We start from the raw sequence: 288358 nt of genomic DNA on the forward strand, positions 1-288358 counted from the left end.
CTGGATTGCTGTCTCCCAAACATAATTTTGTTGACCCATGAAAATGGAAACATGCCTATCTGATTTACAGGCAGGTCAAATCCCAGAAATGATCACATGGCTAATCCCAGGCTCTTTAATACACCGTGGCCAAGTCTGTGTCTTTAATTATTAGCAATGGATGCCTTAAATCAGCACTCCCTTATTTGCAAGGTGAATTCATACTCACAGCAAGGGCTCATTGCCCACAGCCATGGGACCTTCCCCTCACCCCATCATTTGCTTAGGCAAGTGGTGACATCTCTTGCCTTGCTTTTCAAGGCAAGGAGGTAGGGAAAGAGAAGAAGCTGACTACAGACCAGTTCACTATTTTACACTTATTGTGCTACAAGTGCGGTAGCTGCCTCTGAGACCAGAGGTCTGACAACAGACAGAAAGTATTCTCTGTCCATTGGTAGTCACAGAAAGGGTGGGCAGCAGTAGCTGGCTTCAAACTCATGTCAGGAAAAGCTACATTTTGCCTGCCCTAGGCATAGTTGTTTGTGTCTTTTGGTTGGTTGGGTTTTTTTGTTCCCCAAGAGACAGTCAGTTTCCTTCACCTCTTCTGGTTTTCACTCTCACTTCAGCCATCAGGAAAGAGGAAAAACTTGAGGAAAGGTATCTGTGGATCCTCAGGGTCCAAACCCATGCTCTTTGAAAGACGTTTACAGAAATCCAGACTCAGGAACCATTAAGGGAAAAGTTATTTTCTCTCTGCCCTCCCTCCCCACCTGCTAATTCCCTCTGCAGTTATGCACTCACAAAACTGATTTATTTCCATGCCAGAATAATTTTCCTCAGGGCTTCTGGCTTCCCAAACCCAAGAGAAGTGATGAGGAAGAGTAGAGATTTCCACCATAAAGCTGGTCTGTGTTCAGGGCAATGATGTGGAAGAAAAAGTCCTCTTGGGAACAGGGCTCATGCTCTCCCTTGGGTGCAGAAGAGTCTTGTTAAACCTGCAGCTGGTAAAATAAGGATTCTCACTCTTGAGGAGATAATGGGGAGAGTTAATTGAGAGCAGCAGTGGCTGCGGAGCATGCTAAGGCTCCTGCCCTCTTCAGAGACAGTTCTGCTGCTCCATCTTGCACTGCTGCCATCCAGAGTTGGAGCTGATTCAATCACTGAGCAATCCTAGTCACTAAAACAGGTCAAGAAACAACTGGGAGTGGGTCCTTTGCTTTTCTCCAGACAAATATAGAATAGGAAAAGAAATAACATCTGCAAGGTCAGTGTCTATTCCTTGAGAAAGACATAAGGGAGTTCTCCCAACTGAAAAGTCAACAGTTTCCAGAAGACCACAACACAACCAGCAGGGATTTCCTACTCCTGAAGTCACAGGAAAGGCACCTCTGCAGTGTGAAGTCACACCAAAATCTTGCTCTGTGCCCATCTTTATCAGAGGGGAGGAGATGGGATTTCCATTGTCCAGGCTGGCTTGTTTGTCAGGGACCGAGGTCTGTTTGCACAGCTATACAAATAGCCATGTATGCACTCACAGCTAGACATTTGCATAGATCACTTTCCAAAGGGGACCTTGGAAAAGCTATTATTTTGCTTTCACTTGTTTTTAATTGGATTTGTACACTTTTCTTCCTTAACTGAAGTAATAATAAATATATGTGAATGCATAACAGCTAGCCATAGCAATATGCTGCATAACTGTTTTATACTTGAATTTAAAGAGGTATTCTGACTCTTATAAAGGTATTTTTTTCACCAAAATATAAACCAGTGACTTCAACTGAATAGAATTTTTTCTCACTGTCTCTTGCAAACACAAAAGAGTAAGTTTACAGAGCAGTCATATAATGAGAATTAAAATTCCTTATGCTTAATTGTTCTGTCTCTGGGCTGGTATAAAATAACCATTGCATCAGTTTTCTAGTATCACAAATTCTTCACACTGTGATTTGTAGTATAATGTAGAACATTCTAGCCCAAAGCCACACTAAAATACAACAGAATGAAACAAAATAAAATAAAACAAAACAATCTTGGTTGAAGGTCTCCAGCATATGCATGCAAGAGAGAACACAGAAAATTCCTTGTAGAATAACTTATATGCCTGTTCTTTTCCTAAAAGCAAAGTCCTTTCCTAATTACTCATCAGCCACTTTTCACCTATTGATCCTTCAGCTGGCCCACAGTCCAGCTGTGGAAAGCACAGCCTGGGATTGATATGTGAGTGAACCCCAGGCTTGGGGAGACAGAATTGCTTTATTTTGAGTATATGCTGCCTCTCCTTTCAGTTCCTTCGTTTGAACTTTGTGGGATTTCACAGTGTTTTGAGCACCAGCAGCAGTTTTTGTTCTTTGGCTTGAAGAGCTTCCCAAAGCCTTTTTCCCCTTAATCAGCCTAAATATTAACGAGACCAAACTCTTCTTTCACTTTCGTCCTGCGCTCTTTCACCTCTGCCTGGCAGAATGGTACAAAGGACAGCTTCACAAAGACCATTTCACAAATAAGCACGCAGTGACATCCTCTTTGCCAAGTTACAGGGAGTTGTGACAAACACAAAAGGCAATATTTCACTTCTGACATTTCAGAAAATTAGGTTTTGAAATCCTTTTTTCAACAGCAGACCATGAAGTGTGGGTCTAATTTGCAAAGTTCCTCTTAACAGCAGGATAGCTGGTCTTTAGTGTCAATATAAATTGGAATTGTAAATTAAAACTATACTTTTTTCTTACCATAATTGAGGTAATGAAATGAAAATGCTGTAGCAGCTTTTGCCATAAAAAAAATTTCTTTAAATGTTCTGCATTTAGTGCTTCTAAGTGTATCTACTGAAAAAAAAATTATATTTTTAAAGGAGGAAAACCAATTTAAAAGAGGAAACCCAGGCATTTTCTGCTCTCACTGAGGAGTCTGGATTTCAGTGGGATTAAGCAACCAGCCTTAGATTTTTCTCATGGGTTTCTCCCTTCTTTCTCCCTCATTCTCTAAATTCTGTGATTTTCTGAATGTCATGTTAAAAAAAAAAAAAAAAAAAAAAAAAAAAAGAGGATTTGTGAAAAAACACACAAAACCAGCACTGCTTCTGTAAAATTAATATGTTGCAAGATGGAGGGATTCTTTTAGGTCAATAATTGCATAACACTACTGACATAACATTTCACCATATTGTAATCGTGCATCTTGTTTTTTTGGTAAACTATGTTTTTCAGAATCTCAGTGCTTTTGGCACCTTTGAGAAGTCATTGAACTGGTCATGGTCAGGAGGAGAGGAGATACCTGAGCATGCAAGTGACCCTCTCACCCCAGGTGAAAGCACAGAGCTGTTGGAAATGAGGAATAAAACAATTTGGCCTAAATAATATAGGATATTTGGAGTACTGCCCTTGTACTCAAATATCCTGATATTCATCTAGAGGCTTTTTCTCTTGTTCTCAAATCCTTTGTGGTTTTCTTTTTTTTTTTTTTTTCTTTCTTTCAATTTCATGAAAAACCGCAAAGAAACCCCAATTCTTCCTTGTTACCAACTGCAACAAATAAAAATTACCTACAAAAATTAATGTATTCCAAATAATTTGATCTTTCCCAACTTCTCCATTCTTCTGGACTGTAATGAGCACAATTGTCTCCTTAGGAAATTCTTTTCTTCTCCTTTTCTTGGGAGTAAAAGGTAAGAATAAGTTTAAAAAAGCAAAAGGCATCTTGAACTTATCAGTGGCAAAGGCTAAAATTTTAAGCAGCTGAGAAGAGTAAGAACAAAGGTGACATATCCAGTTCTGTGGATTTGGAGGCACATTGTGAAATCAAGTAAAACCAGTCTTCTGCAGGAAAATTTTAGAGAAGTAATTTATAGCTATTACTGACCCTCATTCCTAGGATTTCCTGACTTGCGGCATGGGGACACTCTAAGGTTTCAGACGATTGCACAACTGGACTAGAAAATGTTTAACAGGCAGAGCAAAGGAGAAAAGAAATCCCATACCATGTACAACCACAGTTAGCCTTGTGCCTACCTGCCACTGGCAGCCTGCCCTGTTCTGATCTGCAAATTAAATCTAAAGCGTCCACTTCACCCGGTAACTCAGAGGAACATGGGACACCAGAAAGCATCTCCTCTCCCAAGCTGGGAAAAGGCTCAGCTCCCACATCCATCACACTCAGGCAAGTTTAGGTCAGCTCCACTGACAGATCAGAAGCTGTCCTACTTTTTTCATGCCTTGGTTTTAATTTTCAAGGAAGAACTACAAAGAGAAAGGAGGAAAGGAGACAGGATATAAGGCTCAGGAGAATTTTATTTTTATTATAAAGGAGAAGCTGCTCAGTGACAACAGTTTCAGTGTCAAGAAGTGCAGCACCTTCCCATGTGGCAGGCAGGGCATCTGCTATCCTGGTGAAGAGGGAAAAGTCTGAATGGCTTTGGATGGCTTTTGTAGCAGCTCAGTGGGACAGTTGTTCAGGTAATGTATGCTGATCTCTTCTTTCTGCAGAAATCTAGCCATGAAGCTCTGGCTCTTTGTGACACTCAGCTTTTTAGGCAGCTCTTTGGATAAACAATGTGCCTCTGTCCTGTGAGGCACAGGTACTGTACCCTGCCAGGACATGGCAATCATAGGAGGAATCTTCCCTCACTAACCCAGTTTTACAGAAAATCTCCTCCAGCAAAATAATGCAAAAGAAGTCAGCTCAGCTGCCCCCTCAGTGGCTTAGATGTAGAGGGGAATATTGATGCCTTCAAAAGGGGCCTGACTGGATGTCCCAAAGCCCTGCTGATGGTACTTGGGTCAGACACACCCTGCCCAGATTATACAGCTAGCATTACATTGCACCTACAGAAAAAAAGGTGAAGCTATAAAAGATGCGAACAAAAAATATTTTTTCATGTACTTAGTCCACACATCTTGGAAGGCACATGGATCTGCCTTTTCTAATATGTGACTGTCTCGCTACTTTGTGCTGGCTGTGGCTGGGGTAGAGTTAATTTTTTCAGAGTAGCTGGTGTGGGGCTGTGTTTTGGACTTGAGCTGAATGCAGGGTTGACAACAGGGGTGTTTTCATTACTGCTGAGCAGAGCTGACACAGAGCCAAGGCCTTTTCTGGTTCTCACGCACAGGGGGCTGTGGGTGCACAAGGAGTTGGGAGGGGACACACCAGGACAGCTGTCTCCAAGTGAGCAGAGGGATATTCCATACCATACCATACCATACCATACCATACCATACCATACCATACCATACCATACCATACCATACCATACCATACCATATGGTGTCATGCCCAGCATATAAAGCTGAGGGAAGAAGGAAGGAAGTGGGGGACATATGGAATGATGGCCTTTGTCTTCCCACTGTCCCATTTTTACTCTTCCAATTCTTTCCCCATCCTGATGCAAGGGGAATGAGTGAGCGGTTTTCTGGTGCTTGGTTGTTACCTGGGGTTAAAACACACATAAATACTTTTGTGACCTGGGACATATTTCCAGACTGTTCATCCTTAATTTTGACCTGACTTCTGAATGAGGAAGATGAATTTTCAGTCACATCAGGATGTGGTCTAAAAACATATCTGCACTGTTCTAGTTCAGCTTGTGGTCCCAGCAAGATCCCACTGCTGCTACCTCTGACAGCAGGGCAGCCTGCAGCCCTGCTGTGAAAGCAAGGCTGGGGCTGTACCTCTGCTCTCCCCTCTTTGGGTGGGGTGGGACAGAGAGGTTTGGCAGCTGTTGCCATCCACATCTGGGCGTCTCTCTTAGCTTTCCTTCTTCTCCCTGCACTGGGTGTGATTGTGGGCTTTGTCTTTGGATCAGTGGGGTAGAAGAAATAAAGGGCAGGTTTGAGAGAGCCGGTGCCTGTGGCACTCTAAGTAAGACTCAGGCAGAAGCCCAGATCTGTGATCTAATTCCCTTGCTGCTTAGGCTGTTCCTGGGCTTGGACACCATCTAGCCCTGCACCTGGAGCCCACTGGCCTCTGTCATCTAAATGGTGAAGCAGGTTCCTCCTCAAGGTTACACACAGCCTGGGGCTGCCAAGGCTGGCCCTTACCGAGCACCTCAGCCTCGGGGTGCGGTGTTCTGCCTTGCAAGCTTTTCTCATTCCTTGCTGCCACCAGTGATGCCTTTTTTCATCCATTCCCCCTTCTGGTTCAACCCTTTTCTGGAGGCACCCCTTGGTACCAGCTGTACTTTGTTGATGAAAGTGTGTCTCAAAGAGTTGTTTTTCGGTCTTGGTTCCCAGGGAGAACCTAGATAGGATGGAATGTGTTTTGTCTTTCTGCCTAGGGAAAGGGGATGGAAAACTACTGGGAAAACCAGCCACTAATACAATAGGCTACAAATACATGTGTAAAGAATACAGAGAATACACAAAAGAAAAAGGGAAAAATCAGCAGAGCATCACCAGCAGCAGCAGCTTCTTTATATCTGGGGCTAGCTCCTATTTCATGGGCTTTTACACTTCTGCCTGAGCAGTGATAAATAAATAAAGACACAGTCATCAGAGATCATTAAGAATTACAACATAATGTAATGGATTGCTACATTTCCAAACAGCTCCCCGTTCTTTGATGACTTCTGTAAAGGTTCTTGGCTTCAGTAAGTACACTGCAGATGTACATTTAGGCAGCAATCCCAGCTGCAGTAGCTGTGGAGAAGAGCATTAACTTGCACATTATTCTCTAAATATATGCCATAAGTTTGCTGCATGCATTCTCCACTGAGGGATCAAAAAGTGTTGACTCACTGTGGCAGCATTAATGCCTCTGACCTGGGTCACATGTGGGATGTTAATATACTTTAGGACATGGAATCTTGCAGCCATAATCTGCACAGTCTGCAGCATTTATATACTGCTGTTACTGTAGCCTGAAGCAGTAAGAAGGAAGATTTGTAACAACACAGTTAAAAAAATGATGCTTTTCCCTCTATCCTATGGTTAGAGGTGTATTCCACACCTGTTATTATTCTCCATGTGATTATTTGGAAACAGCAGCTTGTATGGACAGGAATGTAAAGCACTCTGCAGAACATTGCCATCTCAGTAACACACCATAAAAGATTATTTGCCCCTTTAAAAATATTAGTCATGACAGCATCCTGCACAGCTTTCACATCTGTAATTTCCCCCTATCATTTTGCTTCCAGAGTCTTGCTGTGCCTGTTTGCAATGCATCAGTTTTTCCAGTGATGGATGGGACGGCTCAGGGAGGCTGGAGGGGAGCATGCACACACGAACGGAGTCCTGGTGCCATCCAGTGGGCAGCTGTGCTCTGCACCGTGCAGCAGCTTTCGTGAAGGACTGTGCAATTGCCAGCCCTGCTTTCTGAGACCCCAGGCTTCCGCCTCCCAGACTGGTACGTGGAGCAACAGAGAGTCAGCTCCGGATTCCCACGCCTTCAGGTGGTTCTCCAAAGCGCAGGATGCTTTGGACCTGTGGGTCCGAGCTCTGTGACAGTCAATACAGATAAGTAGGTTTTAAAAAGCAGTTTGGGTTACTGAAAGGAGGCCCTCCATCCTGGTTTGTTCCAAGGAGTGCTTAAACACTTGCATGTAAAAAAAAGAAAAGAAGAAATAAATAGAATAATACTCCTCAAACAAATCTGAGGGAACCCACTGGCAGTTCAGAATCAAATGTTATCTTTTGAGAGACCTCTGGTAAGACTCTCTTTGGAATACTGAGAATTGCCCACCTCTTGGCATCACAGCCTTTACTCACCTGTCTCCAAAACCAGCTTGTCTAGATACAAGTCCAGGATTTTATCCAGCTTCCCTAATTTATCATTTTGCAAGAAAATGAACCAGCAAAAGCAGTGATGTTCAAACCAAATTTTCAGGGCAAGTTTTTTATAAAATCAGTGCCCTGAGTTGGCAGCACAATTCAGGGCCAGCCATGAACCCCCCCCTCTGCCCAGGTGCATCAGCCTCATGGCATGAGACTCTGCAAGGCAAGATGAAAAGGTTTGTGCTGACCACCACACCTTACTGCCAAGTACAAGGCTTATCTCATTTGAGTCCCTTCTAGGGTGATTATTGCACTCAGAACTTTGACCCCACTGCATGTCCTTTGGACTTTCTGATTTACTGCAACACACTCTTCTCACTCCCCAAGAGTCAAGAGCTTCTCTGGGAAAACAGATGACTTGAAAATGTGGGGCCTCTATTCTCTGTTCCAGCTAAATTCCACTTATAACTGGAAGGGAGGGTAAAAGATTACTTTAAACCATCTTTAAGCTCCCTCTATTTCACAGTAGGCAGAGGACTAACTTTACTTCTAATAGGAATTAAAGTGCCTTAAGGTAAAAGGCCAGCTGTTTAGGAATGCTAACACATTTCTGGCAAAGAGGAATAGTCAGAGAGGGTCTTTGGTTTCTCTGTCATAGCATGTATTTCTGAGGTTAAGAAAACAGAGAAAAAAATATACTTTCTGAGAATGTTTATTTTACTACTTATTCTTCTTTACAGTCTGCAGATAGCCCTTCTGATGTGGGAGTTACAGTAGAAATAAAGACAGTGTTAGTTATATTTACCATGCTCTTAAAGAATAAATAACCCTATCTGTAACTGAGATATCTGAAAGTGCCCTCTCTAAGGAGTCCAACAGGCAGAATCCACTACACAGAGCAGTGCAACACCATCCAAAAGCAAGATAATTATGTGTAAAGTAGGTACAGAAGAATGCAGCTATGCACTTAAGAAAAAACCACTCATGCAAATTTAGATAAAGCAAAAGACATTCCTCCCTTTTTTGCAGCCTTGAGAGAGGTACCCTGACTACCTCTGCATCTGCCTGCAAAGGAGACTCACAAACATGTGGTGCTGTATATCCCCCTGCCCTCACCCATGGGGGCTACTCTTCACCTCTGTCACCTAACACAGAACTATCTCCTGCTTTGCAAAGTCCTCAGTGAAAAGAATCTAAGGACCTCAGAACACAGCCCCAGCTGCTTAGAAAGAGGCATGCTCCTTGTTAGTGGTTAGAGAAAAGAAAATAAAGCATTTCTCATACCTTGGAGTTTGGAGAGCCAGCCTGGCCTTGCCAAAGTCCAAGTTTATCTTTAGTTATGGAGATTCCTTAAATGGCAATAGAGAAAACATGGGTAGAAAAAATCTCTGCAGAGGAATCTGCTCATATGCTGAGCTGTATTTGGAATAACAGAAGACTAAGATACTGGGATAAACTTGTGGGAGAGTTGTGGCATAAGGAATTCCCTTGTGGTGTTTTTTGTTGGGGTTTTCTTGACAGGTTTTTTTTTGTTTGTTTTGGGTTTTTTTTGGAAAAGGAATAATCAGCCATATAAAAATTCGTGTTAAAAGTCAAGAAGAACAAAAGCAAAACTGTGGGGCTGGAGCTGTGTTTCCATCTCCCCACACCATTGTTTTCTGTTGTGGTGTGCAAGTGAGGATACCCAGGATCTGCCCTAGCAGAAGCTCCTCAGCATTCCTGCATCAGTGAAATGAGAGGAGGGAGATTTTCCCAGAGCAGCTCTGAGGGCAAATGCATATATGTGGGTGTATACCCAGAGGTAAAGGAGATAAAGTTAAGAATTTAAGAGTAGACACAGATCTTCATTCAGTGCAGTCATTAAAGAGAGACTGGATGAAGTACTACCTTCCTCATTTCCCTTTACTTTCCAGTGACAGTGGTCAGAATTGGCCTAGTTTCTGGTTTCCTTGAAAACCTGGTAGTGAGCACATTTATTCTAACAGCTGGAGTGCAAATCTTGTAACTAAAGAAAAGCTTGTGAGCAAAGAGATTTAGCTAGTTTGGAGGGATTTAGGAGGTGTGTGCATATGTAGGTTTACATGCATGTGTGTGTGGCTGCCTGTATCTGTGCACAGACATGCACACATTTTACACGTTTCCAGAGGATGTAAATTTTCTTTGGGCTGTGCAGTAGCTGAAAAGGACAGAAGGTGGCATGTTTGAAACATTTTTGTCCAACAAGAAAGTGCAGTAAAGGAAATGAAAGAAGGAGTTACAGTAAAGGGAAAAAGGATACAGAAGGAGAAAGAAGACTGCTAAGCTCAGACCACATCCACTTTGACAAATCTCTGCTGTTAAGTATTTCACTGATGCTGGAGACTATTTATTTTCCTCATTTTTGCAGTGTAAATCACTGATGCCATAAGGGCTGATTTTACTAGACTTTGGAAAATATAGTAATTTTCTAATAAAAATTGTAAAATGCATATGTGGGGTTTTTTTTCTGGGCATTCTTGTATTTGTTTGGTTTTTTGCTTGGCTTGGGGTTTTTTTAATGATAAAATTCACCCAGTATGACAGTTAATCAAGAACCATATAAAGAAGATAAAAGTAGCCCTGACAGTTTCCTTTTAAAGTGCAGACACATGAGAGACAGCACCAGGCAAAAAGGAGAATTAATTTACATTTGCCAAAACGTTATGGAGCAAAACCCCAAAAGAAATAACCTAGAAATTACAGAACTGTGTGTTCTCAGGTCATTAACTTAAGACCTTTCCGAACATTTAATCAGGCTTTGTGCAACTGTTACCATAAGCAGGTGCTTTTTAGTGCTCAGGGGCACCCTCTTGGCCTGCCTGCTTTCTTCAAGGCACTCATTTAACTCCTTTTCTGGCCCCCCAGTCTGTGATAAGCAGCAGGTTCCCACTCACACCCTGAGTGACAGCAGCAGAAAAAGCCCCACTTACAGCCAGTGTTGGGTGACTCACCAGGTAGGAAGCTCCTCTTCCTGAGCTTTGCTTTTCACTTTCTTCTAGGACTTACTGCCACAGCTCATTTAACAAGAAGCAGACTGCTCCAGAGGGGTGGAGAGGGCTGGTCTGAGCAGGACCAAAACCACCTCTCCTGCCCCAGCCGGGGTTGCCAGGAGCCACCAAAGAGCTGAGGTTCACATCCTGTGGGAATAAAACGGCACTTCTGTTGCCCCGTTGAGAAATCTTGGACAGCGTCTGACAGCAGACAGCCTTTCTTTGTTTAGCAGCCAAACACCCTCATTCCCTGGGCAGTTGATTAGCTTTTAACTTCATCCCTTCACCAGATGGAAAAGACTCCCTCAGAATGTCTGGGGACCAGGGAGAGACGTCTCCGGTGGCCCAGAGGCTGGCAGCATCCCCTGCCACGGGCCCCTGGAGACACATGCTCACTGAGGGAGCCTGCTGCCTTCCCCCTCTTTGGGAGCACTTCCAGGCCACTCTGCTAATGGGGGACCAAAACCAGCTCACAGCAGTTGCAGAAGGGGAGCCAAGAGCCCACAGCTCAGCAGAGGGGCACAAGGAGAAGCTGCTGCCACGGCTTATAGGTTTCCAGCCCCAGGCTGCAGGTTCTTGGGATGGGGAAATCCTGGTGCTGCAGCATCTTGACATAAAGTAAATTGAGGAAGCATGGACTTTGGACAGCTTCTATCATTTAACTTCTCTTTTTCTCAATGCATTTACTTGCTGATCTCCAAACATGAGGTATTTTGAAGAAATGGTTGTGCCTCTTCTTGGCATCCTGCAGCAGACCAAAAGAAGAAGCTCAGAGCTGCAGGTACTGATTGCAGCTGCTGGTCTCAGGAGCTACAGCTGCTGGTCCCCATCTGGGAGACAGTCCTGAATGCCATCTGCTTATTTTGGACTACAGCAGAGTGTATTAAATCAGTCTCCCTGACCCCAAAGCTCTGGGAGTTGCATTTTCAGGTTTTGACAGTGGGTCTGGCTGCTGTGATTCCTTCCAGGCAAATACACCCTGAATTCTGCTTCCCACCTTGTAACACTTCATCGTTGTGATCTTATCTGAGGAATTATATATAAATAAAAATCTGTGTATAGTATAATACAAAACTACAGACATACACATAAAATTTACACCTATCAATAGCTATTACATACTGTATAAAATTCACAGATACACCTCTATGTTATACAGGTATATTTAAAATACATGATAAAAATCTATATAAAATTTATATATTAATAAAAACATATTGTGTGTCTTTGTGTGTTTGTGTGCACAGGTACAGTTGTCACAACCACGCTTTGAAAACAAACATTTTGCTAGAGAACAGAACTCCCCAGCACTTCTTGAGGAGGCTGGGAAAATGCACACTACCACAGCTGACAGTCCCAGATGGGAACTACAGGCAATGCCAAAATGATGCAAGAATTTTTTCGAGTTGTTGGCCTCACATTTGCCATTCAGAGTGATGTTACAGATGTCAAATGCAGTTCCAGAGGAAACTGAAGTTTCCTGGGGGAGAAATATTTCCCTGGCACCTTCATTTTGAGAGCCAAATTGGAAAGGAAAATCCAAGCAGCAGTTTACCAAGTCAAATAGCTTGGACAGAAGCCATTATGGATGGTCCTTTTCTGAGGGTAGTGTTGCAGGGTAGAGAAATCACCACAGCTAAGGAAAGAGTAATAAATGTGTGCCCCAACAGTTGCAGGTGGTGTGCACACAAACCTTTCCAGTCTAATGTCTGAGAACAGAATATGAGCTGCTCAGAAAAGCTATCCAACTGCACAACTAGTTCAAGAAAAAGCCCTCAGCAAGAGAAAGCAGGTATTGAACCGCTCCCATGTAGCCTGGCTACATAAAAGCAAGTAGTGGGTGCCTCTGAGACTCATGAGGTGCCAGCCTGGTTAAAATAATTAAGTTAGCAACAAAACAGCTTGAGGCATGCACCCCTCTGGGGTACTTCCTGCAGCTGGGTTAGGTCTTAGCCTGCTGTGTTGAGAATCACTGCTGACAAACCAAGCTTTTCCTATAACCAAGCACAGCATGTAGACCCTTAATCAGCAGCAAGAATTGCACTTCTCTGTTGCACTTGTGTTCAGCAAATCTTAGGTGTCTGTGACCAACATGATACTGTCCATAAAGGGGCTTTTTTGGGACCTTGCTACTGAAGTTCACCTGAGTTAGGATCTGAGAGGAGTTTGGGTGAACATGCTCTGCTAAGCCTTTTTCTGCTGGTGTCCTGGAAGATGTAATATACACGAGCACGTCTCCTGTGCAGCATGGCAATTTTGTGTTTGACATTATAACCTGTGATGGGAGAAGTCTCCCGGGGTGCAAAGGAGCCCTGAGAGCCCCTGTGCTGTATTGCACACCCTGATGCATTAGGGTTGCCTGGGGTATTAAGGGCATCATGTGGCACCTCTGCTAAATCCTGGGCAGATGAAAGTTACTGATTGTGTGGTGCATGGGCAGCTGCTGATGTCCATAAAGCCATTACAAGTCTCTCCAGCTGATGCTCTTTGAGGGTGGATCCTAATCTTTCCTTTCTTCCTGCTGGGAGAGAGTGTTTCAAAATCCTGACAACAGGAGGCCAGGAATCCTGTCTCCAGAAGACTGTGGAAGGCACACCACTGATGAGGTGGTCTGTGGCACAGTTGTGTCGTGAGATGTGGGCATAGGAGCACACCTAGGAAGCCAACCTCCTGATATAGCAACATAATTTTGTCCACAGAGGCTTTTGTCATTCTGAACAATTAGCCAGACTGTACTCCTCCCTTGGTTTCACAGACTTGACAATACAGGGGACCAGTCCCTGTGGGGCATAATGCAGCTTGCTGTGCTGAAATCCAGGTGTCTTGCCAAGAAATGGAAGAGAGGCCCAGCCATATTCCCATGAGCTATTACTTATAAAGAATTTGGTATTTATGTTTCTTCCTTGACACAATCATTTTGGTGCCATTAGAAACATAAGAAAAAAGCACAACAGTGAAAGAGACACTTGAGAGCCCAAGAAATACTATTTTAACCTTTTGGTACAAACAGCAGAGAGTAAATGTAAAATGTTTATAAGGTAAATAAAATCATCAACCGTATCTCTTACTTGGGCCCCCAAGTTCCTCACTCCAGATGCTTTACCTCATTCTCAGATCATATGCCTTCACAGGATATGAACCAGGAAAAGGCTATTGGATCTTGCTACCATTTCAAGTAGGCCTCAGCAGGAGGGTTAGGCAGATGTGAGGTGCAGGTAAACCAGCTGCTAGAGGCCTAAGGTGCTGAAAAATGACAACTTTCATTCCTCTTTTACTCCAAGAAAAAGAAAATCCAGTAAGGCACATTATGGTATTTAAATTACCAATTCCAAATCTGGGACTGGTGGCTCTTTGTACAACTGTTAGGGCCTAAGAGTGGCTCTTCTGGGTCCGTTCATCTGCCTCTGACAGTGCCCAGGAGTGGAGCTGTAGGGAACAGAAAGGAAAGAGAAGATGAATAGCTTGATCCTTCTCCTGAATCCTACTGGCTTTTCCTAGTCCAGGCTTTCTGAACTAGCTGTTGATATAAAGAGCTGATTGCAGTTGACTTTTCTTCCATTATTTTCTCTTCTTTTTTTTCTTTTTTTTTTAGTTTGGCATGCACTTCATCCTTCAGAAATGAGTCTTGCAAGTTCAATTTTAGTCTGTATGGTTCGGTATTGACTATTACAAGAAACAGTGAATCATTGTTCCCTACTCACTGTCTCTGTAACATTCAGGATTTAATATACCTCTATCATACTCTTCCTTGGGTAATTCTCTCCAAGGCTGAAGAGTGGAAGAGAGTTTTATCTATTTAATCTCTCCTCATGGTGAAGACATTCCTTACCTTTTATCATCCTGTTTGTCATTCGCTGTGTCATTTAGTTCCATTGTATGGTTTCATGGGGGGCAAAGGGAATGCAAATGGGACAAAAGCAGAAAGTAATATATTATCAAAGAGGGGGGCACAACACACACTTACCCAGACTGCCTCCTCTTGCCTTCCATCCTGAGTCTGAACTTCTGCTACAAAAATGGTCAAAAAGACACTTGAGATGATAATTGTTACACATGATCTTCTGGTTGTACTGGTTTAATCTGAGCACTTTAAGTTGGACAGCTACAGATTTATGCTCTAAATATAAACTTACACTCAGGAAAACTTGCATGATGAAACTGCAGGTAACAGGCAAAAGGAGGAATCCAGCATATGCTCAAGTATTGGCCAGGAAATGAACCAAGATGTATCATTTAAGAATCTTCCAGTTGTTTGCTTCATTTTTCATGGAAGTCAATGGTCACTTATCAAAGCAAAGTAGTGCAAGGTAAATTCTGAACAAATTACCTCTTGAGGTAAATAATAAACCTCCCCAAACTCAAACAGCCAACTTCCTGACTTACAACAGTAACTACTGAACAGCATTCAAAGCTAAAGCAGTCAGTGGGATGAGCTGAATTCCTTCAGGGTAGGAGTTGAGTCATGCTTTCAAAAGACAGTGAGGATGCATTAAAAGCCCCTGACTTACAGAGATGCTGACATGGGACTACACTTGGGCTTTGAAATGAAAGTCATCCAGGACCTGTTGAGACACGCTTGAACACCTTAGGAGTACCAAAATTCCACTAAGTGCCAAAATGAGTGTGGACATGAATGTGTGTGGACATGACTTGATTGCTGTGGATGATCTTGGAGTGGGAAATTAATGCCCTTTGATTTATTGATAATGCCATACTTCTGGGACCAGATTCATTATTCATTTACATCATATATAGCTATTTATATTGGAGCAGGACAGAAACTCTTTCAGTCTGATTTGCCCCGGCAGATATCACAACACAGAGATCACAGATATGACATGGGGCTTCTCAGCTCAGACTAAGTAACTGCTGAGCAAGATCCACATGAACAAGTTTAGGTAGCAGAAGGGAATCACTGCCTGCTAGCTTATCCCCTCATTGCAAGGTAAGTTGGTAAGTACATTGTGTCACTCGTGTAACTAGCCATGAAATACGGCCTTTTTGACAGTGGAGGAGGTAAGTGATAGCTTAAATTCACACAGAAGTCAGAGGTCGCTGCTGGCTGGTTTACAAAAGGTGGGGTGAGAAGGGAAAAGTTCAGAGCAGCTTTTTCTTTCTGCACCATAGTTCCTTATAAGTGTCTACATCTACCAGTAATACATTTGCCACTAGGAAAAACAAAAAGCTGATGACCTGGCACAAGAAGCAACATCAGCCCTGCAGGAACAAGGGAACTCCTCCTGCAGAGTCACTTTCACTTGTCTGTGAGACGAGTAAAACAAAGCCTGGCAGCAGCACACAGGAACACAGCAATCCAGCCTACAAAGGACTTGCAGGTGTCTAAAGATTTCTGATCTGGAATTGAAAGAGAAATCCCTCTCTGAGCCATGAGTGCAACCACAAAGATTAAAAAACAACCCCTGTGCTGAACCCTTCATGACCAGAAAACAATCAATTTGGGAACAAAGCAGTGAGATTTGCTGCAAAGACAGGAACTTTGTGTTCTTCCATTGATGTGACAAATTAACTTTTTTCTTAACACTGCATTACTGACCTCTCTCCAGAGCATGATAATCATACACAAACTTTAGATCAGTAACCAAACAGTAGTTTTATTTTTTCCTTATACAAATGCCAAATATCACAGCCATAGACATAAGCAAAAAATTGTTCCAAATAAATATGACAGCTTGGTAACAAAACACAGTAATTATTGTATAAATGGTTTAACAAATGGTATTATTGCTAGCAGAATAAGCATCTCCAGGGAAAAGAGGATTGAATACATAATCTGGAAATAGATTAAATATATATATATAATATACTCAGTTTATTGCTTGGATAGATAAATATTAAAATATTTGTGCACATCACTGGGAACGAGGCACTTATTCAGGTTAGTATAAACAAGGCCACTTTTTAAGTAAAAGGAAAAATGTTAATAAGCCTCCAAAACATCCTGCTGAAATCTGAAACCTTGACGCCATAATTAAAAAAAAAAAAAAAAAAAAAAAAAAAAGCATGTTGTTACAGATGTATTTATAGTTCACTGAATTGTAAAAAATCCAATTTCTTAAGAATGGGACAAATCCAGCACGCCTTACTGAAAACATTGAGATTTTTTCCCAGCAAGAGGACTTTGGTACCTGACTCATGAATCTCACTCATGCTTGTCCAATTTTTCAGTGTTTGCTTTGTCCTTTTCTTGTTATCACCAGTTTGCACTATTATTTTATATGTTCTTAGAAAAACATTAGTCAGATTATCCCCATCAACCTAAATATTTTACAAAGTTGTAATCAGACACTATTCAAAGCAGTGATCAGGTTGTTTACCGGGCTAAATATTTGGCTTGTAGAACACATGGGTTTTGATGTGATTTTATAAAAAAAAAAAAAAATTATAAAACGATTTTGCCTGCAAGCACCTTTAATGATATTTTGGCCTGGTAAAATTCAAAAGCAGAAAAATAGCTCTACTGATAAACACCTAATTTCTGTATTTTATATATATATTTTTAAAGAGTTCTCTGCTTATACAAAACAGGCATTTCATAAATATTAAAATGTTCTATTATTTACATGTGTCCCATTCTACTGTAGAATCACTGGCTGTTATGATCCAAACATGTAGGTTCTAGGAGAGAAATTCTGCTTTTCTCATAGTGATGTCACACATAGGCACAAAGGCAAATTTGATCTTAGTGTACATTTGCAACTTAGTGGTGAACTTACTAAATACAAAAAGTATCTGTGGGTTAAGTCTTTGATCAATCTTGCACACATAATACACGGATCACAAAACCAGGAACTTCATTACAACAGCAAATCGATGTCAGGTGACTGGGGGAAAGGTCTAAAGCACTGGGCATGGCTTATGGATAATTGTTTCAGGCTAGAACTCGGATAAATTAAAATAAAAGACAACTGCAAGAGTTTAGTAATGGAGTTTGACCCTTTGGGTGCTGCAAACATCCTTCAATTAACCTGTCTAATCACCGTCTTCAGGAAACCTAGAAAATGTAGGACAGATTCTGACCTGATTCATTTTGTGAAAAGCTGATGAAATCCTATTAAATAAGTGAAGTCATAACAACACAAATCCAGAGCAAGAGATATTAGCATGAGTCTCTCTGTGGGCATATTCACACTCTACCATGAATCATAGCACAGATATTCCTAACCTAGTAGAACTCCATGTTCCTGAGTCTTTATTGCTCAGAGGACAACTAGGAATTACTAGGTCAGGTCTATCTTTGTTGACTGACCCCCACAGCCAGGCCAGGAAGCCTTCTGGATGATTTTTTTTTTTTTTTTTAGCTCAGAGGCAGCATTATGTGCTTACAGGCTGCTTTCAAATAGAATCCTGCTCAGCTCACTCAGATCTCTGCAGCATGATCCCCAGAACACCAAATGCTAAGTGTATTGGGGACTGCCTGTACACACAACCACAAGATGGTGGAAGAGGCATTTTAGCAAAGTCTCAACATCCTAATTCAGATTTCATATAGTTTATATAGTTCAACCCTATTGAGAACTCCACTGACTCCAGTACTGTTTGACAATCTCATGGACAGTGGGATCAAGTGCACCTTCGACAAGTTTGTAGGTGACACCCAGCTGTGGTGTGGTGTGTTTGACATGCTGGAGGGAAGGGAAGCCATCCAGAGGGACCTGGGCAGGCTTGAGAGGTGGGCCTGTGCAGACCTCATGAAGTTCAACAAGGCCACGTGCAAGGTCCTGCACCTGGGTGAGGGTAATCCCAAATACAAATACAGGCTGAGTGGAGAATGGATTAGGAGCAGCCCTGCTGAGAAGGGAGTGCTGGTGGAGGAGAGGCTGGACATGACACGGCAATGTGCACTTCCAGGCCCAAAAGTCAAACATATCCTGGGCTGCATCCAAAGCAGTGTGGCCAGCAGGGCAAGGGAGATGGTTCTGCCCCTCTCCTCCACTCTTGTGAGACCCCACCTGAACTGCTGCATACAGCTCTGGGGCCTCCAACATAGGAAGGACGACAGCCTGATGAGGCAAGTCCCAAGGAGTGCCACAAAGATGGTCCGAGGACTGCAGCACCTCCCCTATGAAGACAGGCTGAGAGGGTTGGGATTGTTTAGTCTGGCCAAGAGAAGACTCTGGGGAGAGCTTAGGGCACCTTCCAGTACCTGAAGGGGGCCTACAAGAGAGCTGTGGAGGGACTTTTCACAAGGGGATGTAGCAATAGGACAAGAAGTAATGACTTCATGCTGAAAGAAGGTAGGTTTACATATTAGGAAGAAATTTATTATGAGGGTGGTGAGACACTGGCACAGGTTGCCCAGGGAAGTTCTGGATGCCTCATCCCTAGAAGTGTTCAAGGGCAGGCTGGATGGGATTTTGAGTAACCTAGTGTTGTGGAAGGTGTCCCTGCCCATGGCTGTGGGGTTGAACCATGATGATCTTGAAGGTCCTTCCAACCCAGGCCATTCTTGGACTGTATGACTTAAAGGGCTTACACAAAATGTTAGTGTGACAAAAGGGACATTTCCTGAAGGTTACATAGCTTTCATAGCCAAGGATTTGACAGGGGCAGAACAGGTCCCATCTGGATAAAAGCATCTTTGGGACAGAACAGGTCATGTCTGGATAAAAACTGACACAGGACACTGCTGATCCAAACTTGTCATGTTACCTAAATCAAGAATGCTGAGAGAAAATTAGAAATACTCTTGCAGAAGTAATCACTTGTTAAAAAATACCCAACAATGACCCAGCATGTTTGTCAAAATGTGCTATGATTATACAGCAATAAATACTACTTGATTCAATAAAATGTTAATTTTTTTCTTCACTTTTTGCTACTTAGTATGGCAACTAACTATGCTGGATTCAATATCATGATTCCTAGGCTCAGTTCAGCAGAACCCTGTCCTCTGCATTTTGAATCTAGCTATCATTTTCTCTAGGTACTGAAATACTAATGCTTGCATTTCTCAGCAGTGGACATGCACTAAGAAATAAAATTTACCTTACAACACTTCCATGATCCATTATAAACTTAAGAGGACATAAGCATCCAGTGCCAGTGAAAACCAAAATTTTTTTCTGGATTTGTTGCATTCTTTGGCTCTATATAAACATAAATAAGAAAAAAAAAGTCTCAGATTAAATAGATGAATCGGAATTTGCAGGGAGGAGTATGTATTGGATCCTGTGACATGCAACTGTTTATAATGCTATGCTGTATAATCTAGCTGTCTTTTGAAAAAGTTCAGTTACATATAAGTAAAAAGAAATAAAAATAAATCACTGGTACAGATTAAGTGAAGTCAAAAACTTACAGGACGGAAGATCCATGCCAAAGGCATTCCATCACCTTTCAAACTATTTTGTAGACATTGAGTTTTTTGTGAGAAACAGTACAAAATTTAACAGAAGAGTGTAAGGATTAATCCTCTCAAGTATTATGTGTTTCTGAAGAAACAGATGTCCTCTCTTATTGCAGACAGGATATATAGCACCTCTGTATTAGCTTCTTTTATTTTGAAATGTCAGAAAATACAAAACCACAACAATTATCTCTCCCTTACAATGCAGTCCCTTGATTAGCTGCTGAAGATTAGTTCATGGTATAGGGATATCAGCATTTCCTTTCGTGCAAAGTGGGAGGTTCGGTTCAGCTTCTTCTAATGTTGATAACGGCAGTAAGAGCTCAGGATAATAAATTTCAAGTACACCTAGAAATACATGAACTCCTCATGAGTCACCATTATCTGCTGCTAGAAATGTGCAGTTCAAGGGTTTTTTTGAGGCACTCTGGAGGCTCTGGCTTGAATCCTGTGGTCTTGGAATCAAACCTCAGAGCTGTCGTTGCTGTAATTATGTGGTAGCATCATTGGCTCGTTGCTGCCCGACTCATTTGTGCTTTCCTTCTTGTCAGAATTTTGTTTCCATTTTAGCAGCAAAACGATAATTGCAATTAAGCAGATGGCAAGGAAAACAGCAGCAGCTCCACCAATGATTGTGACTATGCTGATTCCTGCACTTTGGTTACTCAGTTCCCTGGGGAGAACACCATTGACCGCAACCTCCCTCTGAGGCACCTGTTTCCTGCTGGTGCGATCCAGGGCTATGTGCTGTATGTTCGTTCCTCGGTTGTTCTCTACTCCAATGTCTCTCGCAAGTTCTGGTGCCTGCTCAACTCCCCTCTTCTGCCGTCTCTGTGCGGAGCCTCCTGGGCTCCCAGCGCTGAGGAGCGAGTGGTACTGGTGCTCCACGCTTCTTTTGCCAATTCCGCGGTTAGAGTTCTCCTTGGAACGCACAGTGTAGATTGTATGGACGTACCACTCCCTACCCAAAGACACCTGGGAAGAAACATTTTTTGTATTATTTAAACACACACATACACAATCTGGGCAGTGCTAAATGCAGAAGAAATGAGTCTCTTTTCTCGACAAGTACTTTCAAAATCATGCACAGCTAACCCCTGACTACGTGCCAACGTGCACCAGAGGAGTCGTGTTTTCTGCCAAAATTTTCAGAGGGGTTAGTCTCCATTCCTCTCCATGGTCAGACTCTGTGGCTACCAGGTGTAGATGAAGAAACCTGTGGCCTTAGCATGGTTTTGATACTATTAGTACCAAAGGCCATACAAAGTATCTTTAGCTGTGGATGGGCCACAGAAAAGGACCTTCCAGGCCCAACCTACCAAGTGATTAGGCCATGGCCCAAATTCTGTCTAAACATAAGAAAGCAATTTTTTATTGCAAGGATGGTTGAACATTGGAATATGGAGCCTGCAGAGTCTGCTTCCTCAGAGATGTTCAAAAGACAACTGGTCATGGTCCGGGGCAACTTGCCCTAGGTAGGAACAGTCACTTTCCACAAGTCCCTGAAAACTTCATCCACTCAGTGGTTGCATGGGTCCCTTCAGTCTGTGTGAGATGATACTGCCTTCCTTGAATTTCTCTCGTCTTTCCTGGATACATACCAGACTTGGCCTCTACAAGGTCCAGTAGGCTTGTCTGAATACTGTCTTAAAGCTACTGCCTGATAATTTGAATGGCTGCAGCCCAGTTCTGTTATTTTGAGAAATAACACATGTTCTATTTTACTCTTGTTTTTCCAAGTATTTTTCAGGATATACTTTTGTTTCTACATATTCTCATTTTTTTGACAGAAAGAGGACCAAAAGTTGTGGCACTGGAATCCATGGGAATGGATTCTTCCTATAAAAAATGAGGTTTCATTTTCCTAGGGGCAGATTTTGAAACTATTTTTATAGTTGTAAGTTACGTTATAGTTTTAAGTTTTGTTAAATACTCTAGTGCTTGCAATGGGATCTTTAATATTGACATGGCCAGAAGTAGGATCAAAGTCTCCTCCATCTTTTTCCTACCAATTTATACACCTGAGTTGTGCATGCAGTTTTGCAAATACTAGAGACAAATAGTGAAGAGACAACTCTTGGCTGGGTTATATAGATCAAAGGGCTGAATGCACATAGCTGAAGGATTATATATAATTAATTAGTAGTTGCACTTTTTAGTTCTCAATTTTTAGGCTTTCCAGTGCTTCACACTGTGCAAGTTTGCAAGGAAAGAATTGTACAGAAAATACTGAGTATCAACTTGATTTTGATGAAGTACACTATAAATGCTTATGATTTTTAATTTTTTGACTTTGACAAGTGAGATGGGAAGCAATAAAACAATGCTGTATAACAAGAATCTTATTCTTAAAAGAAACGTATAAGAACAATTTGCATAATTTCTGATTAACCTGTGGAGTTATACAAGAGAAAAGCAAGAGTATCCCTACAGAAATACTTTAATAAGTTTTCCAGATTTTATATCTAGAAGTTTCTAAGCATTTATAATTGTGTTTGACTGTCACTGGAATCAGAATAAATCTTTCTATTGGCATTAATTTGACTTAAAGTTAACAACAGTGCTTGTACAAGTATTTCTTTCTTGGTTCAGTACTCTTGCTAAAAAGCTACAGAAATCATACCTGAAACAGAGGAGTCGAGTCTACTTTAAATCCATCAGAGCCTGGCTGTTTAACTAATGGAATTGCTTCAGGATCATCTATTGCAAGTTTTGCATTAAAAAGTACATTTCCAAAGCTTGTGGCTTGTGTCTCTGGCTGAGCTTTGTCCTGCATGGAGGGGAAAAAAAGTTTGTAAAATATTTATTTATTTCTTCTAGGAAAAACTGTTTCAGTATTTACTTGCAATGTATAAATTGTGTAGTTTACACATGCTATTTTATGCAATCTTGGGAAATACTACTACAAGAGAGAAGACATGAGAAGCAGTTGTGGTCCCATCTGACTTGTATTAACTTCTATTTAATCTCTTGCCTTTCTGGAATAAAAGGAGGAGACACTAGAGAACAACAACACCTATACTTCTTAAATAAGAAAGATACATAAATGTGGTCTGAAATTAAAGTAAGAAGTCTATCTCCCAGTCTAAAGAATCTACATTTCATTTCATTTCATTTCATTCCATTTCATTTCATTTCATTTCATAATAGACAATTACATAAATTTGTTTAGGGTTAGGGTTTAGCTAATGATATAATCATCTTACTTAAAGTTAACTCTAAAAGTTGGGCATCAGGTCTGTAGTTACCTGGGGTTATTCTATAGTTATTTTCAGAAAGGAAATTAGATCATCTAAGCCAACTTTAGAGGTATCTCTCTTTCCCTATGGACTACAGAGGCAACCTGGATGACTAACTTCACACTATACACTAAATTTTAGATGGCTAATTATGAAACAAATTCCAATTCTTCACTTGCATGTCACCTAAGACCCTCTCTATGGTCTGTGGATATAGACAATGCAGAGAAAAAGCCCATCTTGAGATTCTAACTTAGGTCAAGCTCTTAGTGAAGGTAGTTCCCAGAAAGATAACGAATAGAACCAGGAGGGGAAATGGCAAGATACTGCCTCCATCAGTTCATGTTAGCCTGGAGCTTGAGTCAAAAATTTGGGGCTGTGGAGAACATTTTAAAGAACAGTTGGGTTTTGGATAAAAGACGAGTTGGAAAAAAAATTAAAATATATTTATGCATCCTCCCAGAATTAGAACACTTACCACAATCTTAAACCTGTACAGAAGGGATGGAGAATCAGCAAGGCACCCATATTCAGTGTTGGATGGATTATATTTGGGTACATATCCATCAGCTCCCGTGCACAGGAAAACCTTCTCGATGCTACAGTAGAAGGAATCACCCAGATTCTGCACTGGATCCACCATCACCCGACCATATATGACATCACCTGTGAACAGTGCACACAGTTCACATCCTGTTAGACTGGAACATTTAGCACAGCTCTGAGGCTAAGCTATTAAAGCCTTGTCAAAAAGCTTAATGCAACAAGCACAAACACTTATGCCTATCTTGTTTTGACAGCAACAGGATCCTGATGGTGTGGAACACAAATTAAATGTGCATGATCTATGTACAATTATACCTTCTGAGAAAGCAACATCACTTTCTTGCCCAAAGCCCATCGATCCATCAGAAAGCCACAGTGTCTTTTTGGAGAGGAGGAACATCTGGGTGTTCAAGCTGAACTCAGCAGCCACTGGGTCACTGACCTAAAACCACAAAAGAATAAGGCTCTTCAACAAGTACTTTTTAATGAAAAAAACATAGCATGATCTTAAACTCTTAAACTCTTAAAGCATAGCAAGATCTTCTCTCAGTGTACATTACTGATCAGCTCTGCATATCCACATGCAATAATACAGTTTAACAAAAAGATTTATTGGTACTAGACATATATTCCTATGTATTTTATATGCAAACAACCTTTGGAATATCTGCATCTGTGATATTTGATAGTATTCTTCGTTAGTTTCTTTCCACCACATTTTTCCAAATCCTAGCTAAGGAGGTGTCAAAGGAAACTTATGTGTGGGGGTAACATGAGGAAAATGCTTCCCTCAAAAACTTGTCTCTGACTCATCACAGCCTGTTTCTTGATCCCGTTTTCATTCTTACACACAAGTCCCACCCCTGCTTCTGATCCTCTGTCAATATTTGAAAGCACATATTGCTGAGGATTTATTTGCAAGTATCAGTTCTTCTAATGGGCTGCAGGATATCTCAGATCATGCATGTGAAAATGTGCCAAACCATTTGAACATCTTTTTATGCTAGTATTTTTATCTTTTTATGCTAGTATTTATCTTTATATATTTGACACAGCTACCTGTGGTTCTTCCTTGATTACATGAAAAGTATAAAATAAATCAATACTGTCAGCAGTGGTTTCTCATGGGATCGTATAACATAGAAGGCAAACTATAAAGGAATATGGCATAATAAAAGGGAAATAATACAGTGAATAGAAGAACTGGGGGGAGCCTAAAGTTCAAAAGGATGCAAGTACCTGAGGAAACAATGTGGAAGACACACATATCTCAAAAAAACCCCCCTAAAAAATGGAAGAATAACAAGAGGCCACTAAACAAATAAAAAAATGCTAACATATATATGTATATTTATGTATATATATGTATAAGTGTGCGGACAGGAAGGAAAGAATTCGACAAAGAAAACATTCTTGCTGGCTCATGGGCAAGGGTCGATTTCACAGCAACAGGATCTGGCAACAGGATCTGGCAAGAAGAATGTACAGCTCAAACCTTTTTACAAATGGAGTGCTACTCTTCAGAAAAAGGAGCCATACCACCGGAGCCTGTGCACAGAAAAAAGTAATTCCATTCTCTTGGAATGCTTCTTTCTAAATGCCTGGAAAACAGGCTGTTGGGTTGTAATTCCACAAATACTTGATGAGCACAACTGGTTTCCAGCTGTGTTATTTATGACAGTACTTTAGGTGTAATTATTTTCATGGGCATTTGAGACATTTTATGTAAGAGTTCATAAAAAACCTAATCTGTGAGGATCTGCTGGTGAGAAGAGTAATTGTCAATTTATTCTGCCTATCTGCCATGTCCATCAAACTGTGCATATGGATGATGTGGGGACAATGCAGATCACCCAGGGGATCAAAGCCCATGTGATACTTGGTACCTCAAGGAAGAGAGCACTCCTGAGACTGGTCCATCCCAGGGCAACAAGTATCCTGACTATGGAAGGGCTTCCTTCAGGAAATAGTCATACACATTGAAAGAAAGGAGATGCTGAAAGGATTGGGATAAAACAAAGCTTGGAGATGGAATGCTGTTCATATTCAGGGAATTCCAGAGTGAGACAGTGGTAATACAATCCTCAACAGTGTTCCAGGCTACCTGCTTCAATCAGGTGCCATTGAGAGAGGAAAAAGGAGATATGCAGATGATAAATGTTAAGAAAGGAAATGTTGAACCAAAATCTCCAGTACGGAAATAACAAATACACTTTCTTCTTGATTCTCAAAATGGTCCTCACTTGTGACCAGTGAAAACAATTGTGAAGGAAATCAGAAGAAAAAGTTTCCAAGGAAATGAAAAGCCTCATACTAAAAAGCCCAATAAGGTAATTCAGTATGGGAGCTGGAGCATTAGACTAAGAACTGGGGAAACAAGTCTTGTCCTGCCTCATCATTTTATCATCAGAATTTACAGTCAAAAGTAATTTAGGTCCAGTTGTAACACCTACACTCACTTATTTCAGAGAGTCACAGAGTGATTTGGGGTGGAGAGCACATTTAAAGATCATCTCACCCAACCTCTCTGCCATGGGCAAGGACATCTTCCATTAGACCAGGTTGCTCAGAGCCCCATCCAACCTGGCTTTGAGCATTTTCAGGGATGGAGGATCCACAACTTCTCCAGGCAGCCTGTGTCAGTGCCTCACCACTCTCATTGTAAGAAGTTACTTTATATCCAGTCTAAATCTACCCTCTTTTAGGATTGCTTAACCTACCCCTCTTCCTGTCACTGCAGCCCTTGGTAAAAAGTCTCTGTCTTTCTTCTAAGTCCCATTTATATATTGGAAGGCCATAATAAGGCTTCCTAAGCTCATTCTCTTCTTCAGGCTGAACAACCCCAAATCTCTCAGCCTTTCTTCACAGGGGAGGTGTTGCAGCCCTTGGACCTTTTTTCTGGTCCTCCTCTGACCCCCTCTAACAGGTCCATGTCTTTCTAGCACTGGGCACCAGAGGACTGGATGCAGTGGGCCTGTGCAAGGTATCAGGTGTTCCCTAGTCTAAGGACAGCATCCTTCAGTCTGATCCTTCAGTCTTCTGTTTCTTACTTGTAAAGAGTGGACACCAATGCTGATTCAGTTTTGCAGAATGACTAAAAAATCTTAGAGGTGAAGTGGTAGATACTGCCTACTGAATTTGTGCTTTTGTATTGCTCCTTTTTTGGGACCTTCTTAAAGTCCACATAGTATTTTGATGTGATCAGATTTAAAAATTATCATAGGCCACAGAACTTCCCAAGTCCCTTTTACTATGAGTATCTCAAGAAAAAGAGCTGGTCTTGGTTTGAAAATTGTTGTTGATGGGGGTTTAGCTAGCCACAGTCTATGACACTTTTGCAATTTTGCACCTTATGCCTATTTTGAACTGATGTACATGAAACTTCCATATATTGTATTATTGAAGCCTTATCTGGTATAATAACTCCTACAGTATCCATTTATTTATTTATAATTCTTAGCCATATCTTTTACTTTTAGGCTACTTCTGGATAAGAGTTAGGCTTCTTTCTAAGCTACTTTGACCATTTTGCAATGATTTTTGCAGGTTTTTTGACCTTTCTTTGAAATATCAACATCTTATTGTTTATACTAGTATCAGGAACAAGTTGTGGTTTAGCATTGCTATGAATTGCTTAGGAGTCCCTAGAAGTAGATTAGAAATGCCAGACAAAGGCTGAAGTGCTGAACTAGTATAAATTCCCCTCACCCATTCCATTCAAACTTCTTCAAAATGTTGAAATGTGGTTAACTCTGAGAAGGCAGGTTTCACATCAGATCATGTATCATCTCTCTTCTTTGCCAGGACTTAATGCCCTATCAGGAATCATCTGTTCTCCCACAGGTGGCATAATGCCAAAAGAAAGCATAAAGACTGCATACATTCCCTTGTGTACTCTGGCTAAGTCAACAGAAAAGTGATTGTGTACCCCTGACTGATATGGATTTATTCTGTAAGATGATTTAATAGCATAATCTATGCTATTAATGAGCATGAAACCACAGCCACACTATTCCAGTATTAACTGTATTGGCTCCAAATAACAGAAATGATACAACTTCCTCCTTACACATGCCAAAGTCACACTAGCCCTTTTGATAACCTGGAACACTGGCAGTCTAAGTTCTCTTAGCCATCCAACATGACCCCCAGTTTTATTTTAAACCAATGTTTTCTACAGCAGAATTAATGTCTCCATAGTTTGTTCCCAGCTACAGAGCTTCACAGCTGGGCTTTGTGAAAGGTATGCTGTTTGCCTGTTCCCATATGTTCCCAAATGATCCATATTGCTATGGATTGGATTTGTTTCAGTCACTTTTGTGAGTTTTAAAGCTAAGCATTTTACCAGTGTTGCCTATCTACACTTCCCTCTACAGTCAGTGAAGGAAGTTCTACTTTAGGACTGAATGAATTTTCCTCTGGATGTTCCCTCTTAATACCAGAGACCTAACTCTGATTTTGTGTCAGATTAAACCCTTCTGGTAATAGTTTTATATTTTCCTAATTACCTGATAAAACTATTTACTACCAAAGCTAAAAGACAAAAAAAGAATTCCCAGATGTTACCATCACATCACAGTAACTCTCCCCTAAACCAATGTCAATGAGCTTCCTCTTGGCTATCAAAGACTGGACATGAATTGAGGACAAAAAACCATTTGTGCTCCTACTTCAGTCTTTCCCAGTTGGGTAAAACTGGTTATTTAGCAGGAGAGGAGTATGTGTTGTCCCACCAATTTAGGAATGCTTTGTTGATAAGCAAGTAAATTCAGTTTCTAGTACTATTATTACAGGACCAACAAATGGGACTCAAATTAGAAAGGAAACATGACAAGGAAGTCATTGGAATGGTACCTGCTGGAATCGGATGTCCAGATCAAAAGTGATGGGCTCTCTAGGATTGCAGATCACTGGCAGGCTGTACTCCTGATGTGGGGCAGTGGTACAGGCTATCAGCTTCACCGTGTACATTCCAGAATAGTCTCGAACCTGGACACAGAGAGAGAGGAACCTGTACCACCAACATCCCAGCTAACAAGCCGGGACAGAAGAAGCCTTAGTGACAGCTGAGGTTTTACCGCAAAGTCTGAAACAAAGCTCCACTGCTGGACTGGCTGGTTGTAGGTTGGCTCACTTCGGATGAGGCTGAGGCTGAACGTGAGGCCCGGGTGATCAGCTGACAGAACCATGGAAGTTAGAGATGAAGCTAGAAACATGCCAAAGAGACAGATTTCTCACCTTTAGTGTTTCATTGCAAACTCTCAGAGCCTGAAAAACATTCCCAATAATTCATAAACCACAATGCCTTAGCCGATGTTAATACCTTCACAGGGCACTGGGTTTTATTAACTGAAATTAAAATCAATTAGAGTCAGCTCAGCTGGGCCTCCTTGATTCTCATTCAGGTGTCTATTAAGCAGCTGCTTTTGGGCTACACAACGAGAACTGTATGAAGAATAAATTTAACAGACAGTCAAAACAGCGAGAGTGGAATGGCAGAGATCTATAATCCCTCCTGTTTTAAACTTGGAATGTCAACCCAGGGAAACACAACATAATTTCTCTTAGTAATTTAACACTTTTGTCTCTGCCTGATAGGCAAAACCAAACACACTAGAGGACAGCTGAAAAAAAGTAGAAGCACCATGAAGGAGTTTTATGGGTTAAAAACACCTGAGTTAAACTAAAAGAGATTTCCTATTTTTTTTTTCTCTTCTCACTGTTCTTCAGCAGATTTAATTTAGTTAGATAATCTTTTCCATGGCTGGTATTCATGTTCAGATTTATGTCTGTAGACAGAGTCTTACACCTGTAATTATTCTGAATAAAGGCAGTGGGGTTTAAACAGATTAAATTGCAGGAAAAGGTCCTCAGCAATGACTAATTGAAAGTCAGTGAGAGTGTTATATTAACAGAGTCATACAGTGTCCATACAAGACTTTTTCTTGCTCTCTGAAAAAGGTCTAAATATCCTAGAAAAGCTTCAAGTTAGAAAAGAAATTTTAATGTTATCCAAGTCCTTAGGGCAATACATGTAAATAGTAATTATAACAATGGGGTTAAAACCATGTATCTATAAATCCCTAATGCACACAATGGCCTAGATCTTCATCCTTCATAACTCAGGCTCTTGATCAAGTGCAACTATTTGCCTTCCATCAGGTTCATGCATATTTCAACAAGTTTGACAACCTGAGTACAGTCATCAATGACAAGTAAGGAATCTCAAGCAGAGGAAAAATCTGTATCTGAAGAGCATAATATATTAAAAAAAAAAAAAAAAATCAGCTATCAGAACCAGAAATAGACAAAAAATGAATAGTAACAAACTTGGAAAGGTGTGAATTTCTGTAGTACTGCTAAAGGGTAGGTTACACTTACCAGGATGGGACATAACAAACAGACCATGAAACCGGGCTTCGGTCTTGAAGTTGACAACCAAGCGCCCCTCTTCACTGATGCGCATGCTGGTTGGGAACAGGGAACCTGCCACCACAAACCAATTAACAAGAGTGATCCACTTGCAGGGGACAGAGGAATCACACTCCTGTGAAACACCAGACCTTGCCATGTCACATGTTTGGGGAGGCCCACTGGTACTTTTTGGGTTGACTCCAGATTCTCCTCAAACAAGAATTTACACAGCAAGGCCTTGAGTTTTCACGACATGACATAGCTTCCAAAGCATATAGGGAACTTCCCTCCAAAGTCATGCTTCCACATGTTACCACGGACCCCCACAGCTGATGTAGTAGTCTGGGCTTGGGTTCAGGCAACAGCATGGTCAGCTACCAGAGCGGGGTCTGCAGAAGGAAGACTTTTGTTTTCAGCAAGTATTCAAGCTGAATTCTACCAATGAAAGCTGCTTCAGAGATACCCTTTATCAGTGCCTCCCTGCCTACTGTGCCAAGGCAGCAACCACCAGCATTAGTTGCAGCAGCTGGTTGTGACTTCCACAGTAATCTACTCTAAGCTGCTGCAATCTGTGAAACTCCTTCTGACAGGCTTTGCATGTCATGTTGGCAATTTTTGGCATGAATTTGGCAGAAAACACAGGCCTTAGGTATTCTAATTTCAGATTACAAGATCTTGTTTACATGTCAGAAGTGGTTTACTGCTGTAGCTTGAAGGCAAGACCCTTTTTCTCAGGAGTTCTGCAAAGCTTTAGAGCTCAGGTATTTCCTTCAGCACTCCCTTACAAACAGCCAGTGATGTACCACCATTCTGCTTGCCAGGAAAAAGAAGGAAAGAGGAATGTTCCCCCATGAATTTGCTGGAAACCTAACACACCAGTGTGAATGTATAACACCTGTACAAAATCATCTGTACCAATCATATTTCTTGGTACAATGGAAATATCTATATCTCCATGCATGAATTAGGGCTTTAGAAGACCTTGACTGCTTTACATGTTACTTAGAATTTATGTAGGACTACTATATGAACTGACAGTTATGGAAAGAACAGGAAATTAGTTAACCCCTCCCTGCCCAGAAAAACAACTTCTCAAAAAATACTACCCAAATGAGACTGGGATATGTTGGGGGTTGTTTTGCTCTGGTTGTTTTCAGAGGGAACTGACAATGTTCAGCACCTCCAAAGATGTGGCCATCAGCTTCTTAAACAGAAACAAAAAAATTAAAGCATCAAAGATGGGAAACGCATAGATGCACCACGTAACTGTTGAGACAGAGGATTAGATCTGGTTGTTATTTGGTGACTAGCACACCACATGATTTGTGGCATGTGGCTTATTCTTTAGGGATGGCATGACATGTGCTTCATTCTTCATGCACTGTAGATTCCCCTTGCTGCTCCTCATTTCCTGCTCTTAACATAAGGACAGAAATGGCATAGCAATGATTTCTGTAGTTCATATACAGTTAGTAGAAATAAAAAGTGATTTTAGGTTCCTAGGAGTCATGAAATTGTGTAAGTCTATGTACATAATTACAGCTGGTGCCTGTATTCTACTTTAGGCTGAGAGAGATAGGAGACACCTGAAGCTTAACGCTGGGAAATATTAAGTAAATTTGCATAAAAAGAACAATGCAGCACAGAGATGTAACTATATATTTTAATCCTGCACATAAATCTGTATGTCACTATTTAAAAAAAATAAATTAACTTTTTTAAAAGATAAATTCTGCAGTGATAGAGTTGGACTTGTTGACTAGTTATACTCACGAACATTTACTGACATTGTCTAATACATTTACAAAATGTCTCACAGTTTACTACTCTCACACAGAGGACAGGCCTCCATTATACAGTTCTGTTGAATTCTTTTGAATGTTTCATAACATTTTCAAAATATCACTAGTTTCTGAAACCGGCCATTCAAAGTAAGAAAAAAATGTATCACAGAAAACTTCAATTATTTTCATTAAAGAGCAAACATCTTGTGTGCCAAAAGAATTTGGTTACACAATGTACCCTGAAGTTCTGAGTAGATAGAAATGTTTTAATTTTTGCATGTGTACTTCAGATGCAACAATACAACTGTCTTTCTTTGCAGTAAAAGAGCTGATGTCAACATTACATGATTTTCATAAAAACTCCAGCAGAGACCTGCGAGTGCTAGGAAATGACAGACTGCACCTGATAATAAACGATAATTTTAGGTTTTTGTTAGTATTGGAATGATTGAAAAACCATCTTACGGTGTGCAAATTATAATCTTAGTAACAGAGCACGAGTTCTATGCCAAGAAGCCCAACACCGACCTTGGAGCTCTGCTTCAGGTGGGCTGCCGATCCCATCCTTCCACAGGATGGCAGTGTCATACACGAAAGTCAGCCGGAGCTCTGACTGAAGGTCGAAATGCTGCCAGCCTCCGACGCCCACAGGAGAGTGGAAAACGTAAGAGACGTACAAAGGGACTCTCAGGGTGACATAGGACTGCACTAGGTTGAGAACCTACAAAAACCAGAACTGTGTATTAGGGTTAGCGATCGTGAATGGCAGCATCGCACAGGTAAGCTGAATGCAAGAGAAAGGGAAGACAACTTGAAATAAAATACTGTGACTGAATCTAATTCTCTCTTTTTGCAAATTATAGATGAAGTGAAAACCACGTTTCAGTGGTTTTCAGCTGAGCTTACATCCCTTCAAGCTTCATCTTTGTACTTCAAACTGATAAAACATAATTCCCTCAATTTTGATTCATAATTTTTGCTCAGTTTTTTTTAGTCAATATACAACATAGCTACTAATGAAGGCACTAGAAATTTTTCAAATATCCTTTTTCATTTGCTCTATGGTTTTGCCTTAACCAACTCTTTTGCTTACATTCTTGTTACTATCAACTAAGAAACACTTCTGCAAGATGCTGAAATTGCTCAGATGTCATTGCAAGACTGAGTCCTTGGACTCTACTTAGTCATCTCTGGAACTCTTTGTTCCTATGTGCATGGCTAACACACTTCATGCAAACACACAAATCATACAGTTCCTCACTGTCTGGAAGAACTAAAAATAATAAGCAAGTTGATATGGATTTAAAAATAGAGCCTTTCTGTATATATTGTACCAAACAATTGTGCTGGAATTATCAAAGAATTAAATATTTTTCATGTATATTTTTATGAAAAAAGGGCAAGAATAATAGTTTCTGTAAGCTGTCACCTCTTAAGATAGGTCTTACATGGATACACGGATCTAAACTTCTCTGAAGAGACTTCGCATTTATGTTTGGTTACAAATACTTTGTCACTCACATATCTCTGACTCAAAATGTGCAATCCCAGATCCTTTTAGACCATTCTGGATTTTCTTAGAAATACACATGAAGAAGACATTGAGATCATCTCCTAGTGGGAAACTTTTCAAAGTCATAAAAGTGGTTTAATTTTCATTTAGTTCCAATAGAAATTCCATATATAAATTTGCACATCTGAACATTTCCCTTATTACCTCACATGCTTCAAAAGAGTGTTTTACACTATCAAAAATCCCCAGCATTCAAAGAAGTTTACAAGCTGTGTCAAAGTCAAACTGTTTCTGGGTTCAACCAGCAGCATGTCAAGGGGCTGAATGCCCATCACCTTACAGCTGCTTTACAATTTGAAATGACTGAAAAAACTTTTACTAATATAATGTAACTACAAATTTACTGCTTGCACTGACTAGAAACTCTGGCCTAATTAAGGACTTCATTAAGGCAAATGTTCATAGTTGCCACAACTCACTTTCACGTGTGACACTCCTTGATCTACACACTATGCTACCAAACCCCTTTCAACTTGTATAGTTTGACTCATTCCATAATATGTGCTAGCATTTAGACAGTAGTCATTTGGAAACACACAGTATCACAGAATCAAAGAATTGTTACGGCTGGAAGGAACCACCCAGTGATCACCCAGTCCAACCCCCCTGCCAAGGCAGGGTCCCCTAGAGCAGGTTATACAGGAACATGTCCAGGTGGGTTTTGAATGTTGCCAGAAAGGGAGACTCCATGATCTCACTGGGTAGCCTGTTCCAGTGCTCTGCCACCCTCTGTGTTCTTTCTCGTGTTGTGGTGGAACTTTCTGTGTTTTAGTTTACGGCCATTGCTCCTCACCCTGTCACTGGGAACCACTGAAAACAGTTTGGCACCACTGAAAAGCAAAACACTATCACAGATTGGTAGATGAGATGCTGCAGTTGTAGATTATATTAATACTTCTTTGTTGGTTTTACATAAACACAATCAAGAGCTTCTATTTGGAACAGAAAAAAAAAAAGCGTTTGGTTCTCTCTATATATTGGATGACCAATTGAAGTTAGACAAAAATATTATTATTTAGTACCATTTAATTTGCAAATTTATCTTTGGGATACCTGCATGAGTATCTGAGCAGTTATTTTGGACACAGATTTACTAAATTGTTCCAAATAACAACATGATATTCTCACTTCTATAAAAAAATATATAGCAATGATGCAGCTCTCGAGTGTCTTATGATTTGCTTTTGATTCAGGGGTAACCTCCAAAATTTGTCATTTCCTGGAGCAGTATCAAGAACTGAATGAATACATTCGATTTATAAAAAATGCATTACTATTGTAAGACAAACTGTGTTGGCTTTTCTCTCTGCCTTTTTGTTCTACATCGGCATGCTGTACAGTAAGAATGAGACACTGAAGTCAGAGATCTGAAATTTAGTTTGCTTACAAGGAAGAGACAGAAGTATGTGGAAGAGGATTTAATATATATCCATTATTTTCTTAAATAGAAGCATACATAATGCTTAATGATAGAGACTAGAATATCAAAGTGAGAATTTAATGACCTTGAGAATTAGAATAATAGTAGTGAGATGAAATCTTATAACTTGAAGTATAAAGTAATAGAAACCAGTCACAGGGATTTCTGGTAGAAATGAAAGACATTCATTAGACACAATTGAGGGGAAAGAAATTTTGTTAGGTGAGTTGATCACATCATAACTATGACCTTCCTACCCCTCTCCATGTGCTATGATCCTAAGATAAACAGAGGAATGGGGTGGAAATTAGAAGCATGCATGCCATTACACAGAGCACTAGTGAGAGCTTATCTGGAACAGCTTTGATCATCCATGCTTGAAAAAGTCTTATTTGCATTGTAGACTGCAGAAAAAGAAATCAACATAATCAGAGGAATGGCAAAACTATCTGATGAGAAGAGTCTAAAATAGCTGTGTTGTTGAGCCCAGTAGGACAAAGGCTGAGAGGGACGAAGAATGCTGTCTATATACATCAGAGGACTAAGTGCAGAGAAGGGCCACTGATGATGAAAGATAATGCTGACACGGGAACAAACGGGCCTAAGATGGCCATGACAAACACAGCCTAGAAATCAGAAGAGTTTCCAGCCCTCAGTGTGGTGGCATATGACAAGATTAGTGAGGCCATGAAATCCTGTTAAGTTTTAGATTAAGTTTACTAGTGTTGGAGTGATATTATATAGACTTAAGGCAGTGGTCTGGATAGGGTGATGCACAAAACTCCTTCTAGCTCAGTACCTTATGACATGTCAAGCTAAAAAACCACTCCTCCTTCCAAGGCTTTTCTTGACTTTCAATGTATCATTGTCTCTTCGGGTGTACTGTATATAAAACAATCCATTAATGAGGTTTGTAAGCCACATTTTAGGGTTTTCTTGCCTCCATTCAATGAGACCATAGTGTTAGAGAGCCCAGCTTCTTTGTACTGGCGGAAATCTAGTAGCAAATTTACTAGGACTAGCTACTAGGAAATCTAGTAGCCCCCTTCTGGGGCAAATCTGCCAGAAACACTGCTCCTTTGACATTACCACTGCTCTGTGTGGAAATCTGAAACTCTCAGTTTCTAGGACTGTAGAATTTAAAGGCTCTTCCCTTTTAGTAAAACCTGCAAGAGGTGTCTGGGCAGCAGGGCTGCTTGCCTCAGCCTGGGAATTTATTTGTGTACTCATGTGCTTCCATCAGTATTGCTGCCCGGACATGTGATTCATGGCATGGAGAGGGAGGCAGGACTTCTTTCTAAAAGCTCATTGAATATTTATGCACACAAACCCTTCTCCAGGCACTCATGGATTTGCAGGTGTGGGGGTAAACCTACAACACTGATAGTCAGAGAATTACTGAATAAATAATTCTCTCTAACAGTAAATGAAAACTTTTAAGAGCCTGTCATTCCTACAAGGGGGAATCTACTCTTCTGTAGGCAGAAGAGAAAAATCTGAAGACATGCTATATGAAAGGATCTTTTTGATATAGTGAGAATAAAATAAAGAGGAAGTCAACTGCAGAGGAAAGCAAAGTGAGCAGACACCTCCCCGCCCCCCAAATGAATATATGGAATGTGTTACACAGATGGAGGAGTCAGACTTCTCCAGCCCTCCTAATAATGCTGTTTAGAAAAACACGAGAAAACATTCTTTCCATTGAGTTGTCTTTCTTTTCCAGCACTGCATGCAAAGCCTTTTGAGAGTAGCCAGCTGTTCATTTTATATCTCAATGTGACACTGATGAAAGCAAAAGGGTAACTTAGAGCTGTGTAAGTGTAGGATCAGCGTAGCTGCTGTGGAGGGACAGGACAGGTGCATTATTTATCTATGCATCCTATGCACAGGAGATTTTACCAATTGCACTGAAAAAATTACATTTGGTAACACTGATTTTAAACAATAATAAGTGGGTGTGAATTTTAGTCTTCTGATACCAGGAGAGAAATACAGACTACAGCTACACCCCATATGAACTGGGGAAATTGTGTCTAATACTCCATAACAATGCCAGGTCTGGAGAACCTGAGAAGACAGAAATTGTTCCAAGCAGTGAACAGACTCTTACAGATAATATCTGGAAAAATTTAGAAAAAAAATCATCAAACAGTGTACCTCAAAATTCACGTGTGTGAGAGAAGAACATGATTTATACTGGACATTGGTCTAAGAAGTAGAGCTTCATACTTTTTTTATTTTTGGTAAGATAAATTATCACTGAGCATAAGGTCTGTTTTAGAATACTGACAATTCCCATTTAAGACTTAGAAAGTATTAAAGGGACTTTCTGTAAGTGTTTTTCTTTTCTTCCCCTTTCAGATGCAATCTGTCAAACTTCATTAAGTAAAAAACACAATTATTTTGAGCATCTGTCACGTAACAATTTAGAATATCTACAATAAAAAATATTTTCAGTAAAGAGTTTGTGGCATGGACTCTGTTCTACATTTATAGTGTGCTTTATTTAGCTGCCTTACATTTCCAGAGGGCAGAACTAGTCAGAGTGTGTGTGTACAGTGATAGTACTGATAAAATCAGAATCAGACATTAGAAATAACACATGTTCATGTTTTATTTTGTGTATCTCAATGAAACAGACTTTATGTGAAAATTGTCTTTCTACTTTCCAAATTACCCTAAGTCTCATTTTCTATTTCATTTACTTGCTGTGTCTGTGAATTTGAGTCACAGGAGCTTAACAATGTTATCAATTAACTGTTTACACAATGTCAGTATGGCAAAACTAAGATTTGGCCCCAAGAAGACACCCAGACAGGTAGGTCACAGGTGAAATGCAAAGCAGGTTTGTTTAAAGAAGTCTGAATGGAGAAGCGAATGCAATACAGCCTTGAAACGCCAGTCTCTTGAAAAAATTTAACCTCTGACCTTATTACGCAGCTGGTGCATTCACTTTATAGTATGTTTTTTCTTCACAGCTTACTAAAAGCACATGTTTGCAGCTAGAGAAAAAATGTTTGTCTTTTAGTGAGGTTCTGTATCAAGGGAACATGAGTTGTAGAGTTTTCTTAAACTTGACTGGGTGGCTAAAGTGAATACAAAAATCTGAAAACAGACATTTCTGTCTGTTTGCATTTTTACAATATCCAGTGAGATTTTCAGAATAGGTGAGTTTTCATCTTAAAGTATGATTTTGGTAAAACTAGATCCAGTAAAGCTGGAAATATACTGTTTCTGTGTAATAAAAACCTTCTGCAAGCTGCCTTGTATAAGGTGCAGCAGTACATTAGTGATTTCAAAATCTGCAGATGGGATTTTGAAATGCTCAGTGCCATAACATGTGTAGCATAAATGTGAACTGAACATTTTGGAAGAAAGACATTTTCAGTTTGGGCCAAAAATAACTAGTTTTTGAAGAGAAAAAAGTGAACTGCTCAGCTATACTAAATTACCATAGTTTCAAGGTACAAATCTACACATTCAAGTACTTAATATATGTTCTTCAACTTCTTGTTCCTGTAAAAGACTTGATTAACAAGCTGTTGTTAATAAAATTAGTGTGAATGGTAATTTCCTTGCTTCCCTATTCCAAGTCTGGAAATGGACTGTAACTATGGAAAACAACATCCATATATAAATACTTGGCCAGAACCACACAGAAGCCTTCATATGCCAAACGGCCTGGCTATAGCAAACTGTTATAACAGTAGGAAATGAGATGAAATGATACTTCACACTCTATCAAATAAGTGTAGGCCAACACTTCAATATACACTTTATTGAAGTACGGTCACTGGCTTGGTTTTCACTGTCTCATTTTTTGCACTTCCTTTCATGAATATCTGTCACTGTTTTAGAACCTGTGTTTCGAGAATGTGAGATGTCTGTAGTACTTGACTCTCACAATGTCCCCATGAAGTAAAGTCCAGCCTTTATTAGCTACTTGAAAATACAGGAAGATTGCCCTCAGGTAGGTGAGTTCCCCCTTTTTAAGGCCTATACATATCCAAATGCAGACACTGAATTTCAGACTTTGACTGCAGGTTGACCTGAAGAAAACTGCTAATCACCAAAGCTGACCTTAACTTTAACAAGGACATATCTCTAATCCAAATTACTTAGCTAAATTTAGAGAGGAACAGGTCTTTCTTTTTATTTTTAAATAGAAGTTCTTTAAACTGCACATCTAAGTCCATGTTTAGATACACAAATGCCTGGTTTCTCAGCTATGGGCAGACCCCAGGAACAAACCGTCAAGCTGTACACTGAAAGGAGGGCTGCATCTAGCTCACACAGGGTTTGCTCATGCACAGAATAATTGAGAAAGAGAGTGGGTCACAATCAAAAGGCCTCAAAGGGGAAAAAAAAAAAAACAAAAACGAAGACCTTCTCTGTATGTATTATGACAGTTCATGAGTTCATGGGAACTGGCTAAGACAGCTGCAGCCTTCAGCAAACACTAGGAGCTGTGCCAGAAGAACTACACCAGCTGGAGGTCTCCCACCTCACTTCTTGCTTACTAAAGTTCATCTTCTTCCCCTACCATAGCAGGAGCTCCCATAAAGTGAAGGTCCACATCATTTAAGACATTGCCAGTTCTTTTTGTGAAATCTCTCTGTCTGAATCAACATGGCTGTCTTTGTTTGACCATAGAGGTACTGGAGAACTAGAATCAAGAAACAAAAGTATGAACCTAAAAATCTAGCCAAAGTATCTGGTAAATTCAAGATATTAAATTTGCAGTGGTAGCAGGATGTAGTAAGAGTGTTTTTGTTATTTATCTGTTCCGTCTGTATAATAGAATTTAAGCTTCCTTTGTCTGCTAAAAAAAATGGTGAAAACCATAGCTGCCAGCTTTCCTCTCACAGAAGAGGATTATTAATTGTTCACTGAAGGAGAAAAAAACAACAATGGTGACAACCACAGAGATAGGGCACTGACTGCCTCCCCTCTCAGCTGGAGGGGGTCATGTGAAGATAAAGACCAAACCTGGAGAAGAATTAAATGGAGGTGGGGAAAACAGGGAGGGCAGTGAAGCGCATACCGGCTGTGGGGCAATGCTTCACCGCTAGAAGTAATTCAGCTTGATATTTCAACACTGTAACCTTTTATCCATAACCCAGAAGGCACTAAAGGATGACTCCAGCTGCAGTTTCATGGCTCTCACAGCTCATGTTCATCCCTCTCTCCTTGTAAACGAGAGAGCTAACAAAAAGTACATAATACTTCTGAAGCCTAAGGAAAGCACAGCTCTCTTCTCTGGCCACATTGCCACTTATGCATGTCCTCCAAAACTGAATACACAGGTTCCTCCAATTTACTAAAATATTAGAATGGTACTTATTTCCTCCTCTGTTTATATTCACACAGACATAAATAGTTTTTGTTTAGATACACATTTGTCTAGTGCAGCTATTCAGCCTTTTCTCTAAAGGAGACAGAAGTATTTAAAATGGAAAAGATGCATACCAGGTCTTCCTTCCTTTTCACCGAGGGAGAAGTGGCTTGCATAGTTACAGATGCTTCAAGTTCTGTGTGCTTATGTGCTTATGGCTGTGTTGTAAGGGAAATAAGAATATATGCAATAAGCATATCGCCTGGGCATAAGGAGATAGTCAAAGGAATGATGAGTCAAAGAAATGAAGAAATTAAATTATTCTAAGAACAGTGAAGACTGCTGTCAGTTTTATCTTGTGGGAATGTGTAAGGTTTACATCCCACACTTGGATGCCGGCCCTTTCCCTCTGACAGGTTCATAGATCTAGTGGAATGCACCTGTAGGAGGATCTGCTTTCAGAAGAGGCCAAGTCCAAGCAGATCCTGGACAGTGAGCTTCCAACATCAAGGTAGAGAGCTTGAACTGGTCTCTGGAACAGACAAGGAACCAGAACTGATGACAAAGCACTGAAATGACATATCCATCAAGGCCTCTGTATCTGAGAAGGGCAGTAGCTTCATTTTGTTGTCATCTTCTGATTTAGAGCATATGATCTCTAGTTAAGAGGGGCAGAATGTTGGGAAGTTAGCCAAGTGCTGAAGAGCTCCTGGTACAATTTCCTGTCAAGCAAACTAACTGTGTGTTACCTGTGAACACCCACAGAGTAAGGTGGACTTTAGGCATGTAATTGTAACAAAATCAAAACAACAAAAAAAATCAGTTTATCTGATCAGATATCTGTGTCCATTGGTGACTACACTTTTAGTAGTAAATTAGGTCTTTCATTGCACATGCCTATGTTTCTGTGGGCAACGATGCACTTTCCACATCAGCTTTATGCCATTTGGGACTAACAAAATAAGAATTTGTGCAAATAAGTCTACTGAGGTCTCACAGAAGATGGATCCCTGGCAAAATGTCAAAAGAGCAGAGAAATTAAGGCCATTTCACAAAGCAGGTTCATTCTTTTCACAGTGGTTCAACAAGGAATGCTTCTGTATTCCTAATGTAGGAAAGTGAGTTAGCTGTGGATAGACTTCTCTGAGTCCTTCTTCCAGCCTGAAGCATTATTCCCCAAATATATTTTTAAGTACATAATCTTCATAGTTACAGCCACTGTACTCCAGAGCCTGAGTGGGATCAGACAGGCTTATACAGTAATTATACAGGGAAGAGACAGGGATTAATTTCACTGTCACTGCTCCAGAAGAAATGCTGTACCCTTTTCCTTCCACATTACTCTGGATTTCTAGAAATCATTTTCTAAACTACACCTGAAGGTCTCTCCAATCTCTTGCTTTTAACTCCCCAACCAGTTTCACAGCTCTGTTCTTCAGCCATTCCATACTGGCAGCTTCTTTTGCTTTCTGAACAAGTTATTTTCTGCTGGGTAATGCAAGACCACTGTGCTGTCTGCACTGATGGGTCATGTTACCCAGTGAACAAGAGATCAGCAAAGCCAAGCTGCTGGTAGGACTGCAGTCCACTGCTATTAGTAAGAAGTCTTTCCACAGTGTTTTAAAACTGTTTTTTAAGACATACCACAACTAATATTAAAGAACCCAGGGCTACCTATGTGCTAAAAGCAATTCTTCAGAAGGCTTTCATTTTAAGAAAAGACTAAGCTGGTTCACTATACAGTAAAAGTGGGATTGGTTTGTCCCAAAATACCCCTGTAGTGGGACAAGATCATAGCAAATTTAATTCAAACCAAATTATTCTCTTATTTCTACTACCACAGATGAATTATAAGGGAAATACTATAAGAACACACTACAAAACCAAGAACCAGCTCCCTACCTGTCCATCTGTCCCAATGGTGCCTCCACAATCTGTGAGGAGCTCGGACATGTCATAGTAGCTAATAAACTCCCACAAACAGGCTTCCAGATTCAGGTTGCGGTAGAAGCGCAAGGTATTGAAGCCTCTAATTGTTGGGCTGTACTGGTAGGGAATGGTCTCTCCAATCACATCTGGATTCTTGGTAGCATCAGTTAAAAAGCCATGGTGGGTCTTCACTTCTGTGTAATCCAACAGGTTGGAGCATTTATGGTTTCCAACTCTAGTTCCGTCAGGGCTAAGTGTCAGCTCAAAGTTGGAGAGCTCTCTTGTAGATATAACAGGCAGCATGCCTAAAAACATTAATTTATAGCACTATCACTAAATGTTGGTTGTCAGAACTGCTTAATTTAGCCAAAATTAGTCAGACATTAAGCCTGTTATACAGTGCTTTTGTATTTTGTACTTACAACAGTTACTGTACTTTAGAATTCAAAGAAAGTTGATAAGTATGTATGAGAATTTTACCCACAATAATTGTCTGTATACTATGAAAAGACAAATAAAATATTTCCAAACATATTAATATATTAATATACAGCATATTAACATTACAAAATATTAGTAAATAAAAAAATTGTGTGATTTTTTCACCAGCACCTAGTAATTAAATGGTGTATTTCTAAGCACTTCAAAGGAGTTTTACAAAGCTTAGGTCTAGCCCAACTTATGTAATTTATGCAATTAATCTGAAAGCGCTTTTCTTCACATCAGAGACTCCGTATCAGTACAGCAACTTATGTACCTTGTTGCAAACTGCACTTGTTCATTCATAACATTTTTCTTTGGTCCCACCGTTAAAAGATTATATTATTATTTTGTCTATTTAAAATAGTATGACCAATAAAGTAGCTCAAATAACAGCATACTGTATAAGTTTTCTTAACTCCACAGCTGATTTTCTCATACCATCAATATGTGGCATTGTGACTGTCAGTTTGATGAGGTTGGCATAGTCAGGATCTTCTGGGCCAGTGTAGCGCAGTTTGGCAGAGAATGGTTCTGCTCCAACTACTCCTGATATACGAGGCTGACAAAGACCTAATGGAAAAAAGAGAAAGCAACCTTACTTTAAGTCCATAGGAAACAATCTATACTTTTTTCCTTGCACTACTTTAGCTGTACTTTTCTGCCACTGTACAGGTATCCAAAACAACAAGAATTTTCTTGAGTGAATAGTAAACACTTTGAGAAGCATTTTCCAGAGGTTTCGACAGGAGTTTATGCAAAAGAGGATTCAAACAAAAATCATTCCTTGATCAACAGGATCACATTTTTAGAACACGGTGATGATATTGCATCTGTGCCTTTCCAGATGTATGTGTCAACCTTACTTGCAAAGTCAGTGCCAAGTTCCATACGTTCTTACAGAGGTCTTCAGAGGCATATGTTTTAACTCCTTCCACCACTCTAAGTTTTACAGAAGATACCTGGCCAGTGTTCAGTTGGTTTTGGCACTGGATTGGCATTCTGTGATATGCCTTCACAGAACTTTATGAGCCTCCTGATCCATTAGTAACAAAAATGTAGTTAGAAAAATTGTGTCAAAGGAAATGTAGAAATATTGTGCTTAGAATAGAGCCAGCTTCAAAGCTGGATCAAGTTGCTTAAGGCCTTGTTAATTTGAATTTTTAATTTCTCCAAGGAGAATGTGCTACTTATTTTAGTAATCCTTTCCAGTGTTAGTTTAATGTGTTCCAGTATTAGTCCCAGTTTGTAGAACCAGAAAATTAGGTTTGTAATCATACGATCAAATTCTAGTTGCATAGTTCAATGCAGAAGTGTGGGCATTCTGGCCACTTTGTCATGTGATGGCCAAAGGATCACAAGGTAGTCTAAGTAAGAAACAAGCAGATATGGAAAATCAAAACTATTCTCTTTGCCCATTTCTTAGGGATTTCAAGAGAACAGGAGGCAGGGCCTTCCTCCTGGAGAGCTTCTGGTGGACTTCATCTTGCTCAATATCTCCAAGTGGGAAACTTCTGTCAAGAGGAAACAAAATGTCTTTTCTGCAGGATAGCTTTTTTTTGGTTGGTTGGCTGGTTGATTTGGTTGGTGATTTGAGGTTTTTTTTTTCCTCAAATGCAAATAATATTGCTAATGAGACTAAATGCAATTTTTTGCACAATCTGTCTTCCTTTGGAGAATTTGGTCTATGCACTGGAGGTCAGGCATCCTCAAAGTGGAAAATAATCAGGATTTTGGCAGGTTGCTTTGTTCATTGCACTTTTTTCCTTCCACATCAGAAGTTAGCTCAGGTACTGGAAGTAATTTATGCATGATAACTCAGTCCTGAGCCTGGGCTAATTAGCTCTGCTAATTTGTCAAGTGTAATCCAAATAATTCATTATAACACGAACAAAGCCAGTCTGTTTCATATAACAAAACCAGCTCACACAGCACAAATTTGTCTGTCTTTAACACAAACTACAGAGCACCTCATAGACAACACCCTTAGGCAGAGTCCTCTTTAGAGTGTAGGATTCCTGATTAATGCAAAGATGACTTGAGTCTACAGTCAAAATGTGGAATAAAGGACAGGGGTAAAGAGAAATTCCATTCCTCAAAGTTCTTAAAGCCCAAATTAGTAGAAAATATAATGTTTTAACCAAAATATTTATTTAAAAAGGCCTAGAAAATGAAAATAAAATTGCAAATGAAAAATCATGGCATTTATCTCACACAGACTTCAAGAGTTAGTGTAGCTACAAAAGCAGCAAAAATGACACAAAGAGCCAAAAGGCTGCAGAAGGGTAATGAAAGACAGTGTTTTGCAATTGACCTTGTTTGCTGATAATTACACATTCTCCATATTATACAATAAACAAAAGTATCTGTGATTTCTCTAACAAAATAGCCTGTGCTATCAGACTGTACTTGTGTGCATGTCAGTGCTTCACCTCTGCTTCACAATGATATTCAGTGTAAGTTTCCGGAGTTGGCTGGGCAAAGGAGGTAGACTGCATTAACTCTGCTGGCTGAGAGAATGCAGCACCAGTTCAGCATTGGTTAGGTGCCAAAGGATCAGAGGGGATACAAAGGAAGTATCAGAGACGGAAGAAGGATGAATAATTATAACTGCTTTGACCAGGGAAAAATTTTGTCCATGCCCTGTTATTGGACACCAGTTGCTTTAGTCTTTAGTCAAGGAGGACAACAATTCTAAGGCATTCAGTGAGGACTGAATGCCAAACGAGGTTTTTCTTCTGGCTAGGCTTTCATATGCCACTCCCATGTGGATTCTCCAATGTCTAGTAGGAGCTGAGACTGTACTGCATAATTTCTACAGTTAAATTCAAAAGCCAGCAGAAACCAGGTTTCACTAATTCCATTGCACATTATATATTGTTCTCATGAACATACAAGTTTGCTATGTGGATTATTTAAAGATGTGGAGAAGTAGGAGAGAGGAAAAACATTTTCTTTATACAATGCTTTGCTGTGTTAAGTTTTGGACCACCTCTACGAACAACAGAAGAAAAGCTGAGACTAATGTTAAAATGCCTGACCATGTAACCAGCTTTTGCTAGGACTGAATTTGGGATCCAAAAGAGACCTGTGAATTTTGCAATAGGTGATGATGTCTTACCTTCTGACGTGCTTATAGTGACAATAGGGCTCATAAGCTCAAGACCCTCATTCCCATCTGAATTTACAGCACGAGCTGCACACTGGACACGAGAACCGGCTTGAAAGTAAATGGAGTCGAGTGTAATCATCTTAGAGGAAGTGAAGAAGGTGTCAAAGTCAACCTCCTTCATGGGGCTGGTCACACCATCGGGGCCAGTGGGGGCACTCACAAGCCACCTGTACTGTGTCAGAGTATTATTGATGTTCTCACTGGCACATATAGAGCCAGTCTTGTCAAAGTCTTCATACTTAGGATTACAAGCCTGCAGAACAAGGCAGATGTATTAAGAATTTATTTGATTCATGGCAAAGGAATTCAAAGTCATCAAGAGTCACAAAACTCAACAAGATGGAACTGACAATCCCAGTAAATCTCATAAGAAATCACCCTATTTTGACAGTGACGTTTTTAGCACTGTTAGGGTGGATTAAAAGGTGTATCTAATTATGCTCATTGAAATAAAAATATTATTTTAAATTGGTTTATAGGTGAAAGCATGGCATAGTTATGAAGACACAAACTACATTCCCATGTACTACTTTAATTTGAACTTCTCCCTTTGATCTAATTCTGCAAATATACTCTGCGTTTCAAGATTTATTTTCTTTGATTTTTTTTTTTATTTAGAAGAGCCATTCAACTTGTGACATTCCTGTGCAAAAAGAATGTGTGAAAAACAAATTGAAGATGGACAAAGACATTCTTCAAGGTATGAATATTTATGTAACTTTTCAGTTGCAAAACTACTAGTGAAAAAAAAAGAAAGAAGCTTGTATTCCTTCAGCATTCATTTTTCAGTCTGTGGCACTCATTGAAAACAATGGCTCATCTGTTATCTCCAGTGATTTAAACTCTGCAAATTAAGGCAGGATAATGCAGGAAATAGTAAGGTTATGCAATCACAAACACAGTGTGAGTATCAATGTCAAACTGTTCTTAGTGAGGAACAAGTGAAACATCTTTCTATGCTTTTTGTCCTCCTGAAAATGGATTCATTATGCAGACAAATTAGATTAGCTCTAAGGATAATTCTAGCTTGAACTAATATGTGTGACTAATATGTGTGACTCACCACCATATGGATTGATACTGGGTGCCTAAAATCCACTGAACAAAACCCATATACTGATTTTGTTCCATTTTTCCACAGAGATACTCACTGTGATACAGATGACAGGATAGCCAGCAATGGGACTGGTTCTGTCTTTGGCTTTAGAAGTATCATCATATATCAACAGAGATGCAACTTGAGGGACAGAGGGAAAGGTGACATCTGCCATGCTGTTCATTTCTTCGATGTAAACAATGGCCTTGGCTGCCTGGCAATGAAAAGGACAGAAACAGTTCCCTGTGAAAATTTAAATAAACAAGGGGATTCAAGCTGGATCTAGATCAGAATATGTCTAGCCTTTGAAACATCGTTCCAAAAGAAGTTCTAAACCTCAACTGGATGAGCTATTGAGAAACGGTTGAGGCGCCAAAAGTACACTGCAGAGTGCAAAAGGAAGAGCTAAAACAAAATTTTTCTTTTCAGAACAGTGAAGATCCCAGACCTTTAACCTTGTCTCCCAGCTTTTTTGTTATCACTTCAGTATTCTGGTAGAACCCTCTAAGAGCACTGTATGCTTTAATGTCTGGTGGAAATGGGGTGCTTGTCATCTGCAAAGGCTGTGTCTCTTCTGTCCGGCTGTCTGGAGTCGTGTGACACTGATGATGCAGACAGGGAGTTTCAAGAACATTTTATGCCAAATCAGAGGAATATACTGTTTAAATTAAAATATAATGCTAAATAACAGGAACATGTGGCTATTTCATCTTACACAATAAGAATAATATTAATATGGTTTTGACAGCAGAAGTCATATCTCACCTGAAATTGCTCTTTTTACAGCATAGGGATTATATTGTATTGCCAGAGAGTGTTTCCAAGAGAACATCAGTTTCTAAGACTGATTATATGCCTAGAATGATATCCTGAAGACTTCAGTCTTTCATTGACCGTATGGCCCCATCAACATTATTGCCTTGATGACAAACTGTTTTGTGTAGGTGTTACTGTGACAGCTGTGTTGACCCTTTCTGTCTTTTAATATACAAGCCAAGATGGTGTGAATAAATCTTAACAGAAGAGTAAAACGATGAACCAGAAAGTAAATAAGAAGTCTGTTTATCAGATTTTGTTGTTCAGGACTATGCATGAGCTTGTTACCTGTATTTCTGCAACCATGTTCTCATCAGGCTTCAGGTGAACAGTGAAGGCTTCTCTCATCTCCCTTACTCCATCGAAGAGAACTTCGATCTCCACAAAGTGCTGTGTTTCACCCTCCTTAAACTCAATTTCTGAAAAATAATGAGACACTTAAATCTGTTGTTCATAACAAGCTGTGATTCTAGGCCCAGACATGAGAGATGGCAGTGAACACTTAACCTTTTTGAATTAGAGATGTTTGGAAATTGTGTTTAACCTATTTGATGCTACAAATAATAATAATGAATAGCAGTGGACACACGTGGAAATCACTGAAAATAAGACATTAACATCAAGAGATTTGCAAAGATCAAGATTTAGTCTAATGGAACTTAATGTTTTGAAAATTATCTGTGACTAATTACGTAAATGTTGGTAACATATGTGAATGACCAAAAGACTGAAGAATTCTAAATAAATAGTATTGTCAGGTCTTTTTCCAACAAAATGTAATAAATACAATGGTATGTACAAAAAATAAGGAACAAAGCTGTAGTCACACAAGAGTACTGTATTTTGAAATCATTGTGAAAAAACCTCATAGGTTATGGTGATAAAAAGTTCAATCTTAATGGAGTCTATTTGGTCTGTGTGGCAAGGCTTTGGTAGCGGGGGGATACAGGGGTGGATTCTGCGAGCAGCTGCCAGAAGCTTCTCCCATATCTGACAGAGGCAATGCCAACTGGCTCCAAGATGGACCCATGGCTGGTCAAGGACAAGGCCAGGAGTGACAACGATTGTGCCTCTTGGATAACAGATTAAAGAAGGGGAAAAAACTGCTGCACTGATGAGGCTGACAGCTGGTCTGGGGGCCTCACAGAGTCAGACCTGAAATCAGTCAGAATTTACCCGTGAGAATTTTACAGTGGAAATTTTGCAGCTTCATTGAAACCCACAGAGAAGGCCAAGAAGATAATCAATGAGAGAAGATGTTCTGGACACAAGGAGAGGATGATCTTGTTGTGGGACATTAAGAGTGTACAAGGATAATATGTAGCAACTATACCTTTGCTTGTATAGCTGATTGTTTACTGCCTGAATGGTCATTGTTTGTTAGATGGCCTTGTCATTGTTTGCTAAGCAGCCAATCTTAATAGACCACAGCAATTGTGAAGAGGTCTAGGAATAGCAGTAGAGAAAATAAAAAATCTCTCTTGACTTTGGATTATGACAAGGTGCTGTTATGTCCACCTCGACAAAAGCCACATCACACCACAGCAGCTGGGAAAGAGGAGTGAGAAGATGTGAGAAATCACTCTGCAGACACCAAGGTCAGTGGAGAAGGCAGGGCAGGAGGTGCTCCAGGCACCAGAGCAGAGATTCCCCTGCAGCCCCTGGTGCAGACCCTGGTGATGCAGGATGTGCCCCTGCAGCCCATGGAGGTCTGTGGTGGAGCAAAGATCCACCTGCAGCCAGGGAGGACTCATGATCAAGCAGGTGGATGCTCAAAGGAGGCTGTGACCCTGGGGGAAGCCTGCTCTGGAGCAGGCTCCTGGCAGGACCTGTGGCCCCATGGAGAGAGGAGGCCACAGTGGAGCTGGTTTGCTGGCAGGACTTGTGATCCCATGAGGGAGCCACACAGGAGCAGTTAATGAAGAACCCATAGGGAAGGACTGTTTCCTGGGGGTGGGACCTCATGCTGGAGCAGGGAAGAGTGTGAGGAGGAAGAAGCATCAGAAATAACGTGTGATAAACAGATTGCAACCCCCATTCCCTCGAGCCAGTCAGAGGTAAGGAATTTGGGAGTAAAGCTAACTCCAGGAAGAAGGGAGGGGTGGGAGGAATGTGTTCTATGATCTAGTCTTATTTCCCATCACTGTGCTCTGGTTTGATTGGTAATAAATGAAACTAATTTTCCCAAGCTGAGTCTGTTTTCCCTGTGCTGATAATTGGTGAGTGACCTCTCCCTGTTCTTATCTCAACCCATGACTCTTCCATCATATTTTCTCTCTCCTCCATAGCTTAGGAGGGGCAGTCATAGAGCAGCTTTGGTGGGCATTTGCTGTCCAGCTAAGACCAACTCTTACACTGACTGAGTAAAAGAATACTACAATTCTTGATTGTATTAACTACTAAAGAAACAAAAAGTAGAGAAACGATTTAAACTTTGTGTCTGGAAAGGGTGAGAGTGATAATAACTAAAATAATAGATGCATTTCTAATATTTTTATTTTTAAAGAACATCAAATTCACTTTGAAGACGGTACAGAAATAACCAACAGAAACTTAGGACCAGAAGAACTTGCAGAGAGTGATGTTCTCATTGGTATATTGAAACACCATCATAATCAAAATATACCAGGTGATAAAGAGCTCTGCACTCCAAAGGGACAGACACAAAAAGCAGTAGTGCATTAAAGCTGAAGTGTATATGGGAAATAAGGCACAGTTAGGTGATAGACACTGATCAGCGAAGCAACATGCTAAGAAACACTCTTTATCTCCAATGCCTTCAAACCAGGACTGGATGTTCTTTCTAAAGATATATTTTCTCTAACCAAACCTTTTTGGATCAATACAGAAGTAATTTGGGAAAACTGGGAGAATCTTGCAATCCACAGTGAGTCTGATTAAGTGATCTAATGATCCTTCCAATCCTAAGTGTTATTAAGCCAGGGAAATACTCTTTGTGGTAATAAACATATAAACTCTTAGTTGTGTGATAGCTAAGAATTTTATTGATTTTCAGTTTGTCACACTTCCTTCGGGAAACTAAATTAAGGATGCGAGTTTTGTACCCATGGCTGAATAGGCAGGTTCCCTAAACTCACAGGTATTCTGAAACCTGTGGGGAAATTCTGTACACCACAGACCCTTCTCAAAGGCTTCTGGGCAGAAGCTGAGAGCCTCTTGTTCTGTAGTATCATGTTTCCCTTGAAAACTTTGCTCCCATGTGCTGTTGGTGCACAGCAGGGAGAATGTAAGCACAACAGTGCCTACAGGTAATGTGCATAGGCTAAGTACCAGCTGACACTTGAAGTTCCTGTGGGGAAAGAGTGAAACTCTAAAATGCGGACCAAAGTGACTGAAATTAGCAAGCTCTGGGTTGGTGATTTTCTTGTGGCTAACAAATTGCCTCAGATATCATTAGCAGCAAATACCACTCCTATGGAATTTGAAGATAACCCAATGTTGTTGCTGAATGCTCAAAAGTAAGTCATATCTTCCAGCTGGACTGTATGCCAAAATAGTTTATCCAAAACTGTGAAAACACTCCAGCAATGAATGATTAATCTTAAAACACAGAGTAGTATCATGTATTATCATAAACTTTAAAGGGAAAAAAAATTATAATGCTACAAACTCCATTAGTCATTGCCTAAGCCATGTAGGTGGGCTATTAATGGAAAGAAGTTTATCGGCTAAGAAATTTCTCATTCTGTTGCACAACTTCTCATTCATTAGTAGTGTGAAGAAGCACACAGTGAATTCAGAAATACAGAAGGAAAACTTTATTATTATGAACATATAAAAATTAAAAGAAATATATATTAATTCTTACATAGAGAAAAAGCCATTATCTTAATGAACTGCTCAAGAAACAACCACACAATCATATCCTATAAGTAGATGTTTCTTCAGAGTAATATTATTACACTCTGCAAATAGAACTAAGGTTTAACTCGCACATCTTCCACAATTACTTGAGCTACAGATGTTTTCAAAGGAGTCACAATCCTTTTGTAAATATCTTCACTGATAACTAGTATTCCAGGAGCAATTGGCTGTTGTATACCACAGGGAATCTGTCCACACTGAATTAGAATTACAAAATGCTTTTCAGGATGTGGTTGCAAAGTATTCTAATCACAAAGTTATTTCATTTTTCAAATATTATGTTACAGTCATGAATGAAAATAAATAGTTGGATGTGATAAGTATGATCCTACCTTCTGATATAGGGTGATAGTCCTCTCCAGAAGTAGCAGATCCATCCTTTGTATGAACTCTCACAACAGAAACTTTGGAAGTGTCTCCCAGACGTAGCACTGGGATTTTCACAACTGCTACTTGCCTTGTGTCCTTCGGTTCACTCACACTAAATTTGGTCTCACCAAACTTAATAATAGCCTCTGTAAATCGAAGGAAAAAAAAAAAAAGGTTTTAGAGCATGCAAATGGGCTTCCAAAAGCCAGTAACAACAAAAGACTCTCTTACTGTCTGCGTCATCCCGAATCTTTATCAGCGTCTCATTTTGCTCGCCAATAGAGGCACCAAAGGAAGAATCACTTCTTGGAGTGCCAAGAACCAGGCGTAGTTCTTCCTCCTCCTCATGGAAAGTATCATCCATAAGCACCAGTGTGCAAGGCTTCTCAGTTTCACCTGCAATCATTCTGAAGGTAGTATCAGGCAGAACTTAGGTGTGCTTTGCTCTAATAGAGCACTTCTCTCCAAGCCCAAGGCACCACAGGCTGCTCCTGCGGGCCAAGGCATCCACCTTGACACGACACAAGTTAATGAGCAACGACAGTAGTGAAAGCAGAATTAGCAATCATTACCTTTCTATGGAAACTCGTTAAAGTGGAATCTCCAAGTCTGGGACTTCTGTAAGACAAGTTTCTATTTGGTATATCCACTTTACATGTACTATTCCTTTTGTTTTACTTAAGAAGAAAATGATCTTTCTCAGTGACCTCTTCTACAGAGTGCACTTAAAAAATAAATACTTGTACAAGGAAGCAGAGCAATAAAACATTTCACTAATACTAATGGTAATTTTGTCCTGAAGTTTTACATTTCAAGTCTCTTTTGATTGGACACTCTCCAACTGTGTGGACCTTCACTTATATTATTCCATTTGACTTTAAAGCCTTTTGAACTCCCACTGATTCCAACTGGCAATGAATATTGCCTTAAAAACACTTTGGAGTACCAAACCTCAGTCAATTTTTGCAGTCACAAATGAATGTGCTCTGACTTACTAGATGTTCAGAAACTTGAACACCTTGTCTTAGGCCTTCTACACAAGCTGCAAGACCTATGTGTGCAGTGTCTGGCACCCAGCGTGACCTTCATCTTGAGACTGACTCCTACACCCCAGATGAAAGGAACAGCACAGCAGCAGAGAGATGAGGTCAATTTACTGTATTATTTCATCATTACACAAGCAAATATGATCAAGGCTCTTCAAGACGAAGAACCAGACCAGAATGCTGTGTTCCTTTTCTGAGGTTGCCTTTCCCGAAGAACCAGACCAGAATGCTGTGTTCCTTTTCTGAGGTTGCCTTTCCCCCCCACTACAGAAAATAAATTATCCCTTAGGAGGAGAAAAAAATGGAAAACACTCATCCTGCTTATTGTTACATGGGAAATGTGAAAACTGAAATGAAACTGCTGCATATCAAACATACCTAAGAAGCTTATGGAGACAAAATATAATTCTAGCAGACTTCTTTGCTACTTATCTTTGCAGAGAAATGGTAGGGCAACACTCAAAATAAGAGAAAAGTCACTTCCTAAGTGGCCCAGATCCCTTAATTCTTACTAGTTGGACTCTTTCCTGATTGCACAGAAGCAATAGCAAAGGTGTAGAGTACATGACAGTACTAAAAGCTGAGGCCAGCCCTAAATAAAGAGTGAACAACTCACTTTTTCAAGAGAACTATAATACAGGTCTACAGAAATACGAAGATTGTAATTTCTGTGATATGGGCATACCAAGGATTTCATGCTGATGACAGAACTTGTTTAAGGCTTGTAAAAAACACCACATGTGCTTAAACTCCAAAGACTAGAAGACCAGACTGCATCCTGCACAAGTAGAAATAATTAGGCAATATTCTTTCTACATAGTAACATTTGATTCATTTGCATTTCATCTCTGATGTGAGATATTAAGTACCTGATATTGGTGGGTGGTCTTAGGAAAGCCTTGGTGGGAGAAAAAATTCAAACAGGAATTAGAGAGCTATATACCTGTTGAAAGACCTATTACTCATTTCAGTGCAAGCCAAATGTATTTACCAGAAATCTGCTTAACAAAGAGCAGAACTTCTGAAGTTTCCTTTCTTACAGGAGATCTGTGCTTCTACTGTGTTATGCTGAACTTGTTTTTGCTATCAAAAAGATCCCGGCACTCAGGCTGAACCTAAATGAAGATATATTCCTTTGGTTCTTATCGATTATCCCTCTAAGTCGGAAGTGAAGAAAATAGAGGCAACATCATCCCCTTGCATATGAAAAAAACCAAAAGCTTTGTTTTCCAGAGGGATCTTTTTGGCATGACTTTATGAGAAGACACAATTAAAACACGACAAAACAAAACAAACAAAGCAAAGGAAAGCAAAGCAAAACAAAAGAAAACATAGTATAGTAAAGGCTTCAAAAATAAGATCAAGAACTTACCAGGAAGGAATGTGACGATGGAACTGTCAGTATTAGGACGCTCTTCGAAGTCCATCATTACCTGAGCTGAACCTTGCCTTGTATAGCATCGCACGGTGGATGTGTATCGGATATCCCCGCTCCTGAATATCATGGCAGAAATCTGCCCATCATTTTCATTGGCTACATACACAGGTTCTTTAAACTGCATCTTTGGCACTGGGCAGAAAAACATAGAAAGCACAAGTAAAGTATACCTGCAGAAGTTATCATATCTTCTCTCCACTAGTTCCACATTTGTTTATGCTACATTGCACCAGATGCAGATCATAAGCAGCCAGACAACAAATGACTTAACACATCATCTCCAAAATACGGAAAAGTTAAAAAAAAAAAAAAATCACTCACAATCAGACACTGAATCATTAATGAAGATGGTGGTCTTGCTGGGTTCTCCAAGGGCAGCATTCATGGGCATCCTTAGCACAAGCTCAAACTTCTCAGTTCCTTCTAACACTGGCTGTCCAAGATCATCCAGAATTATCACACGAAATGTCTGCATATTGACTCCAGGGGAAAAATCCAAATTACGACTGATGCCTACATAATCTACTCCAGCTATCAATGGAAAAGAGAGAAAAATACCATTACATGTAATTAAAAATAAAAATATCTATCATTAGGCAGTTAATTGTAGGTAAATATTTTTCCTTTATAAATTTAGTATTTGCCAAATTCTGGCATTTATGAAAAGCAAAATGATCTTTTGGTCATTTAAGTTGGACTATAAAATAAAATAAGTCCATATTAATTAATTTTTTGTTTAATGATGATTTGCATCACAAAATGAGGCTGATTCTGTTCTGCTGTAAATCAACAGTTATTCCATAAAAACTAACGAAATTTGCTTGAAGTGAGAAATGAAAGTAAGCAAAAAAGCTTTGAGAGAGACTCTGGAGACAAAGCAAAGTCTTTTGGAAAGAATTTTCATATAATTCTGTAACAAAGATGGAAATTTTGAGATTAACGTAAAAAGGAAAGGAGACAAGGCCAGTGAGCTGACTATAAGGGAGAACTGCTGTTCAGAGGAGGTGACAGACAGAACAAATGGAAAACAAAATTCTGCTCAGACCATATCAGGTGAGGTCTGGTACCTTCCTCTTAAAGGAAGATTGATCTCTTTTTGTTTTCTTTTAAGTGAAGCAAACCAATCCATAACATGCCAATGAGAAGAAGGCAAACAAAACAAGAAACTGACTACAACCTGACACTGTCTTGGAACCAAGGTATTAGGTATCTAGGACTTTAGGGAAGGACTCAGTTTTAACATTAATTTTTGGGGAGAATAAACAGCAGAGGTGTTGAAACAAAGTTTTGGGGGAAACACTGCAATTGAAATTGAAATCAGGTTTGCAATTCTGTGAATTTGACAAAATTTGGCCAGATTAAAGGCCATCATCAGACGGGCATTTGCCTGAAGGCCCTACTGCTGTACTCCCCTAGAGCTAAGTCTCTAAGGCTGGATTCCAGGACTGACAGCTCAGAGCAGCAGATTCATTGCTGCACTGTGTAAGGCCAAGAACCAGGTTTATGGTTTTACAGGCAGCCAGCCATGTCAGAGCTTTCATGCTGTGACCAACAGACTAGAGAGCCCAAGAGCTGAGCCATTCCCTGTTCTTAATCCTAGAGGTCCTGGCACAATGAATGAAGATTGTTACTGTAAGGACAGACATTTTTTACCAGAAATAATATAACTTAAATATTCAAGGTTAGATAAATACATCAGATCATAAAAGCAAGTTCAGAAATGGAGCAATCATGTATTTCTTCAGACTTGAAAATTTTCTTTTTCATGAGAAAAATACATATATTTTATTTGTATTATGTTATGTATATATGATACATATATATTATGTTTAGATATTCCTGAAATAACGGTAAAGTTACACTCAGGATAAGCATCTAAAGAAGATAATTTTTATGCTGCCTCTATATGAACATCTTAGTTTAAACATTATGATATGTTTTGTGAAAAAAAAAAAGAGAGTATGTTAACACTTGATTCTGCAGACAAAGGTTCTGTCAAAGCATCCAAGAACCACACAGCTGAAGCAATCCTGTTCCTGAATAGGATACTAGGTAATAATTTCTCATTGTCTACAGTAAAAATGAGAGAAGCAAACTCAGCATGCTGCCAGTCATCATAACTGTGCCCAGAGTATGCTCTTGAAGCAGCAATCAACTATCTTTGCAGCAGTCTTTGTATGAGGATTTAAAGGCATTTCTCTTAGTGCTGTACTTCATAGCTGCTCCTACTCCTGTTTCTTTGAAATTCTGTAACCACCTGATTGTTTTCTCAGAAGAAAAGGTCTGCTAAGAGCAAGAGACATACAATTTTCATCTTATGTGGTTGAAACTGTACCAAGGCCCACTGAACTAGCACTTGTGAAAGTAGCAGCACGTGCCAGCAGTGTGTACCAGCATGTGCAGTGTAGTAGCAGTCTGAAACTAGAGCAAAACAGCAACTCACCCTCTGCAGTTACTGGTTCAGATTTGCGAGACCTCACTGTAACAGAGGCAGCTTTGGACAGGTCGGTTCCAGTCCTCCAGACACGCACCTCAATGTAGCCAGCACTCTCATCAACATAGTATTCATCATTTCCAAAGTAGAATGCTGGTTCTGGTGAAAGAGGAATAATGTCCATAAATGCTTCTTTACCTTACACTGAAGTTAACAAGAGACGATAAAATCCCCATTAAACAATGGAGAGCACTTTGCTCATTTCAGTAAGTGAAATAAAGCTTTTTTTTTTCTAAGATTTAGAATTCTTCTAGCTATACTTGGCTTCTTTTCAAGTATCAGTTTGTATGGTTTTAGATAGCAATTGTTATGTCAGCACTGTGCTCTTTTTCTTGCCTCCTACATTTTCAACTTTTTGTGTCAGCATGTGTGAAGCTGTGTGCAAAACAAAATGTGTTATCTCATTAAACTTGTTTCAGTTGAGTCCTGTGCACAAGCCAGAAAATTCTTTGCATTTCTCACTTTGGTGCAAACATACAAAGGTGAATACAGATAATGAAACTAACTTGAATGTTCTCACAGATTCCTGTTTCTAAAACCAGACTGGAACATGACATATAACTGGAGCTACTCTTGGTAATGTTTTCCAGCTAACTAAAGGAGCAAATACTTAATTTTAGTTTCCCCACATCTAGCATTTAAAACAAAATCAATCTTATTTCATCTAAACTGAAATGTGAACAGTCTTTATCTTAATACTGAAGTTCGACAGTTCATAAGAATGAAGAGAAAAAAGCAAAGTAGGTTAAGAGCTATTCCACTTAACAGACACATTGTTTACCTTCATTTTTCCTCCCTTTTCCAGTTTTCCTATCCACAGTAATTTCACAAAGTAAACAGCCTTAAAAACATATCCCAGCTTCATCCTGGATGTATATCATCTCCCCTTTTCTATCCATTCCATTCCTGTTTCAAACATGCAAGATTAATCATGCACAGCCAGTGCCTCAGATTTCCCAGTGCACAGCACAAATCACAGCTACCTCCCACAAGTGTAAAAAGACCTACACAAGTTCTCCTTGAGCTTCATCACAATTTTCTTATGCTGTCTTGTGAGAATTTATTATAATCATGAGGCTACAGTATCACAAATGTGTTTGAAATACCATGCAGCATACGGTCAACTTGAATTCAGTTGAAAAAGATCACAGCAATTGCTCAGTGCTCTGAGTAGCACCATAGGTACTTCCCCTTCACCAAGCATGGAAGAAAGCAAAAAATTCAAAGGAAATGACTGGAAAAGTTTATGGCTAAGCCTTCCACACAGAAAAGGAACAACTTACCCAAAGGAGGAGACCTAAATCGTTTTTAATGGTAAATGGAAGTTGGGATCATCATTTCTATAAGTCAGATTTTTATGAGATTATATGTCTGATGCAAAAGCTATGACATCTATGACAGTGGAATAAATGTTTTGGAATTGAAGAACCACCACAGCGTATGGCAACAATCTCCTCTGGTAGATTGCTGAACAATGTAAAATAGCAACTTAATTAAAACTAACCAGAAATAATATAAAATTTTTTCTTAGTTATTACTAAGCAAAAACTTCATCTGAGAAAGCAGCGGTTCATAAGCATTTTGAAACTGTATTCAAGAGTGAAACTGCAAGTTTTGGAGAAAAGAATTTTCTCTTCTGCATTCAAGATTTTTCTGTATTTCACAACTAATAAAATAAAAAAAACCCAAATGTACTCCTTTATATTCCTCATCAGTGAAACAACTGCAGCTGCCTCTCTACTTTTCTGCTAAAACTGAAATAATGCAAAAAATTGATGGAACTGAAAAATAGTGCAGATTCATAGATCTGTTTGAGCATTATCAAGGCCATCAGCCTTTGCAGGATGAAAGACAAACCTGGAAGAAGTCTAACTTTGGAAGATGAAAACCTTGTCAGTTCCAATTTAATTTTTTTTTTTAAATTCAAGAATATGTGTATTTAAACATGTGTGTGTTTATGTGCACAGACAGACACACATGGATCTTACTTTATTTGCCCACAGAGGCTGGCTTGTCAGTAGTTGTTTTTATACTTGGACTGCGGAGCTCTTATCTGAAACATTTTTAATAGGTGAACAGGATACACCCTCTGTACCTTTTGTGTAACTACTATTAACTTTGATGAGAGTTCCACTTACAGGGATACTGAAGCATTGGATATTAGCTCTGCAAAGCAATGTGCCATTTCAGACATACAATGTTCTTCTAAATTCTTAAGATGGACAAAGACTTTCCCAGCCTCTAGACAATAAAAATACAGAATGCCTACTAAGACCAAATGGTTACTAATGTGCCAATAGTTAGATAATGGCAGTTAAAAAAATTATCAATTCTAACACATGTCATTTCTTAAACAAGTATGCTTAGAGTTCAGCACACTTTCCCAAGTCTAACCTTGTTCTTATGTCCCAGTGGTTCCAGAACTTGATCTGGACTTGGCTGCACCTTATTTTAAACACTTAAGTGAGAGATACTCACATGGACCCTGCTTGCTCTCAGTTTGCAAGGACAAAGACAGGCCATTCCAGGTTTCCCAGCACAATGAGCATACAGGACAGGTGGAATGGCTCACTCACTGCAATCAGGAAAATCTGAGGAGGTGTGGAAGCATTTCCTTCTACTTACTGGCTACACAGGGAACTTAGATGATCTGCCTTAAACTAGATGGAAGGCATAAAATAAAATATTGTTTATTTCTTATAGCATTATCCTAATGCTTGCTTTACTGGTGCTGAAGAAGAATCCTCACACAGTGTTCATTCCTGTTTTCACAGCCAAACAAAAAAAATATCTAAACCCTCAGCTAGCATGCCTTGTTCTTCACAGTGAGTTTTTCACACTTTTTGAGGTATGTATATTCAATGAAAGACACATTCTGCATGGTTACCCATCCTAGGAAACAAATCCTTACAAATGTTTTCTAAATTCATTTCCTGTAAGCTGTGTTAGTAGCTCCCCAGGGGCAGTAGCAAAGCCAAGCTCCTAACAGGGGAAGCATTGTCTGTTTCAGGTCATGTCTGGAAAACACTGCTCAATGACTGCAGGCTCACTTACAGCAGACCTTTAATCTAGTAATCACTCTGAAGAGAGACTACTGCAAATTTAATGGTTCCTCTTAGAGAAATAAGAGGAAGTTTTCTAAGGGTTTTTTTTTGTTCAGACCCACAGGTTTCACTGGCATGAAGTTACAATAATCAGAGGAGAAAGGTTAGGAGCTTTAATCCCAGGTTTCTTGGCAGAGAAATAAAAACTTTGCCTTGTCCTTGTACTTAGAGAGTCAGAGCCGTATCTCAACTACAGCACTAGTCAGTCATCAAGCAGGAAAACAAACACACTTCTCATGTTGTTAGGAACATGTCTAACTTTGAAGGTACATCGTCAAATCAGTGTGATAGCACAAAAATGTTTATTTCCAAAGAAGCTTTACATTTTAAAATTATATCCTTATAAACTGCTTTAAGGAGACATTGCAAAAGAGTAGATTGTTTTTAAAAAATCCTGTTGGCAGGATATTTAGGACAAACACAAAAGAACAGACTCTTTCGTGCTGGCACCTTGATAAGGCTTAAAATTTAAATGAACTTCAGTGATATATGCTGCCAGTGATGCACACACACATATATATATTCTCAGGAGGAAACAAATAATAGAAGAAAACAGACATGCCATTCTAACATATTCAGACACTGGAACCAGGAGAAGCAGTCTTTACAAATGAACTTATGGCTCATCTTTTTTAGTGTTAAACTGTCTATTCCTAAAAGCTTTTGCCTTCCTTCTTTCCACAAACAGCACAAAAAAGGCTATGATGTGAACATTATGAGTTGCCAGAGCTACTGCTACTGCTGCCAGTAGCAGAAGTCTGTTGTGGTAATCCAGAGGTGCAAACCACTTCTCTGCAAGCCTACAAGCCTGTTCTGGTACAGTCTGGACATGCTAGGGCCATGCTGAGTCCAAAGTAATGAGCCCTGATGGCTGGCACAGCTCATTAACTTGGACATAAAACCAGACAAACACAGCCAGATTTGGCTGGACCTGATCTGGCTCATACTCAGGCAACATATACATCCCTACACAATGCCCACTTGCATTTCAGGATCACAGCTGGTGTTAAAGGACTGATCTGCTGAGTCTGTAACATAACAGATTCCAATGTTACAAACATGAATTGTGTGTGTTGTAGGTAGATCAGTTAAGAATGAGAGTTCCATTAAATGTAAGAAGGCATGAGCATTTACTGTTTAATAGCAGTAAAGGTGAACTTCTGAAATCTCTCTCTCATATGTACGTGTTAATAGCAGCAAAAGAAAAGCTCAGAGAAACCTTCCATTACAAAAAACTTTATATTAAGACAATATCAAAGAGGACTTTAAAATATGAAACTAGATAGCACCATTCTGCAGCTATTTGCACACACTTGAAACTTTGCAAGCAACTGAGCTTGCATTTAGCACAATGAATTTAATTTGCCAAGTAATTTATTTTCACTGAATGCTGTAGAAGCAGGGGTCAAGATTACAGTCAAAGCGCAGTTCTGTAGCAGATACCTACTGTGCAAATGCCAATTGCTTTTTATTTGATGTGGTCAAAACAGATTACTTTACAAATTCATATATTGCAATCTTAACAGCTTTCATCTTCTTAGCACTGTTGTCATAACTTTTGCAATCATAAAGAAAATTCCCCTCAGAATCAAAATGGCTAGTTTCAGCCAAATTGACACAGACATTATCTTAAGCAAATAATGTCTACTTTTCCATTTGTCTCAACAGCCCACTTCTGTCTATTGACTTAAAAAGGTTTTTTTAAACAATACTGCAAACACTATAACAGGTAATAGGACAGATTCAAATTAATGCAATCTTCACCAAACACAGTTCGATTTTGTAAGGAAATCAGTTTCTTTTTAAATCCACTATGGCAGTGCCATACATTGATTAGACTGGCTCATCACTTAATTACTCTCATTTTATGCAACTTAACCCAGTAATTTCAGTAGAGTAACATGTTGTGAAGCAGCAACTGCTATGAACAACATTATATATGATTCACGTTTAATTAATTTATGATACACACTAATTTAGCATAACACTTTACATTTTAACTCACCCTTTATGTTAAAGTGCATCCATGCTTCAGTTTCTCTAGACACAGTACCATCACAAGCAGCACCTGTCTGGCAGGCTTGGAGTCCATATCTACACTCCCTGCTACATCAATAAGCAAAACTCAAATGTGAGCAAAGTAGCACACTAAAGGAAGCAGATTACAGCTCTAGCTGCAAGACTGAGGATGGCAGTGAGATGGCTACAGTGACACCCCATCTCTGGTCACTTGCTCTTTCCTTCTTGACAGCCTGCAGTGTTCTTTGTAGCCTGGAAAACAGAGCTAATTCTGATTTTGCCTAATGTCAGGCTGCCGATCATAAATGGTCCTGTAGCAGCTCAATGAGCTACAGAGTATTCCTGAACAATGGAGAATAAAGAGATCTGAGTGTACGAGGCCAAGCTGTAGCTCAACTCATTGAAGATGTGTGCCTTTAAAATCAAAGGGAATTTTTCAACAATTAATTAATTATTATGTATAAGATAGTAATGAGCAGTCTTAAATTGCTTCCCAGCTACAAACAGCATGTTAGCAAAAAGGCTAATCTATGAGTTTGATTCTCCCAAGTGGCCTTCCCCTGAAGCAATTAATTTACCTTTGTTGGTTTGCTAAGAAACATTGCTACCTTTCCAAAACATCAAATTCATATATTGGTAAACTAACATATACATGAAAACATTTATTAGTAGAGTAGTATTTTTATGATTCTTCCACACACCCTCAGGATATAACCTACAGACCTTGATATCACTGGAACTATTACGGGTGTTGGAGGAGTTTTTCCTGTGTGAAGTCTGAGGACGGGGCCAAAGTATTTTTTCTGCTGTAAGTACATCAAGCTCCAATCATCTGCCTAAACCATTCCATACTCAGGTAATTGCCTCATTTACCAATGGAAATAAAAATATAAAGACTAACAGATGAAGAAACAAACACTGGAATTTGGGGACACACCCAAACAACATTGTATTGCCTGCAGCAACCATCTGAATTTCACATACCTTTTTCCTACTGCCTATACCTCCCACAGAGCATGAAACCAACTCAGAGTCTTCTACATGCTCTATTTTTAAAATGAATTAGATTATTTTTATATAACAGGCCTGGGAAATGGGATCGGTAACAAATTCTCAACAAACTGATGAAACACAGGCAGACAGATAAATGGGAAGGCTTGGCAGTAGCATTTAAATATACCACACACAAGGTTTTTCACAAGGAGACCAAGCTTGAAGGAGCTTACAGTCAGTGATTCACACACATCAGATAAAAAAAGAGGGCTACAGACAGAAATGGTATGAGAAGTTCAGCAACATTTTAGAAATCAGGCTAGGTAAAGATACAGTATGTAGCCATTTCTGGCTAATCCAACTTTTGATTTTTGCACTTTTACTATTCAGTGACAATGCTAGTTATGTTGAGTGTGCTTAACCAATGGAAACAATTTCTTATAGGCTTTTCTGCCCACATACAATCAGAACATATTTATCTTGCCAAGGCTGTTGAAGAAAAATATGCAAGAGATCCCTTTACCAGAGCTACTGTTGAGGATAGGAGTTGGCAGAGAAGACAGAGCAGAAGTGAAAACAGAGCAACAGCCAGACTTGTCAGACCACAAAAGCAGAGTTCTAACAAAAGAAAATATGCTCTGCTGTACATTAAAACTTCTTGAATTCTGTCTCTTGGACTTTTGATCCCATTTGTGTGAGAGAGAAAAGAGTGTCTTGATAGTGAAGTGAGATAGTTACTGAGTTAATCTTTTGAGCATTTACACGTTCAAAAGAAGAATCAATAGCATTAAAGCCCAATGGGCTACAGTGGTTACAGTGTTCAGTATCTCTTGGGTCTCTAAAGACTATGAGCAAAATGGCGAAGTCTCAGTATGAGGAGATTCAGAGGAAGGAAGAGGATTGAAGAAGCCTTAGGAAAACTGAATGCACCAAGACATTCTACTCAACTTGATTATCCAAATCTTAAAACATACAAAGCACTCACTAGGTCACTCCTACAACCATGTCCAACAATGAACAAATGATTAATTTAGAATGGTTTGCTAGGCATTCATTACATTTCTAAGCAGTGTATAACAAATGCAAGATCTACAGTACAAAGACCAATGCCATAAAAATACAACATGCTATTGTATGGAGAGAGAAAGCAGTTCAATGTAGTCTTTAGTGAACTATCATAAACCAGTAATGCATTAGGCTCTGGAATGCAATATCAGTTCACATAAGAAGACCACTTCATTAAACTCATTCTAAATTTAACAGAAGGTATAATTTTTTCTACAGTTCATGTAATCTTGTGCCTCCTGCTTATCGGCTATTTTGTGTGCATTGAGTATAAAACTGAACGTTTTCTCTATTTCAACATTCTCCTTGAAATATTACTGAAATTCACATACAAGTGTAATAATGCATGTGTAAGCAACCCATTTAAAAACATGCAGCAGTGAAGGCCGAAGAGCTTCGTGCTCCACCAGCTGCATCCCCTACTGTAACAGAGCCATCTGAAATAGGTGTGACAAAGTATGATCTGGAGGTCATGTTCTGGCCTCCTCACCTATCAAAGGAGCCTAGATCATAAGGTAGGACTATATATCTATATATCTAGTTATTAAATGAAGATGAGATTAATCCAACATCTGTAGTTCATGCACACATATATATACACACACTTATAAAATGGGACACACACACTTAATATATTGGAAGGAATAAATAATGCTAAGAGAGCAAGTAATAAACGTGCCTGGTTACTCTATAGAATGTCCTACTGCAAGGTATGACATTAATTTATTTCTGTGATAGGCAGCAAACAGGCAATTTCCCATATCTTTAAGGCTATCATCATAAATTGAACATTTTTCACTCTGTTGAACTGGTGATAATAAGAAGCTATTAGTAAAGAAAACTGGGAGTATAATATGTATCATAAGCTGGCTGTCATCCACTTTTTCCCTTGATTAGTTGCCAACCTGGCCACCTGCCACAGACTGGGGAAAGGGGAGGGGTCATACAGAGAGATTTTACTTAATGAGAGGACAAAAGAAGTTAAAAGCTACACAGAAGTGCCAGAGGCATCAGACTCACAAGCGTTGTAAAGCATAAAAGGGAGAAAGTAATCAGAGATGGATGTACAGAGGAAAAAAGAACTAGTTCGCTATTTTAGCCATCTCCAGAGAGTGGCGATGGATAGTTGGCCAAACCATGACTCCAGTCCATAACATAACAGTGGGCATGCTCTGCTTGTAGTGCTCAGATTGTAATTAAAATTGGACAAATAGAGTAGCAGATGTTGACAACCAAGATCAATCAACCACCCATTCAGTTTAAGGTCTGGCATACCTACTGGCAAAGAGAGAACGGCACATCTGACTGCCTGCCTTGGAGACCAATGGAAATAAGGAGATTCCAACTAGCCTTGTGAGATAAGGATGTTCCTCTGATAAACTTTGTTACTAATAAAATAATTATTTATCATAAGCTGTAAATTTGGCTCAGTACACACAGTGAGAGTTAGTTCATACTGTCTGCCTGCTAGGAGCAAATGCAAAGCATATATTTATAATGCAACATTGCAGCACTGACTTTTCAGGCTATTGATAGTAAATATTAATATGTACTTTACTACTCTGAGGAAGCTGGACAAGTGTTAGTGGCTACCAATTTCCAGAACATGATCTAAGGATTTTCAAAATTTAATTAAGTGTAAGGAAAGTGACAGCAAGTGTTTTAAAGAAATCTCCAGAAGACTAAATAATTAATCTGTTTTGTTTGACCTCTAACACTGCCTTTGTGCATTAGGATACCACATCCAGTTTACTCGTCTGTAAAATATTCCCAGATAGTGCTACTGTCTATCACGTGGCTGGTATGAGTGATTCTGTTGAGCAGGTGTAAAGATAATAGTCAGCAAACCTCTGAGATAAACCTAAGTCCTTTGCTTTCCCAGCCTTGGCATAAAAATGTCAAGAAGAAGTTCGAGCAGCTTCTTGCCCATGCGAACGAAGTGGAACAAATGTATTTAATGTACTTCCTGCTGTGAACAGCATGAGGCTTCAACAATTCCACTAAGGCAGGATGACTGTTTGTCAGCCTGGCTGTAAGGCTGTGTGCTCTCATGGCAACACTAAATACAGTAGCGTGGAATTAAAATCACATGGGGAGACAGCCTCTTACAGAAAACTTGCAGCAAACAAAATAATTGTATTTTCCCCTTAGGTGCAAACTTCCAGCTCTGCATTCACCACACCTCTTCTCTTCAGGTTTCCAAATGTGATTACAAACCAAGAGTTTTAAATTTGCCCGCAACAAAAAAACCAAGTAACTAAAAAAGAATCTAAATTAGGGCAGCAGTCAAAATATTGGGATTATGAAAAAGCAGAGCTTTGACTCAAACCTCGTTAAAGCATTTTGTATCAGACTTGTTGCACACAACACAGCAACATTGTTAATGATGGAACCAAATTACAGGCTCTTCATTCCCAGATGAATATTAACAAAAGACTTAGATCTCATTTTTTCTGTCTCTCTATGAAATTATTTCAGAGTCACCACTTCAGTTGGAAAAACAGAAGGCACTTCCAGGCTGATCTAGCTTAGTTGCTAAGTGCCTGAGGATTAAGGCATTTCCACGGAAGGCTAGGGTCTGAGTGTTTTCATGAGTCTTAAACTAAATTCCAGGACTCCTCTCTCCAAGGGGAACGAAAAATGTACATTAACCTCATCTTCCTTTTCCTAGGTGAATAATATTTATCTATTATAAAGAGTGCCCCCTTCAAATGAGCTTTATGCTGAACTCTGTGCTCTCCATGCAGGACAGATATGTCCTGAACCAACCAACTGACCTCAAATTTTTCAGGCCTTTCTCTTCATCCCCAAAATTCCTGGGATACATAAAGTAGTTCACGCCATCAGTTCTGACTAGATTTGGTAACTTCAGTTCACATCAGTATGGAAAATGCTTGAGTTTCTAAATACCTATTGAAACACTTTTCAGCATTTTTTTTTTAGATTTCAAACAGATTATTTCAGATTTTTCTGTAGAAAACATCATAATTTTACAAAGCATGATAGCTATATATCCATTTGTTGTTTTATGGCATTTCATAGTATACATGGTTTCAAAACAAAATTGGAAAAAAATCCTTCCTTCAGGCCCAGTAGTGCTTACAACTTTGTATTGACTGGCAAATTATATTTCTGAGGTAGGGTTTATATCTACTTTCATAAATCAGTGTATTCAGATGCACCAGGTACCCCTGGTGATTGACCTCAACAGTTTAGATACTTGTCTTAGGATGGGATGTTTCCTGGGAGTACACCTCTTTTTTCATTAACCATAGAAGAATCCTGGTGTAGCCTCTTGGAGTCAGATGTCTAAAGTTATAGAGGCTAATACCAAGTGAGATTAGTGCCACCCCAGAAGTGGATGATTTGCAGCATGCTTTTCTTCCATGGTTTGCAGTTAGTAACTATCACATCTGACTCAAACAAATCATGTTTTTACTTTTTAGTGCCTTAACTGTAGTGGCATGTGTAACTTCAAATACAAGATTTCCATGTGAAGCTTATTCTGCTGCTTACTTCATTAACCTAATCCTTTTCTTCTTTTCTGTCTAACTTCAGTACCTATCAGGAAAAGTACCTTTCAAATTAGGAAATGTCCCAATAGCAGCACCAATTTGAAAATCACCATTCACAAGATATAAATATATACCAGCGCATGTTCTGCACACTACAATTTTTTTCCCAGATTTTGCTTTGGCAGCAAAATCTGTATAATCCCCAATTAAACTTTTCAGTTTCCTGGAATTTAGTGAATACACTGTAGCTTACTAGAAAGTTGAGCATGCCTCTTACTTTTTTTTATTGTCATGATTATACAGCTACTATGACATTTTAGTTAGACCCCAAGGGCATTCTCTAGAAATAAAAAGAGTTGGATGGTAGGTACTGAAGGTGAGTGTTTCCTAAATAACTTGCATTGAATGCCAGAGGAGATAAGGTGATGTTGCTAGGGCTGACTTGAGTTCCACAGGAAAAGTCTCACGTAGTATTATTAAACTTTGACCTTTGCTATTTCGATTGTTTGACCTGAAGAAGTCAAAGCATAACGTTAATCCAGTCACAGTACTTGGAGACATCACTTAATGACATACTGTAACATTTGTCCAAAGAAACTCTGTTAAGTAGAAGATGAATTTAAACAAACAATGAAAAAAATATATAATTAGATGTGAAGTAGAGAATAAAGTGGACCAGAGAATTTAGCATTATAGCATTACTACAGCTGATAGGCTATTATTTATCTGTGCTAAAGCTTCTACCAACCTCTTATCTTAGACATTTTATTAATTAAATTTTACTGTTAAAAGCCAAAGAAAATGTTTTTTCTTTCACATACCACACTGTTTGAACTTACTAAAATTAATTTGGTACACTGCAAACAACAATAACCAATGCTGCTTAAAATCCTTTGCTTTTTCAAGAAATTGCAGAATTTTCAAGAAATTGCAGAATTTCAATCATGACTGCCAGGGTGCTACATTGCTCACATGTTACATAAACATGTGCATGTATATATATATATTTGTATGTGTGTGTGAATGCATAAATAAACATGCAATGTGTAACTTACAATTTATCTACTCTGTAGTCTGTACTCTGCTTTTTATAGAACAGGCAGTGCAACAGATCTCAGATGAAACAAAACATGTAAGACTTTTCTGATACCATGCTTTATATTTTTACGCAGACTACAAAGAATGTGGTAGGAAATTTTACTGGTAAGTGAATTGTTGGTAAGTTTTTGCATGTTCTGGAATTCTTTGTGGGAGTTCTTCCACTGATACAGAAAGCTAAAAAGGAGTTCTGTTACATCATTTCAAATATCACATATGCAACATCTTGGATGTAAAAAGACAAGTGAATGTTTGCAAAATTGTTCTAAATCTATCCTTTAAAGACCTCTTATCTTTCAATATCCCAAATATTGTTTACTCCTAACAACAAACATAGATTATTTCAGCTGCTACATAATGAAAATATTCTGTTCTAATTTCCCAAACACTTCCCCAGCTTTTTTAATAAATCCCATAAGATTAGTCTTTGTTAAAAATAATTTGTGTATGGAAGTTCATAGCACTGAGGCAATTTGTGCTCGTAAATGCAGAAACTTAAAACTGAACAGTGGTACACAAACAAAATTACTTTTTCTTCTTTCTAATGGCAGTGTTAAAGGAGATTTCTCACTAACTTCCCTAATATTTTGTGTAAGTTTCATAAAATACTAAGTTTTATACTGTGTTGTCACTCGGAGTCACTGAGATCCCCACTGAAGCTGGATGGTCTAATTTCAGCTCATCTCTGATGTTAACTAATAATGTCTTGGAGAATCATTCTTTCCATCCCAAACTCTTCATATATATTTTAAGCAGTCAGAACACCTTCAAAATCTGGGTAATCAGCTTCTTCGTGAATATATATTTTTAATAGCTACTCTCCAAATATTCTATACTCTGCTATGTACAAACTCTGAAGTTCATGAATTCACCAAAATTATTCATACAAATCAAACTGTTGTAGAAGCCCCTAAATGAATAAATTTGTATTTGCTATAACAGCAAAGTCAGATAAAGATTTCTATTCTGGTTTTCATTCAATATATGTTCTCTTACCTTACATGACATGTTTTTTCAACCTGTTGTAGTCATTAACACTATATGATTACCCAAATGCTCCACAGAGAAAACAAAGTCACCTCTGTCACAGGATTACAGGTGAGAAGATTCAGGCAGTCTGAGTATTTATGAGGAAATTAGATAGGTGTGAACTTCCTGCCTTTAAGAGCTGCCTTTTGTATCCTTACCTAGAGAGAAATCACTGTGCTGATAATAATGGTCTGTTTTGGCATCAGACTTTCAAAGAATACTGTACCATGTAATTCCTCCCATTAGTCTTTCGGAAATATGACAGTGTCACAATAGATGGTTTATGGCCTCACAGAGAAGACTAAAATAGCTTATCAGTAGTCCTATCACAGAATTCACAGTTGAGATGTCAGTTCCTAACTCCATGCATAAATGAGGGCAATGGTACCAGGAAGCTTTTATGCTACTTCTCCTAGAAAAAGAGCTGTCACACCAATGCTGAAGCATTAAAGGAGAGGCTCGAGGCAGCAATAATACATGTAGTTTTGAAAGCAGTTGGTGATACAGTGTGCTGATTCTACTCAGCCTTAGTCACACATCTTTTTCTAATCACCACCAGACACGTCCCTTTCAAAGCAGTATCTCAGATCTATTAACCAGTTGAACAAATGACATAATTCCGTCAGCGTTTCCTTACTGAGGCTATTTTGAAAGCAACATTACAGTCATTTGAATATTTACTTTATTAAAAAGACATAGGAAGCATACATGGGCACACCTAAGCAGAAATTTAAATGCAGCATCAAATCAAGGCCTTGCCTCTTAGGAGCTGCTAGATGGCTGCTGCCCCATGAGGGCTTCCAATGGGGCCCTCTGCAGCATGATTGAGTGGGCCCAAAGGCTTTGTGGATGCAGCCTCAGAATCACAGAAACAAGGCTGCCCATGCCAGGCGACATCTTGGATTATGTCTGTTAATGTGACAGAAGGGAAAGCTGCAGCTCCTTGCTCTGAATCACTGCTCATGTGATTTCCTCAAACAACAAAATAGCAATACTAACCACTTTCAAAAACCTACATAGCCTTCCAATAGTATTTTCTAATCTCAAGATGGAAGTAGCAAGTGTTTTAACCACCAGGAAGGAAAACAAACCCCATTTTCTACATGGGGGTTTGAATGTGATGTTATTTGTAGTTTCTGCCCTGAACTGGGAATATCATTTCAATTATATGATACCTTACCATCATCCTTGTCAGGCACAATGGTAATGCGAGTGCTTGGGAATTCTGCACCAATTCTCCCACCCATGGGCATGCTCAGAAAAACATCAAAGGTCTCAGCCTCTTCATACAAGGAATCATCTATGATGACGATCCGACACATTTTTTCTCGTTCATCTTTGTCAAAACGTAGAACGCTGTTGTGATCCTCTGGCCTGGATATGTAGTCAGAGTAGGAAAGTACAGAGGTTGGGGCAGTGCCAGATGCTGTTCCTGTGCCAAAAAAGGAAAACAGCCACTATACATACCATGGTTATAATGATCTCCTCACAGAGGCAGATTTTATTTTCATTGTCTTTTAATTTCTATTTACTTTTTGGTGATAAGATGGGATGTGGACAAGGTCAGAGGTCCATGGACCCACTTCTGAGATCCATGGACAAGCTACTTCTGTATATGATACAATGGAAGAGTGTGGTTCTTCAAATCATTTGCACCTTTTCAGTCAGAAGGAATACTGTCTACCACAAGAGACAGACTGACAAAATAGCCCCTGTGAGGATTACCAGTTAACTCCCTTGGTATATTTTACCCGTATGGAAGATATCAGTGAAAGAACAGACGGAATTTAATGAGAACAAACTATCTGGATCCCAGATCACTTTACATAAAATATTGCTTCAGCCCTCCAGATGAAAAATAACAATAAAACCACAGGTGTAGAAACCCCATGCCCTGCACACATATAATTAGTAAGAGACTGAAAGGCAGAGGAAGGAGAAGTATGGCAATTAAGCAATATTATTTTGTATAATTTTTTTCAAGATACAAGCAAGTGAAGGATAGCCTGGGCAATCACTGCAGTGCTTTCAGTTCTCATCACTTTCAGATATATGGGGCTGCATATAAAGAACACAGATCCTCTTCACCTCTCCATGATAATTTTTAAACTGTTCAGTAATACTCTTAGACAGGTTGCAGAGATGTATACATTTCCAGTTGAGACTGAAGATATTTAGATGAAAAGGTAATTAACAGAGTTATAAACAATTTTATTATAAAATAGATAGAATAAGTATTTTAAAATTTCTGTCTCTTTTCTACTCTTGCTATTTTTTTATTCTATAGTAGATTCTACTACCTTGTTGTGTGTAGCAGATGACCATCAGTTCCTGACTCACATCTCCACTTCTTCTGACTGGTATAAATAACTCACCAACATCTTCTTCAATACTATAGGTGGACTGAGGAATAAAGACTGTTGATTCTGAAAAGAAAAGAAGCTCATAAAGTCACCTGTACATTAGCTAAGACCATTTTTGAATATTCTAAAGTGCAACAAGTAACTTGCATTTATTGGCAACGCCACTAAATTTTAAGTAAAACCTGGAGGGTGAGAGAAGTAGAGTTTCTTAGTATTTCAGAAATGGAAAAGAAAATCAGATCATTAGGTCTGAATTCAGAAGTCCTTATTAAGTGGTCTCTAACGTGACTGATTTGTTTATCTAGGGTTAATGATGCAAGACAGTGTTTGGAGAATTTGTTCATAAAGTCTATCTTTTTATTATTTCCATGGTATTTAATTATTAACTACAGAAGTATCAACAGCATAGCTCACACACAGGTTGTGGTTCACCAAGGCCATTCTTTAACTTACTGCATCAAGATAACCATGAAAATCATTTGGCACTGAGGAGCAAGGCTGAGCTCTTGACATCTTTCTCTGACTTTAACATTTGATTTGAGTTGGTTACACTCCTGTTTTACTCAAAGAAGACCCAGCCAATACAGCCAGTGAAGTCTGAGGAGGAATCTCACACTAAAATGTATCATACCAAGGAACATCAGACCATTTTTCTGGGAAAAAACTGACCAAGATGTATTCTGAACTCTTTCATTATTTTATATTCATATAATCAGATTGATGGGTTTTATGCTGTTACTGAGATTCAGGATCAACTTTGTTCTTGTTCTCTCAAAAACTCAAGAACAAAAGTTGGCTATGCACATAATTATAAAGCACCTTTACAGTTTCATTAGTGTGACTGCAACCTAAACAGAATATAATTCTGTGTAATATCAAATTAAGTGGTATCAGCTGACTACCCAAAGCAAATTTTTCATCACTTCACAGTACTTTGGCAAACAGTGTTCTGAAAACTGTCAGGTGGCTTCTTTGAAAACATGTTCCAGGTTTTATTTCTCCAACTACTACTAGCATGACTTAAGGTCAAAAGCCTGCCTTAAAAATGCTGTAATTCAGGTTTGATAAGATCTAGACTACTCACTATTCTGGCAAGACAAAAATTCAATGCGAAAAATATCAGATCCCTACTTTTTCATTTTAAAGTAAAGCAAAAGGCAGCACTAAAAAAAAACCCCAACATTTCTTTCCTTCTATTTCTCCCTTTAGAATTTAGTTGGCAAAATGAGAAACTCTAACGTTCCAAAACATGCAGGAATCTGATTTATTCGGTTTCCTCTCTCTCTCTCTCTCTCTCTCTCTCTCTCTCTCATAATTATTCAACTTCGAGTAAAATGGCACTATAAAAGTTTAACAGACCTTATGAACAACATAAAAGCTTGGAGGAGAATGAGCTACACCATCGCAGCTAGTATTAAAAAACTACATCCCCATGCAATCTATATTTGGAATAAAACATTAACTAATGTCCCATACACCAAGAGGCTGGTACAGCCTTCTGAACAAGCTCACCATTTTGATCCTAAAACTATACCATTCAAATCAATGAATTTTTCACTGGAAGCAGAATAAAATTTTTGATGGTTCCTACCCAGTGAGCTTGGTAAACCCTCAGCTTCAAAACACTGTTAGGAAACACAGTCCTCCCCCTCAAAGTTCTCTCTCTAGTTTTCCTGTAGATATCCTTTGATTTGCAACCATGCATTTGATTTTCTCCTATGCAATGTCACTTTATGTATAATTACTACGAATTCTCTGGGACTGTAAAAATTTTATCTTAGTGTAAGAAATATAAAATACTGTTGTTGGCAAAAAGAAGACTTGTCTAATTACCTTGAATTCTGCTATTTTACTGATCATAGAAAAGATAAAGGAATCAACACATTTTCAAGTTATTTTGGTGTCTCATACATGCTGCTTTTAAAGTTAAGCACTATTTTTCTCAGTGACTAAATATGGATGTAAGATAAGCTCTGGTTTAACCTGTATTTGTAACTAGGAACTGAGACACCTCTGAGAATTTCCATGCCCAACACTCTTCAAAAGTTCATTAGGGAAGACTATATAATTCAAGCTGTTACAGTCATCCAGGACTTAAAAGATTTCTTAAGGACAGTTCTGTGTGACCATAGCCCATGGGTTCAAGTGTCTGGATGCAGCTGAAAAGATACAAAGCAACCAGAGCATGCTCTAGCTCTTCTTTTTTAAAGCTTTTTAAAATCAGTTTATTTCTTCGTTTATATTCACCCTTAATTTTTATTTGTTCTTGACACAGCGTGAGCTACACTTGGTCTAATGACCATTACACTTACTGAGCTTCTCAGCTTGATATTAAGGCCTGACTGATGCAAATAGTTTGCTCCAAGACCCAAACTTATTGGGACCAAGCAGCCTAGATTTTTCTGTACCATCCTCTCCCACATGAATTATCATGGCAGAGTAAATCAAGTCAGCCTCCAGCCAACTCTGCAGCTACGTCCTGTTTGCAAACACATTTAATGGAAAACCTGTTATGCCTAAAATGAAAACAAACAACCTCCCTAGAAATAACATATCACAAAAAATGCAGGTATTTCATAAAAACGTGCTACCTGAGTTAGCTATTCATCAAGCACTTAAAGTGATAGAGGAAAAATGGCTACCTGATGCCAAAATCTGTCTTCAGAAATATTCTGAGGACAGGTAACCTTTAGTATCCACTGTTACTCATAGTATTTGCCCTTCAGTTTATCTTTTGGTATAGCATATATTGGCAGTACAGTTCTGGAAAGATTCTCACCATCTCCTGGGTCAATAATTTCCACTGTGGATGCAGCAGGAAATTCCAGAATTGCCATGACAGGCTCAGAAAGGACAATTTGAAAGGACTCAGAGTGTTCATGTTCACCATCACTCAAAATCCGTACTCTCCATGTGGCTAAGGTTTGACCAGGATTAAACTGCACTTGCTTCTGGGCTTTTCCTCTGAAGTCTTTCTCTTTCTTGGCAGTACCATCTTTGGTGCTAATACCTGTTAAAATCAGAAATTCAGGTCATTAACAACATCACTGGTAATATTTCTCCCATTGTGTCATCTTTAAAAAACATGTAGAAAAATATACTTTTCACAGCCTGGGAACATTCAAACTAAATCCATTATTCTTGATCAGTTTTATATTGGGTGCCACACACAGAGGTGGAAAAACACTACATTCTCTTAAGTTACAATCAAGTTTCCATTTCCCCATAATTCAATGATGGATGTCCTAAAGGGACAATAGACTTTTCTCTCTCCTTTTAGCCCTCTGGGTTATCTTCTTTTCCAGAACATCTAAATAACCTCCTGCCCAAAACCCTAGAAAATACTTATTTTTCTTAGAAAAAATAAAAACACCCCTGGAAAGTTCAGTCTTTAAAGAGAAAGCTAAGGAAAATACAAAGACACAAAGGAAAATATACTGAATAAAAATGAAAGAAGATGCAAAACCTGAACCATTGCTCTCATTGCCATCGCTGTAAGCATTTAAAAAAGTTATTACTTCTTATTTCAGTGTTTGCATAATGACAATCATTAAGTTCAGGTGAAGTTGAAGCTGCAAGTCCATGGGATAAAATTCAAACAACTCAATCCACAGAGGTGGCACAGGCCTTCCACCCTCAGATTCAGACTGCTCTAGAACAGGTTTTCACAGGCATTTCACTCACAGCTTAAGGCTGTCTGACAAACCCTCATGGAAATGAGACAGTATTTCAGAACTGTCTCCAACTCATGCATTTGGCCTTGTTTAAATCCCACAGTACCACTGAAGTCTTAAAGTCTTTTCTCAGGTTTTCAGAAAAAAACTTAAAACTTCTCCCTTCTCTGATTGTTTCTTCCAGCTGCACTATTTAATGTATTGAAACACATCACCTTTCCCTACAAACCTTGCTTTTCTGTCTTTCTGCCTCATCCTAAGTCAAAGCCAATATTTTATATAACCTATAAACCTTCAGCCACTTTGGCACTGCATATGGACCAGAAAGGCAAATAATCATCTTGACCAGTATCTTTTATGCTCTTTCCAATTCTGTAATTCCATTTGCAGGGTTAAGGTAATTGGAGGCAAGTTATTCTGGTTTTGCTGAATTTTCAGTCAGCTCAATTCTGAAACTGACCTTGAATCTATAGGTGTAAAATTTTGTAAACACTCTATCTGAAGGATCAGAAGCCACATCAGTATCTGTAATTCAGTATAGTAATTAATTTAAACCATACATCCTTAGCTATGTATTTAATTTATCTCTTCCATTAGCTTTCTTTCTTTAAAAGGAATATATTATCAAAGTTAGTTCACTGTTCAAAACAGAGTATTTTAAGTTAGATCCTGTTAGTTAAGGTCTATATCCCCTAAATCTCATGCCAAAATAGGTGTCCCAACTGCATCTCACTACTTGAAACTCAGATTTTTAATCAAAAAAGCCCTAACCAGAAGCTTGACAGGCAAATGCTTACATATCTCTGCAAAAACAGCTTTAAATTGAGCGTTTCATCTAAGCAGTGTAAGCTCACCATAGGTTTCAATGTGAAATTGCACAAGGATAATGTTCCCTGGTGCAAATGCATCAGAAGATGGGAACAGATCCAGAAGCTAGAAACAGTTGTGAGGTTGCAGAATGTGATAACACAACCTTTTTTTCACTGTTTCACTCCCCAGACACTGCAAACAGTTTTCAACACCTCCTGTATCAGCCTCAGTTGACTGCAAACATTGAGTGAAGAAAACGAGCCTAATGCTTGTAGCTGCTGGTCAGACCAGCTCACAATAGCCTTCCAGGAAAATGATATATGTTTATTGTTGTCCTTCTGGTTGCTACAACTGTATTTTTTTAATTCAGGGAAAGAAGATCTGGGCAGGAATTAGATTCTGTGAAACAAATAAACAGTGGTATCAATCAAATCAAAGAAAGAAGGACTCTGTCTTGGGTTGTTTATTCAAAAATTAATTGTAGAGGACAAAAAGGAACCGCAAAAGGGAAGATTTCACTATATAACTGAAGAAATCATATGCATAGCATAACAAAAGATACACTCTTTAATAAATAAACATATGCCTTTGAATATAGTTTTCTTAGCATGAAACAACTGTAATATGATCCAGTTCAATTGATACATTATATCAACTGGTGGGGCAGTGATTTATAGAAGCAACTGATAAGGTTAGAAGTGAACTTACTTATAAAAGAGGTTTCTCCCAGGTAACCTCTCCGTTTAAGAACAACATCAAGATACTTGGAGTCTTCATTTACTAAGTAATACTCCTTTTCTAAGGAGATCCATGCCCAGTTTAGGCGAAAATGTTGATTCTTCAGCTTATTGCCTCCTGCAAAACAAAGTTATAAAGACATAATTATAACCTTTCTTTTTTGTTAAAGATTACTTTGTCTTTTGAGCTTAATACAATCTTGTATCCTGGGTAAGATGTGTATCTATCTGGACATCACAGTCCAAAGGTTTTAAAGATTTAAAACTAAGAAATAACAGGTGAAGAACTCAGCCATAATACATTTGCTATACATAGGAGTAAATTTTATCTTAGATGCATACAGACATAGTATCCTAATTTTCTTATTTCTCAAGAGAAGAAGATCAAGAATTAATAAGAATGTATTTGGGATGCCTTCTGTGTATCATCCTAATGGATGTGTTTTTTATAACTCTAGACTCCTCTAAGTTCTATAGCAACAATAAAATAAGCTGTTCAGCTCATTGATGGCAGATGCTCACTCAGCAACTGTCTTCTGGGAATGTTGGCCTGTGTGGGAGACTGTAGTCTGATTTCCTTCCCACAAGGTGCTGCTACAGAACAAGGTTTGTTCAGGTAACAGCTATCTTAAAGGTGCAAGAAATTTCCTTTAGAAATTAACACTTCTGCACACAAGTCAGTGAATAAAGTAATTCCTCTGAACAGCAGAGAGACATATCTAAGAATTTAAATTAATTCATGGCTTAATTACTAAAGGAAGAGACAAATGAAGGTTGGTTTATCCCTTCCAGTTTCTTCCATTCTTGAAAAATGAGGCAGCCACTCCATGTGCTTTCACTCTGCTTCAGAGATAAGCCCCTATGTTTCTTTATTGACCTGCCTACTAGAAAAATCCAGGAACTGTAGTTGTGCAATCTCACATGGAGGCAAAGGTAGTGTGTAAACGAAAGGAGGGAAGTGGTTACTGGAGTATCTCCCTGCACTCCTCACCCTGCTCCTTTCTGCTCTTTTGATCTCTGTTGTTACTGACAAAGGGGAAGGCTACAAACACACATATCAAAAACTAATGAGCACCGCAGAGAGCCAGCAGCTATAGTGTTACAGTAGTAACTACAACAGCTCTCACATTAGGTTAGCCATATGTTATGTCTTCCCATTAGTTTCTGGGGACAAACATAGCAGAATACATCTTGTTCTCTAATCCAGTGAGAGAAGCCATTTGTGTGCCATTTTGAACACATTGCCCAATTTGACCATAATTTAACAGAAAGATAAAAGTTTCTGAGATATAAAAAGAATGGAAATTTACTGTCTATTAGAGGAGAGAGAACCTATTAGTACCACTAGTGAGAAGAAATACTGCTGCATGAGCTTACTAGAAATGACAATGTCAGATATTTGAAATTGCACATGTAAAGGAAAATTTTCTAGCAGAGTTTGCATCCATTTAGACAAAAGTGTTCTAACTAGAGGATAGAAAGCAAAAGAAAATCTGGCATAATTTGTTCTTTTATCCAAAGAACTTAAAGTTAAATGTGCTGTGGGCAAAGGCACACAGTCTACATCTTACATACAGGTATCTTATGAATGAAATTTAGGAAGAAAAAAAGCACAAGAAAGACAATACAAAAAATTTAGTATTGTCTTCATTTCACCTATTTTTCTTGCTTTCAGCTGTTTCTTTCTATTTTTTTTTTCTTAGAATAAAAAAACCCCAACAACCAAACGAAAAAGTATTAGAGGGGGTTTACAGTAAGCCTCCATTTTTACAGAATTACTTCTGTCCCTGAAATATATAATGTTCACCTTTTAGAATGTGCAATACCAAACCATCAGATTTAAAATTTTAAGAAAAGAATATAGGTATTTCAGAATATCTGTCTTCACTTTATGCTTTTTTTTCATGTTCAGAAGACATGTTTTCTTATTTATACAAGCCATTTCACAGTCCACTGTCCCAAAGAATAAACCCACTGTTCTTATTATTAGCTACTACCACTACTACTACTATTATTGTTATTATTATTATTATTATTATTATAGACCTCTGAGAAAACACAGCAGTAGGCATATGATACACCTTGCCTAATTTCAGATATTTATTCTGGGGATAGAAATCCTAAACTTTCTTTATAGCCAAACCCAGGAAAGAGGCATTTTGTAAGGCTATGACTTAATTTAGGCATCTATTTTTGAATGAGATTAGCTTTGCCCCAAAATATGCAAAAATATGTGCATTTTTCCTCATCAGCTTTTAAAAACTCCTGTAGTGATGCTTTACATTGTACACATTTTTATGACAGCCATCTAATGCTGGGTAAGATGAATTCCCCCATGCCTGATCTGGGTGAAACTGCTACAACATAGTAGAGCCAAGCACCACACAACATAACGTCTGTAAAGAGTATTAAAAATATAGCTTTTAGAAATTATAAAATTGCAGAAATAAAATTGTACATGCCACTTTAATTTGGTTCACTATTAAAATAAGTATCTGCCCTACAATAATACTTCTATCAGCAGATGGATTGTGCACTGCTCCCAAGCACTGCCCTCAGGCACAGTCAGACATTTAGCTGCTGGGCAAATCATTAAGCTACTATACTCCCATGACAGTTTTGCTTTTATTCCTCTCCCAAATAAGTGCTGGCAATACAAATACATCAGAAGTCCAGAGAGGGACTTTACTTTTAAAACTACACAAAAGGAAGGAGGGCAGTGTTAGAACAAGGTAGATCCAAAGTAACTTTGTGTCAACGAGATGTGGTTGGCAAGATGCTGCTAAAGTGAGGCATGAAAACTTGTTTCTGGAATCTTGCCACAGATCTCAGTGCAGCAGTGCTAAATCAGAAGATGCTAGGAAGGATGTGATGCAGTGAGATATTAATGAGAAATGAGACGGCAAGAGTTGTGAGACACATTTAAAAACTTTGTAAGGAGCTGAAGGTAAGGATCTAGAGTAAGGTGAATCACAAAGTGACTTCATGACTGACTGAGACTTTTGAGGACAAAACCCTCTGAAAAGGTTTGCCTGCATATGACAAGTCAAAGACAGATGTAACCTGGAACTGGTCTTTATAGAAGTCCTGGAAACTGTTTGCCTGTTAGAAAACAGTGATATATTATTTTTGCAGAGGTCATCAAACAAGAAATTCCTAAAAAGATCTGGAAAACCAGTTTTGGTTACACAACATGAATAAAAGAGGAGCGGGGAGAGGACCTGGTGAGTCAACTGCTTGACCATCAGAAAGCGAATACCCTGTAAAACTGCCTTAACTCCATATGAAAATAGCAGAAGTGAAATGCCTAAGTAAACCCAGCACAAAACATATGCCACTAGAAAGTTTTGAATTGACTTTAACAATGCATAAGATAACCTAATGATTTTACCCCATTAGAAAATCTTTAAAATGCTTCACCTTTCTGTCTTTCAAGTATACTAAAATAGACCCAATCACTAAAACAGCTTGCTGAACTCTGCACCCTCCTGCACTCTATCTGCCACTGTAACTCAATATATTTGCAGAGCAGCCAAAAAGAACCCCCTAAACTAGCCCCTAGTGATTAGAGACTAAAACAATGCTTTCTCTGACTTCTCATGAGAAAACACACATTTCCCAACATTGTGGACTTAGCTTGCCTGGAGTATAATTGCTGGTATCCAGTGAACTGCAGACAGTTTCCATCTTTCAGTAGTTTCTGTAACTCTTTTTTTCTTCTGTTTTATGTCTACCCCCAAGAAACAAGTTGGGAGGGCCACATTTGCCAGGGCTCATAATAAGCAAATTCCCGAAGTGACGTAGCAGAAGAAGTATCTGAGGAATACCATGTAGCTGCTTTGTTACAAAAAGGAAGGGGAAGTGAGAGACTAGACATGAATGTGAAGGTTAGCTAGCATGTATTAAATCTGGATCCTCATAAAATTCAACTAAGTGTCCCTAAGGATGTCTCCAAGTGCAGTCTGCAGATCCATGCTGGGTCAATTTAAGGAATTCCCAATTCAAGTTCATGACCAATTCTCCTGCAGGAGATTAACCGGATTCTGATTAAGAGATTAACCTGATTTTCATTAACAAAAACTGTGGAAGCAAATATACACTGGCTCTTCAGCCACTTCATTTCATAGCTTTAAAATAATTTCAGTAGAAATCAGCTCTGTACAAATTAGTTCACCAAGAGTCAGGATACTGTCACTCTATTGGCTGCACCAAGAGACTATGAGTTTTCAGAGGAAAGAGCAAAATGGAAAAAGAGCAACCCAATCTGAATCACCAAAAAAGATGCTGGAGCACTGTGTATGTTTGAAAGCCTTTACAGATACTAAGTACTTAGTTTGTAACTGACTTCTAGGGAATCCAAAAGATCCACTTGCTGGTTTTGGATACTGTGCTGTAAGCAAGGGACTATCTCTGCAGGATGACCACTGCTTCTGAGCAGAAAAAAACTCTGAGTCGACAAGTTCAATATTTCCAGTGAATAACCACTCGTGGCAAAACGCAGTATGTTTTTGCTTGCGTCCCAGAGCATGGGAACATAACCAACTGGCTCCTGTTCCACAACAGATGAAGACAAGTGATCTGCCATAGAGATCCTCCAAGAGACCCTCCTTTAAAGGTAGGATTCATATAATCTAATGTTATCCTATAAAAGTGTATGTTTTATTTAAGCTAGCTGTCTAGGCATAATGAATGGAAAGAACTACACCTTCAGGAACTGCAGGTACATCTGATATGAGCAGCTGGATCACCCTCTGGAATGATCTGACCCACTCCATTGAATATAACAGGAGTGTGTTCAACCCACCAGTCTATATGGCTAACTAAAACCCAGCTGAGTTGTCTTCTTGATAAAGGAGGGTCCTGAGAAAACTCAAAGACACAACTGGTCCTGAACTGCAATATGGTAAACTTGTAAATTTAATCACTTTAAAAGTAATCTTTGTAATATTTAAACATAGCAATGAAAGAAATCTATTCAGTTTAGAAGAACTATTCTTTTACTATAAAGTTATTTCCATGCTGTCATTAAATGAATTAGCACTTTGTGTAGTCACTAACTAACTTTGCATGAGAAAATTAATTTAAATTGCCTTGGGAGTATTAACAGAGAAAACCCAAACATACCACTCAAGCTGTCACGTCTATCATTAAACAATGCCCACATTACCTAAAGCACAACACCTTTTTCCTAAAGATCCACACCCTGCACCTCCCTCTGAAGGAAACAAACACCACCTGGATTAGTTAAGGCTTCATACATGCATGGCCTGCAGCAACAAGTAAATTTATTAGATCTCTGACAACACATTCTTAAAATAAACTTAATAGTTTTCGGGTCTCTCCTTACTAATTTGTTTTGTGGCGCCAGACAACTTCTCCCGAGAGGCTCCGGCTGGATTGAAGCAAGGTTCATTTCTTCAGCTCACAGAATAACGGGCTTAGCTCAACCAGCTTAGTTACTGTCACATAGGGGACTTTTCTTCTGGTTTATACCTTTACAGTAGTGCTTCACATGGATCAGCCCATAGGAAAACTACTTTTGTTTAAAGCCTACTCAGACAAAGTGTTAAATCTGAGGGTCATGACACATCCTAAGCCCCGGTCAACTTAGGAGTAGTAACAGAAAAGTGTACTGCAACCTCACAAATGAAAGGCATTACAATAGAACAGGAGCCAGGAGAAATATAATTACAACCAAAATATTATCTCACTTCATATTGTACTATTTTAAGAAATTCCTCTATTCTGGGAAAAGAATAGACCAATTTCCCTTTCACTAAATTACATTTTCATTTAGAACCCCCTACAGCAAACTCCTACATACAAGCCTAATATTTCAGTGCTTGCAAAATCATTGTCGTGCTTAAAACCAGGGTGCATGAGTGGGTATCATCTGAAACTGAGGCCTCTAATTTTTCACAATGAATTTTAAATTGTTTTTTTGTTCCAAATTGGCAAATATTCCTTGAAGAAGAAGTAACTGAACTTTTCAACTCTAGCTGTTGAACACGGTCTTTGCAGAAAATTCCTCTCCATTTCAGATCCCAGTCCAAACTCATAAATCTTAAATTTTACAGACTTAAGAGGAAAATGTATGCAAGAGGAATTAAAGAGGTTGTTGTTATTTGCAAAACCTACTCTAAACAAGTTGGAATAGTGTTTCCATTTTATCAGCTCGACTTGCTATAACTCACTAAGCACTGATTAAAAAAACCATTCTTTTAACTGTGTCAAAGTGATTGAACTGTTTTTTGTTAATAAGAATTTACTTCCAGAGACTTGAATTTTGGTTTCTTTTTTGTTCTGGCAATACTACAAATAAAATGCCCGATTGACTGGAGCAGAACAAATGTCAGGCAGGTTAATTTAACATTTATTTTTAATTCACTTCAGAGTAATTCTCTGAAGTACCAGGTAATCTCAAATACTTAACTTTTAATATTATTTGAACAGAGAAACTCCTCAGTGGTGCCTTTCATCCTTTTTAAGCTATGTCAAACCTGCAACCTTTTGCAGGTGATTTAGTCCTGCTCAGCAAGGGCAGATTAAAAAACAGAAAACATACAAAATTATTGATATAAACAAGAATAGAAAGGGATTCCTTTTGAAGTCACTAACTTTACTTAAGACAAGCCTTGTAAAGTAGTCAAAGATATTAGTTCTGCTAAGGAAAGAAACATTTTTGCATTAATATTTAGTATTTTTATATCATGACCAATTTTTAGTGTTACTTGAGGTCTATCCTTAGGAGCAGAACTGTATATTCCTAAGGCAGTAATTATAACACATTCCTGTATTATTTTATCTGAAATTCCCATGTTGCAGTCACAATGTATGTTGCAAGAGGGAAAAAAAAAACAAAACTAGAAGAAACCAAAGATTCCTTAAAAGATTCAAGCCAAGAGGTCAGAAAACTGTTTAAATATTAAAAATAAGTGTACAAAATTACTTCAGAAATGAAGAGTAGAGTTGAGAGTCCAGAATAGTATGAACATTGTGAGTTTTCCAAGAGACATAAAGACTCAACAGACATGAAGCAGAGGGACAGGGGACAGAAGTGACTGTGAAATTATGACAACTCAATCTTGATAGTATGTTGCTTCCAACACATAATTTCTTTCTCCCTCTTCCTCTCTGTATAAGATCTTCACTTATGCTTTGAGATAAGCAGCAATTAAATTAAAATCAGCAGCAGAAAAATTGCATCTTTAAAATCAAATTTGTTTTTATTATACAACAGATTTTAACAACTTATTTATGTATTGTTCTCATTTTACTCATCTTGAAAAGAGATTACTGTTTTAGCTATTTAAGTTGATATGGCATCTCTCAAGCTTCTGAAATATCCTTGATGAAGATTCCCACCACTGCTCTCCCACATGTATTGAGAAATTAAAATCATTCAGCTTTTTCCCAAGGGCCAAGGAGGCAATGATTTTTGTAAGTCAAGTCCATTTCCCACCAAATTTAATGGCTATCACACACGGGCAGGTGAAGGCCTGGGTGTCTCTGGTCTCAAGTTTACATTTTTTGCCTTAGTGTTCATACAGAAACGTGCAGAGGTGTGACCACAGCAGTTTGAATTTGCCAGCCAGCACAAATGCTTATCAGGTTTTAGAGAAAACCGTCTCCCACCCTTTCTTGAAAGGGAGCTGCATAGCACTCACCTGTTGGGACATGACCTCTGCCTCCCACACGTCACCTGCTTTAGCCTCTGAGGTTGCTGAGACACAAACCAGGGCAGTTCCCTGGGCTGCAAGTGCCATGGGGGGCACTGGCAAAGTCGCTGGGAAAACTCTTGCCTGCAGTAATCTGAATGATGTTGATGACACAGTGCTGAGCTGTAATCACCTACCTCCTCCTTTTGGCTGGGGGTGTTAAACTTGTTATTGTAAACTGATTTCACGGCTGTTCAAAATATTTATTTTCTTTCCCCCACTAAATCTGACAGTGCCCTTGCTAGCTGTTAGGATTTCTGCTTCTTGTAGGATGCAACAGCATACTGGAGACTGAGGCCCATGGGCTCAGGAAGCTCATTCCAGGAATGTCACAGAAGCCCCACAGACCATAGGACCATGAAGAATAGAGGATACGACAGAGGCTGGAGCACAGGGCAGAGGTGAGAAGATGACAAAGCTCACTGGCTGCTCAGTGAGATTCACAGAACATCTCAGATGGAATCAGCCTGGGCAGCCCTCCGGCTGTGTAAGTATAGATGGTTACAGAAACCTTTCTAGTTCCTGATTGCCATAGAGCTACCTGTGAAAGCCTCTGCCCTGGATGTCTTTTAAGGATACTTCTTTCTCTTCTTACCCTAATTCTAGAAGAAAATCAATGTCTTAATTAGCAGGATCAATTCATGAGAGGTGCATAAGAGATGCATAAATTACATTCACAGGATTTCTTTCTCAGCTTTATAGGATCAAACAGGTGTGGATATGAATGGAGTTAACATCAGAAAATGGGATGGCAAAGGTATCAATCTTCATACAGACAACTCTACAATATATAAAATGTCACTGATTGCTGGACCTCTGTTTGACACCTCTGGAAAGATGTACACTTCTATGCCACACATTCTAAAGCAAAATATGGCAGTGACTCCTTATTTAGAGATAGATCTGAAAAGTTATGTGATACAGAATAAAGTTTCAATCATTCTAACATTTGCACATGTAACTTTACTCATACAAATGTCCATGCTCTTGCAAAATCAGATCCTTGACTTCCCACCTGCTGTAGGTTTCTCTGTGCTAGAGAAACTTTCCTGCTTTAACTTTACTGGTCAGTCCTATCTTGTCACTTGGAAGGGTGGGCTCTAGACTTAACTTTCCAAAGAAGTGACTACTACACAGCCTATTTAAAAAAAAATCACACAGTAGGACACTCTCTCCTGACTTTTCAAAGAGGCAAAATACTACTAATGTTATTTGTAACGTTGCACTGGGTGTGGCTGAGATGGAGTTCCTTTTCCCTACAGCAGCCCTCTCAGCGCTGGGTTTGCACTGCTGCTGCTAACACAGCAGTGTTTTGGCTCCTGCTGAGCAGCGCTGGCTCAGCATCGGCACTGTCTCTCCAACATTCTGCCGTCCTTCAGTAGGCTGCGGGTGGCAACATGTTGGCAGGGGACACAAATAGGACAGCTATTCCAAAGTGACCAAAGGGATACTCTCACTGATCTTCACCTACAAAAGCAGGGCCTTCTTGCCCTTGTCTCCACCTCCTACAGTGGAACACTCCAAAAATTGTTGAACAGATGAAACCAGATGGTTTTTGACTAAGTGGAACAAACTGTTTGAAACTAGATGAACTTTAAGGTCCTTTCACACCCAAAACCATTCTATGATTTTAAAACTGGGTGCTGTAGTCCAAAGGAGGTCTCACAACAAGTTGCTTTTTCACACACCTTATCTCAAATATCTCAAGAGAACATATTGTGACCTTGAAATGTCTTTGTCCAAACATATCCTTGGGACATGATTCTTACCTCATGTTAATAAATTTATATATCTTTTCTATTTCTTAGCTGCTGAGATATAAACAATACCTCTGTTCTTCACCTCTTCACATACCGACTGAGAAGTTCTTGGGAGGATAATGAGGCTAATACAGTCTAACATAACCATGGGAAAGTACTTTCTTTTCACTTCCTAGTTAATGAGCAACTTCCAGGATAAGTTTGATAAAGGTCCTTATGTTAAAGAACATTGGAATGAAAAGTGAAATGAAATGTGTGTGTACTGTCTCAAAAGCTACCTGTTCAATGCAGACACATTTGCTCTAGTATGTGCTTACATTAAGAGGCCTACATTGTAGTTCTTTCATTGAACAGGTATTTCAATCTACAATCACCAAGATATCTTAATGTGCTTTTGCACATGAACATGGGGGAAAGACACAGTATGTGCATCCTGTTAGAGCCACACAAACAAGCTCCATTTGAGCAGGTACCTCTTCATGGCACAAAGGATAATGCCACATGACTCAGCCCTGCCAGAGGCAAAGCTTTACCAGTTTGATGCTCTGCTGAGCCTCCTCAACCCTGCTGATTTCTGAGATAGTTCATTAAGCTCTGTCTTGAGTAGCTCAGTAAGGGCCTATGTTGCTCTATAGACAGAAAAGGTTTAGTTTTGGCTATAGGGAAATAAACAAGGGTACATTTGATCTCAGATTCTCTCAGTGTTTTTTGACAGTGCACTCTACAGGTTGTTGGACACACTTGTCTCTCTCTTTCCTACTCATGTGTGGCCACAGAAACCATTTTCTCCCCAGTCTGTCAACATATGCCCTTTTTGAGGTAAATACAGTAGCTGCTTACACAGACATACAATAGAGGCCAAGTCTTCCAACCTTTTTTTTTTTTAAGGTTTCCTTTAACATTATTCAACAACTAGAGACGTGCCAGCCATGTGTATCAGACAAATTTCACAGCCAGTTTTCACACCAGTGTCCTTAAAGGGCACTGCTTTCTCTGAGTCCCATTTTGATAAGCAGAAGAGTTATTTAAATCTACCGGAGAACAGGCTGGCAAAACTCATAGCATGAAAGTGGGCCTGGACTTTCATTCTGACTATGGTTAAACTTTTTCTTCCTAAGAGATCTTGAGAATGAGATTTGGACAGTACACTCTATGGGAAAGCTATAACCTTTTAGGTTAACTCTTTGCTCCCTTACCAAGTATGCAACAAGATCTGAATAAAACAAATGTTATGCAGAAGCACACGGAAGTTTAACATAAAAGTATATTGATTTGTACTACATGTAAGTATACTTACATATATATATATATATAATGATGAAAATATTCCAGATTAACAGCTGAAATTTGACCATATCCCATTATGGCTATACTATATTTCAACTTTAAAGTAAACATGCGGTCTCTTCTTGTATCGTACAGTGCTGAGTGAAGCTGGCTTTATAACATCTAAAATTCTCCTTACACCAAATCAAATTTGATGATAAAATATGCCCTTGTCACTTACTGTTCTTGCACACCCACTGGTTGCAAAATAAAAAAAACCAAAAATCCCCACAAATCCATATTAATACAAATAGTGCAAAACTTACTGCAAATTTTTCCTGTGAATTCCTGAACACTCTCTGCAATCTACTATTTAATATTTTGTACAATTTTTTTGTCTATGGTTGACACAGAAATGAACCCCTATAAATATATAAAGTCAGCAGTAACCAAGTATCCTGTGGAATTTTGTAAAATGTTTCAAAGAATCGTAATGTAGCATGATGGAAAGAGAACTGATAAATCTGATATGATGCAGCAGATTGCTGCAGATCTTCTTGAGACAGGAAGGCTCTGCAGAGGGATTTGGATGGGCTGAATTGATGAGCTGAGGCCAACTTTGTGAGGTTCAACAAGGTCAAGTTACAGGTTTTGCACTTGGGTCACAACAACCCCTGCAGTGCTACAGGCTGGGGGAAGAGTGGCTGGAAAGTGACCCAGCAGAAAAGGATCTGGGGGTGCTGGTCAACAGCAGCTGAACATGAGTCAGCGTGTGCCCAGGTGGCCAAGAAGGCCAATGGCATCCTGGCCTGTATCAGGAATAGTGGCCAGCAGGACCAGGGACAGATTGTCCACCTGTAGTCAGAACTGGAAAGGCCACACCTCAAATCCCATGTCCAGTTCTGGGCCACTTGCTACAGGAAGGACGTTGAGGTGTTGGAACGAGTCCAAAGAAGGGCAACAGAGCTGGTGAAGGGTCTAGAGAGTAAATAATCTAAGGAGTGGTTGAGAGAGCTGGGGGTGCTTAGTCTGAAGAGGAGGCTCAGGGGTGACCTTATCACTCTCTACAACTGCCTGAAAGGAGGTTATAGCAAGGTGGGGGTTGGCCTCTTCTTTCATGCAGTAGTGACAGGACAAGGGGAAATCACCTCAAACTGTACCAAGGGAGGTTCAGGTATGACATCAGAAAATTTTTTTCAGTGAAAGGGTATCAGGTATAGGTTGCCTGAGGTGCTGGTGGAGTCACCATCCCTGGAAGTGTTCAAGAAATGACTGGACATGGCACTTAGTTGACATGGTGATGTTCAGTTGAAAGTTGGATTCTATAATCTTGGAGGTCTTTTCCAACCTTAATGATTCTATGATTGTACAATTCTATATTTGAGTCAATACACAAAATGTTCTGACATTTAATAGTCAAGAAATCTGCACTATTTGGGTCAGTAACAGAACAGTGAAAACTTTCATTATTTTCCTATGAAAACTAAATAGTGTGTCAAGCAAATAGCTTAGAGTGCTTAGAGTTCTTCCGAGACATACTCAACAAGGTATAAATCTCTTGACTGTAGTAAGTATAATATTTATATGTTCTAACCTATGCCAGAATATTATTATTAAGACAGGAGAAGAAAAATGATAAACATGCATGTTTTAGAGAATATTATTTCCACAATTCCCTCCATTCCTAGCATTTCAGCACTATACTGCAAACACCAGCAGTGAACTCAAGGCCAGCATTCATTTATATGGTTTGAAACTGCCCAATAGCCAGTGTGAAGTGCAATCATCAGCAAACAATGCAGTATGAATATTAATTTTTAGTTAACATGAGATAACATTATGAGCTAACACCAATGTATTACGGGTAGCTGGTGTGGAATATGAAGAATATAGTTAATGCTAAAGAATTTTACACCTGATATGCTCAAATGATTGACACCACATTTTTTGACAATGGAGATTTACATTTTTCATATAAGTTTGGGGAAGAATCTGAATTTCTTCCTGGCAGCTATATATCCTATATTTTTAAGAAGCCATGTGCATTTCACCTGAGGAACTTAAGCCAGTTTTCTTTGTACAGACTAATAAAGACAACTGAGACACACTGCTCTCACGGAATACTCTTTAATATGTTCCTACACTGCAAGTCTCTTTCCTTCTCTTTCCCTCTGTACGTATCTCAAGCAAAAGAATTATATATGTATACATAAGTCCCTACAGGTACACACACGCAGACTTATGTAATGAGGCACCCAGCCCGAACGCTCAGTTGAACTTCATTGAGTACAGTGCCTTCACTCTGTGTGCAAAATCAGTCTCATTCTGCAGCTCACTCAAAGCAAACGAAGCAAGAACTGCTCATTAAGATAAAGACCCAGTCCACAGTTTTTGTGCTTCTCTGTCATCACAGAATCCGGAGTAGCTGCTTACCAGTGATATTCACTTCATATCACCAAAATAAATGAGAATTAATGTGCTCACAGCACCATACCCACACAAATTTACCTTTTTTTAAATGTTGAAGTTATGCATTGGGATTTATTTTTCATCTTACAGAGAATTCAATCTTCATTCAGGGCTGGAAGAACCTGTGTAACAGGCTGAGGATTAATTCTCTTTGGCTGTTTAAAATAAATCAGTAACATGAACAATAATATTACAATTGTGGACAGTAATAGTATTTTGCTAGATGAAGCAAGGTGAAATATACTGCAGATCTCCAGAGTATTTTTTATGTAATAATGGTTCCATTCTACCTGACTCACACTCCAATCCCTGTAAGAAGCAATTCCAAGAGCAATTCTTCATGAACCTTGTCCAGGAGTGCAGCAGGCTCCCACAGCATACAAAAGAGAAATCAGTTCATACATTTTCCCAGGACACATAATTAAAACTTCACATTCTGTCAGTAAACCAAGACTAAGCAGCCTGTTCTGGAGTGAAAAATATGTTCTGTGAAAACAATACAGGCATTTTCTCCTACCTTCAATACTGCAGTGTAAGTTGGTATAACTCACTGACCTTTCTTCTCCCATTAGCCAGACTTTTACCATCAAGCAGTCCATCAAGCCTTTGGCCTGGACACTACAGTGACTGTGGGCACTGCTGGTTCCACACAGCCTGACTCACTACAAATATTCCAGTAACTAAAGAGACTGTGGAGAGCAATGTTCTGGGAAAAAAAAAAAAGATGGCTATCCTGAGCAGAAAACTCTTTTTGATGTCTGTGGAATTCCTTTATCTATTCTCTCCACTGAACTTCTATACCCGTGCTACCCTTTACCAGAGTAACAACACTTACATCTCCCTGTCTTAGTAGGGTTATAACTCTGAGCTATATGTAGCTCATAGTTATAATCACAACCCAAATCCTTGCCGTTTTAGGAGTGATCCAGGCTGCAGACCTGCTGGTTCTAGTAACTTCGGTTCCTTCACTGTTCTTGCCAGCAGCAGCTGGAAGCCTTCATTCACTTTCTCTCCAGAACTCTCTATGCAGGGAAACATTATTGCATTAAATTACACTCCAGCTATGTTAGACAGGTTTTTCTGAAAAGCATTTATTGAGATTTGTTTCACCTAACTTTGGATGAGGTAGATGTCTGCATCCTAAGATAGTTATCCTAAGCATCCATTATATCCAGGGAGGACTAGTCAGTGGATTTGTATCCTAATGTCTAAAGATAGGTATTCAGGGTCATTTGAGATCCTTTAAGGTATCTGAGACATCTGCAGACAGCTGGCAAGTATAACACATGATTAACAGGAAACCCATGCCCTTCGGCGGGGTTGGACAGAGGTCAGGCAGGTTGGCTGGAGCCCTCACAGTACACTTGGGCCTATGCTGAGGGAACTGAAACATGCCCAACAGTGTCTGGAGAGCTATTCAACTCATCACAAAGAAGTCACTTGCACTGGCTGAATAGTTTTGTAATTCCAAACTGTACCATCTAGTTTTTCATGGACCACAATGGGACCTTTGACAACTAGACACATTCAGAAACCTGCATTTAGTCATCTAACTTCGCCTGTCTTCAAACTAGCACAAACTACATGTAAAACTTTCCTCAGAGAAGGGAGTATGCAGACTGAAAAACAAACATGTTACATGGCATCTGACTCTTGCTAAAAGGGAAATTTGCAAACCCTACCTCTTGGCACCATATCTTTGAGATGAATGTGTGGATGTTTGCCTGCATCAAACAGGCAGCCTGAAGCAATAGGCAAACAGGGTGGGACAGGAACACCTCTCAGAGCAGGACACGTTATGAAGGAGGCACTATTCATTTAAGTGTTGGTCTCAGATTGGATTAAACTGACTGAAAACACATCCTTGAGCCACAGCTTCCTGTATGCATCCAGGACATCCACATACAGACTAAGTGCTGCCAAAGAAATCAAGGACTCTCTGCTTCCCCACAGGCTCTCAGTCCCAGCTCCTGCTCTTTCTCCCCTCCCTGGAGCTGGCACAAGTGGCTGTATGGCCATTTAAGGAACCGCTCTAGGGAAATGATCTCTCGTAGAACTAAATGCGGAGAGAAACAGTTTAATTTTAATCTGGGTGTTTTCCCTGACCCAGAGTTCATGGCACAGCAGTAATAGTGCTTGTGCCAGTGTAAGGGAGGCATCAGCAGAGTGATAAATACCCGGGGTGGAGAGAAAGTGGGACTGCTGTGCTTGGCAGCAATCCTGTCTCTTGATGCTAAAAGCAAGCCCTCATGCTGACATTCCTTGCTGGTATAAATCAGTGTGCTAGAATGTAAATCTGGCCCTTAACCTGAAAAGTGAGTTTTCCATGTTATTTCCACTAAGAAACAACTTCATCCCTATGTCTGATACCTAATGTAGGGTGAAACCAAGAAACACACACTTTGATGGTGACACAAATCACATCACTTTTAACAACAATGAAAGTGATTCCTGATACAAGCCAGGAGTTGTTGTGGCAACCATTTAAAGAGGTCATAAAGGTTCCTGCCTTACAATGCTTCCCAAGGTTATTCCTACATGTAACCAGGCTTTCTGTTAAGGCCCATTTCCATCAGACCCACAGGCCAGGACACTAATGTGAGTGAAGGACAGAGCTTCCTGATACACTGCAACTTGCTCATTTTGATCAGTTTTGAGGCACAACCTTGCATCTAACTGCCCACCAGCCACCCTCTTTAAAGGTAAGCAGTCACTCCACAAAATGAAGATTTGATGTCCTAACAGGAAAAGCACTCATAAAAAATCTAACCCTCTACAAAAATTAATTCTCTTAAACTTGTGCTTTATATACACACTTACAGCTATCTACCTAAAAATACACAAACATCTAGTTTATAAAGCACCCACAAGAATGAATTCTAGAGTGAATGTATAATTTTAAAAAAGGAACTAAATGGACAGAAGCCTGCTTTGTTTGATTTCACTTGTATCAATATGTTAAATATGAAAGTCTAGATAAGTATTAGGAAATTAAAAACATACTTTGTTTTCACAGACTTCCTTGTCTTGAGAGATGTGTTATGGGAGTCACTTCTGAATGTATCCATAATTGTATCCTATTAACTAAACCATTTAACATCTTTAACTCACAAAAGAATAAAGGACAAGGAATATGGGTCTCATCTGAAAATCAAGATCTGTGTATTATTTCTCCTTTCTGCAATGCTTCGGTTGAGTGCCCCTTCCATACCTACTATACATACATGAGAGGGAGAGGGAGTTTTCACAAGGGCATGTAGTGATAGACAAGGGGGAATGGCTTTAAAATATAAAGCATCAGGAAGAAATTCTCTACTGTGAGGGTGGTGAGACTGGCACAGGTTGCCCAGAGAAGCTGTGGATGCCCCATCCCTGGAAGTGTTCAAGGCGAGGTTGCATGGAGCTCTAAACAACCTGGTCTAGTGGAAGGTGTCCCTGCCCATGGCAAGGGGGTTGGAACTAGGTGATCTGTAAGGTCCCTTCCAACCCAAACCATTCTACAACTCTGTGATTCTATGACACCACCCCTGTAAACACACAAGGGACCTTTTTCAGTACAGTACTCCTATGCATATTAAAGTATTCATATAGACAAGTTATGTGAATGATTGACCCCGAAACCAATATTTGCTGGAAAATCCTTTTTTCATTATTTACTTTTATATCAGAGAATAAACAGATCTTCCTGACTGTGACAGACACTAGGGCAAACACAGGAATGAAAATGCACTGAGAGTAAGATGAACCTGAACAATGTGTTCTTTAGTTTTCTTTGTTCTTCTTGATCGTGTTACAGTAAATGTAACTAAGACACACACACACAAAATAAATTTCACATTAACCTCTGGCACCAATTAAACTCTCTCATAATTTCATGTTTGTTCAAGTTAGTTTTAAATGCGGAGATGTTTTAACAGTACCTGAGAGTGCATGCAAGAGAATCACTATATTCTCTAGCACAATGATCATGGAGAGTATGAAAAGAATTTAGTATCTCGTTCAAAGCCATGATCAACGAGTAGAAGGAAATCTCATGTCTTCTTCTTCAACGTCAGTCAAGCCTGAAAATTTGGCCCTTTGCAATAATAAATGAAAGTTGATATTATAACTCTGAAACCATAAATAGGAATCTCCTCACCTGATTCAGAGTTAAAAAATCTCTACACTAACCAACTTCCCTTTGGAGACAGGTGTATCTAGTTTATGATACAACATACCAGTCTTGAACCTTCCTCTTAATTGGGTGATAGTTTATTATGCTGAAGGAATGGAAGAGAGCAACCTTACAAGCAAACTGATGGAAGGAAGCACTGTTTGTAGATATCATTGCATGAGAGGTGGCATCTCTAAAAAAAGTGTGAGGAAGCACATACTGGATTGAACATTTGAGAGCAAGTGTTTTTACCATAGAGCTGTATTGTGCCTGAAAGCTTTAAATCAGGTTTTGTGGTAGGCCAGGACTGAAGTTAAATTTCATCATGTCCAAGATACTAACTTTGAAAAATCAATGTGTATTTGGCCTATTTATGATTTTGATGATGGTAACTTAGGCTTAATGTTGTTTGTAATAATATATCAAGAATAGGTTTCTTCAGAAATGACTCGGATTGTTCTATGTTTGAAGGCAAAAAGAAGGATTATGTCACAGGGCAAGGCTTTGCTTTTATTATTAATTACAGAAAAAAAGGGCTATACTTGTTTTTATCACTCTTCTCATGGTCATAGTGATGTGATATATCTTTAACGTGTCCTTCAGTCAACAGAGAATGCTAAATGATAACCAAACACTCCCATTCATCTGACCAACAGAGACTTTAAAGGGTGTGTCCAGTCTTCTTGTTAAACAGTTTTTGATGATTTCACAGTGAACTTTGACTTATGTATAAACAAAAAAAACCCATTCTTTCAAGGGGTTCATTATTCTGGGCTGAGCATATTTAAAACACTGCTTAAAGCTCCAGTTCAACTGGCTAGTCAATACTCTTCAGGCATACTGTATTTTTTTTTTTTTTCTCCTGAAGGTAAAGCCTGTCTGTGCAGGAAATGCAGCTTGCTTGGGAGCTGGTCTGAGTTTGTGAAATGAACTCCCCCAGGAATAAATAACCATCACAAATCTTCTAATTTGACTCAGAGTATACACCTTTGATTTCTCTTTAACAAACATATAATAATGTAACAAATACGTTAAAAAAAAAAAAAAAAAGTGCAAGGTTACACTGCACACACAATTCTGCCCCAAGGAAAGGATGAAAGAAAGAACATTTTGTGACAGATGCTAATCATGTTTGCTCATGTACTACTGAAAGGTGTTTGGGTACTATAGGAAGGGGGCGGGGGGAGTGCAGTAAGAACCAACACAGAAGAGAACAGCCACACCATCGGTCATGTCCCGACGTGTCCTGTAGGGCTGCTTCCCTGCCCCAGTGCAATGCTCGGTGCTTTTTCAGGAACAAATTCTCTTTGGCTTCTCCACAGGCTCACATCTTAAATGAAACTGATGGTTTATCCATCAAGCCAGATTACTAAACCTAAAAACATTACAGTGAATCCTGTAAATGTTAACTATGATTATCAACAAACAAAAAGGTGGAATGTAAAGTAATACTGACAGTAGAGAGAGCTATCAATAAACTCAGTCACTAACAGGAAGTTCCATAAATTTCTGCATATGCTATTCAGCAAATATGGTTTTCAAGCTCTATTTCCCAGTTCCCAAAACATTTCTGAAGTTTTTTAGTTTATCCAATCTTATTTCAAGACAGCTGAATATCATATTGGACATCTGTTCATATGTAAATCCTTTTAATGCCCTTTTGATGGGTTTTCAAAACCATGTAATTTGTAAAACTTTCAGATACCCATTTCTGTTTAATAGTAGATTATTAATCCTCTGACAGAAAACTTCTGCTAAAATGCAGAATCCATTCTCCACTCCAACTTGCCTTGTGCTGACAGTTGCATGATTTTACCACAAGCAACATCTGTGTACTCCTTATCCAACTGCAGGAATAACACAGGGGAAGGAAAGCGACCAGTTGACTTTATTTGATTGATAAGTGAAACTAAAGACAGAATGCAAATAGAGTGTATCTTGCAAAATGGTCATGAAGCAGTTTTACAAATTGAACAAACCAACAATAAAACTTTGTGCTGGATGCTTTATTGTGTCACACATGTTTTCATTTAACAAAGCCTCTGTCATGATTGACCTTGTAATCTTATCATAATTCTTGAAGTGACAGTTTCAGTAGCAATAACCTGCATTTTAAAGAGATTTGTTGGTGTTATTTGTCCATTTAGGACTAAAGTCTTCACCAAATAATCAATTCAGGCACCAAAATAAATGTGAAATTTTCAAAACTTAAAAATGTCAAAATTGGTCTCTAGTAATAAAAATTAAGTTCCTGCAAAAAATAACAGAGACACCATAACACAAGATATTTCATTTTATACAAGAATTATCATGAGCAGGTTATTATCAGGCAGCCTAAAAGATTTGAAAGAAGGAGTACCATGAAAGCAATTTATGGCAAGTAACCAGTAAGTTTGTTTTATTGCAGCATTTGTACAAGCAGTACTCTCTACTACTATAACGAGTTCCCCTTTGGAGCTTTCCTCCCACCAGGATACTTTGCTTCTTTTTGCTAAGTCATCCTTAGTGCAACACTAGCATTAGCCTTTTCTCAGATTGCCTCAGATAACAAAAGCAGTACACAAGCAGTCATCTCACTATTGTGGACTGGATACCCTTAAAGACCTTGTCTTCTCATGAAGGGAAGGACTGGCACTACGGAATAGAGGAACACAAAATGAAGATGGGGAGAAGGTGCTTCCCACCTGTCCTCCCCAGTACTGGCAAAGCTGGCCAGACAGGCATTCATGCTAGAAAAATCTCAGAGGGGCTTCTCTCTTTTTCTGAGCCAGAATCTCCCTGGAAGTTCTCCATGGGCCCTGCTGCTTTCTATGGGACTTGTCATGGAGAAATTGCAGTAAACAAAATGCTGCACACTCCAAGGAAAACTGAACTTAGATGCTATAGGCAGACCATGAATGACTACAGACAGGTGGAAATTCCACAGTGGATGCAGCTATGCAAAGTCTAAAAGGATTCTTGATTCAAGTAAACTCTCGTGAGAATCAATACAATTCCTGTTTTGTAAGGCTATGATGCAAAATGCAGAGCATATAATGTTGTATCTTCATTTCTGGTTTCAGGGCACTAAAGTCACACTTCAGTATACATGTATTTATTGGACAGGGGCAGCTGGGAATCCTGAGAGATGAGCACATGGAAAGCCAGAGATTTTGGTGTCCAGTTAGTCTTGGATAGGGGCAATACTGTAAAACACTGCAGCGAGTGAGCATATGAAGAAGATTAGCTATATTACTGCAGCTGTTTAAATTGTTATATTTAGTTTTAGGCTGCAGCCAGACATTCATTAAAGAAATGAATGAGATGGTATTAGAAGCTGATATACCTTGGCTACTTGTTTCTGCTCCTTTGCTGAAGGCTTCCTCTAGCAATATAAATAAACAGATCTTGTGAACCTCTCTCATCTACTCCAGAGCAAATTAACCAGCTTAACTTAAAGCCTCTTCATCAACAAGTTAAGGCAACTCAGGTAGCATTAGATGGATGCTTTATTGTCACACGTTTCCATTTAACAATTAATTGGAATTAACTGACTGCATTAACAGTTAAAAGGAATTATTTGACTACATTATGCTGAAACGGAGAAAGACAGAGTTCTGTTGTCTTCTCTCATCCTGTATGAGGATGCAGCCTTCAGCAGAGGTTTAGTACTGAACAGCTGAAGGACAAGGACATCTTAAACCACCACAGCTGCTTCTGTGATGATTGTCTGAGGGCCTCAGAGTTAACTTACTGACATGCATACACAGGGCAGGTCATATATATGCTAAATGCTACAGCATGCTTACAGATTTCAGAAGAAAAAGAATACTGTATTGATGTGATTTAGATGCCAAAGTGCTGACAACTAGTGCAATTTAAGATGGTTATGGAAACCAGACTGCAGGCTGGCTTTGGGACCTATGGAAAACCTGGATTGCTGTGAAGGGACATCTAGAGACCAGAAAGCTACTTCTTGGTTCTACTCGGGTTATTGCAAGACATGTATATTTAGGCAATTCATTCTTAAAACAATTTGCTTGATTATAAGGACTGGGAATGCATTTTTAAAATTAAAATTCAGGAAAGGATTTTTTTTTTATACCCTTCTTTTTCTCCCACAAAATCAATGGTAAATTTCCTATTATTATTCAGCAAGGACAGAATAAGATTAATGTTGGACACTTTTTCAGATCATACCCTTCCATTCTGGAACACAGGCGAGATTCTGCAGCTGTAGGTGTAAATATACCTACAGTCTTATCTGTAAGATACCAGTGAGCCCTTATGTCAGTGAGTTTACCATCAGTGATATTTCCTAATTCCCACAGGCATCACTGTTACCTGCCTCTGCTGAAAAATGTCTTTTAGACTTTTCACAAATCACCAGCAGAGCTCAAGGAGAATCAGTTTGTTGGAAAGGCATCTCAGCAAGGGGCATTTCCTCTGTAGATGACTTATACTTTGAACCACTTTGTTAGCCAACATGTCATGCCAGCCAGAAAATATGCACTCAAGTGCTGCAGTGAGGTTTCTGCCAGTCATGAGCTGGCAAGTGTGTCCAGGATTAGGGAAGGGTGCTGCACAGCTCCCGGACAAAGACGCTCAGTCTTGTGATGACATCTACTGGCTAACCTCAAAGGCACTAACCCACCTGTAGGGAAGCTCATTCCAACATTTTCCATTCCTGAACATTTTAGATAAATGACCTAACCTCAGAAAGAGCAGGTTAAAACTGAAAGGAAAATAAGGGCCCATCAAGAAACTCTATCTCTGCTGTTGATCCCTATTCTTACTGCATATCTTACCTGCTCCCGATAGAAGAGAAATGCAGAATAGACATGTAATGATATGCATTTGGAATGTCTTGTACATACAAATTTTCCCTTACTGTAGCAGTTTTTCAGCTTTTCTTTTTTTAAGCCCTACCTTTTTCCCTTCTGTAAGCATGAACTTCCTGAAGTTTCTGTGGTTTGCCCCTTTTTTAGGTGCGAAAAGGACTGTTGTGGTTTAACCCCAGCAGCCAAGCCCCTCACAGCTGCTCCCTCACTCCCCCACCAGTGGGATCAGAGAGAAAATCAGAAAGGTAAAATCTGGAGAACTCATGGGTAGAGATAAAGACTGTTTAATAGGGAAAGGAAAAGCCATGCACACAAGGAAAGCAAGGAATTAATTGACTGCTTCCCGTGGGCAGGCAGGTGTTCAGCCATCTCCAGGAGAGCAGGACCCCATCACATGTAACAGTGATTTGGGAAGACAAATACCCCCTTCTTCTTTCTTCCCCCTCTTCATTTATTGAGTATGACTTCACATGGTCTAGAATATCCCTGTGATCAATTTGGGTCACCTGTCCTGGCTATGTCTCCTCCCAGCCCTCAATTTCCTTGCCAGCGTGGCAGTCCGAAAGGCAGAAAAGGCCTTGGCTCTGTGTAAGCCCTGCTTGGCAGTAACAAAAACAACTCCATATTATCAACCCTGTGTTCAGCACCAATACAAAACATGGTCCCATACCAGCCACTGTGGAGAAAATTACCCCTACTCCAGCCAAAACCAGTACAACAAGCAAAGGTATGCAAAAATGCAAACAAATTACTAAAAGAAAAAAGTTAGATTTTTCAAATGCTCTCATTTCTACTTATCCTAGAGTTTATTAACTTCAGAAGATCAGAAGAAAAATGTCAAAGACTCAAACTTCCTTTTTAAAATACATACTAAACCTTCCAAAAAGGGTAATTCCTTACAGTTGTAAGATTATTTTCTCCTTTGACATAGTATTCACATTATAATTGCATTGACTCTATTCAAGTCAGTTTAGGCTAAGTGAAAATAGGCAAAACTGAAGGCACTCCAGAATGATTCTCCAGGACAAAGGCATTGTGCAAGTATTTGAGGAGATACACTAAGGAGAGTTAAAATGTACTGCCTGGCCATGGCAGCCAGTTCAAGGCAAAAGCATCAATCTGAAAGATTTAGCAGATTTTGTACTTAGGCATGACACAATCTAAAGACAAATCTATAATCCTGACTTGCAGAAAAAATAGTTAAGTAATTTAGGTAAAGAGCAAAGTTTGCTATTAGCAGTCTGGTACACCTGTAGATAATAAAGTTCAGAAAACTAAATCTCACACACACACATTTTCATTTATTGAAAGTCCTGTAACATTTTTGGATCACAACATAGACACTAAGATTAAAAATTCAGCCCACTAACTAATCAATATTCCTGATTTTCAAGAATGACCTTTTAAAAGCTTAAGGTAGAAGATACCCCTGGATAACATGAAAGGCATTTCAAACTATGTCACATGAACAGGAGCATTGCCAGAAGCCAGCTATTACTCTGGAAGCACCCTTCAGTGGTCATTCAGTCGGTTTGTGTAGTTTCTTTTTTCTTTTCTTCCCCCCAGGTAGGACCAATTATTGGACACAGATCTGAGAGCACACAGGCAGCTCTCGCCGAGGTCAGGAAACAACTACTTAATGTATCCTGCTTTCAACTCTTCTAATGAATGGGTAACTCCTAGGTTAAAAATTATCTTCCAAGGTTTATGTACTTTATGCTAGAAAGGGCAGGGAAAAAAGAAAAAAGGGTGAATTGAACCCCTGCTTGTTGTATGTGTAACCTACATGTGTGAAATGAAATGGAAGTAATCACAAAATATCTGTCAGTTTGCTAACAAATATTTCTGATGTGCATGCTAATGCCACCACCTAGGAAAAAAAGACTATTAATGTTAACATAGCTCCTAAGAGGATTTAAGCATAACTCTTTCTAAAAAGGCAAAAGCTTTCAAGCAATTTCTGTTTCAATACTTTACAAAATTTATTCCACATTTTTAACTCTAAGAAATAAAAACGGTGGCAATGCTCAGTTTTTTTTTTTAATCAGGTGATTATCTCCTTCATTTTACACAGTTGCCTAAAAATCTGCCCCAAATACACTAATAATCCCATACTTGATTCTGAAGACAGCACTGGAAAAATTCCCTTTTCCAGTGGCCACACATAAACACACCAAACAAAATAAAATACGGGGAGAGGGCAAGACAATAAAAAAGTGTATTGTTAATGTGTCAGATCTGGGGCAAAACGAATGCAATGTCTCATAATGCAGCCTCACTTCAGAAGGCTGTTAGGAACTTCTTAGCTACTTATGGAGGAGTTGGTTAATTGTGAGCACAGAACTCATCAAGTGAGCAGGGAATAAAACACAGATACATCCCATTCCACGATGCTCACAGCTGAGCCTGTACCTTAAACACCTGCAGAACCATACACTGGGTCTTTTCCTGCCTCACAACACCCGTGTTCCAGAACTTGGCTTATTTTGTCAGAGAAAGAGAGGTTGCTATGCTACATAGCCACAAGGATACAATGTACAAGTGATCCATGATCAACAGAGTCCTGCTAAAATATATGTTCTCCAGCAACAGCTTAGTGTCACAGCCCAGCTTTTATCATAGGGCTTGGCATATCCCATCAGGTGACATGACACAGCCATTTGCAAACAGTGTATTAGGCTGTGAGAAGGCACCTTGAGCACTTCACATACCTTGGAGCTCTGCAGATACTAACCCTCTGCCAGTTCCCCATACCACTCCTGGATTCCAAATAAAATGAGAATTCCTTAGCAAGCCCTGCCAATAATAAACAGCACAAACGTGTTCATCACAGCTCTTAAGAGTTCCACTAAACACATCAAAAGCGTATTTCCGACACAATTCCTTGGGGCAGTCCTGTGCAGGAGTACAAAGGTGAGGTTTCCCTGGCTCTCTACCACGTGTACTCTAGTAAAGCCACTGTTCTGCAGATTTCCTGCCCACTGCTCACCCCATTCAGGCTATCTTCTCTGTACCCCTCTGTGTAGCTCATCTCTTTGCAGTGGCCACTGCTGTTTCTCCTGCTAGCTAACAAATTGAGGCTTTGCAGCCTGCAGCCCATCATAACAGATCTCATCTGTTTTTATTTCTATAGCCCATATCCATACTTGCAACTCCATGGCTTTTATGTATATAAATTTTTAACAAAATTCCATGACACTGAAGACATAGTACAGCAGTTTAGTCAGTAGAAACATCACACTTCAGTTCCTTCAAGGTGTCAACAGAGAGAAAAGGAGGGAATCATCTCATCTCAGAACATATATCTAAACTAAATCTAAGTTAGATGAAATAAATCCCCTCATTGAAAGACAGTTTAAAGATGTAGGCTAAACAAGGACAATGAAAAGGAGATTTCTTACCAATGGGAATTGCAACAGAGGGACTAAGGGTTCTATGCAGCGTTACCAGCCAGGTGAAACATGACTGAAAAACTGAACAGAGATTTCAATCTCAGCCTGGTCTGGTGCCTTTCTCCAACCCCTAATTTTCTCCTCAAGCACAACAGATAAAGATCATCTGAAGTGAAGACAGAGGGAGATGGGAAGGTAGGTATAGAAAAAAATATTTGTGTATGTGTCTCTGTGATCACACTGAAGGGACTCAGTTTGAGTTATTTTTGTTTCAATTATTTAAAGTAGGGTAAGTTTTCTATTAAAATGAAAAATGCATTTTTAAAAGCCTCCTTAATCAGGTCACTGAAAAAATCCTATCACACAAAGGACACATGTAACTGTATATGCTCTTGTGACAAAAGACCAGTCTGCTGATATTTCTCTCACCACAAGAAAAATCAGATGGTGTAAAGTTTTAAGACTTAGAACTGGGTATCACCAATATTCTATTCTTTCTTGTAAATTTTCAAGTGCTGTTCCAGTAATACAGAATTACACTTAACTCTCTATTATTCAAGGTTAAGGTTAAGGGGCCTGGGAAAACCCAGAAAATGGAAAAAATAATAACAAGGGAATTATGAGACATGCTGGGGAGGATGATGTGCAGATAGACAAGCAACTCTGTAGGGCATCAGGTCAAGTTTAACCCAGGGTGGAAGCAATTAGTTGAGCTCACAAATAACTGTGAGTTTGCTTATATAATTAATCCTGAATTCCTCTCTGAAGTCCTACACTACCAGATAAAATTTTCCAAAACATCTGAGTGACTCAGGAGCCACAAACTTTTGGTGAAACTTCACATTCATCTCCAGTACAAAAGGACTAGTAAAACAGCACCAAGATCTCCAGTTGTATAGCAAGGTGTCAATTCCACTTCACGAGGCTCAGAGGTGAAAAGCCCAGCATATTTGACTGCTTCAGTTGCAGAATTAAAGTGGCATGAAGACAATAAAATAATTTATCTTTCTAGGATAATGAAGAATTCTATGTGTCTTGCAAGGGGTTGCACTATTCTCAGGCTTTAGGTCTGCTTTCAGGTTTTTTTTTTTTTTTTTTTTTTTACATTTAGCTTTCCCCCTGCTTGATTTAATAACTTCTATTTTTAACACTTTATTTGCTAGCAAAACTTGTTGAGTGACTTTTTTCCTTGAATTGTTCTCCATATGAACATGGGAAAGGAAACAAGAAGATTTAATTCTAAATTTTCATGAATTATCATATTTCTTCTCATAAAACCAAAAGCACCTAAATGACCAAGTGTTTAACAGCATCACAAATTTCCACTGCAATGGCTTCCCTTCCTCCTGCCATGCAGGCATGTGAAAGCACAAACCATGCCTTATTTTGGTTGCTTGCTTGGAAGCAGTCTATGTGATGATAACAGTACTTTCCTAACCCTCTGTAATGGCCATAGAAAACAGTATGAAATTGCCTTGCAATTGCCTAACAAAAGCTCTAGGCCTCATGCTCAGTGCCTGCAGCATATGCCAAAGAACATGGCAGCCAAAAGAGAAAACACCTTCCAAGCCTCCAACTCCACACAGAACATCTCTGTTTTACTTGATGATAACAATCTGATCAGCCTCAGACACAGCTCTTGGCAGCCTAATACAAACTACCATTCATCAGATTCTCAAAAAGCTTCAGTGAGCTTTACATTCATATGTACAATTTCTAATTATCACGCTTCATTTGTTCCTGGGATGCCTAAAACTGTAATCACTTGGTAGAACACAAACAAAAGGACAGTCTGGGGGAACTGCTCTGGTTAAGTAGTCATCCATCTGATTATTTATAAAGTGTAAATCTCTTCAGAAAGAAGCATGTGACTGAACAAGAATAGTCATGAACAGATGCAGTGTGAGATTGGTCAGAACACTAATATTGCAGTTTGCACTAGAAGCTCAGCTCCCCATGTAGAGAACCTGCAGCCATTGCTTCATCCAGTGTCTGTCTCCACTTTGCCGCATCTGCACCCAAACTATGCGATCATCTTGCTAAAACTCATCCCACCGTCTGAGGCTCCTGTACCACTGAATTTCTAGGTCTTACTGGCTAAAGCAGTCATTGGAGTGCACTGGATACTGGTATAGAAGGAATGGACAGAGTAATACACTTCTGTGTAAGCCAAGAGCACCACTTCAACACCAGTTTGTCCAGAGACTCTCACAACTTAGGAAAAAAAACCATGTCAGAGCAGCTCAGTTCAGTGAGGCCGTAAGAACCCATTCTTGTACCTCAGCAAGCTCAGCACTGGAAGTCTTGTCAAGGATGGCTACATGCTGTGAGTTGACTCCAGCCCTGCAACATGAACACTCACAAGCAGAGCTGGATCACTTGCAGGCCAAGATCTTCTCTAGGACCCAGGTCACAGTGCAGAGAAACACATCTTCAGGGAGTTCTAATGGCCGGTCTGCACTCAGGTAAATCTTCCAATCTACTTCATGGAAACCCCACCAGTTTCATCTAACAAAGGACTTGACGATCAAACGCACACATAATCCTAGATTCTTGTAATACGTCTTACAAAGTGTGAAATATTTCTGATGACAAAAGTAGAAGGCAAAGAATATTCTCAGTCACTCATTAGATAGATCTGCTTCAAAGATCCCAAAGAAAGACCTTCTTCCTTTTAAAGTAAAACTGTCAAGAACACATGGGTGGGTGAAGAACACATTGCCTGGGATGATAGGTCTCTCATTAAACCATATAAAGGAGAAATAAAAAGACATATAAAAAGTAACCAAATCGTAAAGAGTGACATTTAACCTTGATATTCCAAACTAAGCACCTATTTTTTAAAAAAAGAGAATGCCCAGTTTAGCTTACATTGTAAGTTATGGAAGAGATATGTGTATGCATAGCTTAAAGCTCCAGCTGGCAAAGAATGGGCAGCACAAAAAGAAAAATTACATAGAAATCACATTTTGATGACTGTAATTCTGTAGGCTCCATAAATCATTACCTTTTTCTCCTGCAGTACCACAGAAAGCACTGCAATTTCATATTACTCAAGGGAAAATTCCTTCTATTACTTAAATTAATTTTGTAACAAATTAAACCTCCATTTTTTTTCTACATTCTTTCTGGATGTATAGCACTTTTTTTCAGACACTTTGTATTTCTCGATTAATATCCTTGTCTTTGTTCTTTTCCAACAGCTTTTTGAATCTCAAAGTCAAGCGTTTTCTCATGTAGTTGCATCTACACCAACATATTTGCCCATCTCCTCCAAAACACAGTTTTTTTACTTTTATTCTTATTTTATGCTTCATGTTACTCCCTATTTTATTTGCCCTTCATATTCACAATTTCACTTGGCAGCCACTATGTCCAAACTTCAATTCCCTCTCAACAAAGCATTCTACCATTAAGTACATGTTAGCATACGAGACAAAAATACATTTTAATATAGCCTTCATTAGATATGACAGATACAGGTAATACAAATATTTCTGTAGTAAAAAGAATTGCTGGCACTGTAATGCTCACAATATTATCCTATTTCTTTAAATATTAAGCACTATTTATAATCAATATTTCTTTAAAGTGTGAAAATCTGACCTGACTGCATCTATGTCAAGCCCAGAGACCAAAGAAAGCTGACTTAAAAACTATCCCTTCATAGGTGAATCTGAGCTTATTTTACATTGCTAAAACTATATATTATTAAATCAAATTTTAAAATTGAAGTTGTCTGTCTATGATCATTAAAAAACAGGATTGCTTTTCATAGCATGTTTTTTATGTGCTGTATCATACCAACATGCAAATGTCCATAACTACAATGAAAAATACAGAACAGTATAATTTAGAGGGTGGTGGATTCAGTGATAACTCGGTTGTGGTGTTTTAAATGTGGATAGGTTTCTAGGCAGCTTTTACTAACTTGGACAGGCCAGACAAACCAACATATACTTCAAATGCGTGGTAAATAAAAGCTATTAATGAACTGCATGATACTGTACATTCTAATGCAAATCTTGATTTCGTGACCATATTGGACAGGAAAGCCCCGGCAAATTTTGCCATAGCACCTCTAAGACATTACCCTCCACAACTGTTCACCCCCTCCTATATTACTGGCAGATATCTAGTAGCATTAGTGAAGCACAGTGTGTATCCCTGCCCCAAAACACTCATAGTTCAGCAGCTTAATCTTGCACTGCTACAGAGCTGGACTAACTCTGGAGCTACTAACATATGCATACCACTCTGCTGACTCTGTAAAAAGGCAGCTACCTCTGGCAAAAGGGGATTTAGTAACATATTAAACCACCACACCTGTTTCCTCAGTAAATGACAGACAGAACTTGTTTTTTAAAACGTGGTCATTACTACATTACTACTATCTACAAGAAGAGCTTAGGGACAAAACTTGTGACAAGCAGAGTCAGCAAGCTCAGATACGTTTGTTTGTTTAAAGAAAAAAATCTCATGCTTTTTCACCAGAAAAGAGGGAATGTTCAGATCCTTGCCCTCACACAGGCTCCTTTGCCTTGCCAATGTCCCAGTCACTACACTGGAGCAGAATGCTCCCATGCTGTGGAGGCACAGCAGTTTCTACATTATACCTTACCCTCAGCACAGAGAAAGTGAGGGTAGCTCTAACCATCAACAGTTCCCAAGTTTTGGTACCACACATTGGCACTATGCACCCAAATAATCAATTGCAGCACATACAGACACAAGGCACCTGGCTTTAAACTAGTTAGTTAAAAAAACTTGTCTGGCAGTGGCAATACAGAATTCAGTACAAACATCTGTAGAGTGGTTTTGCAGATGGAGCTGAATCCCAAGCTGTTGCGGCTACAGTGTTATTCGTACCTCATACAAAAGGTAAAGTCAGCTCAGGTACCTCTCTACAGTCATTATTCTGTCTTAGAATTAGTCTGCTGTGATTGACACACAGCATCCATCACAAATAGAGGATTTTGGTGTGCTTTGATGCAGACCAGAATCATTAAAAATATTCAAAACAGTTTTAGAAGTCAGCTTACCAGATCACCTTCTCTAGAAGTACAAAAAGATTACATTTTATTTTCATGCAAAACAAGCCTGGTAATCTGCAACACTGACTGAATATTTTCAGATACTCTGTTCAACAAAATAATCTCTATTAATCCATAAAATACCTTATTATTACAGGACATGGAAAATATGAAACACCTCATCACAGTCGCATAGGAAAATATAAAGTACAGTGATTTTCTGTTCACTATGACATTATGTTAGATTAAAAAAAGTGCAACACCAAGCACAAACACAAAAAGGAAATTTGGCATGCACGTGCATGCACTGTCTCTAAACAGAGACATCTCCAGAAAGAGATCTCCGGAGGCAACACTGCCTTTGTTACGCAAAGGCGATAGCTGGCATCTCTACAGACACTGCATGTCTGAACAAACACACCACAATTTCTTGTTTTATTATAGCAATATCTCTGGCTATTGTCTGGACCTGCCTCCCTAACTCCCCCTGAAACCCTTGCAAGGAGAGAAAGGCCTCTTCAGTGCAAACTCAAGGCAGAAGCTGAGTACTCTCAGCCGATTTCTGAAGAAGCCCTTCTCTCCTGGGTACAGGCCTGCAAGCAAGGGCTCCTGCCTTCATCCCCAGCACTGCAAAGCCACTGACTCAGTACAAAGTGGGAGATTACCTTGCCTTGACTTGCAAACCACCAATAACTACTTACACAAAGCAATAGAGAACATGTATGAATTTTGGAAATCACACGGCCTTTTCCCTTAAAATTGAAATTTCGTTTTTAAAAAGAAAAAATCCAACCTGCTTTTGAAAAATCCTGTGATGCTGTGGTTCTCCAGGTAGCCTTTACTCAATTCTGGGTGACAGGTTTTAGTGGTTTAGGGGTTTCAGTGGTACCGCTGGGTTGATGGACGTACTTAATGATCTTAAAATTCTCTTCCAACCTTGATGGTTCTATGATTCTGTGAAACACTGTAAAGCACTTGCCTAATGACTTTGTTCACCATTCCTTGCATGCTTTGCCATCTTAAAAGAAGATTGTTTTGATGAGGTACTCATAGCATGAATGCCACATTTAGCTCGTTAATCAAATATTTGACAGAAAGGATGCCATTCATTATGGTAGAAAATGGAATGCAGCCAGCTGGATCTTTCTACTGCACAAATTTTATAGAATTATAATCCCAATATATATAGGTGCACAATCCATGATTTCAATGACCTAACTGCACATCTCCTACAACACGCAAACCACCATCTTGTGTAATGTACTTAAGATGTTTAACCCACTTTTGATCTAGAGATAACCAACTTGCAGCACAATGTGCCTTCCATAAGAGCAATTAATGTATGTTTTCATCACTTGTTATGTTACCTCAATTCCAAGCTAAATCCATCACTAACATTGGTGCAACATTCTAAATGAAATAGGAGAGCTTCCCTTATTGAACAATTAAAATTATTTAAATATTTAACAAAAATTATTAGAATATTGTTAATTAGAAGACATAAAAATTTCTCTATTTTATGTGTGTAATGCTATACTTGTTTTTTTCTCATGTACAGATTCAGATTTTTTTCTCCTAAATAGCACAGATACGTATATATGTTTCACCTTATTTTTTTATTCATTATTTTCTTATTTTTAATGTTTAGATTATTATTAAAAAATATACAGTCTCTTTCAGCATATTCAAGCCTCCAAGAAGAATTTGCCTAAGCTCCTAATGGAGATGTCATGCTGAAATGTCATTGTACAAATTAAATGGACTCCTTTTATAAACTGTCTTTTCTCTATTGTTATGCCACTAGTCAGCAAAATACGTGTTAATATTTTTAAAACAGTGGCTAGAGAGCTGCTTGTTCATTCATTGATTAAATCTTCTTAGCCTGAGGAGCCCAAGAAGGTGATTCTAAAATGGTTTTAGGGAGATTAATTATGGGATGCTGTAGATAGGGGGAATCCATGCTTTTGCATGTGGCTGCACCATCAATTCTGCTCGCACAGAAAGAACAGGTACAGCCAGATGAGACGAGGAGGTGGGACTTCCCCTGTGGTAGGCAGCACAGTTTCCTGTTGCCTCAAGCAGCCTGAGAAGCCCCATCTGAACTGACTGGGAAGCAACATAGCTGGACAACTGAGCTGAACCAATACAGCACCTCAAGCCCTCAACTGGGGAGACTCCATTTCTCTCTCACCTCCTCCAGTCCCTGCATTCCTAGATGTGTGCTCTCCCTGCTGCTCATCCCTGCCTGCCTGGTAAACCAATTCAGCACCCTACCACTCACTTAGTCTAAAACCCCACTGGCTTCCTGCCAGAACAGTTAGCTGAATCAACCTAGCATGCTATAAACTGGTGTAAGATGAGATAGCAAAGGATGAGGGAGGGAGAAGGGGATCTTGCTGCTTGGCAGCAGCAAGTCATCAAGTCACATTTGACTGTACCATTGAACATTTTAAGGGAGGAACCCAACCACTGTAAACTCTGTAAACAGATGATGGAGAGAATTAAGTAACTCCAGAGGGCTACTTGGCCTGCATAAGACCTAAAATGTCCTCTAGAGGCACCTACATTTCCTCAAGAAAGCTCTGGAGGCATCACGTTTCGTGTTAAGAAGCAGGTGGCAAGGATTTTGGGGTCCCTCTCCCCTCCTACTCCTCTCACCCAAACAGCATCTCATTCATTAATCTAAATTAAAAATTAGGGATGGAATTAATTCCAGCTATAAAGCAGTACACTTTTATCATAGTTCAGGCACTTTCAGAATATCCTTTCAGACCTCCTTCTTACACGATTTTTTTAAAGTCCCCCAATTTTAGATAGTTAAATTGAAAGAAAAATTAACACTTTTGAGTTTGCTTCCCAGCTCTGACTCTTCTAATTTTACCAGCCATTGTGGATATGTCTGTGTTCCAGCCTGTAATACTCATGCAGAGAAGGAAGAGAGAAAACAACAGCTTGCAGCTGTTTTGCCATGAGCCAAGGTAATAAACGGTAATAGATCTTGTGAGCTGCTGATACAGCCTTTTATGTGATTGCCCCAGAATCCTGCTGTGAGATGGACTTACAGTTCTACTTACAGCTGGTTGTTTCTAACCATGCTTCATTTTCACGTGGAACATGGCAAATGGTCTCTAGACCTATCTCAGCTATCAGTGATTCACATTGGAAATGCTCCTTGCATATAAAATTTGTAAGCCACTCACATTTGTGGTCGTTTGTACACTTGAATACTAGAATTTTGCTTCCCCACAGATGAATGAAGGATCAGGGAATAGATTTTTTTTCTTACTGGCACAATACAAGCCCTGGACTTACCTAGTGTGATACATGATAGTATGAACGTAATCAGCACTCTGGGCTGCATTAGGGTGACTTTCCAGCAGGTTGAAGTATGTGATCCTTCCTTTCTACTCATGAAGAGACACACATGCAGTGTTTGGCCCAGTATTGAGACCAATACATGAGAGCAAGAAAGGCCACAAGGGTGATTAAGGACCTGGAGCACCTAACTTGAAAGGAGAGATTGAGAGAATTGTTACTGTTCAGCCTGGGGAAGAGAAGGCTCAGGTGGAAAACTTAACAATGCATGTAAGTACCTGATGGGAGGGTGTGATGAGAGGGAGTTGGGCTCTTCTTAGAGGTGCCCAGAGACAAGACAAGAAACAATGGGGACAAATTGAATTCCAAGATGTATTCAAACATGACACCACCACTTCTTTATTGTAAGGGTGTCCAAGCTTTGTATCACATTGTTCAGACAGGGTGTGGAAGTCTCCAGCCCTGGAGATACTTGCAACCAGACTGGACTCATTCCTGGACAATCTGCTCTAATTGATTCTGCTCTGCACAGGGATATCAGACTAAACGATGTCCAGAGATGGGTCCAAACCTTTATTATCCCATGAATCTATGACTTGCATGAAGTCACACACCAAGCGTGAAAAATCAGGAATAAAATCTATTTCAGCAAATTCATTTCAAAGCCATCCTTTCTCCACTTAGAGACATAAACAGAACTGGAAAGTACCAGATTCCTTTCTATTAATTTTATTTATTATGCTCCTAAAAGCTGAGAATATTCAGAATATTCAATATATCTTTCTTTAACTTCACAGCTTATATATTCATTGCATTTTTTTATGCATTTGCATATAAACATACATGATCAGGACACTCTATACTCACATAAGTATGTAGAAAAATTTATATAAACATTCATAAAGAATCATTTGAAGTATTTTGCTTTCGATTTTGTAGTCTCAACTCCCTATTTGCTCTCATAATTTCATGCATTAAAGGATTATATATATATAAGATAAAAATTTTCTTTGCACTTCTAAGCATTTTTTTTATCTGAATCACAACTTCTTGGTATTTCATTTAATCAAAAATTATCTCTGTATTCTTTCCCAACTATTTAGATAAAAGGAATGGCCACTGCAAATGAAAGGGGCTTGCCAAATTTACAGTGAAGAAAAAGATAACACAATCTTACTTTTATTAATTTCCTTAACTCATTAAAACTGTTCTCAGTATCTACTGCATATTTTGCAGTAATTAAGTTTATAAAGAAATAAAGTAAAACCGTGAACCATCTCCAAGCTCCAGGAAAGGTGAAATACAGAACTTGAATTTAGATTTCCTGAGCAATACATAGGTAAACATTAAACAAATGCACTGACATTACTGCATAAACATTTTTTAATATGATTCACAACTACATTTTTCCACAACATTAATTTCAGCAAACAAAAACGATATGTGGGAGTTACAGAACTATGTACGCAGATGCAATATTTTTTTCCAATTTCAACTAATAGCCACGATGTACCATGACATAAATGGAGAAACAAGCACCTCAGGAAAGCAATTCAACTAATCTATTAGCTTGTTTCTTATACTGAGATGAATCACCCTTATTTAACCAGCTTAACAACTCTATTAACTATAAAGGGATCCCAAAATTACCATTTTTTTTGCAACCACACATTTGGACATCTCTGTTAAAACATAGGACTCCCATCCTTTTTATTTTCCTTCTGAATTTTTAAGAACAACATTTGTATTTACGTTGAGAATAATTTTTTTTGTTAAAATGTAACAAATGAGTAGACTACAAAAACATATGGCTCTTTAGATCTTGCATCTAAAACCCCAAAACCTAAAAGTGCCCAGGGAAGTATGCTATAGGTTCCCTCCAAATTTGGTTAAATCTTGAGAAAAATTAAGAAACTCGTAAGAGTACAGGACAGTGTGTCTGTACTAGTTTGATCTAGCTAGCACCCAAACATTAGCAATTAGGGGATTGAAATGTGGGTTTTAGCAATGCTTGTTATTTATTTAGCATGTATAGCCAGAATGCACAGAAAGTTTGTTCCTGAATGAACATATGTTAGAATTCATGCCGTGTCTTCTGCTACTCTAAGATATTCAGCTAGCTTGAAGTAAAACAAATATGCCAGCACAGGCAATTAATCATGCCTTTGTTCCTCCTGTGTATCCTATTCTATGCCACTTAGCACACGACCTTGTATTTTGGAATGAAGCTGAACAACACTGCCCAAAGGGAAATTCTCGGAGGCAATGTATTTATGGAGAGGAAAAGAAATTTTTTTTTCTTATCTTAGCAAGAAATAAGGCAAGGACTACTCAACCGCGTAAGTAAGTGAATGATTTTAAAAGAAGCCCAGAGAAAGAGATACTTAAAAAAAAAAAAAGGGAGGGAAATCTGCATTTACTCATGGATACCACTTTGCACTGAAAGCCCACCCCATATACTTTATTTTACTCTTAATCCTTAAGCTTGTGTTTATCAGCTTCTTGACAATCTCTTATCAGTTCTACACTGGAAAGGTGGGTTGGGCCCGAGAGCTGTAGTTTCAGATACTGTGACCGGTGAGAACTAAAAGTTGACATAAAAAACATTCTGTAGAAGTGTGAAAATATCTCATCATCTTTCCCTTCCAAATGATTATTTTTCATCAAAAATTGGAGTCTTTCTGATGCAGAAGAAATGTGTCTTTTTTTATATATTTTAAAACTGACTGCTGCTTGAAACAGTATGCCCTGTCTCCCCTCAGTGTAGCTGACAGGATAAGTGTCTAAAAGCAATGGTCAGGGTAAAGAACTATTTATGCAAAGCTAAGCACTGAAGAAGGAATACCTGTTTTTTTTCAGGTGGAAAGCCAGTTCAGGCATGTCAAGAATCCAAAAGTCAAGACTTAACCATGAGCCGTGCTACTCACCAAAGCAACCTCAGCATTATATGGGGAAAAAAACAGGAGTGAGGCAGGAAAGAAAGACAACCCATAATCAGAGCAGAAAGTCACCCATATCCCCACATTTGGTATCATGTGAGAGCACATCCAGAGAGAAGCCAGCAGTGTGATGAACATGACATCTCTCTCTGATCTGCTGTACTTTTCCAAGCAAGACACTAATCAGGAAGGACACGTGTTGGATAACCTCTGTGGGAATAACTTTGTTGAGAAGGAGGTAGAAATCTGGCTAGTCTGGTTCTACTTTCACTTACATAAGGATGGAGTTATTTCACTTGATTATCTCAGAATAACCCTGATCTAGCTAAGAACAACAGGATAAACAATGGAATTCTATAAAAATATTGTCACCAACATTTAGGTAGGTGACATATTATTTTAAAGAGTATTTGGTGCATTACGAGGTTTTGACCATAAAAAATAAATAAAATTTGGCAAATTTAAGGGGTTTTTAACTTAATTACAAAAGGTTTAAAAAATCAATTTGTCAAATTTGTTAGGTTTCCATGTTCTTTGTGGTTGTTTTTTTCCAAGTGCTGCTTACTTATAGAATTCTTTGTAAAAACTTCCCTAAGGTGAAAAATGTTAAGATAACATTAAGATTAGAAAGATATACTTTACAAGAATGTGTGTAGGGGGGAGAGGGATAAGATTGTATGTTGAAATACTAAACAAATAATAACTAGTGACGATATGAAAAGCTGTAACAATCCACAGGTTTTGAGTTCTGTACCATTCAGGTTTTATTTTATCTTCTGAATTCTTGGCTTCTCAGCTATGTGATTTAAAGGTCCTTCTTCGACTTTCACAATAGCACTTCTTAATTTCCTTAAGGATCTTGGAGGAGGGTCAGGGAGGAGAAAGGATTGTTTCTTAAATATACAATTTGGAAGAACAGCGCTGATAAGAATTTTCTGCAAATGATACATTCTCTTTTCAGTTTTTTCTCACTAAGTTTCCAGGAGAGCTTTGCTGCTGTCTCTAGTTGTATGCAAAATAAATAATAGTTAAGAGTTTCTACAAATTCCTGCTCTATAGATTTCAAGGCCAAAAGAGGCATTTGTAATGATTTAGCTTTATCTTCTGTATTAAGAGAACATAGGATTCCATTCAGTAACTTTGTGTTGGATATAGTTTCACTGGGGTGGGTTAGTAAAATATCTGTTCTTGAAGACATCAGAATTCACCACTTGCCTTGAAAATCTGTTACCAGTTAAGACCATCCGCTCTTAAAAACTACATTCCCATCTCCAAGCTGAATTGTTCTGCATTCAAATTCCAACCACTGATCCTTGTCATGCCACTTCCTAACATGGGTGAAACATAGAAACTAAGTATCCAAAAATTGCCAGCGCATCAGAAGCATCTTAGTCTTTGTTTAGCAAAATCACCATTACTGTTAAGTTTCATGAAACAAGGCCTCTCAGGAAATTACACTTCCCAGCATTTGCAAAACTTGACAAGTTCCACAATCCTTCAAACAAAACATTACTAACTGTCCAAACTGTCAATTTTATGAAACTCAGAGTTTGCTAAATGTTCAAGATAATTTTGTAATGCATTGCTATGTCAAATGCTGTGGAAAAAGAGCCTATATAAACTCTTTATAGTTATCCTCATACCTAATACTCAATCCTACCATATCGATACTCTTTCTGGAGTCATCAAACAGGACAAAATAAAAAAGGAGAGGTGGAATTAAACTGGAAGTATTTGCAGCTTATATCACTGAATGAATCTGATGAACTAAGCCACATGGACAACATCATGTAAAAATCCTCACAAGACAAAATTAATACTTTGAAGGAAAAAATACACTAAAATTATTATGTTTCAAAAGTACTCAAAAGGTACGGAAATATGAGATTTAAACAAACAGTTTATAGATGTTTTACAACATATTTTTGCACCAGTGTGCATATATTCCATGCAAAGAACAAAATTGAAGACCTGTGGGATAAAACAGTATAGACACTATTTTTTTTACCTAAATAATACATTGCCTATTTATGAGTGGCTAATCAAGCACAGCCATGAGTGGTCAAATCAGGGTGCATCTGCATTTGCAAAAGTATGTTCTGGCTAGGAAAAGCAGCTCCATCCCAAAGACTTTGCAGACAGTCTTACTAAAAATGCAAGTCAGCTCCACAGAAGATCTAGATTTATTTTCTTTCAATGGTGGAAGCCAAGGGAAGGCTGTTCAACAATGAGAAGATTCGTCACACATAAGAGCGATCTTTGAGGGTCCCCAGCTGAATGAAGTTTCCCTAGAAGCAAACAGCTTCAGATGGAAAGGCAGTCACTTGACATCTCAATAATTCAGTAACCAGATATTGATACAGGGCTGGCTCCTCCTCACAGGTTTAGATGAATCTGGGACCTCAGAACAATGAATAAGGCCTGGTTTACATATGTAATTAAGGGAAGTGTAAAGAACCATGAAAAATTAGAAGTTGCAAACCCTCAGAGTTATTTGCTTTAATAGGTGGTAACAGTAGCAATCAAGGGAAGGAAATAATTTTATCATATGATTTCAAGCAGAATTCCTCTGACTGATGATTATCAAACTACTTTAAATAATAGCAGTAACTACTTAGAGACTAATAGTCTAAAACTACATTTGCTTATTACTCAATATGTTGAAGTTACTACAACTTTAAGACTAACATTTTGAACAATAGGTTTTATTTCTCAACTATAGATTCTTTTGAGTCTTCTTTCAATTTTCAAGCACACTAAGAGTAGCAAAGAGCATTTTCTCAGAAACAGTTCTCTTGGATGACAGAAGAAGGGAATTAGTTAAATCCAGGTTATTTTGGGGGTTGTAGTGAGGAGACTCAATAAAGAGAAAAAAACCCTGACCTTATAAAAAAAAATTTCTCTTTCCTTTTCTCATCTTCTTTCCTAAAGCTTTAGTAAACATTTGCAGGTCATTAAGTGGAACATGGTGCAAACATATTTTCAGGAGCTGATCAAAATAAATCATATCATCTCAAATTTACTTCTGCTATGAACCTAACAATTCAGAAAAGGAGTTCAAATAGCAGCATAATTCAGGGTGGTGGAGTCACTGCAAGCTCACTACCTTGGTGTAGAGATGTATGTGCTGCATGGGGAACAGGTACACATAAAATAAGACACTTTACATGTTGGAAGTGCATTAGTAATTTTTTTTTAAGAGTTATTTTCCCTTAAACAAACAAATGACTGAATAAAACATTTCTCTGTTGTGATCCGTTCCTCCACCCTTCATAATCTGAAACCCAAGAATTATGCATTATATGATTCAGGGCAGAACAACGCTGGTGAAAATTGTCCTGCTTATTTGAATCTACCTCAGTTGTGATCCTTCAGCAGGTATATGAAGTAGTACATTTTAAAATAAGAACCAAGCATATAGTAACTGTGCAGCTTAAAATGACATACAGGACTCTGCTATGCTATTGCTACCATACCTGCAGGACGTACTACTTAATTACCTTCTGCCTATCTTTAAGTGGGGGGGGAAGGGAAATGAGAGCTATATGAAAATATTTGAGTTCATGAACTGGCTGATCAATCCCAATGCAATCCCTCATTTTTAGGTTCCTTCAACCACTGCAGTCATAAAACTTTAGTTTAATGCATAAAGTCTGCCTATTCCAGCTACTCTTTCCTCTTCTTGCCTGTGTTTTTTCAGTGGTGGCAAAACAGTAACAAAAGCAATGCTTTACTTTGTCTCATTCCCACTTGCCACTGGTGTACAAACAACAGGATTCTGCAGGAGCACAGGCTAACTCACATTTCCTACAGCCTAAAGGTAACAGCAGTTTTGTAGGAAATATCTATCTAAGATTCCTCAGGCAGCACAGAAAATTGAGCCCAGGTCTCAAGTATCTGCAACAAATCCAATACACAACAATCTAATAAGCAAAAGAGAGACACTGGCAATCTCATGTCCTTTCCTACGTTTAGTGTAATGCCCAAATCAGCCAACAAGCTTGAAAATGTCCACTTCACAACTAAAATGTACACCTTGCCAGGGCAGAATACTGCTCTGTTTAATACTTAACATGATTTATGTAATTTTAAGTACACATGAAAAGGAAACTACGGGCAAAATTGGATTAGAATTCAGGGCAATTGTTAGTATGCCACATCTAAATCTGCTCATCCTCAAGGTTATGAATGAAACCTAAATTTATTATGGCTATTAATCCAGCACTTTAATGTTCCACTTGATTAGGATGAATCAAGGACAAAATTCCACCCAAAATGCCCACTAGAGAAGTTCTGTAATTTGGATCTTAAATGTAGAACACTGCATCATCTATTCCTAAAGAAGAAGCTGAGTGTGATGCACTTTGCATCTGTAAGAAAAAAAAAAAAAAAGGTATTGACTAGTTTCCTTTTCACCAGGATCTTATATTTCTGTGCAAAACACTCTCAGTGCAATTCTCTCAGGAGGAATGTATTTGAGCACACACTACTACAAATCCTCCAAGGTCATGATGAGCCAGTTTGAAGGGCATTACTGAGATTAAACAGCGTAGACATTGACTGAATTTAGCACAAAGCCCAGGAAAGTCTTGAAATAATATACAGAGTACTTCCATGGTTTTTTTAACAGGCTACAATGTCTCAGGCTCTTGAGCTCAAAAGTTCTGCCTAAAAAAGCAGACATCAGAATAAAAAAATAAAATATTTCCAAGGCCCTAAAATAAAAACTTCCAGGGCAAAATAGTTTTAAGGACACTGAATAACAGCACGCTTTTAGTTATGAGAATCTTGAACACCACAGTAGTGAGTGAAAAAAGTATTCTCACAGATTTCAGTAATGGAGGATCAAACCACAAACCTCGAGGCACAAAGAGCCTCACTGGAGGCACTGGGCTTTAAATTAGGCTTCAAATATTTCTTTAAAGGTGTCCTTACAATCCCCTCTCTAATTATTATGTTAGTCCCTAACTACAAAGCTTTAGAGAGGCAACAAGGTGTGTGGTAACAGCATTCCTACAGTCTTGAAGAAAATGTGCATTACACAGCAGTGACAGAAGTGCTATGCTGGTACTTAAGTTAAGAGTTACTGAGATTGGAATCCTGGCAAACATTCAGGGCAATGGTGTATCAAGCTGACTGAATTAATGTTTTACTAATGACTTGAACTTTAACAAGCCAAAATCCTTCTTCAGGGAGGGGAAAATTTTTTTTTGCCTTTTCAAAGAGCTTCCTAAAGGCCTACTGCTAAATGAAATCCTTTCTAGTAATAAAACCAAAATCTATTTAGTTAAATCTGTTAAAAGAAAAATTAACTGAAGGGAACCCTAGAGAACCACACTATACCAATCTAAGATATCCTGATCTAGACCAAACCCAAACAATAATCAACACTCATCAAATTAATTAATTTACTCTAACAGGATTTTCACTCTGCTTGTATCACTCCTGGCTTTTAATTTCATAGAATCATATAATCATCTAGGTTGGGAAAGACCTTTAAGATCATTGAGTCCAACCACTAACCCAGCACTGCCAAATCACCACTATATCATGACATCCACATGTCTTTTAAATACCTCCGGGGATGGGTATTCAACCACTTTCCTAGGCAGCCTGTTCCAATGCCTGATGAGATTTTCCATGAAGAAACTTTTTCTAATATCTGATCTAAATCCTCCCTAGTGCAACTTGAGTCCATTTCCCCTTGTCCTGTCACTTGTCACCTGGGAGAAGAGGCCGACCCCCACCTCACTACATGCTCCTTTCAGGCAGTTGTAGAGAGCAGTGGAGTCTCCCCTGAGCCTCCTTTTCTCCAGGGTAAAAACCCCCAACTCCCTCAGATGCTCCTCATAGGATTTGTGCTCCAGACCCTTGACCAGCTCTGTTGCCCTTCTCTGGACATGCTCCAGCACCTCCATGTCCTTCTTGTAGTGAGGGGCCTAAAAACTGACCACAGGATTCGAGGTGTGGCCTCACCAGTGCCGAGTACAGTTGGACAATCACTGCCCTGCTCCTGTTGGCCACACTATTGCTGATACAGGCCAGGATGCCATTGGCCTTCTTGGCCACCTGGGCACACTGCTGGCTCATGTCCAGCTGCTGTCAACCCCCAGGTCCTTTTCTGTTAGCCTGTAGTGCTGCATGGGATTGTTTTGACCCAAGAATGGGAGCCAGCACTTTGCCTTGTTCAACTTCTTCCAGTTAGCCTTAGCTGGATTGATGAATCCAGCCTGTCCAGATCCCTCTACAGAGCCTACCTGCACTCAAGAAGTTCAATACTCCCACCCAACTTGATGTCATCAGCAAATTTACTGAGGGTGAACTTGCTCCCTCATCCTTTGTCATTATTCTTCTCCCCACATCCAATGCAGGATAGAGATTCTCCTTAGTCCTTTTTTTCTTGCTAATGTATTTATAGAAACTTTTTTTATTTTCACGGCAGTAGTTAGATTAACCTCTACTTGGGCTTTGGCCCTTCTAATTTTCTCCCTGCATAACTTCATGCTATCCTTGTAGTCCTCCTGAGTTGCCTGCCCCTTCTTCCAAAGGTGATAAAGTCTTTTGTTCCCCAAGTTCCAGCCAAAGCTCTCTGTTCAGGCGGGCTGCTCTTCTTCCCTACCAACTCATCTTTTGGCACATGGGGACATCCTGATTCTGCACTTTTAAGATTTCCTTCTTGTAGAATGTGAGGCTTTCCTGGCCCCCTCTGCCTCTGTGGACTGTCTCCCAAGAGACTCTGTCAACCAGGCTCCTAAACAGGCCAAGGTTGGCCCTTCAGAAGTCCAAGGTGGCAGTTCTGCTGATCCTGTTTTATGTCCCTCTGAGAATCTAAAACTCATTAATTTTGTGATAGCTGTGCCCAAAACAGCCTCCAACCACCACGTCTCCCATCAGCTCTTCCCTGTTCACAAACAGCAGGTCCAGCTGGGCACCTCCCCTGGCTGACTCACTGACCAGCTGTGTCAGGAAGTTGTCTTCCATACCTTCCAGGAACCTCCTTCGACTGCCTCCTCTGTGCTGTACTGGATCTACATGCTGCAAGCTGAAGTCCCCCAGGAGAACAAGTGCTGGTGAGGGTGAGACTTCTCACAGCTGCTTATAGAATATTTCTTCTGCCTTTTCATCCTGGTTGGGTGCTCTGTAACAGACTCTCACCAGGATACCTATCTTGTTGGCCTTGATTCTCACCCCTAAACACTCCACCTTACTGCCACCACCATTAAGCGCTAGTCAACCAAAATGCTTCCTAACATACTTCAATGCCAATTATAAGGAACAGGTAATGTAATTTCAGGGAAAATTTGAACTGTATCCAAGCAAAATTTGGGCTTATGAAACAAAAATAATTGTCTTCATTTCTCCAGGAAAAACACAGAGGTTGACGAGGCAAGAATTGTCCCTATAATATCTAGCATGGCAAACGGAGACTTGCAACAGTGAGAACACTGTAAATTAAGATGCACAAATTGCAAAACTTTGATAACAACGTATGCCATCATTATATTTTCTCAATTTTTAATTTAAGTTTATTCTTAGCATATTTCCATAGATTAATACTAACTTTTCTTGTTGGAATACTGTTTTTCATGCATCTGTTGTTTGTTTCAGAGATATTTATCACTCTCTGTATAAATATCAACCTAATTTTTAAAGAAATCCAGAAACTTCCTGCATAGATTTTTTTTACTACTCAAATGAACCTTTACAGGAATTCTAGGGGACTCTACACAGTTAAGTGGCCAGTGAAGTGATAAAAGCTAAACTTATCCTGAGGGCTGTTTAGAATCCCTTGATTAAAATAAGTTGGGAAATTAAACAAGCTGTGCTGCTGTGAGCAGGGTTTCTTGACAGCAGCCAGTGTCCCTTCTCTAGAGCTCTTCAGAACATCCAAATCAAAAATATTTCCAACTGACTACCAAGATAATTTTACAAGCTTATTATAGTTCACTTTAGGAATTAGCGTCTTTCTGCAGGTTCTCATGTCACTGGCAATCAGTGTTAGTGCTGAGAGTTCTCAATTCTTCTACTTAAGCCTAGTGTGTCTCCTTAATCCCTTTAATTCTTGAATTTTGACCTAATTTTACAGCTCATTGTCATGCTTCTTTTGCTGCTATCTAGGCCTTATTCTATATCACAAGAATATAAAACCTAAATTGTGGATTATTTTTAAGGAAAAAGCCTGCTAAGTACTTATACAGCTACCTTATACCTTCCTTGTCTCTCATCTGACCAGGTCAAATGAAATCAATGGTGCTATTCAGCTCAGCAAAACAAGCGTGATTGAGCTCCAAGCGCTAAACTGGTAAACTTTGTTGCAGCTATATCTTCTTTGAAAGTGTGACTACTCAGCAAGTGATCTCAGCTGGAAACTAGAAAAATACTGTCAACAGGTACTGGTGTTTGAGACATTTCCTTTCTATTCAAGGAGCCCAACAGTCCAGGTGCTCATTCTGTATGGAAGACAGGAACACTGGCCCTGATTCAAGGAGAACTGGAAAGGATTCAGTATCTGTCTGCTCTAAACCCTGATGTAAACAACCAGACTTGGGGTTATTCGGAGAGGCACTGCTCCTAACTGGCCTGTTTAAGCCATTTTATTCTGTGGAACACAGCAGGTATTAGCAGCAAAGGAGAAATACAGGGGGGAAAGGGAGGAGGAACAAACACAAAAAAAATGAGACAGAATTTTTTGGCCCTATAGTAACAATACTTAGTTGCAAATGGAACATCCAAGTGAAGGCAATGTTCCAAAGAGTAATTCAGAAATCATATACTTGGGCAGCAAACAGAAAATTAATACAAAACAGCTCAGAATGTAAGTGAAGGCACATTAGTGGGAGTATGGGTTAAAAAGCCTCTCGAAGGAAGGAATTGCATCCGAGCCTTCCATGCTTGGACAAAGTGCCCTAAGTTCTGTATAAAAGACAATTAAAACCACAATTGACTCTCCTCTACTAATCCAAGGCAATATCTAAACCCACCCCTTCAATTACACTGCTTTGCTTTTTTAAAAAAATTATTAAAACTCCAGGATGGGGAGCAGAGGAAAAGCTTTGTTTTTGGACAAAATCACCATTGAACCCAAATAATTAAAGACGAACAAAAATTCTCTTGCCAAATCACAGAGCTACCTTTATTCATCTCAAAAAAAAAAAATCTTGTTTCAACTAGACAAAGCTGACCTTTTCTATGTATATATTTGGAGGATAAGGTGATATTCAAGTTAGAAATGGAAAATTTAATAATTTCCATTATTCTGTCTAAAATGCCAGGAAAAGGAGACCAATATAACAACTACTATAGAAGACAATGAAAGTCTTTCCACTGAGATTAGTAAGGCTTGTGCCAGTCTTTCTATATGCCCCATATGAGCATCTCTTACTCCTGTATATTTTCACAGATACTTCATTTTGCTGAGACCTTGCTGCCACATTCACAATAACGACCCCATGAACTCATTTTTTATTTACAGTTAAGTTTATTTTGATCATATTTTTTTAATATAAACTGTAGTGTCAAACTATTTAAATCCCCTGGTAATACTTACAGTAAGAAGTGTGAGGTGGAAAATTGTTTGGGCACCATCCTAGAGTATATTAAAACAGCAGCAACAAACCTGGCAATGGACCAGAATCCAATACAGTACTTGACAAATGATGGCAAGCAAACCACCAACATGTGATGACCTCATTTTTAAGCCAAGGATAAATGTAGTTGATGTGTCTTGCCAAGACTGGTGTGCCCAAATGGTACAAGTGAGGTCAAGCAAGGATGCTGCAAATAATTCCGAATCGTATTTTACCAGTTTGCCACTTTAAGAACTATCAGATATTCAATCCAAAAAGGTCTGATCCAACATTATTATTACAGCTCACCCAGCAAAACACATCAGCATTTTGGCTTTGAAGAACAGCACTGACAACTGTTATAGCTTAATAATTAAAGTCAAGGGTGTAGTATTATTCTCTCACAAATTAAAAAAGCATACCAGAATGGTAAAGTTCCTAAAAAATACTGTTTGTTTATCAAAACAAAGGATGACAGATGAAATAATTGTATTTCACAAACTTAATGGAGAGCTTTCTCTAGGCAGTGGAACAGTGATTCTTCAGCTGAATTTCTTGCCTAAACGTATTTGGGAAAAGTCTATGAAGTTTTCCCATAAACTAGGCTTAAAAGCTAACTTCAGGGAATTGTTTTTGAAAGATTCTTGCTTCAGTGGGGATTTAGCCAAATGTTAGTACAGCAAAATGCAGTGCTGTGTTAAGGCATTTAGGGATCTGTAATGAAAAGTTTAAGTAAGATTTAGCTAATGATGTAAATCACCAGTTTTAGTGAGCCTTGGCTTTGCAATGCTTTGGCTTTAAGTCAGAATAGCTGCCCAAAGAGCCTGAAATAAAACAATTCTTGTTTCCCTAGTGATCCTCACATTCCTAAAACAGCTATGAGAATCTGTCATTACTTCCCCTTTGAAACCATTCTACCCTTGAGGCAAGGTGTAGCAAGATATCACAGCAGTCATAAAGAAGCACTTCAGAGGACTCCACTTAAGCATTGAGCAGAGAAAGAAGTTAGGTAAGGGACAAGCAGATTATGGTTCAGATTAAAGCTGAATAGGAAATGGGTTTTCCCCTCACACAATCTGGGGTTTTTCTTCAGAATGCTCCAGACCTAAAAGGCCACATCAGGGTTATCTTATTTTGTTACTCAAAACAGGAAAATGTAACGGGACTGACTGTACTGCAAAATATTATTAGTGTGGCTCTAGCCTCTTGCAACAAAAAAATACTAGAGGCTCAACACAGGAATTTCTTCCATGGGTGCTGCAATCCTGGTTGACAGTTTTTCAAGCTCCAGAAGGCAGGCAGGGGAGGAGGGAGAACAAACATGGCAAACTACTGTGATGAGAGCACTAGTCAAGTAACAAGCAGGCCAAGAACAAGGTCTTCTTTTAAAAATATCTGGGAGCAGACTACTGTTTAAAAGAGATGAACATTCCTTCATTGACTTTACATGACCCGATCCTGAACATTTCGGATTTATCTACAAAACCTAAAGAAAATAAAGAATTTTTCTTTTGTGAATCAAAAAAGAACACAATAGTTGCTCTCTAACAGGCATCTGCACACTGCTGCAGTAGTACTGCTAGCCCAGACACCCATTGCTGGGCAGGGGAATGTATTTCACTTTGATACTGCCTCTGGAGGCATGGAGGTTGTGCTGGGGTTTGAGTTTAGTTCCAGTTTTGGGGTATGTTTGTTTTACTCTACACAATCAGCAGAATCTGGCGAAAAAATTGCCTTAAACCAGTTCAACCAGTTTCAGATTATTTGAAACAGCACATTTCAGGAGAAAATATCTTCTATTCTACAGAATGGATAGGTGGGCATTAAATCCATATTCTTAGTCAATTATTATGATTTACTGCAGTGACATTAAGGAATCTCAAACAAGCAAAGAATAAAGAGAAGGTAAACAACAGACTTCAATTTTAACTGCATTTTCCGTGCCCAGTTCACGTAAGGAGCAAAAATGCCTCAGACAACTCATAAGGGATGCAGCGTAAAATTGTAGTGTGCAGTTTTCCGAAACAGGCACAAGAGCTCAACACACTGAAGCTAATTTCTCTGTCAACTTTCATTCCATGCAGATTAGTGCCATTTGGCACAGCTGAAGCACCTACTCTATGCAGTGCCATACATACATAATTTTCTCAAGCTTGCAGTAATATGAACTTGCTGCAGAAACTGCCACTTCTCATTAAAATTATCAGATACAAGTTAGCCTGCAAGTGTGTTTTTCACTTACTAAAAGGCTCAAGCATTTTCAACTGGATCTTTTATTTTAATCTAGTGAGTCTTTCAATAGTGTTCAAACCTACATACCAGAAATACATCCAAGAATTCAACTATCAGTCTATATTTGCATTTTACCTCCCCACGAGAAAAAAATCCTGCTTTCCCTGCCTTCTGGTAGCATTCATTCCTTTATTAATCACTGAATTAAGAACTTAATAATGTAAACATCAGGATTCACCACTGTCACATGCTTGCACTTGCTAAGAAGAGTTTTGTCTCCACCTTATTAATGGAATGTAGAGGCCACTCTAGAGGAATGTGATTCAACTGAGACTATTTTGCAACCTTTACGAAAAAGAAAATTCCACACTTTCTTCAAGGTTTTGCGAAAATGGACTCATAACACTTCTTCAGTTTCAAAAGACCTCCACATGATTATTTTAAGATTAGAATTCAAAACAAAATGGAAAGTAAATTCTTAATATGAACCACTGTAGTTTCTTTCAAAATGTCAGCTCTTTCAAATGCTAACTCAGCAGCATCTGATAGAATAAGAAGACTCTGTAATGTAAGTACAACAGAAATGCATGGGCTCACCCACCTAGTAAATCATCTTGAGGCTAAATCCCTATATAGGAAGAATAAAACCACTTTCTACCTTTAAAAAGCACTAGTGTTGATAAATAGGTGAATTGTGTTCAATATATTTTACTTTTTAATTACTCTTATTAAAAATTCCATTTAAAGCCAGAAGATCTCTAGAGCCATACATTTGTAGGTAATTGGTGCTGACAATAAGACTCTTTCAGAGCTTTAAACCTGAACCAGTTCTTCCTGATGTAACCTCTAATTTTGGTTTGAATAAAGCAGGCCTATGGTCTTGCTTGTTAATTATAGTCCTAAGGGCTTTCTTTCCTTTTAAATGGCCCTCCTTTCTCTTCATATTGAGCTAATTTCTGTTCTCTTTAGTTATACTCGCAAAGTTTATTATGAGATAGCCATAATCCCCAAGCTACTCTTCATTTCTCTGTACTCCAGTTTTCTCCCCTGGCCACAAGGCGAACAACCTTGTTCCAGTACCATATTTCATGCTTTCAGATCCCAGGTCATGATTTGGTATGCAGCATGGCACTCACCTTACTCCCACTGCGAGAAATGGAGCAGGCAAGGGGCCAAGAGCTGGCAGAGGGCTGACTTGGCTCTCTTCCTCTCACCTACCCACCTAGTTTGCTGTTGCCCTAACTTGCTTACCATAAATACTACTACATGTGAGAAGATAAACAAAATTCCAAATCCACAACAAAGTTCACACCAGAGCAGTTTGATGACTCGTTGTACTTGGCCTCCAGGCAGTTGCATGAAATAACAGCCTCAGCCCCAGTCAGACTACTGTCATTTAAGAGGCCAACAAAAGAGCTTCTGCATTTATATTCTCCTAAGACATGGTATAATGAGTATGGCAGATCAGCCACCAAAAAACAGACCCAGAGGAAGTCATGCTCTTCTATTTGCAGTTCAGAGACTATGAACAAATATCACAGGACATGCAGAAAAGTATTTCACAGGTCTGGGGCAAAAATAACTTTCTAATTCACATCACATGAAAAGAGCAGGATCTGCTGTTGCATGTTCCCATTGCTGAGGCATGAAAGCCTAGAAGATATAAAATACTTGGGTTGCAAGATGTGACTTATTTTAGGGTTTTTAAGTTATTTGAAATAACATTAGCTGAATTATATGAACGCATATTCATTCATTGAATCATGTTTAGAAATGCTTCTTGATTTGAATCAGATCACTTATGGACTATCACACAATTCAGTTTAAGTGAAGTCCCACTTACTTAATTTATAGCATTGGGCACTGTAGGGTAGCACAAACCTGTTACTACTGCAAAAATCCTGATACAGAAGATGGAACTCTGAAGTGTGCCTTTCTACAAAGGATGTTGATCACCTGTGCTCCATCTTTCACTCAGCTCTTGTGTGGAGTCTCTTAATACGATTTGGCTTAAAATCAAAAAAACCTAAACAATAGCCTTGCCACCACTGAAAGTCTGCCAAAATACATCTGAGTTGCAAAACACTGGCTTTGAAGTCTTTCTGAGGAGGGTGGAAATAGAAGTAGGTTAAATTGCTGGATTTTTCATCCATTACAGATTCTAAAGACATTGCCAATAAATTTGAAATATTTGAGACAGACAACTACTAATTTTTTTATCACAACTTCATCAATTTTAAATGCATCTTTACCATCTTAAAAATCAGAAATACTCAGAAATGCAACACAGCTCATTTTTCTGTCAACAAATAGCCTCAGAAAAGCAAAGACCGTCTTACCATCTAGCTAAGTAGCCTCTAAGACAATAATGCCACAACTTCCAAAGGCTCTAAAAATCAGCAAGCACCTTGTTATCATCATGACTCTTTGTATTATGAAGATTGCATGCTGTTACAATTGACAGGCTGTTACAACTCTGCCAAATAGAAGCAGATGTGGCAGGTAAGCTTTCCAATGAAAGAAAAATTCTTGGTATAGAGTTGGAATATATTAAGTGCAATTTGCTTTAACTACATATTAGCCACTATGAAGTGTTAAATATCATGGAGACAAGTCCCACAAATGTTGGGCTCTCAAGGGGCAACTCAGTTTTAAGATATGATGTTAAAACAGTTCACTGAGAGGAAACTTTCATCAGATTTAATTACTCCTATCACACAAAACCTTGAAACGATCTCAAGACTTAAAATTTGTTCACCTACTAAAAGAATAACTCAAAAATCATAACAATGTCATCATAACAATGTCACCTTATGGTGACACCTGTCATAAAACAGTATTACTATGAAAAGACAGCATCCCATGTTCCATTTTAGATACCTTTAAGCTTCTCTAACCTATAGCTCAGTGAAAAAAAACATTTATGGAAAATAAGTCAAGTGTTGCAAACTCTTATCTCACTACCTGGTTTCTAATGTCACAAAGATTCACAAAGACATTTCCAAAAGTCTCGAAAGGTAGTGTTTCCTCTGTGCTTTTCTAGCACAATAAACAGTAAAACATGCTTTAATATCCCACTCCAGCAATGGTAGATGATGACAAAACTGTCCAGTCTGTAACAGACAGAACAAATCCCTGTCCACTGATCTTAATACCCTTAATTGGCTATGCTTCTTGTAACACAAGCTGAGTACATGAGCTGACAATCAGCTAACTTGAAGCATTCTTTCTAAGAAGTATATTATTAAATCAACTAATAAAATTCATTGCCAATTACTCATAGAACTATGTATCACATATTTAAAAAGGCATTAAAGTAACATAATCTAGCCACCTGTTACCACACAGAGGAATATCTAGATTTAGGAATAGCCATATCAAGTCAGACTTTGGATGGAAAAAAAAAGCCCGTTGATGCATTTTGTTTACCCTTTCAACTGTTCTTTCTTTGTGCTTTTAAAACAAACAGAAAACCCCTACATATTTTTTCCTCAAATGAGTACATGCCAGTATTCTCAATCTGTTTTTATAATTTTCTTCTGCGTCCACCACAATCCCAGAAAATAATATTAGCCAGGAGAATTCACACCAGTCACCTGACAAAGATCTTTGACAAGACATTGAGGATTCTGTTAAGTAGGCAGAGTCAAAACTTAAACTCTACATAACAGGTACATCAGATATAATGTTTTGGTATGAACAGTCTTAGAACTGGAAGCTTTAAAAAAGTAGACAAGAATAACCATAAATGAAAATTTTCTCAAGATAAAGACTTAAGAGAATTTATGTGTAAAGAGCCTGCACAGGGAATACAAAGGTAAAACTACAGAAAGTCCAGGTATCTGAGTAGGTTTACAGAATTTCACTTTCTTGCTAGATTAGGTTGAGGTTTTTTCATTAGGGGCTATTACCATTTCATTGACAACTCTCTTCGTAATCATCAGAAATATCTCACAATATAGGAAAGCCATAAAAAAAATCACATTCCAGGAGATAACACAGAGTTCCCTCAATTAAATTCAATGTTCTTCAACTCCCAAAGCATACTTAAATTCTTTGTCTTTAAATAACAAGAGAAACTGAAATTTTAGGAGTACTCACCACCATCTTCAACCAAAAAATGAAAAATGTCACTGGTGGCATTGTCACCCCCTCGTAAAACATAGCATATCTTCATATCATCAATATCAGCTGGAAAGAGATCAGGAAAAAGATTTTATTTTAAATTATGAAGGTAGGAAACTGTTTTTTATAGAAAAACTTGCAATGCATTAAATAGTTTAACCTCAACAAGAGAGAGGTCAAGGCTCTACAGCAGAACTGAGGAATTTCAGTATTAACAGTGTTGAAGTTTTACAGATATCATTCATTCTCCCTCCCTTTACTTCCCTCTCCCCAGAGCTCTTTTTCTTTTAAGCTGTATTTACAAAAAGAACTGAAATGAAATTTAAAAACATGGGCATGACAGTCAGAACTATTTCATAATTTTAGTGGTCCATTTTCTTAAACAGAGGAGTATCTCCACAAGGATTGTGATATTGATTCTGTCATTCTTCAACCTGCAAAGTACTGTAGAGGACAGTTACAGTGATTGACTATTTTAAGAACCCAAATAGATGCAACCAAAGTAAACAGACAAGACTTCAGTAAAAAAAACCAAAACCAACCTGATGTAAAATTTTGAACCATCAGTTGCCATAAAGTATGTAAAAGATAAAAAAAAAATTAATATTGTTTTTTTCTGGTTTCCTTGAGTAGTGATGAGAAACATGTAATACATAAAAACTAATTTTTGTCACTTTCTTTGAAGGACCAGGTCTGATACCTTTTTCAAAAAAAGTGTTAGAAATTAATAGCATTAAAGTGGGGCTGAAGTATCATTCAGGTTCTCCTCTGATGTTAGGATGGATGCACGAGTAAAAAGAAGTCAAAAGCACTTCTGTTAGAGCTTCACAAAACCTTCAGTTCCAAAAGTAACCAGACATCTTTGAGCAGAAACAAGATAAGAGCATTATTGGCAAATAACTAGTGCAGAATCCCTTCCATAAATGTTTGAAAGTTAAAGATCAAAAATTCATGGGGCTGTAAAGAGGATGCAAACAAATACTTTTTCATGCCAGTGCAGCAAATAAATCTTTCATCCTGCAAACACACAGCTCTTCTCATGTGGGTAGCCTTATCAAAATCCATGGTTCCAGCATACACAGAGATAAGCACTTGAACCAGTATTTGCAGGATCAGGACCACCTTATAAGAAAAAAGGGCACTTGTCATCCAAAGACCTTAATTTTGTCAAAATAACTGAAAGAATGACCTCTTTTCTGCTCCTTAAGAACATGTTCAGAGTCACTTGAGCAAGTTTATGCTTTCCTTACACAGCTGATTAGGTTGTGCTAGTTATATCAAAACTTGCCTAGTTGTAAGCACAATTGATAACCATGTAACTGCAGTGCCTGCTAAAATTAATTTTATGTTGGAATTCTCCAACATAATTTTGAAATACATCCAATATAATTTTCTAATATTTCCAATATATAATTAAAAAAATATAATTATCTCCACTAGCATAAGGCAGAAAGCTGTGTTCTAAACAATTGCTCCACCCTCTCTTTCAGTTACAGGCAATCTGAAAAACCAGACTGCTCATGCTGCTTGCACACAATAAATCCTGTTACCCTACTCAAAGTGGTCCAGCTCCCTGTTCATACAACCACAGGCACAAATCCAAGAAATGGGAGTTTGAGGATGGACTTCACTAACTAGAAAGCAGCTTTCAAAACATTTTTGCATGCCACCCTGAAGAGTCTCATTTGACTTCAAAGTTGTCCCAGGTTTGAGTAGGGATAGAACCAAATGACCTCAAGGGGTCCTTTCCAAAATAAACTGGAAGACTCTAACCAAGTTTTACAAGCCCTGTAAGAATCCATACATGTTGATGAAACTGGAACTATTCAGCATTTTGAAAGAGGTGGCACATGGCAGGATAAGAGACCTAAAAGGAAGGGAAGATCAAAACATAAAAAGAAAGTGTGTAACAGCAGGTCCAGTAGTCAATACAGAGGCTTCCCAAAGTCCATTGCAAAATCTGCACTTACACTGGGGTCATAATGAGTATGACAAAAAAGGGCCTTGTTTATTGCTGCCCTGAACATTAGAAAATTATTTGTCTCAATATAGCATAAGCATCACCTTCTCAAAGGCCAATACTATTGAAGAAATGTGTTTTTCTTAAAAACACTCTTCAATCCAACACAAATTAAGAGTGCTTGTGCTAGTACTGTCAAAGAACTTGTAAAGTTACACCACTTTCTGGGATCTTCACTAGCTTTAAAACTAATCTTTCCTAAGGGTTGCATACTTCTTACCCAGATTGGGCAACCCCAGGATATTAAGATAGCCTTCATGCCACATGGTTGGACTGCCAATTCAAAGCTAAGCAACAACTTCATTTTGGTCATCAGACAAATGTATGCCTGGCCACACAGCACAAGAGAGAATGAAATACGTTCCTCTCCCAAGGGCTCCCCATCCTCAGAACAAATGAGGTATCACTGTGCTATGCAGTGGTCAGCTTTCAAGGAACACCTGTTCAATAATTCTACATTCTTAAGTATAAGAGAAAACCCACTAAAATAAGTGATAATCTGTTTAACACTCTCAATATTACTCGCAGTTCACTACTGAAGCCTTACATTTAAGGAGCTGTGGTGGTTCCCAAAGCTTGGATACAGTTTGGTCTCTTCTCATCCTCTTTTTTGCACTAGTACTGCAAAACTTAAGACACTCCAACCATTGGAAAGTTCATCAGGCCTGTTTGAAAGATTTGGTATATCTGACAAGAACATTGCTACAGCCAAGATATTGTAACATAGGTATGTACCAGTGTGGGCTTTGTGAAATAAACACAGACAACTGCAAGTGTTCACCTCAAGCCTTTCCACCTACACAGCCCAGCCTGGCTAGTCCCCTTTAACTTTGAGTCTCCATACTGTTGGTGCTGTCTGCTCATTCCACAGCTGCAGAAGGCTGCAAAAAAAACCTGATTTCATTTTTAATTAACTAGCCATTAAGTAATTACAAAGTAACATGGAAAATTCTCCAGATAGCTAATGCTCCCATTTCGATTGAAGTTACTTCACAGCCTTGGATTGAGGCTTTCTTTCAGAATATATGACACATGTGGTTTTTGCCCTATTTATACTACCGAATATTTTAGTTCCATGTAAAAAGTAAGTACCACTGACATAATTTAAAAATGTTTACATTACCTTTTAATTTACTACAAACACTTTGTGGTAAAGATTTGTGTAATTAAGGCAACAAATGCACTCATAATATATTATTTCCCACTGGTGGGGAAACGATTTTGCTTTTACAGTTAGGTGTGCTCAGACTGTACAGCAACTGATGCCCTAGCCATGGTATGACCAGTAGCTAATAATAGCTTGGCCACTCCCATACCATTTTCTAAATAAAACCGGTTAAAGAAAGCACTGTCTCTTAAGATGTACAGCCCAGTTCTGTTATCCAAACTTTTATCACTATGACTGATAGAAAGTGCAAATCACATCACTTATTTGGACTAAGCTCTCCAAAGAAAAAAAGCTCCTTTATTCGGTGTCTATCCAGCAGACCACATTTCCTGTTTAAAGCTGTCATAGATGCAATAAAAAATAAACAGATGTAAAAAATTATGAAGCCATTATAAATAAGCTCATAGTTGGAAAGTTTCTCCCATCAATTATTATAGAGTTTAGCGTGAAAAATAATGTCTCCAGTGATCTAAAGAAAGCATATGAAGTATTGTAGTACCTTGGGTGAACTGGCTGATGCTGTGGTTGCCTTTCCCCAGGTGAATCAGGAAGCCATGGCGTGGACCCTCTGTGATTCTGATCTTAAGAGTAACATGTAAACTGTCCCTGTCTTCCACTTTGAGAACTTTGTTGGTAATCAGGAACCCGATGTGACCTGTGGCCAGAACACGGAGAGTCTGAGCACCCTTATTTATTACCACTTGAGGTACACTGTTATCCACAGCCATTATTCGAATCTTCATAGTCTGAGGTTTCCTTGTTTCAAACACGGTGTTGGGGAAGACATAGAAATCAGTATGAGTGCCATCTGTAACAGTGAAAGAGAAACTATCCTCAACTGATTCTGTGCCATCATGTTTGTAGCTGATTAGATTTTCATTCAGATCTTGTTTAGTGAAGGTGGTGACTGGTTTGGAGTTATTGAACATGATCTGGCCATGAGCTGGTATTTGAGTGATGATAAATTTTAGCAGTGCATCAGGTGTATCTCTGTCTTCTGCAGTCAGTTCAAATGGGGTTATCAGTTTGTATTCATTTTCACTCACCACCAGGTTATGGATTGTGACAACAGGTTTCTTATTGTCCACATCACTGATGGAAATTCTGAAAGTACGAAACACAGGGTTATAGCCATCAGTCACCTCAAACTCAAAGCTGTCCATTTTCACCTCATCTTCTGAAGTATGAATGTAATAGACTTTATTGCCTGCTAACAGGAGTTGAGTGAAAGTGGAGATGGGTACCCCAGGCTGATCTGTGCATTCAAGATGACCACGAACGGGTGGTCTGGTAATAGTGAAAACTAAGTTCTCATCTGGACTATTCAGGTCACTGGTACTGAGCAAATCAGTAGTAAGGGTTACCTTCCCTCCTTCCTTCAGAGAAACTCCTTTGCTGATGACATCTGGGAAGACAATATCAATGCTGCCTATTGTCACATAAAAGTAGCGGTCAATTAGAGGATTTATTCCATCTGTCACATCGAACTTGATAAGATCACGAACTCCTTGTTGGCCAAAATGCACATATCGAATCAAATTTCTATCCACTTCATCTTGGGTGAAGTTCATTCCCAGGGTGATATTTTCAACTCCACCTGAAGGCTTTATTCTCTGCAAGAGGCCTTGTCCTGGCCCGTAATTTATAATGTATGTCAAGGTTTTGTCTTCAGAGTCGAGATCAGTAGCCTTCAATATCCTGTTATTAATAGTTCTAGTTTCCCCTATTTCAATCTCCAAACCATCATTGATGGCCATTCTGGGTGTCTCATCATCTACAGGAATAACCATGATGGGTACCATTTTCCTAATGGTGTGTTTACCATCTGTGAGTTGCACCTCAAAACTGTCTGCCCTTGTCTCAGAGTCATCATGTTCATAGAGAATGTTGGAGCTCTCTGTTATCTGATCCAAGGTGAAGCTCTCCACTAGGACAGTTCCATTGACCAGCTGGTTTACAATGTGGCCATGCCTGGGAAGCCTGGTGATTGTGAACACTAACTCATCAGCAGGGACATCCGCATCAACTGCATTGAGGATAGGCGTATCAATAACCAGGCTCATGCCTTCCATCACAACAAACTCTCGCATGAAGATTTCAGGCTCTTCGTCATTGATCGGCACAATAACAATGGGGAAGAAGTGCCTCTGGGAAAAGTTAATGCCATCAGAACAGCGCAAAGCAAACCTGTCTTCAACAGGCTCTACACCCTTATGTATACTTTGGACATAAAAAATATGCCTTTGACGGAGGTCCTTCAAGGTAAAAGCACTTATAGCTACACCTGCCCTGGATTTTTCAGATCCTGGGGCAGGAGAGATGTTCTCTACATACCCAGATGTGGGCTGAGCAACAATTGTGCATAGTATATCATCGCTAGGGGTATCCACATCTTCAGCCCTGAAGTGAGCAAGAGCAATGACTCGTTTGTCACCTTCTGTCACCACGAACTGCTCCCCCACAAAAATCTCTGGAGCTTGACTGTCAACAGGAAGAATGGTCACCAAAACTGAAACTCCTTGAATAACATTGCCCCTGACATGCCACTTCTCAGAGAGGTCAGACAAGGTAAGGTTGAAGGCATCCTCCTTGGGCAGAAGGCCTATTTCACCACCAGTGTGAGCATATACCACAGCACCATCCAGCAGATCTCTCTGGGAAAATCTCTCTGCAGGCACCCCTTGAACCAGGATGCTCCCATGCTGAGGAGGATCCTCTACAATGAAGGTCAACATTAAGTCATCTGTATCCTCATCTGTGCCCTGAATGACATTAGCAGTGATTTCAGCAGCACCATTCTCCAGCACATCTAGGTAGGAACCAAGAGTGCCTGGGGGCAATCGTAGTGTAGGAACCTCATCATCAACTGGGTGCACATTCATTTTCAGTGTGATGGGCACAAAATGAACCCCATCACTTACATCAAGCCTGCAGGTATCACTGCTGCTCTCAGCTCCACTGTGCACATACACCACCCTCCCTTGCCTGATATCCTCTAGGCCAAAGATACCTCCTGGAACCAGACTGTACCCAGAAAGCTGCAACTGGCCATACCGAGGAGCCTGGGTCAGGATAAATCTGAGATGGGCAAGTTCAGTGTCCGTGTCACTGGCATCCAGCTCAGTTGGACTAAGGACATGGCTGCCTCCCTCAGGCAAAGTGAAGCCAGTATTAGTGATTTCAGGAGGCTGGTTATCCACAGGCTGCAGGTAGATGGTGAAAGTCCCTTTGGCTGCATTGCCAGCCGCATCCTGCACTTGATACTGAAACTGAATCAAATGAGGGGCCACCCCCAGCTCTTCCTGTGGGGGGCGGTACGAGATCTTGTGATGATTGATCTGGGCTTGGGTGAAGTGTGTAACTTCCACAGAGTGATCCTCAGTCAGCACAAGGGATCCAAGGCGCGCTCCATATGCCTCGGGAGGGTGGTTGGAGTCGGTGTCAATGGGGGGCTGAATTACTGTGTAGCGAAGTTCACGGTCTCCTGAGTCCTGATCTGTGTAACACAAGTGCTTCCTCCGCAGAGGGGTCACCTGCTGCTCTGCAACTATTAAGTGCAGGCTGCTGCTACTATGGAGCTCTGGGGCTAATCTGTCTACAGGATGTACCCTGATGACAAAAGTCTGTGGTCCAGAGCGGTTGGGTGGGTCATTGTCATCCTGGACTCTAAAGATGAACTGGTCCAACACAACCCCAGGGCCAGGGCTATGAGCCCCAAAGTGGTGGTAAAAGAGACGCCCTTCCACAATGTCCTGTTGCAGCCACTGTCTCACTGGCTTTTCATAGATGATGGAGCTCCCTGCTACACCTGGCACCCTCCTCCAAGAAAAGCCCTCCTCTTCTTCCTCCTCTTCCCAGCCAGGAGGTGGTTGTGCTTGGCGGAGCAGGAGCTGCCCAGCTGTGGGGCCAGACTCCACTGTGAAGAGTAGGATGGCATCCTGAGAGTCAATGTCAGTGGCACTAAGAGCACGGGTGGTGATGGGCACTGTTTCACCCTCAGCCATGGCAAGCCCTGTGTTAGCATTAAGTAGGGGTGGCTGGTCATCAGTGGGCACCAGGGTAATGGGGAAAAGGAACTCAACGCGGTGGCGAGAGCCACCATCTTCCAGCCGCAGCACCAGGTTGTCACTGAGTGGAGACTCGCTGCCATCGTGCTGGTAAATGACCCGGCCTGCTGCCAGCTCAGCCACTGTGAAGTATTTACGAGGGGCACCAGATCCTGGGGTGTCCTCCAGGAGAGTGAGGTGGCCATGTCTCAGCCCTGCCACCACACTCACCCGCACCTGCTCAAGGTCATCCTCATCACTGACCACCAGGTTGGGGCTGGGACCTGGGCCCGAGAGAGGCCTTGACTGCCCCTCATAGAGCACGAGACCAGTGTTGCGGGTCACCACAGGTGCCAGAGTGTTCATGGGCTTCACCACAATCACGAAGGCGAAGGGCTCTGAGGCAGCACCTTCTGGGTCCAACACCTCCAGTTCAAGCTCAAAGAGCCGCTCCCGATCAGAGTCCTCCATGGGTGGCTGATAGGCAATGCGCAGCTCCCGCACATCCCGCTGGCTGAAGGAGGTAACAGGCAAGCTCCGGTCGTCTGTGCTGACCATGTGGCCTTGGCCAGGGCCAAAGGGAGAGGTGATGTTGAAGAGCAGCAGATCGGGCGGTGACTCTGCATCCTCAGCTGACAGCATGTCTGGCGTGAGAGCGGTGAGCACAAACTGGTCCACCTCCATCATCAGCATGGCCAAGAAGCTGGGTTTGGGGGCCACGTTCTCAGTCCCGGCGCGGATCCGCACCAGCACCTGGAAGTACTCGCGCTTCAGCAGTGCCCCGCCGCCCGCCGCCTCCCGCAGCTCGGCCACCAGCGGCACCAGGTCGCGGTTCGGGGAGCCGCCGGCGGCCGTGTGCCGGTAGCGCAGCCCCAGGCGCAGGAACTCCTCGCAGTCCCACATCGAGGAAGGCATGGGGCCGCCCCCCGCCGCTTCCCCGCCCCCGCCCGCCGCCGCCGGCGGGTAGTTGAGGATCTCTCCGTAGCGGGGCAGCCCGGCCAGCAGCGGCAGCAGCCCCACCCGGCAGCGCTGCCGGCCCGGCTCGAAGGCGAACTCCAGGCTGCGAGCGTCCAGCGGGTTGCTGGTGCCCCGCAGGCGCTCCACGGTGAGGGGCAGGTTGCGGGTGACGATCTCCAGCTGGGTGAAGAGCACCTCCACCTCCAGCACCAGGGGCAGCACCAGGGCACGGCTCGGCGAGTCGTAGCGCAGCTGCAGGCGGACGCGGTCCCGGGCGGGGCTGCGGCCGCCCAGGTGCGAGTACTGCACTTCGCGGGCTCCAAAGTCGCAGGGGAAGCGCCGGGGGCTCAGGCGGCCCGGGCGCTGCCACAGCGGGTCCTCGTCCAGCACGGTGAGGTGGCACCGGTCACCCGGCTGCACCTGCAGCACCAGGTCCCGCGCGGGGTCCAGCCAGGCGGAGCGGCCCAGGGGCACCCGCAGCCCGCGGTTGGCCACCACCACGGGGGCCGCCTCCGGCGACCACGGCGAGGAGACCGCGGCGCTGCTGCCTGGCGGCGGCTCTGCCGCCCCAACCCAGGAGCAGCCGACTAGCAGGAGCAGCAGCAAGCCGACCAGCAGCCGTCGCGGTCTGGCGGGGAGAGGCTGCATCGTCCTTGCTGGCGGAGCAAAGCGTTGAGAGCGGCCGAATCGCGGCCCCACTTGTGCCGCCGGCGCGGCGCCGCTCACCCCGCGCACACGCTGCGCTCTGAGCGCGCCGCGCTCCGCTCCGGAGGGGAGACCCGCAGCCCGGCAAGCCCCGCCCCGCGCCTCTGAGCGGCCAATGGGCACCCGCGGGGGGCGAAGCCGCCGCACGCGATTGGGCAGAACCGCATGCCAATCCTGCAAGCTACGGGGAGGGGCGGAGATCCCCCTCTCTTCCTCCGTCCGTGCCTCCTTCCCGCGGCTGCCCAACAGGTTGCGATGGAGAAGGTGTTGGGAGAGCGGTGGGATGAGCCTTAGCGGTGCGGGAGCGGGGGGCTGATGGGCACGGAGCGCTCTGCTGGCGCCAGCCGCCGCGGGAATGGAGCCCTTGTATCGGGGGGAGGGCGGCGCTGCTTTCCCGCAGCGCAAGAGCGCACCTCTGCCAGCCGCGGGAGCAACGGGAGCGCACCTCCGCCCCTGCACTGAGCTTCCCGCTCCCGCCTGGCTCCCGGGAGCGGAACTAAAGCTGGGCTGTTCGGGCAGAGCTCGGGGTTTCCGCCCCCGTCGGGGTGCGGGGCGCCAGGTGAGCGCGGGGTGGCGGCAGGAGCGGAGCTGCCCGAGAGCCGAGTCCGGGAAGGGGGCGGCGACAAAAGTGCCCAAGGAGGAACGGGATGGGTCGCACGATGGGAAGCGGCCCGGGGCTGCGGCGGAGCTGCCTGCCGGCACCGCGGTTCTGTGCGCCACAAAGAATGTTGTATAAATATCTCTGGCGCAGAACACATCGGTCGGTACCAGTTAGTGTCCGGTGTCGCTCCTCGGAGGCGGCGAGTCACAGCAGCGGGTGGGTGAGAGCCTCACGGTGTTTCTGCCACCTTGTGCCTGCAGTTAAAAGCACATCAGTGAGAGCCCGAACTTGGGGTTCCTTGCCTTTTCAAGCTCCTGATAGCAGGCTCTTGAGTTTTGAGTCAGCGCGTCTCACCGTTGCTAACATTCTTTCTTGTTTATGAAATGTGATCCACACTCTGGTTTAAGAAAGCTTTCTTAGCGAAAGCGAAAAATACGACAAAGCGACAGATTCAAAGACAGCGGAAGGCTGGTTTGACATTTGTGTAATTTTTTTATTCCTTTTTTTTTTTTTTTTTTTTTAAATGATCTTTTACCCTATCCTTCCGTGGTGGAGCAGCATTATGGCATGTGATCTTGTTTCTGTATGGCAAAACTCGAGTTTGGAATTTGAATTTTGCAAGTGTGGGCACAGCTACACTCACATTTAAGTATTCTTTCTAATGAATAATTCAGCTTGATTTGGGGTGGGGGGGGACGTCTGTAGACATCTTCATCCAGTTCTATGATACTGGATTATTGTAATTTGTGAGATATTTTTATATTCTGTTACTGACATACCTGTGGAATACTGCTGAAAGCTATTTAATTAAATAAGCCCATGCAATAGACTTATGGACTTGGATGCTGCTGCAGGGGCTAGTAATTCTAGTAGTTAGATATCTAGCAAGTTAAGCAACACTGATACCATTTTTCTAGCCTTATGAGACATTCACCTGGGATTTCAGCAGTGAATGTCTTATTTGTAAGATTCAAAGGAAGATACTTCTGTTGAGTCCCAGGCATCAATGACCAAGGCATTCAAACTATTAAACTTTTTGAGATATTACACTGCTTTGGAAAAAAAAGAAATAAAAAAATAGTAAAGGGATAGAGTTGCCCTATGTCTCATACGGAAATTTCTTATTTTCAGTGGATACAGGGTCTGGTTCTTTGACCTCTGTTATCTCCCTCACCAAGTAGTAAATGTCAATGTACAAACAGCAGAAGTCCTCTTTATTTTTAAGAGTTGCTGTCTTGTCAAACAAGTCAGTGAGCTCTTGTGCCACAGTCCAAGTACAAAGTGCATGACTTGCTTTATTTCTTCTTCTTTTCACAGGACAACATAAACAAAAATGCTCCAGATTATAGAATTGATGAGGATTTTGAAAGTATTTTCCTTGGCTTGTGCCAACACTTGTGTTAAAATTGCACTTAAAGAAAATTCATCTTGGCTAAGTTCTGATCTAATGACATAGATGTAAATCGAAACTGTTTTTCTACCAGTTGTCCCTGAAGTTAGTGTGACAGATCAGAACTAGGCCCAATAACAAGTCCATTGATCTTTTAAAATAAGTTTTTTAGTGAATAAAGGAACTAATATTTGACGAGGGAAAAAATATATATCTTTGCATGAAAGCTTGCAGTTTTGCTATACTACTAAACTTTATTTCCAAGTCTAAATAGAAACAGAAAGATCTAGGACACAGACGACCTCCTCATTTAACAGAACAATAATAAATAAATGTGTCTGGAAACCTAGTGATGAGTATTTCCTCTGAAATAAATCACCTGTGAGGTTCAGCAGGGTAAATCTATATTTTAGGACACTTGTTTACCTAAAAAAGAGTGCAAATATATTCTTGTTTTAAATGCAGCTCTTCCTGGGGGTATCTGGCTTCTGCTTTTGATGATGAATCACAGATGTATTTTCCTTACTGAAACCTATACAACTCACAGTCCTGTATAAAGCAAACAGAAGTTTACTGCTCTCCAAGTCTTCATTCAAATGTATAGTTATCAAAGACTGCCCTCTGTTGATATGGCATAATCTTAACTTCTAAACAGTAGCAATGCCTGATTTTTGCTATTACATTTCGAAGCTGTTTTGTACTAAATTATGTAACTAATTCCAGATATGCTCTTCAAACAAGTTAGTAAAAACGAAATAATTTTGGTTGTTAAAAGCTGGTAAAGGAGGCTAAATATGACATACAAATGTCAAGGGTTTTTAACCTTTTCCAACAGTGTATTTCATAACTTGCAAGGGCAAAAAGATTTGCCATCTCTTGCCAATGTGTATTTACTATCTTGCCCAGGAAATTAGGAGAGCAGGGGAAGAGGATGGAAATGTCAAGTGGGATTCATGGGAGTGCTTGGATACTTAATTGGTTGTGTAGGTAATTTTGCTATTACAATTCAACTCTGAAGGGCATGTAGAAGCAAGGTGTACAATATCTACTATGCCTCAGAGTGAATGTCCATCATTCACAGTATGTCAAGTAATTTGGTGTTCAAAAACCAAAGAACAATCCTGTATAAATAGTCTGCTGAAACAAGGTTAGAATTTGAAAATTTTAAGTCAGCCAGCTGAGAGTGTTTCTGTTGCCTGTGTGTTGCTGTACTTAACCAACAACCTTTCTGTTGCTTCCATACTCTTTTTGTTCATTATTTCATTAATGAATTATTACACAAGTGGCTATTTATAAATTATCATAGGTTTATTAACTTAGGCATAGGTTTTTGGATGGGTATATGCAAGAGTATTGCTAAGCTGTAACTTCCAGTCATCCTCAAGAGTTGTCCCTGAAATGTCTTCTTTACCATCACACTCTGTGAATGGGTCATTGTCTGGAACCTGTCCTCCATTTCTTTCATGACTTCTGTTTCGGTCCAAATATCTGTTGCCATGCAGGCAGAGATGTTCATGAAAAGTCCAACACCATTAAATCTGGCATCCATAGTTTATTTCGCATTGCTTTGTAGTGTGAAGAAATGTAACTGGTTTCTGTTAGAATAAAGTTGCATTCCTTGATTCGTGAAACTTACACAGTCTGCTCTCAAAATTGTTTTGGGTTGATGCTGGGATGAATATAATACTGGTTTGTACATTGCATGTACCTACAGTAAATGTGACCACATGACCTAACCAACATTCACTCCAAAACTCAATCCAAAGTCACCCTCCATCTTTCTAAAGTTCTTCTGAGATTTTTGTCGTATTAGCTTATGAGGTTTATTCTGCTGCTGTCCCAGTAATTGTTTTCACCTGTCTGGCACTGGTGCTCTGCCCACCCTCCATGTTCCTATTTTTACTTCAACCTTGCCTCTTTGAAAACCTCCTTTTCAAGTCAGCTTTCTTCAAGCTCTTTCCAACTTTAGATCTCATCAGAAGCAATGTGATTTCCTTTATGTTTTTTTTTTTCCTCTGCCTTTTGATCACTCTCACTCTTTTTGTTTCAAAGCCAAAATACAGCTTCTTGATCTATTAACACAGGGAAAAGACTTGGTAATGTACTAGACTAAACAAGTTGTTCCATCAAGCTTTTTTACCTGTGGTTTATGTCTTCTGTTTGGACTCTGAAGTTTCTTTACTGTGATTATGGAATTTATAACCTTATTTTTAAATGTATACTGGCACACACATGCATATTATTTGATGTGTAATGAAGGCAACAAAAAAACCCACTATAAGCAGCATAGCTGTTTCCAAAAAATATTTAAAGCCCTTAAGACCTAGAGTCTCTCTCAAGTTGCTCTTGGATAAAATTGGTGAAGGATTGGAAATTTTGTTGACAGGAAGTGGCCAAGTACTGTCATGAGTGACAATGATAATTTAGTCTCAATGTACAATCCAGAATAGGTACTTTTTTGTGGTTATGTATGGTGTTACATATATTTTTATAAATTATAATTATAACTTAAATTGTGTATCAACAAGGAATTATTGGTAAAACATTTCATTCTAGCACAGGTGTTAAAGGAAGTTGAGATGAAACTTTCTAGAGTACAAACTGACTACAGTTTAATATCTTTGTTGTGGCAATATCTATCTAATAGCAATATTCAGTTTAGTGTTCAGTTTATTATTTTAGGGTTACCCCCTTATAATAAGCAATGGAGGACTTGTACAAAAAGTAATACCTTTTAATAGATTTAGTAGAAGTTGCTGTGCAAGAAATAGAAAAGCCTTTGTCCACACAAGCCTGTCTTATCTTCTGACCTGCCTTAGGGCATTAAGAATATTTGCCCCAAATTAACTTTCTTCCGATAAGTCTATGAAGTAGCTTGAGAGAGAAGTTTGGCAGTTCCTGTAGAATGAAGCTGTGCACGCTGAAATTTAACTCAGGAGATGATCTTCCTCCGTCATGGGTTACTGTGGTTAATTTTCTGCATGTTTCGTGTTTAGCTGAAAGATCAGTGGTGAGGAGAGACTGTATTGTACTAAGTACTCACATCATGTTAAGGTGGTTCATTCGAAGAGTCAATCTGTTTTTCTTTAGAGGAGTGATCTCAGTGGTTGTGAGGCTTTTATAACATAACTATGATATGTTATCAAAACAACTGCAGCAATATCTAGATGAATGTTACTATCTTTCATATATATTTTGGATGTCTGCTGTTTTGATGGAGGGAGGTATATTTTTCTGTGAGCGAGTTAATTAATGAAATAGTGCAGTAATTCTGCAGCTGACAGAGGATTATATTTAGTAAAAATATTTAGAATTATTTTAATTTATCTAAGCCAAGATGTTGATTTTTGCCTATTAATAGAACTCTTTTCAATCAACTAAATATTTTTTATGCACACCTATACTATAAACATGACATACTGCGCATTTTATATAGCATGCAGTCATGTTCCACCACAAAGACTGTTAAACCAGGACCAGAACTTCAGTCAAACAAACTGTCAGGTATCCCCAAACTGAATGCTTTTAATAATTCAGGATGCTGTGGTATTTGTTATAAAATGTAACAAAACTCTCTTTTGAAGAATGATCCTGCCATCTCTGCATTGACCTTGGATAACTATTAAAATTGCATATCAAAGGCTGAAGAAATTGCAGTTTAATCACTTAAGATTCCCTTCACTGTAATTTTTTCTGTCCCGCTTTATAACAGAAATTTTACCTAATCTTTGTAGCTTTGGTTGTCATAACAAAACCACCCCACCCAGGCAGTTTCATCGTATTAAAATTCAAACAGTATCACTGCCATATATACATTTTCCTGTGACTATAAACTACTGCCCTTCATGTTAGACAGCCACAGGCTGGAAAGTAAATGAGAACTAAGCCTTAAGATTGTGAAGAGGACAAGAACCAGCATTCCCCCCTCCCTCTTCATATCCAGGTAGTGATATCAACCCCTTACTATGTTCCCTTTCTCCATAGAGATTCCCCTAAGTTAGCCGATGTTAACTTTACTCCCATTTTACACACAACTGGAATAAACACAAAGACATCTTAACCTTTTGGGTCTGATACTGTGACTTCCATTCAGATAAACCTCATATTGTCTTCAGTGAGTTTTTCCAAGGTAAGAATCACAGTCAGCTTAAAATATGATAGATTATAATTTTATTAATGTGCAAGTCATATGGATGTAGGTGTCTGTTCGCCTGGATACCTATTAAAATTAGGCATTTTTGTAATGTTGCAAGTAGATTTCCAGACTTTTCTGTAAAATAGTTTCAAACCAGTTCTCCAGAACTTTCAAATGAACCATCAATTAGTGTCAATATATACTATAAAATAGGAACTATTCTGGAGCAACAGCTATTGAACCACTAGATCAAACTGATTTTGCCTTGCTAGGATTGCAGGTGTTCATCACAGACAAAAGATGGTGGTTAGCAAGTGAGAATCCTAATTTTAGCTTACATTGCATTTTAGATGAAAGATTTTTGTAGGCATCGATAAGTACTTAATGCCTAACTTCATCTTTCAGGCAACACAGACATTAACTGGAAGCCAAAGAACAGCTGGGATTTGTGTTTGGAGAAAGATATTTGCAGCAGCACTAAAGCACAGATCTCTCAGTGAAAGTGCACACCACAGAGCTGGGAACATGCAGCTGGCTGCCCTTAAACAGAACCCTAAAACCCCAAAAACTTGGGCATGGCAGTTTCAAATTTCCCATCTCAATTATGTATATGTTGAGTGTGAGAGGCAGAATATGGCTGCCTAAACTGAATGATCCTTTGGTCCATTCCCCTTTTTAAACTTAAATTTTATAGTTAAATGAGTTTATAGCATTTTAGTAAGACAGTCTTTCAAATATACATTCAATAAGCGTATATGAGATGTGCCATTCCTCACCACTTTGGACATAGAAAGACCACATTCAGGCCATTTTTGGTGTCTGACTTGGCCTTGCACCTTACTTCCTCCACTGATCGTGTGTTAAACCAGGATCTATCAGCCCTGATAGGAAGATTTGCATCACATATTGCTGCCTTGATATTAGAAATTAAAAAATTTTGACAGCTGTCAGACAGACACTGCTCCTCCTATGATAAGTGAAGGGAGGTGAGGGTTAGAGGCATCTCACCCTGTGAAAGATGCTTGAAAAGCACTCATATCTTTCCATCCCTTCTGTGGAAAAGCTTATATTTCTGGCTTAGACTAGGTGCTTAAATCCTAAACTTGCAAAATTAAATGTGATAAATGCCACTCCACATTATGAGAGATTCAAAAGCTCAAAGCCTGTTGCCTCCAGGACTTCTATTTTTAAATTATTTAAAAAAAATTTTTTTTTGGATGCACTTCCAGAAGTTCTGCCACTTCATGTGTATTCATATTCCTGGAGAAGCCAAATCTAAAGTATCCACAGGCTTGCCTGTGATGCAGCTCTCTTTAGTGCTCTGATATGGAACGGAATCCAAAGCCCAGGTGTTTTAGCATGTTCGAAGGCTGGTGCTGTGACCTTTGAGATTTCTTAGTGGTTTGTTTACAAGAAAGCAAAAATAGTTAACAGTTTCAAAACATTGCCCACCATTCTGATGTCTCTGTACAACACAACTTGGTAAACCAAATTAATCCCTGGCAAGTTCAATGGGAACATATTTAGCCAAATGGCACAAAATAGGGAGAACAATTAGTATTTTGCATTTAGAGTTTCTGGATGTGCTTAATGACTGAGCACACAACATGTGCAGTTACCTTCACTAGTTATAAAAGCAGTTAGCTATAAAACTTCTTTAAAAAAAGCTCAATTACCAAACATACACTCACCAAATAATGAGGGTCAGAGGCCACCAGTATCTGACCCACCATAAATTTTACTCTTGCTGTAGCCTGTAAACCTGCAGCTAAGCAGGTGAACTAAGATCTCCATCAGGGGCTACGCAACGGCATTGCCAATTGCCTTAGATAGCTAAATAAGTATTTTCAGTCAGATAATCTTAGTATTTGCAGTGTTTGGACTATTTCCAACTATTTTCAGGGAAGTAAAATTGGCAGCTTTATTTGAAAAATTCTCAGCCAGAAGATGAGATGTATGTGGTTGGTGTACATTCTAGATCCAGTGTTCACAGAATTTTTTGAGCTGCATTACCATCAGGCCTTCTATACTCACTGTATCTCTATAAACAGCGCTGGGACTTTATGGGAGATTTGTGCTTGACATACAGCCTGTGATTGTCCTGCATCCAAACAAGCACCTTTGGATCTTTGCACCATTTCCAGACATGGAAGTTTTCCCCATTACTGTTTAATGCCTAGGTCTTTAGTGTTGTGCACATAGGCTTTAAGAAACTACTTTTTTCCCCCCCCATCTATTCTGTGCCCATTATGGATTAAATCCCACACTGAAGGTCCAAATCAGCACTAAGCACATCATATGTGTCCATAGGAGAATTCTCCCACCCTGAGGTTTCTCATCTATGAAAGCATTTGAATTAACCAAAATTCTCACAGAGCAAGTCCCCATTTCTCTGTGCAATAGTCCAGGCTATTCATTTATATAAAAAACTTTATAACTGTAATGTTACACCCTTCATAGTATGTCTAGATTTAGATTTGCTTTTCTGCCCCTTACTGTAGACTGGTAAGAGGTTGTTAATGAATACAACACAATGTTGCCCTGAGCAGTCATTCCTAGTTGAGAACCCATTTAAATGCCCCAGAAAGTTTACATTATTTTGTTTAATAAAATAATTTGGACTTGTGGAAGTTAAATTTCTTCTGTCACTTTCACTTAAGTTTCTCAAGTCTGTAACTGAGAATTTTCTTATATATCTCTTTTTCTGTAACTACACCAGGACTTCTCAGTGATGAAGTTTTCAGAAACTTTGGTGAGAAGCAAATGTTTCTTTCTTTGATCTGAAACCAGGCAGCCAAGAATATCGTAAAGCAATAACTCTAATAAATGGTCTGAAAGCAAATAAAAAAAAGCATATGTGCATGATATCTACTAAAAAAAAATCATCCAAAATGTATACACAAACAACTGAATCCCTACAGATCTCTCTACAAAATAAAGTGGTAATGATCATAGATCATCCACTATGATTTCATTGTTGTTACTGGGTTTAGGTAAAATGTCTGAATAAGATAGAGAGTGATTTGCCATGAAGATTTTGAGTTTTTATGGTCTGTTTGTTTTAAGGAAGAGGTAAACCAGTTGTTATGTACAAATAAACTAGTGATTAGAGCCCTTTCTCAGGAAGTACTGGAGGCCAGTTTTAGAGTTTTGACTATCAAAGAGAACTTTAAATGTTCCTCCTACTTACCCGAACTGCTAGCTACAGAACAGTTTTGAGATGCCTTCTGTCCTTCCTAGTAAAGCTAGACTAGCAGAGGAAAGAAAGGAAGGGCCGGTTACTGCCCAATCTAATGACTGAAGACTCCACTCCCTTCAGCTCAGCCCTGAAGATTAGACAAGACACAGGAAAGAAAGAAGAAATATTCTTTGGAGCTTTTCTTGCTGTGTACTTCACAAAAACCATCAATCCCCTTCAAGTGAGTGCACTCCCCCAGGATAGCTGGGAATTCGGATGAATGGAAACATCTCATTATACCTGACTGCAGATGCCTACAGTGAAGGTACTTCTGTGCTCATCACTCCAGGCTCCTTTTGTTATCAGTGGAAAGAAAAGCGGCTTTAATTTGCAATTCATCTGACCTACCTTGGGTATCTACTTCAGAATAAGATGAATAATGCTCTGAAAGCATCTCTGTCTCCATTTGCTACAAGAAAAGCCTGGGTGAGTAGGTCGGGTGCAGTACAGGGATGAAAATAGACACTTCTAAAAGAGCATCCTTTCTATCCTGAAAACGGGAACATTGGAGACATGAGGCTGAATTGCCCTTTATCAGTACTGAACAATATACAACAGGGAACCTGAAAACATTGCTTATATCAGAGGCTTAATGTTTACATGTCTGTGGTTGTTAGTATTTCTCCTATATGCTACAAAGTGGCAATAATAGCACTTAATATTATTATTAGAAATTCTGAAATGCCCTGAAATTACAGTAGTGCATATTTCTAAAGAGAAGCAAATTTTTTTTTCAGTAACTGATGAAATACAGTGAAAATGCATTTCATGTTGTTCCTAATTTTGGGGTATCTTGCAGCACTCATGATTAGGTGTGTAATTGCCCATTACACACCACAACAGCACAGCCACCTATAAACTATGTTCAGTATGGAATGGGGTAGTCTACTGCACCGACACAGATCTTGTAATAAATACTTTTCCAAGACATTTATACATATGGATATTGTGTGTATATACACTTTTAATTAAGTGGAAGCCTTGTTATATTCTGCATGAATATTTCACAGAATAAAATGCTCAAAGTTGTCAACATTAGACAGCCATGGACATTTAAAATGTTTTATTTATTTGTAAATATGCAATAAAATCGCACTGTACCTTTTCTGAATACTTGAAATACAGTTTCTAACTTAGAGAATTTCAATAGTTTAAATATTATGTAGAACATTTACATGAATCACTCTAAAGGGTCAAATCTTTGTATTAAAAAAAATTCCTTTTTTTTTTAATATTATAGTTTTCTTTGGTAAGGATTTTATTTACAAAGCACTGAAGCATAGAACCTATGATGTATGTCTCTTCCCATGCAAGGTGACTGTGGATGTGAGGTGACCTTGGGAACACCCAGTTCAAGGTCTGGCAGCAATCCAAAGTATGCTTAGTTCATTGTTATAATAGTGTTCAATCTGACATCAGTCCTTCAGGAAACTTTCCCTATTTATTAATCAACAGCTAAGGAAACCCAGTGGGTTGTAACTCCTTTGATAGTATTCTGTAAGAATATCATCATACAGAGAGCTTGCTGTCAGACATAACTCTGCTGGGTAGATTATCATGTACACCTGAAAATGAAGCTGTAGTATTCAGAGGTCAAAGCCTGCAGGTTCTGTTCAGGAAAGCTTGTCTATCTCTGCACAATTTATGGTCCAGCCTTACCTCAGATAATTGAGTTTTCTGCATCCATTTGCAAGTTATGGCATCTCTTTTTTTGTAATTTATTATTTGTTTTTATTCAGGATGCAGTGATAGTGTTGGTCTGTGATCTACAGCAGTCTTTAGGATCTCAGTTCCCATAGAAATAAATGAAGTTTAAGCTTGTATATACATTAATGGATTCAGCCTTTTGTCCCCATACTTTTCCAGTGTCTAACCTTGTGAAGAGCCCAGCAGCCTACTTATCAGGAAAGAATCAGAAAATTGTAGGAAAAAATAGGACTAAAAAGGATGTCAGGTGGTCAAGCAGTCCACCTTCCTCCCCTAGGGTGGGATTAACTCAACCTAGACCAAATACCTATTTGTCTAATCCAACAAAGCAGATTGCCTGGGGAGGCCGTGCAATCTCTGCTAGTCAATCATAAATAGAGACAGTGCAGATCAAAACCTCTTGCTCTGCCTTGGAGCAACCATGCACACATGGTGCACTCAAGGAAGGACAAGCTAAATCCCAGAAGATCTTTAATGATACAGTCTAAAGGCTGAGATGTCAGTTAAACTCTGATGGGACCAGATCCACCTGCCATGGCATAGGAGAGGCTGCAGCAATTCAGAAGGTTGCCTGTGCCAAAACATGTATTAATAGTTAATACATGTCCTAAAGAACATTTAAGACATAGTCTTAAAGAACATTTATTTACATAAAAGTAACAAAACAAAGACCAAAAATAATGTGCTTTTCCATCACTCACTTTTAAAATAGTCAATCCATCTGAAAAAAGGAGTGTTAATGGAACATGTACTGCTTTGGGAGTGGCTTATTCTGTAATGTTCTGGCTTTGTATGCATCCATGAGGGATCAATGTTGCTCTCTAACACTTTGTGTTAGTAGCTCTGTTATGACTTGTTTAAAGAGAATGCAATTTTATTACTGTATTTTGCAGAAATGACAACACTCTGCTCGAAGGTGTCTTACTTTGCCTCTCTTTTAAGTATTTTGGCACCAGTGCTCAAGGGTCTCTAATTGGAATAATGAGAATGCCTCTGTGTCACCAGTGGCTGAACTTTTTTGCTGTCTTTATTTAATTGCTGCTTCTAGTTATTGGTACAGTTTCCCACTTGCTACATTTCATACCTACTCCCACTGCTTTCCAAACAGGACTAACAGGAATCTGTGTTTCTGTTGAGAAGTGTACTCCTTGTGTGGTTCTAAGCAGGTCTTTTGTATTAGAAAAGGGCTTTTTCACAGGAAAAAAAACCAAACCAGTAGTAAAATATCGAATCTAAAATGAAAAAGGAATAGAATGCACAAGAAATGAAGCCTGCTTTAGATAAAACATTACTTTTTTAAGCAGTAGAGGTACAGGACCCACTACACACATGGAGTTAGATTCATTGGCAAGCAGAGTTTTTGTATTTTTTCCTTCAGATTTTAAATACATTTATCTGCATCAGTGTCTCCCACTAAAAAAACAACCCTAGAGATGGAAGAGTAAACAAAGATTTCCTAATCTTGCTAAGATTCAGTGCAAGTATGTGGTTCAAGCTGTGTTCCAGAAGTGCTGTCTAAGGCTCTTAGATGCATATCTTAGCACTCATGCTAAACTAAAGGCCACCCAAACAATGTCATCCCATTTTCTGGCTGGAGGAGTCATAGACTTGTCCTGTAGTCCTTCCAGGGCTGTAATGCTTGAGTTTCCTTTAAAGCATCTGAAATGTGCCCAATATGTGTCCAAAATGTCATATATGTTCCTAGAAGATTCTCATAAGCCAGAGCCAGCATGATCAGTAGACTACAGGTCTCAGGAGAGAATGGATTAAACTCCCTTCCACCTAAAAGCACACACATAGAAACATCCCCCACTCCATCAATTTGATCTACTTTTATTTAAAGCAATTAATACTGCCCTAACAAGCAGTCAGAGAAAATTGCTGATACCCAGGGCTGATCAGTCCACCCTCAGAAATCTCTCAGGGAGTGGTCTATCTGTTAGATGTTCACAGTACTTGTGTAGCCATGCTGATAGTATATGATCTCTCTGTAAATGTTGATATAAAATCTAGTTTACTTAAAAATAATAATAATAATAAAGTAATAATGCTGGGAAATTTGACTTCTTAGGTCTTCATGTCTTCACTCCATCTCCACTCTCCCCCAGATTTTTTGGTTAGATGCCTTGAGAGGTATTCAAATGCCTAAGCATAGGTGTCTAGTGCTCTCTTAGGTGCCACATGGTACCTGAGACATCAAACTGGGCTAGTAAAGATGTTATAGGACCTATGGAAGAGCAGCTACAGTCTTATGAAGTACAGAGGCAAGAAAAAGACCACAAACACATCTAAAAAAAATGCTGCTGGGTGTGATTAGGGACCTGAATCCCACCCTTCATATGCCTCAGATCCTCATTTCCTGTGTCAAGTTACCTGTTAGCAGCTCCCTCCTAAACACACACAGGTCAGAATTCTCAGGTAGTGAACAGTCATTAGCAAAGCTCAGGCCAGGGACTCAACTCTGCTTCTTCACTACTGTCAGTTTCAGGAGTCAGCAACATCACCTGCTGTTCACCTGATCCCTCCTGCCTCAGTTTGTTAACAAAGCACCCAAGAAACACTCTATGGACTCCCCTCTTTGCTGTTAAAGCAAAAACACAGCTCAGTTGTCACCTCACCCTGCAGCTCCTTCTCCTTTCCCTGACTTGCGACAAGTACTTGCTGCTCACACAGTCTTAACCTGTCCTTCACTCTAACACCATGATGGGCTGCAGCTACTCTGCTGTGTGAAATGAGAGCTGCAGGCATTGTCAGCTGAGAGAAGCAGAGAAGGGGGCAGCACAGCATTCCCATCCTTGGTCCAGCTGAGCATGTTCCTTGGGATTAGACACCTGAGCTCGTGCCAGGAGGACACAAAGGAGTCTTCCTCTCATGGGAAGCAGTCCTGAGGGTATCATGTGGAGTTTATTCTGCATTTTCAGGACAAGACAGCTTGTGCCTGATGAAAATCAGAGAAATAGTACAAAAGTATTGTAGGTATTTTCAGTAGAATCTATGATTTGGTAATAGCAGGATAGACTGAATATGCCTGACACTTTATTAGAAGCAGCTGGAGAGAGTTGAAAAAACTTGTTTAGATCTGACTGATCATGATAAATCACACAGTTGCATGATCAGTGGAGATGTATGGGGATTATGTAGGCTGCCAAACAAGGACTGTAAAACATGGATCTGAGCATTGCCTGAACAAAGTAATCTCTTCAGAGCTGCAACAAGGCAAGTGTGAGGTGAGGAGAAGCTATGCAGTAGGGATGAGCATGTCCTACCTCCTGCTGCTGCTCTCAAGGAACAAGGGCCTCAGGTCTGCATGAGCAGAGTCGATGGAAGGAGGGCGAGGGATAAACAGCAGGACAAGTGGATGAAGGAAAGTCAGGGCTGGGCACTGCAGATGTTTACAACTCACAGTACTCTTATTCTTGTTTGTGACATATTGGAAGTTCTTTGAATTGGGCTGGAAAGAAGAGAGAGGTGGCGAAAAAAAACCCGAAAGTGGCTAAGAATGAGCAAGGGAGCTTAGAGAAGATAAGGCAGCATGAGATAACAATTTGAATCATTATTGACTGTTTGTATACTCTTGTTGTTTCTACCATACTTTCTGGTGTTAAATTAAAAATGTCTATTTTGCTAGCAGAGGTCTCAAAAGTAGCAGTTGCAATGAAAAATTACATTGTGCCTGTTTTGAGTGGGATCTTTTGTTTGTGGTTTTAAATGCAAGGATGACTACAGCTGTTATAGTTTGTCATTAAAACTGAAAGCCTATGCTTGCTTTTATTATGTGCAGGCCAAGCAAAGATAACAGAGCTTAACTTTGACAGGCAATTTAACAGAGTGAGCATTAGTAGCATGGTTTAGTGCTTTATACCACTTCAGCAAAAGGGTTTGGCTGTTCCTGCCCACAGCTATTCCTGACTTTTCTTCTCAGAAATTCTTAAATTGTCAGGAATCTACAGTAACTAAAATTTATGGTCTATTTATAGGTACGAGAACAAGTGGAAGGCCTGATAACCTTGGCAGTGCCTTTACAGTAGAGTGGAGCTCTGTTCTTTCTCATATGCACACACCCATCAGCCAGCCCTAAATATATTGATGTTTTCACGTGCATGAACATAAGTATCCAGTGACAGTAACAGCAGTGAACCAAGATAGACTTTCAGAGTTTTCCCATGTGGAAAGGGGATGACCTTCAGAAAGCCATCTAATTGTGATCCTGATAGACATTACAAGCCTTTTTATAAACTCTAAAATACTTCAGTAATTAATCTCAGGAAATACAGCTTCAGTGCTTGAGAAGCTTGTTATTTTAGATAAATATATTAATCTTTTGTAACTTCCACATCTTTTCATGTTGGTAATGTGTTTGTAACTTCTTTGCATGTTAGCTATATTATAAGACTCAGAAGTATTAACCCTGGAGCAGTGTGATTTACATGCATTCATTTAACATGAGACCTACTTGTGATGGGTCCATTCAGGAGACAGGCACAAGGTACATCCATGAGAGAAGGCATGAGACAGGCACACCAACAGCACTGCTGTGGAGCTCCTACAGCAGCAGGTTCAGGGATGCAGGTCCCACATGAGGCTGGACAGAGAGTCAGACCTTTTGGTGCCCTCAAGCCCCTGACAGAAGCTGACAGAGAACTTTTCTAAAGTTTGCCTGAAAAAGCATTGAACTTGTATTGTCCAATGTGAGGCACGATGGTAAGAGGTGGAGGAATTTGTCTGGAAGGCCATCAGGTGAGCCAGGCTTGCTCTACAAATCATCATCTGGCTGCTAATGGCCCCTGTGGCACCAGACACATGAAGAGATTGTTTCTGTTTTGTTCTTAGCTGAAAAGGAAGCATTAAAGTGACTAAAGCAGAAAGCAGCAGGGACTGAGAGGTGAGTGAGTATTGCCTAAAGGTGATAAAATAAAATGGTAATGTGGAAAGAGAAGAGAATTGCTCCTGTTTGAACAAGGGAGGAAATGCAGCAAAATTTGGATGTGGTCAGAAGCATCTCTAGTAAATGGAGCCTGGAAGTGATTCAGGATTCCTGAGCCTCCTTTATTGTCAGCTTTAAACACTGCTGGCAAAATGTGTCTCTTCTCCTTGATTTATGCAGAAGTTGACAAATGTGCAACTATTAAATAAAAAGGATCCAAAGAGCAAAATTCTGATGATGAACCTCATGGGTCACTGTAATGCTACATAATGGATTTTCTGAGGGGGTGAGTTTCTTTTTTTAAAAATCCCAAGATTTTCCATTAACATTCCCTCTCTCCTCCCTTTACTCCTTCTCCTGCTAGATTAATAGATGAATAAATCTGCAAAGTCAAACATTCACAAATATGTAAATGCCAAGATGAATGTTACTTTTTTAGGAGAAGAAACCTCTGCTGGTGTTGCCACCTGCCCATGTCCTCAAAGGCAGATAGGTTGTTTTTTCCCCTAATCATTGCAAAAGAGTTGTGGCCAGCCCTGTGTGATCCTTGTTGAACATCTGCCCTTACTCCCAGAGGACATCCTTGTGTACAGGTAATCCATGAATTCATTCAAGAAAACAAGGGCAAATAAATAAAATATTTACAGCTCCAGTGATCTCTCATCTTCAGCTCTTTTTCCTCTTTCTTTCCATTTACCTCAGAATTATCCATGGATGAATCCAGTAACTCTAAAGGGTACTGCTATGCTCTTTGAGAGATGTGTTTCAATACTTGAAATATGCTGGTCAAACCCTCCCAAGTCACTTTCTGAAAGTGATGGCAAACAAAACCCCTTCTCTTTTAATTTCTTTATGTCTGATTTCTAGTAGATTATGTCAAGCATGTTTTGGCATCTGGTTATGTATTTCTGAAAAGATCAGAGTTAAAATGCATCATAAGATGGATGGCATCCATAGCTATGTGTGAGGGGGAACATTTTTGTACCTTTGTGAATATACCAACTGGCTCTATAAGTGTGTGCTACAAATCTTGTCAAGCACGACTTCAGGCTCAAATAAACTTTCTGGTCTCTGATCTCAAATGGAATGTTTTAGTGTAGCACTATGTGTTGTTAATTCATGACTAAATATTTAGTCACAAAGGCATAAATTGTGGGGCCCTGTTACCTGGGCAGAAGGACATTGCTCCTATCTAAAGTTTCCAAATCATTGAAGCAAATTTGATTTAGCAGTTGGGTATAACTGCTCTGTCAGCAGATTCATGCTTTCAGTCTAGAGTACAAGCTTTTAACCTAATGTCTTCTGGGAAACATTCAGCACGTGCAATCCTCACTGAAGAGAGTGGGAAGTGATGAGCCCCTTAGAAGTGGGCATTAACATTTTGAGGGATTTTTTTCTTTATTTTTCAATAAAGATATACATTATTTTTACTGACTACTTTTGTGGATTTCCTTATTTTAATCCCAAAATGAAACCATCTGCTCCCAGACGATTTTCCCCGTTCTCACCAACAAATTATTAAATTACCTGGAAATCTGAAAAAAAGCTAATCAGTAGCTAGAAATTACATGTTTTTATGATATAGCAAATGCTGTTCTCAATTGCATACATTCTTATAAGTAGCAAAAGAGAATGCATTAACACATGAAGGGTTTGATTTGTCCTGTTCAAATGTGGATTTCCGCAACTCAAATAGGCACATCCAAACCAGTTATGCAAGTTCCTTTGGTGGCCACACATTAAACCAGTTTGTGAATCTGAGCATGAGGTTTATCTTAAGGCAGAAGCCTACATTTGGTGAAATGAACCTCGTTTCAATGGTTAGACCTTCACTGATTGTGTTAGGAACTTAAATATGTGACATAGAGGTACCAATAATTGATTAAATCGATTGCACTTAAATCATTGTCCTGCAAAAGCAGTGGGATCGCAGGGCTTTCTCTTCTTATTTTTGTGTAATAGAATGAATAAAGTAGTTCTGCAGTCCTGCAGAAGGAATTTAGAGCACAAATATTTTCCTTCAATTTTTTTGATGTAAACTTGTATCATTACATTACTGCTTTTATTTCCTCCCTCCTAAATGCTCAGTTATTAGTCTTCAAAGCTAGGAAAGTCTTTTCAATTGACTGTACAAATCAAGAAAAATGACACTGCTTTATGCAAGTCTTAAAATGAAAAGGAAAATTCTAATTTTGGTTAAGAAATAAAAAACCCCCTTATCTCATTTGCAGGCTTTATTTTGTTTAAACTATTTTTGTATTAACTGTAGACCTCTATTTTATCTGGGAATAATGTTGACATCCTTAAATAGTTTGACAATGCGAATGTAGATAGCTGGCTTGTCTTGTAGAATAATTTATCTGTCCTAAACACCACTTTTCAGATTTAAAAATTCATACACTAATGCAATTCATACTAGCTAGATGTATTAGAGTCTATCAGTATTAATACTCTTTCATCTCAGGGCCAATCAAAGCTCTAAGAAATCCTGTCCAGGAATACATCTATTTAGATGACATAAACATGCATTCCGAGCACAACTGCTGTTTCTTTCTTACTGATAAATTCACCCTTTTCAATGCAGGAACCTCCCCTCCCTACTACTGGGGTTCCTTTTATTCTAGAAAAAATTAGAAATAATTCAAAGCCTTCTTGTTGTTCATAAGTACACTGACTAACTCTCTATACTCACCTGTTTATGCTTCTGTTGGCACAGTCCCACAATGACTAGATTCTAATTTATGGTCATGCCTATCAACTTTCTTTCCCCCTCCTTTTATATTTACATTTTGTTTTCTTAGCTGTGTTCCGTTTTCTCCATGAGGATGGCAGGGGGCTGTTTGTTGTGTGAGGGCTTTTTAATCTCTAGAACAGGATTGTGTTTTTCTTGTTTTTCCAAATCTTATTTTAAGAATACCAAATAAATAGTAAAAGGTAAGCTTTTTTTTCCCAAGTAGTATTTTTTCCCATGCCTGTGTCCCTCATTCATTCACTTCACAATCATTCTTAGCTTTGTGAGTAGTAATTAATCATTGTGACTTTCTTCTTTTTCAGAGCTGAAAATAACCCAGCAGTGCTCACTCTCGCTGTCTGACTGTTAACTCAGTGACCTCTTATCATTTGTGAAGAGCTCTCATTCAGTGTTTGCCCTTCTCAGGTATAGGACTTTAGAATTGGGAGAGCGTTGTCTCAACAGCTTGAAAATTCCAAGGCTGATTTAATATTAGGAGGATAAGGACCTTCAAACGTTTCCTTGCAGTTTGAGGTCCCTCACAGTGCCATGATAGATAGGTGCTAAAAATGCCGAACAAAATAAGCAAGCAAAAAACCCCAACACACAAGAAACAAACAACAGAAAATTTGCTTGGGTTGTTCTGTCTGACTTGCATGCACATGACGGGACTACAGACATTTGCACATTTGTTAGAACTGTGGTCTGTAAAGATGTGGTATATCTTTGTCCTCAGTTATCTTTACCTCAGGAAAGGTGGTTCTAATTTTTTTCATGATGTGCTACCTCTGTTCCCACATTTTAACCACTGGATCTTTTCCTAAACAGATCTTGAACACTGAATGTAACCTTCTATTTAACAGAAAGGCTCAACATGTTCTAGTATTACTAAAAAGATTATATTTTTAAAAAAACTTGGCTGCTTCAATTCTTCTTTTTCATCATCAAGATTCCCCAGCAAGCAGGAAATGGGAATCCCTTTTTTTTTAATTATTACTTTTAAAATTTATTTTTGTTTTATCTTAATAATTCTTCCAGTATTAGAAACTATCAGTATATCTTCTGAGGAAAAAAAATAGTTGCCTTCTGAATCTTGGCAAGGTTCTGTGGTCTCTGCTGTCACAACAGCACAATGACATCTGCCTATGCCACCCCTTCCCCAGTGACACCTGTCAGAACACTTAACCACCTTTTTGCTTGTATACCTTTATTGAAGCAATGGGGTTCTCTGTGTAAGTACAGCGCTCTCTAGCATCTGAATATAGCCAGTTTCTAGGCATTTGCTTGCTTAGGGCAAGAATAGTTAGGCCTAAATTTAAATTCTCCCTCTGCATGCCAACTCTTACCTTGGATATGTTTTCATGTTATGCCCCCACTGAACTCTGCAGAAGAGTGAAGATGCTGTCTGGGAAAGGAATAGTGAGCCAGCTGCCCAAAGGGTCTCAGCTAAATAGAGAAGCTGATGAGTGGTTTTTGTCATATGCTATTTTGAGAATTACAATCTGGGGTAAATGAAAAGATAAATACAAGAAGTGTGACAGTGCTGCCAGGAATGTCAGTCCTGACGAGATGTGTCCCTAAGGTCTGTCAGTATTGTTATCAATCTCTGTGAAGCTCAGTAGCAGTAAAACTATAATTTACCATTTTCAAAAGAAATTTCTATCAACTGGGAAAAAACCCCATTCAGATGTTTGCCAGTTGCTAACATTAGTTTTGTTTTAGTGATAGAGATGTTAAGATCCTTCAGCCAAAACTAATGCAAAGCTTAATCTGTGAGGATGAACACTTCAAGAATGATCAGTTGAAATTTTTGATTTTCCCTGATTAGGAACAGTATGGCTCTCTGCAAAGCACACAGGGTCGGGAAGGGAAGGGAAGGGAAGGGAAGGGAAGGGAAGGGAAGGGAAGGGAAGGGAAGGGAAGGGAAGGGAAGGGAAGGGAAGGGAAGGGAAGGGAAGGGAAGGGTTATGCTGTTCCTCCTGCCATTCTGGTGCCAAGAGTGTGAGCACTTAGTGTGCTGACTGTACAGGTGCTCTGCCAAAGAAAGGCTCAGCAGGTAAACATTGAAACATTTATACATCATTTAAACAAGTGTGCCGGACAGAAGACTTGGAAAATAAATTTTACAGTCAAAAGATGTTTTTCTCTCACTGGAAACTGTTGCTCTAGAATTTGGTGTGCTTTAACACCTTCATAATGCTCCTAGGAGGAGCAGAATTTAATTGCAGCATGTTTTATGTATAGATTGTCCACAGTAATAGTAAACAATCCAGTTATCATCCCTTTCAATTCTCCATATTGATTTCCTTAACCTTGAAAATGTAAGAAACGCACCTCTTCCCCAAGCTGGCTGTAGCATTAATGATACGCTCAGTTGAACTGTGCTTTGAAAGTGCAAAATAGCTTTTTTTAAAGGAAGAAAAAAAAGAAAAAAAGAAAAAGAAGTAAAGGCAACTAGTTTTCAACAACTCACGAGCAGCAGAGGAAAATGTTATCTGGCTCAGTGTTTTCATGGGGTGCCGGTGACCCGCAGAGGATGACTGTAGCTGTTCTGTGAGCCATAGCACACTTTAATTAGGAGTTTGATGATAAGCATATGCTACACTCTCTGAAATCTTCTGAAGGTTGTCAGTGTCTGAGATTCACAATTCCCTAGAACCAGAATATTTCTGGAGACAGGACAACACAGAGGTCATGCCTATATTTGTGCTGTGTCGCTTTGGAATTTGCCTAGTATTTGACTGTCTGTTGGTATCACATGGATGATGGCACACACTCCATTTCTGAAGTGGAAATCAAGGAAAAAATTAACAGGAAGAACTATAAGGAATATCTTAAGCACTGGCATCTAGGGATGTAACCTATATGTATATGTGGAGGAAACCTGTATGATATGTGTAGGAACTGCTTGTAGAAGTGAGTCATCCTCTGAATCCCACATCTTAGCAAGACTTTTGGGGCATTTGATTGTCACACCAAGAAATCATACACATGCTTTTTGTTTTCCAAGAATTCTTTACAGATTTTGGAAGGCTTACAAAAGGACGTGTAGTTTTCTCTATATGAGAAACCACACGGATTCCCTAAAATGTAAACAAACTGAATAGTACATTTGAAATCATCTGTGCGCTGTAGTCAGAGAAAAAAAACCCAGATCCTGACTGAGACCAGCTATTAACTTTCTGTGCTTCTGGTCTGAGATATTGCTGAGACAGCATTAATCAGTGGAGTACTTTGAAGCTGTTAAAACACTTCATTTTTAGCCTTCATCGATGTGGCTATCTCAAGCAATGCCTTTGATATATCCTAAGTTTTGAGAAAAGTCCTTCTCTAGCATAAACTCACACACAAAACTATAGATGAACTGAATGTTCACACCTAATTTTGCAGGCACCAAAAAATCTGATAATGAAAAAAATAACATCTTTAATTAAAGGGAGACCACCTGTTCTATGATATGTAATCTGTGCCTCATTCTCAAAGGAAAATATTCAAACTTATTTAAACATATCTAGCACATAACTACACAGAAAATAAAACTTTTTCTACTCTTCTTTTCCACTCCCTTCTGCTTCACTCCTCTATACCTGTAAAATTTAGATTCAGCCAAACCAGGTCCATCTCAGATCTTTGTTTCCAGAATGTAATTTGAGAATAATTTCTCCTGATCTATCTTGAAAGTGAAACATGACCCGATGCATCCAATTCCTGTTCACAGGAGTGACCTGCATGGGTTCATCCCTCGTGGAAGAAAGACCCTGATTTTAACTGTCTGCTCCATTAGCATGGATTATTACTGAAATAGTCACTGTCTGTATGGCTTTTCCCCATTAATGCATCTTGTCATAGAGTGTGCAAACTGATAACATTTCTACAAGGGATTCTGCATTCCTACACCCCTCAGGATGCCCAGGCTCCTAATGAAAATAGTGGGAGAAAGACGTATGGCTCCTCCACGAACTAATCATCTGCCCAGGCATTCTCTTAAGGCTGGCTATAGGTTTTAGCAGACATTCAACACTTAGGAAGAGGAGCATGCTTCCCACAGATGATGGGGCCTTCACATTAAATTAAGGTCTAACCCAAGCTCTGCTCAACTAAGACCCTACAAATGTGTCCTCCACACTGCGAGGATAGATAGAAACAAAGATTTAGAGAAGTTTGTTTAGTCTGTGAAGAGAAGACTATAGGAACCATTTTCAAATATATAACAGGCTATCACCAAAAATAAAGGAGTAAATAATTTTCCCTATCCAATGGGAGAACAGCTAATGGGCCTATATTGCAGCTGTGGAAAAATAAAGGGGAAAAAAATCTAATTGCTAACATGTGGAAGCATAAAAATAGATTAGTAAAGGAGGAAGGAGTTCCTATCATGGCTTTCAAAGTACAGTAGATAAATTTATGTCAGAAAATGGGCTGGGGCTGCAACACATTTCAGCATGTCTTCCAGATCAGCTGTCTACAAGTCTACAAATAACTAAAAATAAGCAGTAAGTAGTCTGGAAAATAAGCTCCCTTACCACATTTCACACCCAAATCACGCAAAGACAATGGAACATTTTTAAAGACAGTGAAAAATTTTTCTTAGCAAGGTGTGCATAGAGAGTTCCCACAGCACCTAATTCAGTCTTTCTTATGTCCAATGTGTAAACAATGTTACTGTGAATTTAAAATTAGAAAGTAAGCTTGTGGACCAAATCCTCTGCTTGTACAAATTGGCCTGGCTCCAGTTACACTCATGGACTCATACTGGGTTTTGTTTACCGTACCAGGGTCTGGCTGTTTGACTCAGAGTCTCCTCTTGACTTCCCTGGTCTTTGCATCAAGTCCTTGAGCAAGACTGACTCTTAACTCATAACGTGCCGGATCCACACAGACAAGTCAAAGTGCTTCAAGATGGCTTGAACTGTGGGAGCATTCATGGCTCTGTCTAATTAAGCAAATACAGGGAGCAGAAAAAAATGGGCAAGAGCAGTTAAATCCAGGAAGAGGTCAACCCCGTTGGTAATTAGCAGGACAATGGATCAAAGAACTCTACTTAGCACAGGAAATATTGAGCACCTTGTCTTTATAGCTGAATCTGATAAAACTTGGGTTATACATTTTCTACTAAATGAACCAGAGGCAGCTACAAACAGGAGGCTATTGTTTAACCTCTGTGGGAATTTCAGTTGGGTTATTGCATGCTTGATGGGCTACAGAAGAGCAGCCCTTATGCCACATACTGATGTAGGTCTAATGATCTCTTATCTTCACATCCATGGTGGTTACTCCAAAAGCAAAGAAAATGAAAGCCTTTCAAATAGCTTTTCCTCTAAAAACTTCTGCCTCTGTTTTTATTGTGTGTTTAGTGGATTTTTTTGCGTTGTCTTTCTCTTCATCTTACAAATAAATATACCCAGTGCTTTATTTTAACAGGTTTCTTGTTCCAAAGGAGTAATTCACTGGTTTTATATTACATCCTTCAAAAACTTAATCAGAAAACTCTGTTAGACAGAAAAGGTCAGAAGTAAAAGTGAAAAGAGGAAAGATCTTCAGAACCATTGTTACATTAATCCCTAAAAATTACCTTTTAGCAAATACTGCACTACTCCAGACCTGTCCCTACACTGCAATTTCAGTTCTTTCCAACAGCTTAATTAAAGGAATAACACACAGGTTGTACCTGCTGGAGTCACTCTGAACTATGTTACCCTTTGAATTTATGCATTGAAGTAATAAAGAGAGAACAAAATGACAACCAAACATCTAGTGCTCAAAAAAGAAAAAATCCTTTTTCTTTGCAGATAGCTACAACATTATGTATTCCTCACTGCTGACTGCAGATGAAAAAGTCTGCTTTTTGATTTCTCTTTGGAGATGCTGCTAAATTAATCTTTACTGGTGGCTGAAACATAAACTCTCCACACTCGTTTCAGAGTCAAAGGAGAGGGACAGTTCTTTCCTGGGTAAGTGCAAATACCTGGCATTATGCTCCTCCTCTGACCTTTTCTGAGATGAGACTATCTCTGTCCCTAGAATATAAAAGATAATGTTGTCTTTTTCTTTGCAGATATAAACAGCCTTTCATTATTGTCACCAATGTGTTTCTGGGATCAGAAGCCATCTGAAGGGGATCAGTCACATTCAGAACAGAAATTGCCTCCATCAGTATCAAATTCACTATAGAAGATCTGATTTTCCCTTGCTGCTCCCACCTCCTTATAGGACATGTACCACCACTGAAAGCTGCCTTCCTGGGTTTATGGTATACTGTGTTCTGGACACTTAAAAAGGGTATAGAGATCCAATCTCATTCTCTGATTACTTCATAGAGTGTTTCCATTGCCTCAGAAGAAGTTGGACCTGCCTTAGCAGAGTCAGAGCAAAGGTAGTGCTGCAGCAGTGCTCTAACCATAGGTGACATATTCACAAGCCCTTGGACTGCCCTTAAGTTCTGATTTTTTACTGTGAAATAACAACTTCCTTTATTTCATGGGCATTAAAGTGGAGTGCTGCATAGTTTCTAATCAACAATCACAAAAAAGGGAAGGGAGAAAAGGAAGGATCACAAAAGTCAATTACCAGCAAAAGCCTCCATGGCAACTAAACTTACTATGTCTTTTCTTTTTAAGCCTCCTTGTACATGCCATAAGCACAAAGCATCCAGGCCTCCCTTCAGTTCATTGGTACCAAGTGGATTAGGCTGGCAGAGGCTGTGCTGGTTTAATCCCCTTTAATGCCTTGCACCTTCACTCTGATGAGCAGCCAGACCCTTTTGCTCCAGCTCCACACTGAGCTCATCAGCAGTAATGGCTTATCATTACCATCTGCAATAGGAAACTGCTTTTCCCTGTGCTCCAAGGACTTCATGCCCCTTAAAACAGCTGAATAAAAAATACAAGCTTTTGCTGAAGTTTTCTTCCTTCTTACAGCTGCAAGTTGCCTAGCGAAGGGTAGTAGCATTTATGCACATTTCCCCTGAAAAGTGTAAATGAAAACTTGGCAGCAAAAGGCCAATTCCTGTCAAGCCCGTGAAGAATACTTTTCACACCACAGAGAGATGGCATTCATTCACATCTGAAGTGTATCCGACCGGAATACAACACCAAGTAGTATTTTACAGGCTTTTCTATACTCAGGGTAGAATGGGCTAGATCATACTTGTGTTCTTGGAAGTAGCAGGAGAGAAAGGATACATTCAGGCTAGGAAGGGTGGGGGCCCTTGGGCTCACCCACAGAACATGACCTGGCCATACATCGCGAAAGATGTCATGGGACTTTTTGTTCCTATTACTGAGACAGCAGCAGAAATGGAAAATCACAGGAAGGGCAGAAGAAATACTGGTAAATCTGGACACCCATCCTCTGCCCAGAGAGGCAGAGAGTGTGGAAGTGTAACACTAAGCCTGTTCTGGGGAAAGGGACAAACTCAGTTTACTAGACAGCTGGACTCCTGCAAACCACCATTTCTAAAGCAGTTCAGTGTATAATCTGTGTGTTCTTCTGTGTGCCTTGGTATGTATTGGTGTGTTGGAGGGCAACATTCACTGCAACATGTGGTAACTAACCATCCTCACTCCTGCCTGCCACACAGTCTTCCATGTTCAGCTAACTCTGTGTTTTGGTGTAGGGACTGATGCCCCAAGAGAACATTTCATACTCCATAGATGGCAGCAACTGTAAAATAATTTCCACATATAAAGCAGCAGGACTCCCTTGTGCCAAGCCTATGGTTGTTCTCCTACTATTATTATCAGCTGTGGAGGGAAAGGCATGAAAGCAAAAGTGCAAAACAGACAGAGGTATCCAAGTGAAACCTGGCTGTATAGAACAGGAATGTGATGATTTTGGCTTCTTGGTTTAAGTTGTCCTGTTATTAATGTTTAGCGAAGCTGTCTCTAACAAGATCCATACAAAAGAGCTATGGATAACTTAAATCCTGTGGATGGCTCAGAAGACAAAAAGAAATATTTGTACATTTCATGAAAAGGACTGACTTAAAAAGATGAACATTCCTCAAGTAATTTTAAGACATTTGAATGTCTTAATTCCTTTGCCCTTATTTTTCATTGCCACTTGTGTAACATCAGCCTTTTCACAGGCAGCTATGAAAAGGAAGTTTACTAAGGTCCCATTATGCTATGAAAGTATCTTTCTTTGAGTTTTTTTGGTCAGAAATCGTATATATATATTATATCATATTTTATATTAGTTATAAAAGGAAATCAATAGATTTTTGTATTAACATAAGAGAGACTGAGAACCTCTCCAATATGCGTAAAATTTAGCAAGCCAAAGTCCTGTTTGCTTTTGCAGCATTAGCTTCACCCCTCTGATGGAGAGAGTTTGAGCACCATGTTTTTAGCAGCGTTGGCATGAGAGGGATATTGAGCAGATGAATATAAGGACTGGCTTTTGTAGTTGCTTTAAAAGTCACTGTGTTAAAAAGTCACTGTGTTTAAAAGTCAAAGTTGCTGTTTTTAAAAATCCTCAAGAAGACCTTGAGAGCAAGCATAACACTCATGCCTAAGATTCACCTGCTGGATATTTCTGTACTGCTGGCAGTGAGTTACATCCAGGCAATTCTTTGCTATCAGAAATATTACCATGTGGTTTATATGTCCCATAAACTCTTTGTTACATTATTTATTGATGAAGTCAAATATAACCCAAAAGATATTTCTTGCCTTTATTTCTTGTAGATCACATCTCCTAAACTGGTATGAAGTGGCAGAAATATCACAGCATAACAATGTAGTGAATCAGTTGTATTATTTTACAGTATGCAGCAGAGGAGACGAAAGCTCCACTATTACAGAACATGGATTTTTTTTTTTCTGTTTTACATGATAAAGAGTCCAGATAAATACCAGAGATAAATCAGTGACAAAAAAATGTGTGCCAGTAACTGTTTTTCTGGATGCCCAAGGGCTGCCAGCTTTGTGTGTGCTGTACTTGGCTGACAGCACTAATCTCAGCTGCTTCTGAAAGCTGTGTGGAAGAAGAAGCCTGGCAGGGTACAAGAGGGAGGCAGTGGAGATCAGGCTCTTTCAAAGTGAGAAAATATTAGAAGCGCCATGCTGGGATTTGGGTGGGTCAATTCAGCAGCTGTCCTGCATAACAGCTGGGTTCATGCCAGAACATTTTGTATGGCCCTGTGCCTTCACTGACTGTAGGGGACAGAGCCATAGTAAACTTGGCTTTGCATGAGCTGACAAGGTGACAGCTGACAGTGGAAATTATGCTGGTAACAGAACAGCCCCATCGAGTTACTGGGCTGTTGTCATTAAGACATCATTTTCTTAGTTCTACATGCTTCCCAGCATGTAGTTTCAGTAGTTCCATAAATATCTGGGGTTAGGAGTCAGTTCAACCAACAGTTGCTTTTAAGAAATCAGTTGTCTAGGCTAAAGCATGCTTGTGTTTCCTTTTAAATCACTAGTTATACTGATTATAAAGTACAGTGTATAGAGTACACCTGGTTTGGTTTGGTTTAGTTTGGTTTTTAAATGACCTGCTATTAAGAAAAAAATGAATTAATCTCAAGAGGAACTTCTCTATTTACTAGATGAAAAGCCAAGGGGAACATATAAATTCACCCTGGAGTAGCGACTACTCAGCTGAATCTCTGTCCAGGCTGCACTGATGATAACAACTGTGTCTCCTGTACCTATAAGAGGAGTGTGGAAACATTAACCTCTGCAGACACTTAACATATCCTATTCCAGATTCCTACTCCATATCCTATGACAGAGGCTGTCACTTTCAGATGGCCAAAGTCATCCACGTGAATCCCATCTCAGACACTTGTATGGATGGCACTAGTAAAAACATATGAAGAAAAACACCAAGTCTCTATCTCCTTATGTGAGTTCATTGACTTGGGTGAGGCTACTCTGATTCACTCGAGTGGAACCCATGAATTATTAAGTTGTGCTCTCACTGCGTGTTTGGGAGTGAGGGACGCTTGTCTGGTCACCGGATGGTGTCCTTACTTCTCAGAATGAGAAATGGCAAGGCCACTCAAGTTCCCCCAGCCTCTAATAAATTTCCCTCATGGCGACTCAGTGTCTTCTATAACACGGCCTAAGTAAACATCCAGCAGAAAAGAAATCCTATTAACTTCAAACAACTGTGGATGAGATTCCCAGTTTGTGTGTATGACCTATGGCAAACCAAAGTGTTTGTTGCCTCAGCAACTCAGATAAGTTTCTAAGAGAGGACCAAAGGAGTATGTCTGTCTGAAGGACAAATTATCTTGCATCAGCTTTACTTTTCCGGATGAAAAATTCCTGACCCACAGGACCTTTGGCCATAAAACAACAAGAAGGACATTAAACATGAAATGGATTTCTTTCCGTCTTTATTGAAACGTGATGGCTTTGTTAATAAATCTCTCCTTTGAATGGGAGCTAAGACAAGGTGTGTGGTCTGTAATTATCATGATTAGCCAGTTTCCAATCTTCCACAAATCTCAGGGTTTATCTGTGGGGGAATTTTTACTGATACTTCTGTGAATAGTTTGAAGGAAAAACTCAGCAGTGTAGGGTATGGCTGTAACTACATTATTTTCATCTCTGTCTTTGGGCATTTGACTCTCAGCCTGTGTAGCATAATTCCAAACACTTTCCTCAGCTCAGAGTGGAAATAAAATTGTGTTATGTCCTCTTTGCAAATCACACACTTCTCTGCTTCCTGGTTTGTTTCCCAAGAAAAACTCTACTATCGCAGGAGAAGATATGTTCTTACTGGAAAAAAAGTTATCATTTGAAGTCAATGTAAACTCCCTAAAATTGCTAAGAGCTAAAATAAATGTGTATTTTATGTCTCTAAACTGGTTTAGGATGTTTGGCAAAATTGGATTTTCTTTAGCATTGTATAGATTGTATTAATGTGTTTCCATACATTTATGGGTTCCCAAAGACCTGAGCAGTCAGATCATGTGAATGAGACACGGAGCTCCTTCTTCCTGAGGAGTAGGCAAGCACGGTTGTGGGTCAGAAAGCACAGGGCACATTTCTTCATTTGGATAGATATAGCAGCAAATAAAGATAAAATAGGTCAGTTTGAGAGTTGCTGTGAAACAAGATGTGACCAGAGGAAGGCACAGATCTCTCACAAAGGCCTTCCAGTCAGATTCATTCTGCACACGTGGTCGCCCTTGGGGGCTGTGGCTGGGTGCTGCTTTGAAGAGCAGGAGGCTCTTAACTGGTGGGATCCTTTGGACACGGGGATGAGCAATGCCTCAGAGCTGCTGGCTCCAGGACAGCACGGAACAGCCGCTCCCCTTCTCCATACGCACCCTGTCAGGCAGGGCTGTGGGTAAGCCAGGTGACCTGCCACAGAGCCACTGCTGCAGCCTGGGGCACCAGGCAGTGTGGGGGCTTTCAGCTAATGCACAAACAGAAGGGATGGCCGGGCTGTGGGGGAGGTGGAAACGGGAATTAATTGTGAATCTCGAGCTCAGTGTGCATGCATGAATGCTCAGACCTGAATGACTTCCACAACTGCGCTTCAGAACTTGTCAAGTGAGAAAGAGGAGACTTTTCCTCCCCATTTTTCGATATACTTTAATGTTTTTATTATCATCTGACAACTCAGTTACAGTTTGCCATTGAAAAGCTTTGCATTGCATTCATTACAGAGAGCTGGCACCTAAATGTAATAATTATCCTTATTCAGTAAAATACCTACATTCCACAGAATCACAGACAAGTCACAAACAAAACCTATCAGTAGTTTTAATCACATAATTCATGTAGCTGGGCTTTACAGATAAATCTCCTGAAAAAATTCTTCTGCAAGGAAAGAGCATGTTTAAAGTGGAGAGAATAAATGAGAAGACGTGTGTTGAAGCAGGCTCTCTCATTAATTTCTTTATTGTTAGATTTTTTCATGATTTTTCCTCAAATAAAATATTTCAGAAAGTGTTTCAAAAAAGGAAGTGTTTCAGGGAAAAAAGGACAGTTAAGAAATGTTACTTTTCCAGCACCCACAGAGAAAGCAAGAAAAATCTCCCTGGCTCCAGAAATCCATTTGCACAATTTTTCCTTTGTCTATCCAAGTGCTACTTTTGGTAAAATTTTATATTTGTTTATTACTTCACACAGAAACAGAGGTGAGGAAGGTGACAAGCACTCCTGATTAGGTCTATTTCAGACACTTCATGTAAAGATTAAATTTTAGAGAAATGGGTTTTCTGCTGCCCAAACTTCTATTTATTAGGATATGTTTTGAACAGAGCTCTCTGAACTGTGTTAAATACTGACTATTTGAAAAAAAAAAGAAAAGAAGCTCCTAACTACATAGTGCACTGAGCTATGGGATGTGGAATGGTATATGGGACCATGCTTGTAGGGACAGCAGTAAGGAACTGTATATATAAGGTGCTAACTACGTGTCTTACATACTGGCTGGTCATTACTGGTGGAACTTGAGGAAACTAAATGTAATACTTCTACATAAAAGGTAAAAAACTCCCAGAAAACCACTGTATTTTCACACATCTGCATCCTCTTCTACCTCCCTCAAGCAGACACAGTAGAAAACAGAAATTGAGACAGAGAGAAAAATACAGATTCCTGGGAATTTATGGAAAACCTGTTGGCTTAAGGCAATTGTAGGTTTATGGACCTTGGCTTAAAGCCTCATTGATGATGGGGTGTGAAGAGAGAGAGAACATTTCATTTGTATGCCAGACTTCCCTAGGCAGGATTTGAGGGTAGGACAAAGGCACTGCTTTCTCTCAAAGCTGACAATTGGGTCAGTGTGGCTGTATTCTTTAGCTATTCAACATTTGTTCTCCCTTCCCTTTTCTTCCCTTTCACCTTTCCATTCGAGACATGACCAAGAGTGTCCATGCTTTAAGGCTAAAAATATTAGCAGTTTCCATGTGCTGATACTCCCCAACGTCCATTCCCTAATGCCATGGTTTTCAGCAGAGCATAGAACCCAGGGCTCAGCCTCCTATGTACATGGAAGTTCTAGAAACCAAAGCAAAACAATGCCTTAGGTTGCCTAAATTATCTATGAATCGGACACAGAGAGACAAATTCATAAGGTTGATGATATGTGGATACTTGGATATGATGATAGTGGAACTTGTGCCAATCCAGACACTTTTGCAACACCAAATTAGATTCTGACCTCCACCATTTTATAGTGGCTGTGCACTTAATTAGCAGGCTGAGCATAACCCTACCCTGTACTGGCAACTCTGAGCAGTAAAAAAGGCTTCAAGGAGACCTCAAATGAAAAATAAAGGTAATACTCAACAGCTTTTTATTAAAACATTTTAAATGTGTATTATCTTTTTACTGTTTATGAGGCCTTTAGGGTATTCTCTCTCACACTGTTGAAATTTATCACCCTTATTTTTTTTTTTAACTTGGCTGTTGGATTGTAAAATGAAAGGTTCTAAAACAATAAAATCATTGGCTTGTGTTATATAATTGGAGAAATTCAGAAAGCAGGAACCAATCTGTATCAATGCATGTAAAATATTCCTAATTGACACACAAGCCTTGCTTCCATTCATCAACGAATTCAGCTTTCCTTATTCTGTTCTTCAGTTAATTTAAACCTGTCACAGTTTTAGAGCACGGAGAGCAAAGGGAAGGCAAACTGGTGGCACATTTGTCAGATCTGGTATACATGCCAGAAGAGGACATTTCATGTGACATGAAAGGTTCTGCCACCTTTGGCTTAAAGACTCATCCAAGCCTTCTGGTGCCACTCAGTGACAACTACCACCTTGTAATAGTGGAAGCTAAAGCAAAAATTAATGGAACATGAAGGTACAACAGGATTATTCTTTCAAACTAAGAACCATGTTCTGAGCTAATTACAGTTAACACACAGTGGGAAGGAGAAAACCAGAATTATATAGAATTTCCTTCCTGATCTACTCCATTTTGTCTACACTCAATCTGCAGTTTTTAATTCTGGTAGAGCAACAGAATAAGGTAACAGAATAAAATTCACATGGTCTCTTACATCAGGTACCAAAAGTTCAGTCTTCTAAGAAAGCATAGGCCCAAGTGTATCCATATTGCTCTTCCTTTTTGCCATGCATACAGTTAGGAAGGAACAGTGTCTCCTCTGTCCCAGTGTCTCAAACAGCCAAGCAATAGAGAACTCCATTGCCCTGTGGCTAAGCCTGTGGCCACTAAAAAGATGGGTGACAGATGAGCTTCGTAGGCAGAGATTTTTATGCTATAGCATACATGTAAATAATACATGTAAAACACAGCATCAGCTAATATTTTCTGGGATGTCTGAAGAATGAAGCAGCTGAGAAGGAATTAAAATTATTAGTGTGCAACAAAATGTGCATTTATTACACCAATGTACCAGTTCAAAACTTCAAATAATTGATTTTATTTTCCAGCCAAAAATTGTCCAATTTACACTTTAATAATAATTTCTGGAATGTAATTTTATCATAATTTTGTATTTTTTTTTATTCCTTGGCAACTTTTTAGGGGAAACTAGATTTAACTCTTGGTGGTTTAGGATTTTTCCAGATTGTTTACAATTTTCCTCCATTTTGTAAACACTACAGAAGAAATTATTTTTAAATACTAGAATTGACTATGTAAATTCTGTAAGGGTTTTGTTTTTATTTATTTATTTGACTGTGTAACTCAATTGCATCTGAATAGCATCCAGATATGAGTAAATCTATGCATAAACACAAAACCCAGAAGAAATCCTAACAAAACTGGGCCAATGACAATGTGTTTTGTCCAGGACTCTGATCTAGACCAGGACTGTGATAATGCACAGCTGAACTCTCTTCAGCTCACACACAAATGAAGACACCACAAAGGTTTGCCATGCTTCTTTCAAATCCCAAAACACCCCTGGCATGTGATCAGGCAAAAGGATGCCACAGCTTCCAAAGAATCATTTTCTTCAACCTTATATATGAAAAAATAGGAGACTTATGTAGCCTCTGATATGGCTGTAAAATCTTTTACAAAAGCTTAGAAATTTTTGTTGTTTTTTTGCCTACTTAACTCAAAAACATGATGGGTTTCAATCACAAAGTTAATCTCTGGAGCCAAGAGGTGTCAAATGGGATACCTCCTTTCTTTTGGTCAGGGGAAAATATCCCATGGAACCTGCTTACATTTTGACCTCACCTGAACTCCAGATAAGCAATCTCAGAGAGTGCAAGTATGTGCAGTTTCCTGTAACGTGAACTTAAAGGAATTACTGAATGTTTGCTAACCAAAGTATTGAGTCACTAAGGTGATATGGGAACGACATTATTTAACCAAAAGAATGCTTGTCGTGGTAGATTGCCAGAGGGGAAAAAATGATACCAACTTAAATCTTTCTAACAACTATAAAGTCCTGTTTAAAAGCATGTTTCCAAAAATCATCAGTGCTATAATTTGTCTGGGCTCTGTACTTCAGTAGTAATGTCCTGCATGTTTGCCAGGTGACTGGCACATGGGTGACTCTGATCAATCCTGCTTTCATGGAAGGCAGATGAAGGCAGAATTGTAATATTTGTTGTAGCATTAAATTGTTCAGGATAATGGCCATAATCACACCAAATTCCAGTGAATTTGTCAACCCTGTGCAAAGGTTAATTGGACATTACTCTAGATTTTGGGACTTTATTTAAAGGACTTTCCAAAAATAAGGGATTATTTTGTACATCTCAGCAGGGAAAGTTGCTGACATAACAGCCCTAAAACTGCCAGATGGTATCAGCCATTCATCACTGCTTAGTCAGACAGAATTAGACAACAACATTTATATACGACCCAGGAAAATACCAACATGCTTTGCAGATGCAAAGAAGGTTCATCTCAGCATCCCTGAAATCTCTGAAAACATAAGAATGTTCTGTTCCCTCAGACTGCTCAAATTTGAGGGAGAGGAATTCCAAGGCCTTAGGGAAAAAAGCAAGTGGATGTGTGTTAGTAGCTTTGTTATAATCAATTATTTGCACATCAGGCAAATCAGATTCTTTCACACCTAGTAATTAATGTGCTGTATGATCCATGTTTCAAACTTTCTCATCTGTCCATGGCTCTTGTCTCAGTTCTTCTTGCAATGGGGTGCCATCACTTTACTTTGTAGAGGTAATGATCACATCAACAAGCAACAGACAGAAATGAACCATCTAAAAGGTTCCTGTATTGTCTGAAGTGGTTGTTTCAAAGCATAACCACTGAAAACAAAAGGTGGGCATATTTCTGCATCTGATGTACAACGGTTTATAGCAAGTCATGCTCAGAAGGCAACATTCATTTTTTAGTCATCTTCTTGTCTTTCTTTCTTTCTTGCCCTGATGATTTTCCCTTCCTTTCCTTATTTCCTATAGCTCTCTGTTTGTTTGCATTGATCTCAGATTTTTGTTGCACAGGTCCCAGCAGTACAAATTGCTAGCACACAACCATACTTCCTACTTCTTTCAATAGTACTAATGAAGTTAATCTACTTAAATGGGTTAATCAAGCCCAAAAAGGTAATTCTACCTGTCCAAAAAGTTATGTGAGTGGTCCTATTACTCCCTTGTCAACAATTTGAGAGCTGCTGTCTTTGCTCTCTTTCTGTTCTTTATGCTAGAAATAAGAACATTTCCTACCTGTATTCCATTAAAAATAAAAATATTCAAATATGTACAGGTGGTATTCAAATGACTTAACTTTGTTTATCTAGAGGTCAAGTTCTTAGTCTAAAATGATTTTCCAAAAGTCAACAGAGAGATAGACCAGCTGCAGAGAGTTTTCCTACTGATCTACGATGTTTACCTTGAGGGAGGATAAACGGCTCTATAGATATTTAAGTCCCTGCTAACTGCAGAGGTTAATTTACTTAGCAGTTTAGACTAGATGGCTATTTCAGTTGATGGTTCAGAGAAATAACAGAATATCTACCTCTGTGTCTCTTTGTCTCCTGCCTCTCGCACACTTGATGGCTTTATTCAAATCCATGATGCATTTTCAGAGAAAAAGTTCTAGAGACTGTATTGGGTTTACATGGCAGGGTTTTGGCAGTGGGAAGGGGCACTTAAGGCCTGGCTGCAGTAAGAAGATACCAGCAGCTCCCCCATGTCAGACTGAGCCAGCTCCAACCAGCTCCAGGACAGATCCACCACTGGCCAAGGCCCAGCCCATCAGTGACAGGGGCAGTGCTTCTGTGAAGGGAAAAGAACTGCTGCAAAACAGCAGCAGTAGAGAGGAGTGAGAAAATGGGAGAGGAACAGCCCTGCAGACACCAAGGTCAGTGAGAAAGAGGAGAAGGAGGTGTGCCCAGTGCTGGAACAGCCTGTGGTACAGACCATGGTGAGGCAGCTGTGCCCCTGCAGCCCAAGGGAGTCCATGGTGGAGCAGAGATCCACCTGCAGCCCATGGAGGACCCCACTCTGAGCAGGTGGATGCCCCAAAGGAGGCTGTGACCCAGTGAGAAGGCTGTGCTGGAGCAGGATCCTGGCAGAACCTGTGGTTCTGTGGAGAGTGGAGCCTGTGCTGGAGCACATTTGCTGGCAGGACTTGTGACCCCATGGAGAACCCATGCTGGAACAGCCTGCTCCTGAAGGACTCTTCCACTCTGTGGAAGGGACCCATACTGGAACAGATTGGGAAGAACTGTAGCCCATGGGAGGGACACACACTGGAGTTCATGAAGGACAATTTCCAGTCTGTGGGACTGCCTGCTGGAGCAGGGAAGAGTGAGGAGGAAGGAGCACCAGAGACGAGTGATGAACTGACTGCAGCTCATTCCCTGTCCCTCTGTACTGCTGTGGTGGAGAGGTAGACAAGTTGGGAGTGAAGCTGAGCCTGGAAGAAGGGAGGGGTGGGGAAAGGTGTGTTTTAAGTTTGTTCATATTACTCATGATCAACTTGTCATTAATTGTCATTAAACTGAATTATTTTCCCTGAATTGAGTCTGTTTTGCCTGTGACAGTAATTGCTCTCTAATCTTCCTGTACTTGTCTCAGCCTACAAGTTTTTAATCTTATTTTCTACCCCATTCTATTGATGGAGAGGAACTGATAGAGCACCTTGGTGGGCGCCTGGCAGCCAGCCAAGGTCGACACTCCACATTAACTCAGTTGATATTTTTCCTCTGATAGTGGCCATCATAAGTGAACCAGCATTTAAGCCAGCATTAATCTCTGGTAGTCACACACACTGGTATCTGCTCTCACAGATGTATGCAGAGAATAAATATTCTTTCAGATATTCTTGTTTAGTTCTGCAGATGAGGAAAATATTTTTCCTTTGCTGATGCTACTCCTATGCTTTTAGTGGGCCATCTCTTACTTCTTAGTGAAATCTAAGGAGAATTCAAAAAGTGTCCAGTAAGGTCAGTGGGTTGCATTTTTGCTGTCAAGTCATTTCAGAAAACTACAGTACAGTTGGAGAAAGTTGTTAATCCAAAGAAGACCTGTTATACAAGAGCTGAACTGGCTGAACTGAATGTTTGTTTAGATCGTGTCACCAAACTCAGACTTTTAGGACTAAAATTGACAATACCACTCCTTCACTTTTTCTTGAAAAGTTTCCAGGTAATTACTTCATGACCAATATCATGTTTCACTACCTCATCATTTCATGCTTGTTCTGAAATAATTGCAAAAAGTACACTTTACCATATGTATTATCTGATGATATACTTAATAACTGACATGCAAGTGCAGTGCCTAATGCAGGGTAAGCAGGTACTTGCCCGAATGAGATTTCTCCGTGTGCTTGCTGAAGAATGGAATGTAGATGGTTCTTTGCTTCCTCCTCGACAGTCTGCAGCTCTCTAATCCTTACATTTCATCTCTTTACATGGATTCACACAAGACAGAGCAGGCAAAGTACACTGCCCTAAGTAACTATGCAATTAATACCACAAAATCCTAGAACTGGGAGGCTCAGTTTCTAAACACCACATTGCTGGAAAGATATTGAGCAGCGGAACGTGGGTCAGAAGAGTAATATAAAAATTATGAAAAGAGAGAATCAGTTTGTGGTGGAACACCAGGAGAAATTTGAATAGTTTGGCTAAGGAATCACTAGGAGTAAGAAATGATAAGTGAAGTGACTCAAAATATCTAAATGTTGCTAATATTATAGGTAGGATTAGTATAGTGTTAATAGAGGATAACTGAAAGTAAAAGGATGAATTTATGTAAAGAAGCATGTGGGCAGCCAGCTTCAGAATTCTTGTCAATAAGTTTTGATCAGGCTTTCCTCAGTCTTCAAAAGCCACAAAAATAGAGGGAAAAGCACAGTTGAGAAATTTTATTTAGTTTATAAATTCTTTAGTTACTAAAATTTCATAAAAAGAAAAATAAAATTAATTTGGAAATTGTAAAAAAATATGTATCATACACTTTATACCCCACACAGCTTTCTAAGTTTATGAAGTGATGTAAGTAAAATTTGAAAAATTAGAGATAGCAAATGAGGCAGCAGATGAACATAGCACGGAGATATGAGACTGAATGTAGGGCAGAATCAAAGATTTGACTTTCAGAGAAGGTATAATGTGATGAATGGTGCTTCAGGATGATCATAGATGAATTAGGTTGTCAACCCATTCAGTTTACTTCTAGTGAAACCTGTCATGATTAGGCTTAGTTTGACTAGGTACTACTACTGAGACAGCACTTAGCCCCTCTGGTCTGTTCAGGAGTCAGAGAGAGAAGAAAGTCCAAGTGAGGAGGGATAAAACCTAGATTAGGTGACTGATAGCCAAGATGGACAGCACCAGTTAAACCATGCACATAGATAATGTATATGTTGTTGTATTTGTCAAGATGACTAACTAAACTCTTATGGATAACAAATACATTTATTGATATTAGGACAGTATTATATATTTACTAATCCCAGACAAATTGATTTATTCATAATGATTCTTAAAAATTATTTATTTGAGGGAGTAATAATACTTTAGATCCTATCTGCAGAGATTACCAGAAATCTGCCTACCCCAAGTTCCTAAGACTAATAAAGGGAAAGTGAATCCCCATGCTTACATTATTTTAATAACTGTTAACAAAAATAAAGGTTTTTTATCATGTGTTTTCAGGCCTTTGTTGCCACCTTCTGGTTTTAATAAATATGTGTAGCTCCACAACAGCTGAGCCAGCTACTGTAGCTGTCAGGTCGACATCTTACCAAATCTTATCAAATCTCCATGTTTGTCATACATATAATACAGCAGTAGGTTTTGCTTTAATCATTCCTTGTCCTCAGGATAGAAAGTGTCCTTTTCACAAAGCAAACACAGACAACCAGAGACAAAAAAATCCATTACTTAGCAGTCAACTCAAAACAGAATATATGAAGAGTTTAAACTTTACTAACTAAGCTCCGAAATGCACCTGTGTGACAAAAATCTGTGGTTGTTCTTCCAGACAAGCATTTACATGTACTAGAAGCAAATAATTATGCTAATTTTGCATGACTGTATGTAAACAAGGTTTTCATAATATGGAGTTTGTTTTGAAGACAATATTTAAGGAGATAAGCTAAAAACATTGTATTTAATCAAATGTAACTGCCAGAAGCAATCACCTCTACCTGTTGTATGAAGGCTCTGCTCTGAGCGGCAGTACACACCCAAAGCACCTGAACACTGGATTCCCAATCCTGATGCTCTACCTTATGCTGTGCATCTGGAGGACTGGAAGCAGAGTGCCCTGCTCCATGTGCATGTGGAGTTATGCCAAATCTATCAGTTGCTAACCTGTTTTTCTACTGAAGAGAAAACATAGTACAGTCATGATTCAGCTCCCCAGACAGCTCAAGCTTGATTCACCCAATGGTGCACTGCTGTTGATTATTACTCTTCTGCCAGCTACTCACTAGAGCGCTTACACAGTCTGGACAAGAGTTACTATAGAATTCACCACTCAGGCAACAAAGTTGCTCCTCTTGTCCACCTGGGCCTTCTCCAAAAAATACAGCTAATATTTTCAATTTTTAGAAGTGATGTGGAGTCTTCAGTGCTTTAATGCTGCAGTATATTATGTTAAAAATGGTTTATTTTTTTTCTGTTTTTAGGGGATTACCTCTTATGCACAGCAAATGAATTCTCCATGTCTCAATAAGTATGAATGAAAAGAAATTATTTCTTAGAGATAAAAGTGTGGGATTCAAGGAACATAGTACAAAGCACAGAACTATAAACAAAGGTAGATAAGAGTTTAAAAATTCTGTATTTTGTTAGAGTTTGTGTACACTTAGAAAGGAGTTTATCTCATCTAACCCCAAACATCTTGAAGTTAGGTATCTGGTCAAAGTTGAATACCTCTTCTTTAGTTCTTTGTGGCTGAACTAAAGATCTCCAGAGGGCAGTTTACTTCATTCTAAAATATATGTGTAGAGAACAACATATCCCACCTGTTTATGTCAACAATATAGTGCAAAAGCCTGTATCGTAAACCTTCATCAGGCACCTAGATTTCATATGGATAGAGGAAGAGGATATGGGACTTATACTGACAATTATTGAATTTTTCATTTAAGGACTGATGCTACTTTAAATATAAAGATTGCTTTACTTTGGGCCCTTAAACTATACAAAGACTTGGGGTTTTTTTAATGGAGAATGCATGTCACATTCTATGTTAGGGTTATATGTAATATTGTGGCTACAGGTTAGCGTAATTTTTTGCACTTTAAGTTTCCTTATATGTGGTAGGAGAATGTATGTGTGTAGATTCAGAAGAAAGCCATAGTCCTAAGACCCATCAGATGTTTGTCTTCCTCTGCTTTGGCCTTGGTGCTTTCACTGAGCTCTGCCTTACTCTCTTTATACAGAGACTTCCATGTGAAGGTAGACAGCTTCCTTCCTAATACCATGAGAAATAGATCAGACATTTTATACCGTTCTGTTTCCATATAGAAATTTGCATTCATAGTTGAGAAATGAAAATTAAGGGCATTCATTCCCTCTATTACTTTCATTTTAGAAGCTGTGCTCAGATACAGTTCATCAGTCACAAGTATGAAGAGAGGCAGTCACAGAAAATGTAAGAACACATCCACAGCTTCATTGCCAAGAAGTATTACTATAAAGTAGTATGGGGAACTCTGCTTTTTTACTCCAGGCCTATAGGAGGGTTTTTTCCCTTCCTTCATTTCTGCTATTCCCATATTTCTATCCAATATCCCCCATCTCCTAAATGTCACTGTGTTTTCCTATGGCCTGTACAAGCAGCACCTGCAATGTTGATGTTGTTGGGATGTGTTAAGTTACATTTGCCAGGCTATTGGTTGAAGGATCTTCATAACACCCTTGGGTTTATCTCAACTGATTTTCACTGTGGGCAGAGCATTCCTGTGTTGCTTCCAGAAAGCTTAGCTCCCACTGCACAAGCCAAATGGAGCTGATGTGAGTGTGAATGGCAGATGTGTCCAGAACCTCAAGCTGACTGACTGAGAAATCTGACCTGAAATGACAGGAAGGCTAGGAAAATGTCCTGAAATACCATCTAAATGGGGGAGAAAAAGTGCCACTGGGGAAGCCATGTGCTGAGTCCTAAAAATACCACTTGGTTTGTAGTATTCATTAGAATGCAGGACTAGACAGAAGAATGAAAGTTATAAAATACTACTGTTGCAGATGATGTGTAAGTTGCTTTTTACCCTATGGCTTTCTAAAACTTAGATGTTGGTAAGCTGTAGTTAATTTGATTCACTCTCTGCAGCTAAGGAGATATTTCAGTTTCAGCAAAAAAAGCACTTTGTAACTTTCCAAAACTATCAGGGAAATACGTAAAGTAAATGTGTTTAAATTGCCCGTCCTTATGTTGAGTCATGTCATGTTAAGAGTACCTCTTATGTTACAAAGAAGCTTTGGGTAACATAGGCCTCCTTGTGTTTGTTTCTGAATACTTCTTCCAGAACTGTCAAACTGAGTTTCCCTTTTTTTGTACACCACAGCCTAACCCTTGAGAGGAGAGGGCTTTGAGAGCTGTCTAGGGCTTACGCTGACCTTTCTCTATTACAGCCTGCTTTTTTTCCTAAAAACATGGGGTCAAAAAACAACCCCACAGAGCCATCTTGCAGTATAATACATTATGTATGTGCTATTGTTAGATGACTGAGGTTACGAACGATGATGCCGATACCCTCATGAGAAACAAGAGATGAAAATCCAGACAGCAGCGTCTCAGGAAATTCTTGTCTGGGAACTTAATGTCTGAACACACTGAGCTGGAAGGAATTCGTTGTGAGTGGCCATGAATGCCCATATGAGCCTCTCTACCTACAGGGAGAGTGTATAAAAAACTAGTTCTGGGGTCAAGACACGAATGAGGAAAGAAAAGCAGGTCAGAAATAGGCTTGGTAGGTAGGAGAAAGATGGCTCATTATTTCACTAGCCATATCCACTATTCAATCATGTTCTTGGGATGCAAGTGAAACCCACCAAGAGTAAATTCCAGCTGGAGAATTTCCACAGCTGGAGCAGTTTCATTAATACAGACAGAGGCTGAAAATCTGGTTTGGTTGCAGAACAGTGTCTCTACTACAGATTTTTTAACTTCTCCTTTGGGGGCCACATAAGCCTCTATGTCAGTCTTTTTGACAGAGGGAGGTAAGTGAAGATGCTTACGGTTGAAGGAAAGGAAGGGTGCATTGAGCTTTTGCAATCTTGCCCCACCAGGAGTGGAACGTGGCCTAAAACCCATCGAAATTATTTGCTAATATTAAAATTTTGTTTGCAAGGCATGAATATAACCATTATGTGAGGATTATAAAGTTGAAGTGAAAGCTGTAAAAACATTTCCCTCTTTGAAAAGAAAACTTTTAACCATAACTTTGGCTCCAACTTTATAATCAAGTAATTACCCCAATTTAAACTAATTGCTTATCCATCCCTCCATGACATCCCTAAATGCATCACTTTCTGACTTGTTCAAAAGGAACAAAGCAATGCCACATGCTTTTTGGAAAATATATATCCTTAAGGGTATAATTCTAGTGGGTTTTTCACCTTGTGAAGCCATCCCTGCAGAGTGAGTATAAAAGGCTACTCAGATTCAAATAGTCTTTTAGAAAAAAAATAGAAGAACCAGGTGACCAGAGAAGTGACTTCTGGAAAGATTTTCCTAAAAACAGACACACAGAGTGCACTTCTTTGGTGACCAGGGAAGTGACTTCTGGAAAGATTTTCCTAAAAAACAGACACACAGAGTGCACTTCTTTGCACATAATGAAATGTGCAAAGCATTTAGTGTTATATATCATACGGAAGTGTGCAGACTAATAGGAAATGTTGTTTTCCTGTGAGGCTTTTTCTGCTTTTGAATCCTGTGACATTTCACAAAGGTGCCTGAGAAAATATTTTCTGGCATTCGTGAGCATCTGACACAGAAGCGGAATGAACTGTAAGAAAGATAAACTGTTGGTCCGAAGTCCTTCTTCAGAAACACCTGCTTAATAACAAAGTGTGAAAGAAGTTGTGGTGTTGTGGGAGTCACCAGTTACACATCAAATTGCCAAATGTTTCACTTAGTGGCTCTCAGTCCCTTTGATTTCCCCAGGCATGCTGTGGGAGTACTTCCAGGAGGCTGAATTCTTGGCCGAATGTGGCTGAAGAGAGATCAGACTGGGATAGCACAAATGTAATTTGTTAATATGAGTTTTTCATTGCTTTTCACCAACAAAGTTTTAGGGATTTAAAATCCACAGATAAAAGATAGCTTACTTTTATTCAGCCAAATGAATTGAAGATCAAAAAATCTAACAGTTAACAGAGGGAGTTAACATATTACTTCAAAAAAACATTAACTCATGAAAAAAAAGTTATTATATTTTATCTCACAGCAATGTCATTAGCTGAAATGTATTGTTTATATTTTTTTTCTGATTTTTTAAATCAGGGATACCATGAAATGTATACCTTCCTTCAGTGAAACTGCTGCAAAAGGTGTCTGTCTTTAAATTGATTTATTTAATATCTCTTTACTTTAAAAACGCCTTCACTACCTCTACCAGCTTCCTTTAGGATTTAGTGGGAGAGATGATATTGTGACAAAAATCTATGAGCCAAAATTTGAACGCGACTTTCATGACCTAATTTCTGTGTTGTTGAAGGGTCAGAAATAACCCTGGAACTAACAGAGTTGGGCCAGCTTAGACCAGCAATAACTGGGCACCTTTCCTCTAGTTAGGTAGGGCAATATGTTAGGTTTGTTAAAGGAGCAGCAATGCCAAAAGAGGGAATATGCTGCTGCCAGCATTGATTTATTTGTCTGCTGTAGCTACCTCTTCTCTGCTGCAGAATCATGTCTCAGCACAGGGCTTGTACCAGCTTATGGCAAAAACACAGCTTGAGCATGGTCTAATTGCTCTCCTGTCGCTGTAGCATATAAACTGCAGTTTGCCTTGTGTTTGTGAAGCATCCAAGCAAAGCATGGTAAGCAAGCCATTTGAGACAATGGATTGTTTTGGGTAATGTTTTTGCCATCTTTACAGACTAATCTGAATTGTCAGAGCCCTGGGGATTGGGGCTGGATGCTGCTTAGAGTGTAGCTGGGATGTAGCTTAGAGTGTAGCTTGTTACAGAGGTGACTTGGTACATGTACAACAGATACTGTTCAGTGAGGAATGGTATCTCTCAGCTACTGCTGTTACCACATTTTTTACCCTTCCAGGAAGCAGAAAACTCAACTTTATCTAGTCTATCTTGCATCTTTCTGAAAGTCCTCTTTCCTCTTTTCCATAATTCTTCCTTTCCATTGATGGCCCCAGCCTTTTACACTTGAGGAAGCAAAATTTGATTTTCCCTCTCCTACTGGAAGCTTTGAGATGGCCTCAGCTGTTCACAGCCAGTGAACCTCATAGACTTGCTGAGGTTACTAGTGCAGGCTCAGTGATGAACAAACATGATGTAGAGCTTTCAGGAGCTGCATTTTATTCAGTCAGCTGAGAGTGTGGGCAGAACAGGCTTCTGTCTCTGCTCAGCTTTGTAGACAACCCCAAATTCTACCCGATGGAAAGAGATACTCAAATGAAGGGTAAGGTGGAGGTAGAAGGGAAGAAAGAAAGGTGAAGGAGTGCGATGAGGCCAGATGAGGAATTATTTTGGAAGAGATAAAAGAAGAAATAAGACATAGGAGAAATCAGGAGATATCTTTTCAGAGATTTAAAGACAAAATCGGATCTCAAAGATAATAGACATTCGAAATTTGAGTTGCATCTGAGGCAGGCACTGCTGAATAAGGAACAAGGGAATAGAAGAAAGAGGACATACAAGAAGACTGTGAGAAAAATCTCTTGTGGAAAGAGAACTGGGAGAGTGTTGCTTCTCATATAGCCTAGAAAAAGGGTCATATTTCAGTGTACCATGATCAATTTAGAATTTTTTTAACCTAATTTTCTAACATATTTAGGCTTTATACACCTGAATTCCCATGAGTTCAGTTTAGGTACCTAAATATCTCTGCCTCTGATCTTATGTTCTTAATGTGCTATTTTGCTATAATCCAAGGTTTGCAAGCTGATTTAACACATCTCTAGATATTATGGCTTTGCAAATGGATGAGAACATGCCTTGAAACCCATGAAAAAATATTAATTATACTTATGGACTAGTGAGGAAAAAACACCTAAGGGTGGATATTGGTAGCAGAGGGTAGGGCAGCATCTCAAGAGCAACTGTTAGTTATACCAGTCAGATGGAACAGGTCACTTCCATCACAAAAGCCTAAACCCAGCCTCTGATCCCAATCTAAAGTGCTCTCACATTTCAAAAACATAAAACATCAAGTGGAAGGTAACAACAAATGAAACAAGTCTTGATACAGAGGAACAAACCTTTCAAAGCTGGGTTTAACCAGGGATCAAACTGGCTTTACATTGCACTCGAATATGGCATTAGGAGAGAAACAATGAGTCATGCCGAAGCCTGTTTCAGTCTGCAAATCCCATGGTCATAAAGGAAATACACCTTTCCCTATTCCTCTGCATCCAATAAATCTGAGGAACACAGGATGATGTTGCAGAAATTACAGCCTTCTTTTGAAGGAAGCAATAACTAAAAAAGATGGTATGTGCTTTGACAGAAAAAGGAACTTAAACATATGGAAAATTGATTATAAAAAACTGGGAAAGCTTGCAACTAGCGTCTTTCTCTCCTAGTAGGTTTTGACCAAAAATAGAATGGGTTACATGAAAGGTTATGACAGTGCTAGACAACTACAGCAGTGATACGGGATCTCACCTATTTTCTGTCAAATAATGAACATTCTTGTCAATTTAATGTGGTGACTGAATAATTCCACTAGAAACATCAATAATCAAAAAGTAACTCATTTTGAAAATACCTCTAAAACAATAAATAACTTGGACACTACTGTGTATGTAAAGTATGAATAATTACTACAAAGTCACATAGCTAGTGTAATACGACACATATCTTGAAATAAATGTAGGCTGAAACCAAAATACAAACTTGGCACCTGGGCAAGACATTGATATAAGTGAGACATAAAGTTCTGCAAAGCATTTATTTTACAGTTTAGTTCATTTTGCAATGAAATCTTTGCCACGCCTATATTTATAAAATTCTACCTTTAAAAAAAAAGTGAATTAGATTAAAGGAAAAGCATTAAATTCTGAAAGTGGCTTTTTGTAGCAATTCAATACATGTTATTATGCTGAACAGATTCAAGGTCTCACCTCAACGCTTTCAGAGAAGCTGGTACTGCCATCCTTATTTAAACAAGGTGCTTTTGAAAAACACCATGGTTTGTTACAAGTCCTGAAGGCAAATGAGTATTGGGAACATACACATGATTAAGGAGCGTTGTTGCACCCAGGTATTCAGCAATAACTTGATAATCTTGGTGATAAAATTGTGACCTTACTTCTAACCCCATGTCACATTTGGATTGCTGGGTGTCTTAGTGTTGCTTTCCTCTCCAGGTGTTTTTTAACCAGATCAGTGATTCGGTCCAGTTCACTGCATGGCAGCAGCATCATTAATTTTAACAGAAAGGAGTCACCAGGGCTGTGTGGTCTAGGGCAGGACACCTCCTTGCAGCAACAACATGGTTTCCACCTTCAGACATAAAAAGGAACTGATAGAGTCTGACATTTTCGAACTTGGGAGGGCTCCTTTCTTAAGGTCTAGGATTAGAAAAGAACTGGAGAAACGAGTAGCAATGAATATGCACGTACAAAAGAGAGGAGTGTTGCATGTCAGAGAAATGGCATAAACTCCAATTTAGTATGAACTTCCTCCACACTGCTGGCTGTCAATGCCTGTCACTGACACAAGTGTTCCGGGGTAACTGAGACAGAAAACTACTGTATCTGCTTCCAATGGCCTAGCCAAAGCATATGATTTCATCTCCAGTACAATGTTTGCAAAGGTAGAACTAAATAGAGGTCTGCAAAAGCCTTTGTCCCCTTCTGATACAAGTGTAGATGAAAGGAAGTTACATGGAGACACCTTGTAACAAAAGCAAAGCACTGAGTTTATCTTTTGTTTCATAGATGAGCAATTACTTACAGCACAGATACACATAGTTGAAAACTTTTGGATTACTGAATGAAAGTCTAGAAAGATTTCAAGGCTTATGTACCTGGACTTATTCCCAGACCCTGGAAGACCTCTGAAATATGGCTTCTCACACTCTCCTGTTAAACTTTTTCTGCCCAGAATGTGTAAGATGCAGAAAATACCAAGCCATCCCACCTTGCAGCAGTATCTAACTACTGCAGTGGGGAGTGTGACACAGTGCTTTCCCCCAGTGATACTGGTTCCACATTCAGCTTCCAGGACCTGATTAGGCTGCTGTGGCAATCTGTGTCCTGGGTAACACAGTGCCTAGGGCTGCAGACCAACTAAGCCTCCTCTTTCTTCCGGCACACAAATGACTCACTTCTCCCCCAGAAGGGCAGCTTCACTACTTCCAATTCAAACTGAAATGCAACTTTGGGACAATATGCTTCTCCAAACTAGCTCACTGAAAGAAAGTATGACTCTCAGGAACAGTAATAGCACTTAAAATAGAGATGAACAATCTTTTGGGGATATATTTAATCATAGAGTTTGTGAGCAAGGAAGTTTTTAAAGAAGAATTCAAGAGAAAATAATACTGTGTTTGATACTGCGTCTTCAGAATCAATAATCTTTTTCCAAGAATAAATTTGCTTCAGGTGAAAACTGTTTCTTTTGTGTTCTGATAAGGGCACTTGTATGAAGTTAGGCTTCCTGGTGGTCACACACACCAGCTGCATTCTGTCACAGGGCTTCTCAAGAAGAAAATTTCTGATATTTCACCACTGTAGCAGCCAGTTTCAGACTTATGGCTTCATGTTTGGCATGGATTGAAAAAAACCCAAAAGCTATGGTCCACACTCTGTATTTTGCTTTACTGAAAATACTCCAGAAAAGAGAGTATGTTGAGTAGAGTCTCAAATATGAATGGAAGATTTGCATCTGCCATTAGAGCTTTAGGCAACTTTAAAAATAAATTTTTTCAATTGCAAAATATTTTTTTTACAAATATTGGAGAAATCTGCTCTATATTGCTATATGAATTTGGTAGGGAAAAATAATCAAACCACCCAGAGGTGATGGCTCTCTCTTCCTAGGAGGGAGATTTCTTTAGGGCAAGAACACCTGCAGGCTGTTCCAAGTCTCTGGTAAGATAATTAAAATCATTGTCTGTGACAAAGGTTATGCTGTGCAGGAATACAGCAGGGAGAGATCATTTTGTGTAATGTTGTGGTTTGCACTGGCAGTAAAATTTTGGATCATGACTCTACAGAGGCAAATAAGTATCAGTGACCCTTGCTGCAAATTATTCGTAACTATTAAATGGCCTGTGTTTTCCTGTGGTATCCTGAATTATTGCTGTTTAATGCATTCCTCTTATGCAGATACACACACTAATTTTGCCACATCCTGTAGGTCTGGTCTGTTTATGTCATCTTAGGTGTAGCTTTGTGAAAGGGGTTTGTTTAAGTCACAAACAGAAGAGCTGAGTTACTCCAAGGTAGATACTCTGATTTCTGTCTGAAACACAAATAGGACCGCTTTGGAAGCTCTTCTCTATTAATCTCCTATCTTTGGATCTCATCTTCTCTGATGGTCCTTTTCCCTGAGACATGACCTCCTTTGAGACCTAGTAAAAGTCTCCATAAACAGAGCTGCAGCAAAACATTTGAAATTTCTGGAATCCAGCTCTTCAGATGGAAAAGCACACATTCAATCAAAAGAAATGGAACAGTGAGATCTAGCTGTTGATAAGCCATCAAACCCCAGTTTTCAGACACAGTCTGTGTAAATACCCTTCATCCACAGAAAAGAGACAGTGTTAGTGATAGCAATATGTGCCTGAAATCCAACACTGTCAAGGTTTTTTCCTCCTTGTTTCTCCCAGCACTGATAAGCTGGTGTGCATTCCTGTACAATCTACTTGGAAGATTCAAATTACACAGTGTTTGCTAAATCTGACACTTGGCCAAAGAAGTACTTAACAGAACTAATACAGGGACCAGTGATCAAATGACAGAGTCTTGAAAAAGTGTCATTATCTATTTGATGAGTGACAATTTAAGCCTCAGTTTGCCGCTGCTCTCTTTTGAAGACCTGAGGCTCCAAAAACATAATTCATAACTTGACCATATCCTAAGAGCTGTATTAATTGTTCATATAGGCATAGGATTTTAAAATACCACTCCCCCCCCTTCAAGTTAAGTGCAAAAAAGTCTCCATTGCTTTGATGCAAGGAAGTATGTCACTAATAGAGAAAGATTGTGTTGCTGTTACATGGCGATAAGAAAAGGTCACCAGTGCAGAATCCATATAATGTGTAGGAATTTTTACAAAAAAGAAATATTTTGATCTTGAATAAAAGGTAGATTATGGGTAGCAAATGTGGCAGTATATTTTTGCCCCTTTTTTTTTTCCCCAAGACCAGAAAAAGAATTCATTTATGACCAGTCAAACTGCAGGAAGAATCTGTAATTCTGTGCCATTCACTCACAGCGTTTAGGAACTGCTTTGGGCAGCTGATTTCCAATCATAGGATATTGCTGTATGTGTGGAAACAAGCAGTATTCCTCTGTAAACTCCAGCCATTCAACTTTTTTTCTAGTCTAAAATCACATGCAATGCTGGAACTAAGCCAGAGAAAGCATAGTTCAACTTTCACAGCAGGTTTCCTGCTAAGCTGCAGCTGGAACAAAACTTGACTGTCCAATAAGGAGTACTTTCCCTTCTGAGTTCCTATTAAATCTAAACCATGGGAGTTTTTTCGTGGATTTTTTGGTGTGTTTGGTGTTGGTTTTGTTTGTTTGTTTTTTTTTTTTAATTTTGTGTAGTTTATTTTGGAGCGGGGGGGGGGGGGGGCGCTAGGAGAAGAGGTAGAGAAAATCTTCAATTGAAATCAACATACCTCTTTCTTAAGGCCCTACAAATGCTGGCCTGACAAACCTGCAGTGTGATGTGCTCCTTGTATCTGCAGTACTACTTCAGTGCCCTCCTTTATCTCAGTTGCTGAAATTTGTCATTTCTCTGATCCTCCTGGAAATGTGGAGAGCAGGCTGAGGGATTGCCTCTCTCACCTCCTGTCATCAGCACTGATTTGTAGATCCCCATCAAGGAGCTGTCTCCCTCTTATACCCAAGACAGAAAGCTGTCTTGGGCAACAAGCCAGATGCATTTCAGTTTTGTTTCTCATCCTCTCATGCAGCTCTTTAGGTTAGCTGCTTAAAACATAGTGTAACCATCAGATTTATTATTTGACTTTATAATCTCAAAACATGATGTAGCCATCATATTTATTATTCAATTTATAATCTTTTTTTTTCCTCTATAAAGTGTTTTCATTGTGCTATTTTGTGACATTTTGAATATGGCACATGTGAACCTCAAATAACATAGCCAATGTCTTGTCTTCATAGTGCCCCGTTGCAGAGCATGGGGAAACACTATGGAAGCTCTTTCACCTTGTTTTCTTATAATAATTTCACTTCAGTGGTGCAATACCTATTTTCATCAGCTCAAGGGCTACTCCTGCTCCGGATGTCAGCTCAGGGGTGTCAGCTCAGGCTGCCCCTACTCGGTCAGGAGTTCAAAACACAGAGAGATGCTTCCCTCTGCTGGGCATGTTTATATACTGGTGCAGAATAAAAAAAAATAAACAAGTGGTCTCCTTCTGTGTTTGACCCTGCAAGGTCCAGATTAATAATCTCAGCGTTTAGCTTTGTGCACATGCCTCTAGAGGCACCTGCCTTTCTCCATTGGTGGATAAGGAATCAAGCTCACTAACATAATCTACTGTAGTTGGATGCCTCATGTAGGTAGCACGCACCATCCTATTGCTCCCAAGTACTTCAGCTGGAGGTCAGCATCATCAGAAATTCCAAGCCCATAGAAAAATCATGGAAAAATTTTATTGGTTTACATGATTATTTGCAAACCCAGGGTGGACACTGAGTTTGTCTCAGAAACACAGAGTTCTGTGCTCAAGGTTACTATATTGAGGGGAATGCTGGCAAGCTGGGCCACAGTTTGTAGGACATGTCACAGTCTGTGAGAAAGAAGTGTTACAAGGCTGGATTTTGGACTATTTACAAATCACTGTTGGGAAACTCTAGCAAACTGTTCTCTCTGGGCCACCAGTTTATTTAGTAGGCAATTGATTCATATGTATATTAGGATTGGGTAGTTCAGAATATTAGTCGGATGTTAGGTATGGATATTTTCTGGAATGGCAGTTATTCTTGTGCTGAAGAAAAGCAGTTAAGAGAGTCAAAAAGTGTTTGCAAGCAAACAACTGGTTAAAGACTGAAAGGGTTTTCCGACCACTATATAATTTTGGCATGTTTTTTCAGTAGAATAATTCACATTGCTGTTCATGTAGGAAGAGTTTAGATGACGGAGCTGTTAAGCAGCTGGGATTCACTGCATTTCTCTATACTCAATGATTTTTTTTTCTTTTTCATGTTTTCAGTTTATTCTGTAAAGGTCATATTTTCCAGACTGACTAGGGATTTTGATATAGTAAAAGGATTTACATTTTTATGAGTGCTCAAGAAATTTTATTGCTGAACATTTTGTAGAGAAGTTGAGTATGCTTCAGCAATTTATATTATGGTTCACAGACTGAAGAAATATGCAGGCAATAGAAATGAATCTGACTCTTCATTTTATGTTGATTGTTCAGCTAGTCCTATGTCCCAACAACATTCTGCAATCCAGATTGATTAATTTATGATCATTGCTTCACAAATTAAAGCAATACCCTAAAATAGCATAAATTTTTACCACCTCTATTCATTTTGCCTTTATTGCAATATCATCTGACAAGGAAAAGAGTTCTTCTGTTTTAATGAGCTGCACTTGCAGTTCAGGCTTTGTTTCATTATGCTATACCCAGAAAAAACATTATCCCCACTGGTTTCAGGAAACAATTTGTCATTTCAGTATCACCCACAAATTCTCATTTTCCTAAAAATATTGAACTGCAGTTCTTCTGTATTGTTGTTGGTTTCCTTCCCCACAGATGGCTTCAGTCCACAAGCCACAATTATTTAATATAATCACATCAAAAATCAGGTTTCCTCTTTATCTTAGATGCTAATACATGGATCTGGTCCTTTTGTGTCTGTTTATTGACAGCTGTAGTGTTTCCCATCTTTGACTTTCTATAATCACAGTGAAATTGAGACAAATTTATAAATTTATCTCAATTTATAGACAACTAGGAATTTTTATTTACTCATGTAATTGTATGATAACATCAGATAGCAACTAGAAATGCCACTTAAGCAGAGTGAGTAACGATGTACACAGTGAGGTTGGCTTGCCCAGTAGCTCTTGTGTGGTCTTTACATAAGCTCTGTGAATATCAGAAGAGTTAGGATCTATGTCACCTTAATTATTGCAGACAAGGGTATCTGCTGAGCACGTGATTGTATAGAACAGGAGACTGATTCTCACAAAGTATTTTCACAACAAGTGAAAGGAGCCCATGGGGTAATTTTAGCTTTAGAAGAAAAAGTGCTGCTGATAAGGAATTTTAAGTACAAGTTGATATTAATTCTCTCTCACTTTGTAACCAACCAATCTCTTAGGAATCCCCACTCCTCCAGCTAAGCATTTTATTCCTGTCATCTCTGTCATGAGCTACCTGGCTGCAAGACTACAACACTATATACAACTGAACACCAGAATAAAATAAGCTCCACCTGCTAATGCTTGACTTGTTATTTTCAATACTCTAACACATCCTTTGACTTTTATTAGCAAGAAACATTGGATTTTGCATTAATTATAAACAGTTTGCCTTGTGTTTTTAAGGTACTTTCACTTAGTTTCAGTCTTCCACTTTTCAGCTTTCGTTGTTTTCAAGTGAGTCCCAGTGGGGGCATTTGATTCTGAATACACTCTTCTCAGCATTCTGGAAACAAACACAGGAGAGCATCCCTTTTAAATCCTCCTCTTCTTCCCAATATCCTTGAACTTAATAGAATCTCATCATAAACTTTTTAAAGATATTCTCTCTTAGTGTGCTGTATTGAGAGTGAGCAGCCTGTAAAAGATAAAAAAAGGAAGCATGAAGCATTACTGAAGGGTACCCCAAAGTATTGTACTTTTCATTTCAGCAGTAGTTCCAAACTGCAGCAAATACAGATCAGAAATTACTTACCATCATACACTGCAAAAGAGGCAGATTCCCTCTCTTGCCAAATAGCAATAGTCTCTCTCTGCTCTGACAAGTTTAGCAAATTAGATTAGTTAAACTCCTTACCTTCAATTTCTAAACTATTCCAAACCACAATTATTTAGGTAAAGTACAACTTAAGTACCCAGGAATAAATACAAAGCAGTGAAAAGAATTACCTGAGTTAGTCTTGAGAGTTCAGGTATATTCTATGTCATTCTATAGAGAACATATCAAGACCTTAATAGGGAAAAGATAAGTTGAAAATGTTTTACACAAATTATAATTAAATCAATGCTTTAGAACTCTGTAAAAAAAAAAAAAAAATCCAAGGCTTGTAGAAAGTTCGTATCTGTGAATTATTTCAAGTTAATTTATTGGTAGCATGATAAAATTCCTGTGTTTTATTTCACTGATTAACTCCTTCTGAGTCTGGCAGATCTTTCCTAGGAAGGCAAAGTTTTGGCTGCATTCCTTGAGTATGTAATTACACAAGATTAGATTAGAATTTAGATGCCAGCACCCTACCTTTCAACGTGGAGAGCTGCATTAAGCAGATTTCAGTTCCTTCACAGGGTTTTCTTGTATGTCTCATGCCAACATACAATGTACATGCTGGTCCTCTCCAAAGGTACAAACCAGTTTCACAGTGGTAAACATGTTAAACAGGAGCAGGGACTTTAAAAAAATCCCATCATCAATTCCATCTGAATTAAATAGTCAGAAAGGCACTGAAACAGTACTTGAAATAATATACTTAATATGAGGCATGTATACAGTTAAAAATACATGGTTGAAGTGCAGATAGGGAGGCTTGTTCAGATTTGTAGCTTGTTCAGTAACATTAGCTCATCTCAGCCAGACTAATTTTTACTGCCTAATGAATAACAGCACTAGACTATTTAAACAAACCTGTCAGTATTTAAGAAAAGGAAACTTATTTTTAATATAAATAAAGATATAAATGAGAGATTTCCAGGTAATGAAGTCCCAGATGGGAAAAAGTAGGAAAGATTTTTGGTTTAAACACCTTAATACCCAATTAAATTTTGTTTCCTGATGAAAAAACATAGCTCTGAACTTGAAGATTGTTGACCCAGTCTACACAGGCTCAGGATAGCACCAAAGAGCTGACCTAACCCACTGCATGCAGCCAAACCCTGCCTAGCACACCTTGATGTGATTAGACCATTTTGCAAACATGACAGCAAACATGGAGAACTTTCCACCCCTTCCTGTTCAGCCTCCTGTTACTGTTGACAGCAGTCTGCAGGATTTGGGAGAGACTGTGGATCTCCTGCAAACCACAAATGCATCCACACAGACACATACTCCTCCTCGTGCCAGGGGTACCGAAGACGGACCATCAGGTGTCATCGTCACTTCAACGCTGAGCTGTCTGCTTTGTGGTGTGCTCTGGAGGGACTTTTAAGTCTCAAAATACTTTAGATCTCTTTTAAAAGGCTGAAATTTATGGAACTGTGTGATGTGGAGTCATCTTATTGACTGATGTAGAAACCCAAGAACATAAACCTAAAGGAAGTCCTGTGGTGTCACAACTGAAATTATTGCAACTCTGTCAGTATTAACTGGGGAGATTTGGACATTTACCAGTGTAGTTGCCCGATTCAGCAAGCTTGTGGCTAAATGATCTTGATTCTTTCCTATTACTACTGAGTCAATCATTCTGAGGTATTTTGTTGTGCTGAAGACACCTCCAACTCTGACACAGGAAAAGAAAAATATCTTTGCCTGAAAACAAATGTAATACTCCAGCAGACAGATATCTATTGATTGCTTTTACACACTGAATAATTGTTCAATTTTTAAAAATAATACTTGATTCCACCTGAGAAGACTGATTTGATCTCAATAGAAGTGTTTGTAAGCAGAATGCATATGGAAGTAATTCACTACCTGTTATTAAAGGTTATGTCAATTCCTAACACACATAAAATTTTAGTGTTGAGGTTTAGGTTCCTGCTTTACACGCTGTTTGTAATCTTTTGGGTAAGGGTCCAAGTCTTAAATTTGCTGGAATGTACCTTTACTTGTATTTCTTTAAAAAACACAGTATGGAAATTTGTACATTCATATTTTAAAAAAATATACTAAAATTTAAGTTTCAGGATTTTTTTTGGTTAATGAAAACAAAAAGGCATCACAGAACAAGTCAAGGCAGTATTCAAATAAAGGTTGTACATGACAAGAACAACTCTGGAAACTGAATTTGCAAGGTAATTAGCACATTCTATGACACTTCACTAAAGCATATCAAGACCACTCTCTGCCTCTGTTCTTTTTACGTCTTGGGAAGAATATAAAAAGAAAGTGGAGATCAGATTTAATTATCATCTCTTCATGTTAGAACTGATTAGCATTTGCACATTTCCACATGGATTCTCTTTTGTAACAGAAACATTTGAGCTATGAAAATATCATAGAGGTCAAAGTAGAGGTTTAAACTAGTCCAAATAAAAACCAAATCTTATTTGTCTTTCTTCTGGTTTAAGCTCTTGACAGTAATTGAATGGGTATTGAATATATAAATTATTAAGGCATGTCTATATTAATTTGCAATTTAACTCTTCTTAAATACTACTGAGTAATATTTGTGGGTGAATGATGACAGCTTTTAAACAATTTTATTTCCCCTATGATCAGCTCTCCTGAGAAAAGAGTAAAATATAGAATATAAGGGCAATAAATTTGCCTGTGGTGGCTGAATTGTATGTGACTTGGCACCAGTGCAGGCAGAAGATGTTCAGCACCAAAGGCTGGGGGAGAGGTGTCTGCATTCATCTGTAGCTGCTCTATCTGAAGTAGGTGTTGCAGTGCTGGATGTGTGGATTCACCTTCCAGTGTATGAGTTCATAGAAAATTAGTATGAAATTGTAATAGCATTTGGAGGGTAATCTCTATCTTCCACTGATTTAATATCATTTGATTTCAGGAAATATCTTCCTGTTGAGTATCAACATAATTTTTCAAACATTAATAAAGGCAAGCATGGATCCCTAAGCCTTTGTTATCTATAGGCAGTATCTTTCAGAATTGAAATGTTTGATCTTCTGAGGCTTCATTCTGTTTGCAGACCCTGCTAATTGTATCTGGGCATAGATATTCTCCATGCAGTGGCAATTTCACAGCTTTACTGGTTGAGCCCATGTGCTCCTGTGGCCTATAAATGAGCAATAATGCTTTGGGCAATGATAGCAGCCATGTTTTCATTCCAGTAGCATCTTTTATCATATTTAAATTTGTGCTTGAGGTTCAATTTTGTGTTATTTGCAGATGCAGAATCCTAATCTGTGGATATAGGCTGAGTGATGACATTTTGCCATAGTAAGGTATGGGAACAGTTTCATTAAGGAAATAAGTATAAGGGCCAAGATTTTTGTGCATGAACCATAGTTCTATGGTCTACTTTTTAGATGCTTTATAGAAGGTTTATACAAAGGGCCTTGATTTTCAAAGGGGAACTAGGAAGACTTGACTAAGTCCTCTTGAAAGAAGTCCCTGAAGAAAGACTTGTAAACATGAGAAGTAAAAGGAAAGATGTTAAATCTTCACACAGAAATCTATCAGCAGTCAATACCTTCATTTCATCCTTACAACTGCTTCTCCTGGCACAGTAAATTTAAAACAGAATCACACGAAAATGAGTCTAAATATTAACAGAATAATGTGTTTACTATTAGATGCATATTGCTGTATGCACGTTTTATAAACAGCTTTCTACAAATAATAATAAAAAAATTCATTTTCATTTAAACATAGTTTGAGAAATCCTGAAAGGTAAAAGCATGAAAAGGGGCCATCAACAAATGTGTGTACCTTCCAGATTAACAATATACCTTTAAACACTAGTCCCACAGAGTTCAGGATTTTCAGCATTATTGACTGCTGCACATATTTTCTCACATTATCTTTTGTGGGTCCCAACTGTGCTTTCTATTTCTATCAGTTTCATTAATACTCAGGCATACTCAGCCTCTTCTGCAACCCAGTTTTACTCTGACTTTTAAAATGCCTCCCAGAATTATCCTGTTTATTCTTCTACTCAAGACCTATATTATTGTTTGCTCTCTGCATATATCCCTACAGCCCCTTCCCCTACAAGGCTTAAATCTTCTCATCCACAAAATACTGAAACTCTGGATTGTGCTACAGTTGAATATTAGACCTTATTTTAGAACACTGCTGTAAGTTATGTCACCTTTCAACCATCTCTTTCTGTACCATGTCTTTGTTTGATGGTCTTTTACCATCTTACTCCAGATCACCAGAACAAGTTGATGCCTTAGATTAATTTTATTTTACTTCAGCATTAAATAATTTTTACAAGGCTTAAAGTGAGAATCCTGCCACTGAAGATAAATTAATGCCCTTTAAACTCTGTAAGGCTCTCTAATTGTTTTACCAATTTGATGTCCTTTCATGGAGATATACAACAGTGTAAGCCAATATGCAAATAAGAAATCACTATGTATATATGAGGCTGCATAATTTCTGAGAAATGCAAGTTTAGTAGGCTTTTTCTTATTGTGTTTCAATAAAAACACAATTTTTAGTCTTGAAAGATTGAATGAATGAATACAGAAAACTCAAAAATTGCTGATAAATGAGAGGTAGTTATGAGCTGCTCATTTCACCTCTTAGCTTCAAAGTGCCCAGGTACAAGACTGGTTTGGATCAGGCTGTAGTTTTTTGAGCTACTCTTATTGAGTAATGACTAATGAGATGAGGAAGGGGAACATTTATCAGTTTTGAATTTAATGATCAGACACGCTTTGAAACAGATGAAAATAAGGTTTGCTTCACCTGTGGTGGATAAAACAGAGCCATGACCTTCAGGTGCTGTAAGAAAGGCTCTGGTTAGGCCATCAAAAAGAACACCATAGTGAAGCACTTTGTGAACTTCCTGGGGAGATTAGAGAACATCAATCACCACAGGTATGCAGAGCAGGCTGTGTTTTCTCCCCAGAACTGCTTATTTTCAGGAAAAACTATTGGATTTATAGATTAAGACTCGTCCATGGCAGGAGACAGATCAGCACATTCCATCTTTTTGAGTTTGACTCAACATCACAGGGAGTCAGCTCCACAAACATTTAAAAATGGAGGGAGCCTATAACAAAATTTGACCAGCCTGTCTGTGTAACAAGTCTCAATCTCAGTAAAAGCAGGGAGAATCAAATGCAAGACTAATTTCCCACTTGTAAAAATCCCTTTTTGTAGAAATGGGATAGTTTGTCTCTGTCAAGGCACAGTTATAGTTCACAGAGACAGCTTTGGTCTGTCTGTCTGAGGGAGAGGATTGTAAAAGAGCTGGGGCTTCATATGTGACAGAGGATAAGCTAGTTTTAAATTACATTTTGTACTGGTGTCAAACATGTAAGAAGCCTTATGCTCTTAAATGTGCTGTGGTGACCATAGTAATGATCCCATTAAACATCTTACACAAAAGGAGTAAGAACCTCTAGACTAAACCAAAATAAATGTTACTGAGCACTGGTTCCTCCGGTTTATCTTCAATTGTCCTCCAGCCCAGAAGTGCGTAACACTCCAATCAGTCATCACATTGCACCGTGTTTGCCTCACCTTTTTATGTTTCTTGTTTTAAACTGTTTTGAAGCTACAAGCTGTCTTCTGCAAAGGCAGTCATGCCTAAACCTTGGGGAGAAAAGGGAGAGTTCCCCTACTATGTGCCACCTCTGCTGAGAAGTATGTTGACCTCAATATCCATGGCATTAAAAGATAAAAATGCCCTTTTGAGAGTTTGGTTTCTGTACTTCCCCTCAGGAGTCTGAGCTGAGGTTTTTGCCTTTCCTGGAAAACAAAGAGGTTTGGATGCCTGAAGGGGGCCTGGCTCCTCCCTAGCGCCCTGACCTGAGCACAAGTATGCACTCGCCTGAGATGCCGGGTCTCACGCCATCCCTCATTACGGGTCAAATCTCACAGCGCGCTTTGTCTTTGTGTACTCCATTAACTGTTTATCCTCTGTAGGCTGGACAAGGTCAGGGTACTTGAAGCTGGTGAAACCCTTCCTTTATGATAGGGAGTAGACCAGCCAAGTGCATGAAATAAAATGTTATTTAAGAGTTCAAATTGAACAGAAGAGAATAAACAAAGTTTGAAATGAACTGCCAGTAAACATTTATTCTTGCCAGATGTAATAAGATCAGGAAGTAGCTGGGTGATACTCAGGTCCTGTCTGGCCCACACAGACTGGATGTGATTCTCTCACTCCAGGTCCACAAAAATTTATAAGCTAAGCACTAATACAGAGAATATTTATGAATTATCACAGCAGAGATCCAAATGAGCATAGCTGTATCTCAGCAAGGTTATGCTGGGTTACACTGGTTACAGTCCTGGCTGTGACAGTAGTATATCATATGCAATGGAGCATTCAAATTTGAGGGGATAAATTGGATTTGACTTTAAATTGATTAAGTAGTCCTAATTTAAATATTTAATGAGAAAAAAAAAATTAAACTATGGGTCTCCCACTTTTTCCAACTTCATTACTGAGGCTAAAGTGCTTAAGAAAAATGCATGTTAGTAATCTCTCCCAAACTGGATTACACTTGATTCAAGTAATCATATTGGTCATCAAAGACACTGCAATTAGAGCGTGCAAAGCACATTCAAACTACATGGATTGGAGTAACAATGTCTAATTGAGTACAATTCTGTCATTTCACTGTCTCAAGGCCCTATAAGCATGTAAGCTCATGACGAACATTAACCTTATCATAATCAGCAAAACATCTGCCTGTGCAGTGTTCTCTAACTGAGAGGGGCAGTCCTCTGATGCCTGAATGGCTCCCCAGAAGTAATTTTGAATTCCATTCAAAGGAATGGACCCACATCCTTGCCCATGGCATGGGGTTTGGAACCAGATGATCTTTAAAGCCCCTTCCAACTCAAGCCTTTTTATGATTCTATGATTTGTGTAAAACCTGATAGCTGGGCATGATCTCACTGGCACCACGTATAAATTTAGCAGGACAATTTCATAATCTGCCTTTTTGTATCTGAATATTCCCTGTTTCAGTTCCCTCTATTGGGGGAGATACAGAAGGGACTAGGATGAATTAGATTAGTTTGAGCATCTGTTTGTGAAAACCTTTGTCATTATATAGAAACTAATAGAGAATATGAAATGAAACAACTCATCCATGCTCCATTTTTGTTTTTTTTGTTTTTTTTTTTAATTTATGACAATATGACTTTGGACTAGACTTGAAAATGTTCCTTTCTTATTTATTTGCTACAAATAATCAACATATAATCTCTGCATTTAATATTTTAGGGATTTGGATTCAGAAACTTATAGTTAGAATATATTTAATTTGAGTATTAGACTGGTATGAAGAAAACTACTTTATTCTTTGAAACAGAAGTTTCAAGTCTTTCAAACAAAATGACCATTTCCTCTTCACAGTCATTATCAGAGCAATCCAACAGAGTGTGCTCATGTACTGTGAGAGCTGAAGCTGCTTATAGTTAAAGATGGTTTTTCTATCTCCTGTTCTTCCTCCTTAAAAAAAATTAACTGTAAAAGCTGCATTCCCTGTCAAGTTTTTCAATGACATATAACATCTCCAGAAGAAACAAGCATCGTCTTACATAATTAAATGGAGGAAGAGAGGGAATTCTAGATGAGAACAGTGGGAGTAACGCTTTTTTACAGAAAGTCAGTATTTAACAGCAATAGAACGGGGTAAAGTATTGAGCTGTGCCCTGGTGATTAATCCCATGGCCAGCTTGAGTACGGCAGTGCACTTTTGGAGAGGCGATCTGCCGTGAGGCTGGAGGAACTGAGAGTGGAGTCTTGGGGAATGGCAGAGCTGAAACAGGTTCTTCTGCTGGGGATGCTTGCAAAAGGTTCTGCTGGATAAATGTTGTGATGTTAAGATATGCAGAAGTTGTTGCAGCTCAAATGATTTTTGCCAATAAAAACTCTATTTGTGTGGGATGGATCCCCAAAGACCACAGCTAGTATTCAGCATTGGAGACAGCACAAGAACTAGGTGCAAATGCATAACCTTCCTCATAATCAATCTTCTGACAACGTTGGAGTTCTTTCCAAATCTGTTTATAGAAACACTTCAAACACTTGATACTGAAATCTGTTCTCTGTATAAAAATAATAAAATCAAGATCTGCTCAATATGGGCAGGAATAGGATACGTTTGATGCGATCCAGCACACATCTGGATCCACGAGGGCTAAATATTTTGAAAAAGCCAGACATGGTCATTTGAAAGGCAGTGCTACACAGCAGGGAAGAGGATGCTGTACTATTAAAGTTACAAAATTTGGACTTTTTTCGCTACCTCAATTGTCAATTCTCAGCTGTGAAATAGCTCAGACCAACAAACAGGTTACCCCTGGATGGGAAGTTAATGTACATTTTCATAGTCTGATGCCTTAGCCAACAGCAAATTCAAGAGGCTTAGAGAAATCTGAAGTGCATGAAACAGCTGAGAGGGCTGATTTTGTGAAGGGCTGCTGCACAGTTACTCCCTCAGGGAAGTAATTTATTCTGTGCCTCAAAACCCAGACTCAAATAAGAATATTGTTGTTGCTCTGAAGGTTGTCAAAAGATAAAGTTCATTACTGATTAAAATTAGAAGTCATTTCATTGCCATCATTAATGTTGTAACGATACCTAGTTATATAGATTATTGCTATCTCCTTCATAGTACCACAGCACTACTGTTTAATAAAATTGCATTTTAGAGAAAGTGTATAACGTGATCTGGAAAAGTAATCCCAAAATTTCCACAGCGGCAGCTGCATGATTCCGCATAACACATAGACAGACACACTCTGTTTCCCTTGAAGAATTCCCAGACACCTAAATCTATGTGTTCTTGCAGAAGCATTCTGTGTGCCAAGCTCCCACTGATGTTCCCTTGCAACATAATTACACTGGGACATCTCCCTACAGGTGAGGTCTTTCTCTTTGGAAAAATGCTTGCAGCGTTCTGGGACCTCTCATCCACATACCGTGTAAAACCCAACTCTGAGGATTAGCCTGGCTTGCCTTTCTCTTCCACAGTCAGAATCTTTCTTCCTTGCTCTAGGCTTTAGGCCACTTTGCTGCATTTCAATTTGGTAAAACAGAGAGCTTATAACAACTGAATATGATACTCAAGAGTTTAGAAAGACCTTCTAGGGCAAGAACTAGAGACTTGGTAATATCTTACTACCTGATGTGGTTAATTTTTGAATCCATCAGCATTAAGAACATATTCGTGCTAAAAATGTTGCCACTATGCATCAATTATATACCTTTAGACATTCTTTGCTATAAATCAGAGAAGACATGTCTGGTACAGTACTAGTATCAGTATATTTGAAAAAAGCTAACGCCGAAGTCTGTGAACACTGGAAAGATTTCATCAAGCTTTATTTGAAAATCCCCCGTCATTTCCATTAGTATGATTATAAGAATGTAGTGGATAAGATACATTACTGAGTTTATTAGTCTTCAATTCTTTTTCAGCACAGCTTCCAATTCAGCTTATATTCTTAAAATGAACAGTGATTTTATATGTCTTGGTTTTTTGCCAGTTTAAGATGTTTTCAAAAAGCAGGCTACTTAGAAGCTGCCTATTGCCTCCCATAGGAAAAACAGCTCAAAAAATGAAAATATATTGCAAGAAGCCCATGATGTGTGAGGATGTAGGTTTTTTTCAGTGCTGAATTTCATTTGAGTCTCATTCTCTGTGATAAGGAAATTCACATTTTGAACTAAGGTTTCAAAAGTGTATGGGAGTTGATTTGATACCAGAATTACCAGTCTCCTGTACCTACGCACATATTTAGAGATGAAACAAAAAGAAGCAAATCCCATGAAGCACAAATTTCTTGGGTTCACATAATTAGCCTATATTGCTGTCTGCCTTCCCTAAAAACAGGAGCTCAGCAAAATGTCACATTCATGCAGTCTGGTGTTTCATTTCCCCAGTTGTCCTTTTTCTCCTTTATGACTTCTGCATTTAAGATTGTGCAGATTGAACAAACAGGAAAAACGACTGTGTAACAGCAACATTCAGTGAGTCATAAGCTCTTTGTACATGGAAGCATCTTTACTTCTATAACCAGACACCGAGAGAGTTGAAGTGTTAGCATTGTTGTCACTGGTACCAAATAATAGCTGAACAGTTTCTGCTGCAACAGGTTATGTCTTAAGGATCAATTTGTAATGCAGACTGCAAACCTGCCTGATTTATGAAGCAGCTGCTATCTTCAGGAGAAGATCCTGTCAGACACATTAGTCTGGCCACACTGTGAGAAAAAAGTAGATTATGCCCTTTAGACCCACAATGAATTATGAAGCTCTCCAGCTTCTCACCAGAAATGATAATGTGAGGAAAAGAGAGATAATTTGCTTTCATTGGTCTCACAAATGACAGCTCATATTTAGACATCTGGGGCAATTGTTTCCAAAATTAATAGACTCAAAATAGCACTTGTTTGTCTAAAATCAGCTCATTCTTCAATATTTAATTCAATGCTGGCAGTATTTCTGATATCCTTAGTTTAAATTGTGAGAAAATTCGATTTCATTACAATGTTCCAAAATTATTACTGCCAAAAAGAATTTTAGAATTCATTTTCAGGCAAACCTAAAGAAATATATGACATGTAGCTGAAAATTATTGCAAGACATTGGAGCTAAAAGGAATGGGTTTTTCAAAGACACAGGATATAGAAAAATGCCGGAGGGACTTATACTCTCACTGAACATCAAATAAAACTGAACAGAACTAAGAGAAATGAGGTCTGCAGAGAGATTTGTGCCTGTAATATGATGCAAAATATATCACAGGGCAACAGTGACTCCCTGAGAGGGATGGACAGTCTGAACTGGTTGTAATTATTGATTAAGAATATCAGTCTTACTAATCAGTAAGACTTTGGAAAACATAAAACAGTATCTTCTTTTATCTAATTGTACTAAAAAACATTAGATGCCACTGTGTGAGCACTGCGGAAGTGTTCTCAATTGGCACAAGTTGCACAGATAATTTCTACTTAAAACGGCATAAACTGAAAAGGTTTTTAATTTCAATTTCCTCTTGCAAAGGCTGGTTGCCAAAAAGCTCTTCTCACCATTGCTCAGTCGTTGGTGGGCAATTTGTTCCAGACTCTTTCACCTTCTATGGAAAGGATCTTTGTGCCAGCTGTTTCCTCATCTAGATTTAAATCTTTCCTATTTCTGTGGGAGGCAGGGTGGGGAAAGTTAATTCTCTAAGGTGCAGAAGATCCCACATGTTCAGAATGGGTAAACACCTTAGAAGAGCATATGTATGACAGTCTTTCCCAGTGCAGTTGCTCATATTTTCCCCGTGACTGAATTATGCACATGTAGGTCCATATAAATAGAAGAGAGATGAAGTAGAAAAATAGCCTCTTATTTCACACTTTTTCAATATCTAGGGCTCAGAATTCATAAATACCACAAGCTACTGCTACTGTCCTCATTAGTATCTCTGACTGCAAAGTTAAGTATTTGAGGAGGTAGCTAAGAACCAGTCTTGCCAGAGTCCTGGACCAAACTTTGACACAGAGTTAGGAGATCCAGCAGAGTTACTCAGACATGTATTTATTTGTGATGATACATACAAAAATGTACACTAATTTCATGGCATACTGAAAAACTGCCCACACCAGATATGGATTCTTTCTTCACAGCCAGACCTTGAAAAATATTAACATTAGAGCCTTGGATAGATGCCAGCCTTTCAGTCACAGTCATATGGCTCTGCTGTACCTTGGGTTAGACCTTGTCTCCCACTCTTGGCTGCTAAGGGCTTCTGAATCCTATGGAAAAGTATAAAACCCCACTGAGACCTATGAACCTGTCAGTACAGCCATCAGGTCTCTCTGAAGACCATAAGCAAAAACAGCCTGGCCAACAATTTTGACAGTACAAATATATTTTAGCAGCAGGAAAACAAACAAGAAGCCCTGTGAGATAACACAACCTAAATACCCCTGGATTCGGAGTGCCCTGCCCCAGTCTATGTTCCATGGTCCCGTTGGCCATGATGCCTGGTTTGGTCCAGAGTAAGAAGTGACTGAGTGTCTTTGCCTCCCAAACACATGTGGATAAGCCACATCAGACACCCTGAGATCCTTGTCTCCAGCCCCTGTAAGTGTTTGACAAGAGGAAGTAAACTTGCAGGTGCTCTTTCGTCTCCAGGGCCTGCAAGAGCCTCCCTCCCTGCAGCAGGAGGAAACATGTGAGATGGATGTACAAGGCCCAAGCTGCACTATGCCAGACAAGGAAAAATAGAACAATTCAGATTTAAGTATTTCTTAGGAGCTCTGCTCTGCGTTTGGTAGACAGGCACAATTCTTCAGCTGGTCACTAATGAGCTCTGCCTGAGCAGTGCACAAGCAGCAGTCCAAAACAGCTGTGTTGCTTTGTTCTGCCTTCATCTGATTCTGCAGCCCAGGTCTTGTATCTATTTTCTACCCTCCCAGGTGCTAATGGTTTCTGACCTCTGAACCAGTGTTTGCTGGGGCAGAGCAAATGCCTCTGGTTTTTTGTTTAGGCTCAATGCCAGCCACAAGCCTCTAATCACATTAAATCCTGCTGCTCTCTGCAAAGAAACTCTGCACACCAACACTGCATTCAAAGCTTTCCTTTTGTTTAGCAGCAATGCTCTGCCCACAGTCTCATCAATAACAACATCAAAGACCATTTATATGCACAGCTGGACACTCTGGAAAACTGATGGGTCTAACAGGCAGCAGATGAGCACTCCAACCATTTAACACTATTAGATAATAGAGCCCACTGGTTTTTCAATCCATAAAAAGGCCTTTACTGTGCTCAAACCTTATGTCTTTAAAGAATATACATTTTACACTAACACTATGCTTTCATGAGAAAAAAAGAGAGCCTTTTTTTCCTTAAGTAGGCAGAGAGTCCTGTTTCCTGAGACTGTGAATCATTACTGACACAGAGGACAGATGAAATATAGGTGGTTAAGACCAAGGTTGGTTCATGTTGTAAAGCATTTAGAATAACATAACACAAGACCAGAGAAACCAATTAACTTATGGGAGGAAAATGTTCCTATATGCATGGTATATTGGGTGAGTATTTTGGTGGTGAATATCAAAATAAATGGGGTAATATAAGCCTAATTTAAAAGCAGTTATTTCAGAGAAATGAGGGAAAAAAGTAATTATATTAAAAATTCAATAAGGAACTAACCAACCAGCCAACCAATGACATTAAAAAAATAGTAAAACTGCACTTTGTGCAACATTGTCTTGGTGTTATTCTGACTCCTGAAGTTCTCACTCAGAATCAGTCTCTTTGCCACCCTACATAAGGATGCACAATGTGGGAGTCTTAAATTCAGTGATTTTTGAGAAATTAGAATACACCAGTCCCTCAGGGTCCATATTGGGACCAGTATTGTTTAATGTCTTAGACAATAACATAGTGGAATCAAGTGCACCCTCACACATTAGCAGGTGACACCAAGCTGACCGGTAAAGCTGACACACTGAAGGACAGGATGCCATCCAGAGGGATCTGGACAAGCTCAAAAAGTGGCCCCATGGGAACCTCATGAGGTTCAACAAGGCCAAGTGCAAGGTGCTGCACCTGGGTTAGGGCAACCTCCAGCATCTACACAGGCTGGGGGATGAATGGACTGAGAGCAGCCTTGCTGAGATGGACTTGGGGGTGGATGAAAAGCTCAGTGTGAGCCAGCAGGGTTCTGTCACATGCCAGAAAGCCAATCGTGTCCTGGGCTGTATCAAAAGTTTGGCCAGAAGGTCAAGGGAGTTGATTCTGCTCTGGTGGAATACTGCTCTGGGGTCCTCAGCATGGGAAAAACATGGACCTGTTGAAGTGGGTCCAGAGGAGGGCCATGAAAATGATCAGAGGGATGGAGCACCTCTCCTGTGATGAAAAACAGAGAGCTGGGGCTGTGCTGTCTGGAGAAAAGGGTCTGGGCAGAGGTTATTGTGGCCTTTCAGTACTTAATGGGGACTTCTAAGAAAGACAGAGAAAAAAATTTTAGTAGGGTCTGTTGCAAACTAACAGAGGTTTGATTAAGACTAGATTTAATGAAGACATGTTTCACAATGAGGTGGTGAAACGTGGACAGATTGCCCAGAGCAGTGGCAGATGCCCCATCCCTGGAAATATTCCAGGTCAGGCTGGATGGGGCTCTGAGCAACATGATCTAGTTGAAGATGTCCCTGGGTATTGCAGGGGTGGCTGTAGTAGATGACCTTTCCTGCCCAAGCTCTTCTGGAATGCAGGGATTCTATGGGTACATGGCAGTCTGCTAGGGCTGCATTCTCTGCAGATGAAAATCTCCAAGAACATTTATGTTTAACTAACAGGAATTGTAATGAAGAACCAGAAGGGGTTGCACTGGGGTGTTACCAGACAGGAAAAAGAAACGAATTTCTGACATGTTTTGGAAACCTTAGAGTTTTCACTGTAATGTTTGTAGGAAGAATATATAAATATTTTATATAATGAAGTGACAGTTACGTATCTTTGCCATGAACAAATTCTTAGCAGTTAGACAGATACAAGGACAGATAGATAACATGGAGTGATGCAAGTGTGAACTGTAGTCAGGAACTGATTTTCAGATATAATGTTACCATCCATTCAGAACATGAATACGGTAAAGACATTTTTCTAAGTGCTTCCAGCCATGGTTACATAAAAAATGCAGTAAAGAAAAAGTATTTTCAGAGACCCAGGAAATGTAATGCTGAACCAGTCTGTTTAAAGATTCTTGATGGCATTAGGAAACAATACCTGCTAGAAGGCAGCTGCTTGTAGGTATGCCAGCTTCATCACTGTCTAGTAACACAGGCTGTCTCTTACCTACATGCAAACCATTCACTCCAATGTGAGGAACTGGAAATAATGATCTCAATTTTAATATTTTACAGCCACTTCAAACACATATAAATGAGTATTCAAGCTGCAAGGTAAAAAGGAACAGGCCGAAATTCTGTTTTATAAATAAAATATCTCAAGTGTCAGATTGACTATTACGTTCCTGTAACTTCACTGTAGCCATGGGGCCTTTTTATATCTTTTAAAGTAGAAATTGTCTCCATATGTGTGATAGATGGTACACCTATAAGAGGGTGTCTGGCAGAAATAATGTATTTACTTTTGGTATCATCATAACAGCTTGCAATATTATCACTTGCTGTATACAATAATTTAACAGACTATATATACTGAATGTATAAATATTAGATTGTATTTCATATCTTTAGATGTTACAGATTTTCAGCATGTTGCCAGAAAAGGAGTCTAGCAATTTAAAGAGGATAATAAAAATTTAATCCACATGTGGAACTTTTAAAAAATATGCTCCAGTAGTTTTTACACATTAGAAGTATTTTTCTTTGCCTCAATTTGGTTCAATTTTCTTTTTCTTGTCTTCCCCATACCACATTTCTTCTTTCTCTCAGAAGTTCCATAAAGTTATAAGAGAGATTAAATTTACCATTTATTTTAAAGTCAGATTTGACCTTTATATTCTAACATAATTAAAGAGAAATTTACAGTGCTTAAATTTAGTAAAACATTGTTAAACTTTGATGGCTAAGCCCCTTCCTCTCGAGCCTCTCACAGACTTAAATAATGAAGCATTCCCATGGTGATTTTCACTGGAATCATATGTAATGTCTAATTTCAGAATGAAATGTCTAATCAGAAGATATTAAATATATGCCAAGAGAGACTGGGTAACTGATTTTCTAAATGTGCAGTATTTTGTAAATAAAATAGTACAATCCTACTGTAGTTGCTATTCTATAGTATAATCCTACAGTTTTAAATTAAACAAGACATCATTTTATTAAAACAAAAACCACAAAACATATTGTAGTTATCTACAGTTAGAAAAAGGATCAGGAGGCCCAGCAGACCAGGCATGACTTAACATGTAATATAATCACAAATGATAGATATTACCAAATATTTTGTCAGTCAACATTTTGAATTTCTGTATAAGGTTTCACTTTGAAAAATTCCCTATTCCTCAATGTAATTTTAAGTGAAAATTGGCAGATTTTGCCCCTAATTTATCACATCCTTATTAAGATGTGATTTTGATCATTTGTGAAAACGGAGGCCTTATGATTCACCAGCATAAAAAAGCAGTTTCCCTGCAATCAAGGTTAATTAATGTCAGCTGATGTTCTGCACAGCTTTTTCATTCTTAGCATTGACAAGGTACTGGGATTTCAGACAGTGAAGGGGAAAATGAAGTACCAGGTACAGGTAGCTAGGATAAACAGTAACTACAGGATAAATATTTGAAGTGCAGTCATGGAAAGGAAGTATCTTCTTCGCACAGTGCTGGAACAAAGAGCAAAAAGAAAAAGTCAGAAAATCCAGTTTAAAAAAGTAGGGAAAATAACCTGCCAGATCTTGAAGATTATGGAACACAGTCAATACCTATCTTTTCACCTCATGGTTTTGAATATAATTTGATAAATAGTGATATTAGAAAGTGTAATTTTAAGAAAGTCTTGGGACTATAGGGCACATTTTTTGACTTCAGAGATTCTTTGTCCTTCCTGAGTGTGTGAAGGACGTTCCATCTCCTTTGACATCAAGAGCGAACCACCTCCCAAGGACAAGAATGCACCCCATATCCATAGTGTTTAAAACACTCATCTGCAGAGCTGTTAGAAAGAAAACCTGCTTCTGAAACCTTTTAGCATGATATAGACAAATATCTAAATCCCTTTGTATCCATGAAAACTGTCCTGATTGAAACCTCATATTTTACTTTAATGTCCTTTTACATGTAAACACATACACATGCTTGTAACACCTTTTTTTTTTACAAAAGCTTCATTAGTGTAGTTTAGCAGATGTATTTCTAGGTGATTCAGCCTCTATGGGCCAATACTTAGGACTTACCTTAAAACAGATTTCAACTAAATGTGATTGGCTTTATCAAATGCATATAGATACATATTCCATATATGGTTTCTTTGGTTCTCCACATATATGGAGGAGAATCTGAAAAAACCCACTAGGTTTATGGATAGTACTGGCATAACACTGTGATAAAGCTCAGACTGTTTCTTGAATTCCAGAGTATTTTGCTTTTGTGTCAAGATGTCTCAGTGTCAGGCAGCCACCTGGTGATGGGGTTGTGGTTGTGCTGGGGTGCAACCACCTCAGCACTGTCTACAGTGGGAAAAAGGTCAGTGTGGTTTCCCCAAGGTATGGGTGACAGATGGATAGACACTACCTCGTATCTTTCTTGCATGTTAGGGAAGGTTCTGAGAATAGGCATCTTTTCCCAGCATTATCCTTGAGCCTATGGGCTCTTATCTTCTCCCCAAAATATAAAGTCCCAAATTTTAGCTTCTTCTTTCATGGACTCTATGCCACAGTAAATTTTGCTGGTTTTCCTCAGAAGACGGAGCAGGTTAGGCAGGTTTATTTGCTGTAGTCCTCCTAGCTAAACAGAACAGCAGAGAACACACTGAATATTTATGTTGCTCATGGAGACCAGGAGTCTGTGAAGCACACCCTAATTTATTCCTTTGTTTGATTTGTCCTGGGAGGGAGGGAGGAAGGAAGGAAGGAAGGGAAGGAGGAAGGAAGGGAGGAAGGACCAAGATACAGACAAATTTGCCTATACAGGATGGAAGGATAGTGTAATACTTTTGCTTCCGAAATGAAAAAGCAAGCATCAGACTTGACATTGGCTGCATGAGGCGATGGCAGGTAAGGCTTTGCCTTTCTTGAATTTATCTGGCCATGGTCCTTTAGCTGACAAAGCACTTTTCTGATTACTACCCAGCCAGTCTCCAATCTGGCACCAGAGGAGGACAGCTGCAAAATCTGTGAAGAGCTCATTCACAGCAAATACCACCCAGATAGGCCAAAACCAATTATGGCTAGCAGTTATTAAAACACTTTAGCATGAAAGAAATTTCATTGGTGTAAGATTATGTAATGCATAATATATGCCCAAACATATGTCCACAGACCAGTCGTGATGTATTTCAGTTTGGGCAAAAGCCTATAGTTGTTTGACTTAAGTAATAAAAGGGTTTTTAAACCTTTATAGAAACCACAGAGAATGCCAAACAGATGGAACTGAAAGTCCTCCTTTGTTCACAGCCCATCCAGGATAAATTCTGTCTGTATTACAGCATTCACCCACCTTTTTACTGTTATCTGAGGTCATACTGCTGACCTGAGTATCTCATCCATTTTCTGCTCTGTGGCATAAGAAGTGTGCCTCACATGCTTTCCAAGAGCACTGCTATACCACCAGCACAAGGTATCAACCTATTAATAAAAGAAGTACTACTAATAAATGTCAAAAAAAAAAAAAAAAAAAAAGGTTGTTAAGATGAAGACAGTTGCAACCTAGGATTAGAAAATCACTCCCAGTAGAATTACTGAGAGCAACAGAAAACATCTGATTACTAGAAGTTCACCTAACTCAGAAGGGTATTAAAATATATTACTAGGATCGTAGATGCTACAATGTAAAAATGCTATTCAGTACAAATGTAAGAACTAGCCAACTTTAAAAAAAAAAAAAGTTTCTTCTTATGGTTATAGTGTGTCCCACTATTCTCCTGAAGGACCAAAGAGTAGCCTTCTTAGCAGCACAGGCAAAAACTAAAAGTAAAGACCTTGTGTGCAACTAAAACCTGAATTACGGTATCACAGAACTTTTGAGGTGGCCTTTGCAGCTATGCTGTGCTGATAAAAGAACACAGGCAAACACAGTTTTGCACAGGTGACAGGTAAGACACTCAAAATAGACAGAAGGGGAACAATAATGCCCCTTATCTCAGCTTTGTGCAAAATAGAAGGGGTCCTGTATTTTTTACTAGAATTTTATTGGCTCCAGGACAGAAGGGGAAAAAAATCAGATTTGCAGAAAAATAATTAGTTTGGAATTACGTAATATTCCCTCATCAGAAGACATTTATAAGTATGAATTATTTAAAACTTGATGGCATAATGAAGAGTGAGGGAATCCTCTGTGGTTTCCATAGGAATGTTACCTGACTTGCCAGGGAAATTGGCACTCCATTGTCCAGTCCTCTAGAAACACAAGCAGTGATATACAGGGGAGTACCTTGGGGGGTTTGACTGCCAACAATAGTGGCTAAGAGCTTACCTAAAGCTACTTTGATCAGTGGGAGTATTACTAGGTCAAGGCCCAAAAAGGAGCATAGCCCTGGTTCTCTCTTGGGGCACAGAAACATGAGATGGCAAAGGTTCACCTCATCTTGGAGAAGGCCAGGCACAGGCACCTTCCTCAGCAGGGATGACATGTGGGGGAGACCGCTCTCCTCGTTGATCAGCAGAAAACTGCAGTTGTTCCTTCTCCTTTCTCTGGCAGTCTAGTTCAGAACTCATCTAACATTTTCCTTTCTCTCTCTTTTAACTGGGAAAGGTTAGACAGGTCTTCACAGATTTTTTTTATCCAATTAATGCTTATGTCCCCTGAACAATGGCAAATGGGAACCTTAGTCCAGTAATGCCATGGTACAAAGCTACACAGATCTCTTTGTGCTTTGGAGAGTTATGATGTTCACTAAAGGGACATTTTTGTTGGGATAACAATGAATGCTGTTTGATAGTTGGTTTTCCACCCCAGAGATAAGTTAGGGAGTGCTAGTGCAGTCATTGAAACCCTGGCCTGTGTTACAGGAATAGTCTCAAATGTCACCCTTTCATCAAGGTTCAAAAGTATGTTCCACCTCACTTGTGATGAGCCTTTGCTGCTGGTTCTGGGCTGAGTTTTGTATTCCTACAGTAATTTAAACAGTAACAAGGTACAGAGCAGCAGAAATGTCTGTCTTCTGAGCTCTAGTCCTGTGATCTGACAGATCTTTCAATTTGTTGATTTCACAGCCCTAAGGATTGTTTCAGTGCCAATATTGTATTATCTCCTACCAAAAGCCTCTACAGATCTTCCCCAAAATAAATGTGACCACCTAAATGAGGGGAACCAAAAAGATTTTATAAAATCTATTTTACATTTAAAAGTATATAAACCTTATTAAAAGATATTGTACTACTACAAGAGGGTGATGTGTCCTTCTCTTTAAATACAAGACTTTAAACTGAGAGAGGAGAGAAAGTAATGATGCTGTTCTTGAGGTGTAGCACAAAAAGCTTCTTCGAATTTTAAGCCAGCTCCTCTGCTAATACAAAGCAGAGTTATTCCAGTGAAGGCAGTGGAGTTCTGCAGATTGATGTTGCTAGGGATCTGTCTGACAATGGCAAGTGACAGAAGAGACAGCCATCTTTCAGGAAAAAGAAAATGCGAGGATCAAAAAACCTCTAATATGTATTCAGCAGGGATTGCTCCTGAGAGAAAGGGCAACAATAAATGCCCTATAGTGGAAAGAGGAAAGGATGATGCAAGCATGACAGAGAAAGAAGAAAAAAATTGCAGTCAATCAGAAGCTGCACAGAAAAGATGATAAGGGCAGCAAAATATCAAGTTGGGCTGAAGCCAGATGAGCAATGCAACAAGAATAAGAATGTAACCTGCTTATAAAGCAGGGGAAAATTACAATACTGAGAATAAAATAATTTATTGAAGCCTCTTATGTGGGGCTCCGAACACTTTATGTGCAAATTTGAGACTTTTTCATCCTCAGCCTAAGTTGCTTTGAAGGACTCCTCTGTCAGAGACAATTTTTTTACTACATTTGATTGACATCTGTAGTTAGTCAGAAGTACTGAACTTGATAAAAATGTACAAATTTTCTTTCTTTTTGTAATGTTTACTCTGTATAGTTTTTAAATTTAAAAACATTGAAAAAATACTTTATGGAGTTCATAGTTTTCAGAGTTTTTTTCAGTGAGAACTCTGAAATATTCTACATTTTATACCACACCTAATCCAGTAGGTACCAATGAGTATAAAATCCAAGTGAAGAGAGAAAGAAAAAAAGATTTTCTATTATCCAAGAAATAAGAAAAAACACATTCTTTTTTCAGAATCATCCCTTAACAGGGAGAACAGAGCTCAGGACAAGTAGGTATTAGAACTATTACATGTATTGTAGAAATTATTCTTGTGATCTACTAGTTTTGTTTAAATCACTAGCAGTAATCATATGGGCAGAAAAAATGAATTACTCAGATGAGCACACAGCCTGAACTGTAGGTTAATACCAGATATAGGACTGGACCTAAAATGTCTCAGCATAAATGGAATAGATGTCCATAGAGAAGTCTTGAGCCAAAGTGACATAATTTCTCTCACCTTTGAAAATGAGCCTGTAAAGTTCCCTATGTCAGACCTGTGCTGACATCACATAAAATGCAAGACTTTGCAAAAGTAATACTTGCATCTATTACTGTTTTCTCAAGGATAAGAGGGTTTACACTACAGCCTGTTGTATTGCAGACCAGATGTAGTTTGTGAGTGCTGAGATAAATCACTGAGTGACCTCTAATGTGGCCCTCCTTTTCCCCTTCCAGGTTTATAAAGGGATTTGTTTTCTTTTTCCAGCTCAGTATTTGTCTTTCATATTTTGAAAAGTAGAGTGAAATCTCTCTTTGATTCCTGTTTTTCTCTCTTTGAAACACTGGCTACAAACTCAGCCTTAGTGTGACTCCTTAGCAGTGTGGCCCACATGTTAGAAAACAGTGCTCTAACCAGCAGCACATCAAAAGTATTTTTTACCTCTATTTGAAGTGCAAGCAAATTTCAAAACTGTCTGGGGTGATGTCTGGAGGAAGATGAGAGGACTGAACTCCATTTAATTCTGGCTTCATTTTAATTGACAGTGAAATACAGATCTGACACATCTGATTCCAGACAATCCATGGCATCAATCTCTGAAGAACCAAAGCCTCCACATCTTCAACAGGCTTTTTCATAAACTTTCTACCATGTATTATTTAAAAGGGTGTCAGGACAGGTTTTCACTTTTGCTAACCCAAAACATAGTACTACTATTAATCACACACACACACAGGCAAAAATAAAAGGTTATTATAAGTCTGGAAGCCAAGAAAATTCGGAATTTTTTCATGCTTCCAACTTGAAAGCTGAATGGATCCTGGTCCTAATTAATCTACTCAGACAAGAATTGGTGAAATTAAGGAACTGAAGGTTTTAAATATGGGAAAACAAATTCTCACATTATGTAAAAGAATATTGTCTGGTCATATCCAGAATGTCACAACAGCTTACATTCAACCTAGGTAGATCTTTCCCCACAACAATAGCAATTAAATAGCGTGTCAGTGGCAACACTCACAAAGTTCAAGGTGGGAAGGTAAGACCATATGAGAAGCACCTGTTTGGCTCTCCTCTGATGCTAATTCTCTGAACAAAAAGTTCTTACATACATTTGTTAAAGGGAGAGCTACAAAAGGAAAGCAAAGCACCTGGAAATCATTGCGAGGTTTAAATGCCCCTTCCCCAGATAATTTTAAAGATTTTGAATGGGCAGGTCAGAACTCTGCTATCAGTATAAGAAGACTATGTAATAATATTTACAATATTACGTATTGTATGTAATAGTTGTGCTATGTAAATATTGTAAATGTAATTGTATTTACATTTACAATATTTACATAGCATAAATGGAAAACTCTATGAGACCTTATCAAGTTTACTTTTACTCAGTATCTAAGAATATATTGGTCATTAAAAGTCTGGCCGGCTGATCCAGGCATCACACCAAAGTAATCTGCATTTAAAAACTTCCCCATTTTTTAGTACTGCTTGTGATGCCTGAAGTGGCCACCTAGAAACAGAGACTAGACAGGAGAAAGGGAATAAAGGTAGATATTTATTTGAAAGGCCTTCAAAGGTACCCCCTGGGGAGCCAGAGGCTATTGCCAAGAGGGACCCAAAGATGGATGACAGGTCACAAGTTTTTCACAGTTTTATAGGTTTGGTTTATTTGCATATCAAGGTTAATTCTCCAATTAAAGCTTCAGTTTAATGATGTAATTCCCCTCAGCCTGCCCCCCTCTCAGAGGCTTTTCGTTTATATTTTTTGGGCCTAGGATGGTCTGAGTGTCCTTGGAGAGCAGGCCTGGAGAGGCTTTGTTATGTCTACCCAGCACAAGAGAGCAGAAGTTAACAGCTACAAGAAACTTGAGAGTTACACACTAAACAGTACAGGATTTGAAATATATGAAAGTTAAAACCTTGGAGGAAGGGAAGAATTACACTGTATTTAGGAATAAAGAGTGGTTTTTTCTCTCTAGTGAAAAAGTCACATTTAGCAGGAAAAGAAAAAGCACTTCATATATAAATAAAGAAAACTATGTTTTAAAAAAAATCTGATATTGAGGGAAAGACATTTTTTAGAGTCTTTTAAGGTTCCTTGCTATTATTTCTTAAAGGTAGTAGTGGAGACAAATTCCCATTCAGCTTAATTATGTGCATGATGTAATTCCTCCAGGGAAAGTGCCTGAGAGTGGTACAGAACCTTGCTTCCCTTTAGTCTAGCTGAAGAGTTGGCTGATTTCACTTCCTGCACAATGCTCTGCTGGTCTTAGGAAGAAATGAAATGCTGCTGGCATTGAGAAGACTCATAGGAACATTCAGTAATCACTGTGAATAATCACGCTGTTCATGCAGCCTTGAGCATTTCAAGTCTCTTGCTCACCAATATTTTATTTTCTCCTTCAGTATATCATTCATCATAATTTTCTGCCCTTCAGACAAGGTTTTTTTTTTACTCCTTACTGCAGTACATTATTTTCTGTGGATTTTATGTTCTTGCCTCACTGTCACCACACTATTCTGCTTTATTTATTAAATTTAGCTTTTCTGTTATTGTACTTATAAGTCATCTTGGGCTATTTTTGTGTGTTTTTTTTACTTTCCATCTCATGCTTGTTTAATTATCATAACAGCAAGGGTATCTTTTAAATATTTTTAGTAGACACATAGCACACTTGGCCTAAATTGGATGGTTGTTTATCAATTATTATGGGAACGGCACCTTGAGAAGCATTCTCCTTATAGTACATTTATTTGGTTTTGTTTTCAGTTTAGAGTAAAAGGAAATTTTTTAGTGTTGGGTGTTGCTCGCCCATCTTTGCACAGAATTTTGCTGAAATGAAGGAGGGCCAGTGGCAGGTCTGGGACCCACTGATGCTGGCAGAAAATGCCTGAAGTGGAACATGGTTACTGCATGGATCTGTGCATATCTCTCCCCATTGATAAGCCGAGGTATGCCTTTTAGCAGCAACTGTGAAATCCTTACCCAGACAAACCAGGAAGTGAAAAGTGAGCAGAGCTCAAAGGTCTCTTTAGCACTGTCTTTCAGTCAAAAGAGACTTTTATTTGTTATTTTTCTACTCTAAAGTAGAAGTGTCTTTGTTTTCCTTAACCACCATAGACCACCATGTACATGTACACCTCTAGCAAGAAGGAAATCTGTGCACAAATGAGGTATGAGTGAGCAAAGCAATAAAGCAAAGAAACCTTGGAGAACCTTTTGAAGTCTCTGTGTTTCACTCTAGCTGCAGCTTTGCTTTCTGTAATGCCTTCCAGTGAGTGCAAGAATCTCATTCTTTGTCATTTCGTTACGATTTTGAAATAATTCCCTGGTTTTGAAGTAAAATGCCCATTTTCTTTGCAGGTAGCTGTTGCAATATGTTGAGTGTCTGGGCAAGCCATTTGTTACTAATTCCAATATTGTACAGAGGCTCTTGTTCCATAGAGTTGGTCAGCTCTAAATGAACTTTGTAGGCCTTTATCAGATAATAGACAGCTATCTAGACATCTAGACAGGTCTTCATAGTCCTTTCCAGCATGTCTATGTTCCTTAGAACTGTCTGTGCTCATGTAAACTAACATTGGCTTCTGAGTTTGTCTGATCTTGCTCTTATCTTCCTCCATTACCTATTAAGATCTGAATTGTGAATTTAATATCAGTATTAATGTGCACTTCATTTTTTGCCCAAGAAGGATGCTCAGGCTGTCCCTAAAGGCCTGAAATGCAGGCCACAGGGAAGATTAGGGTCTGCCCATTTACCCTGCCCCATGAGCAGGCTGAACTTATTGCAAGCCTAAACCCCATCAACTGAGACATCAACTAACAGGGAGGAGCTGTTAGGCAGCACTCTGCTCCCATAATCATGGCTGTTAATTCTCCAGAACAGTTTTTTAGCCCAGAGGGTCTAGACAGAGGCTCCTTGCCCAGCAGCAGGGTGTAGCATGTAGCCCATGGTGGTGAGATGCCCCTTTCCCTGTGTACTGGGGCACAATCAGCACTGGCGGTTTCCTTGCAGTTTCCTCAGAGTCAGCCCTAAGGCTGTTGCTACAGCCAGAAATAAAACAGAAAATTCATCCCTGGTCCCTGGAAAGGGTGACTCCATGATAGCATTGTAGGCAAAATCAGTGAATCTGGTTTTGCTACCCCTGAAGTGCAGCAGCTGTCTGAAATGATCCTTCCATGGCCTGACCCTTTCTTACTGGGCACCTACAAAATGCATGGTCTGTTTTTAATGAGATGTTATTATTGTCACTCAAATTCTGCAAGGGATTTCAGTTTTCATTCTGTGAAACGGACCCACTACTTTTGTTCAAAACCAGTTCTAACCTTTGTGACTCCAAATGAAGTCTTGTTTAAAAGAACAATAGGTCAATTTTAGCCACAGGCCACCAGTTGTACATTTTTAAAAAGTCAGAGAAGAAGCTTAAAAAATTCAGCCTTGGATTGAGTTGTTAATTTTGAATGCAGGAGGTTGTTTTAGAAAGGTTTCCTAATGCAAACAGCATGAAAGACCAGCATGAATACCATGTGAGCAGCAGAAAACTCAAAGTAATTGAAGGTGATAATCAGGGTTGGTGCAGTTATTTATATATTGGAGACCCATTTAGATTCAATGACAGATGCAGATTTAGAGAGGCAGAGAATTCCAAAGTTGTCATTTATAACTGAGATTAAATGACAGAGAAATTGTATGTGCGTGACAAAGCTACATGTGGGCTTAATTTGTGCCAATGTTGGATGCACATCAGTAATTGTTTGCATGCAGCCAGGAACATCTAAGCTGTTATGGCAGTGCTAAGTATTGCTATTTTGAAAATGTATGAGGATCTGGACAAGAAACTGAAACAGAATTCTGAAAAACAAACTGGAAAATTCACCATTTTCAAAAGATTTAGAAACACATACATTACGGGTTTTTTCCTATGAATTTCAGCAAAACAGATGTTTGGCCACAAGTTGTTAAAGCTTCCTATATAGACCCGTCATTCCAACTCAATCTCATGGGCTAATAATGACCTTTTCCCTCTTATCAATATCCATCTCTTCAGGTCAATACAGAGTAAAGGAGTAAAGCACAGTGTAAAATGCAGAAGTTGCCTTATATGCCCATGAAGGATGGGAAGCACTGTTTCTGTTAAACACATTCTACCTTTAAATTTGTCGTCAAACACATATTCCCTGTTTAGGGAATGGAATTAGACTGTATCTGTGCTATTTTAACAAACATATTCCCTTCCACTCCTAAACCCCCTTTCTTTTTTACTGCTAAAACATTTACTGGTTGCTAAATTGAGCCTAGATATCCTGTAACTTGGGATGGATTCTGCCTTTGCTGTCACTAAATGCTGATTCAGCAATAGAAGTCAAGATCATGCTTCTGCAGAATATTTAAGTGTTTGGTTAGCAATGGAATACTATTAAATTTTACTGTAACAAGAGGACTTGGGACATGTCAGTAAGTGGAGTGATTTAAGTTTATGAAAATTCCCAAACAAAACCATAGACTTAGTGTTCCTCTTAGCCTTTCCAGTTGTGGATCCGTTGTATAGTCACACTTTGTGTGATGAGGAGCCATGAACTTCCCAAAGCTCAGCTGAATTACAGGTCAGCAATACCCCCAGAAAAAATGCCAGAATGAAGGCCTGAGGTTCTCAGATGCCTCCTATTTAGCAGCTTGATATAAATCCCTACTGACTAAGCATTTTAACAAGTATGATCCATATTAATAAAAAAGAATGCAAATGAGCCCTAAACCAGGTTGAAAATTTCTCCATTTCATCTACTTCTGCATTCACATCTTTTCCATAACAAGCTGGAGAAATACATCTTTAAACAAACCCCTCCAGTCAGCAGGAAGAAACAGATTTTGGGGAACACAGTCAAGGAAGGGCCTGCATGCCTGAGAGCTTGTCTTCTCTTCCTTTTGCATTAAGTTTTAAAAAGAGATCGCAGCTCCTGCTACACCTTACCCCGGGCAAATATTAGCAAAGGCTCTCTAGCAAGATGGGTAAGAGCAAGGAATGCGAAAGGAAAGGATGGTGCAACAATGCTTTGCAAGGATGCTTACAGATTACAGGTATTCATTTCTGATATGTGTACTCAATGTCCTTGCTTCTGCCAGTAGTTTTCTGAACATGTTTTACTCAAAACAGGATATTTTTCTCATTCAGAAGAGGATACACCATATCAAGTAGAAACTACAAGTGCATTTTGTCTCTGTTTCTCTCTCTGGACTGCTGCATAGCCTGTGGCCCAGCAGGCAATGTCCTGACACAACGATACGGAGGACTATCTCCCACTTTCTTTTAGCTCTGATTCTTCTACACAGCCCTAGGAAATCTCAATGGCTGTGATATTTAGAAGAGTAGCGGAGTTCTAATTTCTTCCGTATATAATGAGGAATTTCTTCCGTATATAATCTGGGGAATGATCAAGTGATTTTTTCTTTTTAAGCACTTTGTTCCGCTAACTTCTGTAACCTGTAGTCCAAAACGCTGAGAGGAAGATGATGTTTTGTTGAACATGTGCTGAGTGTTTTTACTAAAGCTGCTGGATGGCGTGCAAGTGTCTCAAATTCCAAGGTGGGGATTAAAGCAGCCTCCTTGAAAAGTGTCAGGGAGGTTTCAACCCTGAGTTTTTATTTCCCTGAAGCCATTAGTGTTGTAAATATGTAATTTAGGACAGGAGCTGGCAGAAGAGTGTAAGAGCATTAAGTATCTCGAAGATAGCTGGCAGAGAGCACATAAACAATGCTTTGGCTCTGGTGCAATGCACAGCAGCACGGCATAAACCTGCAAAGATAATGAAGCAATCACTTTTTTTATTCAGGAAACCTAAACCCTCCAGAAGCAAACCTGTCAGGACCTGTAAAACGCACAGAGAGTATTTCCATGGCACGTTTTATAAGAATGCCTCTATAATGATTTATTTATTAAGCAGTAAATTCTAATGTGACTTAAAATGAAAGGCTTTTTTGCTACCTACTTGCAAATTAAGTTGTGTCAATATGTAGAAGTACAGTTGTTATCTGTTAAAGAACATTTGAGGCCAGTGATGCCTGGGGGTCCCAATCATGCCAAATTATGCCCTAAGTGGGCCCAATGGGATCCTCGTGAGGTTTCCACACATATGGGAACCCATGTATATGTTGCCAAGTATAAGGTCCTGCACCTGGGTTGGTGCAAGCCCTAGTATCAGCACAGAGTGGGGAATAACAGTATTGAGAGCAGCCCTGCCAAGAAGGACTTGGGGTTTCTGATGGATGAAGAGCTTAACATGACCCTGTAATGTGTGCTCACAGCCCAGAAAGCCAACCATATCCTGGGCTGCATCCCAAGCAGCGTGGGCAGCAGGGTGAGGGATGGGATTCTGCTCCTCTGCTCCACTCTGAGATCACACCTGCAATGCTGCATCCAACTCTGGAGGCCCCAGCACAAGAAAGAGAAAGACCTGATAAAGCAAGTTCAGAGGAGGAACACAAAGGTGGTCAGAGGGCTGGAGCACCTCTGCTGTGAAGACAGGCTGAGAGAGTTGGGGTTTTGCAGCACGGAGAAGAGAAAGCTCCAAGGAGATCTCATTGTGACCTTAAGTGGTATCAAAATAAAAACTTCCAATTGATTTGTAGGCCACAGCCAAGTACTGATCTCTTTAATCATTGTACAGTATTGATTACCTGGTCCATGAATTTTAGTGGTCATTAGATCTTGCCCTAAAATTGTGTGAAAGTTACTGAATCTAAATGAAAACAAATAGTGAGGCTCTGACACCATGCTGAGCAATGGTTACCCTTGGGAAGTATTTGCATTTGTTATTTATTCTTTTCTTTAAATACCCCAGTGTGCTGGGTGATTTCACAATTTCCTCTATCAGTTGCATTTATGATTCTGTTGTTTCTGTGAGCCAAAATAAGCAGCTAAGAATAGTCTTGTTACTATTATTGTAACAACAATACAAAAATTAGGGCATTTTTCAAAACAAAGTCCATTGGAAATAATCCATTTTTGCAAGCAGAAAGAGGTAACTGGGTCAGGCTGGCTGCAACCATGAAAACAATTCACAGTCCTTAGAATGCTCCAAGAGTATGCAGCAGTTATCAATTGACTTCTTTCACAGAAGTCAATCTTCTTTTCGGGTATGGCTAATAAACAGAGTGGACTGATTAAAAAACTTTAAACTAACAACTAGAACCCTTGGTATACCTACCATTGCCAGTAAACAGATGCATGTCACCCAAGAAAGTGCTATGTTTAGTGAATTGCACAGTATTTTGTCTTCACTGAAACACAATTTTATGAAAATTGAATGAAAATTTCTGACTGAGAGGGCACCTACAGACACAGGCATCCATGAAATTTTACAAAACCTTTCAGATACTTGTGCATGTATTTTGAATATTTTGCCCCAAGGTTTGGGGTTTTTTGAGAATTTTTTTTTCAGTATGAAAATTCTTATGTACAGAAGCAGTCTGTAATGAGATAAATCAGAATCATATTCCCCAGACCTTCTTTGCACTTTATTAAGTACTGGTTTATCATTACATTGTTTACATGAGCTTTTAACAAAGAAAGGCAAAGGGAAAAAAAGGAGGAGCTTGAATGTGCATTTAAAGTGACTCCAGAAGCTAATCTACCTATAATTCTTCAAAAGTGAAGAAACAGAGAAGAGGGAAAGAAGGGTCAGAAACTGAGTTGAAATACAGTTGTTAAGATTTACCCTCTGGAGTAAGAACACCCTACTGCAGTAATCATAGGAGGAATTTAGGGAAATTAGCTCAGGTCTCTCAATCAGTTACACACAAATTTAAACCCCAAAGAGGGAAGACACAAGCTTAAACACATTTTTGCTTAGCTCGGGCAATTCACACCAATATCACTTAACAGCAATAAATCATACGAACACCTTTGAACATTGTCACCTAACAGACACTGACACGCTGCTCAGTACTTATGAGCAACCTTGTGCCTGTCCTACATCCATTGAACTGTGGGTAGAATTAGTCATGCTGGTTGACAAGAGTTAATTGAAATTCAGTCTTTTTCTCTTTCAGTGAGTTACTGATTGACTTTGCTCTGACAAGTCTAAATTATTCATGACAGAATGTATGAAAAAGAACTCCAACCTCTTGGTTATAGAATGAGGGCGCAGTGGATCGATGCTGTGTTTTTTCCACAGGGTCCCTCGTGGAGACGCTCAGGCGGCGCTCTGCCAGCACCCACACCTGCACACAATCTCACCTTCGCAGGTAGCCCTGAGCAGCCACTCACACACTCAGTCTAAGCACGAACCGGAGACGAAGAGGCGAGAGGGGCTCTCTGCGCGCAGCTCCGAGGCGCTCAATGAAACCAACACACCCGCAGGGAACAGAGGCAAGAAGAACACAAAACCAAAAGCCCGCACATGGTTTTATCCTGAAAACTCCCAAAGGTGGGCAGATCATCCAAAACCAACAGTCTGAGGGCTGGGGGGCAGAGGCAGGGTTGAGTGACATAACAGGGGCCAATGGGGGAAGGGATGGGAGGGGGGAGAGGGCCAGTGACCAGCAGAATCTAGACAAAGGGAGAACTTTCTAGCACAGTGTTGTAGGGAGAGAGCACTTTTAGGGCAACTTGAGGGGTGTAAAGTGGACTTGGCCACCACAACACTTGATCATTTATGAAATGTCCCCTCTGACAGGGCACAGCTTGTGATTAATTGCTGAAATACCTTTTGTTACTTCTTGAAATGACCACTGAGAACTTTTCAAGCAGGGGGCTAATGCCAAATAACCTACATTTCAAACTGTATTTTTGAAGTTTAGTCTATGGGAGGGAAGTATTTTCACTGACATGATGCCTTGCATCTGTATGTACACCAAAAAATCCCCGCATTTCCCGTGGAGATACATGTACACAGCTTGAGCTTATTGAGCAGATCTAACGTGAGACCTGTTGAAAATTTGACTCACTGTGGACTGAGAAGCCAGAAGAATTTATAAAGTGATATAAAAATAATGAAGGATGAGTATGCTTAACACGGAAAGCAGGACAAAAATATTCATCTCTAATTAAGAACCAATTTTAAGCTCAGATCAGTTGCTGATTAAAATAGAAAAGAAAAATAATCTTTGAGTTCAGACAAGTGGGCTGTTATCACATGGCCCAAGTTAGGCTGTGACAAAAGCTTACCTTAATCCATGCAGTCTGTCTTCTTCATTTTAAAAGAATTAGTCACATGCTTGACAAGCATTTCTGGATGAGAATTGAAGCCAGTTTAAAAATTTATTAACCTATGCATAACAGATATTTTTTTTCTTGAACATGTTAGAGCTTACTAAATTTAGGCTGCTTTATGAGAGGCAGCCTGACAGAGGGTAAAAAAATTGATGCTGACATGCAGCCCTTGAGCTGTGTGTATACATAAATGAATTTAAACCCTAAGCATGCTTGCATCCTCTTGTTTGAGACAGTTGAGTCTTACCTTCCAGTGGCACCATACACTTACCAATATGGGCAAATGCAGTGTTCATAGTTTCCCCTGTACTGGGTCTACAGATTTTCTGCTGTGATATTGCAGGGCATAAACAGCTGAAAAGTACCCAGGATGTACCAAGAGTATGCAGATATCCTAGCAAGGATTAATTGCAAATACTTTGTAGCCTCAGCTGGTTTTCAGCAGATGGCACTGTAAGAGCATTTCAGCTGAATTCCCAACTATATTTCATGTACTGTAGACATAAATTCGTCCTTAACATTTAAATTTGACATTTCAAGATAAATATCTCTTTTTGAATGATTCTTTGAATTAGTGGGGGAGAAGATAGCAACTAAGAAATAAAGTAATATGTCACTGGTTTGGGATACTTCATTTTTGAGTACTCCATACATATCCAATAAAAACATGGTCATTTTAAATTAAACTACAGGGCAATCCAGCTTTTTTTATGTGTCTATAGCTTCTATACTTTAGAGTATTTTGTCCTGGTGCTTAAGTGTATGTTATGTACTTCATGGGAAGAGATAATGTCAAAATAGGTATTACATTTTCGCTCTGGATACATGATCAGTCTTGTGCAAAAGTGAGAACAGAATTGAGCCAGCCTATATATCATTCTCTATTAAGGATATCTTGGAAGCCTGTTGATGTAGTGTCTAAAGCCTTTACACATTGGTGAACACGGTTGATATGGACATTTGACTTTGGATCAATATTTGGATTTGCAGCTGAATAAAAAGGTGTGTGACTCCAACCTCCAAGTCCCAGCTCAGCTGCCAGCTCAACTGCTTCCTTGTCTTATCCCCTTTCCAAATTATTCCTTACAGCTCTTACTCCTTTCTCAACATCAGTTCTCCAATTGTTTTAAATTAGGTGCTTCTTGTGTTGTTAATTCTCATCCCTAATTTACACTTCCATCACCTGTTACTTTGCTGTTTGCTCTGTACAAGGTACAGGGGAACTACAGCCCTGGGCATGGTCATGGGCCCCACCACTCCTCAAGAAACCAAAGACGCAGAGTGAAAAGCAGACATGTCAGAGCTAAAGGTGAACTGAAAGAAGCATCATGGGCAATATGACAGTCACAGAACAATGGAGTATGGGTTGTTTGAAGGAAATACAAGTTCTGAGAAAGGCTGAGAAGATGCATGGTTATTCTGAATCTTTAGCTGATGGAGTTGTTATGATTTATTAGTACGTAGAGGATTAGTGAATTTTCTGTTCTAGATGAAAAATCTTTTTGACAAATCGAAATTTCAAACCACTTATTTTCCAGGGGAAAAAAAAAAATCAAATGTTCAGAATAATTTATTTTTTTCAAACCTCAGAAGTACTCTTAGTCTTTCAAAGTCATGTCTCTCTCCATACCATTCTTGTTTCCGGGAAAAGAGCAAGAGAAACTTGAAATATCTCAGAAAACAATACCAGAATTAGGGTTACTGTTTCATATAGCACATGGGAAACAGCTATTGAGAAAGAGGGCAGGTTGTGGCTACTGCTTTGAGTTAGGTTTTCCTGATACTTTCCCTAGCTCCAGCTGATAGAATAGTGAACTTAAAATAGGACAGCAGGCAAATAGTGAGAAGAAAGAGTGGACTGACAAAGACGTACATGCCTTGGGCAATATGTGAATTAAATACTTTGTTATAAAGCATTTAAGTTTTCATTTAGTTGAATCACAATCTGTGGCTCTGATTCAGCTCTGCACTTGGCTATTGTGTGCTTTCACTGAGACCAAAAAAGCAACAAATGTGCTTGATGATCGTGAATGCCCTCAGCAATGCTGAATTGCCTTTTGTTTTGCAGACGCCCACCACACCTCAGAGTTCAGTGTCTAAATGAAGTCTGGGCCTGAATCTGATGAAGTATGAGTCTGTGACCTAGACATTTGTGACAAAAGACAAAAGACAGTTGAACGTCTTCCAAGTTGAGGGACAAATGACGCAATCAGATGAATGGATCATACTTTGGGGGATGAAGATGGGAGAGCTAATAGTGGACTTTGTGTAGTGCCCAAAGAGTTAGGGCTGGTAACACTTATGAAAACCTAATTTCCTGGTAGGTAGATGATATGACAGGGACAGGCCAGTCAACTGTCCGGCATAGGCCATAGCTGAGTACAGAATGTTGAATGGGGGGGTATGTGAAAATGCTTAAAAGATGTATGAATAACAAAAACAAACAGACAGACAAACAAAAATAGGGAACATGGGCTCCTTACAGAGAAGTCATATTTTGACGATCACTTGCAAAAAATCATCTTTATAATACAACGGAACAAACTACCTTTAAGCTCATATTTGTGGAACTTCCCTGATTTGTCTATGCAATGCCAGGAACATGATGCCATACTTTTCCCTTTAAGATAAAATTACCATTTTTTATTAAAATCTATCCAGTTATTTCATACACATGCATTCAGCTTTATGTTATGAACACCAGAAGTATAGTAACAGATCAGTCCATAATTCCATTTTAGGTCAGGTATCCATACCTACTTCTGAGAAAAAGTGCCCTTAAATGTAAGGAAATCAGATATGATTTTGTGTTGAGGTGAAACAGGATGGATCATATAGGAACTCTAAAGGCCTTCATTTCTTTTCCAGAAGTGATCAAAAAGTATAAAAGAATAACTGTGCTGCAGCTCTTATGAAAAGATCTCTGTTCCTGAGCAGGGCTGCAGTGGGATTATGTGGCAGAAGAAATCTCTAGAGACAGTGACTGACTCACACCAGCAATGGCTGAAGAGACTGCATATTTCCCTCTAAACATAAAAATTTAATTCAGATTAATAAGATGAGCAAATGCTTGCTTTTTTTTTTCCTTGAGAAAACTTCTATGCAAGCAGAGATACTGCCTCAACACAGCTGTCAAATTTTTGAATTTTGTTATCTGTGCAGCATTTTACTGACAACAGAAATCTCCTCAAACCAGTTCTTTTCCTCTCTGTTACTCCTGCATCCAGAATATACTTTGAAGGTGCTGCCCATTCTTCTTCCTCTGCCTTTGATGTCATATCCCTATGTGGGAACACAAAACCTTCTTCAGATAATTTAAATTGCTTGTCCTGAGAATAGAATCACCCCCAAAACCACTGCCCAATCTAGTAGCTGTAACTCCAGTAGAAGCAACCTAAATAATTTTATTATTTTCTAATGCATTTTAGACCATTTATGGTCAGTTCTTATGTATAGCTTGCTTTGCAGGTATTCCCGCATTCAATAGGGGCATTAACAAAATGCATCATGATCCCGAAAATGTATTAAATGATTCCAACATTTATGTGAGGAAAGTTGTCCCTTTTCTAGAGTAGATTTTTTTGGATGTTTTAAAATATTATCATAAAGGAAAATAATTTCAGTTCTATGTTCTTGCCTGGTTTTTTCAGCCATTCATCTCTTCCTCTAGAAGTGAAATCAAATAACTGAACTTTAAAAGAAGGAAACAAATGGAAAAAACACACAGATACCAAAACATGTCAGAAAAAAGGCCTTGGAATATGAGCCACATTTCAACTTGTAGCAAAGTGCCACTGTGGAGGGGGGTCAATGTAGCATCTAAGTCACATCCTATTAAACCTCAGCTGCTAAATGTCCCAAGGCAGTCTTTGACCCTCAACCCTGCTTCCTCCTCACTCTGTTTAGCTAGTGGTAGTGTCCTGTATAGATCCATCCACACCAATTCTACATTAATCAATCAAGCTTCACATTTTTCTACTAGCATCCAGACATTTTTACTCTGAATAAGTCCCCTTCCAAGTGCAGGAAGATTTTTTGGTATTAGCAGTTCTCTGCCCTCTTCTATCTGTCAGCAGACCTCTTCTGCAGAAGCGGAGGGTTTAAATACAAAGAAATAAACATTGTGAGGAGACAAAGAGGGGTTAATTTTGTGCAAATACATATCACACACTGTAAGAACACAGAATCACAGAAAGGGAAAAATCCCAGACAGTAAATAGCCTGTAATGTTCTGGCTGAGCAGTGATTCACCACTGTGAAGCTGTGCTATTTGCAGGAATTCTCATCCAGCACAAGCATGGCAGGAAGCTCAGGAGGACCTGGGGAGAGGAGTGCAACTGGTAGGCACTGGCTGCTTGGCTTTGTCTGAAGCTCTGCACTGAGAAACGTGGGATAAAGGAAGTGGGAAAACCAGCTCCAGTCCTGACTAGTGATGAACAGCCAGGCTAAAAGCAACACTGCGTGGAGCTAATTCTACTGCTGCAGTGATTGCTGCCTAGAGGCTGGAAGTCAAACATTTCAATTGATTTATAGGCCAGCTAGAGACCTTTGCCTGTGAGGATATGACATTTTAAGGAAGAATGTGAAGTCTGACAGATGGTCAGACAACCTGTATTTATGTAACCTAGAATGATAGCAGTTTCCTTCATGCGTGGCCTGGGATTTTCTCTCCAAAATGCCTCTCTTCCTCATCCAGTCTGTGTCTCCAGGACTCTTTGTAAGCCACATATGATTATGAGAGGTTTTAAGGGTTCTCTTACCGGTGTCTCCTATAATGTCTATCAATCCTTGTCCCCAGCTAAATAGATACCACAAAGAGATACCACTTCTTTAATCCTTTTATACACAAATAGTGAAAGGATCGACTTTACCCTACTTAAAACAGGGAATAGAGACCTCATCCAAGATCCACGAAGCTCTGCAGTTTCTATGCACAAGATACATTTAGAAAAAAACTTCCTTATATTTCCAACTGTATGGATATGTATACAGGAATCTTACAACCTTCAAAATTTCAAAGTAAAATTCAGCATCATGTACGACTCTTTCAAACCATTTTAAACCCCTGTTTAAATCTCCACCTTGTACTTCTTTAGAAAGAGAGTATTCTGAAAAAATAAACAAGATTTTGACATAAAAAAAGACTTTATACATGTGCTTAACTATGCACACAGCATTTAATCTCAGTTTCAGTGGAATGCACAGTGGTGGTGTAAAGATACACATAAATCTGCATTCTTGAGGCTTGTTTAAATTTTCAGCTTTGTGAGAAGACTGTAAAATAGATAATTGCTATGAGTTACAAATTTTTTGAAGCTCTTTTTAGAAGAAGGGATAGTTTTGTGTGACTATATGGAGGAGAAGCTGTAAAGGACAGGTAGAAGTATTACTACCACTGTGGTTGTAGAGTCAGGTTCAATTATCTTTGGGATATGCAGGGGTTTTATTTCCCTTACCTCTGCTAACACCACTTACTGCAGGGTTTGGTCATGTAACGGAAGAGCAGCTGGATCGTTACAGATCTGTCACGTGCTTTTCATCGCTTGCTGACCTGGTAAACCAGTGTGGGTTATTGCAAATAATTTGTTTCTTGACCCAGAACGATATGGAAGTGCAGCTTTTCATATGGTGTTCATTTGAGAGAAATGCCCAAAAGCTATTTTTATTGGTTGAAGACAAATTTGGTCTGAATGTGAGTTGGAATGTCAACCGTGTGGACCTTTCGATTTTTGTGAGGATCTGGATTTGATGCCATTTGGGTCATTGACATGAGACAAATTTGTCAAAGGATTTTAAGGTGGTAAGCTTAAAAAGACTTAACACTGCTTTTAAAATTAAACAGGGACTGTTCAGCAAGTTCATCCTATGTTTAATAAAAGCAGGATACTGAATTCTTAGGGGCAACCTCTCTCAGCATACAATCAGTAATAGCTTGCTCCCTCAAGACTCCCTTTGTTCACTCCGTCTCTGTTTCCTGGCCTATTCCCAAATGCCTGGACCTCTGCCTTTCAGGCTCCACCATCAAATATCTCAGATTACTGCCAGAAGCTTGTGGCTCACTTATATTTTAATAAAGTAATTTTATTTTGCAGTCACTCATGGGGGTTTTTTTTACCTTTTCTTCTTTCCTCAGTATGGATTAACACGTTGTTATTCAAAAAGAGGAGTAAATGGAAGATGGATACAAATAACTGCAAAGTGCGAAGTGCGTCACATGGTTTGTTCAGCACGGTACATTTTCAAAATTAATTATACCTAACAAAAAACTAAGACTGATGGGGTTCATGTGTGGGACTGCAGCTAATAGATATAAAAGCAGTCGTTTCTCAATGGCCTGAAATTTTAGTACCATGACTTATCTAAGAGTAAAATCTAAAGCTCCCCACAAGCAACAAAGTTGAATGCCACTAATTTGAAAAATTATGCCTTTGGCTGTTTTTTCTGGAACATGTTATCAGAGTGCGATTATATCACTATTTTCTGTCATAAATGGGCCTGGAAATATAGGATTTTTATTCCCTATTTGTGTGGGTTTTATATGGAGGGATTCAATACGAACTGTGATTGGCATAATTAAGCCCCTTTTGTATCCAGGATACCAGTACATCCTGAATTGTACTTCAGAATACTTTCTGATTGAAAGTACTCACTCCCCTGAACAAAATTCAGTTAATAATTTGTGTGGGTATACACATTGATTCCCGGTAGCTACACTGGACTCTTCTAAAGCCAGCCTACAAGTGTGGTGTTTTACATGACATGTATGAAGAATGGGCCAAAACCATCACTACCACACATGCAAAATAATGTGTTCATTCTGAGCTGCGAGCAGTTCTAACAGAGCCAGTAAGATTTAAAGATGTACCTATCTTGCTAATGTGTGCTGTTTGCTAAAGATCACTGTAAAGCAGTGAAGAGAAATACTTTTTAAAGCAGGCAGCCTAAATTACTACACTACTGGACTTAGACAGCTGTACCTTCCTTTGTAAACGATAGTGACTTAGACTAGATGAGACAAACCAACATGAATTATGTTAACACAAAGTTAGTGAAGGCAACAGAGTCAGCAGAGCTGCTTGAAGATGTCTTGAAGAATGCTTTGTCTCCAGCTGACTTGATCTATAGCTGGCAAGCCTGGGAAATTTTACCTACCTGCAACACTGCAAATTCTTGGCACTGAATAGAGGAAAATAAACAAAAAACGGACAGAGAACACTTGGAGATGCATTTAGGGCCAACTAATACCTTATCTGTATCTTAAATATTTGTCACAGTTGAACGCTAGAGGCATCCATGCTCTGCTTTAATGTGCCTGTGAGGTTGCAAGTCTGTTCTGAACTGTCTTAGCAACTCAAGCCTAGCTCACTTTCAAAGCAAATCCTTTTTGGTTTTGTAATGTCTCATCCACCAGATGCCTTCCAAAGACATTTTTGTTTGAATGGGCAGAATCAAGGTCTGCAGAGAAAATGACAATGGACTCTCATTTCTGTTAAGACTGAGGGAAGATACAAACCTCATCATTTACATGACAGCCCTGACCCATGCACTGGGAGACATGAGTTGAATCATAATTTGGTTAATAAATTCAAAACTGTCCTTTTGAACTTCAAAATAAATGAAAGGTAGCTTGAGTTGCATCCTAATGGTTTGAGCATTCACCTGGGAGAGAAAAGCATTGAAATTTATTTTGATAATCACATTATACATTACAAGTTATAGCACAACCACATTATTAAAACAGAGAATGAGTCATAAATTCCATGCTCACAAGTTTGTACATGTGCTTGAACTAAGAGAAGAAAGAAAATAAAAACCAATCAAATAAAAAACCCCAATATAACCAGCAGGGTTCTTGAACTTCCATCAGGTGAGGCCTGTGAGATCCAACCAAATTCCCCCAAAGAACTGCTCACTTATTTGGACAAAAAAGAGGAGGTGATCCAGTCTGCATGGGTGCTAAAGTAAGGAAGGACCCCTTCTTCTCTCTTGTCTCTTACTAAAACTGTGTCCTAAGAGGACATAAAATTCCAGCATGTCATCACAGGAAAACAGAGGCTTCATGCTAAGTAGAGCCTATTGTCTTAGCAGCTGAAACTGCAGAACAAAAAAAACCCCAACACCCACTTCAAAAGAACAAGATTAGAATCACAAAGCCGAGTGTTCAAAAGCAGGGAAGTGGCAGAATGAAGACAGCCAGAATTGTCTTTTTAGCAATTTTGTCTGAAAGTGTATGACTGCATATAATTGAAAGGTCACCATCCTTTGTTTCTTGTACAACAGTGAATAGATACTATTTTCAAAATGATGAGTAGTTGCACTTATTTTCTTCTTATTGTTGTATAGATAGCTCCATGCCCTAATACAATACATTTTGAAACTTCAGAGCAGTAGGAGGTGATATTAACCTCAGTTTTATGGCTCTGGAACTAAGACGAGATGCAGTGTTTTCACTGATTTTGAATGATAATTGGGAAATAGTTAGAATCTCATTTTTCCAGAGCTCATGAGCTTGTGCAACATATTTTATATGTGACATGACTTCATTTGTAATTGTCATTGGCTTAATCTATCTGAGAATCAGATCTTAGTATCTCACATTAGAATACAGAGAAAATGAGAAACACAGCTTTTAGTTTTCCATGAAAAGTTTAGTGAAATGATTTGCCCAGAACTTCTCAGGCACATTGTGGAAAAGCCAAGGATGATACCACATTTCAAGGGTAACACCAGGAAGGTCTGGTTAATGCTGGGAGTGATTAGGCTGAAGGATGAATACCTTGGGCATTTAACTACTAAAATCAGTTTATCTTGGTCACATGTGAACAGCAATTTTCATAATAAAACCTAAAGCATATCCTTTCCATAAAAATCCCCCAGAACATCTCATCTACCCTTGCTGCTGAACTTGTGGTGGCTGGAGAAGTTCTCACCATATTGTTAATGGGCATCCTTCAGCTTTGTCCCTCAATGTTGCTGAAAGATCTTGTTTTAAATACATAGTCAGCTTGAGTCAAACAGTGAGCCTGGAAAAAATAATTTTTATGAATGATATATATTGAATTTCTGGTAACTTTTTCATTTCTTAGGCTTAGTGTGTGAATTTCTGCTAATTATACAAAGAGAAATTTGCATCCAACAGAAAAGATTGTCTGAATCTTTTTTTTCTTAAGAGAGCGGTGTCTCTTTTCCCATTAAATTTCTAATATTGAAAGTAACCTTTAAAATAATGCTGTCTGTTACACAAAGCAAAAATAGGTTGAGGGTTTTTTTTTCAAGTAACGAATGACTATGTTGCATTTACTAATTTCTTCATGGCAGAGCACATGTAAGAGAGATATAGAAAGCAAGTTCGTATTGAGCTGGACACTTCCAGCCTCTTTATGTTGTTCCCATTTTACACTGTTGCACCTATTTCATGTTGACATATATGAAATTAAAAGGAGAACTGGGATCTGCCTCCGTGGTTTCATTCTGGTTGCCAGAAAATAATGGATGCCAACATCAGAAGCACATTAACTGTAAAAGTAATTTTACTGAAAAATATTCAATAATTTAAAAATCATGAGGTTTGTTGTTGCAACAAAACAGCTATTAGTGTAGTCAGATCACTCATGCAGACCTGAGAGAGTGCATGAGCTGTCTGATAATGGTAAGCACGTTATTAATGTATACAGCTTGCCTGAGAACACAATAGCTGTTACCTTATATCTAGCATGTGTCACTGGTAGACGAAAACACACACTGCTTTTGAAATAGCTAATTTGGGTCAGCCATCACAATGGAAAACTGTACTCGAGGCAAAAGAAAATCTAATTTACCTCCATGTCAATAAATATAGTAAAGCTCAGTCTCTTCCCAGCCATGTTCCCACAGCTCCTTCACCAGCTAGTGACGCAGAACCACCCGGTGTGCAAGTTTCATCTGCAGACTGATGGCAATTCAAGAGCACCCACTATATATCACAGCTAATAGAAGAAATGACCTTTTGGATTGACAGGAAAGCACCTTGGTCCCGAAACAACAGGAAATTGTGTGTAGGTTGACTGAATTGATCTCTTCCAACTAGATGAGACTTCCTTAAGCACACCTCATCCTAGTCCTGGTGAGAACGTGCTTTGCTGGCAACAAAGATCTCAGATGTTTATCATGTAGAAGACCCTGTCTGAGCTAGTCACCACAAAGTCCTTCAATAATTAAGAAAAATAAAAATGCACTGCTGTAAGTGTTGATCTTTTCTCCAAAGAAAAGGTGAACTAAGGAAAATAATTCAGGTGTTATATGTTGTAGATGTCTAAAGTTAGGGAAGAAGAATCCTGCCCTCAGTGGTGAGACACTGTAAATAAGTCATTCATATCTGACAACATATTTTTACTCCAATTACCTAAAACACACAGGAAATAATTTACTCAGTCAGTAAGGTTGTCCAAGGTGAGAAAAAACACCATTAAAAAGCAGCTGTAGATTTAAAGTGTACACCTTTCTGTTATTTTTCCTACACACGTATATAGAAAATAAAATGGTGGAATTTATTGAGTATTTCAATCATGAACTTATGAAATGTGGTTTTAGAGAATAAATAGTAATTTGACTTGCTTTATCATAAATAAAAGAGACAACAGCATTTCATTATGCTGATACCTCCTACAGTTACATAATCTTGCAAATGGAATCTACCTGGTCTGTATTTTGACAATAATACAGTCTTGAAATCAGTGATGTCTGTCTTCATTTTCTCAAAATATCTCTGATTGCTGGTCATTTGGGTTTGAATATACCAAATATTGACAGAAATTTTCTAACAATAAGATCTGTATTTGTATAGCCCTGAGCTCTGACTGCAGATGAACTGGCTTTTCATGTATCACTTTCCTTAGTACCTGTTTCTGGTGCATAGGAGTAAATAAATGTGCATACCCACAGAGCAAGGTTTGTATGTATGAGCACATACTATCCTCAGTGGAGATCTGGGGCAGAATTTAATTGCTTAAGCATAGGTATCTGGCATCATTTGGGGTGTTATGAGGGGAGGTACACCATCCTTCGCTGGTATGACTCACTGTTGTAGGCACTTAGCTGTAAATCCTCATTCTAGGCTCTGTAAAGCTAAATTCCAGGCTCTCATATTAGCAAATTTTCTTTGGTATCTAAATAAACTCAGCACATGATACACTTAGGGCTGGTTGTAGTGTGCAGGGTAATGGCTTGTGATTTCAGTCAGGACAGATGAATGAGTGAAAGCACGTGCTGCCTTTGGCAGCCAGATACCGTACCATTCCTGTTGTCAGAGTCAGGATCTTTGAACAGTGGAAAGGTTATCAGCTTGCAGGTCCCTCAGAAAAACCCACACTCCTCTGCTTATCAAGAAGGTGATGAAACAAATGGTAAGATGAAGCAGGCTAAAGTATTGACAGAAATATTCTATTAGCTACAAGGAAAACATCCCGTAAGAGAACTACATTTGATATATTAAGATGAATGTATGAAGAGAAAAGCTTTACTAACTTCTGTGCATTTTTGAACCAATAGCTCTGAAGATTTCAGTTTTTTTCCTAGTAAGTGCTGTTTTATTGCATAATATAAATAAAAGAAAATGAGTTTTAAAATTCCATTCTTCATGTGTTGGCTGTAAGGTAGGTGGTAGAAGGTGGGTGAGGAAATGCTTTGGAGAATGAGGCAAAATGATAAAAAATGAAATTAGTTTGGTATCAATTCTTGAATTATACAACAAAATCATTCTCTAGTTAAGAAAGATCCAGCTGTCCATGTCTGAGATCTGAACCTTACAGATCAGTGTCACAAGAAATAAAAAGAAAAAATAATTGAAGAAAAAGTAGTGACTACAATAACTCTTACAGAACTTACTTATTGTTCTTCCTGTGTCGTTTAGAGATATAGTGGTGTCATGGCAGTAACCAAGATCACAGTTATTATGGGCTTTTTGGTCTACAATACAGGAGTCTTTCAATCTAATTTCTGATATTCTAACAAATCTCTGCAAGCACTTATTCACCTTAGTACCTCCAAGCCCCAGAGTGGCCAGAAGAGACAGAAATGGATTCGGCACAAAAACAGGATACATTGTTCCTTCTTCTTAGCCTTAATATGAAAATGCTTCTCAGCTGCTCGGTTTCAGACAAGTTTTGAAAAAAGCCATGTCTGAGCCCAGCTGAGCAGGTCTGTATCCATCGCTCACCATGAGCCGCAGGTCTCTATCCCATGTGCAGTGTTCTGTGCTCCATATGATTGTATGGCACTCTTATCACACTCCAGATGTGTCACTGGCGGGCCAGCCAGAACCAGACTTATTCTGTGTTTATCATATTCATGGTGTTTCCTACTGAACCAGAAGTATAAAATGGGCAGTCCCAAATTACGTAAGTTAATGAAGCAGCGAAGTAATTCTGAATCGCTAGAAGGGACTGTGGAAAAGAAGTCGCAATAATATTTCTTTATAAAAGTTTATGTGTCTATGGAAATTTCCTGAAATAGATGACTTAAGTCCTCTCTCTTGGGATATCTAATATCAGGTTGACGCCGTGATGAATTTTGCCTTTTCTTTTATACCCCTTTTATACCCTTTTACAACTTCTTTATTCTTAGTGCTTTTTGCCTACATTCTTGGACTTGTTTGTCAAGCTGAGAGACTCAACATTTTAGAAGCTTCATAGTTAGGGATCAAAATGCCCTAGACACCAAGGTCCTCTCCAGAACACATTCTGTAAACTGAGATAGAACCATCCAGGGGAAGGCTCCGTGGGGAGGGTGGCTCACTCGAGCCTCTCATTGTGGGGAATTTTTGATAGATATGCTAATCAGTAAAACCTATAATGTTATACCAGATCTTCTGAGGTGTGCATTTGGTGGTGTGCATTTTGGTGCACTTGACCTGGACGTGTGCACCTAAGGATCCTTAAAATAAATACCAAGGTCAAATCCCTTTTCCCCTTCTAACTGTGTTTGACTCTTGATTTTAAGACCAGGAAAAGGCATCAAGGTTAGGTGAAAACACCAAGTCCTGTAAAACCCATCCAACACTTGCAGAGGAATGAAACTGCTAACTTGTCAAGTCTATACCAGACAACTCTCCTGAACAAGCAAATGTGATCCTAGGTCTGACCCTTCAATGCTGAGTACTTCTTTTAGTACTTGGATTTTATTCCTTTCATTTATATGTTACTTTTGTTTTATTGTGGCTGATTTTTTTATAGCAGCCTGTGTTGATCACCATTCACTCTTTTCCTCCAGTATCTATAGCATTTTGCAGTTCTCATCTGTGAGAAGCTTGAACCTCAGTCTTCATTCTGCATAGTAAGTGGTGAGTGGTATCATAAACAGACTCTGACTTTTTATTTTAAGGTTTATGACAATTAATATTACAGGGAACTAAACTCTGACTATTTTATCCTCTCAGGAGTAAGTAATGCAAGAACAATTATTGGTAGCAGCTCTGACAGCTTGTTCCAAAAGGAGTGTTTTATGGCTGAATATAAGACAGTGGTTATGTACCCAGCTATCACCTATTGATCTCAAAACACTTTTCCTACTATGTTTTAAAATACCCACTTATTTTTTGTCTTGCATTTAACATTTTCTCTTCTTTAAACAATTATTTTTCCTTTTCTGACCTCCAGATTTCCTCTGATTCATGGTTAAGGAACTTATTTTTTATGGGCACTGATATTTTTTGCCCTCCAGACATTTTCGAAATACGCGTATTAACATACATCACTGCAAAGGTGCTCCAAGGAGGCCATTGCAGAGGATGCAGCAATTTCCCCAGATGTCCCTAGGACATCGCTTTTCCTGTCCTCAGCACATTTACATCACAGAACCCAGCTAACAATACGTTATGGGTTCCCTTTTGTGGTTCAATTCGCAGGATATGATCCAGAGCTACTCCATATTCCCTGAAGACACAGGAAAACACCCTCAACCTCAGACTCCTCCAGCTGCAGCTCTCTCAGTTGTTCCATCCCTCTACCTAGCATGGAAAGGGGGGGGCAGGATGGCCAGGGTAGGTTAGGGAGGGCATGGGATGCAGGATCAGGACCAATAGAGAAGGGAGGAGGAAGAAGAGCTGATGAAAGAGGAGCTATGAACAGCTGTGAATGATTCTACAGGATCAGCCAACCAAGAACTAACTCCCCTCTTCATCTGTTTTTCAATAACTACAATATGAATTGTTCTCTTCAAGGAATTTTTTTCTTATTCGTTCGGCCTCCTTCTGGGAGATTCAGCTGATCTATCTTGTTTTTAATTTCTGTGGTAAAGCCTAGCAGTGACATTTTTATCATTTTAGTGATTTTCTAATATTATATGTGAATATAAACTGCCTGTATGTCAATCCTCCCTATAGCTCTTTTTCAGTAACACAGAATTTATATTCTTTTGATCATATTCTTTCAAAAATAGTGCAAAATGGTTCTCTTTCATTCATTCACCTCTCACTTCTCTCTCAATATATATGAAAAAATAAATCACCCCCAAATATAAATAGAATCCCTCACAATCAGAATCCAGGAAGACCATAATATTTCACATAGCCTTTAAATCCTATACACAAGCACTTCTCAGAAGGGTCTTCAAATAGCTGGTTTGCACTTTCCAAATGTTTTACTAAAAAGGTGAGCTGGTAAAAGAGAACAGGTTTTAGCAACTTGGAGTGGATCCCTGAGGATCTGCAGCCCTTGGGCAACTGACACAAAGCTGGGGACATCCCCAAAGAGGCTGAAGCATGTGGAGGAACCCATGCCAGAGAGGAGGTAAACAAATAAGAAGCAAGCAGCAGGATATGGTTTTAAACATGGTCCCAACACCCTGAGATTCCTCACAAAAGGGATTGGAGAGTCTGGGTGAAGCCTGTGTCAAAAATAAGGACAGTCAAGACTAGAAAGAGAAGGGAGAAGAAGAGTTGAAAGAAGAGCCAGCAAGAAGAGAACAGGTAGCGACAATAAGGAAAGCAGGGAAAAAAATGTCACAGAACAGTTGCTATAAACTCTTGATCTTCTATTAAAAAGCTGTGTTTTTATTTCTGAGGCAGCTGAGAATGGCACTGTCCAAAGCACAACAAGGACTAACAAAGACTAGACAGAAATTTTGACTCCAGCATAAAAAAGTTCTTATCTAAACAGCTTTCATGTGTGTCATTGCACAGATTGATAAACTCCAAACATAGAGTACTCAATACTGTAGCACCATAGAATCAGCATTGGTGTTTGGTATATTGGATGGCAAATCATAAATCTGATTTCTCCCTTTTGAGATCACTTGCAAGGAGGGAAGAAATAGTAATCATAAATACGAAGATGTGATGATATTTCTGTTCACAAATACTTCATTAATTCTAGGAACAAAATGCGTAACAAACAAGAAGAGAAAAGAAAATGGGCACCACTGACATGAGTCATTTGAGGGACTAACACCAAATAAAATAGTAAAATTTTAGGTAAATATTTTAATATAGTGCATGTTTTCATTGTTACACTGAAGATTGTTCCATTCAGGCACAGCATTGGATAAAAACAGTGTGTGGAGACACATATGTAGCCCAAAAGAATAAAAACTTATATGAGTGACATAGAAATAAAACCATTTCCCAAGACCTCAGACTACATCAGAGGGCAAGAAATTGCTTGGGGAGCATATGGTTGGGAATTGCAGTTGTTGATTTGAAGCTTTAGAGCTACTAAAAGAAAGCAGAGAAAATTTCTCTGAATATGTTTTGACCTCTGACTGGCATTTCCCTCTAATGAGATTTGCATTCCCTTTTCTTTCTTGAGCGTAGAAATACATCAGGTGGTCAGAGTGCTGCTCCTACAAATATCACAGTACAAAAAGAAATAGATATGTGGCTGAATTGTGTTGTGGTTAAATAGACTTTCTTTCCAGAGAAAATTAAACCAGTATGATGTTATTTTTCTAGTTTATTGCCAAAAGGTCTGTGTGCAGTACAAAACCCAATCGTGTGATGAATCATATCTAACGATGATGACCAAGATACATCCTCCATCTTAGAAGCAGTGCATCAAAACAGACTGCAGGAAGTGGGAGGCTCTGCTCCCTCTTGTGTGACTACTACACAGGCACAAACTAGTAATGATTTCCTTGCTCCAGGCCACAACATGAAGAACAGAAAAACCAAAACATGAGAATGATTCTTTATTTTCCTCCTAAGCATACCATTAAGTCACTAGAGAAAATACAGTGTTGTGCATGATCAGCTCTGGGTTTTAGACATTACAGCCCTTGTGTCAGCCATGTGTAAAAGTAGAGTAGCTGGTTTGGGACTGGTCTGCTGTTGCACTGCTCATTGTTGAACTTCATGAGGTTCCTATTCCTATGAACCCATTTCTCCTGCCAGCTGTGGACTTCCTGGATGGCAGCATGACCTTCTGGAGGAGGTTGGCCACTCCTCCCTGTTTTGTGTTGCCTGCATCACGGCTGAGGGTCATCCTGTCATACAGATCATTAATGAAGGTGATAAACAGGACTGGACCCAGCACTGATCCCTGGGGCACCAGGTTAGACACTGGTCTCCACCCCCTGGACCTGGCCATTCAGCCAGTTTTCAACCCACAGGCTCATCCAGCCCGTACATCACCAGCTCCTATATTAGGATCTCACACACAATGATTCAGAAAGCCTTGATGAAATCAAGTTAGACAATATCCACCAGTCTTTCCTCATCTACCAAGCCAGTCACTGCCTTGTGGAATGTTATCAGGACTTCACAGACCATAAAACATAAAATTAAATGGAAGTTTTCTTTGTCCCCCCTTACTCTTTTGGACACATTTAAAAAACATTAGAGACACTGAAAAACTAAAAATAGCTAAAAAGAGCATTTGTCAAAATCTGGATCATTTTGAAAGAAAGATATGTAAATGATTTAAACACTAATTAGAAAACTAGGCCCAACATAAAAAATTTACTTGAATGTGTATTCATAATTAATTGTGGTGCTTTCTGCACAGACTAAAAATCCATCATGAAATTAATTGAACTAATATTTAAAAAGAAACAAACACTGTGTAGCATTTGGAATTACTGTAGGGTTACAGTAGAAATTAGAAAGGTGTATTAATTTAAATCCCTTTCTGCTAATAGGTTAAATTACCAATCTGCAGCCAGACATAAGAATAATATCAAGTCAATAGAACACTTTACCAGTGTAAACTAAATTAAATATGAATTTTTTTCCCATAATATCTTACAGAAGGGTCAGTTTGTGGAGCAGACTCAATCCTGTGCAAATTTTGTCAGAGAGCAGTGATGGCCATGGTTGAGCAAAGCTATGGGGAGCTGGAGATCAGCCTTGCTAGAGCATCACAGGGCAGGGACTGATGGCCCCAGGGGCTGATAGGGGGTCCTGGGCTGTGGTCAGGGCTGGCAGTGTCTCAGGGACCCAACAAATTTTATGATGCATGCAAATGAAATCCCATTTTAAATCACAAATGAAATTCCATTTTGTGAAGGGATGTCTGAGTTTATGGGGTAGGAACTGGACTTTAAAAGCAACAGTCCAAAAATACCAGCTCCCCAAGAACAGAAAAGGTACATCCATCTATGTGTGCCACAGGAGCAGAACAACTCCTTCTTTAATGATGGACAAGAGCAGATGTGCATCAGACTGCTCAGAAACACAGGACAGACAAAACTGTGGTTGTGAAAACTGAGCCTCAAGCAAACTTATGAAACTTTAAGGAACAGAAGAAGGTTTTAAGGTTTCATCTCCAAGAGTTTATTTAAAAAAAAATATTTTCTGTCTGGAAGATTGAAGCTGCATTCACACAGGACATTTCATTTGCGGAAAGTTTATTCCAAATATATATATAGGTATATATATAATTGAGATTAACATAGCAAAGTCAAAGTAGGGAATGCCAGAACTAGGATTGCTTATGTAACTCATTTCTGCTTGCAGGAGATAGTCTTGAAGACAGAAAGCATCTCATTCACATATGTCTATTTCATTTACTGCATGGGGAAGGCATTTGGATTACTGAGTCATCTTTAAATTGAATGGGAATTCAGACAGAAACATACTCACTCTGTCCCCGTTACAGGAAAACATTTAATTAACAAGCCAAACATTTACAGCAGTTGCATATAAGGGTCAGGTCTGAGAACAGGTGTCAAATTGTGTTGGTTTGAGCACCTATTCAGGAATGTGGGAAAGAATCAGCTTCTCTTCTTGCTGCCACATTCTGAACTGCAGTGGACAGAGACCTCCAGCAGGCCCACTTTTACAGACAGCCATTTTTAATTTTCCACACCATAAATAATCTGACTCTGAACTACAAAGGTCCTTTGTTGTCACTTCTTTCAGTAGTATAGTTGATGATACCCTTCACAGTATGTCTTTCCAGATGAATATTTTGTTCCTTTAAACACTGTCTGGAAAACCGTAGCCTAGGAGGGGAAGCTTGCACCTTCCCAGGAGACCTACTGCTTGGGTCAAAGGAGGTGCTCCAGGGTGGGAGAAGCAAGAGCCGGGAAACTGCAGTGAGGAAGAGGAAAATGCCTGCCCCAGAAAGAGGTCAAAAGCTTCCCTGAGCCCAGAGGGTTGGAGAGGAGAATTCTCCAACTCAGAATACCATTGAGCTGTCTGGAAAGAAAGACCTGCTCCAGTAGGTACAGCAGATAAGCAAGACAATAGCAGAAAAAGCCTGTTTTCTTTTTCATCAGTTTACTTAGCATCTTTGTGTTTTCAATATTAAAAAAAAAAAAAAAAAAATTTAGTTAAAAAGGGTGTGTTTCACATTCCCCCAAATCTCACAAAGCAGACAGACAAGATGAGGCCTTGATCAAACAATGATGCCACCTTGTTGCCAAGGGTTCTGTCAGAGTTCCCTCCACAGTTTTAAGAAAACTCTTTTCAATGTTTAATGTTCCTAGCAAGAGTGGACCCTGCACTTTTAACAACTCCAGGTATTAATTTTTGTGAACAGGAATTTATTCTGGATTTTTAGATAGAAATCAAATTTCACAGGCAGCTCTAACTAATAATACTGTATCAGAAAGTTTTTCCTGATACTTAAATAGACACATTTTTTCTTGCTATGGCTGTCTTGCTTAGAACTGTTATTTTACATAGTGCCAAAACATACAATTTATGATTTTAAGAGATGAAGCAGATGTGTACTGAGTTTGTAGCCATTTAAGGCATTTTCCTTCACAGAAAGCTACATCATGGAGCATTCATTTAAACTCTCACCTGCCCTCTGCTACATGAAAAAAACATGCTCAGAAAGCAGCCTTAATAAAGCAATAAAGTTTGATTAATTAAATTCTTCTGCCTTGCTTTCTCTTAAGAACACAGCAAATGCACTTTTATCCCCTTCTGAAGTCATAGATCTGTATAAATAAATCCTGATATTTTCAGAGGAATAAAAGAAGTTCTTCCTCAGCTACTTTTCATCTTGCAATGACACATCGTGCCTTCCACACACAGGAGTGCAGACACACCAGTTTTTGTCACTTAAGGCTTTTCATTCTGTGGGGTGATTTTATGCCCTCCCAGACACACACCTGAGATTTTAAGAAAAAAGCTTTTCTATTCCATCAACTTTGTGTTTTTCCTGATGAAAAAAACCCTTGTGGTCAGAACCAAGATGGCTCACAAATCTTACCCTAAAAATGTACGAGCCAACAGGAAGTGCTCACTGAGGAATTAGAAACTGAAAATTTCTGTTGTCTTGTTGACTGATGTACATCGTGCACCAGAAAAGCAATTTATATTGGGTTCACAGATACACTGTTCTGCTTGGTTTCTCACCTGTATATAACCTACATCAATGGTTCCAGCATTGCTGGCTCTCCTGCTTGATATTATTACCTGCTTTCTGGAACCCTATCTCCCGAGACAAAACTTCCTGGGGCTTCCACTACTGGCAAGAGACATTTTTCCAAGATAATCTAGCTTTCATTTCTAGAACAAAAGTGTCTGTCTATAGCTCAGTTCAGCCCTTGAAGGAAACAGGTCAAGAAAGAAAAGCAAAGATCTTCCAGTGTGATATCTGGAGTCAGGGAGCCCTTATATTACATTTACCCCCTTTTCTGGGGAAACACACATTCTCTTAGGGGTGGGGAGGAAGTTCTGCAGTTTATAGTCCTTCCTCTGTGATGTGCAGAAGGGATCTACATTGGGAATATTAAGAGATGAAGGGAAGAGAGTTGGCAAAGGACCTGGTCTAATGTCTTCCTTCTCCCTTATAACCCACACTGGTTTATGCATGAGACAAGGGCAGGTATTCCAAGTGCAGCAGATGGAAAGCAGCCATAACTAAGGAGAAGGCTTGTGTATCAATTCTCTTGCCTGTAAATTGGATTAAAATGTTAAGTTAGCATTTCGTAGTGGCAGACAGCTTAATTGCTATAGAGTTTTCTGCAACAAATGCTAACTCTCAGTTTGAGCTACTCAGCCACAAAGCTGAAAGTTAATACAGGTTGCCTTCCACACCCCACTAATAACAGGAACGCTGCTATTCAAGAAACCACAGAGCTCTGCAAAGTGGTTTGTTTAACAATAGCATAAGTGTGCTGCTTAGTGGCAAGATCAAACACAGTAAGAATCCACCAATTTGTGCACCCCTGCAAGGCACGCACTGGATGAAATGCATGGGCTGTACCCTCCAACAACACAAACCCTGCATTAGCTCCCACATTTCTGAAGGGAAGGCAGGTTTGCACTGTATTTGGGGTGGGATGGTGCCAATCTGTCACATTCTGCTCCCCTTATTCAAGACAAGCTGACCTTTGCTCAGCAATGAGTGGATGGAGATGCTATTTAGCAGGAGAAAAGGCAGTGCATGGGGGTGGGGGCACAATACCAAAAATGTCAGGAGTTCATGCACCCATGTTTAGAGATTTCAGTATCCTATTTCAAGATATGCAGACATTTGGATGATGAGCTCCCTCTGTACCTCCACCTCCTTTTTTTTCCTAGATCAGGTCATTTCACCCAGCCCGTCTCCCACTTACAATCAGAAACCTTCATGAGAGGTTCCCTCCCTCCTCAGAACAGAACAGTTCTGTGCATCTGCCCAAGAGAAGCCCCTCAGTGCTTGAGAAGGGTCTTTTCTCATAGCCTACATTAACACAAAAATCCTATGCTCCTTACAACAATTTTTATAGTCTTTTGCTGCAGGTATGATTATTTTAAAATACCTGAAACATTTTCTTATGCTCTGTTTATTGTCTTTCTCACGACTCTTGCATGAGAGCTGGCTGTAGCTGTACTGATTATCAGCTGCTGTAGTTAGCAAGGAAATAATGTATGGTGGCTTTGTAGGATAATGGGGGAAAAAAAAAGAAAAAAAGAAGAGAAGAGAAGATATACACACCAAAAAGTTAAAAACAAAGAGAAAACTACAGAGAAATATAAGGCACAATAACATTGGGTTTCCCAGCTAACACAACGGCCTTGCAGATCTCAATCTTTTGAGTAACACAGACTTGGTTCTGCTGAAGCAATGTGGAGAATATGAAAAAGCAGACAAAACTAATTTCATGTTTGAGTTGTCCAGACTGATATGTTTCCAGAATACTGGAGCCTCTGTTCTTCATGCCAGATTGGTTTTTTTTTCTTTTTTGGTGAACCTGTATTTGGTGTAGAAGAGACTTTTTCAGCTACCTATATTAATACTCTAGCACGTCCTCACTCACCAAATTAGCCCTGGTGCCAGGAAGAGCAAAAGAAAAAAAAAAAAAATAGGGTACCAGCTAGACTGGGGATTAAGAAAGCAAAACAGGCAAGAGGATTGTTCAGCAATTCCTAACACGGTATCCACACAGACTTCTTTAACTGTGCTTCATTAAGTAACAGAAATCAGGACTGTGGAAAGGTCTCAGGAAAAGAAGGGAAACATGGAATTCAAAGAGCTGTGATGGAACAAGGCTCAAGATAATGACAGACAATCTGAATTGGATTAAAACATAGTAAGAAGAAATGTATTAAAAAGTAGATGGGAAGAGAATTCTAAGGAAAAAAAAAAAAAACATTGGGCACTCAAATAGGCTCCCCAAGGAAGTGGTCACAGCACCGAGCCTGACAGAATTCAAGTATTTGGACAGTGCTCTCAGGCACATGGTGTGATTCTTGGGGTGTCCTGTGCAGGGCCAAGAATTGGACTTGATGATCCTTGTGGGTCCCTTCCAACTCAGCACATTCTGTGACAAAATGTGAAAACGGCAGCATAACCTAAGTGAAAAAAATCACCTTGGAGTAGAAAAATTAACATCTTTAAATGTATGACACAAGAAATTAATTGGATTGACAGAGTTTTTTATAAGATTTTAAAATAATTTATTGCCTGAATACCTCTGACAGGAGCTTAATTAAAGCACAATCTACAGAGTTTTTCTAGCTTGGTTTCAAACAGATTCTTAAGCTGCCTATGTTTATGACCAGCAGTACTGTGGGTAGCTGGGGAAGCTCATAAAACCAACGATCTGCAGGGAACAGGAAGCATCATCTTCCCCATCTGTGCTGTTTCACGGTTGTTTTCTGTAAAAGCCTCCCTCACTGGAATCCATCTTAGCAGAGCTAGCAGTTCACTTAGTGTAAACTTATCCACCAGGCTTCTCCTATGGTCTGTAGAAACAGGCACCTACAGGCACTGGTCCCATCAGTTGCCCTAGATATAGACTTAATTTTCTCAAATTAAAATGGAGCTTGTTTAAAACTTTCTGAATATAAGTGTAGTAGAACACTGGTCTACAAAACTTCCAGAGACTTGCAGTGTAAAGAGCCACCTTTGCAGAAACACCTTCTAGTACAGTTATTCTTGCCTTATTCTTTAAATACTGCAGGACCAATAGTTAAACCAGATCAATTTTATTCAGCCTTTTTCAGCTTTGGATCCCTAACAAATTTCCAGAACAGTTTTAGATCCCTTTGGAAATTCTACATATGTAGAATATATATATAATTCATGCAGGTCAACAACAAAAATAGTTGAAGAATTACTGTACTACAGAAATTAAAATTCTTTGTACATAGTGTTCTGCATTAAATCAAATGGAATAGTGCTGACACTTCTTCTGGCAAACCAAAATGAAGCACAGTGCATTTCGGTTGCAGATCTTCCCCATCCATAAGACTCTTTCATTTTTTAATACTAAAAAGTTCACATGAACTCAAGTAGATGATCATATATATTATTGATATCATAACTGTTTATTTGCCACCTCACAGTTCAGGGTTCTTTCTCTTTCTTTTTGGACAGAATTGGTGTTTCAGTCCACCATCACTAAATAATCGAAGTAAGTATTTGTCTTCATTTAGCTTTACACTGGAACATGAATTGCAGTACAGTGCACAAGATTTGGGGTGCAGTGACATGCCTCACTCATACCAGGGAAGCCTTACTAAAACGAATATTTGAGCACTAATAAGCAGGAATTTGATTTGCATTAAGTATCATCAGCTGTCAAATGTTCAGAATAAAAAAGCTGTCAAGGATTTCATTAAAATAATTTCCACTAACCAGCCAAACCCTGAGTTAAAACATCTTTATGAATATCTTAGTTTTGTGATAAACACTAAAGGCTGTTACAGCCTTTCCTTGCCATTCTAATTTGAGGTCATCAATCAATGCAAGCATATCACAGCAGCAATTTAATAGGTTTCATTTTCCAGATGATCTCGCTTTTCAAACTAAAAGTAACATTCGCTTTCAAGGCACAATAGGAAGAAGAATGCATACTTTACTTTGATAGCTGCCACTTCCAGGATAAAGTGGTAGAGTTACAGGTTTTCTTTCAATTTCATTTTAGAGAACTAAAAATACCTGATAACTTTTAACTATTTTTAGAATAGAGGGCAATTTATGTATTTGCTATGCCTCCTTAGGTGCAAGGACTTTCCCAGTGTAAACTGCATTACTTTAATCATTTAGACATAAAATAGTCTGCACTACTGCAATGACAAAAGACAGGACGTCTCCAAGTGAAATATAATTGATATCAGACAGGTGACTGTCCTGAACGATCAAAATTGAAAGGAAGATGTTTCTTTAGAGATGCTCAGAGACAAGTCATCTCTTCAGTACATAACTGGAAGTGTCTGGAATCAGGGTAATGGCATAATGACAGGGCAGTGGTCACCAATGAAGATTTTGAGAACCCCAAAACTGAAATGGGATATCAGGTTTTATCAGGCTGTGTAGTACCCACATACTCTCATTTTTAGATCCTCTTATTTTTTTTTTTTTTTTACTCCTCCTTTGTATTTTTCATGTCTGCAAAATTTTCTGACATTATTAAGTTCTTCTGGCATGCCAGTAGGGCAGAAGATATTTAAGTCTAATTTACAAAAGCACATGGCTAAAATTGCTTTCCTGTTATTTAGATGCTTAGATGTGGCACTTAAAACTTCAGCAATCCCTGACCCTTAGGTCTGAAGATCAGTGGAAGCTCTCCACCTTAAATTTCCATGACCACAGGATGACAAATAAAAATGAAATGCATAAACTTCAGACCAGCTTTTAAATGAGAGATTCTTGGACGTGAAGCCCCATGGAACTGACTGTCCTGCACTGCCACTTCAGAACAGACGTCTCTTGAAGGGAGTTGGAGCTGTCCAAAACAGTCATGAAATAAGAATGATGAGTCCTTGAGCTCACTGTGGACACTCTTACTTTGTGCTATACACACATATTCATCTGGAACAGCATTTAGTCAAGAAGTGGGAATTAAATGAACCTGGCATAAATAACGGGACCATTTGATTATCATTATCACCTACAATGGATCCCATCGACTACGAAACAGCTGGCAAGATGTACTGTGCTCTTGTTCCAGTGCTAATAAGCAGCTCTGCATGGGTGGTGCTTTACTGACATTGAGTGCTTGTACAAACCTTCACCGTTCATGCCGCTGGTAAGGATGCCTGGCTGCTCTCATTGTTAGCCAGTATTATTTGTGTACTATTCAAGAGCCCACAGCAATGGAACAGAACCCTGTCACAAATTAATGGGTCTCTACTAACTGGAAATGTCAATGCAAAAATGAATTTAAAGATGTTAATTTTTCAAGCAACATGAATCGCCTGACAGCACTTTATTACAGCAGTGCTATTTACTCCCTCCCCCGCCCATGGCTTAAAAAGCTACTGCAATAAACATCAGCCGATTAGCTACATCCAGCATTGCCTTTTTGTTTTCAATTTAAACATAAAAAATTTAATTTGCAAAATGGCTGAGAGCTGCCTGGCCTAATGGAAAGCACCTGTGCTCATGGCAGGGGGGTTGAAACCAGATGATCTTTCAGGTCCCTTCCTCAGGGGAGGAGTAACGAGCACTGCTTAGGTCAGTCACACATGGATATATAGTCAAGGTCTGCATAAACCCAGCTTGGGGCAGAAGCAGCATTTCTATTTCTAAACTCTACAAAAATCATAGCACGAAGTTTGGCCCACAGTAAAAATTAACAGCACTTTGGCAAAGCAAGTATGCAATCAAAAATATTAAAAACTACTTTGCAAAGAAGAGATGTGAAAAGCAGTTTAAAGTAATGCCTGATGCTTTTAAGCATTAGAAGCATGCATCAGTATTAATACCAAGCTACTTATGATCATCCCTAGCAAGTGTTCCCTAGATGTGGATATGCTTCATATGTCTATTTGTTTCACATTTACTGTCTTACAAATAGCCCACAGCTCTTTAGTTGAATTTCTAAGATGTCTGATAGCAAACATTTACTAAAATCTTGTGGCTTCTCCTATAAGAAGTCATACAGTGTGAGCCCAGAATTCCAAAATGACCTCATGACTCAATAGGTAATACAAAGAATATTCCCCACCTCCTTTTTCTTTTAATTTTAAACTCTTCATCAGACAGCAATGGATTTTTATCACAACCAAGTCTTCTGAAGATAAAAATGCTGCACTTCTTAGTTCACACTACACCTTTGAGACAATTCCATAGGGAGAAGTCCAGTTATTTAATGGCCAGACTGTTCCAGACTTACTTCCTATCAAATATCATGAGCAGTGAAAGGGATTCTGGACAGCGATCTCACTCCCACCAGATGAGGACTACTTTCAAGGTCTGTAAACAAATTTATCTATTGTTCAAAATCAAAGAGCGATTCTCTCCATTAAAATTATCAAAAGCCTCTAGGGTTGGTACAGTTCTTACACACCACATCTGGTATTTCTCAGTAGTGAGAGTCACTGTTCCTACTCATAGCCTCAGGATTTTCTTCCTAATAGTAAACAGGAGTTTACTAAACATGGTCCTTTTATTAGTGGCTATTTGGGTGCATTAAAAACCCTTCAAAATCTGCTTGCCAGGAACATTTAATCACTTCAAAGAAATAAAGGAGACCAAATCCATACTCCGAAAAGATTCAGTAGTAGAATCTTTTGTTTTCCTCCTCAGTACACACGTTTTCTTCTTTATTTGTAAACAGAACTATTTTTAACCTGGCAGTGCTTTCTGTAAAAAATTACAAGCCTTCCTCACATGACCACCAAGGGCCTGAACCCGTTGTAAAAGGATAAAAATTGCATTCAACTAATTAAATTACATCAAAAAGCAGTTTTGATTTCATGCACAAAAGTTGTTGTTATTTTGAACAAGTCCCTGGGAACCTTGTAGCATGTGTTAATCAAGATCAAACAAGACTGAGTGGACAAGTATGTAACAAACAGTATTGAAGGGAGGGGGAAGTACCAGTTGGGGAAGGCATTCATAAAGGTTAACGTTAGCCCCTGCAGGTTAATGCATCAACTGCTTTCTCTAGCCAGTGAGGAGATAAAGGCTTCTCAGAGAGCCATTCAGAACTGAAGATTTGTTTAGCTACTCTGAATCTCTGGAGGACTTTAATTTAAACTTCAGAAGTAGCCTGTAGAGATTAGCCTCAAAAAGATCACACTTACCTTTGTGAACACTCACCAGTATTTACCTTCCATCGGTGGCTGAAATTCACTACTGAGATGCGCTGTTGGGTATTCTGTATTCAGCTCTGAACACTGTGCATTGCACACGGACTGAAGTTCACCCAGCTGGAGCTTAGCACTCCTGCTAGAATCACTGGAACAGTATCCACAGCACTGCTAGGATGACTGCAGCATTGAGCTTTTCCCAGTGCCCCATTAAAGTGCTGTTTGAAGGCCACCTGCATGCTGCCATACAAAGGACTGCTGTGCCCCAGCACCTTCAGAATACACTCATTGTGCAGTCCTGCTGGAACAGCTCCTTCTCTTACTCCGACTGCTCCTCGTATCACTGGAGCAAGCAGTGGAAGCTGGGCTTTTATGATCAAGCTAAACACAAAGAATAAGAATTCTCAACTTTTGAGACCTACTGTCAGCAATTTTTATGATTCTTACTTAGTAACAACAAGAAAGGAAAATGGCCTTTTCATCTCAAACACAGAATAAAGTTGGATTTTGTGACAAGAACACAGGAAGAAAACCATACTGCTGATAGAATTTATTATCAGGGCCATTTTCTAACTTCTCCCATTCTACTGTACTTCATCAGAGCATTGTGCTTTCCTCCCTGAAAAATGTCCATGATATCTTTAAAAATTCTATCAAAATAATACTTATATGATCTTGTATAAACCAAAACAACAATAAGAGATATCTGAAAGTTTTGGTGGGACTTTTCACAATTTATGCTTCTGCCAATTTATTTTTTCACAGAGTATCTTTGTAACATAAATCAGCACTCCTTTTATAAATGTAAAATACAGAAAAAAGACCCTTCAAATTGATTTCAGCAAAGGTCTGACAAAGTGAATCACAAACAACACAAATCTTTTGTTTAACACCATTCAGGTTATAACCAGAGCTGACAACACAACTGCCAGGCAGAGTTGATTTCCAAAGTACACCATAAAGTATGGATAGACAGACCAGTGCAAATGTGGGAGCACAGCATTTCCACAATCTTCTAAAAAATCCCAAGCCCTAGAAACGTAAAGTTTCCTATACAACCATATACAAACATGACTTAACAAAATCAACTTGCAAAGGTCAAGTCAACTTGCAGAAGTTTGCTAAATACATTTCAGCATTGAAATCAAGTCTCTTGAAAAGCCATGTTCAGATTTTAGAGGCCACAGTGGGACAAAGGTGTAATGAACAGAGTACTAAAAATACCAGTTATTTTTCCAAATGAACAAATTCTTAGCATGTTACATAAACTACCTGCAATGCAGTATGTCAAATACTTTATGCTGTGTTATAACCTAAATAACAGTGTTAGAAATGTTAGCCACCACATGAAATCATTTTTATATAACCCTCAATTATATAAACATTGGAGCATCCTAGTTTCAAAATGCATTTAACCGTGATGGCCCTTCTAAAACATTGCACCTTTAGACAGGAAAAAAAAGATTCCTGTTTGTTATATTCCAGTATCAGGTGCTTTTTCAAGCATTCAGTCAAGAGATTTGCAGCTAAAAATTACCAGCAGTTAATTTCGCTCATCCTAATTATATTGTGGCATTAGAGTAACAAAAACTATGTACTTTGCCCTTTGGGGCAGTGTTCTGTAGAATTCTCCATACTAACAATCTTTTGGCTTAAAACGAATCTCAAAGCATGTTGAATAAAAGCTTAATGGGAAGCTTTTAATTATTGTCAAACTTTAAGAATATGAGAGGAACAATGTTTGCACTTTTTCATGTAATTGTTTATTAAAGAGAAATACAGAATTTTACAATTTATCTTAAATTTGGAAGCTGTTTATAGTCAAATATTGATTTCTGAAGTGTTTTTCTCTATTTCCTCAGCTTACACCCACTCAGAAGGGCATTTTATACTTCTGCATTACCTGACACATTATCTGAACATCTTTCTAAAGCACGATGATTGCACAGGACAGTTGTATTTGTGACAATACTCATTTAACCAAGCACTACAATACCCATTGTTCTTTCCATTCAACGCAGTAGAACAGAAAAAAATGCAATATGGTAAGATTTTGCCAAATACATTAAATTACAACATAGATAACCAGTTCAAGAAAAGCAGCAATTTCTCTACTTAAAATACACAACTGATAGTGGACACCTGGCAATTTATAATCTCAAGACAAATATTTCAGTGAATTCTATGATGTTTTCTATGTAACAGGCAGTAACAAACCCAAGACTTCTGGAAAGAACCAGTGTTAGTTTACTGAAAAAGGAATGACGTATTTGACCTGTACCTACACATTCCCAAATTACATTGCAATCCTTCTCAGCTGATGGCACTTCATGTGAGGAGACTTGGTCTCATAAATTCTTGTAAATTGAGCTTAATTTAACTTCACAGTATGTCTGAATGAAGTCTTAAAACACAGAAACCTCTTGTTTTCTCCTTTATCTCAAATACTTGCAGCAATTAAATCTTAGAATTACTTTGGAACATTTGGCAACTGTTTACTTATTTGAGTAATGAACTCCTGAAGTTTCCCTTCTACCTGAGGTTAATACTTGAGCCAGGTGAAAGCTGTTCCTCTAAACATGGGAATAACTTTATTAAAAAAAACACCGGGAAAACCCCCAACTTTTAGCAGACAGTAGGAATAATTTCTTTGTAGCAAAATCATAACCCAATTCCCCCTTCCACGAAGTAGGCTCAACAATATCCAGTATTTCAAATACCTCTTGATGGTGGCTGTGTTTACCCTTGTGGTGTCAGTAACACCTAAAGAGAAGTCTGTCCTTCTTGCAGCAACATAACGTGCAATTAGCCTGTTCTTCTACTAGTCAGGGAAGAATCAGTGTATGAGTTAATATATTTTAACAGGAAAATGATTATGTCTGTTTCAAAAAAAAAAAAAAATCAAATCCTGGGAAGTAATTTTTCCTTGATTTAAAAAAGTCCAATTAATTAGTTGCATTTTGGAGTTCCAAAATAAATAGACCTCTGCCACACAGCAACGTCACTTATTCCCCAGCTTTCAGAAGATGTTAGGAGCTCCCAACTCGATCTCTGGGAATGAGCCGTAGATCTGAACCATGCTTTAGAAACACATTTCCTAAACAAAGAAAGAAAACAGGATGTGTTACTAACCAAGAAAATACAATGTTACCTCAATAAACACGTTTAAAGGATAACAATGTTAAGTCAGCTTTAACAGCTTCATAGTAATTCCTCTTGACATAGCAGAAATAAATTTTTCATGTTTCCATGGAATTTCATTATGCCCCTCTTTTTCCAAGGAGCTCTTTATTTTAAATAAAAATGCTAGACCTTGCAAAGTGTAGCCTTTCAAACTTTGCAGTTTCACACTTGAATGCCTGATTTCACTTATAAGCCATAAAAATTTGAAGAAAAGAAAATGAAGTTTTAGTTTTCCATAATTATTTTGTTATCTTGAGGTCATTCATGCATTCATTCATTTTTAGCTTTCTCCTTGGTTCAGTACTTATCGACTTCTAACTTCAGAACCTCAATTATGCTTTCCTTTTAGGAAGGTTCTCCAAACAGGCAAGCATAAGTTAGTATCATTTTAGCATAAAAATCCCTTTCAACTTCTTATTTATTACTGTGTTTTCTTAATCATCATAATCTTTACATAATAAGAAGACATAATAAAAAATTAGAAGTTTTTAATACTTAGACGCCTTGAGTATTTTTTTAATGTATTCAGGATTGTCATTCAGGCTGCTATTTTCTTCTGTTAAATGTAACATTTGAAAATGAAACCACATCTCTAAGTGATGTATTATTTAAGTAATACATGGAATGTTTACTTTTTTACTTCATACTATTACTGCACAATATAGACTGTATGTGATTCCTTATTCAACCTTGCATTAACTCCTAAAACAGAGTAATTGTATTTCTCTCCTGAGCATCCCATTCCAGGGATGTAGAGTGCTCTCACAAATAAGATTAAGATACTTGACATCCATTTAAATTGTTTGCATATTAGAACAAAGCTGCCCTTTTTTTGAACTCCACTTCTCCAGCATGTGGATCAGGATCAAAACCATCGTACACAGTCAACATAATGACCCTTAGAAAATCAATTCAAAAAAACATGTTATCAGAAGACATTCTGATTTTACAGATCTGCCAAGACCATGTACTGAAGAGATCTATAAAACCCACTGAATGCAAACCTGTCTCACCAACAAACTGGAGAACTGCTTACTAACCTTACTATCCTAGATGGAAACGTCCTATTGTAATGGCCATCATAAAATTCATAATGTTTTGAAACAGGCTACAGCTGCATCTCATGGAGACAGTAACTCACCTCAGCTCAGTCTGTTTCCATCACTAATATCACACTGGTTTTATTAAAATTATGGCATACTATCCCCAGAACTATCAAGGATTTAAAATTGAAATCAATACAGGGATTAAGTGTTATGCCTAGCTCTTTCAGCTTTCATTTCCCCTGCTCCATGAAATCATGTAAGGAAAATGAAAGTCATACTTGAGTGCTTTTTTTTAGAAAGGAGAGGAAATCATGGAACAGTACAAAACCTCTGAAATCCCCAAGGATTACTAAGATTTTATTCCTGTATATCTTATTTTGGAAGTTTTTGAAGACTAAAGTAACTGTTCAATCTGCAGGAACTCTGATATATGAATAAAAATTTAAAAAGAAGGGAAAAAAGTAGATTTTATTTTGAGATACCAATTAATGAGGCTGAACAGAAGATTATACCTAAATTATAGATGTTTACTTGTAAACTGAGGCGGGATTTTGGTCTGAGCACTGGGTTTGGTGTGGGTTGTATTTTGCTTGTTTTGTTTGGATTTATTTTGGAGGTTTGTTTTGTTGTGGACTGGTTTGTTTTGGTTTTTTTCCCAGTTGAGAGCAACATCACACAGCATTGCCAGAACACCTATGTTAAAAAACATAATCCATGTACTTAATATTACATCTGGAGAATAAGGCATTGATGACAACATTTTGCATCTAGATGCTTTTGATTTACCTGTTTCTTGATTATGAGATGCTGTTTTATACTACTGAATAAGCCCTCAATATTTATAAGAGCTTAGGAGAGGTAAAGCAAATCAACTGGAGACATGAATTCAATATGCACAGCTGCAAGTATAATGAACTACTTTATGGATGGTTTTGCTCAGCAGTCAAGTAGTTCTAAATACATTTACTTTAAAGGATTAAGCTACGACTAATTTGAGCTACATAATAAAAAATGAAAGCATACTGCTGAGGAAGAGAAACAGCCTAAGTATACCTTAAGCAACTTTACCATTTTGCCTAAGTATTCTTCAGTGGTCATGTGAAAATGTGGCTTTATATGTAGATGATGATCTAGTAACTACACTAAATTATTAGATTTATTATCTGTTTTTAATACACTTGATCATGGGATCACGATGAGGACAGCAACAGCTGAGGAGTCTGCCTGAAGCACTACACCTGTGAAACCATAATCCAGGTGTCCGAAGGCAGGACAGAAGTCTCGAGTGGAGCAGAAAGCCAAATGCTTATTTGATCTTCATTTTCAAATGTTGTTAATGCAATCACAGACCTCAGAAACACATCTCTACACTTAAATGGTTTCTTTTAAAACTTCAAGAACTTCCCCAAACTAGTGTCAAGCAACTGCTCCTCTAAACATCAGATACTGTTCTGTGCTCCGCAAGGATTTACTTTATACTCTAGTTTACACAGCTAAGTGTGCTGATAATGCCTTGTTTTTGTGTTTTCTTTTTTCCTGTGGTACCTTCAATAATGACTGGCATTCAGAGGGCATAAATGAGAGAGATAGATGGATGCATAGATTTCATGCAAAAACCAGAATAGCAGCAAGTCTCTACCAAACATTCATCATGTTTGCAAGCAGGGGTAAAATTATTCAGTTTTCACTGGATGACTGGATTCCATAAGCACCAAAGCTGTTTTTAATTAGTACCTAGTAGGTGAGAAATGTTCATAAGTTTCTATCAGGATACTCTGTTCCACTCTCTTCTCCAATGGTTTAAGATTAGACTACTGTAATTATTTCCCAATTAGTTTAAAAGTATAGCTTTTCAAGAGCAAGTCCACACAATCTGCTTCCAGACAGCAGACCATTATTGGTACATATCTGTACTACGTTTCCATGTATTTCAGGAGGTGACAGGGAACAGCCTTACACTTTTCTGTGACAGAGATAAATTCATCTCTCATAGCTAGCCTCCACATTTGAATTCAGGGATTTCTGACATGGAATCCCTTGGTGAGAACAAGAGCCACCAGCAAGAACCAAAGAATGATTTGATTTGGAAGAGACCTCTATGACCACCTAGTTCCAACCCAACTCTTCTAAAAACACACCTTCCATAGCCCCTGGAGTTCCTGCTCCAAAACTCTTACTTTTTTTAACATACCTCAAGAGAATTGCTGCTAGAACAGCAAGTACTACTGAATTAGATATAGAGGGGGGAATATAGCTGTTACTTGTTACTGCAGTAGCATGTATTACAGTACTGCTTTCAAACTGCACACTAAATGCAAAGCTCTGAAGATCAGAAGTCCCTCACTTTTTCACAGAACTAAATAAACAAACATAGAACAAAAAGTTCAAACACTGTTCTTTGGATTTAACATTTTGCACCCTACAATGACTAGCTTTTAACTACTGGGTAATGCCCCTGCCATTTAAGAAGTCAAAACCCAAAATGTAATACAACCCCAAGTACTATACATTAGACTGAAAGAGAAATAATAAGTTTTAAATGCTGGGATTCATATACAGTAACTTACCTGCTGTCTGTGCAGGATTTATTCCTATACCATCTACAAAGAAGGAAAGAAAGAGAAAAAAGAAGATGAAACAGACATATTACAACTTATTACATTAAACTTGCAGCTCAAAAAACATACCAACAAGATACAACTATTACATCAGGTCATCATGCAGCTATTTCCTATAGCTAAAAACAGTCTTAGCATGGGAACTGACAAGAAACCTTCAGCTATATATTTGGACAAAACTGAATTAGTGGTTTAGTATCTTCACCCTATACATAAGAAATTTAAATAATGCTGCAATTTTATTAAATTCAATTTACAGTACATAGAGTTTGTGAAATACGAGACAGTATTGATTTTATCAATAACCTTCACTGCAACTTCAATACAAAAACTATTACAAAATAAATATAAATTATATTCTTACCGTTTGTTATAATGGCACTTGTTGCTGCAGGAACTTTGAACTAAATGAAATAAAAGTACAACAAAATAGCATAAGAGACATAGTTAAAGCAGAAAATATATGGGCAATATTAAATTATCATTTTAGCTTGTTCAGGTACAAAAGAAATGAGAAAAGAGTTCCTTCAGATTTATAGACATAGCTAACTATATTTAATGGAAATGGATGAGTATTTTACTAGTAATTCCACAAATGTAATGGAGATTTTTTTCTAACTATTGTGCAAGTGTACACCTGAGACATGTACCAGGTAGCTCGAAAAGATGAAGGAAAAAAACCCAGTAGATACCACACACTGTAAAATGATTTTTTTTCTAAGTAGGGCAAGTCTGGTTATGATTTGGCAAATTTTAAGTCTCTGAGAGATAGCTCAGTAGAAACTGGCTAAGGCTAGATAGCCAGAACTTAAATCCTTCTCTGCCCTAAGAGCTTTAATCACTGAGAAGATAATCCACTTCCCCTGGAGAACAAGTAACAACTTTGCCCAAATTTTGATCATTTCCACATATGTTTCATTCAGGTACCGTGAAACTGGTTCTTGAATCACAACACACTGCATAAGGTAATTTTAAGCTATGCAGTTCAAGGAACAAAAAAAAAATCATGTAACACAAAAATTATCTCTCATTCTTTTCAATGCCAGTTCACAAAGGGGCTTCATTCCTGGGGAAGAGTTTAACAATATCTTTTTGCTCTTTGTTTACAAAGCTCTTCATTCTGCCTGGTCTCAAAGAGATGCAAAAAGCTTCAGTGCTGATCCATAGTCTGAGGTCAAACAGTAAAACTCCCATAGATACTCAAAATACACCAATTAAATTAATGGTTTGCTAAATGTGAATATTTAAGTCACTAATGATTCTCTAAATCCATTTCTCAGATGACCCTATCACTAACTTACATTGTGGTTCCATGAGTAGGTGAAGTTAACAGGTTCAGTGGCAACCTCCACCAGAAGTGGCCCCTCCCTTTCAACATCTCCAACTACTCAGTCACACACTCATTTCTGATGCTTCATACTTGTTTCTTAGACTTTTCAGTCTAGGTCTCTATGCATGGGTTGTGTGGGCACAACCATATCAGTTCAGAATAAAAATAACTGGGGAAAACAAAACATAATAAAACCCCCCAAATCATCAAATATCTTTAACAGCATTCAATATTCTGCATAATGTTCTCTTCATGTAAATTTACAACAAAACCAATCCACAACCTCCCCCCACAAGCTCTGTTTCCTCTAAGAACTTCTGTCACATCTGTGGTGTAACAGTAACAACATAAGGAGACTCAAGACCAGGAGTCCATTATCCTTCCTAACTATTTTATTACAATGCTTGAACTAAAGGAATTTTCAATAACCCAGAATTTCCCAGGTTCTCCTGAAAAGACAGAGGGGAGAACTGCAAGAACAGATTCTCAGCTGAATTTTTGTCAGTTAGATGAAGAGAGCCATCATGCACTTGATCTTACTGTTTACACCTGGTGAATGTCTCTCAATCTTTGCATGCTTAACCTGAAACAACATGATACATCTCTTCAAATACATTATGTGAGCAATTTAGACACCTAATGGTACAGGATTCCATGTGAAAGACCAACACACAGAAGTCAAAGAACACAGTCAGTTTTTTGAATTTATCCCATATGGTTGATCTCAATACCTTCCACAATCATAAACCATGTGTCTTCCACAGTCAGAGATTACTGGAACTGAATGTGAAAAGAGTTTAAGAGTTTCCTGAATAATTCTAAAGAATTTTCTTGATATTCCACATAAGAAATTTTAATATTAAGTATCCAATAGCAATATCTTTAAATTCTCTCCACTTCTCCACTGTCACAAATTTTGACATCACTGATATAAAATAGTTCAATTACAAAGAAGAACAGAAAGCACCTCAATGCCAGCTGCTGATGCATAATTTGTGCAAGGATCACTAAGTTTAGGATTCTGCAAGTTCTGCCAGGCCCCCACTGAGGCCAGTAAAGCTTTTGACCATCTGTATCCAATAGCAGTTCCTTCTGTTGAATTAACCACTGCATTTTTACCATTAAAAAGGCTTTCACTTTCAAGAACATGCAAAATGTTAAAAATCAGCATCATCACTCTCTACTTACTTCTTCTGCAGCAAATTTGAGGACGGCTGTGAAAGGTGTGTTCTCAGGCACGCTTAACCTGAAATCACAACACAAGTAAATACGTGGCTGCCAAAACAAACCGAAAAGTAACTTTATCTGCTATTAAACTAGTAATTGAAACTTCACTTTTACCAATGGCAGTACTTTTGCCAAAGCTGTGCAACCAGTAATCAAGGGGAGAATAGGTCCCTGGTAGGTGTCAGATGCTTCAAGAGAAGCATTTTTAGCAGAAAATGAGAACACCTCTAAGTTACAGCAGATGTGGCAAATCTCAAGAGGTGTGGGATTAAGCTCTGTAGCAATGTCCTCTCCAGGAGAGGACCTGGCCTCAAGCTGTGGCAGGGGTGGTTCAGGCTGAACATCAGGAGGAATTTTTCAGTGAAAGGGTTGTCACACATTGGAACAGGCTGCACAGGGAAGCAGTGGAGTCACCATCCCTGGAGGTGTTCAAGAAAAGCCTGAACGTGGCTTTTAATGCCATGGTCTGGTTCACAAGCCCGTGATCGGTCCGAGGTTGCACTCATTGGTCTCGGAAGTCTTTTCCAACATGAATGATTTTGTAACTGTGGAAGACGCGCAGGGCAGTGGGGCAAAGTGGAAAAGCCTCAAGAGCAGGGCTAACTACAGACATCGCCTGTCATTCCGCACGGAGGGAGACAACCGCCGCTCCCGCTGGCGGAATGCCCGCCGGGATGGCCATTAGAAGCCATTCCCGATGCGCCCCGTTTTCACTTCCCCGCCGCCCCACGCAGCGCCGGCCCGGCACTCACACTTTGTAAGGCAACCGGGGGTCCGAGGTGAGCGTCACTTTAAAGGTGACCTTCGACCTGTGGAGAGAGCAGGGGGTTAGGGCTGGGTGAAGGAGCGAGGGGGGCTGCGGGACCCCCGCTCGGTCCCTCCCTCCCTCACTCACATGGTGCTGCCACGGCCGCCGCCGCTCCCACCGACACGTCAGCGCCGCCCGCCGCACAGGGGCCTCCGCCGGCCTTGAGCTGCCCGAGGCGCGCCTGACCACAAAGGGGAGATAACATGCCCCGCCGACCTGCTGTGAGGCAGGGAGCGGCTGTGTTCTCCCGCAGCACCTCAGTAGAGCTGGGAAAGGGAGAGACTGAGAGGTGGGCGAGACGCAGCGGAGAATAGCGGGGAGGGTTTCTAATGAGGCAGTTGTAATGGCTGTCCGCGGCTGAGGTAGGACCCCGGAGCAACCGCGACCCGGCGCTTCCGTAGGCGCTGGAGGGAGGCGCGGGCGGGACGGGGAGGGAGCGGGAGCGGGAGCGGGAGCGGGAGCGGGAGCGGGAGCGGGAGCGGGAACGGGAACGGGAACGGGAGCGGGAACGGGAACGGGAACGGGAGCGGGAACGGGAGCGGGAGCGGGGCGGCTGCGGTCACACAGGGAGCGTGTAGGAGTGGGGGGTTTGGTAACCGGAGGCCACGTCTGCAGTGCTGTATCCAGTTCTGGGCTCCTCTACAAGAAGCAAGGAGATCCTGCAGAGGGTCTAGCGCAGGACCACAAAGATGATGAGGGGTCTGGAGCATCTTACGAGAGAGAGAGGAGAGCTGGGCTTAGTCAGTCTGGAGAAGGAAGTGACTGAGAGGGGATCTCATTAATGCATATAAATACCGCAAAGGCTAGTGCCAAGAGAATGGTGCCAGGCTTTTCAGTGGTGCCCAGCGACAGGATGAGGAGCAATGGCCAGGAATTAGAACACAAGAAGTTCCATCTCGACATGAGGAACAATTTCTTTACGTTGAGGGTGGCAGAGCACTGGAACAGGCTGCCCATGGAGGTCGTGGAGTCTCCTATGGAGACATTGCAAACCCATCTGGACACGTTCCTGTGTAACCTGCTCTAGGTGGTCTTGCCTTGGCAGGGGTTTGGAGTAGGTGATCTCCAGCCGTCCTTTCCAACCCTGATCATTTTGTGTTACCCCAAGACATTTTGTCAATTTATTTTGCACTCAAACCAAAATGTTCTGCAGATGCTTGTTGAAGTTACGTGGGCAAAGGTGGATGCAAACACTTACTCCCTCTCCCTTAATATTTAAAACTGTTCACGTCTTCCTTGCAGTGAGAGAGCTAGAAGTGGAGTTTTGTTTGGATAGTGATGAATACTTTTGTAGCAGAAAACCAGCAGGTTTTGGTTTTGTTTGTCTGACTTGTGACAAATAATTTCTCTTTAATAGGGTGGCATGGAACTGAAAAATAATTTTTGTCTTTAATGCTCATTTATCTGCTAATACAGATGATGACCGACTTTCCAACTCTAGTATGTCATTATTATACATATACAAGATGTTTTGCCAGATTCCCCATGTATTTTCTCCCATCTGCTGTCTGCAGGAAGGACAGCTTTCACTGCAGATGTAGTGCTTGTCACACACTGCTTGCCAGACTGGTTGTGGGCAAAGCAATTTGCTGTGTTCACCTTAGCTGGGGTATCATTAGGGTTAAGGTAGAAGAGATGCTATACAAAAGGCAATTGATACATTGGAGTTGTTATTTTTTTTCCTAAGGACTGGCTTGCAGTGCAGGCATGAAATTCAGCTTTTCACCCTTGTGCTATTCTTATATGAACATAGACCAAACTGAAAAAAAATTTAAAAAATGAGAAGTTCACTATCAGCTTGTCCAATGGCATTCCTATTTCCCAGTATCTCCTGCATTTATGTTACCGTGTCTCTTTTCTCAGCTCTATTGAATTTGTGGGTCGTGCACATTTTGTAATCCATTAGTGATCTCATGGCTTTTTCATCTCTCTGCTTTTAAGAGATCACACCTGAAATTGAACTAATTAATAGTCATATTTTAGTATTAACCCTTGCATTCAGGTTAGATAAATGTCATCTCATATTTATTCTTGCTCTTTTCAAAATCAGTTGGGTTTCTATGTAGGACGTTGTGGTTTTGCTTTATGTAATTTTGTCATCTGCAGCTTACATTAATGCATTTCTGTCTCCTGTTTGAAGGTCATGAATGTGGTTGTGAAATAAAAGACTGATTCTTTCAGCACTTCGTTGCTGGCCTCTCAATATATGTACTTCCCCTCTGAGGAAATAAGCAGATCCAAAACTTCATGTTGTTGGAGCTGGACTGCATTTAGTACCCAGATTTACTTGGTTAAATCCAGTTTGAGCATATGTGTGCTGTAGTGCTGAGAGGAGTGTAAATCCAGGCCTGGCTAGTCCTGTGTTCTGGCCATGTGGTTTTGTCCTCAGTCAAGCAAAGGAACAAACACTTGTGAGCAGGTAGAGGATCTGTTCAGGAAACTGATTTGGCAAAAACCCCAAAATTTTCCTTTTAGATGGTTTAATGTGGTTATCTTCACAAACCACCAACAAAGAAGGACATGAGGAAGCACAGCTAATTGGCAGTGATACTGTACTGCACCCTAGGTCAGCTTAAGGTGCTATGGAGCTTTGTTCTGAGCAGGCATTAAGAATGTAATTGGTAATGCCAGGGTGTGGTGGGCTGACCCTGGCTGGATGCCAGCTGCTCGGGGAAGCTGCTCTGTTACTCCCCTCCTCATCCAGGCAGGGAATGAAAACAATGAAAGGTTCATTGTTGAGATAAGGGCAGGGAGAGTGCAGTCACCAATTACTGCCATGGGCAAAGCAGACTCGACTTGGGGAAATTATCAAACCAGAGTAGGGTAATGAGAAATAAAACGAAATCTTAAAAACATCCCCCCACCCCTCCCTTCTGGACTGAACTGCTCTTCAGAGTTGTCTACCTCTTCTCCCCTGTAAGGTCCCTTTCACAAACTGCTCCAGTGTGGTCCCTCCCAGGGGATCACAAGTCCTGCCAGCAAATCTACTGTGGCACCTGGAGCGCCTCCTCCCCCTCCTCCACTGACTTTGGTGTTTGCAGAGTGGTTTCTTTTGCATATTCTCAATCTTCTCTCTGCTGTTCTATAGGTTTTGGGGTTTTTTTCTCCTTCTTAATTTTGTTGTCCTAGAGATGCTGCCACCATTGCTGATAGGCTCAGCTTTTCCCAGCAGCAGGTTCATCTTTCAGCCATCTGGTGTTGGCTCTGTTGGACATGGGGAACCTTCTGGCAGCATCTCACAGACACCCCTGTAGCCCCTGCCACTACCAAAACCTTGCCATGCAAACTCAACACACAGGGTCAGGATCTTGTGATGTAGGTGCAGCAATCCAAGTGATTTCATAAAAGGAAGACCTCTCCAGTGCTGCAAATTCAGAGGTTTCCTATGCTGTTTCAACCTGTTTATAAAGCTGGCACGATTGATTTCTTTTCTTTATGAGAATATACAATGAATAGAGGAAGGGAAATGTGCATGATTTTTCTCTTTTAGTTGGGAGAGTTAATGGGACTTGTCTGCAAACAAGTCAGGGATGGTTTAGAGGACTGTATTTCGCTAATGGGTTTATATACAACATTCTCTTCAACTCCAGAAAAACTGTTTCATTTCCAAAAAAAGTCTGCCCTCCTTTCCCTGTGAGTGAAGCCAGGGAAAAAAAAATGGAATTCCTTATAAAATTTGTTTTTGCTACAGCTCTTAATTACCCAGACACAAATATGTTGTGTGATAGCAATGAGACCTAACTGACTTTTCTAGCTGTGTAGATGACAAAAGGAATGACAATTTCAGCAATTAATTAAAACAGTTGGGATCTCTGGCAATACTCAAATGCAGTTGTTCAGTGGAAAGCTTTTAGGTCAAGAAAGTGAAAAAAAAAAGGACAAACCAGAAAATAACAACATAGCCCCCTGGATGGTGTGGATGTTACTGAGATGAACTAGAATACCTCTGACAATGCTTTGGTCAAGATTTTCTAGTTGTTAATAGCATTGCAAGAGAGAAAATAACTTCAGTAAAATAGAAGCTGTTCATCCCACGTGCCTTTATTTCACCTGGCTGGTCCTAGTGTAATTGAGTTGAGAAGGAAAATAAACAGAACAATACCCTCACCATAGAGTAGAAAGTGCTGGAGAACTGTGTTTAAAGTAATATTATTTAGCCTGCTTTTATTCTTTCCTGCTTTGCTTCCTATTCTCCTTTGTCTCTGTCAGCTACAATATATTGCTGAACATTCAGTCAGAGCTGCCCCATGATACAGAACTGGGACTCACAATTGCCTGCTCATTCAACAGCAAGTCAACACGACCAGTTTAGAGTCTGGCCATAAAATTAAGCTTAATTGTTTGTATTTTTGAAAGATTTCTCCTTTGCTTCTGAAGCACACACTGTGACTTAAATCTTCTAACCTTGGTTGCATTTCTACGTTCATGAGTGCATGTGCCATTTGAAGAATGCCAATTATTTTGCTACCAAAGAAGTGCCTATGTGAAGGAAGAGCTTATTACATCAGTATCTATGCTAAGATCTCTATGGAAGTATAAAATCTGAAATTTTAAGAAATGCAGTAAAATGTCTTCCACCTGCAAAATGTGCTTTTATCTTGTCAATTTTGGACTGAATAATGAATGTTTGACTTCCAGGAATCTTTGGTGAAAAAGTATTGAATTAAGCCTTTTAGCAGGTACCCAGAAAGTTAAGTCTTGGCAGCAGCATACTTTTCTTCTATGCTCACAATGAATTAAATAATGAGCATTGCCAAGCAATGTGTTACAGGAGGGAGAGGCAGAAGAACCACAGTGTTTCTCCAACCAACCCCTTCCATACTGAGCACATGGATAACAGTCTGATCCTTTCAGCTCTTGATGAGGCTGTGATTTCACCAGGTGGATTGAGTAGTGCTAACTCCCTTGAAAAAGGAAAGGTCCTGTTTTTTACCCCCACTTTTGCCTCACAATCTGTTCCTGGCCTCCTGGCTACTTCTTGATCCATCTTTGTACTTGGGCGACCCAGCAGTGAGTCAATTCAAATCAGCAGAAGACATGGATGTTTCCTTGCTGGCTCAGAGCATTAAATCAGCTCAGGAAAAGGTCTGAGCTGACACAGCAGAGGAGGCAAGGAGATCTTCCCTGACAGTAAGGAATCACAGAATCCTAGAATTCTTTAGGTTGGAAAAGACCTTTAAGATCACTGAGTCAAGTGTTACCATGTTTGGACTTGATGGTCTTAAGGGTCTTGAGGATAAGGTTTCCTCTTGATTACCATTTCCTATAGTCAGGGTGCTGGAGTCCTCCTTTGGCTTGTACATCCCCTTAACTCTCCTTTGGCTCAGCGTGTTGGTGTCTCTTGGCACGCTGCTGATTTTCCCAAGCTCATCAGTGGTAACTGTGATTCATCCCAGTGCATGGAGGCACCTGCTTGGCTGCAGAATCCTTCTATGTCAGCAGGAGTCAGCTGCCTTTCTCAAGCAGAGTCTGGTAGGACCCTTCTGTAGGAATTTCAGCCTTCCAGAAAGGAAGCAATAGCACTGCATGATCTTTTAAGTAGTTTTTGTTGCAGTTCGTTACTCCCCGATGATTACAGATTCTGTTTTCTCCTTTTTTTTTTTAAACAGAATTAGTGGTGTAACACCACATACATTTAGCCTGTTTAAACTAGCTTGCTGTTAGATCCTAGTGAGAAAACTTTAACCTCCTTTAAACATGAGTTTCTACTTTCATGAGCCTGCAGCCTATGAGACTTTTGTTCCTTGTTGTGTCACTGCATTTCTCTGTAAAATATGGGCATATATAGGGTTTTTAAAAAGCGTTCTTAAGCCAAAGATAGAGGAAGATTATAACACTTTAGAAATGCCATGCAAAGTTAATCATCAGACAGTTTGACACATCTTCATGATCTTCCTTTAACAAAACAATAATTAAAACCTATTACAGCTCTCTTGTGTCACAAACATTTTGCTAAAACAATTCGTCAAAACGAGATGATCACATACAAATGTCATATTAGTCATATAGAAATCATAATTCTAGGTCTCTAGACTCCAGAAATTTTATTTTATGCATGTGTGTGGTTAACCACATATCAAACCAAGGATTAATCTTCTAAGTACCAGCACTGTTTTGTTTTCTTTTTTTCAATTGCTTTGTAAAAGTAATTATTGAGAAATCTTTATCTTAATCAAAATGATAATCTAAGAATCAAGCAATAGGATAATAGGAAATAGCCCCAAGTTGAGCCAGGGGAGGTTTAAATTGGACATTAGGAAATGTTGCTTCACTGGATTTTCTTCACTGTTGTCAAACACTGGAACAGGCTGCTCAGGGAAGTGGTTGAGTCACCATCCCCAGAGGTATTTAAAAGATATATAGATTTGGCACTGAGGGACATGGCTTAGTGGTGGACTTGCTAGGGTTAGGCTAATGGTTGGACTTGATGATCTTAAAAGTCTTTTCCAAAGTAAATGATTGCATGATTCTATGATAATAAGCATTTATCAGGGTAAAAGTGCCAGGAAGAACCAAAATTGCATGTTCTTTGTCCTATCTGACATTTTTTTGTCATGGAACTTGATTTGTATGGTAGGGGCATGACACCATTACATATATGTACTGTGTCCTATTTTCTAGAATTTGTTTGAAATCACTTTAGTGCTGAATAATTTTCCAGATGAATAATTTTTGGGTATCCTATTTTGAGTATCATCTCTCTTTTGTCATGATGGCACTTACGGATTTTTCTTAGTGATGGCAATGCTTTTGTGATACTTTGTTTATATATGCAGGAAATGTTTTTAAAATATTTTCTGTAAGAGTCATATCCACATTTTAATTGGGCAGTAAGAAATAAAATTTCATCTTTTCATTTGAGACTTTTTAATAAACTGTAGTTATTCAAATCTGGGGGGAGGTTACCCATCCTTCTGGTGAGGAAAGAAAGACATTTTTATGGAAGATATGGATATAAAGAAAGCATGGCCAAGTCTAGATATTTAACCTTTTCAGTGCAATTGTAAACTTTATCAAAATTCTTTTCGCTTGATTGTGCAATGAGGACAGTTATCTTTGGGCTTGATAGAATATTTTATTAGCTGTGCTTTGGAGATTTGTGAGGAGATTGTATTTTGTCAGCTAATCACCAGTCTCAGAAAATACATGTACCTTTATTACTTGTCTGCTGCAAGCAGCAAATTCTGTGATCTCAGCATGCTGCTCTGAAACGGCCCAGTATTTATTGCACATAATTATGCAGATTCTTTTCTCCAGTAAACTGCTCTGTGTGTTGATTTTCTTGTGTCCATCATCAGGCTGTGCAGTTCTGTCATTTAGTTTTACTACTATTACGTGTTACAGTGGGTTGGCTTGGTACTGGAGATAAAATCACTTTATTTACAAGATGATTCAGAGAATTGGACAATACACACAAATGTATTCCAAACTCCAATAGTGAAACATAAGAGTGCTGAGGCATAAATGCAGGCTAAGAATGTTTTTATTGTAATATCCCTTTTTTTCCTGTAGAGAATAAATACAAATCCAACCAAGGTGCTTTTGCAGTACTACCAGGGTCGTTTTCTTATTGTGCTGTTTCATTTCTTAAGCAGGTTGGGCTTTACACACAGATTTAAATTGTTACTAGCATCGTGAAAAATTCAGTGAGAGACCAAAATTTAATCCTTTATGTGCAGCCATGATAAAAAAAAATCCACCAGCAAAAGTCCTGATTCAGCTCCTGCTGCAATTTAATTATTCATAAAGTGCCTAGGCTGTTAGATTTTTTAAATGAGAAATACTTTTTTTAAATAAACTTTAAATAGGTTATTCTAGTGACTTCACAGTTAACATTTAACTAAGAAGAACTACACAGATCCTTGCTGAAGTGAAGCAAGAAATTAGGCCAAATTGTGTTTCCTTTTTTGAATGTAAATACTGGTGAAGAAAAGGACACTAAAGAAGAAATTAATTTCAGGTCCAGGAAGCTGTGATTACAAAAGGCTTAGTACAAGATTTCAACTGTGATATAACTCACAGTTCTTTAAACAAGGTGACCTTGTATATATTCTCTTTATTCAGTCATTTGTTATGATTGTCTCCATTTTGTTCTCTTTGATGGCAAGGCCAGAAAAGAGTTTATATAATCTGCAAGAGGACAGTTTTCTCTGTCATGCAGCTGAGGTTACACAGATCACTAGTTTAGTGTTTGAAGGAATAAGAAGAGAGATTTACAGAAGGTGGTGCACCTCTGTGAAAATGAAAGAGAAGTTAAAGCCTACATTGTGTTTGCAAAGTCTGGACTTTTAAATTGCTAAAGCTTTTTCTGGTGAAAAGATAAACACGACCTTTAATTTCCTTCATCTAGGACAGGCCTTTCTAACCTGCTGTGGTTCAGGACACCAGCCTTCAAATCGTGGCTCTGTTTATCAGGATTTGCATTCTAATTTCTTTGGGTACAAAGCCAAGTATTTCTCTGCATGTCGCCTTCCTGTGGGCTTCTTAATTGATCAGAGGTTTAGCTGGAGTGTTCTGACCTGGGAAATATGCCTCCTTGAGCGGTGCCTGCTGTAGCACAATGCTGAAGATTTGTCTGAACATTTAAGATGTTTTTGTGTTAGATGTGGTAAGAAACTTCTTTTTTCTGGACCATTACCTATAAAACAAAATCAATTCTAGTAAGTGCAAAATTATATTGGCATAAGGGATTTTAAGCTTTGAAGTGTAACACTGTTTAGAAATAATCAAGAAACATGCAGAGAACAGAAAATGACCCTTAACTAGCAAATGAAGACCAGAGCTGCAACTTCTTGTGCCAAATGATTTTCTGAGGAATGTATAATTCATTTCAATAACTTTCTGCTTTCCATTGCAGGGTTTTTTATATGGTGTATTACCTTGTTAAAATATCTTTATGCCATCTCCTAAATGCTACTGTTTAGCAAAGCTTAGGGAAATATATTAACACCTTTAAATCCTCTGACTGCAATATATTTTAACTGCAAATCCAACACTACAACAGAATTTGTAAGGTTCAGCTGAACAAATGTTGGTGCCATCTTTGTAAATATCTATACCTAAGCTAGTTCCCTTGTGTTCCCTTTATATTCAAAGTGAAAAGAAGGTACTTCTAGTGCACAGTTTGTATCATTTTGAAGTAGACATCTGAAAAGATAAGCTGTTTCTTCAATGAGCCAATTTCTTCCCAAACTGATAGCAGGGAGAGGCTAGACTGGCTAGCTCTCATATTGACATCTACTTTGTGCAAGCAACAGGGTTTGGGGACATGAATCCCATACCTTGTTCATGCCCCTAGGTTGTTCTGGAGCTTCATTCTTCAGACCCCTGGTCTACTGTTCCTCTTGTTTAATTTCAGGCACCCAATTGAGTTCAACTTGATTTTGTATGGTTCTCTCATTAGAATATGGGGAGACAAAGCATAAAAGATAATACCCATCTTAAAAAAACCCCAGCAAAATACCACTTAACAATCATTCCTGGGCATGCACCAAAATACCAGTTAACAATCATTCCTGGGCATGAAAGTAAAATCACATTAAGATCTGGAAGAAGAAGAAAGTGCAAATAGGATTTCAATGGATAAATACAGTAGTGGTTACCCTTCTTATGCAGGAACAAAAGAATAACCACATTTCACATTTCAGGGGCAATTTCATTTGAGGCTGATGTGATGCCTTCACAGAAGAGGGCATCTTTCATCTGCAGAATTAAACGCTTAAAGTCTTCCTCCTATGAAAAGAGAAAAACCAGTGTTTTAATGATGATGTAAATGTTCACCTAGAAGTCTTACCTTCATGCCCGCTATCCTGAGGACTTCCCTTTTACTGGGATCAGTTGTCCCAGCACATGCAGTCCATTTGGGCTACTATATTTCTAACTTTAGCAGGTAATTCTCTTTCTGAAAGCTTCATTGCACCTATTTCCTTCAGCCATTGCTTTGGGAATCCTCACAAAGGTAAATTGGTATTATGGTTGTTAGAAAGGCAGAGTAATATACAGAGTAGCAAATGGTGGCATGGAACCAAATAAAAAGTTAAATGGAAAAAAGTGCAAAAGGTAGGTTGAATAAACTCATTGGAAAGAAGATATCACAGAATCTCAGAATGGTTGAGGTGGGAAGGGATCTCTGGAGGTCATTTGGTCCAATCACTGCTCAAGCAGGGCCACCTCAAGCAGGTGGCGGAGGATCATGTGTACTTGTCTTCTGAGTGTCTTCAAGGATGAAGATTCCACATCTCCCTGGACAAACTGTGCCAGTGCTCGGTCACCTTCACAGAGGAAAAGTGTTTGCTGCTCTTCAGAAAGAACCTCCTGTGTTTCAGTTTGTGCCCATTGCCTCTGGGCACCAATTCAAAGGAAATGAACTGTACAGGAAAGTGATGGCAGAAAAAAAACCAACCCAAATTCGATTGGAAAAGAATGGACAAAATTTGAGGGTATCACCTGTCCACTGCTCAGAAGAGTGGAACCAAAATGGTAAAACCACAAGAATTGTTAATGAAGTAGTAAGATCACTGAAACTACATAAAATGGGAAAATGAAATAAGCAAGTGTGAGATAGCATCAAATACATTGTTAACTTGCAAAATCTACCCAAAACTGATAGAGGGAAAAAATTCTCTGAATTTTACGTTTTTTTTTTTTTTTTTTTTCCTACAGTTTCATTATTGATTAGATTTGTACTGTCTCTATTTGGACAATTTTTTTTATTGTAGTCTGGCAAAAAACTTCTGCCAATATGCTATTGTGTATATTTCTTCTTCTATATAAAATTAATTTTTTATCCTGAATAACTACAGCACTATTTATATTTTCTCTTTGTTTTCTGCTTTCTTATGCTAATCCCTACTTTATTTTCACTCTAGGTATGCTCTTCCTCTTATCTCTCCCTTCCTCATGCTGTACTCAGTCAAGTTTGTGTTGCACAAATTACCAGTTCTTCATAATTTCTCACCTTCCATCTGTTTTTCCTTAACATGTCAGCCAAGAGATGGCTGCTGCAAGACTGTTATCTAGCCTTAAATTCATAGTATTATCTGTGACATTAAAATATGCTGCCCAATGTGGATAATAAACTCCTGGATCTGGTTTATTTTCCCATACAGAGTAATCAGTGATGTAAATTCAGACAATGTATTCCAAATGAATCACCTGTATGGAGATGCAAATGTAAATGTTGCCTAAAATGAGGATTAGTGTCTTTCCTTGGAAATATATCACATTATACCTACTCTAAAAACAGCAGATTGCCAAACACAGAAGACATATTCTAAAAATTAAAAAATGCCACATGGAAAAGCTATGTGTTACTTAATAAAGTGTATCATATTAACATCTATCATAAAATGTAACATGTGTCATATTAACAATTTTCCTTGGTTTTTTATGATTCACAATGAAACGTTGTTTTGGCAAGAAGTTCAGAAAGTAAAATGGTAATGTGACATTCATTATGACATAATAATGGGTCTTAATACACAAGTTGTAGCAGGAATCGTATTCTTACAAAACTGAGCATTCAGAATTTAGTAGGTTCCAAAATCATAATAAGTAAATTAAGAGCTAAAGACAAATACCCTCAGCAATAATTTAAACTAATTTGTTAGACTGACTGCTTCTAATAGATCTGTACCATAGTTTTTAATCCACATTCTTCCTACCTGTATTACAAATAAACTGATCACCTTCAATAAAGTTACTGTGGAAAAAGTGTTGTTAGTTCAAGGAAATCCTGTCTCCTCACAAGTTCCTTCAAGTTGTCATTTTTATAGGAAATTATTTAGATGGTTTAGGGAATTTGGAAAGTTTTTAGTTTAGTTTAGTTTGACTTTGAATTGGAAATGTTTATTTTGAAAGGGAGAATCTCAGAGAAGTATTGCTTAGGTTTAGGTTTCTGGGGAGTGTTTGTAGGTAGTAAGTGAAGCTCATGGTGTATTCTGTAGATTCAGATTAGCCCAAAACCCCAAGATCAGATAAGAGTGCATTTGCTCTGTTTTGCCTGTTGTTTTCTTGCACAGTCTATGCTGAAATAATGCTAGAGGTAGAACATGTCTCTTTCAGATGAAGCTCCTATTGACTCCCTAGACAGGAAGATGATTGTGGAAACTAATGGTCTTCTGAAGTAGAATGACTATGTTTGTTCAGTGACTTGGTACCACATGTAAAATGGTCCTGCTTGCTATTTTGTCAGATTAAACTAGTCTTTTTCGCTTCAAAGAGATTCTTCTTAACTCTGTTTCAAAGCCCATGAAGACATGTTTCATCAAAGGCTTTATAGGTATGGTGGAAGTGGATTTTCTAAGAAACGCTATTGACTTCTTTAGTCAATTATTCTGTTAAAGCTGCTTGTATGGTTTTCAGAGCATGAACTTTACAGGAAAGAGGTAATGTTGCTATTTTCTGGCATGTTGAAGGTTTTTGTGTTGTTACCTACATTATTCTTTTCAGAATTATGGAGTATTTTAGGCTGTAAGGTGCCTCTGGAGATGATGTATTTCACCTCTCCTCCTCAAGGCAGTATCCCCTAAAGCTGGTCACTCAGGTGCTTTTCCGGTTAGGTTTGGAGTATCTCCAAGGAGGAAGACTACACAGCCTCTCTGGGCAACCTATGCCAGTGTTTGACTTCCCTCCCAGTAAAAGCATCACCTCCTTTGATGTGCCCTTAATGCAGCCCAGGAGGCAGTTGGTCTCCTTTGCCACTGGGCACATTGATGGCTCATGGTCAGCTTGTTGTCCACCAGCGCCCTGAGTCATTTTCTGCAGAACTGCTTTCAAGCCAGCCAGACCAGGCCTGTACTGGTGCAGGAATTAGCAGTATCAGTGTTTATGCTCTGGAACAATGTGAAGAAAAGTGGATTAATCATTTAATTGAGCGACATCTAGAGGAGAAAAATACTCAGAATATTTTGTTGGCTGAAGACAGCAGTAAATACACTCCCTTCCTTTACTCTACTTACCCCCAAATAAGCTCATGTTGCTCAAACTTTCTTTGCATGTTGTGTGCCTGAAGTTGACTCATCCAATTTATCTAAATCTTCCTTGTATTAGGGATCCCATAATTGCACAGAATACTCTGGATGCAGTCTCAGGTGCTGTGTACACAAGGAGCACTTCCCTTATTTTGCTGACCTCACTTTCTAATGCAGCCCAATAATAATTTCTAATGTATTTGACCTTCATTGCTCACTTTTCTGCACAACTGATCTTCCTCAACCAGTTTTGTTACCCGATGGTATTCCATCCCAGACACAGAACTTGTTGAACTTTCTGGGTTTCCAGTCAGCCCATTTTTCCTGTCTCTTGATGGAGAGAGAGAGAGACTCCATGTTTTCTTGTTCTCTCCCTGAACAGCAGGCCTGCCCTCGAGCATCCTGGTTTTGCAATTTTCCACTGGCTTCCTTATGGTGTGTTCTGTCTCTTTGTTCAGGTTTTCAATAAAAATATCCTTCACAGCAGTGACCCCCAAAGAACACCGCTACCAGCTGGACTTCATGCCATTGACCACAATCCTTTGAGTGCAGCAGTCCAGATAATTTTCTACCAGCATTATAGTCCACGTACTGAAACCATATCACTGCTTTGCTTAAAGGATACAATAGGAGACTGCCCTGGAAACTGTAGCAAAGACAGGGTAAAATGACATCCAGTGCTTTCCCATCAGCTGCATAGCTGATCATCTCATCATAGAAAGCTATTAAGTTGCTCAAGCAGAGCTTGCCCTTTCTAAATCAGTACTGATTAAATTGGTACCCAGTCACCTTGAGTCCATCATACGGCCCAGATAAAGAATCCAGGAGGGTTTGCTCCATAAACTCCTCACTGATATTAGAACGTCTGTTTTGTAGTTGTTCAGTCCTTCTTACTCTTTCTGGGTCTGATGTTTTTATTTTACTCATGATTGCCACAACCTTTCTAAGGTCCTGTAGTGTAGCTTTGCAGTGATGCTGGTCAGTTCCCTCAGCACTGTCTTGTTTACTGAAAAACCTGCTTCGTCTCAGATGCTGTGCTTTAGCATAGGCAGTTCTGCTTCTCTCTTCCTCCCTGTACACATACACATCAAGAAAGAGAGAGATGTACAGGTTAATGTAGAGAAATTCCAAGCCAGAGATAGAAAAATGCAGATCTTCAAGAAAATATTAGAAGAGAACACAGCTTAGATTCCTGAACTTTTTGAAGTCAAAGGGAATTTTGCAGTTTACTTCACTGGATCAAAAATTTCACTCATACGTATTTATGACTGTAAAATTTGGAACTTAAGCTGCCTTTGAATCAAGTGTAGAAATTTCTTTGAATCTTGTTTTAAAGTTTTATAGAGAAAAAATAATTGGAACTAGAAAAAAAATAAAATAACTGAAAAATTGGAGCATTCACAGTTTTTTTTTCTATAAACTCTTGTCTAATTCTGTTACAAAAATGGGGTGTGACCTTCATGAAAATTCATCTCAAATTTTTGATTGACAGCAGATATTTATAAAGGGTTAATTTTAACCCATGCATGTGACTGTTCATACAACTTTGGTTAATACTCAAGCTAGATACAGCTAAGAACACAAAAAGAAAGGAAGTGTTTTCTAAATGTATACTCCACTAATCACATTTACTAAACTGTAAGACATGTGTCTACAAACCCTTAGAAAAAGGAAGGGATTAGTTTTGATCCATGTGAAATAGTAAATTCATCTGAAAAGGCATAGAAGTGATTATGCTAGAGCAACTGTGCTCTTAATCTAGTCTGTTTAATAGAAACTGAAAAAGAACACATTCTGCTTTTAATATTTGCAAATTGCTTGGTTGGGGAGAGTTATTTTTTGCTGTTGGCAACATTTTAGTTAGGATCTGTTTTTTTTTTGAAATTTCAGTTCTGAAACACATATTTAGAACCAATGTTTAACATTTGTTTGCTTGTTCAAATAATGCTAATTTTACCTCATATTAAGTCTTGTCTGATTAACTCAGAGAATTTTTTTCACCCTGTACCTCAATATAAAAACTAATAGTGATGGTGTGACTTTCTCATCAGCTTTTTCTTAGGAAGCAATAGGTCTTGTTTTGTTACCTGGCATGGAGGAACTAAGCAAGGAGAGCGAGACAAAGAGCCTTTTATCATGGACTAGTATGGCATGTGTCAGGTTCATGCCATGCCAATCACATGGACTTCTTTCTTGTGGATCTTAAGTACGTCCAATCAATCAGTCTGAAACCCATGCTGAAGATCCTGCTTGGAAAGGCAAATTTCTTAGTGATGATGTGTTTTATGGAATTGCTTCCAGACCTTTTCCAGAGTCTCAAAGAATTCCTCAGAACGGTCTAGCATACACATTTCTTTCCTACTGTAAAAAAAGGGTGTGGAAACCACTGAAACATCTAATTTTGCTATGCTGTCATCTGTTCATGTAATTAGATCATTGCAGGGTAGTGGTGTTTGGGTAGGACAGGATTTGCAGAGTGAAGCAGCTTAACCACCTAGATTTTAGTGGTCATAACCTTTAAATGAATCCCACTCTTGTTGTCTTGACTCCCAATAAAGACAACTCTTCTAAAGTGAGATTCCCCTGCACTATTTGATATGTTTCCCTTCAGATATTTTGCATCCTCAAACTTCAATTTTCTTGATAGTCGTTATTGAGGGATGCCACATATATGTGTCTGATTTTTGTGTATTTCACCCCATTTGTGTTTGGTGGCTCAGTGGTGCAGCTTAGCAATGCAGATTGGTTTTGACAGAGAAATTATTGAATCTTGTTGTCAACAAGATGCATGATACATCAAATTAATTGTCTTCCAAATAATGAGTAAAAGAGAGTCTGTCATAACCTACCTGCATGTTTTGTAGATTAAAAAGCATTCCAATTTTTTTTGGTGATGGTTTACTGTTATTACTTTTCACACCTTAATTATGGCTACTTACATTGCTTTTCCAATTTCTGTCTCTCATATTTAGCATGTATTATTCCTCCCTGGGTAATATTGATATTGTGCAGCAAAATGATCAAGTAAATATGGATGTTTCAGTAAATTAGCCCTTCCCTCTAGCTAAAGAGGACTGTAAACGAAAAGAATGATAGAAATTGAAAAGTCTGCTCAAACATCAAACATTAAGAACTTTTAAAATTTCTAGCTCAGGAGAACTGGATGTAATATACGTGCATTCAAAAATTAAACCCATGTAATAATCTAGAGGAGTGCAAGGAGTAGATTTCCCCACTTTTCTTGTTCTTTATAATATATATGTATATATAAATATGTATCTATGAAATATCTAGATGTAACTGCATGCTCTAGTTTTATTTAGGATTTGTAAGTTTCTTTATGTGAAAATGGTTTCTGAGATATATATGTATAGATAACTGCTGTAGTTTTTGTTCAGTATAATAATCCTACTCTGATGTAAAAGCTTTTTCTTTCATTAGTAAGGATTTACATTCTCCATGTAGAAAGCCCAAGAAAGATATTATTTTTCATTAACTTGATTTTGGTTATATTAAACCAAGTTATATTAATCACCTTGCAGATATTCTCAGCATGTCTAAAAGTAATTAAAATAATATGTACCTTATGATATGAAGTTTATTCACAGATTTTGATTTAGCAGCTTTGCCAGTAGTAAAAGAATCAGAATATCAATAGAAAACTGAAGAAGAAAACACTGTGTGAAGAAACACATCCTACTCCATTAGAAATGGTAAACAAGTAAGAGTGAAGACAGAAAGCACAGATTTGTGTTTGGGCCTACTTCATTTCCCTAGCCCATTTCTAAGACCAGTCCTTCCCCACGTATCTTAGTGCTAAGGATTGATAACCCATGCGATTTTAAACAGTCAGACTTTTTAAATCAGTTAGCATAGGAAGTTTTTTGCATAATTATGCTTAAGAACTGCTTGTTCTTTTTTATTTAAATTTTGAATGGAAAGCACTACCTTATCTAAATAAAATTAGAAAAAAACCCCAGGTTTATCAGGCATAATGCCATAAATCTACTTTGGAGATGGAAAAGTCTCATGCAGAATTTCATATAGGAGTGGAAAATGATGCAGTGCAATTATTCTTTAAGAAAAATAAGCAAAACCCCACAAAAAGTATTTTAAAAATGTAATCAGGCTTTTTGCTGTAAGATACAGTGGTGAATATGTAACAAAGGAGCTCTGCTGTTACCTTTTTATTCTTTAGATGGAGTTGTCTGAAGGCCCTGTTTCACAGGCTGCTTTCCAAGGACTCGCTGACCTTGGTGAGAATGAGATGTGGTATTTCTGTAACTGCAAAGGAATGGGACATCAGTTTGCTGGAGCCACACACGTGGTATATTTTACTGTTGATATCCAAAGTAACTAAGACTCTAAAATAATCAAACCTAAAATTCTGGTTTACAATGAAAGATTGAAAAGCATACATGCAAAACACTTTAATGTTTTCTGTCTGAAAATCAGCAGCCTTAATTGATTCTGTCAGGAGTGACAAAGTGGTCTTCACAGAGAAACTGGTTGATGTAATGGTAACACAACTGGAAACATCAGAGATGAAGATTCCATTTTGTTACACCAGCAAGGGCAGGCTGAACACAGATGGGAAAAACATGTTCTCTGGCTGTGACTTTTGTTTGATAATGCTACCTGCAAAGAAACCCCAGCGGATGTTTGGACCACAGATAGTAACAACCATCACTTACGTGTTTCCTCGAATTGCCAGATAACTCTCTAGTGTACATACTGTAGAGAATAAGCAGCTCTTTTTGTCTATGTCACAAGTTTTTGGAAATTTGTGTACGGTGACCCAGGTAAGAAGAAAGAAAGAAAGCATCAAATCTTATTTGTTATGGTTGTATGACCAGACCTGCCTTCTCTTTCACTTCATTTTGTATTGTAAGAGAGAAAAACATTTTGTGTATCCATAGAAGCCCTTAGAAGATAAGAATGTTTTCCTCAACCTTGTTTTTTTTGCTTCATTTAAAAATGTGTCATATCTCTGCTTTGTCTGTCCCATTTCCTCTTACTGTCTCCCCCCCATTATGGGCTGCTTCCCATGGCCTTTGAGAAATCCAGTAAGAGCTCATATTCTTCCTTTGCCCACAGAAGGTTAAATAGCTCTGTCTTTTTTGCATTGACAACTTATTGATCAAGAAAATGTCAAAACAGAGAGCAAGAGATGACATTTTAGAACAACAAAATTCAATAATCCTTTTTGTGATATTTCCCTGATCTGGAGAATACTAATACAGAGTGAAGGCGGAGGACAGAAACTGAGATGTGTCAGTGGAGCATAACAAATCCATAGGAAGGGCTTAGTTTTACTGAAATTCATTTGCTATTTTATATATGCAGTCATGCTAAGCAAATTTACCTAAGGAATAAAATTGACACTAACACAGTATATGCTCATTATGAATCAGAAAATTATTCTGAGCTGAGACAGGTTTGTTTAAAAATTCTGAGACTGGCAATCCTGAAAGTAGCAGTTTTGTATGGTCTTTTAGAAATATTTCTTCTGTAATGGAGACAAAGTTGAAATGCCTTTGAATTCAACTTGTTAGTCCAGTTTGACAAGGGAAGCCTGAGACCAGATATCAGCTACCCTGCCCTTGGCTGGGAATCTGTGACATGAACACAAAAGGAGAACTACTAATACTAATAAATACTAATGTATTCAAAGAAGAAACTTTCCTGACATTTGTCCTGCTGCCTTATCTTAACCTAGATTCTTTAAGCATAGATAGTTTGAAGGAATACTCTGGCTGAGTGGTACATTATTCTCTGCAGAGCTTATTTCTACCTGTGGTAGTGTGTAGGGGCGGTGCCCCAGACTTCTCAGAAGAGCGTGGCTACAGGACAGGAAGCAATAGCCACAAGCTGCAACAGGGGAAACTTTGACCAGGTATTAGAAATAAAAAAGAATTCTGTGGGGGTGATTGGACATTGACACAGATAATCCAGAGAGGCTGAGAAATCTTCATTGTTGGAACACAATGTCAGAACAAAATGAGGCAAGGCCCTGTGCTTGCTGAGCTAATTGACCTTGCTCTGAGCAGGCTTTGTACAGATGACCTTCAGGATCCCGTCCAAATTTGGTTGCGCTGTGATTTTGTGGTTCCAGGGCTAAGCTGAACCTATAAGCTTTCACTTACCTGGTTATCTGCCCTATCTTTTTGTCTTGTTCTTTTTGCTTTTACAGTTTAGTCAAAATAAGATGCCTAAAATTTACACATAACTCTTGGGCTTTTTTCCAGCCTTAAATTCAAGCTTCTTGTCTCCATTGTTAAACATCTCCAATGTATTATCCTGTTCATATCATCATCTCTGTCAGGAATTTATGTGTTCCTGTTCTCTCTGACCTAATCCACTAGATTTATCCCACTTAAAGTGCAACTGAAGAAATTAAAATCTCCCTGTTCAAAGGAGCCAAGAGCTCTTTCTTTTATTTCAGAAAAAGCCTTTCATCTAATGAACTGAACCCTTTGAAGAAGTTTTCATGGGGCCAGAATTTCCAAGCAGGAGTGGAATGTTTTTGTTTCATTGCAACCGAACCAGTCAATGTGAAGAAATAGCAGTAGAGACCCACAGAGCCTGTTTTTGCCACTGATAATAACAACACAATAGAATAGGAGGATTTTCTCTATGAATATCACAATATATGTCACTGAGCTGTAGACAACCTTTTCCAAAAATCAAGTAAATCTATCAGATCTTAGCAAATTCTGAGAATCATTGTGATAAATTCATAATGTCACATATTAAGTCAAAACATTATAGTACATATTTTGTAGACTGGAAGTACAGATGAGAGGCAGAAGGGAATAAAAGATTTGGGAATTAGAGTTAATAAGGAAGTAAATAAAATTGCCTGTGCAGCAAAATGAGTTCTTCAGATTCTGTCTGGCTTCCTGGAAACCAGGAATTCCAGTAAAGAATACAGATAAGGAAGACAGCTTGAGTGTGTGTTTCAGACAGACATATCTTAGCAACCAAGATTTTTAAGGAAAGAACATTAAACTGGATCAAAGGTGCCGTGAGTTTTGAGTACTTAAATGACTGTTTTTTATGACACAAGAGGTAAATCACTTATTTTAAAAAGCCAGACCATAGTGGGAAAGTTTGTGAATGACTGAATCAATTAAAAGAAGAGTGTGTTTTTAAAATGCCATCTTTCTAAATAAGCTGATGAAAGTGGTGGGCAAGCATATTAACAACTGAGGGAACACATCCAAAGTCATACTTAAAGGGACAACAAATTTCTTCACCTGCCTGTTAGTCTTGCTGTGTGTTGCTAACACCTGGGAAGGCACTTAGTCACTCTGAATATATTTTATAGGGAATACTGCTTAAGTAACAGACATTAGAGTTGTTTATCCCACTACAAATGAAAACTGTGAAGTAGCTCAGTTTATGAATAACAACACCCAGAAGGATTGTTATAAAATTTCTGTTTGTAATGCAATAAAGATTACATATAAATGTAATCATTTTATATAAGGAAAATGGGTTTGTTTTGTTTTCTTGAAGATCATTACTTTGAAAGTATTTTAAGTGAAAGAAAAAGAGCAGGGGAATGATCAGTTGTAATCAGTGAGGGGAAGGTAGGCCTAATTTCAAATGAAAGCTGGAAGTTAAGCAGGCTTCTCTGTAACAGCTCAGCATATTGAAAAATCCTGCTAGGTTGCCTGTAGTACTACAGATCATAATCAGGAAGATCACATATTTATATATATCTATCTGTACACACATACACACACACACACATATATAGGCCATCATGGCACGCTATGCAAAGTTATAGAATTTCTTCAGAGAATACAGAGTCCTTCCTGTGGTCAAGCCTTGGAAATAATTTTTCTAATTCGTTTCCTCCCCCCCCCCCCATTTTAATTATGATCCATTTTTTATGGTCCTGCATGGAATCAGCAACAGTGTCTTTGCGTAAGTGATTTAGTGTCCAGATTTCCTGCTGCTGTTAAACAGAATAGTGACATTTCAAATAGCAGCATCTAAATCATGTGCAAGTAGAGTGTGATTTAGTAAGCTATCCTTAGTGGTCAGTTCAATCTCTACCCTATATACTGATACCCAGGTTCAAACTTTTTCAACCACATCTGATTCTTTGCAAACGATTGTGGGAGGAGAGGGCAGCTGAATAAGGTATCATCAACCATTTCCTATCTGTCCAGGGTTTTCTTTCCTGAAACTCATAAAGATACTGCTGCCAGTCTTTTGAAAATTCCCACCTGCCAGGTTTCAGTATTTTCAGGGAACTTATTGAAAGCATTCTGATGTGCTGTTGTTCGCAAACCTTTCATAATGAAATTTGCTTTTTTTTCACTACAGTGTGGTGCTTCCAACTCCATGATTTTGCAAGGAGAAAAAACTTCAGGGCAAATAAACTGGCAGAGCTCGGGAAGGAGGTCGGTATCTGGTTAGCATTATATTTTAGATGCTTTTCTGTTGAAACTGCTTTGCCCTTTTTCAGATCTGTTCACAAGTTCCCAGTACATAACAGCCCTCTGAAAAAGCCTGCATTTATAAAGAAGTTTGTCCAGGACACGGTCAGGCTGTTTCATCACTGGGGGGTTCTCTGAGAAGGATAAATTACCGAAGAAGGCAATGACTCACCGAGAAGTATTTTAGTGATGATCAGTTCCAACTACATTTTGGAAGACAAAGACAGTATTTGTCAATCTGTTTGAAGAGCTTCCCAGTGAGAAGTTTAATGTATTTGTGGGAATTGAGTTTCTGTTTTCACAAGTAAACACTGTAAATCATAGACACAAAGGCACAGAAAATGAGAAATAAATAGGTACATTACACTTCAAATTATGGGGTTGAAGTTTCCACATCACCTAGAAAATAATAATTTTATTTAATGGACTGAAGATATCTAAAGACAGTTTTACCCTAGTGTTCCTATTTCTGTCATTGGTATGTTTGAACAGTGAGTGTCTGTCAAATGTTAGTCTTTCTTCTTTCCTCCAGGCAAATCCTACTGGCCATCTCAAAGTGTAGTAAGGATAAAATCTTGAAAAAGGATTTCCAAATTTCTTTGGCAGCATTTTAAAATTATGTACTCTGTAGTTTATATCTTCAGCTGCCTCCTCAAGGAAGACCCTTCAGTAGCACTGAGGCTGAACCTGCCTTAGAACAACTTGCACAATAATGTGTAGCTGCTTTGGAAGAAATTATTTCCCTTTGCAATAGGTCCAGCAGTTGACCTGTGGAGGCTGTATGCTCTGGACTGGTGTGTTATCTTCCAGAGACAGATTTCTGTATCTTTCTCTGTATTTTTCCTGGCTTTTAAATACTGTCTGTTCCATTCTAGGTTTCCTCAGAAATCCTCCTGACTTGTTTGCTTTTTTCCTTCATCTGTGCTAAGATATATGAGCAAACTGAAGCAAGGAAGGTTTGTTCCTCTGCGTTTTCAGGAAAGGGGAGGCTGTAGATTATCATAAATCTCTCTATCCAGAAAGACCAATAAAATAGGGACCCAAACTCTTTTTTTTTCTTCTGTGTTCAGCCAGCTGGGTGATACAGGCTCTCTGGGAAGGAAAGAGTGGTAGGTGTAGGAGGTGGGAGAGGGGCAAACGTGCTGTTGAGTAGGTTGGGCTGTTTCACAGCTAGAGCCACAGCTTTTTTTTCAACAGGAGAGAGCTCTAAATGCATTAGTGAGCCATTTGGTTCAGAGAAAATAAAAGATGTGAAGAAATAAAAGAGAAAAACCACCCCCCCTTCTTTCACATTTGAACACACTGGATTTTCATTATAATCCATTAACCTACTCATAGCCTTTCATTAGAGCCCTTGGGAGGCTGGAATATTTTTGGCAATGTACTGTTATGAAAAATACAAGTTAAAAACCCACATAACTTCCCCCTTCCCAGAAATTGGAGCGGTCATAGAGAAATTCAATCTTTTCTCTGAGCATACCAAGAAGAGTGTGAAATTGTATGAACATCAGATATGTTTCATTCCATATTTGCATGGCTTTTGTGAAGAATAAAAAAAATCCCCCATAATTTGCCATAATTTTTCTACTTAGTACTCAGTACATAAGGCACACACAGTCTTTTAAATATGTGTAATTAGGAAAAAAATACTTATAGGCTGGGAGACATAATGCACTTTTATTTTGGAAGGCAGTTCAAAAACTAGGCAGGATTAAACACTGTTTCCACTGGTAAATTCTTCTGATTACCACAGAACTATTCATTGAAGGCATCTGCAGTGTAAAACAAGAACTTTTTGGTCTTAGTAGTTTACATGGCAGCACATTGTTCTCCAGGCTCATTCTGAGTCACTGCTGTGATGCTTTACATCATTTACCTTAATGTTTTATAAAGCACCTACAAAATGCCCATTCAATTACCTAAGCTACCATCTTCTTAACTACTGTCAGGGATGACACCAAAGGTGGTTGTGATTAACTGTGTGACAAACAACATCATCCATTTTGTACTCAGCAGTTTTTAAACAGTTTTTGAAGTATGGAGTTCTAAAGTCTACAATCAAAACCTCTGAAAAGTGGATAATAATCCTTCCCTACATTTTTTGCTAGACTTCTTCATATGTCATCATTATCCCATAGACCCTTTAAGAAATTAAATTAAGTATCCCTCTTCCCATTTCTGTGCATTAATCTAAGCAAGAAAAAATTTTTTTGTTTACAAAATACTCCTTTCCAGGTACCTGTTTGAAGGCCATACATTTGACTTGGAAAAGGTGCTGCAAATTTGTAGAGGAAATAAAATTGGAAACACTTTAAATTTTACATGTAATAGATGAGCTTTTACCTCGACTTAAATAATTCTGATTTTTCTTGTGGAAACTGGATTTTCTAAATTTAATACTGAGAACTTGCATTGTTTAATATGCAAACTATGGATGTTCAAAGTTTTATCATCAGATTATGTTTGAGCCATTGCAAAGGCACTGTAAAAATATAGTAAAAGATACCTGAAAGACATTAGAACACTGGTACCACAATTATGGTTTTAAAATACTGTATTCAAAGCTTTGATTTTGCTTGAAATTGACCTCTTATTAACTAAATTAACACATTTTGATTTATGGTCGTTGTTTAAGAATGATACCTTTTAACTGTTTCAGCTCTGAAGTGTGTTTTGGCCACATTTAGAGAAATCCATGGTGAAAATATGCTGGTAGGAAGCCTCAGAGAGAAATATGCCCTATTTTTTCTATTCAGTTATTTGTTGTAGCTGAGAGATGATATACAAATGAATTATCAGAACTTATATCTTGTTGCAGCAATATTCTATCCTTCTTTTTAATAGCTATTTTTATAATTTCCAACAGCTCTTTGTGAATTCGGAATTGTTAGTATCAGCTGGTGGGTAAGAAAATTTCATTGATTTTCCACAAGGTGGCATGTAAGAATCAGTCTGTATTTTAATTAATATAATTCATTTAATGTACACTTGGTAAATGTCAAATGCATGTGCGAACTCGGTGAAGAAGGAATACATTCCTAGTACAGAGTGTGCTGTAAATGGCTAAATACAGCATAGCAAATGCTGCTCTATCACTTGTTGAATTATGGAGTTGACTCTTATTGTAGAATAACTTATCAAAATAAAATCTAACCTAAGCATGTCACAGTTACTTGTATCACGAAATGAGATTAAAAACTGACTCACATAATGAGATCCCATGGAATTTTCCAGGAATTACCTTAGGAGAAATTATTTATTCATGATTCAGTATGATTTATTCATGCTTACATTTTATGAAAGACAACATCAGTATCAATATCTTTCCTTAATGTAAATAAATAATTTTTAAAGTGAGCATTTAATTATTAAATAGTCTTCATACAGTCATTTAATTTGTGAGTTACAGTGCAGCTTCTGTGCTCGAGAACTTCCTAATCAAACCAAGAAATAGTTCTGATCCAAGTTGCCATCCAAGCAGAAACTAGTCAAGATATTGCATATCTAACAGAGTTAAGTTAAAGAGTGGTTTCTTCCAGTGACAGAGATCTCCACATATTCTAAATTTCCTAGTATTACAGTAAAAGAAATAAAATGTTCTGATCTACCACCAAAAAGTATCTACTATGGTATTTTTCACATCTCATTTAGGTACTGAGTGGACAATAAATCTGAGAAACTCTGTGCTTGTAACAGATTTTGAGCAAAAGAGAATTTGACATCCAAAACCAGGCACTGATCTATGCAGTCAATAGTAAACTGTAGGCCCTGGCAAATCCTACCAAGAAAGAAAATGGCATTTTCACCAGACTGCAAACACTGTACACAAGGCATCTAATTTTGCAATTTTTCTGCAGTGGATCTCTGTCTCTTTCTACAAACGTGAAATACAATCTAGCAATATATAGCAGTGTTCTCAAGTCCATATCAAAGACATACTATTGCCATCTGCTATGAAATGTTCCCTGAAAAATCTCACCTTTTTAATTTTATCACTCAGAAAGATTATTTTTCCACAGGTGGTCAAAGAACAACATCATTTTCAATGGGTAGGGAACATCTATATCATGTCTATGCCATATATGGCTTAGATAAATACATCAAAGGATGAGCAGGAAGGAAAAAAGGTTCCCAACATGTCTTTGATGACCAAGTTCTAAATTCAGGGTCATTATCATAAGTAACAGAGCTAAGTAGCATTTTGTCTGAAATGCTTAGTATTCTTAACCCAGGAGAATGTCGATAGTGAATTGTTGAGATTGATCCTTGATCTGAGGTTGATCATATCTAGAACTGATTATTACTGAAATTTATCCTTTTTCAACTAAACTTCTCAGAAGGCCAGAGAGGTGTCTCTCTGTGGTTGAGGCCTTGAAGAAAAGGACATTTCAAGTTTGCTGTTGGAATTTCCCTGGTGTTTCTGTACAGAAGAAAGCAACATTCAAAATTCCTACCTTTTAGGAAACAAAATTCCCCCCCATTTTAAGAAATAAACTTTCCAGGCAGCATAGAAGGGAAAACAGGAGATGGTAGAGGGATAAGCAAGCAATTAAGAACTGTAATGAGCTCAGGCATCGTGCACAGAGTTCTACATACAGTGACAGTGGATAGTCTTGTGCCCAGTGCAGCTGCTGATCTGCTGGCATTAGGGATCTGGAGACATTTTCCTCCCTACCCAAGCACATCACATTGACAGCTGAAGGGCAGTTGGCAGCACTGGTGACAGAAGGATTTATAATTTTATGCCTGTGATGACTGATGCTTGCCATTTTTCACTAGAATTGCTCCCTTAAGCTGTGATACAGAATTCAAACATCATTTAATTTTTTACTTCAGAAAGAACTGCTGCTTCAACCACTGCCATGAGCCCACTTGCACTTCTGGAGGTGAAGAGTTACTGAATTTGTTTCTACTGGTGGAAGACTCCACTTGATTTGTATTTTGAGGCACCAGCTCATTCACTAGCTGTCTCAAAGTGTTTTCAACTTAAAAAAAGTGAAGTAAGAACTATCAGGGGTTGTGGTTTTAACCCCTTATTTCCTCGCTTTGCCTGTGCACACCAGCCTGAGGGTGGGACAGAAGAGCATGCTGTGTGTGAGGTACAGCAGAGCATGGACTGGCCCTTTTTTAAAGCTCTTTCTCTACGGTGTGCCAGCTGCATGTGCCTCCTTGGAATATTTTCACTGCAATGACTTTGTAACTTCCTTGAATCAAAGGAAGAGTCACTTTCTTCTTACTATTGCTAAAACAATTCCAAATTATTGAGCCCCAAAAGGATTGGCTAGTGTGCAAAGCAGCTTGCTATCTTTCCGAAAAATTGCAATTATCAGTAATTAAGTAAATAAGCCAACCATAAGATGTTCTTGAGTTGCTGCATGAAAGGTTTTGTAACTTTATCAACACTGCTTTACAATTTATATGAAGGATTCTCATTCACTTAATGATTATTCCAAAGTAATATCAACTAGAATTATGCTACTAAATACAAAAGTATAGAAGTCTAGTTAATGTAATTCCCTGAGAATCTTATAATATTCTTATGGTAGTATCAAAATATTTGAAACAATATTATCCATTTACTTTATGAAAAAGAAATCCAGCATTTCAGTTTAACTGATTATTTATAATTAAAGAGAAGTAAAGTGTGCTGAATAAAATTTAGGTGACAAACAAGTGACTAAAAGTGTTTTTGAATTTTCTGTCTCTGTGGAAAAAGAAAAAAAAAATTATTCTTAATAGCAGTTGTTACTCAGAGGATGTATAATAAGAATGTAAACA

The 288358-nt window shown here is 39.0% G+C and overlaps 2 protein-coding genes and 1 long non-coding RNA gene across 5 annotated transcripts; all 3 read right to left on the bottom strand.

The window, feature by feature from the left end:
- Positions 1-16279: 16279 nt before the first annotated feature.
- FREM2 (FRAS1 related extracellular matrix 2) lies at positions 16280-139183 on the bottom strand. Of its 3 annotated transcripts, XM_069011859.1 has the most exons (24): positions 133979-139183; positions 130268-130357; positions 77475-77621; positions 75062-75292; positions 72220-72345; positions 71100-71351; positions 57046-57195; positions 54924-55133; positions 54537-54734; positions 52350-52514; positions 52082-52264; positions 48153-48283; positions 47104-47262; positions 45902-46205; positions 43222-43353; positions 42274-42605; positions 32572-32764; positions 30227-30331; positions 28924-29051; positions 28700-28834; positions 24161-24287; positions 23778-23965; positions 22684-22830; positions 16280-21035 (listed from the first exon to the last, which is right to left on the bottom strand). In XM_069011859.1, the coding sequence occupies exons 1-24, from the start codon at positions 139128-139130 to the stop codon at positions 20523-20525; spliced, it is 9498 nt and encodes a 3165-aa protein (XP_068867960.1). In that variant the 5' UTR covers positions 139131-139183; the 3' UTR covers positions 16280-20522. The 3 variants fall into 3 exon arrangements, with proteins under 3 accessions (XP_068867960.1, XP_068867968.1, XP_068867977.1); XM_069011867.1 differs by lacking the exons at positions 16280-21035; positions 22684-22830; positions 23778-23965; ... (5 more) ...; positions 42274-42605; positions 45902-46205 and having other exon boundaries at positions 43232-43353; XM_069011876.1 differs by lacking the exons at positions 16280-21035; positions 22684-22830; positions 23778-23965; ... (8 more) ...; positions 47104-47262; positions 48153-48283 and adding an exon at positions 51714-51946.
- Positions 139184-190862: 51679 nt separating this feature from the next.
- On the bottom strand, positions 190863-193464 carry LOC138118928 (uncharacterized). The gene is made up of 3 exons (XR_011155333.1): positions 193084-193464; positions 192735-192795; positions 190863-192423 (listed from the first exon to the last, which is right to left on the bottom strand). It is a non-coding gene; the product is annotated as an uncharacterized lncRNA (long non-coding RNA).
- A 59220-nt stretch (positions 193465-252684) lies between these two features.
- On the bottom strand, positions 252685-261319 carry UFM1 (ubiquitin fold modifier 1). Its single transcript, XM_069011886.1, has 6 exons — positions 261244-261319; positions 261101-261157; positions 260310-260367; positions 258156-258195; positions 257741-257773; positions 252685-254041 (listed from the first exon to the last, which is right to left on the bottom strand). Coding segments are annotated over exons 1-6 (258 nt in total). The 5' UTR covers positions 261246-261319; the 3' UTR covers positions 252685-253973.
- Between the last annotated feature and the right edge of the window lie 27039 nt (positions 261320-288358).

The sequence above is a fragment of the Aphelocoma coerulescens genome, chromosome 1 (genome assembly GCF_041296385.1).
Source record: "Aphelocoma coerulescens isolate FSJ_1873_10779 chromosome 1, UR_Acoe_1.0, whole genome shotgun sequence".
Lineage (NCBI taxonomy): Eukaryota > Metazoa > Chordata > Aves > Passeriformes > Corvidae > Aphelocoma > Aphelocoma coerulescens.

Excerpts from the sequence above, each read along its gene's own strand:
- UFM1 (XM_069011886.1), bottom strand. Across the intron at positions 260,368-261,100 it reads CCCCGGTTGCCTTACAAAGT|GTTAAGCGTGCCTGAGAACA; the intron begins GTGAGTGCCGGG and ends TTGTGATTTCAG. Across the intron at positions 258,196-260,309 it reads TCAAATTTGCTGCAGAAGAA|TTCAAAGTTCCTGCAGCAAC; the intron begins GTAAGTAGAGAG and ends TATTTCATTTAG.
- FREM2 (XM_069011859.1), bottom strand. The coding sequence starts at position 139,130 with ATGCAGCCTCTCCCCGCCAGACCGCGACGGCTGCTGGTCGGCTTGCTG. Across the intron at positions 55,134-57,045 it reads TGAACCAGTAACTGCAGAGG|CTGGAGTAGATTATGTAGGC; the intron begins GTGAGTTGCTGT and ends TTCCATTGATAG. Across the intron at positions 52,265-52,349 it reads GATTCGGGATGACGCAGACA|AGGCTATTATTAAGTTTGGT; the intron begins GTAAGAGAGTCT and ends TTCGATTTACAG.